This window comes from Cyprinus carpio, chromosome A13, assembly GCF_018340385.1.
Source record: "Cyprinus carpio isolate SPL01 chromosome A13, ASM1834038v1, whole genome shotgun sequence".
NCBI lineage: Eukaryota > Metazoa > Chordata > Actinopteri > Cypriniformes > Cyprinidae > Cyprinus > Cyprinus carpio.
In genome coordinates, this window is record NC_056584.1 from 18639016 (window position 1) to 18866504 (window position 227489).

Below are 227489 nucleotides of genomic sequence, written 5' to 3' on the forward strand. Positions count from 1 at the left end.
AGCGAGAGGCTGCAACCCGGCGGCCCTGTCGGGGACAGGTGACCCATAGACGCCTGGCGCGCGTGCAAGGATAGAAGCGTGCCCCCGGCGTCGCGCGCTGGACGGTGGTGAGTAGAGCGATCTCCTATTTACACATATAGTAGCCTATATACGTTGCTTGCGCGCTCTCCTTCAATCATGAAATGCGTCGGAAATGGCATTTTTCTTAAACTATTTGTGGTCAAATTGTATGAATAAGTCACAACAATCCCATGCTATATGGGCATTACCATTGATAGAGGCATAAGCAAAAGTTGTTTACACTTTCAGGCCACTTGAAGCTTCTGTCTTCGAATGCGTCCCTGATGGAGGCCTAATACAGACCTAATTTAAAAATTGTGCGGAAAACAGAAATCCAATCAGTTATCCAGATACGAAGGCTACCTGATGTGAACAAATGTAAATGCGCCACGTCCTGGCTGATGATCTGATCTGCTTGATCAGACCATGGTGATCGCATATTAATGCCAGCCTTTGATTTACATTTATTCCATATCAGCAAAATCAATATATACACGTTACTTGATGTTATAAAGCACAAATCTACAATATTCAGTGGTCATTGTGATGAGCCCTTTGAAGTTAAGATCAAGTCATCAAACACTACACCCAGGATCTTGACTGACCTAGATGGAATGTGTGTTATCAAGCCTAGCTGAACTGTGATGTTGTGTTGTGCTGGGATGGATGGCTTGATTTAAACATGCATTAAAGATTATTTTTACTAAAAAGAGTAAAAGGCAAAAGAAATAATGGGTTAATAAAAACTATACACAGTAAGAATAATGATTGTAGCACAATTAAAGAACAATTCAAGTAATATATCATCAGGAAACACGGTGTTAGCTTTCACTGTTATGCTGATGATACTCAGGTCTATATTTCTTCGCGGCCCAGTGAAATATACCAATTTGAAAAACTAACGGAATGCATAGTCGATATAAAAGAATAATTTCTAGTAATTATTACTGTAATTCTGAAAAAACAGAGGTTGGGTAATTATTATTATAGGACTAAAAAAAATCTGCATGTAATCAATCCTAGAACGCTGTCAAGACTTGATTGGCTGTCTGTCAATCTTCATCATCAGTTAGGAACTAGGTGTGAACTTAGCAATCTTTCCTTAAAAGCCACTTTCTAGCATTGTAAAACGGCATTTTTCCATCTTCAAAAATTTATATAAATTATGACCTATGCTCTCAATGTCAAATGCAGAAATGTTAAATCCATGTGTTTAGACCTCAAGGTTCAGATTATTGTAATGCTTTATTGGGTGGTGTTCGCACACTTAATAAACACACTCCTGCTAGTCCAAAAGCAGGCAGCTAGCGTTCTACTAGAACCGGAAGAGTAGACCATATTAGCCAGTTCTGTCAACACTGCACGGCTTCCATCGTGGAAAACATCATATAGATTTTAAAAGCTTGCTTCTTACTTAAAAGCCTTGAAAGGGTTTAGCCCCTTAGTATTGCAAACGAGCTCTTGTTACATTTATAGTCATCCACGCCAGCTGCATTCTCAAAACAACTGTGGGCGGCAGATCCTTTTCCCTATTTAGCGCCTCTAAACTCTGGAATAACCACCTTAACTTGTTGTTAGGGAGGCAGATGCACTCTTGCAGTTTAAATCTGAATTAAAGACCCATCTCTTTAACACTGGCTCCACATAACACACTAATATGCTTCTAATATCCAAATCCGTTAAAGGTTTTTAGGCTGCATTAATTAGGTAAGCGGAACAGGGAACACTTCCCATAACACCGATGTACATTTTACGCCGTTAGAAGAATGGCATCTACGCTATTAGTCTGTTTCTCTCTTATTCCGAGGTCACCGTAGCCACCAGATCCAGTCTGTATCCAGGTCAGATGGTCACTGCAGCACCACGGACCGGATCCAGTCATCCAGCCAGCCAGATGGTGGATCAGCACATTTTCGAAAGGACCTCTAAGCTCTGGATGTAGCCGAAGAAGGACAACTAGATGTACAGTCCCCTGTAACGACTTTCTCAGAGGACCACGGGACAGACCACAGGAACCAGGGTCCTTGCCACAATCAGGGACCTTTGCTCAGCCTGGAATTTGAAATGCCTGGTTTATTGTCTGGCCAGAGGAGAACTGGCCCCCCCACGACTGACATGGTTCTCAAAGGTTTTTTTCTCACTCTGTTAACCGATGGAGTTTTGGTTTCCTTGCCGCTGTCGCCTCTGGCTTGATTAGTTGGGGACACTTCATTTACAGCGATAGCGTTGACTTGATATGCAAAATGATTGCACAGTACCTATTAAATTGAACTGAGCTGCACGCGATGACATCAACTGAATTTAATTTAATGAACTGCCTTTAACTTGCATTTGCATATTGACAACTGTTTTCCGAAATTTATTGTTGTTTCAGTTGCTTTTGACCACAATCAAGTTTTGTTTAAAGCGGGCTATATAAAGGTGACTTGACTAAGAACAATATCAAGCATGTGCAGAACACAATTACCTGCAAAAAACCTGTATTTAAGAAACTAGACTCACAAGTTTTATCAGAATCAACTGGCAACTTATGTAATGATGACTACATAAAACATTGTGAAGAATGTGTCTTCACTGTAAAAAAAAATAAAAGTTGAGAAAAATCTCCTACAAAAACAAGTTGAAAAAGTCGCAAAAATCTGCTGAAGCGGGTTGCCTTAAAAGGGTCATATGAGTGTATTTTCCAAATATTTCCTTTCTCTTTGTAGAGTATTACAAGCGTCTTGTTGCATAAAGAAGATTTGTAAAGTTGCAAGGCTAGAGCTCTCAAATCCAAAGAGATATTCTTTAGAAAAGTTAAGTCTTAGTATAATAGCACCTAGTATTTGAACCGAGCTCTTGTTACATTATAGTCCTCTCCACGTCCGCATGCATTTCTCAAAACAACTGTGGGTGGCAGATCCTTTTTCCTATTTAGCGCACTAAACTCTGGAAAGAAAAAATACCTACTAACATTGTTCGGGAGGCAGAACGCAGCAATCTTGCAGTTTAAAAATCTTAATTAAAGACCCATCTCGATTAACCTGGCTTACACATAACACACTAATATGATGGCTTCTAATATCGCAAATCCATTAAAGGATTTTAGGCTGCATTAATTAGGATAAACCCCGGAACCGGGAAAAAACCTTTGGAGAAACCATGGCTCAGTCAGGTGGGGCCAGTTCATGATGTCATGCATGAACTGAGACTGCCATGATGCACATCACTGAATTCCATAACACCCGATGTACTTGCTCTACATCGTTAGAAGATTGGCCACCTACACTAATATTAGTTCTGTTTCTCGGGGTCATTATTTCTGAGGTAACGCGTGAGCCACCAGTATCCAGTGCTGGTATGGATTCAAAGGCAAGATGGGTCCACTGTGGCAAGTCACCCGGAGGGTTCAGTCACGTATCCAAGCCCAGTGGTGGATCAGCACCTAGGAAAGGACCTCTACAGCCCTGGATGTCAGCGAAGACCCGGACAACTAGATGTACAGATTCCCCTGTAAAGACCTTGTCTCAGAGGACCCACACCGGGACAAGACCACCAGGAACCCGTTGAGAGAGTCCCTCTGCACAATCTGATGACTTTGCTGCAGCCTGGAATTGAACTGCTGGTTTGTTCTGGCCAGAGGAGAAACTGGCCCCCCGACTGAGCCTGGTTTCTCCAAAGGTTTTTCTCTCACTCTGTAACCGAATGGCGTTTTGGTTCCTTGACGCTGTGGCCTCCTGGCTGTTGCTTAGTTGGGGACACTTCATTTACAGCGAGCGATATCGGGGACATATTGTGATTGACCAATGATTGCACACAGATTACTAATTTTAAATTGAACATAGAGCTGCAATGATGGGACATCAGCTGAATGAAGTTAAGTTAACTAGCCCGAGGTTGTAACTTGTCCATTTGGCATTATTGAAACACTGTTTTCCTAATTATTGTTGTTCAGTTGCTTTGACACAATCCGTTTTGTTTAAAGCGCTATATAAAGGTGACTTGACTAAGAACAATATCAAGCATGTGCAGAACACAATGTACCTGCAAAAACCTGTTTAAAGAAATAGAACTCACCGAGTTTTATCAGAATACGGACTGGCAAACTTAGTAATGATGACTACATAAAAGGGCATTGTGAAGAATGTGTCTTCACTGTAAAAAAAAATAAAAGTTGAGAAAAATCTCCTACAAAAACAAGTTGAGAAAAGTCCAAAAATCTGCTGAAGCTGGTTGCCTTAAAGGGGTCATATGATGTGATTTCAAATTTTCTTTCTCTTGGAGAGTATTACAAGATCTTGGTGCATAAAGAAGATTTGTAAAGTTGCAAAGGCGCTAAAGTCTCAAATCCAAAGAGATATTCTTTAGGAAAAGTTAAGTCTCGTCCCCGCCCCCCTGAAGCCCCATGCTCGTTCTAACACGGCTCCCCACATATCTACTTGCATCAGTAGGTGGGGAAGGGGGATTTGCATAATGCCTGCCCCGATGTTCACGCAAAGGAAAAGGCGACGTAACTTTAATTCTCTTGTAGTATTGTTGTTGGCCGCCACGCCGTCGTATAGACACTTTGTTTCACTGTGAGCAAGTGATGAAAACTACTTTTGTTTGGCCTTCCAAAAGCAGGGCGATATCCGCTTCTTCCATGCCTGGAGCTGATCCGTGCATGGCCGCTGAGGAAATACATCATCTTTGCACTGTGGATCGCCAAATCGGCTTTCACCGTGAATGAAGGTAAATCCCCAGCCTGGGGTCCTTCACATGTGCTTGCTGCAAAGCACAAGGTACGCTCCTTCATACTAATCCTCCTGCCGCGGGCACAAGGGGGGACGTAATCTCAAGGCCTGCCTGACTCTGGCCCACTCAAGACAAGCCGTTGCCCCACGGTCTAGGCCGTGGTTCACTGTAGGCCTCCAGCCCTTCGCTCACTGAAGGCCCGCAGGGTGTGGGTGCGTGGGTTTCGTTGAGAAAGCAAAACTACTTTGTTTGTGGCCTTTGGGGGCCAAAAGAAGACACGACTAGAAATCATATCACGTTTTATAATGGTTTTTATGTGCGTCGTCGCTCCGGCCGGACAGGCATCACAATATGTTGTAGGGGCTAACAACATTTTCAGTCACACGTTTAGAGGCATTCGGGGACCCATCACAACGCACTGTGGATAGCTGGGCCCAAATCACAGCACACCTCGCTTTTCAGAGTGAGTGATGAGCCTTCTAAAAAAATCGACACGTTTCAGAAGCGGCGGTGGCGATAGAGGAGAAAAAAATACTGGTACAATATGTGGAATATAAAATTGATTTTTTTTAACCATAAACCGCATAAACACATTTCATTAGGTAAAAATTGATAGGTAAAAAATTGATAGCCTGAAATGCACTGTAAGTCGCTTTTGGATAAAAAGGGTCTTGCTAAATGCATAAATTTTAATTTAATTTAATTTAAATTTAATTTCATTACACCAAATATACAAAATAATGTTCTTTTTAGCAGCATCATATGACCCCTTTAAACTTTTAAGTTTTCTCACTGAGATTAATAGTTTAATTAATTTAGATTTCTGACATGTTACATCTCCATATTACACATACCCCTAGCCTATATACTGTATGCTGTCATATGTCATATTTCGAGTCATGAAATGCATCGGAATATGACATTTTTTATTTAACTATTTGTGGTCGAATTGTATTTTGAATAAGTCCATGCATAATCCCATGCTATATGGGCATTAACACTGATAGAGGCATAAGCGAACAGTTGTTCTTACACTTTCAGGCCACTTGAAGCTTCTGTCTTCGAATGCGTCCCTGATGGGGAGCCCTAAATACAGACCTAATTTAAAAATTGTGGCGGGAAAACAAGAAATCCAATCAATTATCCCAGATACTAAGGACCACCCTTGATGTGAAACAAATGTAAATGCGCCATGTCCTGGCTGATGATCTGATCTGCTTGATCAGACCATGGTGATCGCATGGTGATCGCATATTAATGCCAGCCTTTGATTTACATTTATTCCATATCAGCTTAAAAAGACAAAAATCAAGACATACAGTCGTGGCCAAAAAGTTTTGGAGAATTACATAAACTATTTCGAGTTTTCAAAAAGTTTGCTGCTAAACTGCTTTTAGATCTTTGTTTCTCAGTTGTTTTCTGTGATGTACGAAATATAATTACAAGCACTTCATCGTTTCAAAGGCTTTTATCGACATTACATGACATTTACGCAAAGAGTCGTTATTTTTGCAGTGTTGGCCCTTCTTTTTTCAGTGACCTCTGCAATTCTACTGGGCATGCTCCTCAATCAACTTCTGGGCCAAATCCTGACTGATAGCAACCCATTCTTTCATAATAACTTCTTGGAGTTTGTCAGCATTAGTGGGTTTTTGTTTGTCCACCCCCCCTTCTTGAGGATTGACCACAAGTTTCTCAATGGATTAAGATCTGGGGAGTTTCCAGGCTTTGGACCCAAAATTTCAACATTCTGGTCCCCGAGCCACTTAGTTATCACTTTTGCCTTATGGCACGGTGCTCCATTGTGCTGGAAAATGCATTGTTCTTCACCACACTGTTGTTGGGTTGGTTGGAAGAAGTTGCTGTTGGAGGGTGTTTTGGTGGTACCATTCTTTATTCATGGCTGTGTGTTTTGGGGCAGAATTGTGCGTGAGCCCACTCCCTTGCATGAGAAGCAACCCCAACACAACTACATGAATGGTGTCAGGATGCTTTACTGTTGGCATGACACAGGACTGATGGTAGCGCTCACGACTTTTCTTCTCCCGAACAAGCCTTTTTTTTCCAGATGGCCCCAAACAATCGGAAAGGGGCTTCATCGGAGAATATGAACTTTGCCCCAGTCCTTCAGCAGTCCATTCACTATACTTTCTGCCAGAAAAGATCAATCTGTCCCTGATGTTTTTTTTGGGAGGGGGGGGGGGGGGGAGAATTGTGGCTTCTTTGCTGCCCTTCTTGACACCAGGCCATCTTCCAAAAGTCTTCGCCTCACTGTGCGCTGACACCTGCCTGCTGCCATTCCTGAGCAAGCTCTGCACTGGTGGCACTCCGATCCCGCAGCTGAATCTTCTTTAGGAGACGATCGTGGCACTTGCTGGACTTTCTTGGACACCCTGAAGCCTTCTTTACAAGAATTGAACCTCTTTCCTTGATGTTTCTTGATGAACCTATGAATTGTTGATTTAGGTGCAATCTTAGTAGCCACAATATCCTTGCCTGTGAAGCCATTTTATGCAACGCAATGATGGCTGCACACGTTTCTTTGCAGGTCACCATGGTTAACAATGATTTCAAGCATCACCCTCCTTTTAACATGTCAAGTCTGCCATTCTAACCCAATCAGCCTGACATTAATGATCCTTCCAGCCTTGTGCTCGTCAACATTCTCACCTGAGTTAACAAGATGGATTACTGAAATGATCTCAGCAGGTCCTTTAATGACAGCAATGAATGCAGTGGAAAGGTTTTTTTTGGGATTAAGTTAACTTTCATGGCCAAAGAAGGACTATGCCATTCATCTGATCACTCTTCATAACATTCTGGAGTATATGCAAATTGCATATTATAAAAACTTAAGCAGCAACTTTTCCCAATTCCAATATTTATGTAATTCTCAAAACTTTTGGCCACGACTGTACATGTTAACATTACTTAATGATGTTATAAAGCACAAATCTACAATATCCAATGGTTATTGTGATGAGCCCTGTGAAGTTAAGATCTAGTCATCAAACACTACACCCGGGATCTTGACTGACCTAGATGGCATGTATGCCTAGCTGAACTGTGATGTTGTGTTGAAGTGCTGGGATGGATGGTTTGATTTAAACATGAAGATTAATTTGAGGATTAGTTTTTAACTGAAAAGAGTAAAAGGCAAAATAAATAATGGGTTAATAAATCTCTATACCAGTAAGAATGGTTTAATGATTGTAGCACAATTACAAAGAACAATTCAAGTAATACAGTACAATCCAGCAAAAACAAGATTTTTAGACTAGAACCAATTAAAAGCCCTACTTATGTAAACGTTTCACAAGCATTGTTCCACTGTCTATAAATACTGTAGAAGCATCAGTCTTCAGTATCAAACAAGTCAATAGACAACCGTAAGGTAGGTTTTTCTAATATCTGTGGTCACTCAAATGTCACGTTTGTGTCTTACTATCTAGACTATTTTGTTTTTTAAAATATTTTATTTGCTTGAATGCTGTCTGTTTTTCATGTCTGTTTCTTGTATAAGATTGCCGTTTAAGCTTTAGTTGGCAAATATATAGTGTAATTTTATAATACAGAAAATATGCTTAAACAAATCAAAGCTTACAAAAATAGTTCTGACCTACTAATACATATATTCTGACTAATTTAATGCATGGAATAAGTGTTTTGTTGCCCAAAAACAGAGGAGAAACATCAGGCAAGCACTGAAAGCAGCAGAGTCAAAATCAGGTAAAAAAACAAGTGCATCCTCTGAGCTCACTTTTTGTATTTGTTGTGTTGTTCAAGTTTTCATAAACAACATCTTAGAGATAATACTGTTGTGCCCTAATATTTAATAAATATTAAGCTTGAATTAAATATTTAAGCCCTTCCTTAAACCTCTCTGCATCTCTATTTTTCAGTGACACCATTCACCATTGCAGTTTCCATCATGTGCATTATTTAGACAAGAGAACGGGGAGACCGCTATAGGATGTTTTCCTTATCCATTAGTCAAGGTAACCGAATTGTCAGTGAAAATGTATTTTCCTCTATATTAAATTTAATAAGACCCAATTGGAAATGAAAAGGTCATTTAGAATCACTACTAACTATTATTAAACATCAGCAGAATATTTGTATTTTTTTGTAACTGTGTGTATCTATGGTGAACGTGATTTCACCAAGTACAACATGTTCCTGGATCAACGTCCTTGTTGATCCTGGAACAACATTCCTATCAACCACTTCAATTCAATTCAATTCAATTCAATTCAAGTTCATTTGTATAGCGCTTTTTACGATACAAATCATTGCAAAAGCAACTTTACAGAAAATTAAGTTTCTACAATATTTAGTAGTAGCTTATCAGTGAGAATGTCAGTTTATGGTGCATATGGCAGAAATGTTCGGAAAAATCAATAAAAGACGTAAACAAACAGACGATTAACACTAATACAGCAATTATGCAATCAAACTTACAGCAAAGTGTGGTAGTTCTGTATGTTGTCTCTGGGTTAGCATCATCTGAGGTCCTCTAAGGGTTTGACATCATCTCTTCTCAGGTGTTCTGGATTCAGACTGGAGCTTGTGTAAATCCCGTGGCAAAACTGAGAAACAAATAGAGACATAATTAGTGTAGTTGCTGTTCCAACCAAGTTAAATTAATTAGTTTAACCCAAGCTAAAGAATAATAATGCACATTTGATCAGATATAACTGCCAGTCCAAAATTATGAGATGCATTATTTGAATGCTTGGCCAAAGAGGTGTGTTTTTAATCTAGATTTAAAACAGAAAGTGTGTCTGAACCCCGAACATTATCAGGAAGGCTATTACAGAGTTTGGGAGCCAAATGCGAAAAAAAGCTCTACCTCCTTTAGTGGACTTTGCTATCCTAGGTACTACCAAAAGTCCAGCGTTTTGTGACCTTAGGGAGCGTGATGGGTTGTAGCGTGGTAGAAGACTAGTCAGGTCATTAAGGGCTAAAAACTATTAAGGGCCTTATAAGTAATAATATTTTCCTAACTGATACAGAACTTAATAAGTAGCCAGTGCAGAGACTGTAAAATTGGGGGAATATGATCATATTTTCTTGACCTGGCTAAGGACTCTAGCCACTGTATTTTTGGACTACCTGTAGCTTGTTTATTGAGGATGCAGGACAACCAGCTAGCAGTACATTACAATAGTCCAGTCTAGAGGTCATGAAAGCATGAACTAGCTTTTCTGCATCAGATACAGGTAACAATTGCAATTTACGAGATTCTGTGTAATGTTTTTTGGTCCAATAAGTAATATCTCTGTCTTATCTGAATTTAATAGGAGAAAATTATCGGTCATCCAATCTTTTACATTTTTAACACACTCTGTTAGCTTAGATAATTTAGAAGTTTCATCTGGTCTCGTTGAGAGATATACTTGAGTATCATCAGCATAACAGTGGAAACTAATCCGTATTTTCTAATGATATTACCAATGTGCAACATGTATATTGAAAATAGCAGAGGACCTAGGACAGATCCTTGTGGCACTCCATATTTTTCTGGTGATAAATGAGATGACTCCCCATTTAAATAAACAAAGTGGTAGCGATCGGACAATCAGAATCGAGGGATAACATTCAGGAAATGTCTGTTTTTAGGTTACTATCAGGGTTAGATGCTTCTACACCCTTGTTAATCAGCTGTCATTTAGCACTGATTTTAGGAATAAATTATGGGTAGGGTTGGGTTTAGGGGGAAGGGATTGGGTTAAGTCTATATTTTTGGACAGTTATGTTGATCCAGGATCAACAAAAGATGTTGATCCAGGAACATGTCTTACTTGGCAAAATCATGGCGACTCTGTATCTATTTTCACTGAGACTGCTTTTCTCTATCTTACACAAATACTGTAATACACAAGTACTGTATAACTTACTTAGATCTATCAAGAATATTAAGTCACCTAATTTGTTTAATCTTATATTGCTGTATTAAGTGAATTTTACCACTCTGCTCTAGGCACTTACAATGGTGAATCAACGTTTGAGCGAGATGGATCCAGCCATTGAAGAGTCGTTTAAAATTGTGTTGATACCTACCAACATGGATCACTCCAAAGAGAGCATTGAAAACTATAGTAAGTGTAGAAGACTGTCCACCAAAACTTTATTTTCTTGCATGTAACAATGAATAATTCTGAAGAATCTTAAAAGTGCTCTTTCACATTAAGATATCTCATGTCTACTAACTATAACATACAAAAAATTTTTTGTGGTCAACGCAAATAAAGAAAGTTGTATGGGTTTGGAATGACACGAAGGTAAGTAAATGACAGAATGTTTTTTTTTTTCAGAAGTACAGTATCTCTTCAAGCCACTGTAGACCCTACAGAAACAAATTTTAGTATAAACATGAATAAAATAAGATGTCATTTTATTCTACTAAATACAATGTCATGCTGCTGTCTGTGCAGATCTAAAAATTGAGATTGCTTGTGAAAAACCCATCCTAAAACACCTTGAGGAGTTCAAGCCTATTCTCTTCCTTTCCACAAACGCACAGAATGTGAGAGAGGCCATCAGTGCAGGTGATGCTTCAAGTTGTTTTTGTTTTTTTTCATTAGGTGCATGTAGGTATTTACAGTATAAAATACAACAGAAGTGTTACTTCTATAACTTTTAAATGAGGCATTCCTTTTCAGGATACGGAGCAGCCCGACTATGTTCCAGCAACGATTACGACGAGCACAGTGATGAAGAGTTACGTGTGGCCTTTGATGGTGATGGAGTCCTGTTTTCAGATGAGTCAGAGAAAGTCACCGCAAAGAAAGGTCTAGAGGCTTTCTTTCAAAATGAGCGTGATAATGAGGGCACATCTTTGCCACTGGTAAGACTGTTGTTCTGAAACCACTTGTTAGTACAGCTGATTCTCAAATGGCTCAGTCAACCCTTGTTTTATTTCACATTCGCGAGGCACACAGCCTTGTTATTTAAAAGGATATTCAAAAGAAAGCTTCCACTGAAAGTTCAACCGTAAAATTGCTTCTACTCTACACACATTGAGAGTTAAAAGTTGAAATTGTCTGCCGTAATCAAAAGCATGCTCCACATGCTATATGCTACATTAAATGTAATAATTATCTCTCTCCCTCTCTAAAAAAAAATTATATTTTGTTAAATTATTTTGCAGGGTCCTCTACGTATGTTTTTTAAAGCATTGGTACATCTCCAGAAGGGTCCAAAAAAGAGTCCAATTCGTACCTACTTGGTAACATCACGTGGCACAACAAGTCCTGGAATCAGAGCCCTAAAGACTCTTCAGGAGAACAATCTGGAGATAAATGAGGCATTCTTTCTGGGTGGTGCCCATAAAGGGCCTGTGCTGAAAGCAATCAACCCTCACATATTCTTTGATGACCAGATGACACATGTTGATGGAGCCCTTCAAAACAGGGTTATTGGTGCTCATGTACCATATGGTGTGAGGAATTAGTGAGAATAAAACCTAATCTTATATGTAAAAGGGAGAAACCATATTTTCTTCTGCAACATGATTTATAATGTCAGGAAAGCTACATTTGGTAATTATTTCCAGTCTTGTTTCTGAAGGCTTAAAGTGTAAATGAAATTAAGGCAAATACTGATCTTAAGGTATTGTTAAGCTGGTGATTATATTTTAATGGAGAAACTAATCAATAAATCATTACATGAAAGTCTTTGTCTTTGTTCTGGTTTCTCACTATTATTTAACAGAGAATATGAAGACATTATATTTTCTCTGCATCTCTCTTTTTTTTTTTTTTTTATTTAGTCCTTCTTGATAACACACCAGAACCTATCCAATGCCACATATCGAGAGGGTATTTTTGATCAGATGTGTACTGTAAATGCTCTCAAGGACAATCATGTGGAATACAAAAAAATAAATGACTACAAATTTACAAAAAATCACTTCAAAACCAATGGTTACACGCTATTTAAAAAAAAATCACTGCAATAATAATAATAATAATAACAACAACAACATCTGTATGTGGTATAGGCGAGACTGTGGCTAGCTGTTAAGTCAAAAATTCAATTAAAATATATATATATATATATTATATAATAGTGGATTTGTATCCACCATTAAAAACTAAAAATAACACGATATATAGTGGATTTGTATGCATGTTTTAAAATTTAGTTTAAAACCATTCTGGCCCTAAAACGAAAACAAACAGATATTTTGTAATAGCTGCCATTACAAACTGTAGCTGTCCGGTAAACAAGCAAACACTTGAGTGGATTCAGATAAGAATCAACTATACAAAGAAGTATATACATTTAACCGAAACTTAACTTTGTTGTCAGGACAAGGTTTTTTTTTGGGGCGGGGGGGGGGGGGGGGGGGGTTTTGGGGGGGGGGGTTGGACCAAGATGCCACATTTTATTGGAGTAATACGTAGTAGCTAGTAGCCTTACTAAAAGTATATCAATCTCCAAGACAAAACAAGTGTTGTTTAAATGCTATAGTTTAAACAACTGATAAAAAAAATATGTATAACCTGAATGCACTGTTAGTCGCTTTGGATAAAAGCGTCTGCTAAATGCATAAATGTAAATGTAAGTGTATTTAAAAACGGCTCTTTTAAAATGATTGCTTTTTAAATCGGTAAGTCAGACTATTTTTTTAAGTAAGTAAGTCACTTCTCATTGCCTTAAGCCAGTACACTTCACTTTGTCCTTTTGACGCCAATAGGAACTCATAATACCGACAGCAAGCATCAAACACCACGGCAAGCAGGACACAAACAATCCTTGACCCTCTAACAATATGAGCAAACCAAAACTCAAAGAAAGAGAAAGACAATCAAACTCCCAACAACAACAAAAAAAAAATACAAAAAAACTGCCAAAATGCCAATATCTCAAAAAGAGAAAGCAAGCAAAGCCTCACGCAACCCACTACCCAAAATATAATGCTAGCGACGCGACAAACTAGAAAAAGCTTAAAATATATCAAAGATAGCACCCTATGGGATTATTATCCTGCCATGATCTCAAAACTGAAAATAAAGTTCTGAAAGGTTGAAACTAAGTGTTCGAAAGCTCAAAATCTTACAAAAAAAAGTTTTCGCTGCGTGAGGTGAGTGTGTATATTGATGCACTGCCGGCCTATCAGTGGTAAACTCAGTGGCTACTGGCAATTGTATAGTGAATTCCAACGACAAGTCGGTAGCCTTATTTTGGACCGGACCGGACGCTTATCCAGCCATGGGACGCGGTTCTTCTTGCAGCTCTAGACGGGACCGCCTTGTGGCCAGAGATCCGTGGCATCCTCTGTTTGCGTATCCTGTGCGCTTTCGTCATTGGCGGAGCAGTCGGTCAATCCCACTCTTTCCAGTAAATACGACTTAGATGTGATTGGACTGTAAACGTCAGGCAGACACTCAAAGCTGATTTGGCCCAAGAGCCGCAGAAGGGGATGGTGATCCCTCCAGGCTGATTTTTTTAAGTTGCGAGTCTTTGCGAAGCTTCATTTTCGCTCAGGTCTGAGTTTCAGAGTGTTTCAGAGCGGAGCTGCGTGTCAACCAGCTGCCCACAAATCACGTGAGTCGCAAACCTCGCATACTGTGTGGGCGTATCTCCGCAAAGTCGGTGTTGTAAACTCGGCTCTGAAAAATACATAGTCTGCAATAGGCCTGACAGTGCAAATGTAATGTAATGTAATAAGTTTCGCCCTTTCGAACCTCAGTTTGTTTTCAGAGTTTCAGTAAAACTTTTTTCACATATTCGCCACACCAGTTTGTAAGATCACTATTTTACAAAGGTTTTCAAACTGGGAAAACAAACTATAACCACTGGGAGAAACAGTGACCTATTCGAAACTCTGAAAAAATCGATTGCACCACACCGTAAAAAAAGTGGGTGTTGCACTTCTGAAGAGAAGGAAAACTCAAAAACAAAATTATGTTTGCAGAGATTTTTTTTTTTTTATCACTTTGCAAGCCTTGCAAAACATGTTTTCAGAGTTTCAAAAAACTTTTTTTCACACATTCGCACAACCCCAGTTTTTCAGATCACCATTTACAAGGTTTCAAACTGGAAGCACAAAATAATTACAGTGGGAGAACACTGACAAATTTGAAAATCTGGTGAAAAATTCTTTGCGCAACATCGTAAAAAAAAAATGTTTGTTGCAGTCCTGAAGAATATGAAATATCAAAAACAACATCAAGTTTTGCAGAGAGTATTTTATTTTTTTTACACTTTGCAAACCTTGCAATACTTATTTTCGATCTTGCCAAAACTTTTTTTGTAAGATTTTGAGCTTTCAATACCCAAACTATAATGCTAGCGACGCGACAAACTAGAAAAAGCTTAAAATATATCAAAGATAGCGGTCAAAACATACCCAAACTATAATGCTAGCGACGCGACAAACTAGAAAAAGCTTAAAATATATCAAAGATAGCGGTCAAAACTGAAAGCGAGCGCGTCGTGTTGTTCGCTTGCATTATCGATGGTGCGTCAGTGACAGCAGTTCTGCACATACAGGTATATCTGACCACAGAGAGCCGCTTGGTTGTCGTCTACAGCCGTTGTAAACATTTGCTTGCTTTTAACTTGCAGCCCAAACCAAGCAACGCTGTAACCATTGCGGTGTCCTCGCGAACGCTGTTTAACATGGTGAAGGAGAGGAAGGTGTTTGAAGAGGAGGGGCTGGAGAAGTACGTCGCGCACCAGCTAGAGCTCGAGGACCAGCCGTTTACCCCAGGGGTCTCGTTTCCTTTCGTTAAGGTAACAACAGGTGTAAGCTTTACAAAATGACTTTTCAAACAAAATGCATAATGATCCTACTATATTTCAAACTGTCGGATCATAACACTACATCCATCAGCACCTGTCAGGAACCTGATGCCATAGGTAATGCAACTGGACACTAGTACTGTAATAGAGTGCAACAGTGGCCACCCACTTTTCATTATTTTTCCCATTGTTTTTTATTTGAAGACTGGTTAGTAAAAATGTGTACAGCTTTATTGCTTCAATCTCATGAAGAATTGTGATGGACAATCAAATGAAAAATTGAAAATATATAAAATGACTCTAAATGGTTATTTTGGCATGATATGTTTGTTTCAATAATATGAATTGTGTAGTTTTTTTGCAGAATCATGAGTAATGTAGCTTTTCAACATATAGGAATACTGCTGTTAAACAAGATTATTTAAAAGTTAAAAAGCTGAAATGTGAACATATGCCGTCAATTTACAACCTCATAGCTCTCAGGAGGCATGCCTTTAATAGTTATCATTTTAAATCAAATCCCCAGTGGAGAAAATTAATGGAATTTTTACATATGGAGGCCGACTGATGCACTCTGTAGCAGCGCCTTGCAACACACCTAGGTATATTACTCCTGAAAAGTCATTTGGCATTGATTACAAATGACATGAAATTTCGACAAATAAATGTGAAAAATTTGTAAAGAGGAACAAATGCCTTAAAGGACTTTATTAACAACACAAAATGGTACACAATGTACATGTATTTATTTTTAATTCATTAAACATCAGTAAAGTAGTTACTATCTAGCAGTTTTGTAATTTGTGTATAGAAACTGTTTATTAGCACTGGCTCAGACAGCTCTTAATGTTGGCACTATCAGTATAAGTAAGTAAATAAATAAATGTGGACTAGCCAGCACTGACCACCCATAGCGCTGCTACTCTGGTATGAACCACCTGACTCAGGTCAGATAAGCTGGTTGAAACACTGTTTTTGAGGTTTCGTAACACATGAATATATCTACAGTACAAATAAAATTTGCACTAATGCAAATCACTGGGAAAATTTGTATAGCAACCCGTGTGGAAAACAAATGCGTGCCTTCAGTTTTGTTCATTGATGGACTTTAGTTCTTTTTATTGCAGGGCAGGAGTCAAACACAGAGCATAATTGTGTTCTGCCCACTGTTTATGATTATACATCATATATAAGTACACTAATCATCCATTTATCACAGCAGTGTTGCCTAACGTGGATATCCTTAGACACCCACAGCCATGCCTTTAGTCATTTTCTGTTTTTCTTATCAACAGGCCCTGATGAATGTAAATGCCCGTTTGAGAGAACTATACCCAGACAGTGAGGAGCTGTTTGATATTGTGCTGATGACCAATAACCATGCCCAGGTCGGAGTTCGCCTCATTAACAGCATCAATTACTATGGTATGGAAAGAAAACAGGGATTTCTGTGACATAGAGACCCAACAGATCTCAAAATGCTTAAAGCTACTATTCAACCAGACAACATTTGCTAGCCTACAATTTAGGCTTTTACGGTGATCATCATTATATTCTTTAAAGGGGATCTATTATGCAAATTTCACACATAGTGTTTGAACATAAATGTGTGTTGGCAGTGTGTGTATACAACCACCCTATAATGATAAAAATCCACATAAATTACAAGCAGTGTTTTCAGTACAAGCCATTCAAGAATCTGTACAAAGTGACATCACATTCTATAGGCCCCGAATGTTGGAGGACACTAACATTAACATAGATCCTGCCCTGAATCAGCTGCACACAATCCACCATGTTTATCTTCACGTAATAGGATTTAAAAGCAGCATTCAAGTAAGAAATGTCTTCTTATTAAAGCTACTCCAGTTATTCAGTCAGGAGCAGTGAGTCATTTTTTTTATTTTGTTCTTTGGGCCATATTAACAGCATGGACAGCAGTAAGTATTCTATAAAACATTGCTGTCACTTAACACACAGATCTAATATATACATGCGATTTCATGCAATTTAATCTGTGTTTTTGACATAACCTATGTATTTCACAGTTTGAGCACAATAGAAAATGAGAGAGAACCTATTTTAGTACTCAAATGCTGTGTGATAGACACTCTCTGTGCATTTGCTTTGGATTTGTGCACTCAGAAAATCAGAAGTTTAAAGTGCCCCTATTATGCTATTTGAAAGGTGCATAATTTGGTTTTGGGAGTCCCCAACAAGAGGTTTACATGCAATGCAACGTCAAAAAACCATTTCGTTTTCTTATAATATGTATTTAATTTTACGTTATTTCTCAACAACTCTCAAACGATTTGTTCAAAGATTCATCTTTCGAAACCCGTCCTTCGCATGGGGACACTCTGCTCTGATTGGTCAGATGACCCAGTCTGTTGTGATTGGTCTAAATACAGTGCATGTCGGAAATGGAACGCCCATCACCATTACTGGATTATGGTTTATCAAAAATACATCCTATTATCATAATGATAGTGCTCCACACTATAAAAAAATAAAGAATCAGAGGGCAAAATGTTGTTTTACACTTAGGTAAGGGAACCGGCCCACAGCTTGGTAGTAAAGACCCAAACAATAATGGTATATGCTTTGCCGAACAAAGACAGAGTACTGATAAAGCACTGCAGTTTATAAACCAAGGTATTGCTCCATCCTTTATTATGACACTAAGTAATAAGAACGACAGACATTTTATATAATCAACACATTTCTAGACAAAACTAGGCCCACAGCTGATTAGCAGAACTATAACGTGAGTTAACTGGAAACATACATATATAACTACATATTTTGCAACTTCACAGAAATAGGATTTGAATTACAAACGACTCGTTTCAGTGGTTCAGAGTCATAACTTTCTTTTGAGAGACAATAACTTTATTTATGATTCACTTTCAGCTTTACAACTTTGCAGACTGTTTACATTCACATACAGCTACATTACACACTGCATGAAAAGTAATTTTCAAAAATCCATAATAGGGGCACTTTTAACTGATATGGCTTTAAAACACATGCAAATTAGAAGAACTGCAATGAGAGTGAAAAATATGATAAACAAACAGATGTTTTGTTTTGGCAGAGTATCCGGGGCACAAGCTGTAAAGTCGCAGCCCTATTCTGGAAAGTGGGTGGGTAGCAGCAGCTCATTTGCATTTAAAGATTCATGCACAAAAACTGCATGTTTTTTGCTTCCACTCAAAATTGGCATTTTCAAAATGGTATAACAAATGATCTATGGGGGTATTTTGAGCTGAAACTTCATAGACACATTCTGTGGACACCCAAGACTTAATAGGCACCCTTTAAAATATATTTATTCTACACAGACCAACATGCACCAAAAAAAAGTCACTGCAGGTACACAGACCAAAATTTGGCTAAAGATAATTTTTATAAGCTTTGCAGCATGCTGGATAGATGCAAATGAATATGTACTGCATTATACATAATATATGAACAGCAATTACTTGAATTCTCTCTCTGCAGATCTAACTATAGAGAGGTTTTGCATGACGGGTGGAGAGAGTCCAATTGGTTACCTAAAGGCCTACATGACCAACCTCTATCTGTCCAAAGATTCAATGAAAGTACAAGAAGCTATCGAAGAAGGTATTTAAAAAAAAATGCATGCATTGTGATCTAACTGGGATTTTCATGTTGATGCAGAAGAAAAACAATCTTTAAATTAGATGAACAGAAAGCTAAATTTGTTTTAAATGGCCATTTTCACAGGAATAGCAGCTGCCACGATGTTCACCTGTGACAGTGAGAATGAGCTCAGTGACACACAACTACGTGTAGCGTTCGACGGAGATGCTGTTTTGTTTTCTGACGAGTCTGAGATTATCGTAAAGGAACACGGACTGGACACTTTTTTTAGGCATGAGAAAGAGTTTGAGAACAAGCCTCTGGCTCAGGTAAACTAAGACTGGGTAATATAAAAAATAACCACTAATGTTCATTATTAATAGTGATACTATTATTTTCTCTATCATGTCATGTTTTGAGCATGCAATGTCCTTTTGATCCTTGATTTGTTGTTGCATCATCCTCTCCTAGGGCCCCCTGAAATGTTTCTTGGAAGCACTGGGTAAACTCCAGCGCAAATTCTAAGCAAAAAACCAACGAATCAACCGCCCTATTCGCACCTACCTGGTCACAGCTCGAAGTGCTGCCAGCGCGGGGGCCCGCGTTCTGAAGACCCTACGGAGCTGGGGGTTGGAGGTAGACGAGGCACTCTTTTTGGCTGGGGCTCCTAAGGGGCCTCTCCTACAGAAGATCAGGCCTCACATCTTCTTTGATGATCAGATGTTTCACATTGAGGGTGCCCAGGAGCTTGGTACAATCGCTGCTCATGTGCCCTATGGCATTGGACAGAAGTATCATAAGGGGAAACGCATAGACACAAGTGATGCCGAAAAGATTTGATGATTATCAAATACAAATATCAGAGTCCCATGTCTTTAGGTACCTCAACACCTATTCAGTGTCTTGTGTTTTTTCTATACAGTAGTTAAAAAATAAATGTTTACTTATATTAATAATGAGCTGGGAAGTGAAGCACATGAATGGAAGGTTCTGTACATTAGAGGTAATTTTATTTATTTGGTTGCTTCAGAGAGAGTTTTGAACCTTGATCTGTACAGATAGTTTAAGTTAAAAGGATTGCTGGAAATACTTTAAATACAAAGAAGCTACAGTGCTCAACCTAGTATATTATGTAAGGTACTAATCCGTCAGCACTAAGAGGCTAAACTACTGTACATACTGCAGCCCTTTCTTTTTCTTTTGGAGAATAATGTGCAATTAGATGCATTTACCAGCCTTTATGCCTTGATCATTATGACTTTTTAAGATGTTTAATCGATAGTTTAATTTAGAATCAGAATCAGAAAGAGCTTTATTGCCAAGTGTGCTTACACACACACAGAATTTGTCTTGGTGACAGAAGCTTCCAGTGCACAGACAGGATTACAAATGACAAGACACAAATAACGAAATTAAAATGAGTAAAAAATAAATATGTGAAAACATTACAAAAAGACAATAGACAGTATATTGTATGTACAGATGTGCTATACACAAATTATATTCAAAGAAATGTGGATAGATGTATGATATATTAAATCAATAACATACATGCAATAAATAGAAGCATAGATAGTTGGGTATTGCACGTTTTATTGCACAGTGGGGAGAACATTTAAACATTAAAATTTAGAATATTTAATTCTATCTCAGGGTACATACATTGCAACTGTCTATTTTATTTATAGTGTAAAAGGTTATTCGATGTAAATTTAGCAGATTTTAATCTACATTTAGATGTTTTGTTATAACTTCTTCACTACTTACATATTCGGACTAAGTCCTAAGGCAGTTTCCTTCACTGACGTGTGTTGCCCACCACTAGTGTTCCTGATAGACCTTGCCACAATATTAAAAGAACTGAGCAAATGCTGAAATAAGGATGAGAGTGTGAAGAATTTGATATTGTATTTGGAATGTATTACCTCTATGTGTTTATCATGAAGTGTAAAATGTTTAATTTTGTTTTGTCCACAAAACAAAAATGTGTTGTTCACTGTTAAAGACTGGATTTATTGTTTATGATCGTAAATTGAATGAGTGATCTTCATTGATTGTGCTTTAGGTTGTGTGTTTAATTAAAGTGGTTTAGTTTGTAGTCCTAAAACAAATTTGACTAGAAACATGGGTGTCCTAGAGCCTAGATCAAGGGTGTCAAACTCAATTCCTAGAGGGCCCGAACCCTGCAGAGTTTTCTTACAACCCTGCTCCAACACACATACCATGTAGTTTTCAAATAAACCTGAAGGATTTATTAGTTGGATCAGGTGTTTAGCCTCTGCAGGGCTCTGGCCCTCCAAGAATTGAGTTTGACACCCCTGGCCTAGATAAATAAGGAATGAAAAAGTAATGTATGCATCATTCATTTACTTTATATTAAAACAGCACGCACCGTTCATCTATTACAGCGGATCATGTGGTTTGTGTCTATGGTTTTATTGCTTGTAAATAAAAAATAATAAATAAATAAATAAAAAGCATGCATTGCGTTTTAACCCGCTTTGACTTATGGTTAATGTAGTTGAATAACATTCCAGTTACTTCCCACATGTGTGAATGTTTACGCCTACAAACCTGCTCATGAACTGGACGTCTTTGATGGCCACACAAGGATCAGCAGTAAAGCTTTTCTCCATTATAAACATATGGATGCAGGCGTCGATATGCTGCGGGGAAAAACTATTATCGTGACCGGGGCAAACAGTGGTATCGGAAAAGCCACGGCTGCGGAGCTGCTGCGGCGTCAGGGCCGAGTGATCATGGCATGTAGGGACCGAGAACGGGCGGAGAAAGCAGCCCTGGAGATCCAGCAGGAGGCCGGACCAGAGCAAGGGGAACTAGTGATCAAACTCTTGGATCTGGCGTCGCTTAAATCTGTCCGTATTTTTTGCGAGGACATAATCAAGGTACTGCACCAAACCAAGCACAGAGCGTTTGTTTCTCTTTTCAGATATTTTACATTGAAGTAAATATAAATATAGGGAACGCACAACACGGTTTGTTCGAATTGTTTTCGATTAACAACAAGTGCACCGATTGTGCGCGCGAACATCACGCGCTTTTATGCGCATGATATCATGTTTGAGAAGAGCACGTGACTACGCGCGCATGAAACATTTTCGAGTAGAATGTAGGTGCGTTCGACTTGAAGCCCGGCTACAGGCGGCGATCAACGAGAGTAGCCGCTTGCAGTCGGGCGCGGAGTTGAAGACAGACAAGTCAAGCCGGACACTTTCTGCTCCCGTTAGTGACACTCACGTGGTGTTTGCATACTTTATCACAGATGAAGTGAATTAAATGCAATATTTGTCAAGTACACAGATGTTTCAGAAACGTTTTCATGAGCAACAGAAACAGTTTTTACATACTGCTTAATACAGCGCGATTTTTTTCAAGAATAAAGTTCAACATAATCATATACTATTTAAATACTAATAAAGTGAGTGTATATATGCTTTTATCAGTGTTGTATGATAAACGTTACTCAATACAACAGTGCGACTACAGTAAAAAAGCTTTTACCGTTCAAAAAAATACAGATTTGTGGAGAACTGAAAAGGTTAGAATAAACCCGAAACACACGTGATCGTTGTCATGCGGTGAATCTGGCCAATCGTGAAGCAGCTGTGTCGTCATCAGCGCTCGTGCAGTCGCTCTGGAGAAACTGCGGCGGCTGAGTCAGCCGGCTGTTCTCGAAAAGCTCTCGTGGTACTTTGATGACACACGTGACAGTCATGTGGCGTCGGCGCCGTCTCAAGTCGGACAAAATTTCTAACCGGCTTGCACTGCTTCAAGTCAGATTCCGATCGGTTTGCGCAGCGCTTCATGAAGTCGAACGCACCTTTCATCTACAAGCTTCAAAAAAAATCCTGTTTATAGATTTCAAGTGACGTCACACCCTTATTGGAACGCCCACCTGAACGAAGCTTTGCTCCACTGGCCGCCAGTTATTTTTACGCAGTTTGTATGAAGTAGTATTGACCATTTTTACTTTGTTTGCCTAAATTTATCGTTTTGTGGTGAACAATTCATCCATGCAAGTTCCACACAAAAAAAAAAATTTTGGGCTTCGTAATCTATAATCAAAACCTGAAAATGCCCCTCCCCTCTGCATTGGAGGACCTTCCCTGATGACGTAGGTTTGACGGTTTGGGTGTCTGCTTAGCATCCGTAACCACGCCCCTCCAACTGACAGTAGACAGGCTTCCTGTGTGTTTGCAGCATTAGGCTTGTTTGAAATGAACAAAATCTGCGCAGAACCGATCACCAGTGATCACCGCGAGATGCATGCCGGTTAGAAAAGCGTCCGAGTTACGTCCGCCTTGCTCTGATGTCATGCTGACGTGTGCCGAAAAACTCTCGCGACGGCGAGGCGGCTGTGTCGGATTGAGCAGATGAGCGCAGTTGCTCTCCACCGACTGCGCTATTCAAAAGCATGATGGGAACGACCGAGTGACGACACAGCTTAAAGCAATCTGGTTCAGACAAATGTGATGCTGCGTTTCTCCTAAAAATTTTTTTTTATCTGATTTCATGTGATAGGTATTTAAATTCCGAATCTTCTCAGTGCGATATCTGTGTGAGATATGTGATTGTTGTCGTATTTCTACAAAATCTAAATACATGTTTGTATTAAAGTAAAAACGGATGATAAATACGGTATGGAATTAAATAACAAGCACTTTGAGTGTCTTGTTCATCATATTTATTTTCACATAAAAGCACCAGAACTGAAATTATATCATGTTTGGCAACACAGCACTTGAGTGAGAATAACACAATATCCACCTTTGATCTCGTAGGTATCTGTTCCCCTTCGAGAGCTCAGAACTGTCCGTCTTTACTGCGCTTATTTCACTCCTCCCCTCACTTCAGCCGCCTCCTCTCGCCTACATTTCAGGCGAGGTAGAGCTGAAACAACTCAAAGCCTATTGACTGCGCGTGAAAGGAGAGATGGCGAGGAAGTGCATTTTTGGTTCTAGATCCAATCAGGTGCTAGTTGGAAAATAAAGCCACGCCAACTATTTTTTCTCATTTAGTATTCCGTTTCTCTCGGAAATACGTCACAACACTGGAGAAAAGTCGTTTGCAACTTCCGGTTCACGCAGACTTTAAAAGGCGAAATCCAGTAAACACCTTATTATGTATATTTTGCACAGGCAAGTAGATGAAGCAAGACTATAAACACAATGTGCAAAGTTTCACGTTAATGGCTTCCCTTAGAAAACGTCTCAGGTTACGAATGTAACCATGGTTCCCTAAGTAGGGAACGAGACACTGCATCCTCTAGGGGTCGCTATGGGGAACGCCTCGTAGTGACGACAGCCAACTTGTTGTTGTTTTTTCAATGTATGCTTCAGACACGGGTCACGACGAGGCTTTCCCCATAGCGACCCCTAGAGGACGCAGTTCGAAGTTCCCTTGAAAGGGAACCATTAAAAGGACATCACTGAATCATTAAGCGGATTGCGTTCATATTTCGGCCTCATCTGCTTGCCTATGTAAACTATACATAATTAATAAGAGAATATTACTGTTTTAAATATATTAAGGCACTTTTTTGTCGCACTGTTTAATGATTGAAATATTGCTACGGGTGCTTAATGTGGATTGCAAATGGCCAAAACTTGCATTTTTTTTTCACATGTCTTTGTTTTATTCTTTTGAGAGGTGATCTAAATATTTGCGGCTGAGAAACTGATCGAAAATTGACAGGCTTGTGCTGTGGTTCTGTGGATGTTGTGCCCTCCACGTGACTGAAAGCTATGAATTGCTAAATTGTGTCTAAATTATAACATAGGCAGAAACCTGGCATAGTTAATAATTTCTTAGGATAGATATATTTTATATCAGTATTGTGTATATACAATGTATTGTTTTTATTTTACATGTCTATAACTTTAACATTTTCACTGTTGTTGCTCAGAAAAAAAAGATATAGTTCACTGAACACAATTAAACCTTTTGTGACAGCATGTCCCAGCAGAGTTTGATAACAGTAAACAGTAAAACAATTATAAAACACACAAAAAAATTAAACACCATATTATTAAAAATGTGTTATATAAAATTACCAAAGCATTCTGTTGGCCAACAGATATTTTAATTAATATAATTAGATTTTAAAATGTAATAAAACAAAATATAGACTGAATTTAGTTAGATTGGACCACTTTTTGCCATTGGAACGCCTGGAAAAATGTCCCAATTATCCTGAATTAAAACCTAAAATCAAAATGCATTCTTGTCTTAGGACAACTTTGATAAACTTTTTTGATCCACTTCAAATATTGACTGTGTGTGTGTGTATGTATGTGTGTGTGTGTGTGTGTGTATGTATATATATATTTATGTATACATACACACACACACACACACACACACACACATATATATATATACATACACACACACACACACACACACACACACATATATATATATATACATACATACATATACATATACATACATACATACACACACACACACACACACACACACATATAAATATATATATATATATATACATATATATATATATATATATATATATTATTCATTCTTATAATGACCCATATAAGAGTTGATCAGTTGAAAGATTTCATTGTGTATTGCTGTTACTACGGTTTTAACTATGGCCCATTTTTTAAATCTTATGTATAAAGAAAATAAATAATGGACAATCTAAATAATTCTTAATTAGTGTAGAATATATTTTCAGCGATTTCTAGGGTTGTGATTATTTTATCTTCTCATTCTTGTGTTCTGAAATACTGAATACCTTTATAATTTGCCATATCTGTTGTATCTCAAACAGAAAGAGTCAAGGATTGACATCCTCATCAACAATGCTGGAATCTACCAGTGTCCTTACACCAAATCAGAAAATGGGTTCGAGATGCAGTTTGCTGTCAATCATCTGGGTCACTTCCTGCTCACTAACCTCCTGCTGGACCTCCTCAAACGCTCTGCTCCTAGCCGGATCATTATGGTGTCCTCCAAGCTCTACAAGTATGGTGAAATAAACTTTGATGACCTGAACAGCGAGCAGAGCTACGATAAGGCTTTTGCTTATGGACGGAGTAAACTAGCCAATCTTCTATTCACTCTGGAGCTCTCTCATCGACTCGAGGAGAGTGGAGTGACAGTAAATGCTCTCACCCCAGGGATTGTGCGGACTAACCTGGGCAGGCATGTCCACATCCCACTGCTGGTGAAGCCACTATTTAACCTAGCTTCACAGGCCTTCTTCAAGTCCCCTGAGGAAGGTGCACAGACTTCTATCTATCTTGCCTGCTCTCCGGATGTGGAGGGCATTCAGGGGAAGTGCTTTGCTAACTGTCATGAGGAGCAGCTGTTAGCTAAGGCCACAGATGAGGAGGTGGCCAAGAAACTGTGGGACATCAGTGAGGTGATGGTGGGCATCACAACTTGAAATCTCACAGATGTAAGAATTTAGGTCACGTGTCCATGATTACTTCAATATCGACAACTCTGAAAGGAAAAAAAATAAAACATACAGATATTTACCATCAAGTATTTTAGAAAGACCTTGTTTTGGAAAGAAAACATGCTAAATGTATGCAAACATCCACCGGAGGGAGCTGTTTTTGCCATTCCTATTCACTTGTGCTTTGAAAAGCATAGGTTAAATGGGTTATTAACTCGAGAATCACCACAAATAATATAGTTTACAAAGTCTAAACCCTTTCTTTGACTGGAAATGTGTAAACATATTAATGAGAATTTCTGATTGCAAAATTGTGCCTTAATGGTGCTCTATTGTTACACTTTATTGCTGTTAGGAGTGAAATAGTTAACACTGCATTTGATTTGCACTTCTCTTACTGAAGATCAGTCAGCAGACATTCACAGCTACAGTACTTAATAAAGAATTAAACAACACAAAAGTATAGTAGTATCTCTATTCTGATTATATATTTTATTGTATACTTTGCATTCAAAATGTCGATATGTTGATCTGTAATATTGTGATAGTATACACACTTTTTAAAATGTAACCGCACAAAGAAAAATATTTTAAGTTCAGGCCAATTTTTTTTTAAATAAAATTAAAATTTAATCAGTTGTGTGTTTTACTTGTTGGAAATAAAGAAATGTATATCTAAATTTCACCCAGGAAACATTTATTTTATTTTCTTAGGAAGTCTCTGAAATACTTAAGTGTTTTGACAGTATTTCTGACTATATGTGTGGTACTGCTAATTATAAACTGTTAAACATTCTAAATTCTAGGTGTTTATCATTGTAATCTTGCAGCACCTTTTCTTTGGTTTTTGTGTTTTTCTTTGAAAAAGGAAATGCTTTGGGGAGCCTTCTTGGTCTAATAAATAAATATCACGCTGTACAAATGACATTGTTCAGATTTTAACTACAGCTCAACCAGGTTCACATAATTGAAAAATAGTCTGATGGTTGTTTTTGCGAGGCTCATTAGCAGAACATTTTTGGAATTAGAGCATAGCCCGCTTTGCTTTCATAGTTCACTTACTGTCTAATTAACCGTTCTAGGAGTTGTTACAGTACAATTCAACTACTCACTTTCACAAAGAAAGTCAAAGTACACACACTCCTCTCACACTGCGTCTCTCTCCCACTTCATCATGATTGCCTTGAATGTTTTCTCTTAGCATTAGCTGTATTTGTGAGAATGGTAGCAGCTCTGATGGGCTTGTAATGCTTTTCCCATCTGTGTTTCCCATTAGGATTTTTTCAGGATAATTTAGAGTATATTACGATCAGCCAGAAAGCCCCAAAGGTATCCCAGCATTCATCTGATAGCTCCCTGTGAAACAGGAGGTCTCTGAGCGCTTGGCTGTAGAAGCTGGAGACTGTTTGTATTTGAAATAAAGAAAATTGGGGAAATTATTAAAGTTAATGGCTTTAATGATGCGTTTAGAAATGGTACCACATCAGCGACAGAATGCCAAGCTGCTTAACAAAGTGATGATTTGATTACAATCACATTGTTGTTTCACCTAATTCTCCTATTTTTTTTTTCGTCCTGTTTTTCCTACTCCAGAAGACAAAATATCACTCAACAAACACCCAAAGGTATATAGAAATTCATGACAAAGACCTTGTATGTTATCTCGTGGTTTTGGCTTTAAAGGGATACTCCATCCCAAAATGAAAATTTTGTCATTATTCACTTACCCCATGTCGTTCTGTATCAGCCGCGCCACAATGATAAATTTTTTTATTTGTATTTACGCTTTGGTTTGAAAGAAAACAGCGCATCGGTGCAGCGCGGCTGACACAGAAGAGCATAAGCCGCCTGCGTACAGCTCAGATTTGCCAAAATGGCGCTACACTGATTTGGAGAGACACAGAAGAGAGGAATTGTTGAATAAATAAATGTTTTCTTCATGTACAAAAAGTATTCTCGTTGCTTTATAACGTTATGGTTGAATCACTGATGGCAGATGGACTATTCTGTTGATGCTTTTCATACTTTCCTGGACCTTGACACTGTTATTTACTTGGCAGTCTATGGGACAGTCTCAAGCCTCCCTGTTTTCATCCAAAATATCTTAAATTGTGTTCCAAAGACGAACAAAGCTTTTAAGGGTTTGGGGGTAAGTGATTAATGACAAAATTTTCATTTTGGGATGGAGTAACCCTTTAAGTGAAGCATTACTTCGATTGTGCTGTTTTGCTCACCTCAGCTCTGCTCCGAGTACAAACCTGCAGTCAGCATCCTTTCCCAGCGTTTGCGCTAGACATCCCGTCCAACTTAAACACAGAACTCCTCTCTCGTTTATTATCCTGCATATTTGTTTCTTTGTGATAGAGGGAAGGAAGGGATATATGAATACACGTTATTTTTCACAGTAAATAGTTTCCAGCCTCCTAAGAAAGCACTGCCAGGTTGCTGGCATCAGAATGTCTAAAATGTACAAAACAATTGTATGTGATTTGATCAGACAAGAATCTTCATTAAAACATCTAATATGCATTACATAGCATACTGTACGTTTGATATTTGTTAACAATTAGAAATGTCACTGAAACACCATGAGACAGCGAACACTTGACTCTTATGAATGATTCTTTTTATGAGTCAGTCTAAATTATTCATAAAACAGCCTCGAAGACTCGAACGCACAGTCTGAGTTAGCTGTTCTTATTTTAATTAATTAATTAAACAACCTTATGATATAATTAGACAAATTTAATTTGTACTTTTGCAGATAATATTAAAATATGCACAATCGTATGCCAAATATGTCAAAAATCAATGTTGTCACACTAAATTGAATTGAATAAATGAATTACTTAGCCCCGTGTAAATGTCTACTGATATTCTCAATTAAAATTTTGACAAAAAGTTGAGTATTTAGCACTCCTTGTGCTAAACTTAAACAGGCAGTTAGGGTCTATTTGCAAATCTCATGCACTCTTTTTGCAAAACTTTAAACACATTCTCATTCACTTAAACACCTATCACACTGTGATGCATTTGTGCTGCAAAATGCCAAACACAAGTGGCAAAAGTTAAACAAAACTAAAGCGCAGTTGTCATTGTTTACACACAACGATACAAAATTGTTCACACTTGTTTTTAATGGTGTGATCAAACCAACTGTACAAAATATAAGCCCGTTCATAGTGCACAAGTGGCACAGGTGACTGAATGATGAGACGTACAACAGATGGAAACAATCTGAGAAGTAGAGGAGGAAGAGTACATGTAAGAAGTGGAGGATGAGGAGAGAAAGAGTAAGGTTTAGAAAATGTGATCAAGGCTGTTGTGATCTAGCAAAAAAGACAACATTACTTGTGATGTGTACAAAGTCTTCAGGCCAGACTCAAGCACAAAGACATGATGCTGAGACAGAATAAATCTCTCATTGACCTTGATTTTACAATTGCACAACTTACATTATTTGAGTGTACTACTGTAACATGCTATTAGAGTTTTATTTTACCTTTTGGGCCTTTGCAGTATCCAAGAGCTGAATATATACAAACATTCAGTACTATTCAATATTCAGCACAATATATTCTTACAGTATGCCTATACAATATATTCACCTTACTCAGTTGCAATTGCTATACTTTTTTACAGAATTGCAAAATTGTTTAATCAATACAATATACTTGTTTCTGTAATGTTCTGGATGCTGTGTTCTCCATTTTTCTCATTAGTGTCTAATGAATGCTCTGTAGTGTGTTATTTATTGACTCGTGTGTGTGATCTGAGATCACCGTTTGATTTTGAGTGCAAGTGAAAGGGTTTTGCAGTGATTGTTTGATTTTTTAATGAAAGACTCAGAGGTTTCATGAATTTAGTTTGAGTATTTGGATTTGTGTTTAAGGTTTTGAGAAAATGACTGAAGGTTTCAAGAAATGTGCTTTAGCAATTCAGAAAAGCTAAAAAAAAAAAAATCTTAAACCTTTTTGTCACGGTGTACTTAAATATACATATTAACAAGTTTTGGATTCATTAATATTGTTTAATTAATTACAAAAATATAACTTGCTATATTGGATCCATTACATATGAGGTCCAGCTTTAAGGCAATCGACTGTAAGGAAAATTTTGTTGGAAACATTTTAACACAACATTTTATTTTTACTTTATATCAACTAAAAAGTTTTTTGGCCCTAAATGATTCATACATCATCATTAATAGATACTGAAAAACAATGACAAAAATGCAACAGTAGGCTGCTTGAGACCCAGAGAACAAGGTTTTGCTAAAGGGCACGATGATAACAGAGGGCCTGTGACTTTGGTAATTCCCCACTTTCGCCCCTACCTCAGATTAAACCTGCGACCTTTGTGTTTTCAGCCCAGCCTAAACTGTTCCTCAGTTTGACTGCATAAGAGCTTTCAAAGCATAAGAGAAAACACTTTCTATGGAATGAATACAGATCTGCTGGCACAGAAGCTGAGTGAGCAGTGAACAAAAACATCTCTTTTTTAAAATTATTTATTATTCTTTATTTTAGCAGGTAATTTGATTGATTGCTTGGTCTTCTGGAGCAGTGACCTGGCCATGGGTTCTGTATGGTAAAGTCTTCCCCTGAGGTGAAGCCCTGTGTTTTGACACACTCTTCAAAACAGAAAGAGTTTTTCTCTGGGTTTGGAGAAATATTTTGGTATGTGGCAGGATAAGGAAAACATTTCAGCATTTTTCAGCATTATTCGATCACATTATTCACACATGGAAATGATTCCTGAGGTGTAAATCTCTTTATGGGAAATGTGTAGATTTCCTGAAGCCAAACTTAAACTGATAGACATTTCACAGATTGCACTAATAGTGCATTTTGGATGGTTTCCTGGGGCCTGAGTGTGGATTTAAATGTGGACCAGACTGGTAAATCCAAGAGATTCTTGACAAAAGAACAATGTAAGCTTCAAATGCTCCCTCAGGGGGTGAAGCTAAAATTAAACGACATTATTTAAAATGCAGCTCCTGAATAATGTCTACTATCTATTTGACTTTGATATGTTGAGATTTGCTGCGCTAATCCATATTAGTAGTCTTGACAGATCACCTTGAAAAGTCAGAAGCTAAATTATAGGTTCTGATTCTGACTTTGCCTCTAACCTGACCTTAGAATTGCTACATACTAGATTAAATAAAGGGGAAGTCACCACTGACAGTGTAAGTGATGTGAGTCCATGATGGACTCAAAGCAGAAATTCAGTATAATAAAAAATGTAGCAAATCATGAATAATCATGGATTATATATGACCTCTGAGAAACTTGTCATCTTTCTTACTTTCAAAATTAATGCTTATCGGCATCCAAACCTCTCATCAGAACAGCTGGAGATCATTATGATTCAGCATGGTACAGTAGAGATGAACTGTCATACAGAGCTCTGGGCCGAGAGTGTGTGGGGAAAAATATAGTCAAGGATCCAAACGTCATTTTACAGGAAACTCTTAATATCGCTTGATCAAGTGCTCTAAAGTGAAGTCCGAGCCATTAATGTGAACTCTGGGGCTCCATTTTGTCATGATTTACAAATGTTGAACATTGCTGAAGATAGAAATGTGGAAGGAAGAAGGGGTGTTTTCTGTCCAAGTGCTTGTGAGAGTAAAAACATGCAAAGCCTCCAAAACAAGCACAACTTAAGTTTTAAATCTCAGTCTGAGAACGGTTCGAGCAGTACATGAGAATGAAAGAATGAATTTCAGAGTCTCTATGTAGTTTTGGTTGAGTGCATGACCAAGATTGATTGTAGATAAGAAAAGGGATGGACTGGTCATATTGTAGGGAGCCTCAGGACTTTTCAGGGTGGCCCAGTCAATGCATGGACAAATTTATGTAACGCAAATATACAAAAATTTAAAGGGAGAAGACGTTTGTGCAGTGCTGGGTCTTGAGACAGACAAAACCAAAAGATTTCTCTATATATAAGGTGGCCCGGGATTCATACAGGTAAAGTTAATCAAGGTAATTAAAGGTACCTTACTATTTAGTTTACTGAAAATTAAATATTTAAATTTTGTTGCATATTTACTTTTTAAAATATTTAGTTTCAGTCCTCAAATCTGTATAAGTGGTGGTGAGAATTTTTCAATAACTCTGTGCAGGTTGCATCCTTACACTAGTAGTATAAAGTGATTCATTTATTCAACTAATTCATTTAACAACAACAACAAAAAAAAAGCTTAATTATTCAGAAAGGAAATGAGTGTGTCATTTAATTGTTCATTCAGTTGATAAGTTAAAAGTCACTGAATCATTAATTCAAGCATTTGCTAAAAAGCTGAATCATTCAGGAAGATAACAAAGTATTATTGTCTTCATGAGTGATTAATTGAATTCTCTGTGTTTTGCTAAGAGACAGCGGTACACCTACTATTTTTGCTGGCATAGCAAAAACAAACAATGCAAGTCTAAAATGTAAGTTACTGAATATTCTAATTATTCTTTATTCAATTGTTTCATAAATGCAATATTATACTCACAAACGTGTTGCTTTCCCAAATATCACAACTGTGATTGGGCTGTAAGCTCAAGGCTGAACACATTATAACTGATTTTTCCATCACATAAATGGTCAGCTGTTCTCCCATCAGCCCTTTGTGGTACTGAAACAAGACAAGTCCCCTGCCTCATCACTTTCCTAACTCACTGCTAGAGTGGCTTTGACATTTTGGGTCAAAGTGGCAGATGACATGCTTCAGCAGGCATTCGGTGTGACTGCAGTGAACTTTACTCATCCTGTGTATGGCGATGCAAACTGTCTTTCAATAGGACATAAAACAGAGGCAGTTCAAACCCAAGCAGGATCCTGGTCATGGCTGCAGTTGCTGTGTGACTGAGCTCTGACATGGGATAATTACAGACGGTGATGAAAAGCCTAATGGAACGCTGCCTATTGCAAAGATTTAAAGCACAACACATGAAAGCAGACCTGAGAAAAGTCCCACATGCCCTACACAGGAAAAAAGAACATTGAAAACTTTTTATTTCATGTCATTATTTTTATTAAAATTCACAGATTTCCATTTAAAAATAATTATGTTTAAAAATATATATTTGTTTGTTTACAAAAAAAAAAAAAAGTCTTCAAAACATTAATATATTCAAATAACATAATCAAATCTACAACTAGCTAAGGTATAATTCCTCTCTTCATAATTTATTTTATTTTCTAATGACTTATTTATAGATTTTATTTTTTAGACTATAAAATCTTAAACTCTGAAAAAAAATATGAATTTCAAAACTATAGCAATCTAAGAGTGAAATAAACAAATGATTTAGATATTTAGAGTGAATATTGTATATTCATTTATACTGTATATTATAGTAACTGTCCCTCAGTTGTGACGTCATTTCCACCACAATTCCACTGTGTAGTAAAATATTTTTAAGGTAAATATCACATTATGCAATATATATATGTGTGTGTGTGTGTGTGTGTGTGTGTGTGTGTGTGTGTGTGTGTGTGTACACACTGTCATACTCTGATAATGGACAAATTAAATAAACTATTGAGAATGTGAAAAAGAGTTGAGTCCGACCCAACCACCCTGCACCCCACCCCCCCACCCCCCCCGCCCCCGCTCCCGCCTGGTCCAAACTTTGAAGAAACACCCATATGTATTTGCAATTATAGTCGTATTTTACAATTATTGTTGTATTTGCATGAACACAATTCAGAAGGTGCAGCCAACCCAGAATAGCAAATTATTTATGAATTACTTATTTCTCTCCAGGTAAGATTTATGCATTCACAGTCATCAATGTGGCCAGGATTTCCCTTTTTGTGGAAAACAGTTTGGAACCTGAGTTTGGAACCCCAATATTGTAGTTCAGTATCTCAAAATAGACTTATAGACCAACAGGCTCCTCTGAAAACCACAAAGTCTCTGAAAAGAAGCAATATCTGAGAGCAGCTCAATGCGTGCAGCTTAGCACACTCTGAGCTGCTGCATCCTGCCAGACAGAATCCACGTTCCACTGAAATCATGAATTACACCATCAGAAAAGCCAGAGGTGGCCAGGGCTGCAGATTAGGAGCAAAATTGGTAGCAGGTTTAAGGAAACGCTCCCAAACACCAGCTGTGGGTGGTCTTGTGTTCCTCTGTCTAGTTTTGCTGCACTACCTCGAATTGTGTTACCGTGTGAACTGTTTAGTGTTCAAAACTGTCAGATATTGTCTTAAAAACAACTCTTTTGCTGTTGTTTCAGCTTCTGTTGTCTTGGATGGAGCAGATCTTTAGAAGAACCTCTGTCATCTGCCTCATTCACACCTTTTCTTACTTTTCTTTCTCGAATGACTAATTTTGGCCTTTCTCTCATTCTATGATTAATGTTCTGGTTATTTATCTCTGTCTGTCAGCATCTCTCTTAATGTGTCCTGATCCACCTCGAGCAGAATGAGAGAGTTAGAGACAGCCGAGCATGTTTGGTTTGGCCCCATGTCCTCCTCTCGTACACCATCTATCCGGAGCGCCCAGAAGATTCTCCCGTCTGAACCCCTCGACCTTTGGTTATGTTCACGACAAATTACCCCTCTCTGCCATTTCTCATGTTCTTATTGCAGCTCATTGTTGGGTGGCCATTACTAAAAGAGGGTTAAAGTGGACTTCTCGCTGAGTGATAGGAGTGCTAAAGCTCAGTTCAGCTCAGAGCTGAGTATTCCACATCCTACAGTTGCACGCTGACATACACGCACTCCCTCACACAGATAAGATACACACAACAATCCCACAGAAATCAAATGCGTGCCACAGAAAGGTGAGCTGCACAATTTTTCGATCTAGTCAAAATTAACACACTTGCCTAAATGTGGCAAAACTGAAAGCTTCATTGACTGACTGATAGTGAACAAAGTTTTACATCAAACATTGACAGACAGGAGTGTTACTTTTAATTGTTTTGTTTGTTTGTTTTGTTTCATTTTTTTTCACCAGGGAAGTTCTTATTTAAAAGTTGCAAAGTCATAATTACAATTACAATGGTCAGATCAAGATTGCAATGTTTTTGTACAAAATTTCATTAATTTTTATTGTAAATAAAAGATAGAGTGTTAAATAGTAACCATCATCTGTAGTAATAGATCCATTGGCACACCCCCAAACTCAGAAACTTGAGTCTCAAAGAAAATTCTGAATTTTTCATTTCTGAATTACAACATTGTAGTGTCATTCATATGCATGCAAATGAACTGTGATTGGTCACTTCAAATTGGTCAGTCAAACTGCCATTTGCTTTAAGCGGTTTTTAAACAGAATGCAGTATGAAACTTATGCGGTTAAAAGATCTGGCCTTGGAAGTATTTATATGTTGCAAGAAAATCACATTTTGAAAAAGAAATGTACTCACCCTCAGGTCATCCAAGATCTAGATGAGTTTATTTCTTCATAAGAGCAGATTTGGAGAAGTTTAGCATTACATCACTTGCTCACTAGTGGATCCTCTGCAGTGAATGGGTGCCATTAAAATGAGAGTCCAAACAGCTGATAAAAGCATCACGAAAATCCACAAGTAATCCACACAACTCTCCAAAAAACAAACACTGTGTGTTTGCAATAAATAACAACTTCATCATTAAAACATTTTACTTTCAAGCCATTGCTTTCAGCTAAAAAAAAAGTCCTCTATAATATTGCTTCCTCCAGGGTTGTCTCGTCTGAATCAGGAGATAAATATGCACAGATCAAACACTGTTTAAAAGTGAAAACAGTTCTAAACAGTTTTAATAAAAAATTTCAGTGGATTTTGAAGAAGACGACAGGGGATGGATTTTTCACTTGAGGAAATGTTATTATAGATTATGGATTCATATTTTGGTCAGAAGTGACAGTTAAAGTTAAAACGCCTTAATGATGGATTTGTTTCTTACAAACATGTATGTTTCCACTTCACAAGGCATTAACTGACTAACTGGAGTTGTTTGGATTACTTGTGGATCATTATGATATTTTTATCAGCTATTTGGACTCTTATTCTGACGGCACCTATTCACTGCAGAGGATCCATTAGTAAGCAAGCAATGTAATGCTACATTTCACCAAATGTGCTGATTAAACAAACTTATCTACATCTTGGATAGCCTGAGAGTAAATTTTCAACAACATTTCATTTTGGATGCACTATTCTTTTATAAAATTCACTTAGAACTTAATAGAATTTTAATGTTTTAACTGAAACAAAATAATATAGAATTTAAAAATATATATATATATTTTTCCACTTTTATCTATTTCACTTTCCTTTTAAAACATCTCAACTTTTTTCTCATCTTTCACTCTGATTGTTTTTTTTTCTTTCCGAAATTGGATATATATGCATGCATTCATCCTGAAACACACACTTACACATATATTACACTGTTGTCTCTTTTGCACTCTTCAGAAATGCACACAATCATTAATCTTCATCCGCCTGCTGAAAGGTCTCCTCACCATCCTGATGCACTGAAGCAGGCCTAATGTATAAAAGGAGAACAGAGGAAAGACCGAGTCTCATTCGCAGATCACTGGAATTAATCAGCATGAGGAAACAGAAAGCAGAAAATGCAGAGAGAGCCTCTGGGAACAGAACAACAGACCAGATGCCATCAGAGTCACTTATGATGGGACTCAGAGGATCTGAGAACAGCAGGATGCGAGAATATGTGTGCGTGTTTGAAGAGGGAGGAGGAAGTCTTTGATCCCTGCCATCAGCAGCTTCAAACACTGGAACAGTGCAGTACAAGTCCGCCAGTGTCTCTGTACACTAAATCCACAGGATAAACTGGTTGCTTTGTCCCTTAGGGAGCAGGACACAGCTGTTAGCTGCAGGTCTCACTGTATCAAACTGAGCCGCACTCACTGCTTATTTATTAATAATACTCAAGCTTCATCCTCTCTGTCACACTGAGCATCACTGAACTGTATTTATTATTAGTCACAGTTAGATTCAGTCTGTCAGGGGGCCTGACTTCACTAAACCACAGCAGCCTGCTTAGTGTCTCTGTCCCCAGAACACTGCACAGAGGAGCCAGACCTCCATACATCACATAAGACAGATGAATGGGGAGAGAGGAGTGCTCTCTATACATTTTTAGCTAATAGTAAATGTACATCTGTATGTGCTTTCTTTGTACTTTTGGTTTACACAAAAATCAAAAATACGCAATCATATATATATGCAGCATTATAGCCTTAAAAATGTTTTTGGACACTTAAGCCACACTTCAAAGGATAGCTTATCCAAAAATGAAAATTCTGTCATCATTTACCCACACTGATGTCATTCCAAACCTGATGACATTCTTTCTTCTGAGGATAATAAAAGGTGATAATTTTCAGAAATGTCTCAGTGTTTTTAATGAAAGTCAACTATAACCCAAACTTTCTAGCTACCATTTTTCAAAATAACTCTTTGTTCCCCTGAAGAAAGAAGTCATGCAGGTTCAGACCAACATGAGGTTGAGTAAATGATGACAGAATTTATATTTTTGTGTGTAAACTATCCCTTTAAAATATCTGTACGTCACTGCAATATATTAGACAGTCTACACTGGAATCGGCATGGCATGACGAGACACCAACAGTAAGCTGATGCCCTGTTCCATTTCCAACATACTCCATATGCTTGCACAACTTCCAACAACAACACAAATGCATTTGGGACTTTCACATTGACACAATACATTGATAAAACATTTTTTTTCTTAGTTATCCAAACACTAGAAGAAGAAAAAAAATATTAAGGGAATGTTCCATTTTATAATTTTTTGAGACATAATGGGAACATTATTTTTATTGTCCTCTTAATGTTGTGAAACAAATAAATATTAAGATTTAAAATCATTAGACGAATGTCAACCTTAAATGTTTGTGAAAAATCTATAAATCAAGTTTTTTTGCTAACATTTTGATAATGTAAAAAAGACCAGATATTGATCGAACTGGAAAAACATTCATTCAAAACTTAACCAGAACATCAGGCAAAGAGAATGTTCTGTGAATGTTCCCTGTTAGCTATAAAGAAAATGTCAAATGTAGACACAGTCACAGTTCTGCTTATGACTTTACACTTGATGTTGTTGCATTATATTATAAATTATAGAAAGATAATTCAATTCAATAAATCAATAGCTGCTCTACTTGAAATGTCAGACTGTGGGTGGCTGCTGGAGAGTTGAGTGTTGCTGCACTTGCCACACTGAGAAAATGTTTTGGAAAGGTTAAAAAGGTTTTCACAGTGCTCAGGAGACCTTCAAACCTCAACAATTTCAGTCTCGCCAAACTGAGCTGAGATGTGTTTGCTATTCGCGGTACATATACAATGATATATGGTTAAGTCTGATCACGCACTGTATTTTCGCTGTGGTAACATAAACAAGTGGCTAATAATCCTTCGACTACAGGGTATAAAAGGTTAACTTTACTCTTAAACACTCCTAGCTTTCCAAATCCTTTATCCACTGAATATTTTTGCACACACAAAGTATGTAATAAAACATGAACAAAAAAAATAAAATCCAAAGCAATTAAAAGCTTGAATAAATCTCAACTGCATCGAACCTTGATTATCTTGAGAACCTGATTAATGTTTCAGTGTAGAACCTACCTACAGTCCAATTTTAATTTATTATATAGTTTGTCAAGGCCTGAATGAATAAATTCCTGGTAATCTACAGCAATTTTTCACCTGTAATCACCATGTTTAATCCTTCAAATTACTCTTATAGACAGCTGTGTATCTTAAATCAAAGATACCTCAGTTCCAGGCAAGCACCTTTCCTCTACAAACACACTGGATCCAGTTGCAGCCAAAGTAAATGAGGTCATTAACCAATTAGGAGTTACAAGTTCTCATTAACCAAATGAGCTGGAGAGGCATGGTGATGAGAGGAACCACTTCGTTTTGCTTATCTTTGAAGATTTATATCAGTTGTTTTTTTTTGTGTTTGTTTTTTTTCTCCCTGCAATGCTTCTCTGTTGATTCCTGCAGATGTTTCCAGTTTATGGAGCAGAGGGTGGGCACAGTTTCGGGCAGCATACTGACCTTCCACCTGTGGCTCTCACCTTTGCCCTTTGTGAGCTGGAACACCTGATGACCCGACCTCTTTGCAAGCAGCGTGACATCATGCTTGCGGTAGAAGCTGGAGGGAGCAGCTGAAGTCCATTTGTCTGAGAACATTTACTGTACACACACACACACACACACACAGCTCCTCTGTGCAAATCTGGACATGTGGCTCCCCCTGCAGGTAAGAGAAACAGTGTGAATTTATGCAAACTTAGGTGGAGAACATGGATGTAGCATTTAAACTATAGTACAATTTAGAGGACAATTTAATTCAGTGCAGTCATATACATTTTTTTAAAAGCTGAGAAAAAAATTATTAAATTCCATTTAACGTAAAATACTTAATTGAAATTTATTACGCAAAATTTCCCCACACAATCATACACAGAGAGAAAAGAAAAGAGAATTTAGATTCCATCTGAGTCTAATTATGTCCAAAACCAAAGACTGAGAATAGACTTATTAATACAGACAATTCTGTATTATCTTTGTTCACACACACAGCTGACAATAAAAACGGCACATCTTACCTCTTAACCAGACCCTGAGGGATTATAAGAACAACCTCTGTCTCTGTTCTGCCTAAAGAATGAAAATCAGATTGTGCAGATGGAAAGAAACACCTCATTTTTTCCATGAAATCATCACTCACGTCTGTGCCAGAGAATTCGGATTATTTGTTTATGACATGAACAAGACCCCAAAAAGGGTATTGGCATGTTGTTGAGTAAATATGTGGTCTAATAAAGAAAAGAATGACTCTTGAATGTGAGTGGCATGTCTGCTGGTCTGACACCAGTTTAACTGTGTGATGTCAGGGTAAATACTCAGACTTCAGTGGGAGAAACTGGTCCTAGACCAGTGTAAATATGGTTTCTGTCTCTCCTAACAGGTTGGGATGGGCTCCAGGCCAATAGTATTAGTATTAAAGTGCTTGTAAAAGAACATGCTAGTCTAATGGCTTGGATTTGGTCCAGTGCACCTGCAAAACTGAGCATAAAACTCAGACAATCATACTTATATATAATTAAACACACTAAACCTGCAAACACCCTTTGAGACATGGTCTGTTAGGCTGAGGTATGTACTAGCGTAGCGTGTGTAGTTCTCCATGTAATGTTACAACAGCGCTACCATTCATGCCAATGTCAATGACACATTTATTGGCTTTTAGCAGTGTCCTGTCAGCAAAATGCAGTGTGTGTTGTACAATTTTATTGCTCTGAAAAATGGTTTCACACCACAACTGGCTGTCTAACAGTATCGTTCTCTCTCCCTTTCCGTGTCTGATTTATTTTCTGTTTTCATAAGCATAAAATCTGGAACATCAGTTGTTACACTCTTCTGATGCCAAACATTTAAACTCACAACATATGCAGCTACATAGCACTCTTCCCTTTACTGTACAACACACACCAATTCAGGCCTGCACAATGTAAATACTCAACTATGAACATAAGTGCAAACACATGCATCTCTGTACTAACACACACTCCTGGACATATAAACACACATAGTCTATGAAAAAGTAAATTAAAAAAATATATATTTTCAATGATTTTCAGCATATGATTTCATAATAAGTCAGTATTTGTTATTGTGCTGATTAATTATGATTGTGACAGATATATATATATTATATGTAATACTGTATATAAAATATTTTACTTTTTGTTATTAAAATGTATTTTACCTTGACAGTCTGCAATATTAAAGGTGTTTTTCCTTCTTTTTATCAACTTTATATTACTGAAGAGGATTTTGCATCACTTTTCTGTCATTTACTGTATGGTTTCATAATAAACCACATTTATTAATTATGATTACAATAGGTATATAAAATGTCTAAAATATGTATGATTTATTAATAAAATATTTAATTTATTTTACCTTCACTATCTGCAATATGGGAAGATAGGTCATCTTTTTATGTCTTTTTTTTATTTTAAATTATTATTTAGGCAATTAACTGGTTATCACTAAAGCTGACTAAAGCTGGCTCTTACAAACCTGATTCCAAAAAAGTTGGAACATTGTACAAATTGTGAATAAAAACAGAATGCAATGATGTGGAAGTTTCAAATTTCAATATCTTATTCAGAATACAACAGATGACATATCAAATGTTTAAACTGAGAAAATGTATCATTTTAAGGGTAAAATAAGTTGATTTTAAATTTCATGCCATCAACACATCTCAAAAAAGTTGGGACAAGTCCATGTTTACCACTGTGTGGCATCCCCGCTTCTTTTTATAACAGTCTGCAAATGTCTGGGGACTGAGGAGACAAGTTGCTCAAGTTTAGGAAGAGGAATGTTGTCCCATTCTTAGGTCTTCTTTGTCGCATCTTCCTCTTTATGATGCGCCAAATGTTTTCTATGGGTGAAAGATCCGGACTGCAGACTGGCCATTTCAGTACCCGGACCCTTCTTCTACGCAGCCATGATGTTGTAATTGATGCAGTATGTGGTCTGGCAATGTCATATTGGAAAATGCAAGGTCTTCCCTGAAAGAGACGACGTCTGGATGGGAGCATATGTTGTTCTAGAACTTGGATATACCTTTCAGCATTGATGGTGCCTTTCCAGATGTGTAAGCTGCCCATGCCACATGCATTCATGCAACCCCATACCATCAGAGATGCAGGCTTCTGAACTGAGCGCTGATAACAACTTGGGTTGTCCTTGTCCTCTTTAGTCCAGATGACATGGCATCCCAGTTTTCCAAAAAGAACTTCAAATTTTGATTCGTCTGACCAGAGAACAGTTTTCCACTTTGCCACAGTCCATTTTAAATGAGCCTTGGCCCAGAGAAAACGCCTGCGCTTCTGGATCATGTTTAGATATGGCTTTTTTTTTTTGATCTATAGGGTTTTCAGCCGGCAACGGTGAATGGCACGGTGGATTGTGTTCACCGACAATGTTTTCTGGAATTATTCCTGAGCCCATGTTGTGATTTCCATTACAGTAGCATTCCTGTATGTGATGCAGTGCCGTCTAAGGGCCCGAAGATCACAGGCATCCAGTATGGTTTTCTGGCCTTGACCCTTACGCACAGAGATTGTTCCAGATTCTCTGATGATATAATGCACTGTAGATGATGATTTTTCTCTGAGAAACTCCTTTCTGATATTGCTCCACTATTTTTCGCCACAGCATTGGAGGAATTGGTGATCCTCTGCCCATCTTGACTTCTGAGAGACACTGACACTCTAAGAGGCTCTTTTTATACCCAATCATGTTGCCAATTGACCTAATGAGTTGCAAATTGGTCCTCCAGCTGTTCCTTATATGTACATTTAACTTTTCCGGCCTCTTATTGCTACCTGTCCCAACTTTTTTGGAATGTGTAGCTCTCGTGAAATCCAAAATGAGCCAGTATTTGTCATGACATTTCAAAATGTCTCACTTTCAACATTTGATATGTTATCTATATTCTATTGTGAATAAAATATAAGTTTATGAAATTTGTAAATTATTCCATTCCTTTTTTACTCACAATTTGTACAGTGTCCCAACTTTTTTGCAATCGGGTTGTATAAATAGTATAGATTTTGCACATTTCCTTCTCTCAATTTCTGCAGGACAGACAGAACTTGTAACAGGTAGGTAACAGTAAAATGATGAGTCAGGAAAGGTAACAAGAAAGAGACACTGACAGATTCATAGCAGTACATTAGCTTCTAATTGATGGAGGTCTATCTGATAACGCTGCAGCAGTCTATGTGTGTTTCACAGAGCTGTACTGTCATCTAGTGGACGTACATGATAGAAGTAACAAAATGTGAGGGCAAGAGGATGTTGTTGACCTGTTTAAGTGACCGAATATCATCTTACCTTTAGCTTATTGCTCAGGTTTCATCTAGGAGGTCCTCATCTATTTGCTGAGAGGAACGTCTTTCCAGCTCTGGTTGCTTGTCATCATTCCACCTCTGTTCTGACATAGCACAGGATAGATGGAAATGTGCCATAAGAATTAAAAAAATAAATAAATTGCTCAATGGATTACTCAGATGCTTCCATTTGTATAATTTAATCATTTTGATGATCATTGTACCTCTGTATTGTTTGTTCTCGTGCTGGCTATAGCTACTTTTTTCTGCCTTCCTCTGGAAGTACAATGTCTTCCTCGCCTTGCCAAGCACTCGGAATTATTAATCTCACCATGGCACCGTGCCCACCCATTTTTGGTCTAGAAACATTGATTCCTACTGCAGGATGAATGAACCATTTTCAATTAAATCAGCATTTGGGATCTTGAGGTCATTACACTACAACTGAGAGGCCTTGAAACTGTGCAGGACACTGAAAGATAAAGTCTGCTCCTGATAAAGCAGTTCCTGCTCGTGCAAACTGTTTCATGATTTAAAGATCTGGATGTGGATGCGAGTGTGGTTCTTGACTTAGATAGATCATACTGTATAGACATTCTTAGATCTTATCAAAGATTTTAGTTTTAAGTGCACTATTGATTCTCAATGTTTTAATACTATGTGTTATAATATAACCTCTGAAGATTAGACAGAAGGAGAGAGTGAAAACCTTTGAGATTGATGATTCAGTTAAGTTATAAAAACTATTGCCATCTGTGACATTTACTGCTTATGAGAATTCAGACCCGCAGGCTCATGAGATTTAATGGTAATGAAGCAGGAAAAATTAACTGATGGACAATTAAGCATAAATCTGGACTCTACAATGCAGTATTGGTCCAGAACAGAATGTGATGTTCTTCGAATGGTTCATCACACTGTCAGCTAAAACAGAAAATTTAGCCCTTTATACACACTTTTATCAGTAATTTTATATTTTGGTGATTTTAAATAACTCCTGGAGAAACGGGCAGGAATGAAGATCTAAATGAGTTTGACAAGGGCCAAATTGTTATGGCACAGCATCTGGGTCAGAGAATCTCTGAATAGACGAGGCTTGTGGGTTGCTCCCGGTCAACAGTGGTGAGAAGTTACCAACTGTGCTCAGAGGAGAGAGTCGAGAGACAAACCACAAAGCGGTGACAGAGGGTCATTCAGTGCACAAGAGCAATAAAAGCTATCCCGTCTGGTCGGAGCCAGAAGAAGGTTAACTGTGGCACAAGTGCTACCTACATAAACATTGTTCCAAACCAGGTGCACCTCTTCATGACAATTGTGTTCCCTGGTGGAAGTGGCCTCTTTCAACAAGATAATGCACCCTGACACACTGCACAAATTGTTCAGGAATGGTATAAAGAACATGATGAAGACTTCAAAGTATTGCTTTGGCCTCCAAATTCCCCAGATATCAATCCAGTTGAGCATCTGTGTAATGTGCTGGACCAACAAGTTTGATCCACTGCGGCTCCACCTTGCAACCTAGTAAAACTGATAAATTGTTGAATTAAAATTGTTTAAATAAAAAATGAAAATTAAAATTAAAATAAAATAAAAATACTTTTAAATAAATACATACATTTGCTGTTTCTTTCTCTTTCCTCCTTTTTCTGTGTGCTCTGCTGCCCGATTTTCTCCTCTTCTTCACTTTTCTGTCTTTTTGGGATTAAATCAGTCACTAATATCAGTTTTCATTCTACTTTTCCTTTCTCTTGCTCTCCTCTCTCCACTGCTGATCTTTTTTTTTCTAGTGGTTAGTATGTTAAATGGCTCTCTAAATTCTTCCAGAGTCAGTCACCTGCTCTACAGCATGAAGTGTAGACTCAGCATGTCTGTAAATCTCTTCTGAATGAAAACACATCACAGAGATCAACTCATCCCCTTAAAGTAGCTCCAGGGCTCATGCAACATGAATATATTACACTCGCAGGCAAATATGGATCTACTGTTTAGGAGACCAACAATGTTGTTTAGAATAATCAAATGCAATTTAATGACCATACATTATACTGTACGTATACAGCTTTATTTTAAATGTTGAGTGTGTGTTCATCTGTGAGCTGCATGAGTGAGAGTGATGGAGAAAGAGAAAGAGAAAGAGAAAGAGAAAGAGAACGAGAACGAGAACGAGAAAGAGAAAGAGAAAGAGAAAGAGAAAGAGAAAGAGAAAAAGAAAGAAACCACCATTCCTCACTCTCCTTAAGCCGAGATCCTGAGGGCACTGCTCTGAAAAGAAAGTAACCCATAATGCAAAGCTTTCAAGTTATCTATGATGGTTCACTTATACTGAATGAGATCTATCACAAACTAAAAAAAAAGTCTGAAGAAGGGAATGGGGATAGAAAGAATTTATTGATTACAGTTCCCGCATTGATATATTCGGGAAAATCAAAAGTGCATTATGGGTGTTTACGTTTTTGGCAAAATGGAATGCAACAGTCCTTTTTCTCTCTTATCTCTATAGCAACGATTTCAAAAATTTTATTTAATTTCTACTGCATAGACAGCAGAGTTTTATTAGAAGTCCATCATGCCAGTACCAAAATGCAATAAGAATTGGCCATTCTAAACAACAAAACTAAAAAAATGTGGTAACATATTTCAACATATTAGCACTGGGATTGACATGGCTAATTAAATCTTTAGAATTGGCTGTCACACATTTTTATTTACTAAAATGGTATAAATAAAGTCCACAATAATTTGTTCGGAATCAGATTGCACTGGTTACACTGAATGCTTTTGATTCGTTGGAAGAACCAGCTCATACAAGTCATTCATTCAGGGATCAGAATGGAGCCTAATTTAGTATCATTTGCGGCATTGTTGATTATTCCAGGACAATTTTAATACAGTTGGCAGAAAAATGCATGTGCAAGAACCGTTAATGAAACTGAATGTCATTTGCTCTGGTATTTTATTTTTTTAATTAAATCTATTCTGAATAATAAACAGCTTTCAACCCTAATGTAGGGCTACTGTGCTTTCAGAAACATCTGGAATTGGGGATTTTTTTATCATATATGATAAGCAACAAATGCATACACTGCATACTGTATGCACAACAATATTTGGAATACCTGTAATACACACTGGAGTCCTGAAGTGTTTTCTTAGTGTTTTTAACTTTTTATGGCAGTTACAATAACTCTCTACTATTATAATTAAAGAGTGATTTGTATACACATACACACAGCTCAGTCACTGTTGAAGGATATCTTCCAAGAACATTATAATGACAGCCATGGTATTGCCCATGAAGGCAGTACTGTCACCGTCAATCAATGTGAAACACTTTTACCTGACAGGTGATCATGGAGTGTGGTAGAGGGGCAATATTCATCTTTAGGGTGCTGTAGTAATGTGCATTGACATGTGTGTCCTGCAAACACACACACACATACTCTTAGTCTCTTAAGCAATTACTCTGTGGGTTGTGAAGGTCAAGGACACTCTGATCAATCAAAGCAAAGATGTATTAAACCATCCCACACACCTTTAATATGACCCTTTTCTCGTTGCTAATACACCTCAGTGTCATTGTCCAAGATGCCCTCTGGTGTAATATTAAATTTACATTTTAATATACCATCATGGGATAATCACTCACATACACTCAGGAGAATCCTCTTTGATCTTAATTAGTAATCTACTGACCTAGAGTATGCAGGACATTCATATATTTTATTTGGTGACACAAAAAGTCACACAATGTTTCAAGTTCAAGTTCAAGTTCATGTTTATTTATAAAGCACATTTAAAAACAATGTGCTGTACAATTTTAAAACATTACTTGGCAATATAAAATCAAAAAGCAAAAACTAACTTCGCATAAAACATGCGGATAAACTATATACAACTTTAAAAAAAAAACTGTATCACTCAGACAACACCATAGGCTGAAGAGAATAAATGAGTCTTCAGTCTAGATTTAAATGTGTCCAAAGTGGAAGAGGATCTCACAACAGCTGGAAGTGCATTCCACCGTCTAGGAGTCGCAACTGCAAAAGCCTGGTTGTTCTTAGTCTTTGAGCAATGTCTTGTGAAGCTTTTCACTTATGATACTTTTATCAGCTATTTGGACTCTCATTCTGCCGGCACCCATTCACGGCAGAGGGTCCATTGGTGAGCAAGTGATGTAATGCTAAGTCTCTCCAGAAACTCCCAGATGCCCTCAACTATTCATTTGGAACTATTCATTTAACAGGCAAAATGACTTACAGGTAAAATTTGTTTCTTATGAAAAGTGTGGGCTGCTCTTTTTAGGCTGCCACAGAAACAATGTTTATTTCAGTGATATCTGTCATGTGTAACAAAAAGCATATCAATTATGAAATATCGCCTACAAGTAAGTTTGATATTGGTTTCTCAGCTTTAAGGCATGATTAAAAGATAATGAGATATTAATATTAATCATCCTATAAAGTGGCAGTAATATCTTAAAAAAAAAAAAACTTGAAATACTATATAATAGATGTATGTGTATATACAACGGGATACTTGTACTTTACAAGCACACGAAAAGAAAGAATGCGAGAAAGAAATAGTGATGTTGCTTACCTCGCCAGTAGATCTGGAAAAGGCAAACCATTAGTCAGTACTGCTGTACAGCATTTATCTTTTAACACTTCAACACACACACACACACACACACACACAAAGAGAAAATATTACTGTGCGTTGCTTTCTTTTTAAGAGGTTTGTACTGTGAGAGGAAGGTTGAGATATGTCAGGTTGAGAGATAGAGTGGCTCTTTCATTCATCAGATGTTGCTGCATTGTAATTCTTTCTTTGGTAAAAAGAAGTCAGATAGATAGATAGATAGATAGATAGATAGATAGATAGATAGATAGATAGATAGATAGATAGATAGATAGATAGATAGATAGATAGATAGATAGATAGATAGATAGATAGATAGATAGATAAACTATTTTTGGACATATATGTGAGAGTTTTTAGCATCACCTTTAACTTTATATCCAGATCTTGAACTTGATTGGAATGCCTGGAGTCGAGTCGCCTACAGGTGAAGCAGCGCTGCATTTGCTTTTCTCGAGACATATATAAAAGTTTATAGCTCGAGCAGGGGGAAGAGGTCTTTTCTTTTATGTTATTAAGATGATGAAATACGCCGCAACACTTCAGACAAACTGCATTGTCTAAGTGCGTAAACAGATGCGACAAGCGGGGACTCGTTTGAGCGGGGAGGTCGATGGACTCGCGACAGTGATCGTTGTTTGCTGATTGAGTTGGAGTCGGAACTAACAGCGGATTTGGCACAAGCACTGTTATTTCCTCTCTTGCTTGTAGATATACTGCGGGCTGTTGCACATGATCTGCGCGAGGAAATTAAGCGCAGTCGATCATCTTTACATCTTCTCATATAGGGATAGTAGAGGAGATCAGCGTATTTTTTACAGGAGGTAAAGTCAACACAGTGCGCGCGTTTTGATGATCGTGCATATTCCCAGATGAATAATGCACTGCCATTATTTTTAGAGATCGACCATATCTCAGTGACTTTTTTTGCTGAGATCTGCAAGGATGTATCAACTCATAAAACTCTTTCACGGGCAGTAACTCTTTCTCTTTCATATACGCCCCCCTCTCTCCGTCCTTCTTTCTCTCTTTCTCTAGGTTATTACCATAGCTGAAATATCCTTACCGTGACAAATATCACCATGTGTCTTTTTTTATTTTATTATTATTATTATTATTATTATTATTATTATTATTATTATTATTATTATTATTATTATTATTATCATCATTTTGTAATATATAGCTTTTAAAGTCAAAGGTGATCATGCATCTTGTTAGAATCAGGCTTGACTCCATATTTTAATGTTCTGATGTCTGATCAGTATTTTTGCACCTGTTTTAAAAAGTTTCACCCATAGCATTGTGCTACATTGTGTGATTTTGTACAGTATGTGTAGCCTGTGTTAAGGCCTATTTGCACCATTGAAAGCACAGCTTTTTCAAAGAATAGGCCTACTCTACTCTCGCAGTAGAACACAGGCGCTCCACACATGCGCACTAGAAAGATTCATCCTTGTCCAGTGTCTGTTTTTTCTCTCCAAATGTTAATAAAATGTTTTTGTTGTTGTTGTTGTTATAGGTTTTGGTGGTGTTTTTTTTTTTTTTTTTGTACTCACTTAAACTAGAGATTCGGGTATCTTTTGATTTTCTCACACAAGCACTTATCAGTGTGGATGCCTATTGTTATTGTTGTTGTTTTCTATGGAAGCAGATTAGTCTCAAATATAATTCACGCAAAAAACACGATTCACACATGCGTAGACAATTTCACATGCATGAAACCTAATTCACGTACAAAAAAAAAAAATTCACGTGCGTGAAAAAAAAAATATATTCACAAAAAGCAATTCACATGCGCAAAATAAAATTATATACTCATAAAATACATTTCACAAATGCAAAACACAATTCGTAGATATACAACTGTGCACAAAAACCTTTGAATGTTTAAAATGTACGAGTGTCTGAATGTACAAATCGTCATTTACTACGAATCCACTCAGATTTGCGTGTGTGTGTTTTTGAGACTTTCCTGGCAGAGCTCCTCTTCCCACGTGGGTCTGTCGTACTCTTTTGCCAATCAGATGCGAGCTTACCATTCAACCAATCATATCATAAGCCACTGAGAGTGCATTCAGAAGCTCGCAGAGTCGCAGGATCGGGGAGACGTCAAGAGAGAAGCCCATAGAAGCCCTGGCGTTACATTTTAAAATACTATACAAATTAATCAGAATACTTACTCCTGCTCACTCACGCCAAAGAACTCCCCACTCAAGCTCGCCGTCTCTGCAAGATTAACGATGGCAGTTTGCACGCACAACTACTAGAAGATTTACATCTGTCAGACAGGTTGCTGACGTCATCAAGCTTAGTTTGAGTCTGCGCGTCAGAAACGGAAGTACTAAAAATCGCTAAAAATGGGCTTCACTTGTCTCAGTTGAGTTCCAATTGGGTGGCTGTGTCCATTTCTTTTACTGTCTATGGGATTACTGATGTAAAGGCTTAATTTCCGTTCTAATTAATCCATATTGTGCAAAAGGTGCGCAGAATCGTGCTCCTTGAATGCACTCTCAGTGGCTTATGATATGATTGGTTGAATGGTAAGCTCGCATCTGATTGGCTAAAGAGTACGACAGACCCACGTGGGAAGAGGAGCTCTGCCAGGAAAGTCTCAAAAACACACACACACAAATCCGAGTGGATTCGTAGTAAATGACCAGAGCTGGGTAGATTACTTATGAATTGTAATCAGTTACTGATTACAGATTACATGACAAAATTTGTAGTCAGTAATATAATCTCTTATATTACACATTTTTGGTAACGTAATCTGATTACTTTTGGATTACATTTAGATTACATTTGTGCTAACCCTTATTTGATATAACATATTTTTAATTAGTCTAATCTTGTACTATTTTGACCTCTACAAAGAAAAAATATATTCCACAAAATATATTTAATTCACCAACAAGAGCCACAATAACTTATTTTTCAAGTGCAATGTATGGACAGTTAATACTTACAAAATACCCACACTAATGTACCTTGCTGTTAGTGTTTGCCTAGTAACACTAAATAAAACAAAATCACATCTAATGATTTTAAAGGATATTTACTTAGAATTAAGTAAATTTAGAAAAACAGCTACATTACAAAAAAAAACAATATTGAAAAAACATAAAATTCACAGCAATATCACTGCCAGGTCAAATATTGAATATATTAAAGACCATAACTAAGTTAAATATTTCATCTCAAAACACTTGAAGTGCATAAGGTAGATGATGAAAAATCAACATTTCAAAAAATATATTAAAGAACATATTAAAGGCTATGTTCCCCTCCATTTTCCATTATCTTGTTGCTGATTTCTTCTGAGCACGATTCTGACACCCCTCCCCTTCTCTCCGCCGGAAAAACTCGAAGAATCACGAATGTATATATGTGGCAGGTTTAACAGGAAAAAATATACATGTAAAAAAAAAAAAAGTACAACCAGGATAATCAATGAATTGTGAACAACTTATTACCATTGTGTAAATAAAATGTAATCATGTAATCCATAAAAAAGTAACTGTAGTCTGATTACGAGTATTTTAAAAAGTAGTTTACTCTAATTACAAGTACTTGAGTTTTGGAATCTGATTACGTAATCCAGATTACATGTAATCCGTTACTACCCAGCTCTGTAAATGACTATTTGTACAATCAGACACTTGTACATTTTAAACATTCAAAGGATTTTGTGCACATTTGTATATCTACGAATTGTGTTTTGCATTTGTGAAATGTATTTTATGAATATATAATTTTATTTTGCGCATGTGAATTGCTTTTTGTGAATATATATTTTTTTTTTCACGCACATTAATTTTTTTTGTGTGTACGTGAATTAGGTTTCATGCATGTGAAATTGTCTATGCATGTGTGAATCGTGTTTTTTGCGTGAATTATATTTGAGACTAATCTGCTTCCATAGTTTTCGTGTTATAGTTCACACAAAAATGAAAATTACCCCATGATTTACTCACCCTCAAGCCATCTTAGGTGTAGATGACTTTCTTTTTTCATACAAATACGATCAGAATTTGAGGCAAAATAAAGTGCATTCACCCAACTTAAAAAATACTCCACTAGGCTCCGGGGGGTTTATAAAGTCCGTCTGAAGTGAAGTGATGTTTTAGTGTATTAAAAATATCCATATTTAGAACTTTATAAACTGTAATCTCTATCTTACGCTAAATGTCGTATTTATTCACAAGAGAGTGGCGTTCCAGCAGAGGACGTAGGACGCAGCTGTAGCATAAGATCCGGTGAAAAGTGACAAACACGAAAGCACAGAGGAGAGAGCAAAACAAAACACTGGTCACGAATTAGAAGTAGAAAACGAGGTTTTGTACAAAAAAACCTCGATATAAGCCAAGAGGAGACTGCGGTTTTGCTAACTTGGTTCTCGCGAGACTAGCATATTCTCACTGGAGCTTATAGGCTTGTATGAGATGCGCCTTGCCTCGCCTGAAATGTAGGCGAGAGTAGGCGGCTGCAGTAAGGGGAGGGGTCAAAAAAGACCTTTGAAGTCGGACACTTCCTGAATCTCGCTGTTTTGTTGCCTGCAAACGTCAGCAATGGAGGAGATCGCGTTCGCGTTTTTTATCGCAGACGAAGTGGATGTAATCGAAATACCACTGTTTTGTCATCATGTGCATCAATTCCTTTGTTCTGCTGAACACAAAGGAGGAAATCTAGAAGAATGTTTGCAAACAAGCAGGTTTCTGCCACCATTTCACGTCCATAGTATTTTTCCATACTAGTCAAAGCTGTTTTGTAGCAAACATTCTTCAGAATTTCCTCCCTTGTTTTAAGCCAGCCCCTGACACTTCTCAGATGAAACCACACAAAGAAGAGGCATAATGGCTAAACAGTCCATTTAGATATGTATGTGTGCATGTACATTTTTAATGGATTGATTTATTAATACACACAAACATACAATAGAATAAAGTGAAAATGAAAAGAGAAAAATTAAATAAAATAAACGCATGTCCTAATTCTTAACTTCACTAGGCATGTTTTGTTTTTGTTTAGTTCGCATGTAAATATAAATAAATAAATGGGTAATCTAATTCTTAGAATAAAGAGAAAACGTATCAGTTGACATTCTCAGCCAATGAGCATGAAGCTTTGTCGTCAGTCAGTCGTTTCCCATCATGCTTTAGAATAGCGCAGTCGGTGGAGAGCAACTGCGCTCGACTGCTCAATCCGACACAGCCGCCTCGCCGTCGCGAGAGTTTTTTTTGGCACACGTCAGCAAGACAACATATAAAATCGCAAGAAACTCGGACACTTTTCTTACCGGCATGCATCTCGCAGTGATCACCGGCGATCGGTTCTGCGCAGATTTTGCTCATCTCAAACAAGCCTTATGCTACGAATATACGTCATCAGCTGGAACTCTCTCGTGAATGTGTGTATGACAGTTAGGGATTACGGTTTATAAAGTTTAAAATATGGATATTTTTCTTACACAAATGCTTTGCTTCACTTCAGAAGGCCTTTTTTATTTATTTTCTTTTTTCTCTGACTGCAACAACTGCCTAGGCAACTTAAGTGCAAAAAAAAAAATATATAAAAATCAAAGCGCATATATGAGTGAAGGCCTACAGGGTATACTTTATTTTCTACATTCCACTCCGTTGTGCATGCACTGTTGTACACACTTTGCCTGCACGGACACAAAAATTTGGCTGTGCGCGGACATCAGTGGACCCTCCTTATGATGAAATTACATCACACAGGCAGTGCGCAGACAGGCGCAACTCGAAAGGCCTAAGTATGCGTTGGGATTTAGAAAAATCGTGTCGCGTGCATTCTATGCTGTACCCATATCCTAGCACTTCTAAAAGCTGTATATGGATTGGGCTTTACTCTTTAAAAATTGTAAACTGTTGGCTCTTGTATGATAAGTTACTCATGATGTTCCTCATTTGCAGGTCACCCTAGAAGGTTCTCCTAAATGACCAAATATAAATGTAATGCAAATCCTGCTCTTATCCGCTAACCTTTTGATGAGCAATCATTAAGAGTTCAACATCACATGAATGACTCATCAGTTCTCTAACAGGAACCCTATAGCAGTCAATGCTTAATTTACCGCCATCTTACTCTACATTAGTTTCAATGCCGATTGAAAAAAAAAAAAAAAAAGATTGGACTGGAGGTACAATTCACTCCTTTTTAAAAATCTACATGGATGTATAACTTCCAAACCAAACAACAAGCATTAAGTACAGACATAGTTTCCACACAATACATTAGAGAGGAGAAATACATTTTAACTGCATCATAATTTTTTGATGTCTGCTAGTAAAGCTAAAGTTAACTGATGTAATAGACCATGTCAACCATGTCAAATGCAACCTTTTCCCCTTTACTGGCCATTAAATGGTCATTTGAGTGAAGAAAAAGTACCGGAGAGAGAAGCAAAGATAAGACATCCCTCAAACAGAGCCCATTGTTCTTTTGAGATTTCAAAGGATGCTTGAACCCCCCGAGGCATCAGTAAGGGCTGAAGAGTATGCTAATAAAGGTATGATAGGAATAAGAGGAACCCAGCAGCTGTCTAAACCTCTCAGCTATCTAATGAAAGACAACTCACTCTTTCCTGAACAATTTCTGAACACAAATACCTAACCATTTTAACAATATAAGTTTAAAGTGCAGATTATATATATATATATATATATATATATATATATATATATATATATATATATATATATATATATATATATATATATATATATATATACATATACATATACACACACTTTTCAAAGAAACTGGGATCACCTAGTTAGGTGTTCATGCTGTATATATTGGTTTGTGGTATCCATTGTGTTATTCTTCTTGGATAGGCATCTTAGTGAACTTTTTTTGTTACAAAACTGGACACCATTCCTGTCAACAGCAATCAAACAAGGACATTTATTTTTTGTTCGCTTTGCCAAAAAGTGTCCAGTTGCTGGTTTCAAGAAAGCAGAGAGCTGCTACTATGACATCCGGCTGAAGCCTGAGGCATCCTAAGAACTGGATACGGATGGAATAGACATTTTTTGCTGTGCGATGATACAGTGATTATAAAAGACAGATGAGGGTTGCTGTGCCCTTTTGTTAAAAACTCAGGCACTACTCTCAATCCATCTATCCATCGATTTTATCAAACTCAGGGACATTATGCCCTAACCCTCCCAACCCCCTTATCTTATATTAGAGCTTAAATCTCTTAATTTTGCCAAAAACATAATAAATTACACCATTAACAGGTGAATTAGGGTTGTCACTTGACCAATCCCCCAGCATGCCCCCGACCATGGAAAAGACCTTCAAAGACATGCCATAAATGTGTCTTAAATAACATTAAATGTCATCTCATGTCCCCCAAGGGAAATTACATTAAATGTTCAGTAAAAGCACTTATAGTAGGGACTGGGGTTTTCCAGAACAGTAAAATCAACTTAACATATATTTTTTTTATGACAGAGCAATGCTTGTTTTTAAACCAACATATACTGTAAATCATTCAGTATTAGTTCATCCAAACATGTCAAATCTGTCATTTACTGACCCTCAACAAGGAAAGTTTCATAATTAGATTTTGCACGATTTTTTATTTTTTTATTTTTTTTTAAGATTTAGATAAGCTATTCATATAAGCTTTAATCTAGATCTGCTTTTTAAGTGACAGGTGGATTTTTATCTTTTTCACTTGAGAATATGTGTGTGAACCTACAACGATCGATAAACTTTGTACTCCAAAAACTCCATAACTACTTTGTACTCCATAAACTTTTTTCAGATGCAAGTTTGTGAATGCCACACTGTGTCCAGAGAGTACATTAGCAGCTCAGCCCAACTGTCCTTTGATGTGCATGAAAAATCAATCAAGTCACAGTTGACAGCTTGTACAGAGAATCTACATGAAGTTGCTTTTTGAAAGACAGTGAATAAAGTGACATGAAAGGGAGGAAGAGGACAGAACAGACACAAAACTTTGACTAAAGCAGACTTAAACTATACTCACAATAACAGAGAATTATCTGCTCTGAAAGACTCCTGAATTGTAGTTTTGTGGCTTCTAGTTCATGCCTATTAGCTTAGGCATGTACATGCTAGTGTACTCTCCTAAAAGTTTACATTTATATGGAAAACTGATAAAAATATTGATGACTGATCCTTCACTACAAACATTTTTATTAAATCAAATACTTTGATTGCTCTGCATAATACCACCTGTCATGGTAGCAAGTAGCAAATCTTTGTCATTATTTAATACTGTTGGATATTTCATAGAGAAAAGGCATAATACCTCCAAACCAAACATTTAAAAAGACAATACATCAACAGAGGATAGAAACTGCTTATTAAATAACTGTTTAAATGGTTGAGGTGATTTTTAAACATTACCAGTTGACTGGTTGACGCATGCTGGATTATGTCATATTGGATGCACATTGCATCATTACACACTCTGTTACATTAGTTCCAGCTCTTCATACAGTTCCTATTTCACATATGACAAGTGAAACTAGAATTCAAACTTTAGTCAACTTCGAGAAAGTTGAGTTGTTTACTGGAAGGAGAACTGATTGTGTTCATTCTTCTTTCAAGCACTTGAAGCTCTTCCAGACAGAAACAATAAGGGCATCTGCACATGCTCTGTTACCTTGGTTACCAAACAATGAAAAGGATGAGGAAACAGCTGCTTTCAGCAGATAAACAGACTACACTTCAGTTTCTCAGCCTGTTGAGGATCCATAAAGCATATCACAAATCACAAAATGAAACTCTGAATAATTCAAAGCACCTTCTCTAAAAGGTATCACATATCATATTGCACCAGTGCTGTTGTAATGAGAATTGCAGATGTGATCCAGCCTCAAGTATTAATAACAATTAGTATTAAGTAACTTGCAACAAAATTTAGTTAGTTTACTTTTATAAAACAGATAAGGGAAAAACATCAAGAAAGTAATTTTTGCAGTCCCGTACTTTGTAATGCTGAAATTTACCTTTAAATATAAATATTTTTCTTAGTGCAATCACTTTTAATGCATACAGTTCCTCTTATAAAAGAAAGAAACAAATTAGAAGAAATTGTAACTACTAATAAACTATAAAAAAATTACATTATTTATTTATCATAAATCTAATTTTATATATATATATATATATATATATATATATATATATATATATATATATATATATATATATATATATATATATATTTCAAAATGTATTTATATTTATGATAAATTATACATATGCACATATATACTGTACAGAGGCTATTGGTCATCTGACATCAGTTCTACAAATAGTGAACTGTAATAACCACCAGAGCTCAGGATAAAGCATACATAGGTCTAGAATGAGACTGGCTTTTAATTCTGAACATTGTTCTCTGAGCGCTTTTCAAGCCAACCATTGAAAATCTATAATGTTTCATTAACAGCAGTGCAGAGCTAATCAATCCACCATGCAGCTCTGCATCCTAGAGTTCTTGCAAATAATTCAGTAACTATAGACGTCCTGTATCAGATACTCCATAAGCCCCTTCTGACAGAGCTGAATCAGCAAATCTTTATGAAAGCTTGTTGCACAAACAAGTCAAATTGTTAGTATAAAGGAATTCATCAGTTTAAAACCAGGCTAAGAATAATTTTGACCTCTGGGTAACCTTAGATAGAGACTCATGGCGGAATTCAGCAAGAATTAATTGCATTTTTTATTTGCATGCCCTACAGTATGTGCACTGTTTTAGTAGCCAATGCACTAAAGGAATTATGCTAATTAGGTAAATACAAAATGCAAATTTGTCCACTAAAACCTTCATTAAAAGCAATTTACACAATATCACACATATATTAAATATCTATTTAGGATGCGTTGTATTAGAAAGTATTATGAAAAATTCCTTTATCACATCACAAAAACTGGTATGGAGAGCTGAAATCTATGACTATTAATAGTTGGTTAGCTGACAAAATTAATTTTTAATTTATGGGGCATGTGAGTGTGTGACTGCTTCCCACAGATTTAACTCTTCTGGTCATGTATTACGTCTCTAATCTTAATGAGGGTGGCAAATACTGCACCTTCTCTAATATTGTGTAGAACAGAGGCACCATATCTGTCACATTTACTGCCTCCATTGTTCACTTGCGCCACCTAAAGTCATTCTAATTGACCCTGCAGGACTAAAGAACTCAGAAATTCTATAAAATCCGATCTAATAATCATATTGTGAGGCCAATGGCCTTATAACAACTATAAAAATTTATCTGGAATTATCTCAGAAAATATCTTTACTTAAGTTAATGACTTAATCAGGCTTAATACACTTTGCAGGCACACGGTTTCTAAGCTTCTTCTGACGTTTGATCTTAAAACAGACCATAGGTTAAATCAGTCATCAAAGAAGGCTTTTACTTACCGGTAAAAGCAATGCTGCACTGTTTTTTCACAGAACAGGAATGATTTTTCAGTATCAGCAACTCTTCAAAACTGTTGATTCTCTTTTCTGTACCTGCTTGTCAAAACAAAGACTGTGGAAACATTTATACTAGATACATTATATATAAAAAAATAATAAAAAAAAACAAGAGATGCATCAGCACTATATTTCCTTATTTCAAATCTTGTGTATATTTTGGCAGATTGTCATGAACTTCACTAGGCCTCAAGATCCGGGTGGTCTCCTCATCTTTATAGTTAACCTATGTGACAGGATAGATTCCGCCAAATCTAAGTCATAAAAGGAGCTGATACTTATCCTGCTGTGCTTTATGATTGCTTATTCTCTCTCTACTGAACCTTTAAATGGTTTAAAATTCAGGGCAAAACCTGATTGTTCAAAAGTAATTAAAAAAGGATTGTTCAAATTCAAAATATTCTGTGAAGAAACTTTTTGATCAAGATAAATCGGAAAATTGATCAAGATAAATCTGATCTTGTTGAATGGAGCCATTGTCTATGCGCCTTAACTGTACATTGAGATAAATACTAAAAAGGCCTTATTATGATAATTAAAGAAAATCTCCTTGAAAATGTATCTCTATAACTATTCAGCAAAATGTATTTGAGGCAAACTGAAATGAATTTTTAATGCTGGAGAAAAAAATTATTTATTTTAAGTTTAATAGAATAATAAAATAAAAGGAAAGAAAAAATACAATCAAACACATTACATTTCTGAATGCACATCATTTATATAACTATATGTCCATAGTGGTCAAAAATTTGGAATTAAAAGATTTTTTAATGTTTTTGAAGTAAATCTCATGTTTATCTTGTGCCACATTTATTTGATCAAAATACAGAAGAAAAAAAAACAGATATATTGTGAAATATTATTAGAATTTATTAATAAGAGTTTTCTATTTGAATATATTACGGCAGTCTTCAGTTTCACATGATCCTACAGAAATCATTCTAGTATGTCAAATATTTTGATGCATTTAAAACCTTCAAGGACAAGGTGTAGTTGTATAAATGTAAAAAAAAATATATATATATGTTGCATAAATCTTTACTTTGAACAAGAGACGCTGGGCAAGCAGATTTATCACTAGCTTGATTCATAGGGACTTGTGCTCTTTGTGTAATGTGGTTTTAGGGCACATTGTTTTACTCTTGTAATTAGATTGTGCAAACTGCTTTTCATTATCCACCCTGAATTCAATGGAAATGGCTTTTTCCTCACAATATCTTTTTACCCACACAGATAATTCCTCAGCGGTGTCCTATTAAATGACCACTTGCAGAAAGCCTATGATTGGTTGTGTCGCAGGAAGGTGCCAAGAGGATATGCACTTATGGTATGTTTCTAAAAGAAAAAAAAGAACATTTGTACAATTAATAACTCAAAATATTCTGAATTATATTGTGTTCTTTATCAAACATGCAAGCAATTAGCATTGAATCAATCTACATCTGGTGGTTTTCACCAGCAGGGAGGCTGTTCAGCTTGAATGGGAATGGAGTTTTTGCTTTGTGCTGACTGAGACTTATTCCCACATGCAGGGAGATTGACAGCCTCTTATCTTCAGATTGTACATAAAGACGTTTTTGTTCAGAGCTAATGAAGAGAACATTTCAATACATCCATCATTCAGTACACTAACACACACACACACACACACACACACACACACACACACACACACACAAAACAATAACAAAGCCACTGATTTGATCAGATCCATAACATAGTGATTCACTCTCACAGAAGCTGCTTCTCCACTCGGGCCAGAACCACGTAAAAATAAGTGTTAATTATGTCTGGCTGCAGAAAACAAATAAAGCAGGTTTAAAGGAGTTTATGTAATTGCAACTCTAAATCACCTTTCTAACCCAAATTACCCTCCCACACCTCTCATTCCCAGCCTGTTTAAAAAAAAACCATCCAAATGACATACAGTTGTGCATAGACACTGAAAATAAATGCAGCTATAATGTTTGAATAGGAATATGTGTAAAATGGGGACAAGGTATTGCTTCTAATGAAACAGGTTAAACAATGGCTTCAGTTTAGCAGGTCTGCCCAGCCCCAGACCTGTACGTCATCTTTCAATTTCAATTTCATACAGTTGACTGTTGACAAACATGATGCAGGGCAAATTTTAGTCTATAAATGCAGTCACTCCAAAAAACACACAATAAATAAAATAAATCAATTACACAACTAAACAAATATCATCTATTAATGACACAGCTGAACTTTTTTTGGTCTCCAAAAAACACACAATTTCTGAATGAAGTCACGTTTTGAAGGAATCCGGGGGAACTAATGATTCAATGTCTCATTCATAAAGAGAGCCATTTGCTTCATTCGTGAATTAATCAGCATTTGAACGAATTAGATGAATGAATGAATTACATATTAATAAAAATGTATTAATTAAAAAAAATCCATATTAATAAAAAATATTTTAAGAGTTTACCCAAAAATTTAAAATGAAAAAAAAAAAATGAGGGGGGAAAAATCTCTCTAAAGATACTTCATGTAATATCTATTTCAGGCTTTTCTCATGTAACACAATGGCTTTAAAAGATCTTTTGTGGGTAATTTTTCAGCCAAATTATAAATTTGATTAATAAATCACCAAATAGATTAATTAGTAATAAAAAAAAAAAAATGTTAATTAGATTTTAATTGATTGACAGCCCTAGGTTTTCCCAATGCAAAACCTCCAGGATGAACAAGTATGCTCAAAGTAGAATATAAAAGGCAAAACATCAGTCAAGCTCATTATACAAAAAAAAAATATATATATATATCTGGTCTAAAATCAGTTCAGTGCACACACAGAATCAAACATATTGATATTCCCAAAGTGCTTGGGTATTGCCATTGGCCATTTTTTTTTTTTTAGATGTGCAGCATTTTAAAGAAAACAACAGCTCCTTTCTAACTCTGATGAAAATTTCACAAAAGAAAAGAGCCATAAGGGACTTGAAAGCTAGCGTAAGTGAATTAAGGGTCTCGCATAGGTGATTTTATTCCATTTTTAAACAGTTATGTGTGCAGGGGGAGATGCTGAGGCATGTGCTGTGCTAGTAGTAATATTATGTGATATACAGGTATAGTTTAATAGACTGAGAGGGATTTCTCGGACCACTCCTTCCAATAACGACAGGATAGAGAGGTTGTATATGGATTGTTAATGTCCTTTTTCCCCAACACCGGAATATCACACACCATTCACACTCTGTTTTCTGAAATGGCTATGGAATCAAACAGCTACAGTAAAACAAGAATTCTGGTTCACTGGGTCCATCTCTTTTCTGTTTATGGCTTCTGTCATTGCTGGGATGCTCTGTCATGTGAATACAAAAGAATATGCATTAAAACACAGCAAAAGAGCAGTACTGGGGGAAATGTGTGTTTAAGAGCTTGACTCGTATCAATATGCAAGAGCTTACACCTCTCTCAAAGCAACGACCCAGAGACCTTCACACATCTGATTCACCTGCCATTATCTCCACCTCATAAGTCTTACAGCTTACACTCCATCACACACACAATGAGACAGATAGAGAGAGAGCGGGAGAGATAGAGAGGGAGTGAGATATTGAGATAAAGAGAAAGAGCCTCAGGCACATGTGACAATATCAGAAAATATTCAGAAGTGAAAGGCAACAAATGAGGCAAATTTCAGAGAAAAGCCTGAATGCTAGTGAGTCCTCAGGAGATGCAGATGCATATGATATTATTCTCCATATAAGTCAAATCCAATCTTACATGCAAAATGGACGATACACTTACATATTACTTAAAATCATCATGAACTGAAAATTCCAATCTACTGTGTATTTATAAGGGACCATTATATATATGTGTGTGTGTGTGTGTGTGTGTGTGTGTGTGTGTGTGTGTGTGTGTGTGTGTGTGTGTGTGTGTATTTTTTTTTCTTTTCAAATAAATAATATATTCAAAAAGTCCTGAAAAAATCTAGCACAGTTTCTGCAAAAATTTTACTAAGAACAACTGTTTCTTAAGCAGCAAATCAGAAATGTTTCTTAAGCAGCAAATCAGCAAAAAAAAAAATAAATAAATAAATAAATATATCAGCTCTGCCATCACAAATACTGTAAATAATATAATAAAACTGTCTGTTGTGGCAAAGGGAACACAATTTTTTTTTTCTTATAGATTTAAAATTGACAGGACTCAGACTATTAGCAGATTCACAAAGCAGATATTGAAAATGGTGTTCAACTAATGAGGCAAATAACAGAACAAAAGTACATGTTTACAAAGACTAATGATCAATTGAAATTGATGGTTTACTAAGGAGAAATGATCTGTCATTGATTACATTAGTTCAGCATTTTCTGTAAAACTTGTTATACAATCACTATATGCTCTGAGCCAAAGCAAGTGCCCTCTAGAACAATGTGCCCTACACAGCGCTATGAACATTTGTTTCCCATGAAAAAGAAGGTAATAACCTGTCAGAGCATTTCCCTTAAGGGCAAGAGAAAGGGAAACAACATGTTCGATGTTCATTTGCACTCCGAAACAAAGGGCAGGAATTCCCTTAATTAAAGTTATGTAAAATGAAAAGATGGAGAAAAAGAAAAGTCAGAAAGAGAAAAAGTCACAAAGTAACAGATTTTAATATTTGTAAACCCTTTGAAGTGTAATATATCCAGTTAGTTTATCAGCTGTATATATTTACAGTATATGAGAAATGTGGATTTGTGTAAATCGGGGAAAAAATGGTTTCTGAGAATTTATTGAACAAACCAATGAAACCAGCCATCATTCAAAAATTAAACTCTTGTACCCCCCCAAACAAAAACCTGAGGAGTCAGATTAAAGCTATAAATTCCTAATATGCCCTCCATCCAAGAGTAAACCTGCTGAAGAGTGAAGAAATGTGCCATCCCATTAAATGCCTCACTGGACGCCTGTCCACCAAACAACCTTCTTGAGCGTTTTATACTCAAGAATTACTAGCACCATTGTGAGCACATCTGAACGATTTTGTGACCTCTAACACACATTGGAACAGCATAGTTTAGCTTAAAACTCCAAGTCCAGTACAGCTTGGAAATGAATCTCTCTGTCTGGAGAACAGAGAAGTTACACTGCACCATTTTTATAATATGACACTGTGGCCTGAATTGCAATATTTAGCCATCTAAGGTCAGGTGAGGTTACCCTGACAGGGCTTTTTGACTGGTCGATACATTGCCTGCTATAGGGAGCTGACCTGAGATGCACTGCAACACAGAGCAGCACAGCAGCTGTGACTTCAGAATGAACCGACCAATACAGCTGTCTCAGAGAGAAGAAAGAAAGAGAGAGAGAATAACATAACACAAATAAAACAATAGTGAGTTTAAGCTATTTGAAAGAAAGAGACAAAGGTATTTACAGGTCAAATCTTAATTCTAAACTATGTTGAAGTGCATCCCAAAAAAAACAGCTTTACACAACAACTATTATAACTAAAAACTGAAAACTTTTTAAGCATTTTGGCTACACAACAGCGGCATTTTGGGAGCCTGAAAACAGGTTTTGAAAACCATTCCATCAGTGTATGAAATCATAAATTTGTGAAAACAGTGACATTGTTAGTCTATACGTGTACAGGCGTGTAGTGTTTATTTACAAAGTGACATTGCCAACATCTTTGTCATGTAAACGTATGTAAGTCTAATGTGAATTGCCATTCAAAAATTAATATTCTTAAATTCTACTTTAGCTAACAGAGAATGTTTTCAAAACTGGCTAACATTCTAACAAATTATAAACAATAGTTGTAGAAACATTAACAGAATATAGTTCAGAGTTATTGGTATTAGAATTGGCCTTTAATAATGTTCTCAAAATGTTAAATTATTTACATTACATTTTTTATGATTTTAAATGTTAGGCTACTGCTTGTTACAGAACACTCAGAGGACATTCAAAAGTAACATTCCCATAATGTTTGCAAAATGATCAAATGGACTGTTCTCTTTACATTCAAATAACCAAGAAAAAATGCTTTTAAAACATTATTTCTTAAAATTGGACATTTTGACATTTTAGTAAGTGGGAACGTTAATAAAAAGTTCTTGGAACATTTTTTTGATAGCTAGGATCAGGTCTTGAAAGCCATTCTGAAGCAAGTTTTCTAAGTGCTATTATACAAAAACACTGTCTATCAACCCACTAACTAAACTGACACACACACATACAGCAAAAAAAAATTAAATCAACTCCCCCTCACAACACAATATCAATTAAAGAAAACAAAGATGCAGCCTCATCTAGATGGTCAACTCAGGTTGCAGTTTTCAGTTTCAGATTTACAGACAGAACTTGCTGATGTTTCTATGAGCTCTGCTTTAATTGTTAGCCTCTGTGCAGAGGTTTCTAAATCTGATGCTTATTGTACAAACTGATCTTGCACTGCTCTTACTAAAAAGCATTTTTAAAACACTGGTTTAAATACTGTAGCCACATTTTGAGAAGAGTAAAACAGATATTACACTCAGTTTCCAGTGTGTTGTCAGTATAACATTTCGTTCAGACTGCTGGACTTTTGTGGTCTTACATGCTGATCTTTTGTTATGGCTTCATCAAAATATGCTGATGTGCATCGGAATTCACAAAGTCTGGCTCTCTAAGACTACTTTTGCACTTATATCTTGAATAAGTAAAGATAGTGAAAGTGACGTAACGTGTAGTCAAGTATGGTGTCCCATCCTCGGAATTTGTGCTCTGCATTAAACACATCCAAGAGCACACAAACAGCAGTGAGTGGTGAAGTTTTAGAAACCAGACCACATACACACACACACACCTGGAACAGTGAGCAACCATTTTTGCTGCGGCACCCGGGGAGCAGTTGGGGTTTGGTGCCTTGCTCAAGGGTCTCACTACAGTTGTGGTATTGAAGGTGGAAGAGATCGCTGGTCATTCACTGCCCCCACCTACAATCCATGCCGGCCCCGAGACTCAAACCCGCAACCTTTGGGTTACAAGTCCGACTCTCTAACCATTAAGCCACGACTGGCCCCAAACATGAATATGCCAAGTTTATACGTACAATGTGAAACAGGCCACAGCACACATTTAGACATGACACAAAAGCCATTTCTGTCTTTATATTTCTGAACTCATTCAGGTAGAAAATACCAAACCTTTCAGAATATGGCAGTAACCAACTAATCTCTCTTTTCTATCTCTCTCACACATTTTTAACAACTCTAGTAAAAGCTTTATCTCAATTTCAAACAATGGTTCACTGTAGCTCTTCATCAGTGCACACGTGTGTAAGATTAATCATTACAGACAACTGCAATCTCTCTTTTTCTCTTGCTAATCATGATCAGCGAGCCAGAAAATAAGTTTTTAAAGTCCTGCTACTTTACCGCAAATTTCTGTATCAGCAAATCTGCAGCTAAAGATGCTTACACAAAGTGGTGTAACAGTGAAAGTGGTGTAATTTTCTAGAACGATTCTAGAAAATGTAATCAGCTTCCTTTATGAAGCTTGAAAATGTCTGTCTGCATTAATTGTCTCTAAAAGATGACTGCTTTTGTGATCCACAAAAGAAAGAAAATCAAGTTTGAATAAATGATGATCACCCTGAGACCTAGGAAAAAAAGGTGTTGTTATTTTATTTTATAAGAAACAAATGGGGGAAAATAAAATATATCTATTTTATTGATATTTTATGGTACGTCCTCTTCAACAGAAGAAAGAAGTCTATGGATGGGTCTCAGATAGATATCTATAATGTCTATTTTGTGCCACAATGTCCATTTTAGGACTATTTCAAACATTGAAATCTTCAGTAGAAGTTGCACTTGTTGGTCAAAGTAATTTAATACTGGATGTGATGAATTATGCTGATGCTGTCACCATATTCATCAGCATCACTGGCAAAGAGAAGCTTCTTCTGAATAATGAATTACATTCTCTATTCATGCTGCTGTTTACACTCTTGAGTAATGAGGAAAGCAGGAGGAGATATTAGGACATGACTGCTGAGCTGTATTTCTACTTCAATTACTGACAGAATATATGATTCATATTTCCTGAAAAAAAAAAAAATCTAATGCAATATAATCTCTTGCTCCAGTCCTAATGTAACACAATCAGCTAAGAAGTGTTTAAAGTTGATGTGAGTAATTATTTCTATGTTAAATAACCCCTTGAACCCGACACAGCAACACAGGATGTACCAGTGGTGTGAGTTGGGGCCTGGACTATTTGGACAATTTATTCTATGCTTCTATGATTTTGCTTATGCTTTTTATGCTTTTATCGGTGTGGAATCGTTCAACCCCATATAAGCGAGTTATGCAGCATATAGTGTGATCCAGGCCCTTTTCATGAGTGTCTGCAGCAGCTATTCTACTGATGCATTATCATTCATGTGCTATAAAATATGCTTTAAGAATCTTTAGTGCAAATCAACCTGAAACATAAATCCCATCTCCTCAGTATAAATTTGACAGACAGAACCGTAACGGCCAATTAATCCAACTAATTAGTGTTTGTTTCGGTGATTCATAGATTTTGCCCATACATTAGATCCATAACTCTGATCAAACAAGTCTTATTATCAGCCCTTAGGGAGAGAATTAATGTGTCTTATATTTCCTTATCTTGAATTAAAGCCACTCTGAGACCCTAAAAAGCAAATATGAACTGCCTTTTTTTTTATCAAAATATGATGTTGGATTCACTGCACTGCGGATGACTCGTGCCCTAGTGCTCTGCAGTTTTACTGGGTTTATTTATAGCACATTGTTCCAATATTATGGAGTCTTTCATGCAACCCAGGCCACTCTCCATCTGACCAATCCCACTGCCTCAGGCAATCATTTTCTTTATATGGTCCTGCTGTCCTGTATTACAGCGAGACACACATCAGGCTTTAGTGTTTTAACAGAAACCATATCACAGGCCACATTTGACAAAATTATCTCCTACAGAAACATATTATGCAAGTATTAACATTAGGGGTCCAGAAGTCTGGGATTTTTCAATAAAATACATTTTATTAAAATGTATTAACTGTAATATTAAAAAAAAAAGTTTTAGCATTTAAAAAATTTGAAACAAAGAAACATTATGACAAAATGAATTTAATATTCTACAATATTTAAGACCACTAATCAAATAATTGTCATGTGAACAAAACAGTACAGATGGTCAATGTTTTTGCTTCCACTGAAGCACAAGATGGATGATTTTGGATGATTTTCAAATCATGATGGAGAACGTGAATGCCAGCTTTTACACAAATTTGTGGAGTTCATGCATCTCTAGTGGTGTTGTCATTAAAGCAAAAGGAGGACACACTGAAAACTAAAAGACATTCAGAAATCCATTGAACCATTTTCAGTTCTCAGACCAGAATTCTGTTGAAAAAGGACACGTACCTCAAGAACCACCCACTCCAAGAATTAAGATTTTAACATAATTCCCAAAAAAATAAGTCATAAGGCCTATTGGGACAGGACTAGTTTTTTGCTGAGGTCACAGATATACTTTTTGACTTAAATCCCAGACGAATCCACACCTGGAAGTCACACATATTCTCTGGTAATAACTAAGTCAAATAAAAAAAGTCATTTTAGAAAATGAATCCCATCTGAATAGTGCTATAATATTGTTCAGTAGTGCAATACAAGTTACATCGGTTTTACACATCCTTCTGTTCTCAGCTCATTACACAGTCAACCAAGAGCAAACACAATTATAAGAGAATAGTGGTCAGATTAAAGCAGAGACCAATTTATGGACGTCCTAATTCAAAATCCACAGTCTTAATTTAAGCACTCTATATCAAGTAGAAGGTCACTGCTGTTCAACTATGTGGCTGTTCCTTCATGGTTATAATTTGACTTGACCATTCTTGGTCAAATGAAGTAGAAATGGTAATAAATTTGGGATTGCAATTGTTTTAAGATATAAGCAAGTGCCTTTAGAGCTGCATTATGATAGCTAACAACATTTCTACTTTGCTAAAACGCAATAAAATTTCTCTTGATTAAATACAACAGCTCTTAGGACAATACATTACGGAAAAATCCAATAATCGATGATGAATTCATCACATCTTAAAGTTATCTTTGGCTTCAGAATGGATTCTTTCATCATTACAAGGCAGCCAGAGGCTCAGAGACATGACCATAAAAGTGATCACTCTGAGGGAATAGTGAGCGTATATGTGTGTGTTTGCTGTTACCACTACTGCATTGCAGCAATGCCTGCACCCAAATGACCAGTCACGATCTAAAGCTTTTACTGAGAAAGTGTAGCCCATCTGTACTGCTGAAATGCTGAGTAACATCATTAAACTTCATGGGAGCACATTACATGAGTAGCTGCTAATTACAATGGGCAGTGTCTCTCTACCGCCTAGCTGACTCAGAACCAGGCTCATTTCCCAATGGGCAAATAACCGTATTTTAGCACTGATTGCTGATCCGAAATCAGTTTATTCAGCAAACCATTTCCTGCTAACACCATCAGTTAAACGTTTAAATTATTACATTATTGTAACTTGTACAATCTGCATGATTCTGCAATACTGTGACATGAACCGGACAGTATTGAACTGAATTTGTGCAACACTGATATTATCGTTTTCAATTTGTGAAAATCAGGCCACAATGAAATGCAAAGGTGTCATAATTTATTATTTTTTAATGTTGTTTATCTTGTCAGTGACAAACAATGTGCAGGGTTTGCTTTTATACAATCCAATGAATTCATGCCAAAACAAAATGCAATGCATCTTGAAATGTAAAGCACTCAGATATATTGCACTCTACTGTGTGATGCTTTGCACTGGGCATGTTAAATATTAAGCACAAAGTATGACAAGGTAATTTAATAAATCCCAATGGAAATTTTCAACTTCTCAGTTGTGGCACAATGAACTGAATTTCTACTTGACTGGACTTCACTTGTGACCAAACTGCCAGATGACAAGGTAATTTAATAAATCCCAACGGAAATTTTCAACTTCTACTTGACTGGACTTCACTTGTGACCAAACTGCCAGATATGATCGATCTATTATTCAATCAAAAATACGTTCAAGAAACAAGGTATCAGTATCTACTTGGTAATGGCAGATTAGAAATAAACATGTCTGTTTTGGGTCAGTAAGATTTTTTGCAAAATAATCAATATTATCAATTACAAATTAAATATAAAAAATATTAAATCTAAAATAAAAAATAAAAAAAAAAAAAAATATATATATATATAAACGTATGAAAGTTTAAACAAAAGTATTAGGCAGCACAGCTGTTTTCAATTGATAATAAGAAATGTTTCTTGAACACCAAATCGGCATATCAGAATGATTTTTGAAGGATCATGTGACACTAAAGGCTGGAGTAATGATGCTGAAATTTTTAAAATTACATTTTAAAATTCAAAATTGGTGGATAATTAAATATATTTTAAAATTGTATAAATATTTCACAGTATTACAGTTTTAATGTATAATTAATTAATTAAATTAAGCCTTGGTGAGTATGACACTTAAAAAAATCTTATTGACACCAAACTTTTGAGCTATAGTACTCATTGTGCCACATTAATAGAAATTTGGTTCTGGGTCCTGTGCATTTTTGTGATGTCCCTGCTAGAAGCACAACAAACAAATATCTGAAATATAATATGGTATATAGATAGATCATATCTACATGGTATCAGTGCTAGAGTTATGACACTGATCTACAGCAGTATGAGGAAGTGACACTAATGTGTCCATGAAGCGCTGAGGAGACACTGGCACCTGGCCAAATGCATTATAACAATGTACTGCATACTTCGAGAGAGGGGGAAGAGAGAGAGATAGAGAGAGAGATTGACAATGGTCCTTTTCCCTTTTCAGCAGTATAATTGGTTTGGATGCAATGAAGCAATCACTTTTGTTTGTGATTACAGGATACAACATTTTATTTAATTATTTTCTTGAGAGGCAAACTGCCATTGGTATCTCAAGTTTCAGTAATTTGAATCAATAGAGCTAAACAAGCATTTTTGTAAAACTTGCAGCCAAAAGAAAAATTGCACCCCCTTGAGGAAGATTCATAGGAAACTGACAACATTTGCTGCACAATGATTTGGCAAGACCTTCATTCAGCTGATCAAGCAGAAATCAATTATTCTGTCCTTACGGTACATCTCTGACATCGCTTACTGGCTAACCATCAAACCACTTGATTTTGATCATCTCAGGCATTCATATATCTTGAAACAAACTTCTCTTAAATTCCTGGCAAAGCTTAGACAAGAAATCCTTTTTTCTGCCTTTGAAAGGTGTGTGTGCGTAAGAGTCCTGTACACCCACATTCACTCTATTACCGAGGCCTTAATCTGAAGCCTGAGAAGAAACTATTTACACAGATGAGCCTGATCCCTTCCTGTTTTTGGTTCACACCTATAGTATCCAGTGTTAATCCAGTCCCTTAAAGTCCGGTCATGTTTTAGATGGTATGCGCTGGCAGGTGTATTTGTCAGGACACGAATGCACATGCAGTGTGTGGTAATGAGGTTGACAGTTTGATGGTGAGTGTTTCAGAGACAGAATCCTAATGGCATTGAGTGAGTGCTGTGTTAGTGTGTAAGACAGAAAATGCTAATTTCAGAGTGTGTTTTCAGATCTCTTGAGTGTTTAAAAATGAATTCCTGATGACCATCTCACCCGTGCTCATCAGAACAAACACAAGAGAACAGCAAATAATTACATCAGTCACCCCTGCGTAAGAAAGTGTGCGTGAGAGAGAGATTCTGTCGCAGGTCCTTGAGATGAATCTTGCTGTTATGTTTTATCTGAACATTACACCCTGGACAGGCAACAGATCACAACACACAAACACTAGCCATCAGTAAAACATCCAGTAAACCCAACACTACTCTTCCCTAAACACATTCAAAGCAAACCTCAATTGTAAAGGCACACTCAATATATATATAAAGTAGAAGATCACTGAATGAAATATGATTAAAATGAGTGGAAGACTTATTTTTCCTACTAATAATAATAAAAATAGTAAAAATATATATATTAAAAAACAAATATGATAATAATAATAATAAAAATGCTTCTCCAGAGCACTCTGTAAAACATATATACTTAATAATAATAATAATAATAATAATAATGAAAATAATAAACAACAACAAAATTGAAAAAAAAATGAAAAACTAATAATAAGAAATTGTGTTGACATTGTCACAGTGATGCCACAGTGTATCGACTGCTATGTTAACTCAGTACATTTTTACTGAATGTGTCCTCTGACCCTGAACTATGTGGTTATGACCGACAGCTTCAACAGCCTCCAATATTGATCAGAATACATCACTTCTAATGAACACAAACTGATAGCACCAACACATCATCCACACAAACAGCAGCAAAACTTGCATACAGCTACATCACATCATAGCCATCTAAATTAGCCAAATAAAAATATGTTCACTTGATAGAATCACAGAAGTCCCCATACAGTATCTCTATCAGGGCTGCTTATGCAAATAAAATGCAGAGAGCAAATGCAGAGCAGCTGTTTTTTGTGCTGTCAGTCAGGTAGGAGGTTATTTAGCTTCATGTCCAATTTGGTTAGATACAGTATATCCATTTTGCTTGAGTGTATGGATGCATACGTAAGTCCAGTTGGATTTGTGCACAGTGAAAAAACTCTCAACTAACCTTCTCATATCCTTATCAGAGTTGTGCAAAATTGAAATCAACATAGCCAGGATGCATCTGGATTGACTTGGCCATCATTTGTCTGTGACTCATCCTCACTACCAGGGAAGACAGAGACAAAAGTGATGTCACAATTATGTGAGACTGAAGTGGCATAACCTTTCAATTCATCCCGCAGTGAGTCGTGCTGACCGCTGTTACACTCACCTGCTTGCCTGAACAGTTTCTGCAAAATAATTTTGGCTGCCAAATGCTGTGTCCTCATGGGACAAGAGGAAGACGTGTCCTGCTGCAAATATGCACCATAAACTAAGGAGGGAAAATTTCAGTTCAAATCAAATTTATAAAAAATAATTAAAGCTGACAATTTGATAATTCTGTGGAATATGACTACTGACCTATAGACTTTTTTCTGAAGGCATCATTTACTCACCTTTATGCTTTTCCAAGGATCATGTTACTCCTGTGGCTGAATGAGTGCTTTGCTCACTAAAACAATTTGTCCATTATCACTGTAACAATTTAATTACATTTTCCTTTTGATTGTGTTGCTGCTGTCCTGAACACACAATCAAGTGGATAAAAACTAAAAAGCAATAAACATTCCATTAATGCATCTCTCTCTCTTTCTCTCTGACTTTGAGCAAGCATTTAAATACACAGAGCACTCAGAAAGACAAAAAGAACCATTTAAGAATGTTTGTGGCATCCGTCCCCTAAAGATTCAAAGCCAGGGTTAAAAGCAGTGTCAGAAGTCTGTCACAGAGAAGATCAATACTTATACTGCAAACTGTATTGGATTCAATGCTAAGATATCTTCAGCAAGTAAACTGCTTAGACCATAAGTGGTCTAAGGTCCCTGGTTTTGTTGTTTTTGGAGCGTCACAGTGTGATTTCACACAACAAGGAATATTCAATCAGGAACGACAAGCATCTTTCCTGAAACATTCACATGTATAAAAACCAACACAAGCAAAGATCTACGAGACCCATAGAGCATTTCCCCTCTAGAGACATGATTTGTGCTCTTAATTAGAGTCAAGTCATCCGAGCAGCGCAGCATTATGAAACACCTCACACACACTGCAGATCGCACAGTCTGCAATAATGTCAGCAGCTGCAGAAGTGACGCGGCCTTAAAGAAAAAGAAAGCGTTAGTCATCAGTAACCATTTCACATGTGTGTGCACTTCACAGTGAGCGCTAACAACTTTCAGACTCTAATTAAATGGGAATTGATCTCAGGAGGGCAGGAGAAGAGAAAGAGAGCTGTGAGATGCATACTGTATGCACCGAAATGGGACAGTGTGTGTTTGAGCTTAACATTGATGAGAACCAATGATCTTTTGTCCTAACTCACATACTAGTATAATTATATCAAACAGATAGAAAAAACCATGAACAAATAAAAAATTTCCATATTTTTTCAACATAATACAAACGAAATACAATTAAGTTAAATTTTTTCCATATTGTTATAGCGGAATACAAAGGAAAGCTCATTAAGTTAAATTGACAGATAAGGATTATTTGTAGCACAATTTTATGATTTGAAATTATTTGTTTGACTTTTTGAATGGAAGTTCCCTAAACAGGAAGAACCTTCCATAGTTTAAATCAAAGTAGGCTCATTAGGAAAATGACATACACACACACTGAGACTTGCAAGAGAGACTTACACACATACACTCTCATTTCCGTGTCCATATGTTGAATGAAACTGTCCTCACATTCAAGAAAAATGCTTACTGTGTATTCATTTCACAGCCCATTACCTGTTTGAAATGGAATAATCTGGAGAACCCTAACCTCCATCTGCTGGGACCGCCCGGTTTTCCCTCTCCCTTTCTTTCTGGCCAGATCTCAACATAATTCCTGATCATTCTCTGAAGGTTATTCAGGAAACTTATTCAGGATATTTCTTTGAAGGAGACTGAAAGTTAAAATGTGAACATGTGTAACCTGGTGCCTCACAGACACACGTTTCTTAATTCTCACTCTGTAAAAAAGGTGCGGATAACACAGTTACCTAGGTCTCACTTTTCGGGGTGTGAATCTCTTCAGGAACTCCTGTTCTGCCATTGATTTGATACACACACCTACGCCTGCTTTTGGGTGTTTGTGTAAGTTCTTTGCTGTGTCCTCTACCATGTTCTTCTTATCAGATATTGGCTGACATTGTTGATGTTTGGCTGTGATTGGCCGTTCTCTGATCTTTGACTCAGATAAACAAGCACAAGCTGCTGATTAAGCCAACACTGGATTCTGACACCATCATCTTCCTCACCTTCACTGAAACAGCAGCAAAGGCACAGCATTAACCTCTGACTAAATGACCCCATAGCTTGAAATGAAATAATTAATTTATCAACTTCTTCCTTTATTATTTTTTTATTTAATGTTCACATATAGACACGCATAGTGCTGTTCAAAGCTTGGGTGTCAGTAGTTTTTATTAACTTAAATTAAATTTAATTATATAGTAAGTGATATTACAGACATTTACCAAAAATGTTGTTCTGAAGGATCATTTAACACTGAAGACTGGACTAATGGCTGCTGAAAATTCAGCTTTGCATCACACGAATAAATAACATTTTTAAAATATATTCAAATTTATTGTATTTTATCAAATAAATGCAGCCTAAAATACAAAAATAAAAATAAAAAGAATCTAAATGAAATAAAAATATCAAAAATAAAATTAAAATTAATTAAAATGAAATAGTATTTTGTATTTTCAAATACATGTACTGCCAAAATAGTATTTTGTATTTTCAAATACATGTACTGCCAATCTGTGCAAACAAGGAAATAAAAATCAATACATCTATACTGTGCAGAAGGGTGACCTCCAGTTGATGGGAACTGTGTGAAGTGTAGAACAGCCCAGCTGAAGGCCAAAGGGGGAGATTAAACACTGGCCAAGCATGTGACCTCTTCAACATTCGAAATTCAATTCTAGAACTCAGGTGATTGAACATGACATCACACCAGTCCAGCCAGAGATCCATAACATCCATATCAGCCCTGCGAAACAGATGGGTTTGGCTTTAGAGGTCTGATGGCTGACAGGCAATCTTTAGTTCGTGAGAAACAGGACTGTTTTTAGCTGTACAGTAAGTACAGCTTCAGCAAGAGTTGGAATGCCATCATTAGACCAGTTTCACTGATCAACAAGAAGATTGACAATGTCGCTTTCAGGGTAGCTGTTTTGATTTTGTCACATCAGAGATTTATCATTCAGGTTAACTTATCAGTGCAATATATAAAATGAATCAGTTATGTTTATAATCTATTACATACGTTCTTGATCAGTATTACCATGCTAGTGTCTAAATATACATGCTGTCTTTTGTGAATCATTGTAAAAGTATACTTTTGCAAATAGTGACACTCACCATATAGAAACTGATGGCTAGTTCACGACAATATTTATTGTACCTCAAAACTTCAAAAAAAAAAAAAAATAAATAAATAAAAATCACCTCTCTGTTTTCTTCAGACACTTCTTTTCACAGCCTTTTTACTTGTTTTTCAGCCACTGACAGATGATTCCATCCAATTTTCTGTGTGAGGTAAGAAACAAAAGAAGGGAAAGCGAGAGACAAGAGAGAGACGAGAGAGAGAGAGAGAGAGAGAGAGAGAGAGAATGTGTTTGTGAGTAGGATGTGTACTGACCCATGTAGAGGAGGTGGCAAATTGCTTGAGACAGGACTTGATTCAGCACTGAAGATGTTATGCTTCCAAACTCATGGCCGACAATTTATGCACCAGTTAGATTAATCATCTGTTAAAAAGCAATTTAACTGGACATTTATAGGTGTTGTTAGGCTGGTTTATCACCCTCACAAACAAATAAGTTAACGGTAAAAAAAAAAAAAAAAAAAAAATCATAGTCCGCACTACTGGGACTGACCACTAACATAAAATGCTTGTTTGATATGTTTGCAGCCCCTTTTGAGAGTCAATCAAGTTGATTAGGTTATGTGACCACTAATTTGGTTAGATGGCCATCAACATAAGCATCGTTAAGGTAAAATGTGTAATTTCTGCAGTCCGCTTGGATGTGTTAATCTTGTCAACTATATCACTGACAAAAATGTTCATTGAGGGTTTTCTTATTAAATAAAGACGAGATGAAAAACTTCATGATGGTGCATAACAATTTTGAATTAAAACATACTGTTGATGAAAATATGGCAAGGAAAAAAACACTAGAGTATTGTATTAACAGCACGCCACTTAAGCTATCAACCAAAAATCAAAAACAAAATAAATAAAAAATTAAAGATTAAATAAATATTAAAAAATTTGAAAGAAGTCTCTTGTGCTCAGCAAGGCTGCATTTGTTTTTGTTGGGTTTTTTTCTACTTTAATATATATATTTAATTACTTTAATTACTAAATAATTTAGTCCTGTGATGGCAAAGCTGAATTTTCAGCAGTTTCACGTGATCTTTCAATAATCAATCTAATATGCTGATTTAGTGGTCAAGAAAAAAAATCATATTATTATCTGTGTTGAAAACAGTTGCGCTGCTTTATAATTTTGTGGAAGCCGTTATACTTTGTTTGTGGATTGTTCGAAAGTTCTGAAGAACATCATTTATTTGAATTTTTTTAAACTTTTTTTTAACTTTATAAATACCTTTACTGTCAGTTTTGATCAATTTAATGAATCTTTGCTGAAAAAAATATTAAATCCTTAAAAAAAAAAAATCTTACTCATCCTAAACTTTTGAATGGTAGTGTACTTCTGGCACAAGACAAAACAGAATATGCTTTTTCAAATAATATAAAATGGGGAGTGTTGGTATTTTTTTGTTTTTGCAATTCTGTTTGGTGCCAGTAGTGATGCAGAAATTGCACTCCTCACTTCTGAAGTACTTCAGGCTTAAGTGCCATTTTCACAGAGATGTGGGATCTTGTTGGTTTGTGGGTTTTGCTTTCCCCTGGGTAAAAAAACCCACATCCTAAACCACCAGCTCATATTGTAATAGAACAGAACAAAGATAACGTCAGAGGAACAGTGCTGTGATTGCATATATATTTTTGCAAACAACATGCTCAGATTTGTGTGAGTTGTCCAAACCAATGGTTTGTACAAGAAATGTGACTCTTTGCGGTGGCCTCATATTTCTGGCTTGGAGGAGGGAGAGGAGTCACCCTGCCACAGTACACGGCATGTAATCCATCTCTAAAAGGAAATTATTTCTTCAGACCTTTTCCTATATACTATAATAACCACATTTCTCACTGTACTTTTCAAGCAGTCTGATTCCAAAATCACTAACGATACTGAAAAGCCCTAGTATAAATGTAAGAATGTGTATGAGAAGTTTAATGAAGGACATTTTTCTATTCCCAGTCACATTCCCCTTGAAACTTTACCAAATCTCTGAGCTTGCTGAAGCTGAAAAGGGTCAGTTGAACCATTCATGTAACTCATGAAACATTCACGTCTGCCCTTAAACACTTGAGCACACAAGTGTGACACAGTGATCAATGGGCACATCTCAAACAGAGACCTATCTATCCAAGTTAAAGCCACTTGCCAAACGGATGCTGTTTCAGCAGTAATATATCCCTTGTGGCAGACAGCCCTAACATTTAGACCTCGCTTCCTGCTGCTAATACAGTCTACTGACATAAGTCACCCTAAAAAGACTGAGAGCGACAGCAAGATGGAGGGAGAATGTGTTCTCTCCGTGCAGAGGACAGAGGATAGGTGAATTTGATCCTCAATAAGGCATCATTGATAATGCACTAATGCAATAATGAATAAGGCATTACTCATGAGACATATGAGAAGGTGGGACAAACTCACTGCAAAGTAACAGTTGACTGAAATTTAAATTGTAAGGATTTAAGTGAAAGTTCACTAATATATATATATATATCTTTTACTCACTTTTACTCATGTCATTCCAAGGGCGCATTAATTTAGTTCTTCTATGGAACAAGTAAAAAAAAAATTACAAAAAAATTAATAAATATATATCATGCAGGTCTTTTTATAATCGCTGAGTCAGTGAACTGAACCCGAGAGTTGGATCAATAAACAAAATGTTCCTTCGAGTCATTATTTCCATTGAACTTGCATACAAATCATGCCTTTTTGTTTTCAGCCTACTAACACACAGTAGTACAGCTTCAGAAGATTTGGAGAATAGTGCACATAATAGTCATATGAACTACTCTTATGTTGTTGTTTTTTTATAGGTGCTTAAGTCATTTATGGAGCCTATAAACTGCATTATATTGAAAAGAGCTGTATCATTTGTGTTTCACATCACAATGACAGACTATGGGTTTTAAAAGACATGAGGTTTTATAAATAACATCATTTTCACCTCGAGGGGAACCATTTCTTTTAAGATCCTTAATCTCTCTAGAGATCCATGCAGTGATTTCAGAACAAAGAGCAGAGACTTAAATCTACTGTACATCAACACTTTATTCAACTGTAACATCTCTTTCATGCTTTCTTCTCTCCTTTCTCTTGTGGCCTCTCCTCTCTCTTGTTGAAATATGCATGCACTCTTTCCGTCCTTCCCTCTCTGATGGACACATTAGGGAGGATGGTGTACACCAACATGCCATCTGAAGTCCAGCATTTTAGATGCTGTCATTGCCTATAAAACATTTAAGCATAGTTCTTTTCCCACAGGCACTGCAGAAAGACTTGTAATTAAATGAACAGCTTGTCCAAAGGAATAAAAACACACACCTGTCAATCAGTGCTGTTAATTGGGTATAGAGCATCAACATTAATGCTAGCCTGTTGTTTGGATTAGTTTCCATAACAGGTTCTGATCCATAAATAATGGAAAGCTTGAGACATTTTCACCCTGAGAACTAAAGGTGCAGGAGTCACTCAGTAAGGAATGAGAGCCTTGAGTCTTAGGGTCCTTTAGTGTTTCCTCAACATGTTCTGCAGATCTAAACAAGGAAGTTTATTTTTGTTTCTTCTCTCCCTAATCAAGGTTTAAGGTTGTGCATATTAGCATTTGTGCCAGGGTTCCTCAGATCTTGCCCTGGAAGGTCAATGCCCTGCATAGTTTAACTCCAACCCTGATCAAATACACCTGAGAAAGCTCATCAAGGTCTTCAAGATCCCTGGAAAATCACAGTTTAATTAAGGTTGGTGCTAAACTCTGCAGGGCAGTGGCCCTCCAGGACCGGATTTGAGGAACCCTGATCTATGTTGCTTTGTGGGCCTGTGGCATCCCAGTAGGGCAGTCGATTTCAACATCCTGAATGCTGGATGCATCAGTGACATCTCCCTCGCTTCCTGTGCTCCCTACAGAGGATGCACTGCGCACCACAGAAGTCATCTTTTGTCCGTAGAGGTCTCCTATGTAAAGTAAAGGCATGCTGAGATTTGGCAGTTTTTCGTCTTCTAGAAGGAGCTGGTCAGACTCCACCAGGGCTTTCTGTCTCTGATAGTACTTGGAGAACTTGTTGAAGATAATAGAGATGGGAAGGGCGACTACAAGCAGGCCACAAATGATGCACAAGGTGGCGATGAGTTTCCCAGCCAGCGTGATGGGATACGTGTCGCCGTATCCCACCGTGGTCATGCTAATCGTCGCCCACCACCAGCCCACCGGTATCGTCTGCAGTTCCGACTCAGCGTTCTCTTTCTCCACAAAATAGATGAGCACTGAGAAAATGGAGATTCCGACAGAAAGGAAGAGGATGAGGAGTCCGACCTCATGGTAGCTGTGACGGAGAGTCGCCCCAAGCGAACGCAGCCCGACTGAATGCCGTGCCAGTTTGAGGATGCGAAAGATACGCATGAGGCGCAGGATTTGCACAACCCTTCCCACGTTCACAAGCTCCTCGCTTTCCTCAGCATCCACAGTTTCAAATGCCAAAGTGGCATAAAATGGAATAATAGAGGCGAAATCAATGATGTTTAGCACATTGCTCAGAAATTTGCGCAAACATGGTGTGACAGCTAATCGTAGGATGAACTCGAAAGAGAACCAGAGGACGCAAAAGGTTTCGACAACAGCCAACACCGGGTTCTCTACTTCTTTGTCATTAACGTCCACCTGTTGGAACTCAGGCATGCTGTGAACGCACATGGCTATGATACTCATCAGTACCACACTCAGCGAAAACACTGCCGTTACTTTCGCAGAGCACGAGTATCCTGGGTTTTCCAGTCGCAGCCAGAGTTCCTTACGCTTCTCGGAGCACCAGGTGCCCTCAAACTTTTCCAGGTCTTTGTCAAACGCTGATAGTTCCTCCATAGATGAATCTAAGCTGTCTTGCAGCTGGTTCTGTGGGTCATCGTCGTTTCCCCAGTCAAGATCTCCTGTATACGCTTTCTGTTCTTGAAATCTGTTGCTGCAGCAAGTGTCCAGGTGAAGCTCCTTGATGCCCCAGTACTCTAGCTCCTGGCTGAAGCTAAACACACACAACTCTTCCATCAGGTGGATCTTTCCGGTATGGTAGAAATTCAGCACGTAGCGAAAAAAACATGGGTTTCGGTCGAAATAATACTCGCGTTCGACAGCTGCATAGTCGTCACAAAGCTGGAGAATAGCAGCCTCTGAGCTGCAGTAGAGAAGTTGGGCAAGTCGCGTGTGGGGGAAGCGTTGGAGGACCACCCGTTCCACTTGCTGCTTAAAGCCACCGACGTTGAGGTTGATGAAGCTCTCTTCGGGGCCTTGGCGGTGCAGGACCTGCCCATACACCATGATGGATGCCAAAGCATGAAGGAGTAAGAGGGACTGTTGGGCTAAGCAGTTTTGGAGGGACTCAGCTATGGCTGCATGTCTATAATAGAGGAAAAGAAAAGTCTGATTAGCACTTTCAGAAGAAAAAGTTGACCTGTTGCCATCAAAACAATATTCCTGCTCATCAAAAATGTCATCTTTTTTTTTTCTTTCAGTATTTCTTGCCATAGTTCACTGTACTGCACTCAAATATATGACAAGACAAAAACTTAATCAGATTTAAATACACAGAGAGACAGACAGACAAGACAGCTAATCTATTACATACTGCTTCTAACTGTAACAACTGTGATGGGATAAAAGCATTCTGGAGCCCAAATCAGCCTTCATAGCTGCTAATGGATATTGATTTTGTACATTGTCGTAAACAAAACCTTAGTGATCATTATGAGCATTTCAACACTAACTCTGACTTTCTCTCCCAGCAGTATTGCTGGGCACAAAATCATGTCAAGATTTCAGGACATTCAACGAACGCTGGACAGTTCTGATGTGCAGTGCTTTTGTAACGTTTGAAAAATTGACATTTTTATTCTGAGACTAAAACCACTAAATAAATAATAATAATAAATATTATATATATATATATATATATATATATATATACACACACAAAAAAAAAAAAAAATATATATATATATATATATATATATATATATATATATTATATATATATATATATATATATCTATACACACCATATAACATTACCGTTCAAAAGTTTGGGATCAGTAAGACGTGATGTTTTTTAACGAAGTCTCTTATGCTCAATAAGGCTGCATTTGTTTGAGGAAAAATACAGAAAAAAAAAACAATAAACTTGCAAAATGTTATTACAATATATAAAATAATGGTTTATATTTTAATATCCCTTAAAATATAATTAGATTTTAATGTATGCTTTAATATATATCGTCAACATCAAGTGAGAGGCTGAATTGAAAATGTAAAATTATTTTGCATCAAAAAATATTAATATTAGATAGTCAGCATATAAATTTGAGCGACACGTTTCAAAATGTCTTTGATTTTCAAAAAATATTTGGTTTGTTCCTCTTCTGCTTTAATGGCAACAGCATGAACTCCACAAGTTTGTCTAAAACCCGATGATCACATTCTCCAGCATGATTTGAGAAACATCCAAAGAGCATCTTGTGCTTTAATGGAAACTGTCCATAGAGAATGACATGATGAATGTCACAAATGTACTTGTTAGATTAGTGACCTGTAAATAGTGCAAAAACGTAATTTCTTCTTAACTGTGTCACAACATTTCTTTTTTCTTTTAATGTATTATTTCTAGCTTTAAATAAGATTTTAAACTCCAGATTTTCAATAAGGGTCATACTTTTAGACCTCACTGTTTGTAGTAATAATTCATTTTGCACTACATAAAACGTAAATAACATTTGATAGCAACAGCAGTAACTATAGAAAAACAGCATTCCCACAATAGACCTCAAAACACCAAAGTGTTAAAATTGGGTACAACACTGAATTTCTAAATTACATATAGGCCTATATACAATCGTTGATAAGTTTCTGCAAGGTGTGTATAATTCTGCGCGCTCTGCCTGGTCGAACTCCGGCAGCAAGGACAGCACTAAAGTTATGTTCAAAACAACACTGCGTAACCCAAACTACACAGAAGCAAAAATCAGTTTACCTGTTTTCCTTTCTTTTCTGACGGCATCAGTGCACTGCAAAGACGTTTCCATCTTCCAGCGCCTTCCTTGGTAAAGTCGAGCCCGGTGTGCGATCGTTCGCAGTATTTGCCCCATGTCCCGCAGGAGACTGTGGCTGGTGGGACACTTGGCACATAGTGTGCCGCTAACGCTCTCGCGGTGCCTCGGGGCAGCTGCGCGTCCGTGCGTCACTGGCCCGTTGCAACTAGAACGCGCTTGCGCTTTGCGTTTCAGGACGCGCCTCCACAAGCTCCACTGAGGAGCAATGATTAAGTGAAAAATAATCGGAGGGCAGAGGTGAAATCAGTGCAAGAGAGACATTTTACCCCCCGTGAAGGTGAGTTAAAGGATTAGAAAACTAATAAAAGAGAGAGATTAAAAATCCCTTGAGTTACTGCTGAAGAAGACAGAGGTCGAATGGAAGAAAAGAAAAGAAAAGAAAAGAAAAGAAAAGAAAAGAAAAGAAAAGAAGCATATTGAAAAGTTTGAGGGTAAAAATAATTGTCTTCTTGCTGCTTTTATGAGCATCAAGTGTGTAATTTTAATATTTAGAAATTATTTCAGGACGGAAAGATATCAGCATCGACACAGGCTACTGCAGTTATGTTAAGGAGTGTGAAGTTATTAAACCATGTAAACAGCGAGTGGTTTGTGAACACGTTCACTTTCTCCATTTAAAGTTCTTTTCCCTCGCGCAGCACCTGTCGCACGTGCACTGAGGAATTGACAGATGATGCCCCCTAGATGCCGTGAAGAGAACTCCGTTTTAATGTTACTCTTTAAAGTATGTAATACAATTTAAAAATAAATAAATAAATAAACAAATAAATAAATAAACTATAAAAAACCATGCCGTCACTTATGCTCAGCGAAAAATCCTATAAATGTATCAAGCATATGCAACAAGTAACATAATACATTCTGTCAGAAGCGTCAGTACTCGAGAACGACTGTAGAGAGCAGCATTGCGTGACATACAAGACAAGACAAGACAAATATTATCTGTAAATGTTTCACTGGACAGGTGCCTAAAATTAAATATGTCAATTTTCAATTCAAATCAGAACTGACAGAAGTGAACAGCAAAGTCTGAGAGACTGTCTTTTTTGAGACAAGTCTTTTTTTTCTTCTTTTCCTTTTTTTTTTTTTTTTGAAGAGTAAATCAAAGTAAATTGATGTCCTATTGTTTGATTAGTGCTAAAATAACAGGACACACTGAATCGGTTTCATTGTTTTTTGTTTTAAACTATCATTCCTAATTTTGCAAACACTTGCAAACACTTGCAAACAATGTTTAACTCATTTTTAATTAAATTGTCAAATTGAGTGATTCCATAAGAATGTCTTTTTAAATGATTTACAGAGAAATTTGTGTAGAATATTGTTAGGTAAAATAAAAATAATGTAATTATATACATAAATATATGAAAATGCCATATAAAAGAAATTAAATGTATAAATATATATGATAACTTGTTTGAACATCCAAATATGATATATATATTTTAAGCCTACCCCTATGGCAGAGTTTGTGTCCCACAGTACATCAAAAAGACTGACATTTGATGGAGCAAGAGCTGAGCTTAGAAAAGAGATGGGAAAAGTCTATCCCACTGGGGAGTGACAGAGAGGACAGAAGCTGTGTTGTGTAATCTCCTGCTCCAAAGCACAGTGCTTACACACACTGCACATCCAGAACTGGTACTCCGATATCACTCTTCCTGTCACTATACAGGTGGGTAACGCCCTTCGGCCTGAGAAAGAAAGAAAGTAATAAAAAGAGAGAAAATAAAAGACAAAGAGATAGAGATTCATTCATCAAGTCAGAATGCATCATCACACATGCTAGGTTAACCAGTTTAACATTGTTTTACAAACATAATTGAGATTTTTTTTTTTTTTTTTTTTAAGAAATTAATACTTTTATTTGGTAATGATGCAGCAAGTGACATTAAAGACATTTAAAATGATACAAAAATTATTTCAAATAAATGCTATTCTTATATTATAAAAATATCATGGTTTCCAAAAAAAAATAATTTGATAATAAGAACTGTTACTTGGGCACCAAATCAGCAAATTAGAATGATTTCTGAAGGATCATGTGACTCTGAAGACTGGAGTAATCACAGGAATTACATTTTAAAATAAATTCTAATAGAAAATTTAAATAGTATTGCACAATAATATTGTTTTTTAATCCTTTTTAATCAAAAAAAAATTTAGCCTTGGTGAGCATAAGAGACTTCTTTTAAAAACATTTAAAAAATCTTACTGACTCCAAACTTTTCCAGTGTATATTAAATAATCTTCCCACTGTTCTACTACAGTTCACAGGAGAAACTGTGCTGATGTAATAATTTCCAGTCACTCGGCACACCGCAGTGATGCGGGCGTGCATGACCCTTATGCCACTCATCTCACAGTACTTTACACTTGCTACTCTGTGACCACACAGCTCTGTCTACCAGCCGTAATGAAGAATCTGCATAATTTATCAGTTAAACGGAGCCTGAGAAATGTTTCCAGTGGTTGTTCACTCAGTCAGGTTGTAAAGCACATCTGGCTGTTGTGTTCCTGTCTTACCCATCAGTGAGACTGTCTCGCTGGCTTTGCCTGGTGTCTCGAGGGCTGTGTTTGGTGAAGATCTCCAGGGCCAGGTCTTCATAAAGCTGCCTCTGATCTGGAGTCAGTGTTTCCAGAGACTCCAGCTTAATAAAGGCACGTGAGCAAATACCAAACGCTCGGTTGGCAGATGAGCAGGTGGCTAGCAGAGAGTAAATCTCCACAGCAGGGATAATATCCTCATAGTCACGGAGATGGAGAGCTAGAAATAGAGAATAAAGTAATTATTGCATTGTTTCACATTTAAGGAACAAAAGATTTTAATAAGATACACCTTTGCTGCTCACTGAATGTTCATTTTAAAAAAGGGAATAATTTAATAAAACTGTTAAATACATTTTTTTTTATTAAATCTCAAATCTGAATATAAAGTTTTCATACTGTGCAATATAATGATGTGATGCCTTAATTCACTTGTAGCAATTAAAACAAATGATATTTGTTTTTAGCATTTTATTTTTAATTTATTTAGAAAAATTGTGTGATCTTTTAATATTGGCCATTTATTGGTTATCTGTCACGACACAATAATAATCAGTTTATTAATATTTATTTTCAGAATTTTAATATCAGTGCATTCCTAACTTAAATAGCTTTTAACACAATATTTTAGGATTTTAATATAATTATACAATGAAAACACTGCTAACTGAAAGACAAAAAAAAAAAATGGACCCACACATACACCCATGCACACCTTTTTTCCAGGTGGTCCTGGATATGATGTCTGAATATGACCTTTTTTCTATATGGATATGATGTCTGGATATGATCTGTGATTTAAACATTTTGTCTAGACCTTCGTGCAAGCAAACGTTTTTTGTGAGTGTGTATGTGTGGACCGAATGCTATAAAGACTTCACTTTGAGTTTGTTTTCTCAGTTCAGGTGAGCGAATTAACACTTTATTTGCGCAGATAAGGCCAGACATACCATGCATGTATTCACAGACACTCACACACACAGATTTACAATCCTCTGAATATTTACATGGAGATCATTATTATTTTCAGCAAATGTATAATTATGGGTGAACTATTCCTTTAAGAGGATGTAATGATGTAAACTGCCTACAAACCTCAACAGATTGCACCTGAAAATTACAGACAGAAAATCTTTTTAAAAACTGAACCCCCTTAGTAGACTAACGAATGTAGAAACATTGTAATATTAAGTGCGTATAAACTATTACAACTCATTTGGTTTTATGTGTCACCTGTCCTCATGGCCGCATCCACCTTGCCTTCGTACAGCTGTCTCTGCACAAGCAGGAAGAAATGATAGGCCTCTGCCCCACACCAGGCGTCATCCAGGATACGACTGTCTGAAGACGACTCATCTTCCTCTAACAGCCCTGCTAATGCACTGGTAGCCTGAAATAAACCACACACACAAATTACCCACCACTAGGCTGCAAATAAGCCCTTCATCACAACTGATTTCCTGCCCCTCTGATGCTGTCGGACTGTGAGTCAGGCTGCAGCTGCAGACCCCGGCACTGAAAGTTACCAACTACCACAGCTCTTTGCAAAGTTAACAAACAATAATAAACCTGTACTTGTTTAGTCCTGTACTAAATCTAAACTACATCCATGAAGTAGAACATCTGGAAATAGGTAACAGGAGTTTGGAGTATGTACTGTACTGTATGAGGATGTGTGAACAATTAGAGTACAGCTGTGAGCTTTTGATCTGGGTGTGGAAGTTCTCCACCAGTAGGGCGGCGAGCACATACAGCTTCTTCAATCAGAGTGGTCGCATTCTCTTTTTTGCCTTTTCTTCAGCGATCTGAGGTGAAATAAAGTGTGTCATCTAAAAATATTTTACCGTTACAAAAATGTCATGACTTTAAATGTGAAGTGTGTTAACTCTATGCCACTAACAGAAATTACAATCTCTTTGTTTGGCCGCACAACTGGGTTGGGCACAAAAAAAAACTTATTTTTATTATTGTCATCATTATTTTTGCAATTCTATCATCATTGGTTTCATAACCTGGGGATCCCCACTGATTTTTTTTTTCTTAAACAAGCTGATATTAACATACCTTAAACATGAGTTTGGCGGCATCCAGGAAGTGATGGGCTTTTCTGTAGAGCTCTACAGCCTCTAGAGTTTTGTTTTTCTCCAGCAGATGTAAGGCATATTTGGACAAGAGTGGCCCAATTTCCTTCATACTGTGGTTTTTGGCCAGTTCAACAGCTTTATTCCACTGAAAGGTGCACACAATTAAAATTTATTTTTATTGTTGCACATTTTTTGCCATCATCAAACATCTAAACATCATCACAGACAGGTTTCATGAGCAGATGAGTGTAATGATGTTACAGCTGCAACTGGATCTTTGAGCACTGTGATCTCGCTGAACCTCTCATTAAACTAATGACACAAGCATTATTATCTCTAAAAGCCAAAGAAAAGGCAATGAATCAGAATGTATTCAGTGAAGAGAGGGAGAAAGAAATGGGTCTTTTGAGAAATGCATATTAAAAGTCAAAATCTTTAAAACAGATAACGGATAATAATTATTTCATTCATTGTATGATTTCTAAAGATTTGATGATCAGAACTGTTGCAAGAGAAGCAGTGTCTGTGTGTGCAGTGTTTATCAGATCGGTATGCGATGGAAAAAACACCTTCTTTATTGAATAATTTATTTAGAAATGATATCCAGAGATGTTTAATAAATGTAAAGTTTTATGCAGACTTTGTACAGTGGGATTAATTTATAAAAGACTAAAACAATTATTAAATATCACCTGCAAGTAAAGGACAGCATCATTTGTACAAGCGTGGCTGACAAGACTATCTGCAAAAAGCTCTTAGATAAAATACATGTATTAATAAATCCAAAAAAGTGTCCAGAAAGTTGCTATATTCTTTTATATTACTATACTATTTTGAGTTTAGGTGTGAGAAATATATATTCTGAGTTTTCTATCAAATGAGACACGCAAAGAGTACTGTTGTCCTTTGTCTTTATCTTTGTTGTGTCTTTATTTTATTTTATTTTATTTTTCCGATGCTTTAACTACAATTAACATATTAATCATAATTATATATATATATAAATACAATTAATATATTATTAATACATGCTAAACCTTCATAACACATCAAAACCACAGAACAAGCTAGAGTCCTGTGTATGTTTGTGTATGATCACTCACATGGTTTAGATGCACACAGGCATACACAGCTGCTTTGGGCTGGTTACATTTCAGAAATGCACTGACGGCCTCACACATTCCCACAGTGACAAACATCTGACCAATGTCCTACACACACACACACACACAATAAAGAACAGTTAAATCCATCTTCAGACAACCCAAACCAAACATTACTGCTTGGTCTGTTTTAAGATAAGTAGAAAGAGGGAGAGGGAGGAAGAAAAAAAAAAGATAGCGCCCACTGGTAGAAGTTCATGGTTTTCTGGTAGGGAGTTTGCAAGTTTCTGCAGACCATCATAGTCCTCCAGTATATAATAACATTCAGCCAGACACTCCTGATTACGACCCTGCAGGTAATACTGCACTGCATTCAACCTGTGAAACACACGTTTATGCCAATAAACATAATCACGATTATTTTGGTCAATACTGTAATCATGATTATTTAACACAATTATGAATATAATCATATTTTCTCAATTATTTTATTTTCATAATCATTGGAGGCATTGCACAGCTCTAACACACACTCCACATCTCTGTGTCAACACTAAAATAATACAATATATCAAGTAAAATATTTGGACACACTTGAATTATTTTACTTATCATCTTAACATCCCTTTGATTTAATGGCTTATGCTTAAATGAGTGTATGACACTGAAACCAACTGTGGCTTCGTCTGAACACACACACACACACATACACAAATCATAAACATATATTTATAAACACATATGCACACCCACACTTAAACAGCCTACCATTTCTGTCTGTCTGCAAAGTAGTCTCCAATGGCGTTGTAGGCCTGCTCCAGAAAAGCATCATCATAGTCACCTGATCCTGTCTTCAACAACTGCAGAACCCTGAACCAATCACCAAGCTTCATACGCAAACCAATCGCCAAATCCCTAGAGACCGGAGGGAGAAATATGAAAAATGAGCATTCAAAAATTTTTTTGTTTTTTTTCTAAAAATCACCAAAACATCAAAAACAAAAAAATTAGTACTCCATTTTTTTTTTTTTTTTTTTAAATCATCAATCCATGTAGTTTATTTAAATTGGTACTCCATTAAATTAAAATATGGTAATTTCTATACACAAAAAAAAATAAAAATAAATATCTTTTTTTTTAAAAAAACAAAAATGAAAAAAAAAAAAAATTATGTATAATGTAGAAATATAAATGTGTAATATTTGTAATACAGCGTTAAAGTAGAGACTTCATCAGCAAACCATATATTTCAACCAAAAATAAAAATTCTGTCATCATTTACTCACCCTCATGTCGTTACCTGTATGAGTTGCTGGTTGCCACTGACTTCCATAGTAGGAATAAAAAATACTATGGAAGTCAATGGCAACCACCAACTGTTTGATTACCAGCGATCTTCAGAATATCTTCTTTTATGTTCAACATAAGAAAGCAAACTCATACAAGTTTGGAAAGACATGAGGGTGTGTAAATGATGACAGAATTATCATTTTTGGGTGAACTATCCCTTTAAGTCCTATATTTATAGGACTTTATCAATTAGCATTATTCATACACTATTATATTACTTAATATTTTAAATTTCCCTTTCATTTTAATTTTATCTTTAGCGATTATTAGCAATTTATATTTATATTTGTCTTCAATTTATTTTTATTTCAGTTGGAGCTTTAGTAATTTTAGTACTTCAACTTCTAAGTTTTTCATTTTGTAGTTATACATTCATTTTTATTTTAGCTTAATTTAAATTCCTGAAACAGTCGTTTCAGTTAACAATAACAACACTGTTTATTTCAACTGAATTATTTAGGTTTGTATAACAAAATTAGAACAAATCAGCTCAAAATATATTTTTTTAAAGATTTAATTTAAATTGTGTAAAATTTTTCTCAATTTAGTCAAATTAATTTAACATTATTATTTTTAAGTGAAGTGTGCTTATCCACACAGATTTTACACAGGATAAAAACACTTATGAATCTCATGACAGTATGCATACGTCTGTGTGTACCTGCGGTCCATGTCCAGGTACATCCTCTCTGCCTCCTCAAACCTGCTGAAGTAAGCAGCAACCTCAGCTTGTTTCATGGCTTCACTCTGTAGGTTGCTCAGTCTCTTCACAAATTCAATGCCCTGGTAGTCTCTACAGCGCACAAACACTTGTTCAGCCATCTTCAGATCCAGCTTCTGCAGCGCCGCTTCTGCCAACAGACGCCTGGAAGTGCATGCATAGATACAACTGACTGAATTTTAAGGTCTAAAACTACACACTGAAGACCTGAAATCCCATATTTGAGATTATATGACACATAGTATACGATGCATTAGATCTGATGAAATTTGGAGTATTTGTATTTGTACCAAATTTGATCTCAACAAAGAGCAAACAGCATCATAAATCTGGGCATAAACAAAATGATACTGATAATCTTTCAGCTGCATATAGCTAAATCTGTTTGGCTGATGACACCCTGGACAGCTTTGGAGAACTGAATCACAAAAAGTGGCCAAGGAGGGTGAAGTGACTCTGTCTGGAATCTTTTCAAGAGGTCATGGAAAGCTATAAACCTCTGACCTCTGACATGTTGGCATGTAACGGATGAGCACAATCAAACAACAGAGCCTTTGAGCTCTCACACTTGTATCGAAGCAAACACACACAGACTTTACACCATATTCATGTAGGATTCCTTCTCCAGTTCCCATCTGACAGAATTAACAGAATCTTACAAAAACATTTCCTTTTCACAACGGAAGTTCTAAGCGGCCATCCATTATAATTTTTTTCCTTTTTGTTTTCCTCGTTATAACGACTTAATTTTCTCGTTATCTCGACATAACGAAAGTCGTTTTCCCCCCTCGTTATAACGACTTAATTTTCTCGTTATCTCGACATAACGAAGTTCGTTTTCTCGTTATAACGACTTAATTTTCTCGTTATCTCGACATAACGAAAGTTTGTTTTCTCGTTATAACGACATGAAAGTTTTACTGTTGCTATAGTAACGAACTCAGCTTTGACAGGCATCTGATGGACAGCCATGCAGGCGCTCTTACTGTAGCCTATATTTCAGCAAATTTTGCTTCGCCTAGGTAATAATAACGTCTACAATACTGTATAAATAAAGGCTGATCAATCACTGTTGATTTTTTTTTCCAGAGACAGTACAACGAACGTTTTGTTTTTTTGTAATTAACATGTTTAAATGGCAACACCGCGCCATTAGAGCTGCTTGGATTAAACTCACTTTTAATTTTCCCTTTATATGAAATAAAATTATATATAATTTGTAATTTGTAGTAGTCATTATGTGGCAGATATCATGTGTGTTATAAGCTTCTGTTTGAAAAGAGCGTTAATTCATGTGTACGTGTAGCCTAATGTATGTGTGTGTGTAGAAAAAAACCATTACAACATTACAGAACAAAACTGAATTAAATTAGCCTATGGATTTTACATATACATCACATTTCTCATCAATATGGTTAACAATAAAGATTAGTAATAAGGAAAAGAAGCACATCAGCCTACATCGTTAAATCCCGTCCTACTGTAGATAAACAGAACATCTCCGCTTATTAACTACCTAATCATTAAAAAATTTTTTTAAATTTTTAAATTTAAATTAATCATGAGCCTAAAAGAAGCACAAATATAATATATATTGGTGCAAACAGAATAACCTTGGTTTTGATAAGCAGTTATTGATGAAACAGAATGCGTTGGTGAAACTCATGCATCTAGCAGGAACTTAATACACAAAATATTCATATTGATTCAAGCATTTAACATTTATGAATTAATTAAATGTCAGTAATAAACAAGACTGCACAAATTATAGCGATCACGAGGAAAGTCCGCGTACAGTAAAGTGGATAGTATACAACACCCCATCAGTTATATTCAGGTCTATAGTGCCACCTGCTGGCGCAGTTTTGTAAATTCTTAGAGAAAATTAAAGTCGTTATAACGAGAAAACGAACTTCGTTATGTCGAGATAACGAGAAAATTAAGTCGTTATAACGAGAAAAAACGAACTTCGTTATGTCGAGATAACGAGAAAATTAAGTCGTTATAACGAGAAAACGACCTTCGTTATGTCGAGATAACGAGAAAATTAAGTCGTTATAACGAGAAAACAAAAAGAAAAAAAATCATAATGCATGGCCGCTTAAAACTTCCGTAAAAAGGTGAATCTTACAAAAACATTTCCTTTTCACATTTCACCCCAAAATCAAAAAAAGAAAAAAGACATCTCAAATGGTGTTTGCCATTTAAAAATGTAGATTCAAGACAGTACAGCAAGAACTATTATAAAAAAAATCTTTAATTTAATTAATACAATTTAGCAAGCTATAGTAAAATATGCTAAATATATATTTTTTCTATGATGGGGGCAAATGTGACCTGGATGTAGTCTTAACAAGTTTTGGGAGTCACTTATAAATTATTCAACAAATGGTGAAATTGTAAAGAGTCCTGTCAATGTATGTTAGATTGCTGGGTTCACCTCCCTGCTTCTATAGCAATCTGAAATTCCTCCTTGTGCTGTAAGAACTGACAGAGCCACTAAAACTCCAGTAGGCCAATAAATCAATAAGCCGCTTCAAGACTGCCATGCTTTATGACTACAGGTAACATCTTTCTCTCTTTCATCTCGGTCTTAGATGAATATTTATTTGTAAAAAATCAACTCAAACAAATAAATAACTGCACAGTAAAGTGCCTGCTTAAATCACAGCTTATTTTATTCCGGTTTATCCAAGTTTCCCTTTCTTAATGGTCAGACGGGTACTGAAGGACAAAGCTCTCCAGAAGTGTGCTGACTTATTTGTTTCATCTTGTCCTGCCAGTGCCTGGATCATCATTCAGATCATAAAACTGTACCTCACACTTCATTCAGACGATAAAACTGGACCTCATACTTTCCACTTGCAGGAAACACAGACACTGCCATGTTGCGCACTATTAAATCTCTAAAATTTATAACAAAGACACAGTCTTACTAAACACATACACTCAAATACACAAACTCACACAGTATGTTTTTACGCATTGTTCCATACTGCCTAACTATGCATTCATTCACTTATTCCTCTTTCCATGTGCAGGTATGCTTGATAACCAAGTGCCCCATTTATTGTGTGGAATGAGTGTGTGTCACACCAGAGACGCAGATGGGGATTATCCTCAATAAACTGAGCATCCTCAATTTCAACCTTCTCAATAAGTGCCCTGCTGTCCCTCAGTGAGCGGATCTCGAAGTTTATAAAATAATCTTTATTCAGAACCTCTGGATCCTGAAAAATTAAATAAGAAATTATATTTAGGGTTCACAACTTTTGAGAAATTAAGATAACAATTAAAAAAAAAATTATATTCAACTCTGAATCCATTCAATCCAATATATTCCAACCAACCCTCATAATTTCATCCAAAAGAACAGATTTGATCTCCAGATCCTCAAAGTGGCAGATGAAGCCAGATGTTTGAATTGGTTCCTGTGTTCAAAACACAACACAGATAAGAGCTTGCCAGGAGAAAATACTCAAACTAATCCTGCTACAAATTAAAACAACAGAAAAAATTCTAACTGATTATGAAATTGAATATACATATTTAATATTTGTGTGAATATTGCTTATAATGTGTGAACTGCACTTCCTGCTATCTTTCTGTGCGGGAAGAAAAAGCTCTAGTGAATCTCTGCAGTGTGTGGTCTGATCTTCAGGCCATGTGCACTGTGATTTACTGAGACTGGAGTGTGTAAGCGTTTATTTAAAATGGCAGCACTTCCTGAACCCTGTATACTTAAGTGCCAAAAGTGTCACTTTCTTTCTTTCCATTTATGTTTTTTATTTTTATTTTTCATTCATCCCATTTTCTCATGCCACAACAACACTCAACATACATGTGGATATGAATCAGACATACCACTACAAGCATCCTATCTGATGCTGTGATGCAGCAGATCTGATCTCTGGTGGCCTGAAACAAATGAAACATAAACATCTTACTTTAATGACCCTTTTTCAGGGCTATAGTATGAATATATTGGGACAGGATGAAATTAAAAGGGTGGGCTGCAGCCTCTATACTTAATGTAAAGACAAGTTTCTGACATTTGGATCCCTCAGAAACATCTTTGACACATAAAGATGTGTGGATCAAGGAAAACATAGCAATAATACAAAACAATTATGTTTTGTGAAAGCTTTTCCCACTAATCCTCTCACAAAAGGTTGAGAGAGCCACAGGTGAGTGTCTGTGTTGAGTGTACTCACTGTGAAGGCTTTGGCAAAGTTCAGTGTCCCATCCGATGTTCCGCTTGGACTGTCATCGATGTGAAAAACCCTACAGAAAAGAGTGAAAAGAGACAGTGTGTAGGTAATGTGAGGAAGAATGAGCAAGAGTGGCATTGCCTGCTCACAGACTGTACGCCTCGCCTCAATAATGAACATCACTTACATATTCCACAGATCTGCTATTTTCATTCAGCCACTGAGTCTGAGACATGGGACAAAGCATGTTCTACAACTTCAACTGCAGCTATATTTCCATTCTGAAAATAATCACTAGATGAGATGATCACTAAAATGTTCTTAACACAAAAGTACTATTTTAATTAAAAGTAGGACATTATCACTATGCCCTCATTGTATACTTAACACAAAAATAAAATGGCTTCTGCATTTATTACATGTGTGTTGTGCAAAATAGGGTTATTTTGTCAGTGTCATAGATTTTCTGTCTGACTGCTGCTGACAATTCAATAGATGGAGCTGAAAAGCAGTTTAAACTGTCCTGTAGTCTCACTTCATTCATTATTTGAAGTGAATGCTAGACTTGTCAATATTTATGATGAATATTTGGCACATTATTTTGGTGTATGACAATGCTGACTGGCAGGCATAGAAAACATTTTAAAGAAATAAATACTTTCATTGAACATTTTCATTAAATTGAAAATAATAAAATCATATGTATATATATATATATAGCTATTATATAAAATATTTCTATAGTTCAAATCATCTTTTCATCAAAAATGTACAACAGTTTTCACAAAAATATTAAGCAGCATGACTTTTTTCAACACTGATAATTATAAGAAAGCTCTTGAGCACCAATTCAGCATATTAGAATGATTTCTGAAGGATCATGTGACTCAAGACTAGAGCAATGTTGCAGAAAATTGAGCTTTGCCATCACAGGGATAATTGACATTTTAAAATATATTACAATAGAACAGAGTTATTTTAGATTGCAATAATATTTCACAATTATACTGTATTTCTAAACAAATAAATGCAGCCTTGGTGAGCATAAGAGATTCAAAAACATCCTGTTTTATCGCAGTACTCAAACATCAGCGCAGCACACAAAATCACTCTGAAAGCACTCACAATACAATCTGAAAAAATCACTGGTGACCTTTGACCCTCACCTCTCTCGACCTTCCTTTCTTGTCTTGGAGACCTGGTTGATTTCAAGAGCAGTGAGTTTCTTAGCCACACGATACTGCCACACATAAAACGCCTCTTTAGATGCAACAATCACATGAGTCTTCGTCATGGTGACGAACAGAGGGTCTGTGGCAGCAAAATAAAGAGCAAAAACATTTGAGAAAGAACAGCTAGAATGTATTAATTTCACTTTGTGGAATGTGAAAGAAGTGAAATTCCTTTAACCAGTTACATCATTACAAAAAAACAGGTGACATTAGCGCATCTATACATCAAAACTATCTGAAGATCTGTATGATTTCAAAGGCTGTTGAACTTGAACATCACACAAACCTGTATTCAGAGTGCGACTCAGATTTCACCTAAAAATATATTTTATCTTAATTATTTTATTTAAAATAACTACAGATTCTGTTGTGCATTGCTGTTCCAACTCTGGAAACTGTCCACAGAGAGATCAGGGTGAAAGTCTGGAACGGATCTGCTCTCCCAACCAGGGGAGGAATTTAGCAGGATGCCTATGAGAGTGAGGGGAAAGGAGGCAGGATACCCACCGCAGCTTTCACACTACGTATGTTGGTGTTATATCAAACAAGTGTTTCATCATTACAATCACAAGTCTACTTGCTTATCATCAAACAAACAATTCTAAATTAAATATATGTCAAATAAGCCTCAAGCCTAGGGCTAATAAGACCATCCAGGCCTTATTTAAACCAAAAGTGAGTTTGCACATACTGTTGCCAATTATTTCTGAATAACGACCACTAAAATGTATAACTGACCATTGTCTCAGGAAACCTTAGCTATATCTCTTGTATCACACCGTGGTCTTTTACATCTCAAATTATAAAATAATTTAAAAGGCACAAAAATGTGCCTTTATATATTTATATTGCTTCTGCAATAATGACCTGCTGAATCTGCATATAAACCCCTTACATATAGAACTAATGAAACGTGTTTTACTCACAGATGTCAATATATTTAGAGTCCTGTGGGGTTCCAATAGAGTTACACAAAACATACTGCGGACAGAGGTCACACAGGCATCTCTTTACTGCATGGGTACACTTCACTAAACAGCATTATGGAAATATCTGAGGCTTCTTTTGCAGATGTTGATAATACCTTTCTCCTCTTAAACCTATCCTTTGAGGTGTTTTGATTGGACTGCTCATTAAATGCCTGTGGTAAAGCAGTCGCATCTGGTGCTTAAGAACAGCTTTCTCAATTTTAATGTAAATAAATTCTAAATTAAAATATCATGCCTTTCTACTGTCCTCTGTCCTACTGAATGTAGCCCTGGTTCAGAGCTGCTATTTAATTCTTACTTTGCAAAATTTCATGATACAGCCACAACTGTGTGTTTGATTGTTTCCCATGGTCTATGAAAATAGCTACTACAGTCATGTATGATTGTTAAATCACTCCTGTCTGTAACTCTCTGGTGTTTAAAATCAGACTGCAAATGGAATTATTTTCATAGCTTTTTACTACATTGGGATTTGAGAGGTGTCTTTACCATAGCTGATCCATCCTCAGTCTCAGTGTCCTCCTGTTTATAAAATGATTAATAAAACATGACACAGATATGACTATTCATTTTATTTAAAACAATATTCTAACTTTAAAAAATCAGAAAAAAAAACTTAACAGATAAGTCTCAAGTTTGAGACTTATATAGGGTAAGTCTCAAGTTTGAGAACTTTTAAAAGCCCATCCTCTCCTCCACAGTCGATGAAGCCCTGGTCTTTGTTTCAAGACACACACTTTAAAACAGTATTGTTTGGAATCGCAATCTGAGGACACACACACACAAACACACACACACACACACACACACACACACACACACACACACACACACACACACACACACACACACACATACACACACACACACATATATATATACTTTAACGCTAATGATTCGGAATTGTGTATAATAATTCATCCCGACTCTAGAGGGCGCTGTATAATGTGCACTACTACAGTAGCAGCGACTGCTGATTTGTTTTTACTGTGCTCTTTGGTAAACCCGAGATTAGAGAGTCGAGAGGAGATCACTCAACTCAGTTAGGTAAAATTTGTCTTTTTAAGTCGTTGTTAAACAAACAACAAGTGTTGTTTTTACATTTGTTGAAGGTGAAGTGTCCTGAAGAATTATCGTGAGCAGTGGTTTGGTTTACAAACACATTATCAGATGCTGTCTATGCAAATTCTGATGACATTATCGTCATGATAATATACTGTATGTCAGATTTTTACATATCATGTTTTTCCTTATGTCTGTACTTAAATATAATTTACATTTCCCTCTCAAAATAGTTATTTGGATAAGTGGACAGACAAGTCCTTTAGCACTATACTGCGTGAAGTTTAGTCAGCGCTGTCGAGCTGAATGTCTTGCAAATGCTTACTATACACAAATGCGAATTTGTGAAAGAAATTCAGCTGAGAATGATTTAAAAATGATGTTTTTTTTGTGTATTGTAGTGCATTAACATATTTATTAGACCACCACCTGATGTAAGGTTTGTGCCACAGCTGCCTTAAACTAACAGTATTGGTGATTATCAAAATATTTTTTTATGTTTCTGTAATGGTTAATCCACGCCTGTATTTGTAAGCGTTTTAGTCACAGTGGTGTTTCTAAAACTAAAATATAATTTAGTACATAACAACAATGCCAGCAAGAATGCAAGCTTTTGTCAAAGCCAAAGGAGGCCATACAAAATAAAAAAATAATTATTTTAATTATTATGTGTGAAAAAAGACTATTTAGTTGTTTAGATTTGTTATTTGCCTAATAAATAACAATACTTTTTTAGTTTTAAGTTTTTAATAGATTTTCAATATATTTGTGTTTTCTACTTATGACAGATGGTCTAATAAATTTAAGAACTGTTTATATGTATAGTCCTGTATATGTCTATGTAAATATGATGATAGAAACAAAATATAAATGACAAATAAAAAAAATAAAAAAAGATTTACAAAATGAAGATTTTAATTAACCTTTTTTCAAAGATTGAGTTGAAATGAATTGTGAAGTAAAAGACAACAAATGGCCAGCATACACTGGAGCTCTTTTAATACTATTAAAAAAAAAAAAGGAAAGCATTCCAGGACACACACCTTGAAATTGGTTTATAAGATTTACAGACCGTTTAGAGCTCAGTCTAGGCACTTGTTGACTTTGAAGAATGTAAAGTGTGCATGCATGTTACCCCTTTTCTCTGCTCTTTTTCTCTTGTGTCTTGTGTTCAGTGTCACAGTATGCAGAATCTGCCAGTGCAGGCGCTGGCCCTGCGGCAGCTAGGCAGACTGAACTCCCTCCAGCTGCTCACACCATGCCATGCCTCTGGTCTCAGCATGTGGTGTCCGCGAACATTACACGCGCGTCAGTTGTGGGGTTCAGCCACTCCCCAGACACACCGTACAGCTATGTGGCCAAGATCATGGGACACTCGGCAGAGCTGGTCGCTCCATCACGTCCGGCTCAAGAGCACGAGAAAAAAAGGGAAGCAAAAAGCAATGCAGCAGGAGGAAGAGGAGGAGGAGGAAGATGCAGAGGCTAGTGATTATGAGGATGAGCTTCCAGATGACCCAGGCCTGCCAAAAGACTATAAAGACCATGAGAAAACTGTCCAATCTCTACGTTTCGATCTGGTTTTGAAGACCGGATTGGACATTGCACGAAAGTAAGTCAAAGAAACTGTTCATGATGTTCAGAGATTAATTCTGTTGCAAATAAGTGTTTTCAGTTCCAATTGCAGATGATACTCCATGTTTTACCTCTTAGAACCCGATTAGAGAATGGACTGATGGCTTTCATATATAATCTTTGCTTATATTGCTCTCCTTTATCTAAGGCTGTACATTTAGTTTGTGGTGTTTTGGCCAGTGGCAGTGACTAACACATGTATCTGTTTTATAGTGGTGTGGAGGAAGCTTTCTATAACCTCAAATTGAGACTGAATGGTCAGAAACTCACCAAGAAGAGCAAAATGGTGAGTCAGCACCCTCTAGTGGTATAATCAGAAAGAACATTCCTCAAAAATATCTAACACTAGCTTAACAAATTATGGATGCAATAAAAAAAAAACCTACTCTGCTTGTGGTCTTCCAATCACTTAATTCATCATGCGTACCGATTAGTATGAGCAGAAATCGCACCTTAATTTAACAGTCCATGGTCTGCTCCCTCCTACAGGTTAAAGTGGGGGATACACTGGATCTGATCCTAAATGAGGACAAGGAAATGGACACAGTCTTGCTGAAGAGAGTGATTTTAAAAAAGGTGGTTGGAGAGACAAAAGACGCAGAAAAGCAGAGAGTCATTCTAAGAAGCTGGAAACACCTACAACTTCCCAGAAAGGATGTGTACAAGCAGTAAAAACCAGTTCTGTGATGTTTTTAAGAGGTGAAAGATCAGAAAGTGGGACAAAACTGATGTTTCCTATTCCAACCATTTGATTCTGAAACTGAAGATTGAGGATTTAATTAGTTGTTTTCAATGCCCAACAAAAACTGAAGGTCCTTCTCACATTTATTCCCTTAACAGTAGTTCTCATAACTGTTTCATACTACTTGAAGATTATTTTTATTAACTTTACAGGTCACAAATGGAACACAAACACATCCTATTGTTTAGAGGCATTTTTGGTTGTATGGTTATATGTTTACTAGATTCACAAAATAACATTGTGAGATGAATCAGAATTTGGGATATCAATTGTTTTCAGATCCCTTTTTAAACTGTATTTCTTTCTTTTTTTCTTCATTATAATGGTCAAGGGTGGAATATACCAAGACTACAAATTTAATCTCGATAAACATCAAAGAAAAAAATTATCTGTCTTCCCTTGGGTATTTTTTTATCTTTTCTCTGACGATAAAAGGCTCCTAATGACCCTCACTTGTGTATCTGAAGTAAAATAAAAAGGAACATGAAACCCATCTTGGCTAGGAATTGAATTTTTATTTAAAAATATATAACATATAACCTGGTGCTATAGTTAAGTACAGATGAATAAGATTTACTTCCTGTAAGGCAGGACGTACTTCAATATGTGGATAATTAGAAAAAGCCAGTGCTGCAAAATTGCTAAAAAAAAAAAAAAAAACATTTATATATCTTCTCTGCCCTCACCCCAAACTAAAGTGACCTATTATTTTTAAAGAACTAAATGTTTAAATTTAAGTTGATTAAGGCTAACTTTAGCTTATCTATTGATTAGACATTAGAATAACATCAATCATATTTTGGCATATAAATAGTAACACTAATATTTCACTGTCATGTGATAGTGGCTTCAAACACCAACTTTCTGTCACCTACTAAACCATTTAAAGGCCATGGACGTGAACTCGACCAGCCAAACTAGACCTTGAACAAGAACAAGTTTCAGTATGCTTCAGCTTATGGACTTGTGCAAATAACAGCTATGTTGTGTAAAATATAGGAAAACAGGTCTGCACTTTGCAGGAACGTTGTCTAAGAATAAGTCACAGTGTTGTTTGATCTCTTTGCCTTCTTTAGAATGTCACATTTCTTGCGATTGGGGCGCCTGCAGCGCTCGTCAATGCTTGGCACGCATTCATAGTGCCACACTTCCTCCATTTTGTCAACTGGGTAGACAGCTTCCACGTAATGACGAATAAGTCGGAGACGCACAGGGTCCAGCTGTTTCTTGTTGCAGGCCCCAGAGTGGTTGTACTGCAGCCGTAAATTTTCCTGCGTGAAAAGTTCCGGGAAGAGACGGACGAGAAGGCGAGCAGCAAAATTTCCCACAGACAGACTCTGTTGGACAATTTCCCTTACTTCAGCATCCGTGAGCAGAAACTCAGAAGGCACTGGGAAGTCTGGGGTGCACACCGAAAGGTCCTCAAGAGGAATTTTGCAGAAGTCCTTGCTGCTTTTCTCCAGGGGTGAAGACAGGACTTCAAAGTCCTCTTTCAGACGATCTGAAGTGAGAACATTGATTTGGCCAGCAGCTAGCAGCGAGTCTTTTGGGTCAGGCTCTTGGTCAGGTGAACAGACCTTCCGTTGTTGCTGGTAAGAACGCCGTTGGTCGTTATCCCGTCGCCTACAGCGTTCATCAAGTTTGCCAACAAACTCAAGGGTCCACACACGGTCGTTCTTAGCTTGTGGGTAAAGAAGCTGGACATAATGTCGGATGAGATTGATTCGTAGGGGATCCAGCTGTTTCTTTCCTAGAGAGCCACTGCAGTTATAGTATTTTTGTGCGTTCTCGTAAGTAAAGAGCTCAGGGAACATGAGAACCAGGAGTCGAGATGCAAAGTTCCCAATTGATAAACTGCTTTCATAGTTATTCTTTAGCTGTTCCTTAGTAAGTAAATACTCCTGAGGAACATCAAAGTCTGGAGGAGGAATCTCCACTTTGTCAAAATCCACAGGCTCCAGCCATGATTTCTTCGACCTGCGATTTGGTTTTTCGTAATCGCACAGGTCACTGATCTTAACAATGGAGATGCTACCTGGAAGACGGGTGGTGTCATACATCTCTGGGTTGTCACGACTGCTGCCATTGACTGAAGCATTCTCCAGTGCTTCCTCCATTCGTTGTACGCACAACTGCAGCCAGATTTCTTCCGGGATATCAGGGAAATTGGCCTCCATGTATTTTCGTATAATTTCGAGTCTGTCTGAGTCAATGATCAGCTGTCCAATGCTGTTGTGACCCTCCGGCAACTTGCCCTCCTCAAACACCTCTGGAAAGAGTCTGTTCAGCAAAAACACAACAAGCTCCTCCGGCGACGTTAAGTCTTCAGAGTCGTCACCAGTGGCCTCGTGTTGGTCATATACTACATCTGAACTGACATTGTTGGGATGAACATAATTGTTCTCTCCAGAGTTGAGGGAAAGATTCTCATCCTGGGCATCTTCATTGATGAAATGGCAAGCATGATTCGATTCCATGTCAAACCCGACAACTATTGGAGGCTCTTTGTCACACATCTGACCACTCTCCATGTCCTTCTGAGCCCAGAAACGATTCAAGAAATCATTGATCTGCAGCAAGCACTCCGTCTGCCAGATATTTTCGTTTTTCACCAATGGGTAGCAGACTTCCACATAGTTACGTATTAGCTGAAGGTGCAATGAATCTAAAGTCCGTTTGGTTGTAAGGCTGCATGTGTTGTAGCCATGCGTGCATTCCTTAGCTGTGAAAAGTTCTGGGAACAGTTGAACAAGGAGTCTGCAGCCAAGATCTCCCGCAGTGGACGTTTGCTCCATCAGCTGGGTGAGTTCTTCACTGGTCAGCTGGTATTCAGGAGGAGGTTGAAATTCCATGACAATCTCAGAGGGTTTCATCTGCTTTTTGATGCGCGTCACTTCAAGTGAGAGCAAATCCACCTTACTGTGCAGCTGGGTCATGCTGGAATTCAGAGTGTTGAGGAGGAAGAACATCTTCTCGATGAGCGGGTAGAGGTGAGAATCCAAGGCAGCAGAAGACCCTGTGACCCCCACATTAGGCGAGGCCTTTAACATGTGATGCTTTCTAGAGTTGCCCAGTTTTTGGAAGTGGACACCATTATGGCTTTCTCTGACTCCATTGTGGGCTCCGTGCTGGTCCAGATTGGATGCAACTTTACGCTCAGAAATGCGATGTGTGATGCTGTAGAGTGGTTTCCTGTATGAAGAGATGGGAATCTGCTCCAGTGGAGATACTCTGTGACTGTGAGAACATGACCTGCTTCCATCATCTGAACTGTTGTCAAGGAGATGTTCTGCTGCCTGGAAAGTAAGTGTGAGAAGTTGCTGTTAATAGTTTGTACCAAAAGTCAGGCCAGATGTAGTCTGTTCTTTAGAAAATTATATCCCAAATACAATGTAACCAATAGAAGAATGAATGCTGTGATTGTAACAAATGTTCCTTTTCATTACAGGCATTTCATCTTACCTGTGTTGTCACCTTGACCTTCTTCCCGCTAGTGGGCTGTTCCACCTCAGGGCCTGTGTCTGTTGCTGTTCGTTTTGTAATGCGCTTAAAGAAGCTCTCCATCTTTCCCTCCGTGTTTTTAATAACATCCTCTGCATCCTTCTCAACTTTAACTTCTGGAGAAAAAGCCAATTGTTCATAACCATTGAAGAATGCTGAGAAATGCTGACAGACATCATCTCACAACTCTGTACAACTTTAATGAGACAGAACCCATTGACCTAACTTACATCTGGTATTAAGATCTGTCTCAAGTTGATCTGATCACAAATGATCAGCTGAGACATTTACAACTGGCAGTAACATGCATCTCCTGTGACCATTTATATTTTTATCTTTTTTTGATCTTTTTATTATTTACAAATGTGATGTTTTGACAATAATTAAAGCAGTTATTTTAGTTGAAGAACCTCTATAAACTGTTCAACAGAAAGTGTTTTAGGTGACCTTTGTTTCTGCATATTGATATCAGGCATACTGAACAAGTTCCTTGAAGTGTTGTGAATGTATATGTACTGTATGCGCTTTTCATGCTTTTTCACTATTATTGGCATGAAATGGCAATTGTGATCATCATATCTACTTATCGAGTGAAATGGCTCCTCAAACAAGAAAAATGTAGGGCGGTTCTTGATTATGACGTGCACAGATGAATCATTTATAATAAACACTGAAACATTCTGTTAAAATAGGAATGGTTGATTTCATGGTGAATTTAAAGTCACATGTAACCTGCCAGCAAGTTTAGAAAGCTTGTTTTTGGGCAGTGGTTGATTTTACAGGTAAGCATTTCCCTTAAAAAATCAATGTCATGCCTTTTTGACAACATTTGATGTTCTACCTCTCTTAAATGTTATTGTTTATACCTGTACTTATTGCTGATTTCCATTTCAAGTGATTTAGTCACCCGGGATCCTAATTGCAAGTTCAATACAACGTCTCCATTTGATGCTAAGGTGAGTCAGTTCATTTCACGTGATAGTTTGATTTGGACTGTGTTTATTTTGATGTGATGCATGTTACCAGACAGAGATATTATGATGTTTAATGAAAGCTCACTAAAGGCAAAGAAAGATGAGAATGATTTTAGTGTGAATCGTTATTTACATACTTTTATCAGGCACTTGTCCGTCTGCATTAACCATGCACACAGAAGAGCTCATGTCCTGGGAAAAGACACACAAGACCCATGACTGATTACTATTATCTGATAGTCACACATCTAATCTGACCACATACATTTATTATGCATTTCTCCCTTACACTTGTCAGTCATATGGAATGAAAGCTTAGAAATATCTGACTGCTAAATTGACCAAATCTTTATTTATAATAATTTGTTTTAAAAAGAGGAAGCACTTGGCCTGATGAAACTCAGTCAGTATTACAAATGACTGGTCACAAATGTAATGGCAAGCGTGTGAAGATTATGATGCGGGTAAAACTTTATTCTCGGAGTGCATTCTCTCTTCGGTGAAGTTCTGCGAGATTGTTTTTCTATTTGTTTTTCATGTCTTGCACCGTGAAGTCAGAGCACCGGAGAGGCGCTGCTTCACCGTACCGACCCCAGTCCACCGGCTCCACTTCCTCATTCTTCCAGTGGAAACCCCACGGATCGGTACAACAGCGGAGACAGACGGACAAGCGGCTCCCTGTTGCGTTCCTTCTGTGGACTGCATATGTCATAAGAAAATAACGTACTCTTTATGTTTTTTTTGCTATAATACGGAGTGCTGCCCTTCTCTCGTGTTTCCCCTCCCTCCCCCGTGCGCAACTCTCCCTCTTGCGTGACACGGCAAGAAAAACATCCACCGATGAGTTTTCGCTCCGTCTCCCGCAACACGGCGCGCATAAACTACCTGCGCAGCGGAAATCAAACTCACCTTTTCGACTCCGGGCAGCTGTGTGCAGGTTAGGAGGCAATAGCCATGGTCACGTCTTTAAATCCAGTGGATTTGTCCACGGGTAACTGTTGTCCGTGTTTCTCTCCGCTGCTTTTTTTTTCTCTCTCTCTCTCTAGTCAGTGCCCTCTCGCGTGACGTGACGGTACTGTGTCATTTCCGCACGGCTGTGTTTGCTGTGGGATTTTGCCAGCCCACCCCACGTGAATCCATGAGCTGGTGTGCCGTGGCAGAGAAACGCGCGGAGTGCGCGCTGTGGCATGGGAATCTCGTGACACACTAGTCATTTCAAGAGGCCCCTCGAGTCGCGCGCCTGAGTTCCACTAGGGTAAAATCACCGCGTCATATCTCGTGACCATGCAAACCTACATAACAGTGTACAGTTGAAATTGTTTTAGAAAACTTGTAATAACCATATATATATATATATATATATATATATATATATATATATATATATATATATATATATATATATATATATATATATAGCCTAATGCATAAATGTGAGATATGCAGTGTATTATTTATTTTAATAATTTTATGTTTATAGTGCATTCTGTTGTTTCATTCTAAAACGTTATTGATTTGAAGGGGGTACGGTTAAATAAATGACCACTGAAAAAAATGATACTTTGGATTAACTTAAAAAAATTGATGTAAGAAAAACCAAACGATAGGCTACCACGAATTGTTTGGATGTACTTTGTTCTCACAGGTTTTGCATTTAATAATATTTGGTTAAAAAAAAGTAATTTACTAAATCTTCGTGGATTATTGACTCGATGTACAAGTTGCCTATTTTCTATTATTATTATTATTATTATTATTATTATTATTATTATTATTATTACTTTATTACACTAAATGTTGTCCAAAAATTATTTATCTGTAAATTGTACATTTCAAAACGTTGTTTTAACATTAAATGAAACAAAGTGATAAAGTAGTAGTAGGCTCTGCATTTTCCATACTAATCGCCAAAGCATTATATTTAACCTAATGCATGGTTCTGTATAGTTTCCCATCAACTAAAATAGTAACCTGGATTAAGATTAGCACTTTTTAAAGGAAAACTATGCAAGTTGTTTGGGTAATATAGGGTACGTGTGCTCACTTTTAATTGATGTATAAGTCTAAATTGCTTTCTGTTCTCTTTTATGATCATGGTATCTGGAAAAAACATTATTAAACTTCATCAGCATATAAAAAGGCTAAACTTCATATTCTTGTCCATGATAGTTACAACTAGCCAACAACATATTAACATAATTGAACTAACTGCAACAGTGTCAGCGCTTTTATGTTTACTGCCAGTTTTTACCAATGAACTGCCGTCTAGTGGATATGACAAAGTACTGCAGGGCAAAGATGCGTACTGTATTGTGAAATGTTTTGCTGTCAAATTAATAATCTGTTATAGTTTTTAAATTTTGCCATTATTTTAATTAACAACATGTATTATTTTATTATTATTATTATTGCTGAAGGTAAATCACGCCAATGAAGTCATTTGAAATTGAAAAATAAAACCCATATATATTTATATAAACTACAAGGAGGAGACCTGCAGAGTTTTGTTCCCTGCTCCAGCACACATACCATGTAGTTATCAAATAAGCCTGGAGTACTTGATTAGTTGGATCAGGTGTGTTTAAATAGGGTTGAAGTTAAACTCTGCAGGGCTGCGGCACCTCCAGGAACTGAGTTTGGCACCTCTAACCTCTAAACTATGTCTCAGACACTCATCAGCGGCACCCGATGTGGCCAATGTCCCGTAACGCGCATTAGTAATGTCTGTATTAGTGATGTCTGCATTTATTCACGGAGCACCGTGGCACTTTGAGATGTGGGTGTGATGAGGCGCCGGTCATTATTCAGGTAATGTAGGCTGTTTGATCCATCACGCGCTCATGCGATGACGCTCGAGCCTCTGTTCTATGGGACGCGCGCGCAGTGAACGGGGGAGTCTCGCTGCTCGTTAAAGACTCATTTAAACATGCGCTCATCTCATTTTTTATCTCATGAGAGAAAGGAATTGCATCCGTCAAAATGAGAGAGGATATTTTAGTGCATTTGTGCTCAAAAAAACAAAAACAACAACAAAAACCCCGCGTACTAAAGACATTTCAAACGCCTCCAGTGGACTAATTCAAAAGACTCTTAAATCCATTTTCATGTATTCTTTCCTCCAAACTAAAACTCTAATACAATCATAATTGTTTTAATAATAACGCTGTTGGATAAACACGCAAGGAAAATACAACTGATAGACATAATTGAACTGCTTTGCAATTAATTGCTTTTCATATCCACTAAAATGCTTTAAAAATTATTTAAGTCTGTAAGCACACGTGACAAAATGCATGTGTCACATGCAAAACAAAAGCGCTTCATATTGGCCTAATTTGAATATACAAAGACCTAAAACACCGATATTAAAATTTTTAGTTTCAATACACGGAGACCAAATAGGTGACTGATCTCGGATGAGCCTCCTCCTGTCCTAAAATAACTCACACAGACCCACATAAAGGTGCTGGAGAGTCGCCTGTCTGTGGAATAAATGAGTGTTGTAGGCTAATAGCTTTGAGCTTTGCTGAAGTGGAGCTGCTACACATGTCTGGCTTGCTCTACCTGTGCGAATCCAGCCACCATGTCATCAGAGGATCGGATTGCCACGAAGAGCCAAACCGCAAAAATCATTTCCATGCGCAAAAACAGAGACAGGATCAGATTACCAGGGTGATGATACTGACGGCAATAAACTCACATTCAGTCTGTGTGTAGGCTATGTCTGACCCCCATAACCCAAACACACAAAAACATTTTTTTTTAATGAATGTCCATAATACAAGCTATAGGCTAGTAGTACATTTTCTAAATAACTAAAATAAGACTTAAACAGTAAATACTGGCGCTATCAAAACTGTATGTTTGAGCATTCTGACCAGTGACACTTGCTGAACCAATAGCGTGATTTCGGGGCGGGACTATCGGTTTGTGCGACCAATGGCAGATGGGAAGAGTTTGGGGAAACCTGTTTGGATACAATCCCTGTTTTTATGCTTTCTTATGAATTGGGCTACAATGTTACAGCGGGTTAAAGGTTTGACATATTGCATAAATTATATTTGACGAAATACTTGTTTGAATTATTTTGCTCTCACTAGTTTATATTCTACTAGTGATAAAACGTATAACTAGTGGGGAGCTTGTGTGCAGAAATGTATGAAAAGGACCAAGAAGAAGAAGAGATACATCAGAACAAGATCTTAAAGCTCTAAATAGATGTCAATCTTTGGGCAAGATTATTTTATTTATGAAAATAGACTGTTTATATATAACTTTTTGTATGTAATGCATAACAGCAGATTATGCAGATCTAGCAACCCTGCTAGTGGAGTACAAATTTCACCTCAGTTAAAAAAAAAAAAACCAATAAAAATACCTTGAAGGAATCTGAGAGGTGTCTACCAGTTCAACAAAACAAGTAGGCTACAGCAGTGTTGCCGAGGGAGTATTCCAAAAAGCAGGTTATGTGACATACCCTGGTATGTTTGAGGATAAGTGAGCAGATAACCTCAGCTTTCGGTTCCAAAATCGGAGGTTACTTTCAGGGTATGTAAGTAACCATAGTAACTTGCTCTCTGAAGATAACCTGTTCTGGAGCAGGTTCTGTTCCAGGGTTAGTTCACTTCAGCTCAAGTGTGATCTACTGACAAGCCTTCAGTGGGCGTGACAGATAGCGCACATCATTATATAATATTATTACAATATGTAATATAGCCTATTATATATATATATATATATATATATATATTTGTATTTGTATGATATGTTAATGATGAAGCGTTAATATAAGTAATAAATAAGGTAATATATTATTCTAATATGGTTATTAAATTTATTTTATTGGCATATATAACAGTTATCTGTTTATATTATAAAACACTACGACGAGGTAATGTTTCATTTATTATATTTATTTATTTATTACATTTTATATTATCATCTCACACATGGATCGGCATTTTCTATAATGTCTAAATCCTAAATCAAAATATATATCTGATATGTGTTAATATATAATTAGCATCAAACAGTTTAACTTAAACAGATTAAACTGAAAAAAAAAAAATGATTGCACAACCATCAATAAGGTGGCGATATGCACTAAGCATGTAAACGACCACTGAACAAAAGAAGAAGAAAGAAACAGCATGGCGCGCTTTTTCTTAGCATCCGTTTCCATAGTGATTCGTCGCTCTGTTGAGAATATCTTGAGTCTTAACCAGGAACATACTCTGAATGAACTTACTCCCGGATGCATTTTTGGAACCACATACCTTGAGTAAGCAAGGTTTGGGATTAATCAACCGAAAGTTCAGGGTTTAGCTGACGGTAAGTTAACCGTGCTTTCTGGAATACACCCCAGGTCTGCTTAAGTGACTTCGGGCTTGTTTTTCCCCCAGAAGATCCTTAGATTTGGACAGTCTTTGGCTGTGCTTTTTTTTTTCTTTCTTTTTTTTTTTGAGCATAATTTCATAATACAATTGCTTATTTGTGCTTATTAGTGGTTGCCTCTCATAGAACATATGATGACTTAATCATAATTTTGTGTGTGACAATGTTTCTGTCTGTTCCCACAAACTGACTAGAACTTTTTTTTACCAGTCTATTTTGACATCTTTAGTAATTTGACTGCAGCATCTTTATGACACTACAAGTTGCTTTTGATGTAACTGTAAGAGTTTTCTTAAATAATACAATAATTATATATAAAAAAACAGGTGTCTTATGTTTTGGGCTTAGTTTTCCAGACTGGATCGCTTATTTTGGGCTTGTTTTTCAGGCCAGGGGCCTGTTTCATAAAACAATTTTACCAAATAAGCCAGGCTTATTTCAGCTAGTCTGACTTATTTTGAACCAAATCAGCTGACAATAAATTAGACTAACTGAAATAAGCCTGGCTTATTTTGTAAACTTTTTTTATGAAACAGGCTCCAGGTCACTGAAAGACAAACTTAGCCAGCAATGATCAACTAACCAAAATTACCAGAAAATTCAATAATACATTGACTTCTTCCAGTCTGTGAAGTGTTAGCTATGACTGATTAAAATGAGGCAAACTTCCACACGGTTAATTAAATTGTGATTTGAATGAGGTATAGAGACCCAAAACCCACAAAAGATCGAAAGACCTCTCATGACTTAGTATGATATTTGAATCTATGATAAAGAATTCAGATCACAGTGACTCTAATAATAAAGTCTGAACAAACTCTGATCAGGGCAAGACAGCGCAAGAGTTTGCCTCTGACAGGAGATGTTGTGTCAGGAAGAGCTGCTTGTTCTTTGTTTCCATCTTCATAGGTTTTCACGGGGAGTTTTCTCAGGTCTGCTTGAGGCCAAAATGAATTTTTCATGTATGTCCAGAGGGCTGTCCTGCTCTTACCGAGCAAACTTAGTGTAATATCCTGCCAACATATCTGAGGCCAGAGAAAGACATGGTAGGAACTCTGAGCTAGTGTTCCTGCATGCATGTTCTTCCCTTTCTGTCCTTCAAGCAATTCAAGTGTGTGTGTGTGTGTGTGGCCCGGTGGCTGTCGGTGGTGACCATCACTCCCCTACGCCCCACTTCACACCATAATTGTCCTCCCCGTGGTCACCCGGGAAACCGCAGGCTGCCCAGGCTGGCGCCAGTCCTCTCGCTGAGCTGATCAATACTGCAGCATTTCCTGCCCATTCACTCAGGTCACACACTCACCTCATTAATAATTACTGCCAACACTGCTGCTGGAGCACCCCGGGCACCCACAACACACACACGCAGTCATCGGTTTTCAGACAAACATTTTGGTTAATGCCACCCCCTATAATACCAATGAGTTTCTCTATGCTCACAAATCAACTTGCAATGATATCAATAATGTTTGTTTGTCTTCTTTGAAGCAGTGTATAGAAATACTGACCTCCGTTAAATATCACAGGGAATCATAGAAATTATAGAATAAAGAGAGACATTGAGTTTTTTTTTTTTTCAAAAAGGATATCTATTTTTTTTTTAAAGATAAAGCTGATTTGGTGACTAAATGCATAGAGTGTGTATGAGTCTGGTAAACTCGACTGTGTGCGAAACTCATCAGTTCCATATAAAAATCATCATCTGTAGAGCAGGTCAGAACCACAAACACTCCAAAGTAAGTCCTCTTAAAACAGCACCCAAAGAAATCATGATCAAACTCCAGGCAGGCTCAGTTTCAGCATTAATCAACTGCATCAAACGGAATTGGATTCATATATATACATCCAGATTGAATCCACCTTCAGAACTTGGTGAGCGCGTAGGCCATGTTTTCCAGTGCCGACCGAGCTTCTGATGGTGGGAAGCACTTCATGGCCTCCAAGGCCTTGTTGCTGTGGTAACTGCACAGGTCAAGCCCCTGGCTCACGCCTCTTTCCATCTTTATCAGGCCCCAGAGCTGCAGAGCACGCAAGAATGAGGAGAAATTTTAATATCACTCCATCAAACTGATGAAACTGATATAGGAAACATAATATTCTTATGAACCAAATTTAGAGGCAAGGAACTATTTGAAACAAGCAATTTCTACAGATTCACAGGATTTGCTTGCAAAACAAATGATACTAACTCTTTATAAAAAGGTACAAATGTAAGCATTATCTAATGCGTTTGGTATCACAAAATAACAATAAATACTTTTACAGTATTTGTTAATCTTGGTTAAATGTTAATTTCTACATACAATAATACATTTTTAATATTTTAAAACACAAATTTATGTTAACGTAGTATGTATGAACAAATTAACTGAGCAATAGTACATTTATAAATTAACATTAATAAGTGGTGTAAAAATGTTGTTCAGTGTTAGTTCATGATCCATAATGCCAACTAATGTTAACAAATATAATGTTTAATTAAAAAGAATACACTAATATTAAAAAGTTTGGGGTCAGAAAGATATTTTAATGTTTTTAATGCTGCTTCATATTTTTTTTGAAAATTATTAGGCATTTTTTAAAATTCTATTATGAATAGAAAGTTTAAAATAACATTTTTTTATGATTTTGTTTTGAACAATGTAAGTAATGTACTGTAAGTTAGGTCTTCAAAATCAGTGATCAATTTAATGCATCCTTATTGAAAAAAGTATTAATTTTTTTCAGTTAAATCTTATGGGGAGTAAACTTTTGAATAGTAGTGTATATTATCAATATATTATTAAAAAATATATGATCAACAGTCATAAATAGCATACCAAAATACCACAATAATAAATAAACATAATATATTATTAAACATATAAATAATTATTAAATGAAAACCCAGAATATTCCACTCTCCCTCACTTAAATGGTCTTGTAGTCCTCTGCTGTCACATACAAACATGTTTTGCTGGAGGCCATTTTGCCAAATGAATTCTGGGATGTGTTGTGCTAAGAAGCCCTTGGGGGCCTGGAGTTAAAAACAGCAGAAGAGACCTGCATTCACTAATGTGAGCGAGAGAAAGCCAAAGAGAGTGAGATGGAGAGAGACGTGGATGTGGGAAGGTAGATGATGATTACATTAACTGGTTACTCTGATTTCTCACTGATGTTTGCATAGCCACAGTTTTCTGTGTATATACTAAAAAATATACAAAAAAACTGTAACTTTAATATACTAAAAAAAACCCAGAGACACATTTACACCAAAAACAAACCAGACAGTGAATACTGGAGAGATTAATGTCGCATTTATGTGCTGATAACAGAGATATGTGATGTGTGTGTGTGTTTGTGGGTGTGATGTGTCTGTCTACGTCCTGTTGAAGGAGAATCTTGTGTGATGTTGCTGTCAAACCGTCTCTCTGTCTCCTCTACAAATAAACCCGCCATTCTATCCCCTAATATCCTGTTTCTACGGCGACCCGAGCTGCTTGTGCCCTCCTCCTCTTCCTGCCCCCTCCCCACAACCTCTACTTGTCTCCCCTTCTTTCATTCTGTCTTTCTTCACCTTCTGACTTTTGAAATCAAATTTCTGAACTTGCTATCAGTTACAGAACAAACACCTCCTATCGGCTCACCAAGGGCTGTAACCACCAATATTCACAGCACTGGTCAATCAATGTAGGTTTTACTTAACTTTTACTATAATATGCCTCAGATTCAATTATTATTATTTATTTATTTTTTATTTTATTTTTGCATTTTTAGACTTTCATCAAGATATAGTTTAGTATGTTTATTAAGTTCTTTTCCTGGGGACTGTTGGTTGTCGCAATAATAATCAATTTTAGGTTTACCATCTTACAAAAATATATACTTGAATAAGCATGAACATCTTCAACTTGATTCTTTTTTTATTCATCATATATTAATGAACTTCTCTTTCTGTTTGTTTGTAAACATTCACACACATGCTTGGACCCTGGGAATGATTGGATGAGTGACTCCTGGGGAATGGATTTGTATCATAACTCTATGAATGTTTCATCAGAAAGATTGTGGCTGAAATCATTGATTAGTGGTTGGAATAGGAGGATTGATTTCTCTTGAATTCAATATACAATCTTACTTATTCATTGGCTGAGTGAAAATAATCAGTTGATTTAGTCGCTTTTACAGTGAAACCCATGAACACAAGTTCTCTGAATAAGAAGACACTAAAATGAGGCACCTGTTACTTTGTTTTCCCTCTCCGTTAATCAAAAAAAGTCACTTACCTTCGTGTAATCAATCTGTCTAGCCATATTCTGGACCTGAAAATGAAGAGAAAAAAAATGTGAATCCAGAGAACATCATGCTGACACAATGAAACCTGAACCGTAATGGTGTTTTGCCACCAGTCATGAGGCTAAAATTTGATTGAATCACTTCAATTAATGATAAATACTGTCTGCTCAGAATATCAAACATAATACAATAAACTTGCCTAACTGTCTGCTAGCTGCCTTGAGACATCACATAACTCATATGATTTTTTGCATCAATGTAATGTGAATAAATATATTAAAATGGGAAAATATTTATGCATTGTGGTTGTATACACTACCATTCAAAAGTTTGTGTGAATCTGTGTTGAGAGACTGTATTTATTTAATCAAATAAACAAAAATAAATAAATAACCCATTTCTAATAAACATAATTCAAACAAATATAATAAATAATTCATTTGTTTGCATTGGCAAAACTGTATTTTCAGCATCAATTTAATGCGTCCTTTCTGAATAAAACAATTAATTTATTAAAACAAAAACAAACAAAAAATTTACTAACCTCAAACTTTTGACAGTTAGTATATGTTGTTTAGCCTATTAGTTTATGCTGATTTTTAATTTTAATTGATTTATTTTATTTTATTTTTTTTACATTTTGTAGTGATTCACCAGGTTATTTTACAGAGAGGGTATGAATGAAGTATCACACAGTCTTCAGACTTGGTTGTCTGGTACCTGTTTTAGCTGGTGCCGCCATCTCTCAGGTCCTACGATCTGTCTGTGGAAGACTACTGGAGCCGAGTCCAAACTAAACACAGCTGGTTCTGACCCACTCTTCACGAACAGCTGTAGATCAGAGTTTAGCTACAAAGACACACACATATATCCATGAATTTTATGAAATGAGCTTTCTATACAAAGAGAAAACAGGAGAATGTAACTCAAGAGAAACAGCTTGTGCCTGCAACACATGTGTGTGACTGTGCGTACTCACCTTGTGTCCCAGAGCGAGGTGTTTTCCGTACTGAAAAGCCCAATTCTGAGCCTCGGTATCATGTCTGGCCAGCTTCATCGCTGCTTGACAACTCTTGGCAAGCAAAGCACCATGGGACAGGAATGTTTGGTCTTCCCAGGATGCAACTGTTAGACTGCTCTCCTTCAGAATACAGAAAAACTTAATTTATAACATTAATGTGTTATAAATACTGGGATGTACACTACTGTTTAAAAGTTTGGGGTCAGTAACATTTCTTTCTTTGAAAGAAATATTTTAAATAAGCAAAGATGCAATCAATTGATCAAAAGTGACAGTATATACATTTATAATGTAAATATAAATATAACTGTAATCAACCAATAATAATATTATAAGATATTAATCAATAATAAGAAATGTGTCTTCAGTAATGAAAATTCAGCTTTGCCATCACAGAAATAAATTACATGGTAAAACATATAGACGTTATTAGATTATTTTAAATTGTAATATTTCACAAATTTACTGTTTTTACTGTATTTCTATCAAATAAATGTGATCTTGGTGAGCACAAGAGACTACTTACAAAAACATTTAAAAAAAAAAAAGAAATTAAAAAAAAAAAGCTTACCTATCTCAATTTTTTTAACAGTATTGTTTAACAAGATTTGGGGAACTAGGATAGATCATAAAACAAATCTCCAAAACACTTCCATAAGAAAACATTTAGAAACACTGAGTTCAATTCCTAAACAAGCAGAATGTTGCTGGAAACTTTAAGGCTGCCACACTAAACAAAAGAGAGTAAACTACAAAATGTTTGTATGGCAGTGGGGGGTAACTGGAGGAGGGAAGGTGATGCAAACGTCTGCTCGGAAACGTCTCCTCTAAAAAGGGTAAAAGAAACTTGAATCTCTCTCCCTCCCTTGTTGCATTTCTCTCACATAAACATGGCCTTCTCCATCTCTTTTTCTCCTCCTCTCCTCAAATAGGAAACTTTGTCATTCATTATTTACTGTGAGTTGTTTGCAGATGGTTTTAGTCAGCCTGTGTTACGCTCTGTTTGGAGATGTTTCACTTGTCCAGTCTTAGATCTGTTTTGAAAGCTTTGAATATGAAACATTAAACACTAAAAAGATACCTCTGGTACTCGTTTTTAAATAATTTATGAGGAAAATAAAACTTAATCTTAGCAATGACACATATTACATCTCATACATGGCACATGTTTATTAAAATAATAAACCAGAGAGGTCGTGCCTTACAGTAATTTACATATGGCTTTGATTGTTTAAATATCATCACTTTTATACATGAAGGTACAATCTGACTATAGAAATATGTTTGCTCAGATGTCACTGAAAATTCCAGTTATTTTTTTTATTGTCAATATAGTTTGTTTTCCATAGAATGCCACTGGTGGTTATATGTGGCAAGTGCAGTGGGCTGACCGTCATACCTCTGCAGAAGTGGAGCTCTCGTGATAGATTCCTTGCATCACATCTCCGATTGCACTGGAGATCAGCTCCACCACCTATAACAAACATTATAACATTATACTGTAACACTTAGGCTAGCAAAATATTTTCCACATAAATCGAGCCTCTGCGAATAAGAGTCTTGATTATGCATCAGCCCCATCTGCTCTGAAATTAGTATTTATTAGGAGATGAGCTGTTTGGGAATATGGGAAGACTTTTTTCCAGTCCACTCAGTCTAAAAGAGCATCTGAGGGACGGACAGATAGAATAACCAGCACTTCAGTTATTAAACAGATGGCCAGTCAAAACAGTGCAATGTCCAGAGGATACAGACCTTAATGAGGACTCTGACATCTGCACAAGCCTTATTGATTCAGTTTCTCTCTTTAACACACACAACCACAGAACTCTACTCCCAGCACAAAAAAATACTAAAACCTACTGTACAGAAAATCGACTGATAGTTGAGTTTTGATTGGACTAATCTTTTGAACTACATGTAAATGCAAAATACACACATAAATATAGCAGGTTATATTTTATTCAGTCTCATGTTGTTGTACCGTATGACTGACTGACTTCTGTGGAACACAAAACAAGTCATTTTGAAGAATTATACTCGCTCTGATAAGAAAACCAATCCTAAAGGATCTCAACATACATTTTCTCATAAAATTCCAACATAAAGCAAAACTTGATCTTTTAAATTGTAAAATATTAGCTATTAAATAGCTTTTTTTTTATTAAATAGCTATTAAAATATAAGGTGTAATTACTATAATCAGGATGGATATATATACACACACACACACACACACACACACACACACACGCACACACCCAGACAGACACACAAACACTTAATTGTTTAAATAATAAAGAAAAAAGAATCATATAAAATAATATAATATAAAAAAGCAACATCATAAAACAATTTCCACAATCAGAGACCAATAAAGTTGTTAAATGTGTTATATTTTTTAACAATTATAAAGACAAATACTTTGTAAACACATGCACCAGCTCTCCTTAACACATTTTTAGAAGTTCATGAGAGAAGTAGCAATTGTAAATGAATCGTTCTTTTAAATTCACATCATTTCAATTATTCAGTCAATCCAGTTCACAAATAAATCTGAACGATTTGTTTACGAATCAGACTAGTCCAGACAGGTTAACAGCTGACTAAGATTATTAGTGAACAACTTAAATTTTAGTTGTACGAATTCAAAAGTTATATGAAATAGTTTGATAATGTTTTTGCATCTTTGAAAGCTTAAAAGCATTATTCCCCAAACACTATAATTAAAAAGAGACAATTCTATTCTGTTAATTTCTTCAAAATGACTTCTTTTGTGTTCCACTGAATTTTTTGGGTGAATTATTGCTTTAAAGTCCTCTGGATCTTGTAGTAACTATAGTGCTACTGAGGGGGGCGCTACACCGTTACATCTACTCCACAACAGTCAGCTGGACTCAGTCACTCACAGCTCCTTCTTTCATTCAATCACATGCTTTCCCATCCCTTCCATCCATCGACTTAGCCTACATTCTCCACCTCTTTTTCACCCTTCATCATTCTTTTTCCTCCTTTCCCAAAAGGCCGGCCAGTTGAATCATAAGACCACAGGCAGAATCTCCAGGGAACTAGACTAGCGGAGGCCTTTTTTCTAGACACTCAGCTATTCCTCATATTTAATATTATGTTACTCCTCTCCATTCCCCAAACTTTCTCTCTCAAACTTTGTTTTTCTCACTCTTTCCTTCTCTCTTTTTCTCTCTGCCCTCTGAGTAACCAGATCTTTGAGGAAACAGTGAGGAACTTGACTCCTCTGCCCAGAGCCCAGAGAAGACAGAGAGCCCCTATAGTGCAGCCAGATGTGCGGCTTCACACACTCCACACAGAGAAATTAAAGCGTGCACGTGTGTGTGTGTGTGTGTGTGTGTTTGAACTGTGTGTTTGTGTACATTTATGTCTTTTGTGAGTTCGCATGTGTGTGTGTGTGTGTCTGTGTGTGAAGTGGGGGGGCTTTTTTTGGAAAGTATCAGATAAGCTGCCCTCCCTCCGTCTCGTCTCATTCCCAAATCCAGCCGGAGTCATGTTTCGCCGACAGGTCTGTGAGGAGAAGAAAGAGGAGACAGCCGCTCATGGATCCCTTTACCGTTTATACTAGTGTTGAGCCAGAATCCCACTCTCTCTCACTCACACACACACAGTCTACTAAGTCAGGATCCCACTCAAGGCCGCGATACATAATACAGATCAATCAAGGGGAAAAAGCGCTTTGCTGCGGAGAGGGAACGTCTGATTTCCACCGCTAATGCAATGTGGCCTCGCCCTCATTTACATAGACAGCAGCTTTAAGAGGGAGATGCGTTCGGACGGTTCTGGCTGGGTTAATGTCAGTTACATCAAGGGACTATTAGAAAACTGAACACATAAAATATATTTTTAATCACTTTTGCTAATTGTAAATTCATCTGTGGAAGTTTGACTTCTAGCTAAAGAGTCTGATCTCTGATTGGCTGGACAACCTGTCCGTCAGACACTACTTCAGTGGGTCAGAACAGAGTGTGTGTGGTTTTAAACATGGTTCGCTGCACAACAGGTTTAGTTTCACACAAAAAAGGATTTTTACTCACTCTCTTCAGTATGTGTGTGTGTTCACTAAAGATGAGGGCTTAAAATGACCTTCTGTCCACAGCTGCTAATGGCAAATAAACTGAGAAAATTTATCAAGCACATATATTTTTAACTGACAATGAAACTACATTTTGCAGTATTATTTCTTTTTAATTAAAAGTATATAATTATTAGTTAGCAATAGTATTAGTACATATACACTACTGTTTGGGGCTGGTACGTTTTTTTTTTTAATCAAATACAGCAAAAACATTAATATTATGAAATATGATTACAATTAGAATCCCTGTTTACTATTTTTATATGCTTAAAAATGTAATTGATTCCTGTGGTTGGCAAAGCTGAATTTTTAGAAGTAATAACTCCAGTCTTCAGTGTCACATGATCCTTCAGAAATCATTCTAATATGCTGATTTGCTGCTCAAGAAACATTTCTCATTCAAATCAATGTTGAAAACATCTATGCTGCCTAATATTTTTGTGGAAACTGTGCTTTTTTTTTCTCAGGATCTTTGTTGAATAAAAAGTTTAAAAGAACAGCATTTATTTGAAACATTATAAATACCCTTACTGTCATTTTTAATCAATTTAATGCATCCTTGCAGAATAAAAGTATACATTTCTTTAAAAAAAAAAAATAATAATAATAATTACTGATTACTTTTGAACCACAGTGTACATGTCTTCATCTGTCTGTAAAACTATGCCCATCTCAAACGTTTGAACGTTTACATTACACCGTTCAAACCATCATTGTTACAGTGTCAATTTGAATAAAATAATATGTGATATTTAAATCACATATGTAGACAGAAACAGACAAAAAGGTAAAGTTTTCAAAATAAATATATATAATAAATAAAACTTTCCTTAAATCGTTAAACTATAGTTGAGGTGGACACTGAGGCATCAAAAAACACTAAACAGGTGAGAGATTTCCACTTTCGTGCAGCAGGGGGTGCTATAGAACACGCCAATACAGTCTTCTAAACCCACTAGTGTACAGCTGTATCTACCACACCACACCATCTACCTAAAGAAAGTCTTTATTAAACACACAGACAAAATCAGGTGCAAGACCTGACGGTAAGCTGTCTGGCTGTCTGAATGCTGAGCTCCTCTTGAGCAAAAAAAAAAAAAAAAAAAAAAAAAAAAAAAAACACAGAATCTGTTCTTTATATTAGTGCCACAATCTGCTGATCGCCTAAATCCCCTGCAGTCATTTCCATGTCCGCTCATGCACGCATTAAAGTGAGCTTGAGTGTGCGTGCATGTGTCTGAGGCTACACAGAAAGAAAAGAGTTTGTTTTCTTCCACGGGGAGAGATGCATTCTAGAGCCGCACTTGGTGACAGATCCTGTCAGCATACTCCTGCTTAGTGCATCTGAGTGTGTCTGTGTGTGTTACACAGACACATAGACATGAAATGTTAGGGTTTGTAGTGCAAATACCTTTTTACTTAGTCTGTTAATATTATGATATGACAAGCAATTTCCTCTAAAACAGTGAATCCCAACTAGTGGTGTGTGTAGGTGTATTTAAGTAGGTTTTGGAAAGAATGTCATTTGTATGATGCATGGTGTTGCTGCCTATTTAGCATGTTTCAATTCAGTAACCTATAATGGTCTACTTCATTTTTAGCCCAGCCTAAGTAGCAAGTAGCTAGAACAGAACCTATGAGTTAGAAGTAACACACTTCAGGGTTATTACAGCAAAATCAATAGAACTCTAGTGGTGCATAACAGAAAAAAGGTTGGGAAACACTGCTCTAAAATGTCCTGGTGTATCCTACCATCACTTTATATCTGTACTGGCCATTCATAACGCTGTAAGATATTCAAAAAGATGTTCTAGTGAGCTGCTGTAACCCTGAGCAGAGTGAGGCAGTGGGGCTGCTGGCCGCATGCAGTTAGACGGTGCTTTGACTGCGACTCTAATTAGAGCTGGAGGAGAACGCTGACACTTAATGAGGGGTGTAGGAGACATATGCTCACACACTCGCGCACACACATATAGAGCGCAAGAGAATGAGGGAGAATGCAAGTGTATGGAAATTAGCGCAAGAGAGGACACACACAGCGTTCAGCGTGGAGAACAAAGTCTTTGAGAAGGAAGTCAGAAGCTGGTGAAATGATTTTCTTCAGTGTTTTGCATAAAAACACAAATGTGATGGGGAAAAAAAAGTGGCTCACACCTCTAGCATGAAGAGATGCGATTCTTTATTTAGCTATATTCTTGGTACAAAAACAAAGAGCAAGCAGAGAGCAGGCAATGGAAAAACCTGGAGACTTTTAACAGAACTCATTTAATACCTTGGAGTCATTGAGCTGGGCCAACCCCGTGCAGGCGTTCGCCAACAGGAAATCGCCACTCAGAACGGCCATCTTGTTCCCAAACTGCATGTTTTTGAGGGGGCCATCAGAGTTCATCCACTCCTTCAGATTAACAATCCCACGATGCACCAGGAAGGCTGTGTGAATCAAAGACAAAGAGACAGAAGGAAATATTGTGATTCTGAGAGGGTATTACATCTATAAACAGTACCAGATGCAACAGCACACTTTATCCGGAAAGGGAGTGATTTTAGCCCAAACGTTCTTCTGCAGAACAAATAAACCAGAGAGAGTGTCAAGTGTCCTGGTGACAATAATGCACTTCACAAAATACCAACTGCCACTGATTATCAGACAAGCCCAATTATCACAATGGCATCACACAGCGTTATAATCAAATGTTGATTTGCCGGGTTCAGGACCATAATCAGCTTGGACCATTGAGGTCTCAGCGATAACCACCTTCCAGACACAAGAGAGAGACGTTAGCATTGATGACCACTTACCCCTCCTTCAGAGTGAGAGATGTGGAAAGAAAAGAGGATGAGAGGATGAGGAAAAAGCATATTTGATGAAGGGATTCTCTTCAGTTTGGCAATGTGAGAGAATCGCTATAGCCGTTTCTGCTCACATGCTTGGGTAATTACAAAGCACTGCAATAGTTCTTGTTGTCATTAAATGCTGTTCTTTAATGGACCATCTCCTGGGCTCAATCATCCCTATCATGCAGAGCTCCCTTGTCCACGTAGCCACTGATCCCGGGCAGTTTGACTTTAGCTGACACTGGCATGTTGGCTGAGTAAATACAGATCTGAGATGTTGATGTGGCTTCTAATGGATGAGGATTACTGGAAAAACTCAAACATACTTTAAAAGAAGTGTTATTGTATGTATCTATCATCTCAGGTCTCAGGGATCTACTTGTTGTTTGTTATCTTGATAAATACGAAATGCAAGTTTTTTGCAAGCCTAAGCAATCCTGAAAGGATTTCTCAATGAATATCCTGTTTCACTCAGAAATGCAACTGATTATGGAAGTATAATGTGTAGGGAATAGCATTTTATTTTGACTATACATGCAGGTCAAAAGTTGTCTTCTACAAAAGATCTATGATCTCAGAGCCTGAAAAAGGGCTACAGGGCTACGTTCACACGTGACACAGGTCTGTTCTTTAAAGATATTGTGAACAGCACAAATCATATTAAATGTGACATTTTTAATTCAAATTAAAAGAGGCCTGGATTTAAAAATAAAGAATTAAAAAATACAGTTTGATCTGACCTAAAATGATTTAGATGTGACATTTGTCATTTAAAATGTAAAAATAAACTAGATTAAAAAAAAAAAGTAAAAAGAATAAAAATTAAAACTAAAAATAATAAAAACAAAAAATACAACATGAACAGCACAAAATGCATAAAATATGACTAAGTCAGTTCTGTAAAATAATGTAAAAAGTTACAAATGCAAAAATGAAATGTAATTAAAAAGATATTTAAAAAAAACAGTGTGAACAGTCTGATATAATGTTTTATCATTCATAATCATTCACCATCATTGGCATGCTTCATTTCCATTAGTGTGGAAGACAATGAGACCACAGAATGCCAATAATACAATTCCGGCCCCTTTCCGCCTCCTTGCCTTTGTTCTCAACTGATGTGTAATTTCACGGCAGCCTCCACAGAACATCACGTTCATAATGATTGCCTCCATTTATTTAATTCAGATTTATTTAATTCAGATCTTAATGCCACATTTAAAAGTTCATGTCAGTCCCTTAAAAAAAAGGACAACATTCAGCTGCAATGTGAGTTGCTGATTTGACCACTGATTAGTAATACTGATGATATTTGAAACTAATGTTTTTGAATGTATAGTTTTCTGTACTGAAATGATTTTTATAGTCTTTGTCTCCTTCATCCTTGAACTGGCTGCAGTTTGCAGACAGACGGAGTTGAATCGAAATCTAATTTCCCCCAAAATCTACAGCTACAGTATGCTGTCTAAGGTTTTTTTTTTTGAAGTCAGTGGGAGGGGCAGCACAGGGAGTATAAATAGCCTCAGAACACTGTTGCATAGCAACCGATGCCATGGCACAGAGGGGTTCCACCCCCTGACACGCCCCCTTTCTCTGTCTGATCCATTTTCTCTGCCAATTTAACCCTGAAGCGCAGTGGAGTGTGTGCCTGCAAGCTCACAGCAGATCACCTTAGAGGTCAAGATGCCAGTTGACCAAAACATCACTAAACCTGTCACCCAGTATCTCAGCCAGAAGATGTTTTAATTAAAGATCAGAGATGGTTTTGCTTCTAAACTACTTATGATGCGAGTTCAACTCTTAACACAAGACACACACAAAACACCACAGAAACCACCTATATAACTGCCAGCACTAAATAAGACGGTTTCTGTTTAGTCTGCTCTATTCAGCATATGGTATATCATGTACTGTATATTAAAAGTGAATATATACCTTGGTAAGATTTGTGTGTGTGTGTGTGTGTGTGTGTGTGTGTGTGTGTGTGTGTGTGTGTGTGTGTGTGTGTGTGTGTGTGTGTGTGTGTGTGTGTGTGTGTGTGTGTGTGTGTGTGTGTGTGTGTGTGTGTTTGAAAGAATTCTCTTACACTCACTAAGGCTACATTTATTTGATCAAAAACACAGAAGGAAAAATATTATGAAATATTATTATAAAAACCTATTTTCTATTTAAATATATTTTCAAATGTAATTTATTTGAATTTATTTGAAGTATAATTTTTGTAACTCTATAAGTGTCTTTACTGTCACTTTTGATCAATTTAATGCATCCTTGCTGAATAAAAGAACTAATATCTAATATCTAACCCAAACGGTAGTATAAGATTTCATTTTCAGTAAAACATTTGCATTCTGTAATGTTCATAACAAAAAATAAATAAATAAACAATGTCAAGTTGCAAAATATCTGAATTTTGCAAAAACAATTTGTCAAGAAAGCAGCAATGCCATCTCTTTCAGGGAAATCGGTGCAAAAAATTCATGACTTCTCTGAAGCAAATCTTGTAATTTATTCATTTTTCTATCATAGTTTATGTGCATGTCTTCTTACAGAATTAAACAATGTAACCATCTTAACTGAGTGTATAGATTTTTCACAAACTTTTTAGAAATTTCATTTACATGTTGGTCTTTCCACCCAGGGAAACCTTAAAATGTCCTTTAAAATTTTTCACCCTTTCAAATGTGACCAGCTTCCACCAGCATGCCATAATGTCTAATAATCTAAAACAAGGACTTTAGGAGATAACCAAGCAAACTTTTAGTGACTACAATGCTTTTTTTCAGCTTTCGGAGTCTGCTGAATGTCACACTCGAGTATCATACATCCCTTAAAAGACTGTCGCGCAATCATTCAAACAGACATCTCTCTCAACAAGATGCACTCATGCATGTATGCGATCACACACCCCCCCCAAACCATGAGCATTTCTGTCAAAGTCAATACACACACTAACCATCCACCTCACATGCACACATAACCACACAACACAGTGTGTGCGAGAGAGAAAGTGACTCGAAGGGACATTTTACAAATGCTGCATGTCAAGGAGGAGGAGAGCAGCACAGCAATTCATCCATCACCACCATCAAACACACCTCTAACCAGGAACGAAAGAGCAAAAAGGTGTCATCAGAGGAGGAAGGGAAGGGGGAAAGTTGAAAGGAAAGAGGGACGACTGACAAAGAAAGAGAAAAATATAGACAGAGAGGAAGAAAAAAGCTCTATATGTTAAAAGGAGGCAACTAGGCTACCACAGATATGTTTATTCTTTACTTACCCTCATGTTGTTTTAAACCATATGTCTTTTTTTCTGCTGAACACAAAAGGAGACATTTTGAAAAAAAAAATCTGGTCTAAAACACAATAATAATATCATAAAAGCGGTCCAGACAATGTGTGCATCATATTTAAATTCCCCTCCAGAAGACCGTTAACGGGATCACTGAGTTAAACAGTTCAGTCCAACTGTAATAATTCACTGTGAATCAGATCAACTGATTCAACTGATTCACAAAAAAAAAAAAAGATTCAAAAGAATGTCTGATTCGTGAATGAATCTTCACTACTTCTCTTTTCTCTCCTAAAATCTAATTATCAGCAAACTGAACAGTTCGATCCAAATGTAAATGAATCACTCAGAATCATTCATTGTAAATCAGACCAACTGATTCATGGAAAAGATCCGTTTCAGAAAAACGTCTGATTAATTCAGAAATATGTCTGACATCATTCTCTTCTATCTTAAATTTGGGTCTATTTGTCACACAAGACAAGCATACAACTTTAGAAAATTGTGAATATAGCGCATCATATTAAAAAGAAAAGCCAGGATATTTTTAATTAATACACTTTTTGTGTTCCACAGAAGAATGAAGTCATACAGGAGTAATTAATGAGATATTTGGGTAAACTATCCCTTTAAATGTGTGTAATTGTTTGTGTGTGTGTATGTGTGTTTCACCATCACTCAACTCACCCTTTTTAACACACACACACACACACACACACACACACACACACATATTGGGTCAGCCTTGAGTCTTACAAGTCTCAGGGCAACTACATCACCATCTTGTTTCCATGACACCCACCTTCCAGCTGTGGAACTATGAGGTCACTTCCTCTTTAGAGGGAAATGTGGGGTTATAGAAGCAAGAAAATGAGGGGAAAAAACAGAGGAGTGTAGCGATGAGTGCTGGTCCCTCCTCTCACTTGCTTTGACACTCTCTTTCCCCACTCGGCGAGAGAGAAAGAGTTCATTCAGACAACTTACGCGCGCACACACACATACACACACACACACACACACACACACTCACTGCCAAGTACAACAGCCGCTTCTGGTAACTCCCTGGCACTGCAGCCAAAGAACTTACACACACACACCAGCCTGTTTAGTGCAAGAGTCGCTCTGAAGCGCAGCAGTGGAAGTGGTTGCACAAGAGTGTGTGTGCTGCATGTGTCAATTTCTTGTGCTTAACTGGACATAATTTACCCTACACACTTTCATATCCTGTTACCGATGATCTGTCTATTACACACACACATGCAACACAGTTACCATTGATCTTGTTTTCCAATAAACCTTGTTCTCTCCGAATTCAATGCTACATTTTAAAAACAAATGTCATGCTCTTTTTTCACTTTCACTTATGGAAAGAGAAAACGGCTACATTTCTAATTGGCCTCAGGTGAAATGGGAACCTCATCGTCTCCGAAATACAATCTTCAGCGGCCTGTAGCTTTCAAGGTGTCCAAATGAAAAACTTCTGTAAACTTGATGCCCGGATACCGGCCAAAAATATGTTGTTTCTTTTTTCTTTTTATTAATCTTTCTCCACCTCTCCCACCTACGAACACACACAAACAAGCACTTACTGTATATGCTGACACTGAATACTTTTGGGAAGTTGACATCTCCTGCGGTGTGATATGCTATACTCCTAAAACTGACATGCTATACTATATCTAAAACTGCTGATGGCGGTCTGTAAAATAAAATAATTGGGGTATGATATCAAACCGGCTATATTAAAATACAGCTACAACTTACACATTGCGGCTTGAAGATCCTTCATCAGGGTGTGGATGTCAGCAGGCAAACTTTATTTAAAGAGTTGAAGACAACTTTAATAAACAGTGTTCACTGTAATATAATACCTCACAAGTGTATTAGATTTGTGTCATAGACTACAAAGACTTCTCCACAGAGCAGCAGAGAAGGTAACTACATTTTTTGATTGCTTAAACAACATTTTGCCAATTCTTTTGTAATTACCATGACTTTCTATAACCAGATCAGACCAGTCCTCTAAAGCCTGAAAGAGTTTACTGAATCTTATATTTTTAAAAAGTTTGCATATGTGTTTTATGTTTTATATCATATTTGAGACATCAGGATTTTGTGCTCCATATATTATGATATACTGAGAATGTGGAGCTGATACTCAAAGAGGAAAAAAAAACTCTCAAACTGAGCAAAAATATGCATTACATATGGTGTAGATGTGTTATTTATATGGCTAAAAAGTAAGATGAAAGTCTCAAGATTTCACAGCAAAGACACTTTTACTACATGGACATATTTAGAATCAAAGGCCCTTTACTTACTAAACAAGCATTAATTATTAATGGTTGCAAATGATGATCTAGTCTATGGACATGTTATGTACAGTATAAACTAGCAATGTCCATAGATAGCACAAACAGTCCTTCCCCTCTCCATATTCTTTTCTCTTGCAGTCTTTCAAACATCTTTCTGTCTGGTCTCCCTCCCTCTCTCACTTTTACTAAGCCTTTGTGTGGTAGCAATCATTTCTCACTAATGGCCAAAGCTACAAGCTGTAAGAGCCCCATTAACCTTAGAAAGAGAAAGAAACAAACAAAAAAAACAATAAAAAAAAAAAAAAAAACAGTAAAAAAAAAAAAAATAAATAAATAAAAAAGAGAGAAAGAAAGGTATGTTTACCTGGGGTAGATGCCGCTGACCATACTGTCACAAATCAGGTCACTGTTACTGGGACATGGACCGGCTGCTTTTGACATTAGCATGATGATGAGACCTCGCATTTGTAGATTATTCCGGCTGTTGTACAGAAATCCTCTACAAAAAAAAAATAAAGAAAAAAAAAAGTTTACATATCACTTACCAAACATTTTTCTAATTAGCTGAATTACATTGAAAATCATTTCTTTTCTTTTTTAAAAAAAAAAAAATCAGTGTTACACTAATATTTAGAAATATTTCTAAAATGGTAATTTTGTTCTCAGAAAAACTTTTATCATCAATGTTGAAAACAGCTGCAATGCTTAATTCTTTTTGGAAACCTTGATGCATTATTTTTTTCAGGATTCTTTTATGAATATGAATATTTATGATGAATATTTAATGCATCCTGGCTGAATAATAAGTATTAATTTCTATAAAAATAATTAATGCATTTGATCCAAGGCAACAGCATCAACTGCACACTTTTTTACTGAGTCATATGTGAGATCCACTAATGAGTCAGACTAACTATTGGTCAGTACTCTGTGCTGACGGCCATGACTCCCCATCAAACCCTTCAGAATGAGAAATAATGGTGATATGAAGAGAAGAAATGTGATTCATCAGCTAATTAAAGAACCATAATGATCAAAAGCAGCTAGAGATTGTAGAGTTTCTCCAGGATCTGCTTCAAAGCAGTGTTCTGCTCACTGCTGATAGGACACATTGAATTATAAGATAACACTTGCACTTAATGCATAAAAGAACAGACACTATAAAAAGTAACTATTTTTATTTGTATGTTGTTTTATTAATTAAGGCCATATAAACATCTACAACTTCAAGAAGTTCAAGAAAACTTCAGTTTTCTTCTAGAAGGTCAACGTGGGTCTGGATCTGAACCTCTTGAACGATAAATAATAGACATAAAATAGACTTAAAATAAATAGACTTGCATTGAAGAAGGAACCCAAGATTTATCTAAGGACCAGAGTATATTCACAAAGTGTTTGGAATTGACAAAAGCATTTACTAGCAGATGTGGCTCTCAAAATATCCTGTTCCTACAACAGCAGCCAGGGACAGCTTGAATGCTGTCTGTGTTAATGAGTCAATAAAGTGTATCCCTATTTCTATTCTCATCGTAGCCATTAATACCACCTGTATCCATAGTGGCAGTGATAAAATACATTTTGACAGAATTTGGTTAATCCGTCACTTCAGTTAACATATGAAAAGTGTGAACAGAATCATTACCCGGATTGACAGCTGTATTATGCTGTTATCTAAATGCAGCTACAGAGGGTTACATGGACTGCTGAGAAACTACCCAGAACACGCAAGCACTTGCAAAAACTTTAGCATTATAGTAGTGACTTTTGCACATGCAAGAACCACAAACCAATTACTTATTTCTTCACAAAATGTAAAAAATCTAGTTCAATAAGAGGTCATTCACACAGAACACATTTGAAAATTAAATTAAAAAATTCAAGGTCTATAGATGTTTTTTTTTTTAGCTGAACTTTTAACTTGAATGTTGTTGTTTTTTTAAATGCCACGTCATGCACAAGACGAGAACGCAACAGTCAAAGATGCCCATCTAGAGCATGTTTACATAGAAAAACAACAAAGCAGTGCAGTGGAATACAAAAATATGGTCTGTTTGAACAGCCTCTAAAACCAAAATTTGACTAATACTGTCATATGGCAACTTTATGAAAATAAAAGTTTCTGGTATAGAATATAATAGTGTTTAAATAAAAATGCACAGTGTCATATTAATGAGCCAGCATGTTGTTCCAATACAGTCTCGCCCTCTTCTCACCTCCCATCTCTCCAACTGTCTCTCTCTCTCTCGCAAGAGGAGGAAACAGACACACAAAGACACTTGCGGGCTTGTTAATCACCAGAGTAGCAAAAATGACCAGAGATTCTTAATCAGCAATCCTATTATATTTCAATAAACATAATATAAAAAATAAAAAAATAAATCAATAATTAATCAAATTCCTAATTAATAATCAAAATATATATCAAATTTCAAAATAAACAAAATAAAAAAACACTGCAATCCTATTATATTTCAAACTAAATTAAATTAAAATAAAATTTATAGCAAAAATATGGAACTCTGTTGGAGATATACATTTTACAACAAGGTGCGATATCAAAAGCAGTGACCTTGAAACTAACCTTTTTAAAATTACTATCAAAAAGAACACAGTAAGGGGCCATTCACACAGAGCATGTTTTACTTTTAAAAATGCAAGACATGTCAGCAGAAAAAAAAATATTGTACAAGACGCTGCAAAATATGTAAGATGCAAGCATAATCACTTCCATCTAACGCATGTTTACATAGAAAACAATGGAAAAGCAACACAGTGAAATGCAATGTTCTGTGTGAATGGCTCCCTAAGGAATGATTTACATCAAACAAATTTTTGTGTTTAAAAACACAAGATGCTGGCCAGTGGAATAAAAGAAAAAAAAAAGTTGCTTTTTTTTGTTTACTTTAGCACCACATTGGGGTTAAGACGTAGCCTAATGGTTAGAGAGTTTGACTCCTAACCCTAAGGTTGTGGGTTGGAGTCTCGGGCCAGCAATACCACAACTCATCATCCCTTGAACAAGGCACCGAACCCCCAACTGCTCCCCAGGTGCCGCAGCATAATTGGCTGCCCACTGCTTCGTGTGTGTGTTCACGGTGTGTGTGTGTTCACTGCTGTGTGTGTGCACTTTGGATGGGTTAAATGCAGAGCACGAATTCTGGGTATGGGTCACCATTCTTGGTTGTATGTCACACTCACACTTTTTAGAGCATGCGCAATAAAAAAGATGCAATATACACAAGCGCAACGATTAAACACATTTGTCTAGTGAATGGAAAAACGATGCAGTGGAATACAAAAATGTGTTCTTTGTGAATGCCCCATATAGTTCCATAATAACCTACTGTTCAGTCAGTGAACTACTCATCTGAGTAAGGAAGTGAACTGTCTGAGTGTCAGAGTCATTAAAATGCACCAATTGAAAATTCCATTGGCAAATTGGACCTTGTGCTGTATGTTTGTTTTTGTGTGCACTTAGTGAGGACGAAGTAAAAGAAAGTTTAAATCCAGACTGATATTAATCTGATGTTATGTGCAGTTCATGTGGATGTGCATATCACAAGCGTTCCAGGGATACAATCATCTCTGGTTGCTGGGCAATGAGGCACAATGCAGTTCCTGTGACGACAGGGGCTGTAATCCCGTCTCCAGGCAAAGAGTCACTTGTCATGAATCACAACTGCAGTAATCGAGATGAGATGACACCCAGACACGCCCACTACCAAACAGCCCAGCAAGAGAGAGAGAGAGAGAGAGAGAGAGAGAGGTGGGCAAGACATATCATGATGACAGAATAAAAGCATAAAGGAGAGACTGGAGACATTTAAGGAACAAACGAGGAATATATCAGAGAGAGAGAGCTGGAAATACATAAAAGTGGCTGATAACAGGACAATCAATGAGTGTGGTTACATAGATTATCTTACATAGAATATGCTTAATAATAACCCAATACTGTGTAGGTCCTATAAATGCCTTAAACTCTATTCTTATCAGGTAAAGGTCCTAAATGGTTTAAGTGAAACCTGATCAGCACACCCCTATTACTCAGATTTCAGTCTTCTGGTGGCCAGTATTATTTATATACTACTACAGTATTTATTAAGTAGTATTTTTTGCTTGCTTGCTTGTGTACACTGAGTATATTATATACAGTATATATACATATACATATATATATATATATATATATATATATACATACACATATATATCACAGAAGGAATAAAACTCATGACGTTACAGTAACGTCTTGAATGATAAAACATGAGGACAATAAACACACAACTGAGACAATATATGGTGTATCTCTGTTTTTCAAAGCGATCAATGGTATTTTTATAATAGTTAAGTGTATTTATAATCCATTGCTAATCAACATGCACGTTGTAAGTGGGGGGCACTTCACAGGCACACAAACAGTCAATTCGGAGAGAAATAAAACACAAGCAAATTATTTAAATGCACAACCCAAAAAAAACATTTAATTGAATATACAGTTGTGCACATAAGTTTACACAGAATATGCAAAATGTTCATAATTTTAACAAAATAAGAGGGATTATGAAAATTGCATTTTATTTTTTATTTAGTACCATCTTGAATAAGCTATTTATTTTATTTATTTATAAGCTATATATAAGATTCTCCTCTCCACCAGCACATATGGCTTCAGCTGGCATTTTAAAAACATACTGACACAAAGGTTAGACTAGAGCGGTCTGAAATAATCTGGTCAAATCCACCATCAGAAACACACACCATCACTCAGTCAAACAGAAACAACATCTCTAAACATGCACACAAACACACACACATCATTAAATCACAAACACACTCTACTGCAAAGGGAGGAGCAGGGAGTCATTAAAACAAGACAAGTGGTGATAAGATTGGAAAGAGGGAATGAAAGAGTGATGGAATGTTACAGACCAGCCGCAAAGTGTTTATGACCCTCACAAACAAGGAGTGCGCAGTGAAGTACACTTAATATGTGTGAAACATTCAAAGTGGCTGTTCACACACAACATTTTTTTTTGGTTAGCCAATGAAAACATGCACTTTTGCATGCATTTTTTTTTTTTTTTTTAACATTGGATACAGTGGATAAATGCCTGTGCATAAATGTCAATGGACCAATCAGATGAATCTGGGGTCGGGATGAGCATCTCACATATTTATAAGCATATGTACACGTTTATAGACAAGCAGATTGAGTACTGATATTCGCAATAGTGTGTAGGCGATAATAAACATGTCTTTTTTAAAACAGCGAATGATGTCATTGGGAAAATGTGACGTTACATCACTGAACTCTGTTCGACTGGAATATTATGTGTGTATGCATCTGGGTCGTCACTTTACATGTGGACTGGGACAAAATTTTTATGACTGGCCCCAATAAGTACCAAAGGACAGGGGTTTTCAAAGTGAGGATAAGTAGAAAAATTTTGGAGGAAAAAAAAGAGTAAATAAATAAACAAATAAAATTTTATGAAAAAAATAAAAAGCATATTAAAACAAATTAAAATAAGTAAATAAATAAAAAATACCTAACAGTACAGTACTTTAATGAATAGGGGAAAATAATTAGAAACTATATTATTTCTAAATATTTTAGACATATTCATATAATATAATAATTACGTAATAATGTATATAATTATATAATATACATTTATAATTTATAATAATAAAATTTTCACAGTGTAGACCAAGTTTGCAAACAGTGATGAAATTTTTTGTGGGCGGAGTATATCTGGTGGCAAAAAATTACAGTTTTAAAGTAGCAGTCTATGGAAGCCATGGAATAAAAGAATAAAAAAGGTCATTTTGATTTTGCATTTCAAATTTCTGACTTTTTTCTCGCAATTCTGAGATTATATTTCACAATACTGATAAGAAAAATCAACTTGTCATTCTCTCTTTTCCCTCGGCTCAGAATCATGAGTTTATATCCCACACTTCTGGCTTTTTCCCCCCTCAGAATTGACAAAATTGCAATTGTTGAGTTAAATTGAGTTATAAGGTCCAAACTAGGAGATATAAACTTGCATTTGCGAGAAAAAAAAAAGTCAGAATTGTGAGATAAAATAGGTAAATGTTATAGGTTTAAATGGTATTTCATGCTGTAACTGCAGGGCTAATACAATATGTCCCCTATGAATTGCATATGTGAATATTATGTAGACCTATTGTTTAAATCAAATATATGCTTTAAAAGTAGGGTAATCATAGTAGGTTTCATCCATAGTCTGTCCGTTTAAACGTCTACGTTTAACTTCAAATGGCGTCTTTGACAACAGTATTCTATAAAAAAATTTTTATTTGCATTCCGATTCTGACATCCAAAGGCACAACAATAATTTTTTTCTCTTATTCCATGGATTTTACCTGTTTCGCTCCACTTGTTCCCAGTGTTTTTCTGCCACAACTATGCGTACACAGCTTGGCATGTGATGTAACTGAGACATCTACTCCAAATTGGTCTATTAAGTTGGGTCTTTATAAAATAAACTATATAGATGCCTTTTAAATTTAGGATGGGGGTCCCTCACATGAGAATGATCATACTTAGGGGCCGTGACATATTAAAGATTTAAAACCCCTGTCATAAAGGACCTCAGTGAGACCGTCACAGGGCTTTTGTATGAGCGTGGACCTGTGAAGGTCTTCCCCTGACGTGTCACAGACAACTCCACAAGCTCTTACCGCAACCCAAACTGCTCTGAACTTCGCTGAGGTCTGTGTTTTTTTTTAAGAATGAACAGAAAGGCGAAGAGGAACGTGAGCTGGCACTGCACGACTCGCCAGCCTGCAATTGTGTGTATAAATATCTTTGGCTCATCTTAGGAGACGGCTGAATCTGCACTGAAGCTGAGGAGAGAAGACAGGGTCCCCTCCCAAATGGACTGTCATATCAGATTTAGGTGTATAGGTTATTACACCCTTGGACTACTGCTTCCAGCACTGTCGTCTGGATGGGCTGGATTGGGTTCCCGAACTCTCTCTCTCCCTCTAAAACCAAATGCACACACACACACAAACACTCAGTCTTTATTTCCTCTTAAAACCTTCTGTATGTCATTCAGTTGGACACCAGTCAGGTGGAAAAAAGTTTAAGGCTTAGTTCACCCAGAAATCAAAATTCCACCATTACACCCTCATGACGTCACGACCTGTATGACCTTATTTTTTCTGTGGAACATAAAAAAGATGTTTATGTGTTTTTGTCCATATAATGGAAGCCAGCGGTCAACAAAACTGTTTGGTTACCAACTTCAAAATTTCTTATTTTGTGTTCCACAGAAGAAATTAAGTCATACAGGTATAATATAAGTGTGAGTAAATTACAGAATTTTAATTTTTTTGACACAGCATGCTCAGTTTAACAAGGGATTTTCTTGTTTTTATTTGGAAAAACCCATTTTGTGTTTGTAGATAAACTATTAGTCAGAATAAAATTACAATTACATCCCTTGATTTCTGATTGTTAATAAAAACTGATCAGAATGTGACTTGACTCAGCCAATTTATTCCACAAAAACAAATAAAATAAACACCATAGACAAAATATGCTAAATTCACTCACTTCACACAAATCAAACAAAAAAAAAAAAAACACAGACATATACTAAAAAAAAAAAAAAAAAAAAAAGTATCACAGTATCACAGAGTTGGCTGTCTGTCTCAAAGTTGCACAAAATCAGACTGGAACTGCAAATGGCAGCCACTGGGGGGAGACAGCTTTAATTTGGCTTCTTGAAAGTGACTTTTAAGTACTCTGATTCCAGGGTCAATCTCCTTGGAGTAACCTAGGGGTTAAGTGCTGTACTCAAGTGAATTCAATAACTCTCCCATATCTAAATCACCTCTAACCAGAACTGAGCCTGTGACTTTGTTCACCTGTAGACCTAGGAGAGTATAAAAGTCCCATTTATTAACCCCTGCAAGCTCAATGAACATGCTTTAACTGGGCTATCCTGAAAAATACAATTTGTACAAGAACTGTCATTTAAATTTAATTCTTTCCCTATTCATTAACTTATTTAAATAAAAAAAGAAGGCGCATGGGGGTGTCACCAAGCTGTTCTGACTTGCAGTAAAGACACTTTTGCTTCATTAAAACAGCTTTACACGTAGAACTATAATGAGAGATTACAAAAAAAACATCAACCACCCTTTTGATTTATAGAAATGACTTGACTTGTATTGCTTCTCAATTAACAAACTGAACAGGTCGGTACTGCAGATTACCCAGAGGTTCCTGCAGGGTGTAAACACTAATGAAGCCTATAAAATCTTTTAATTTTCCTCTGAGACCGCTTATGTTAATGACCTGCACCTTTAACCACTATATATAGGTGTTTGTCAATATTAAACATGAATCGTGAATATTAATCAGTTTATGTTAGAACTAACTGGCTGAAGTGCAGATGATAGTATATTGGCTTTAGTTGGGAATTTAGTAAAGCAATGCTATTATGCTGAAGGCTAGGTTTCATTAACATTAATTGGGGTCACATGCTAGACCATTCTAAGGAGGTTACCAAGCAACATCAGCGTGACATCAATATTCATGAACTAACTCTTATCCATATAAAGTGTTCGTAAATTGGCCCCATGAATGCTAGATGTACATGTTGGTTATGGGAAGTCCAATTTATTTCCTTGAACTGGTTCATTCGAACAAAAAAAAATATTTTATGTCATTACATGGTCGCTGACACTGGCGTGGCGTATTTACATGCTCTAAAAACTTTCCAGTTAAGTTAATCATACTTTTTTTGTGTCCCATTTCTGTTCATTGCAGTTTTTTGTTATGTCCATTTACAGTAAAGCACATTAAAATGAATATCTTACCTGAAAAGGTTTCATTTGCATGTTAATAAAACTGACAAAGACTCAATCCAAAATACAGATTAAAAGTTTTTTTGTTGTTGTTGTTGTTTGAAAGAAGTCTCTAGCTCACCAAGGCTGCATTTATTTGGTTAAAATGGTTAAAAATACAATTAAATAGTAGCATTGTCAGATATTATTTAAATAATATTATTTTAAATTAGTTTAAAACAACTGTTTTCTATTTGAATATATTTTGAAATGTAATTTATTCCTGTGATGGTAAAGCTGAATTTTCAGCGTCATTACTCCAGTCTTCAGTGTCACATTATCCTTCAGAAATGATAATGATATGCTGATTTGGTGCTCAAACAATTTTTATTATTGCACGTTGCAATGAAATGCTAGTTCGAAAGTTTCATTGAAAAAAATCCGACGCAAAAGAAGGATTTTCTGCAAGAATCATGGTGGCCAGAAGAAAGACAAATGTAAGACAGTAAGTTACCTGGCGGTGTTGAGCAGAGGGTGTTTCGTTCCCACCAGCTTCTTTACATGCATGGCCACATTGCTGAGCTCGTCACTGAGTAAACAGCGGAAACTCATGAATGAAGTTGGATATCCTACGATCTTCTCAGCATCAGACACCACCTTAGTCCAGTTTGAGGGAGATGGGTTGGCGAAAATACTCAGATGCCTCCGTCCAATGTAAGAGAACCGTGACCTCCACGCCATTTTAATAGCAAATACAAGTAACAGACCGGTTATATAAATGTATGAACGTTCATTTGTACTTTCAGATAAGTTCACATCAGAGATCTGATACGCTCTTTCACTTGTTTAGTGTCAAACCCAGCAGCCTCTGTCCTCCCCAATGTCATCTCCTTAGGGAAAAAGCATCCTCTTCTTCTACACAGAAGACCCCTCCGCGTCTCTTCCGCTGATCGAGCGATGGCCCTTAGCTAATGCAAGTACACTAGTCCAAACCGATAGTCCGTGCTGGTTTCTGAGCGTCCAGGTCTGCAACATTAAACTGTCAAGTTTTGACAGCTGCACCGGGTCGCCATCTTTTATGAATCAGTTTACGGCCCGTCGTAAAGACTGCACGATTAACCCTTTCGTCACCAAACCCCTCTTTGTCAAAACTACTCAACTAAAATGTTGTCTCTTTTAAATTTCATAAATACATTTCTTTTTATTTCTGCTTTTTTCCTTAGTCGATCAGAACAGTATATGTTTTTACTCAACACCAATAGTTTTTTTTTTTTTCCCTTGACACAGTCACAGTCAACAATATTGCTAAATAATTTGATTACACTTACAGCCTTTGGTAACAAAAATCAAAATCATGGGGTTTCTCCTCCCTTTTAAGGTTGATAAGCCATCCACAACGTGTGTTTATATGGTTGGTTGCATGTTATTATTTGCATTTACCATTGTTTCTAGTCTGTTGTGCATGACCCTAGAACAGACCATCAACCCATTTTTTGGGTTGTGACCCACCAGTTGAGAAACACTGCTCTGTATTGCATGTTGTAGTGGGATTATTCTGGATTTGTGATAATCCCAATATACTCAGGTCACACCAGTCAAATGAATCCCATTGGATAACGATGTTGACTTCAACTGAATTTCATTTAAGCACAAGAACCTTAATGATGTCAAAAGTTACTTTTTACACTTAACACTTATTCTGTAATTGATGGATAATGTTTTTATTTTGACATTGCAGCCTTTGTTGGGAAATTCACATTTTCATCCAAACCTGTCACAGATGGTGACACTCTTGTATGGCCACAATATTACCACTCAGACATAATTTACTTCTCAGGGTTACTGTTTTTGAAGAGAAAGGAGTTGACATTGTTTTTCTATGACACATTTCATGTTGAAAATGTTTTTACGATTATCTAGTTAACTTCAACTGATCTCAACTATGGCATTGGGTTAAAATGGGTTAACAAAAAAAAGCCAACAACACCCCTCTCATAAACTTAAACTTCCATGCCTTGGGTCAAACTAGTACATTTGTGCTATATCCTTTTTTGGCTCTATTGCAGTGCATCTTTCATTACATGTCTAGAAGCTGATCAAGATTGTGGAAACACGTACAGGTATACACTGTTAAAAAATATGTTTTAAATCATTTTAACGATAAAAGATTTACTGGAAAGCTAAGGTAAAAACCTGTTAATTGGTTAACAATAAGTTTTCTTATATACAGTGAAAAACTGTAATAAATCTAACAGGACATTTTGTGTAATTTTACATTAAGTCATCTTATTTTTAACAGTGAAATACCATAAATTAACTTTTTCAGAAATCCCTCTGTGACACTTCACATTTGATGGGTTTTATGTTGCATCTTGTTAAATTAATATTTATTGCATTATTTTAGTGCCATGAGTGTTACTAAGATAGTGTTTTGTAATTGTCCAAATAAAATCTATTTTACAGCGAACGGTCTCAGAAGTTATTTACCAAAAGTCTATACAGTTTCTCATTTTTCATTTCAGGATCAATGAAACTCTCCTTCTTCTGTTAGGACTTCCAGAGAATTTCCTGATCATTCCACACCCACTTCATGCTGTCTCTGGGTTTTTGATATCAGACTAGGCTGAAGCTTGAGTAGTATTACAGCTCTGATATGACAGCCGCTCCTCTACTGTACCTTATTATGTTTAAAACCTTCATGTTTACCATAAAGTTCTGCTCATTTGTCAACAAACACCTCCACAGGTAAAAAAAAAAAATGGATGTTTACTGCATCTACAAATCCTCCACTCAGTTTTTCTAATGGCACTCAATAAAATTATACCAGCACCTAAATAATCAACCATCTACATGATTCAGGCAGCTCTGCTTTTTGGGTATCCACATTCAATTCACCTGTCGTTCTTTATTTGCTGCACTACAGGTGTTTGCTCACTGCTTCATTTGTCTTTTTTATCTAATCTTTGTCATTCTTTTTATGATTAATTAACAAATTAAAGCTGTAATCATCACATAACTAAAAGGTCTGTTGTGCTCCATAAAGTAATTTAATCCAACCCAAACTTTTCAAGCAACATGTGTCTTTCTATAGAGTTGTTTTCAATAAGACTGGAGGTAACCAAGACAGCAAGCTATTGTGGTATGTTTGAAAGTTCCTGTTCAACCATAGTATCTAGTTTGTGGTATAGTGGTAAACCTCAGTGCACAAAGAGGAAATCATGGGAAAAACATCACAGAAAATAAGCCAGTTACTATAGAACATATATGTTTGGTTTTTATATGTGAATTGAAACTTCAAGGTTCATGCTTGATATGGACAACAGAATCACAGAGTCATTGCCCTATTTAATTAAAGAGTGGTCATCTTAATTTATCCAAGGTAAAATGAAAACTGTCTGGTTATTAAACAACTGAAAGCAATCTGCACTGGAAAGCCATGTGTGTACTTTTCAAACAGTTGTTTTATACTTTTTGAATTCTTGAAAAGATTGTGCAGAGGCAAGGTTGACACTCATTTGGTGGCTGTTGTGTGTTTTAAAGGAGAGCTGTATTTTCAATAGGCTCTGTGGGTGATCTGAGTCCCATCTAAAGATAACAGAGCTGAGTTTCTGAATTAATTTGTGGTGCGTATGTGAAATAAAGAGATGATGCATTTCAGAAAGAATATTGCATTTTTAAAGCTTCATCTGCCCCTGTAATTGTAAAACGAATATTTATTTTTCATGAACCAGTGACGGATACTTTTAATTCCTTTTGTAATACTTCTCTCTCGTAGAAATCCCATAAGTATCTTTTTGAACACACGCATTCTCTCTCACACACACACACACACACACACACACACACACACACACACACACACACACACACACACACACACACTTCAGCGGATACAATACACACACAATATAAACAAGCAGGGATTACAATGAGAACAGAAAAGGCTGATGTTGTCTCATGACCACACTTTTTCCACCAGGCATTTCCCAAGAGATGTAAATTCCATCCTCTAATCTTATTTGTCATTGCATATTAGAGCCTTACTTGTGTTTACAAACCATATTCCTCTGCACTTGATACACAAGGCTAAGAGCTATATAATCGAATCGGAGTGAAAGCCAATCCACGCTGGAAAAAACACAGTTTGGCCAGTTAGAGAAACGGGCTGAAGCACCTCCTCTATCAAGAGGGGTAACAGTATCCCTGCTAGAATGTAACTGTTTATCATGGGCTAATGTTCGGCAGGGGCTGCCAGAGCTGTGTGTGCTAAACAATGCACTCATTCAGGCCGTCGCGCATCTGCTAGTGATCTGGGACGGGACGTCGATACACTCTCAAGGACGATGGCTTCTGGTCTGATCCAGAGGAGAGAGGAGTTCTTGTGCCATCCTACCTTACATGTGCCATACTTGAGAGCCAATTCAACAGTGGGCTGGAGATGGAGAAAACGAGAAGGATTTTATTGAAGGTTAAACATACAAATAATTCTTTCTTACAACAAGACACACACACACACACACACACACAAAAAAAAACAGTCTATGTGACTTTCATCTCCATCTTTACAGTGCATTAACTCTTTCTGTCCAGACTTTAAAGCTCCATCTTCCTCACAGAACCCCAGGTGCACCTCTGTGTGCACTCCAAGATGTCCCCAAAGTGGTTCTGAACTACAGTAGTAGGTTGTGTAGGTTGCAGGATAGTAGGCGAAATAATAATGTTAAATGCACATAATAAAATGAAATGAAACTCATGATAACAAAATGAAAAGAAAACACCAATATGTTTTGTTGCTGGTGCCAAACATCATGTGTCATTTAAAAAAAATAAATAAATGTTTTGGTCTATGGCATTCATGTTTTGTTTTGTTTTTTTTAAAAAAAATACCCAAGACAATCTAAATTAAGAGCTTTTTGGGATCCAGTTTTAGTGGGACACCCATTAAATTTTAGTATGAAATATAGGCATACATCTCTTTTTCTTACTTGTACCACATTTAATTTTGCCCCTGTAAAGTCTTTGTCTGTCACTCACTCACTCACTCACACACACACACACCTTCAGAGGTTTTAATTACCTGCAGATATCTGTCTCATAAACACTAACACCCATTATGATAATTTCACCCATTCAAAGATGTTTAATTAAAAGGAAATGATTAGGACCCCTTGACTGTTTTATTTTCATTAATTTTCTCGTATGACAATATCAAGCACCCCCTGCGGAGTGCTGATAACGCGCGCGGGGTGAACGATAACACATCAGACAACGGCACCTATTCACTCCTATCGCGCTACAACCTCCGCCACGCGTGGAGTCCTGAGTGAAAACCGATCTGTGGAAAATTGGGGAGGAAATAGCCTTCCCGGGATCAGCGTGGCCGTATTGAGTTACGGTGGAGGCCCCTCCCCTGTCTGGCTCGCTCTTTTTTCTCAACCTCTCGGTTGGCTTTCGGAGAGGGCTCGATCCTACTCACGCTCAGACCGCTGAGAAAAAGCAGGCAGAAGATGGCTGACTCGACCGGGCACGGAGAGCCCGCAACAGCAGCAGCAGCAGCAGCATCAACTTCACTGGGGCTTCTCGTGCGCCTGCCATTCGCTGCCACTCCGTAACTCTGAAACGGCCCCGCCTCGCTCCGTGCCGTGCGTCCGCGGGGTTAGACCCCCAAATATTGACAGAGATTTAAAGAAAACATGGCTGAGATGGAGAAAGAGGGCAGACCTCCGGAAAACAAGAGGAGCAGAAAGCCAGCTCACCCCGTGAAGAGGGAAATTAACGCAGAGATGAAGGTAGGTTGTGAGCGCTCTCTCTCACTGGCGCCCATAAAGGCTTGTCATTTTTGGATGCGTTGAGCGCACCGCCGCTCCGCCCTCAGACTGAATATAGAGAACCGATTCATTCAAGCGCTGTGTGTTTGGGGTTAATCAGCTAACTTTTATTTATTTTTTTATTTTTTTTTCTGGGTTGCAGAACAGGTCGGCATTATTTTCCTCCCGTTTTTTTTTTAGCTTAATTCACACACCTTCCAAACCACTCTAGAATTGCTTTCCAGTGATTGAGATGGCCATGGATTTTATTTAAACATATTTATATGCGTGTCTATGTCATATGCGCGTTAAGTATAAAATGTCCACAGTCACATCACGAGATGGTTTAGAGTGAAATCCCCTTTTTGGCTCCACTGTAGTTGATGGAAAATCCAGTGCGTCAGTCTCCGCGTCAAACTGCTGCGTTACTACTACTACTAGCGCGTTACTATCACTCTTTTAAACAATACAGAAGCATCAGAACGAAGCAGAAGTCGATAATGAAACGGAAAGCATGTTGGAAGGGTACAGCTGTCCAGCTGTTCTCTGATGGGAAGCGCTGGTACCTCCAGATGTTCATCTGTTCAGCACTGACTGAGCGCTGTCTGCTCGTGACAAATGCACATTTAAAAAGCAGTTTCGGGGTATTTGGTATATAGTTTCGTTTATTCAAGAACTATGAGATTTTTTTATTTTTTTGTTCTGTTTGAGGAAAGCCGTGCGTTAGTATGTTTTGAAGGCGTACACAGGCGCTTTGTCTCCTGGTTTTGTGGTGCTCATTGTCTGAAGCGTTTGCATCAGCTGCCATGCAGCTTAATGTTTTGGAAACGCCAGAATTTATCTGTGCTCTTTATCAGATCAAGTTACATTTATTCTGATAGCAAAATCGTGGTATACAGGGACGCATTTCATTATTATTATTATTAATCTGATAACGTGTTTCGGTCACTGTAAACGCGTGTGTGGCTTTGGTGAATTTGCTCCGTTCGCTTTCTTTCTTGTCAGTGATTATTTTGACGGAACCTGCGCGAGGCTCACCGGTCCGCCGGGGCTCTAAATTTGACAGATATTGATCGACCTGTAGCGGAGATACACGCGTGCGTCTCCCCAAACACCACCGATCTTTCAGTTTGACGTAACTCACACACACACACACACACACACACACACACACACACACACACACAAGAGAGAGAGGCCTTGCAGAAACTGACTTATTCTGAGGTGTGCATTATTGGGGGTTTGAGGGGCCTGAACCCTCTTAACTATTCAGTCTTTATTTAAAAATAGTGTCTATTGTTATGCTAGTTATGTTTAGTGTTTTATTTACAATTAGGTTATTCTGTTTGACTTCACATAACCTAACATTTTCATTTAAAAAAAGTCATCAGGGTCCTCAGAGACATAGAGGTCCTCACTGTGATATCATTTCCTGTTTATGTCAAATGACAACAAAACCGTTGCATACATGTTGGTTACGTCACTGATTTTGATTTGGCTGACAAATGTTTTTTTAAATATTACTTAATAAAACAAAACCACTTTTTAAAAATGGAAATTATAATAAAAAGAATGAAAATTTTGTTTCAAGAATTTCAGCCTATTCATGACACCTTTTTCTTTTTTTAGTCTCCTGACAATTACACCACTTAGATGTTTTTGAACATCAAAATTAATTTTCATTTAGAAATGGAAAAATATTCATCATCATCATCAAAAGTTTATTATCTGTGTGAATATTACTTGCAATTGTAATCAAATTTAAAAAAATTTAATAGATCTGGGGGAAGTTTTTTTATCAATGAATTGACATGAAAATACATCGCAGCATATGTAACAAGTTTACATTTTCGTTCACACTGCTGACCTTTCCTTTAATAAGGAATTTATATTTGTACAGTCAGTTTATGACAGAAAGGGATTGGAACAAATACCTTGCTTCTCAAATGGTGTGAGTCTTCCATTTGCTGAAATCATTTTTCATTTTTTTTTCCCATTATGTTCTTTCGCTTCTCTTACTAAAAGTTGAACAGATAAAAGCCTGGACAATGGGTATCAAAAGCATTATCAAACATACACAGTACATCATAAATCAAAAAGATTTGGCATTCTGTCAGCTTGGAGAGCTTGAGGAAGAAACTCAACTCAAGCTGTAATATACCCTTTTGGATTACTAAATAGGAGATTAAAATATGGCAAGAATAAAGGTGGGCAGAATAAAAATTTGGGCAGATGAAGGATGCTGGAAGAAATGTCACCTGAGTGAGGTAGTGACTTATACAACTCATTATAAAGACTGCTTATACATAACAGCTTGCGCACTGCTCGTCTTTAATCTGAGTTTAGTGCCAGATGATTTCTCAGAATACTATAAGTCTGTCACACAATGTTTAGTCTTTTTTTCCTCTGTAATTTACTATGCTCATCTCCAAAGGTCTGTGGTGAATGTTGGCCTTGTAAGGGTGTTGTGTGTATACCAGTTAGGCACAAGTCTGTCATTTTAACCGTAGAGTTGTCATTTTTCCGCAGGGCTGTGGATGAAGCTGACCTCTGCCCTGCTTTTGACACCACATTTTAACCCACCCAAACTCTCCAGACAGCAGATAGCATCCAGCAGCAATTCACCAGTATTTTTTTGTATTTACATATATACACATTAATATTGCACACATCATTTACTGTAACAAAAAAAAGACAACATACTAAATACAGCATAATAAAATATTGCTGCTGATCAGGCACCACCTTCTTTGGTAACAACAGGAAATTAGCTGAGCATGTAAATGGGCGGTACTACAGTTTAAACACAGTTTTATATTTGTTTGTCATTTATATTGTACTAGCCCACTATAGTCCACCCTTAATCCAGCAGTGTACTATAGTGGACTAAGGCAGAGCATTTCACTCTGATATGCTGATGTGCTTCATCATAGGATCTTTTCAAATAATTGACAGATGATGATTATAATTGCCTCAGCTATCCTGAAACGCACAGGTGCTTTTTACAGATAACCACCCACTTCAGATCTCCTCACCCTGCAATCTCTCTGATAGAATTCCACAAATTAAATGGCTCTTTCCAAAAAATTAATAATGAAGAGTATTTTAAAGCAGGTATGTGATGAAGTGTGAGATTGAATGTGATCTTATACACTAATACTTGTCATATGTCAAGCCAACCGAATAATTTAAATGTTCTGTTTTAAATGTTTAGAGTTTAGCTAAAACATTTACATATTGTTGCATGACAGATCATTTAATAGATCACACCCTAGAAAAATATTATTTAAAAAATCCCCTATACAAGCAAAGCTGTATCCTCTGAGACATTAAGGATTCCAAAAGGGCTTTTTTTGCAGCATTTCCATGAAATGAGTAAACAGTTCTTAAAAGAAGAATTTAGTGTGAAGAACATTTTAATAATCTGAAGAACCTTTTGTGTAATAGGTTTACATGGATATTAAAGGTTCTTCCAGGAAACACAAATGCCAATAATGAACTTTTATTTTTAGGAGAGCATAATTCAAAATAGTGGTCCATTAATATTGGCCTTTCAAAGATTAGTTCTTAAATTATTACTTTTAGTTTCCCTAATCCTGGATATGTGGTTGCATCCATAAAACAACATCCCATACATCTTCACCAGACACATGCAGGTGCCCTAGATACCCCATACAGTTACCACAGATAGACCACAGAGACGGTGCCACAGCTGAGGGCGGTGGTCCCATGCATATGGAAACGGCACAGATGAACAATATGCGTGTGTCATGCCCCATGTAACATGAAAAACAGGAAATAGCAAAGCCATGGAGACAAAACAAAACTTTTCCCCCAACATTTGCGTCAACAGACACAGATCAGGTTCTGTGGAATCAAAGCTAAATTTGATATGTGGTGTAAAGTAACCAGAGGAGGGTTTAGAGCAAGGGTCTGTTTAAGGGGTCTGAGATACATGCGCGAACAGGTGTGGGTAAAAGGGGGAAAATCACAATGAGGTTGAATACTTCCATCCCAGCTGTATTATCAAATGTGCCAACATGGCTTTCGCTGTTTTTTTTATTTTTAAGTTCATGCTTTCTGCTGTGAGCTCTACACTCTCAGGAAAAAAGGTACAAAACTGTCATTGGTACCCTTTCAAAAGGTTCTAATATGTACCTTTAAACTACTAATATGTACCATTTAGGGGTTAATAAAGTATCTTTTGTACCTTAGGATACCACCCCAGTGACAGCTTTGTACCTTTTTTCCTGAAAGTATATATATATACTTCACATAGAAAGTCTTCACTCTTTTTTCTTACAGTCACTTCCTCTTTGAGGGTCTGTACCTATGTAAATAACTCCCAATATGCACAAACAAAGCATACTATAACACATAAAGAGCGTGTGTGTACAAATATAATCTGCGTTTTACTCTGCACTTCTCTCTTATTGCCTCAGTTAGAACTTGAGACCTGAGCATTATGAATTTCTCCCTCTCACGTATCAAATTTCCACCAACACACACACACACACACCCTACCTATGAGGAGTCCCTCGCTTTGGTGCTGTTTAAAACAATTCTTTGTTTAATTTTTCTCTTACTTACAAGAAATTAGACAATTGAAAAATGGCAAAAGGAAAGAACCAGAGAGATACAGTAGATTGTACACAATGTGGCCTTATTATACCTCTGAGAGATACACAGAAGAGACGTCTGACAGTGTTGCCTTCATCTCTGTCTGCTTTCATGTGTAGCATTGTAAAATAAGCCCCGTGTTGGTGATTGCCCCGACGGAGAGGGGGATGAGAGAGAGGGAGAGGAGAAAGGAATGTATACAGCAATAGGCAGCCTAAGCTGTAAAAACTGAAAGCTGAGAATACAGGCCGGATCGGATATCAAGGAAGGTAGATGGAAATGAAAGCAGAGCATAGTGGTAGTGGGGGGAGAAAGAAAGAGAAAGAGTATGGAGAGAGAAAAAGAAAGTGATATTCACTATGAGAGAGGGAGAAGAGAAAAGAGCAAGAAGGGAATGGAAAAGTGTGGGTTGGGAGGAGAGGAAAGAGAGAGAGAGAGAGAGAGAGAGAGGGAAAGAGAGGTTGGTCAGAAGGAAAGTTGGTGAAGGGAGGAGGGAATTTTATCATGGTGTATAGTGACCTACTCTTGTTACTGCGCGCAAGGTGTCCGATTCCCCCCGCCGTCACAATCACAGCAACAGAGAGGGAAGGCGGCAGAGAGGGAATGAGATTTTGCTGCCTCGTATCTTGTAACTTTTCTCACTGATGTTACAGTCTACTGTGAAAATCATGGAAGCACAGTATTTTTCTCTCGCTATCTATTTTTTTTTTCATAGTGATTTTTTGGTTTTATCAAAGCATGTGTAATTATTGGGCGGCCTTCAGAGGGGAGGAGGGCAGAGAATTTCAGATTGCAATTATGTGTATGGAGTAACATTTAGTGCAGAACTCAGAGCATTTGACAGAACTCAAGCTGATCGGCAGCACTTATTGAAGACTAACACACAGCAGTGATGCACATGATGTTTTAAGTTGTCAGTTTTCCTAGGCGCTTTGTAACAGTGTTTTCTAAACGTGTTTTGCAATGGTTACATGTGCATGCATTTGTGCATAAAATAAGAAAAACACTTAAAACATTCATTATAGTTTTAAAGGATAGATTAGCTTTAATTTATTTTATTTCACTTTAAAAGCTTTGCTCCATTTTTAATAGTGTTTAAATTAGAGATGCACAAACTAGGGCCTGCGGGCTAAAGTTGGCCCATGATGATGAATGACATTTGAATTGGCCCGCCATGCCATTATGAACAGAGGAAGGAAAAAACAGGGAGAAAAACATTAAGCATATCTTCATTTAATCATAATTATATCTTCATTTAATTATATATATATAAACAATATAAACAAATTTGTACAAAATAGATGTTTATTTATTTATTTATTTATTTTTTCAATTTAATACATTTTAATATAATATAGTATAAATATAGGCAACATTACCATTTACCTCAATCAATTTTTGTCCCTTTGTATTTAAAAGTATGAGCACTGGGCACCCTCTTTTTATGAGAATATTTTTAAAACTCAATTTCTATAATAAATGTAGAAAATTTGTTAATATAAATTTTTATTTTTTAATAATAAAGAATCATTGTCCCCAAGCCAAATGTGACCTCACATTTGACCCTGTTATAAATATGAGTGACCCCTTATTAACACTGTAAGGCAGGTGAGCCCTCTTGAACTGTTGGTCCCCTTTAAACTCAGCTCAGCTGGTGTCCCCAGACAATCAGAACTCTAGAAGTGCCCAAAAACTCTTCAGACCAAAGCTCAGGTGATTCTAGATTGATCCGTGCTGTGCTGATACAGTCTAGTAGGGTTTCCTGTGGACAGGGTGTGATTACTGCATTGTGACTGACCTTGTGAACTTAATCCTGAAACAGAATCCTCACCTTACAGTCCAGAGGCAGGACAGACACCTGGTGGCAGTACAGCAGAAGTGCAGGGAAGGAGTGGAGAAGGGCTATTCATAAGTTTGTGCTGGAAATGTGCATGAGTGCTTTTAAATATGCTGTACAAGGATCCAATAGTTATGAAACATTATAACATATAACATTACATTAGAGTGAATCCCTCATTTAGCCTGTTTTTTTTTTTTTTTTTTTGATTACATGTCTATGTTTATTAATGCAGTGCTATATTGTTCACTGGAGAGTAAAGTTGTTAAAGAGTAAATTTGAACGTTTACTATAGTTAATATTAAGGCCTATACAAACAAGATTAACTAAGTATGTATATATCCGAAAACACATAATAATACTATACTGCTTGACAGTTAATGCGATTGACGGACAGTTTCTATGTTTGATTGACAGTGTTGACTCGTGTCTCATCAGGTCCCGTCCAGTCGGCCCCTACCAGGGGTGGGGCAGGCAGGCAGTCTCCATGGCAACTCGCCCTACTTGATGGTGAGAGCCTCACTCAGACTGACTAAAACAGAAAAAGTGACAAAAATATATAATATATAGAAATCTGAATGTTCAGACACTCCCTTATGCATTAGAGATGAATACACTGAGATTTTAAAACATGGGTAAAATAATAAATTATAATTTAATGTTTATATGTAAATATATTTTTTACAATTAATTTAACTTTTTTTATTTGAATTTATATATTCAATTTAATTTTATAATATAATGAGATTTTTTTCTATAAATTAAAACAACACCCTGTGCTCTAAATAGAAACAGGTTTTTATTCATTAAGCAAAAATTTACAAAGATTCACACATATAACTGCTCATTTTAGATAATGTTTAAAAATTAGTCAGCAGAGCAAATGGGTATTAAAATCTCATAAAAGTATGACCCTCTCTTTTTTTTTAAAGCTGGATGGATTCTGATCTCATCCGGTACGCTCTGATTTGTTAATAATGCTTTTTCCTCTTCTGTTCTCTGGTTTAGTGTTGCTTGTGAAATGTTAGTTTGATGCCCTGGTCAGTCTATACATAGCCTCTCCAGATTTCAAACTTAATAGGATATGGAGCTGAAACTTTTGAAGCTATTTTCAGTCAGATTTGCTCTATTGATGAGTTAGTGGATTTCTTGGATGAAACTACTTTTGGCCTTGGTTCACAGTAGCCATGCAAACATAAGATTCCCCCTGGGGAGATTTTTTTTATCCGCATTGCAAAATCTGCCACTCAGATGTTTTTACATTGATTGTCTCAGTGTAGCACCTCTCAAACAGACTGCAATTATTCACTCTTTCAGATTCCCTCTGTCTGTGTGTGTGTGTGTGTAGGCATTTTCAGTAAGAATGCATTATGAAATGACTAGTAGAATTTTTAGTAGAAGTTTTTTTAGAGTTTTTAATAGAATTTACATACGTGAGCATTGTCTGCAGTAACATAAATTAGTTGATTCTTACAGACAAAAAATAAAATTGCATTTTAAATTGTTCTCTCTTTTTCTCTCTCTGTAGAGTTTTGCCGAGAACACCATGAATGAGTTGCTTGGATGGTACGGATATGACAAAGTGGAGTTACGAGACTCAGATGACATCGAGATCCGCAACTACCCTGATGGAGAAATGCGGCAACACATCTCTGTCCTGAAAGGTGAGATCTGACACACAGAGCTTTATCTTTGGAAGGAAGGTAAAATAAGATTGACACATAGCATATAGATGGTCTCAAAACCTAACACAGATGGATGAAAAAAAAAAAACACAAAAGTACACTACCGTTAGGGGTCAGTAAGATTTGTTTTCTTTTTGGAAAGAAATTAATACTTTTATTCAGCAAGAACACATTAAATTGATCAAAAGTGACAGTAAAGACATTTATAATGTTACAGTTAAAATTTCCATTTCAAGTAAATGCTGTTCTTTTGAATATTCTATTCATCAAAGAATCATCAAGAAATGTATCACGGTTTCCACAAAAGTATTAAGCATAACAAAAGTTTTATTTTTATATTTCTTAAGCACCAAATCAGCATATTTGAATGATTTTATTTCAGAAGGATCAAGTGGCACTGCAGACTGCAATGTGCAAACTGCAATAATATTTTGCAAATATTTCTGTTTTTACTGTATTTATGATCAAATAATGCAGCTTTGTTGATCATATGAGACTATTTTCAAAAACATTAAAAAAAAATGGACCGACCCTAAACTTTTGAATGATAATGTAATTTTGGTTAGTTGTCCAGACAAGATTATTTGGGCACCATGGGTGACTGAACTCTCTTTTTGCTCTGCAACCCAAGATTTAAATTCAGTATCTAACTATACCTTCTGAACCCTCTGAACACTTGACACTAATATGCAGAACTTGCATTAATTTTGTATCATATCATCTTCCCTTAATTCCCCATAGGTTGTTTGTAGCTGGTGAATTTAACAAACCTGTTTGCCGTCAGAAAGAGCCTAGAGGGAATTCTGGAATGGTAATAAGACACAAAATCCTGACAAGGACAGGAACGAAAACAAGGACTGTCAGATTTTAAATGTTGTTAAAAAGATACTGCACTGTTAAATTCCTGAACTTCCTCCGTCGTTCCCCCAAGAACACTAAGTTAAACCCACCCTCCATGCACATGTCTCCTGGCTGGCCTCTGTGCCAGAGCATTAGAGTCTTAAACTGTCAGCCATTTTTTCTGCGGCCCTGTGGGGACAGAGAAAGAGATGGCGAAACAATGAGCTGGCTAATTCCTTGCTCAGTCCATACTCCAGTCTCCATTAAAGAAAATGATGATTTAGGCATTAGACGGCTCCCAGCTAGCGCCACATTTCTCCAACCTACCATGCTTGCCATGTGACGCTCTCCTTAATTACTTTCTGCCGTCAGACAAATCCACAGCCACAGATTACGATATTTCACTATTGTTAGTTGACGTTGCTGGAAGTAGAGAGATTAGGCAAAGGACAATCAGACTTAATTAACTCATTTAGCTATGATCGTCTCTAAATGAGCATGCCGTTAGAGTTACAAATGGGCTTTTCTGCTATCTACCAGTAATCTGTATGGGTCCCCTTGTTGAATCTTGTCTTATTTGCTGCAGGTGGAAGTGTGTATGAATAGTATGGAAATGTCTTCTCTGGACTCTGTAAGAGCTATTTTAATCGGTTTTCATGTAACAAGTCAAAACAGTAATGAGAGGTGTGCATTTGAGAGATTGCTAGAGTCCCAGGGCCCCAGAGTTGTGAATGACTCGTGAATTAAAAAATAAAACACTGATTCTGAAGAAAATGTGTTCAGTTGTGTTTTAACATCTCAATACGCAGTTAGTATTAAATACGCATGCCAAGTCTTTAGTTAGTATGAAACCCTGTTCACAACCTATTTTACTTCTGTACATTAATCAGGAAAATGTAAATAATAATAATAACAGTACTGTCACCATCAGAAAATTATTGGATAGTGATAAGTGGGTGTTGCATTATGAATAGAGCCAGACTTGAATTTGAGATTGTTAAAACAATGATCAAATAACTATGTAATCCATCAGTCCCTGTGGCCTAAGTGATGTCAGCGCAAAAAGAAAATTGTTTCAGAGGAAGAGCAAGTTTCAAAAGATACATAAGGGAATGTAAATGGTGTCAGTTATGATTTCATATTTTATACAGTGAACTGATTACGGACATTTGAATTCCAGTTACACCCACCAATGACATTTCACACAACAAATATATATCCCACTAACCTTATGTATTTCACACTGTGACTGGTTTGTGATACATAAATGACTCGCCATGACTTCTCTCTCCTCTCTAGAGAACTCCTTGCCAAAATCATCCACAGTGGAGAACAGCAGTGGTTCTCCTCCACACGCCAACAGCTCTGGCTCTACTCCGACATCACGGAATGGAGTAGCAGCCGAGGCGTCTGTAAACCCTTCCTCCTCTAAGGAGCACGGAGGCCTGCCAATCATAGTGCCCTTAATCCCGCCCCCTCTGATCAAAGCACCAGCAGGTAAGAAACATAAGCGGCAGAAGGGGTATTTTAGTATATAACTTAAATTCTTCATTTTTAATTCCTGTATTTACTCCTGTATTTACTTCATCTGTCAAGTGTTGAGATTTCTACACTGTAACTTTATGAACTGTGGGTTAACGTTCTTATTTGCATGTTCATGAGACTGATAACGTTAATTTAATAATTGCTTGACTGTTTGTGGAAATGTCGGCAAACAGTGAAACAGTGCTCTCCCTCTGTCATTGTAATTAACGCGTTTGCTGACATTTTAACAATTTTCCTCACACACTGAAAGTAAATATGTGAAAATTTCTGCGACTCTAAAAATATCAGTGAATAACATTAGTGTTTATAATACCGCCTGAATCTATGCCGCTGCTACTGAATTGCTAAGAGCCAGACAAAAATTTTTATTTTACCTGAGCTGTGATTTGTGAGTTTGCTGTTCGAATTAAATTTGAGATAAAAATTTGCCATACTGTATATTGCCATATAATAATAGCAAAAAAACATGTATTGATTTGTCTGCTGGCTGAACACAAACACATGCAGCATGACTAGTGTATTCTGTGTGCTCCAAATCATGAATAATTCTAATGAGTCTTTAAATGAATCGTTCAAAAATATTTGGGCTGCATCCAAATATGTATTCTTCCCAACTATATAATCAGTAATAAACAGTATGTAAAAAGAGTAGTACTGTATGTCCGAATTCATAGTATTCATAAAGGAGTAGGCAAAAAATTACCCAAAAGACCTATTACTTTTGACAAGTTTCTGAAGTGCACATCCAGTAGCCATTTTTCTATCCCACAAGGCCACAGGAGAGGATTTGTGAATGGGATTGTAGTGATGCAGCTAACACTGGTAGGTTATATGACCGAAGTAATGCAAAGCAATTGCTTATTCAAAAAAAGTACCTACTCAGAGAGTATGAGATTTCGGATGTAGCCCATAGTTACCAACTTGAATTAGTCTGCTGAATCTTTCATTGATTAACTCACTGAATCCTTCAGAATGGTTACTTCAACATATGATTCACTTACAGAACCGCAAGTTATCATTACTCTCAGCAATGTCTGTCTTGAAATGAAGCATATTTTGTGTACATAAAGTTTGTGAAACAAGCTTTAATTATTTTAGTTTTAATTAATTTAACAGTACACAGTATTTCAACATGCTTTATATATAAAAAATGTCCTTGATCATCAGCTGAGCTTGCATTTTGACACTGACAGTCCACTTGGGTGATAGTGTGTGTTGTGGTTTAACAGACCAAAGTCATGTTGTCTAATGGGGCGACACCATGGTGAGGTGCATCCCTAAACCAGTAATCTGTGCACTGGTGTATTAGAGTGCGTGTCTATGTAAAGTGTTGGGAACGTTACTTTGGAAATTTAATAGGTTCCATATTACAAGTTACCTTATTTAAAATATAAAAAGTAGTGTAACTATTTCAGTTTCTTTATTAATGTAACTGATTACATTGAATTAATTTTTTCAACTGTTATTTATTTCCAAACCAGGCAGGGTTAACCTTACAGTAGTACTCAACATTGATTACTGTCAGACTCTTTATTTTAAGATCATTCTGAGGTTAAATACAGATTTAAAATCATAACAATAAATAGTTTAATAGCAATAATGCTGTTTTTGAAAACAAATCTTTGCATAGCTATGACAGGAAACACTGGCATCTAACCAACGCCTTGGTAAAAACTGTAAATCTTAGAATATATACATAAACCCAAATAGGAAATAAAACTGTTATCGTGTAAGCATGTGTCCTATTTTATGACCTAAACTCCTGAAGCATTGGTGTCAATGCAAGAGCAGTCAATGCAGTTTAGGGGAAAAAAAAAACAGTTAAATTTATGTGTGTGTGTGTGTGTGTGTGTGTGTGTGTGTGTGTGTGTGTGTGTGTGTGTGTGAAAAAATTCGGATGTAAACCCCTTTGTAATCGTTAACATTTTCATAAGTAACTATAATTTAATTTTAAAAAAATTCTCCCCAACACTGTCTATGTATGTGTGCTTGTATTTATGTGTGCGTTAATGTGTGTGATGTGGTGAGAAACAGATGGTGTAGACTCGCTAACTACCACGGCAACAGAAGCCAACTCCCCCTCCCCATCCCCGCCCCTAGCCTGTGGCCCTCTTGAATAATTCATGAGCATGCACATAGTAACATAGGGCTTTTGAAGTGCAGGTATGTACTGCTCGACCACCGGATGTTCCGCAAATACACACACATTTGCACGATCTCTCTTAAATTCAGGATTCGGATGGAGCAATTACGCTGTGCTGAGGAAAAACAAACAGAATTTCCATGGCAACCATTTATATTCGAATGTTTGTATTTTGAGGGTTGTAGAGGAACACTTTGAGTCTTTGTTGCTCTGTATGATGCAGTTTGTTAGGCAAACATCTTTATATACTTAATCTTTTTATATACATTTCAAGCCTGCTGAATCTAAAGGCATCTTTACAGAATTTAAGGCTGCTCTGTTCCTGCTCAAAATTCAGTGTAAAGACCCAATGCCACATAAAAAAGACTAAATTATGCCTGCCCTGATCCACCTCATCCCCTAGTATCAAAGTATACAGTTGTAATTTAAGTGCAAATGCAAAATCAAAAAACCAAATCACTTGTGCAACACAAAAACACAAAATTAGAAAAATTTCATAACATCCCTTCAGCTACAAACATACAAAAAATGCAAAAAAACCACCTCTAACTCTTTTTTGTATTTGGTGGAAGAAAATAAGAGTCTGGAATGGCACAAGGTAAATTAGTACAAAATTTTTGAGTGTGTTATTCCTTTATATCATAAATGACTTCTTGCACATTTCAAACAGAAAGTTTGCTGAAGTCTCAAAAAGGTCTCCTAAACCCAAATTCATACCACCGGCAAAACCAATAATCTATAACCAGACTTAAATTTAAATATTAACCAGAATCTAAAATACAAAAATCACTGAAGCAAAAAAAGCAAAAATCACTAAGTAAAAAACTATGCTTGATTTTGGGTTCGTTCCTCTGATCTCCTCTCCTTGTGCTGATTATTTTTTTTTTTTTTTTTGGCCGTTCAAAAGTGGATTTGATTAATGAAGTATGTTGTATGTTTAGCCTATGGAGACATGTTTAACATAATTCTGAACTGATTTGTATCTATTTCTATTCTTAAATCATAACTTGCTCTACACGCTTATTACAAAAGACGGAAGAAACAGAGAGAGGGGTGAGAAGAAAGGTTAAGTCTAATGGGCAGACATTTTCTCTCCACTCACTCAGATGTATCTGATCATTAAGCAGCTGCTAGAGGGTGAGAATGTAAAAGATCTCTTAGGAGAAATCATTTGACATGGGCAGACGCATTAAAATGATCACATACTAAATCTGATTTCACATCTCACAAAATTCAACCTTATTAAAACACCAAAAAAGTGAACAGTTTTCTGTTGTGGCAGTGTCCGTTCCATTTGAATCAGTTAGCTTGGTGTGTGTCTTTGTGGCCCCAGAAGCTCACTCACCCCCATTCCCAAACACACTCACATATGCTCACACTTCAAACATCTAAACCCGAACACTTGTGCCCGCAAGCTTTTAGTTGTTAGTGGAGCATGATGGGAAGGATCTAACATCATGTGGCATGCACTGTGATGTAGGCAGATTGACTAATGCACACACACAAGAAATATACAAACATATACAGTCCTGATGTGTGTGAGGTGATGCATGATGACAGGTTTCTGTGTGAGGGAAGATTGCCTGCGGTGTTTAAACACCCAGAGTATATGTGTTGCTGCATTATATACTGTTTGTCTAAAATATGTTTAAATGGTGGTGGATGAATCAACGAATCAATGTCTGCATGTGTAAGGATTGAAAAATAAATCTACCGATATACTTGAAATGATGGTTAATTTAGTCTCATAAAAATAGCAATATGAAGAAAAACAACAATGGTTTATGTTGTATCTGAAATTTCACTATTTTTCAAAAGGTTGACTGAATAGATCCTTATATATCCTTTCTCTTTTTCTTTCTTTCTCAGAGGAGGACACCTCTAATGTTCAGATAATGTGTGCGTGGTGTCAGAAGGTGGGAGTGAAGCGTTATTCTCTCAGTATGGGCTCTGAACTGAAGAGTTTCTGTAGTGAGAAATGCTTCGCTGCCTGTCGTCGTGCCTACTTCAAACGCAACAAGGTAAATGCCAATCTCTGTCTCTTCCTGTCCCCTCAGCCAATCAGGCTCCTTCTGTCTGAATTCACTTCTTCTGTTGTGCCTTAACCTTCATTGTTACTAAATTCTCTGGCTCAAAACTTTTAATGACTCTTACTCTGTTATATGAGACATAATAAGACTTTTTACATTTTCTGATTTTAAACACATATCAGACAGAGAAACAGGTGTGAAAGAAGCAGGTATTTATATGGTGATTCATAGTTCAAGTCATTTCTCCATAAACAGCAGTCTATCTCTAGAGCCTTAGGTTATTATTCTGATCTGCTGAAACAATAAGAAACTTTTAATTTTCATCAATGCTTGGTCCACAAAGACAAGCTGATGGCATCAGTCATTTCTACTTTGCAGTACATTTTAATGACAAACAAACATAACAGGATAAAATATTAAACTGACAGTTTTTAAAGATGGAGATCATATTATTATTTTCTTATCATGTATCACTTTTCATTTTTAGTTTAGATATTATTTACAAATTATTTTATTTTTAACTAAGAAAATGTGACACATTTTGGGTGGTAAAACCACCACAAATCAATATTCAGTATTAGCAATGGATTGGATGATCTCTGTGATGCTTTGTGGTAATAACTGGTTTGTCTCTGTTTGATAAAATTGCAGAAATTATAAGCTATTTTATTACAGAGCTCAAAAGGTACAGCATAACTGCAATGAGCCTCATTTAGATTTAGACCTCATGCCATCAGACTGAGACAGATATTGATTGTGTGTTTTCTCTTCTATCTACTTGGATATGTGAGGAATTGCAGTGTAAGTATACTGTGTTTGGATTTCTCCTCTCCTCGTGTGTGTTAGAAACTATCTCACACACCTAACAAAACAATGAAACAACACATAATATCATACACACACAAAAACACACTCTCAGGCATACATAAATTATCCACATACACAAAAGCACACACATTTGCATACACAGACACACAACATCACACATGCATACAAGTCTCACATGCATGCGTACACACTCCCACATGCATGCATGTTTGTTCACAGCCACCCCTCGCATAGTGTGTGGTGTGTTTGAGGACAGAGTGGACAGCATGAAGAGACCAACAAACATGCAAACATGAGCTTTTCTGGCTCTACCACACACATACACATACATATACATACTGTATAAACCTAAATGCTTAGTCTGTGTCGCACACACAAAAAAATTTGGATACACAAAACATACACAAACAATTGTAAAATCTCATGAATTGTTGAGCAGTGTTGATGCCCAGGGGTATAGAGCTCAAAGACCTGCATAAGATGTGTAAAAAAAAAATTATAGGTCATAGATATAGGTCATAGATTTATATTATTCACATAGCTAAATATAAAACATGATTTTTATGGAACTAGCATATAAAATGAGCATATAGATAGTACATGCACATATATATTTTGATACTGAAAACACCACCTTTTTTAAAGAAAGAATGTCAAGAAAGAAAAAATCGGTCAGTGACAGTGACTAACACCATGACAGTGAATTCACAACAACTGTTAAGAGCCGACCATATTCATATTTTTGGTTTCTATTTCACCCCAAATTCAATAAATAAATAAATAAATAAATAAATAAATAAATGAAATTAATAAAAAGGTAAATATATTTTGTTGAAAATGGTCAAGAAAATTGAGCCAATTTTATTTAATCATTAATTTTGTATTGAGACATTTCATGACACTTGAACATTAATTAAGCACCCCTAATTTTGATTATTACCATAGTAAAAAAAATCTCATTCTCATTACTGTTTGGGAAAAAAACGATGCATTATTTAAAGTATTTATACATCATTGTAATATTTATTATATCTGCTGATTTATGCTGAAAAATGTATGCTGATAAAAAATAAAAACAACAACATTGCACTACAGTAATGACAATCTAATGAAAGTCAGGAAAAAAATCCCTGAATATATTCTGGAAATGAGATTTTTGTGGAAAATGTGCTAACATAAAATGAAAAAAAAAAAAACCTTAATGCAAATATTTTTATATAAATAATAAATTACATATATAATCATATATACGGTAAATAATTTAGTTTTCATTTCTTTCTGTTTATCTTTTGATTTTGGGGTGGAATGTGGCCTGGACAGATTCACACTTTTATACATTTTGCAAAGTCTTTTTGTGCAATGTTTGTTTATGCAAACTGTTCGAATTCTGTAGATTAAGTCATTGGAGGAATATGGCCTGGACATGTTTTTGTGAGATTTATATGAACATTGATTTAACCTTGTGAAGTTCACATCAGAGCATAACGGGCTGATGTGCATCTGCAGTTTAATTTTCATTGTCCATGACTTTATTATAAAACTGCTATTAGTTTTCTGCTCAATATCCAGATTTTCGTTATTTATTTACTCATGTATAATAAAGAGAACATTGTGTGCTGAGTGACATCATCTGATATGCGGTCAGTGTAGTCTGTGATTATTATAGCGTAAACTGTGAGGTTGTTTTGGCACGTCTGTAGACGTTTGGATGCTGTATCTGGTTCTCCGAGGAGACACGTCTGTGGAATGCCAAACGAACGTCTGGCAGGAGCATGTTCATTTAATCCCACCAATCATAGAGCTGTTTACTTCACTCCTTTGACAATTCTGCTGGCGTTCTGCCACCACTGCGACTCCACCTTTATTTCTATAATTCATTAAGAGGGGAAAACTCTATTACACTCTAAGATTATATGAACATTTTCTCTTTCTATTTTGTCATGTACACCACAAGGTCAGTTACAAAGATAAGCAGTATTGTATTTGTGTGTGTGAAATAAGACACTGGGAGGGGCGGTGGGTCTAGTTGCGGTCTGGTGTTACTGCAGTAAATACCTGCAGCTGCTACATCTGCAAAACTCAATACGGGAAAAAGAGAAAGCACACACATGCATAAGTATCTCTATCATCCCACCGGCCCGTAAAATATCCTCACGCCAGCTGCTTCAGGTGATTATAATTCTTTGTTTGTGAATAAGGAGTGTCCTCCTCAGAGGAAAGTGTGTGTGGGTGTGTGTGTGTGTTCTTCCATACATGCGTGTGTGTGTGTGTGTGTGTTTGTTTGTTTGTTTGTGAATAAGGACTGTCCTCCTCAGAGGAAATGTGGTAAACCTCTGCCAGACATGCACACACACATTATTGCTATTGTATTGTGTTTATTGTGTCAGACGGTGGGCTCATTTTACAGTGTCCTAATCCTCAGATTTGCATGTGTGTGTGTAGGTGCTGAGCTAATGAATTTAGACAGGATATTTTTAGCCTCATGAAACCTTAGAGTAACTGAATATTTGGAATACAGAGAAGTGTGCCTATATATGGTGATTTGTTCTGGACTGAGGTGAATAGGACTGAAATTTGTTTGTGATGAAGGCTGAATAAGTACGGTACAATGAACTTGGGTCACTCTAACTCAGTTAAAGTGAGAGTTTGTTGCAGGTCTTTATATTGTATCATGAAAACAGTTATCAAAGGAACATATCAAAGGCTATGGCATAGAAAGTTTTAATGTTAGTCAACACTATCAAGTTCTATCTTGTGTTCTTTTGACATGTACACTTTTGGGCACAGGATTTCTGAATCGCTTTGGCTCAATTCTGGAATGAGATTTTTTTTTTCAAAACGGAAAAGTTATATATATTTTTTGACAGACTTTGAACAGTTTCTTGTTCACATTTGATTTGAATTTCTTATTCATTTAAGAAAAAAAGAAAGTTTAGAAAGACAGTGTTATATTATAAAATGATAACAAACAAATGGCCTTGAGTTGTTTATTGCTTAAGTAAATAATAATGGTAATCATTAAGTAACATGGTATACATCACAATACATGGTATTATCATTGCGGCAGAAATTACCAGTGATCTCAAAACTGTCAAAATGAATTAAACAAAAAAATTTTCATGAAAGAGAGAGAAAGAGACATTGAAGAAAATGTGTACAAATGTGTACCTCAGTCTTGGACACCTGGGCAAAGCAACCCTTTTTAAAGAGCCAAGCAGATGGACACACAGAAGACCATCAGACCAGTTTATGCTTCATGCCATTAAATCAGAATGAAACAGAATTAAATGCAGCTCTGCCAATAAGGGCAAGAGAAAAGATTAGTGTAGACTGAATGGGAATATGCTGCATGTGTGTTTGTGTGAATGTTTTTCAGTATTTTGGTGTGAGTCAGCATACAGAGTGATGTTCAGCTCGGATGAAGAGAGAACAAAACATTGGGAATATGAAAGACAGAAAGATAGCACAAGCTGAAGAAGTATAGTAAAGCCTGAAATCACCTACATTTGGTCTGTGTGGAAAACAACTGATTAAACATACTAAATAATGTCTTTGTGCCAAGTATGGTGTCCCATACTTAGAATTTGAGCTCTGCATTTAACCCATCCAAGTGCACACACACAGCAGTGAGTAGCGAACACACAACCGGAGCAGTGGGCAGCCATTTTTGCTGTGGCACACCGCACCCAGGGAGCAGTTGGGGATTCGGTGCCTTGCTTAAGGATGTCACCTCAGTCATGGTACTGAAGGTGGAAAAGAGTGCTGTACATTCACTCCCCCCAACTACAATCCCTGCCGGTACAAAGACTCGAACCCGTGACCTTTGGGTTACAAGTCCGACTCTCTTAACATTAGGCCATGACTGTGTGAGGGGACAGAAATGACCAGGTCTTTGGAGATGTGTGTGTTGGATCTTAACCAATTCATTACTTCTAAATCCACAACATCCCTTTCTTGGCATTTTTCATTAATTTCTTCATCTGCTGATTCATTCATGCTTCATTCTATGTTTTTCTTCTGCACTGTGTGCCTGTGTGCGTGTGTCAGGAGAAATTGTAACTCTCTTAAATGTTAAATTTGATTACAATGTTAAAATCTGACGGAGCTTAAAGTATCAGCCGGTAAATGGTGATGTTGATTTACGGTATATACAGATATCTCATTAATATACTCATAATAAAAAATGAGAACATGCATACATTAGTTACTGCAGGCTTGCAAACGTGCAACTTATTTATTCATTTCCTTTTTGAAAGTTGGAGTACAATTTCTCTGTCTCAGAAACAAACTCTTTTAGCTGTGTGTGTGTTTGTGTGTGTGCAAGTGCTGAAGCTTTTGGGACTCTGCTTCTCCAGGTCTTGTTGCCAAGGCGTTGTGACTCATGGTGCAGGGTGATTATTTCATAGCTTCTAGCCAGGATAACAAACATACGTACTCTCAAATCACTTAGCCGCTCTAGCCATTCACATATTAGCGGACGCACCTTGGGCAACATGTCTGCTTATGTAGAGTTAATGGTTTAATGTCAACTAACAAATGCATTGCTTTATGACAGTAAAACAAAACCTCGATAGATAGATCTGGGGACTGTCGCTAAAAGTTAATGCTCTGTCGTGTTGGAAATATGCCCAAAAACAAACACAGATAGATAGATAGATAGATAGATAGATAGATAGATAGATAGATAGATAGATAGATCTGGGGACTGTCGCTAAAAGTTAATGCTCTGTCGTGTTGGAAATATGCCCTACACCAAACCCAACCCTAAACCTACCCGATAGTGTTAACAAATGAAAAACTGATATAAAAACACATTTGTTAATGCAACCGTGCCATTTGAACTTTCTTATATGCAGATTTAAACTGCTTTTTCAAACCATGGTTACACAGGATTTGAACCAGAGCTCCTCACCTCTCAAGTATGTCTCCGTAGTCCATGAGCTACCAAACAAACCTACCATCAATGAAAAACCATAGATTTGAAGCTGGATATGTGCGATGCTAACATACAAAAGCATCAGTTTTCATATCTCCCAACATACAAATATTGTTTTGAAGTCAAAACATGATATTCTTTAAGTAATTGTGCGAAAATTACACTTTATTAATCGAAACTCTGTAAACTCAGTAAAAAGGAATAAAAGCTGTCTGAGTTTTACTGCCACTAGTGTTCATTTATTTCGGAAACTGCAGTGATATGTACTTACTGGTACGTATTTTGCGTCTCGCTAAAAAATGTGCACCCAGGTGCATTTATGCCATGAGACCAGGCAGAAATTACTGGATGGAGAGGTTGTGAATGTGATTTTCTCAGGTGTGTGAGTCTGTGTGTGTGTGTGTTAGTGTGTATGTGTGTGTGGGGGGGGGGGGGGGGGTTCCATAATGTGCCTCATATGTGTTCCCATCTATGTCCTTGGAGAAGTACATTTTACCTGGCAATGCATACACACAAACACACACACACCTGGGTTGGGTTGTGTGATGCCCAGATGGTGGCTGGCAGAGATGTGGTTGAAATGTTGAAGCCCAGGTGGCATAACACATACACACGGTGCACCAATTTGGGGCATGTTTTAAAATATGGAGGCACAGAGTTGTATTCACATACACACGTACACTATCCAGCTTTGCAGTTTTTGGTTACTTAATAAGCCATCAGGTTCACTGACTTTTGTGTGTCTGCATGTTTTAGATTAGATTAGATTCAACTTTATTGTCACTGTGCAGAGTAAAAGTACAGAGCCAATGAAATGCAGTGGCTTCATCTATGTGATTGTGTGTGCTTCACAGTGTAAATGAATGGTGTGTGTGGTTATTTCTTAGAGCACCGGCATGCCTCAGGTCATTAAGACTGCGGATGTGCCATTTGTGTGTGTGTTAGAGAGAATGCAGCCTCATTAGTGCTATATGTAAATGAGTTGGCTCAAGTCCAGAGGGGTCACAGACACTACACAAAATAAAGACAGAAGATGGCACAAGTGTGTTTGTGCGCATACTTATGTTCCTCAGTGTTTTTGTGAGTGAGGTGTCTGTCAGCAGTGGCACTCAGGCACTCAGAGCTCAGAGACAAACACACATTGTTTTCTTTTAATGGTTTCAGTGTTATTTTATGATATTTCATTTATTTTAGCATTGTTTCTTTTTGTCTGTGAGTGTTTTAGCACTGGTTTCTCCCCTAATTTTCTAGAATAATTCTGAATGATATTTTTTCTTCAGCTTTTAAATGAGATATTTCAAGGTTTTTTTTTTTTTTTTTTGAAAGAATCTAATATAATTGAACACTGTTCTTGTTTCAGTCTACCATACCAATATATAACCTTGGATTACAGAATTTGAATGTAGGCAGACACACTCACACTGAATGTCTCTATTCTTTCTATATGTCTATTCAGCACAGCACATTGTTTTTTATGCTCTCACTCCATTTCCTCATTCACATCATTCCTTCTTTCTTTTCTACATCTGTTATGTGTGTGTTTATTTTCAGTTTTGGCCATGCGTAAAAAGGGACATTATGTTTTTCCTTTAGGCCAGAGAGGAGGAGGGCGTTCCGCACCACAGCTTGTCCAAAGACACGCCCAGACTTGTCCTCAAGACAAACAGCGATGTGCTTGTAAGATATAAACCATTTTAACACCCCAAAATTAGAGATGTAGAAACAGCATATGCATATTGATTAAGATGATTTAGATTTTAGAAATTGGTGTGATTGTGGCCATGTCTCAAAGTCTTAAGTCTTAATTCTGAAATATGGTATTGACAAGAATTTTGTCTTTTTTGTTCTAACATTTGTTTTGGCATTTTTTTTTTTTTAATTTATTTTTTTATTGTGACATTATTATTATTAGGGATGCACTAATATTAAAATCCTGGCCAATACCAATAATTACTTTCATGCTATGATTGATAAATGATTAGTGGTTGATAAAAGAAAATTCATAAAATTTAAAGTAAAATCATTAAAAACTAAAATCTTTCATTTTAAATGTTACAAATAAATATGACAATCACAACATAATATATATAATATACCATTACAGTATGAAAATTTTACATTTATTTTAAGTTTTATATTTAGCAGTGTTATTTAATGATTCATGTTTTTAAAGATGAACTTCAATATCGATATATAATATACTTTTTTAATTATTATTATTATTATTATTATCATTTTTTGCATTACAGTGATGAGTATAATGTCACAATTAGAAACTTGATGACTTTAAAATAACTTTTTATTGTGGTTGTTTAATTTTGGGGTGAAATATGACCCATAAATTCCTTCCTAAATTCCTGAAGACTTAGCACTTGACACAAGACTGGTCAAATCACACACCTGCACTGTTAACTCAAGACTAAATAATGAGGTGTTCTGCTAATCTACTTTATTATCTATAGAAAGAGTTTGTTATGTCTTTCTGACATTCCATATTTCATGTTTTTGTTTAAACATTGTCATTCTGCATTGAATGTTACTGTTTTTCACATGAATGGACAATGGGATATGTGCATGTGTGTGTGTGTATAAAGTCAGCATATGGCTGATCTAGAACAGACACATCCTGGGGTCAGAGGGTGTGCGTGATGGGGGAAAAAAAGCATTAGCACAGAAGCTTCCTCTCTAACGTTGAGTTGGCAGCCGTATGTTAGCAGGTAATTACAGTAAAAGAGTGTACAGCTACTCGCAGCATGGTCACGGACATCGGCTTAACGGCCACAGCAGAAGTAAATGACAGTAATTACCTCTCAACCATGTTAGAGAGAGAGAGAGAGAGAGAGAGAGAGGGAGAAAAGAAGTCCATTAGGGTAATGTGCAGTAAAATTTCTCTTAGAGAGCCATGACTCATTAAGTGGTATCCATTTGTCTCGCTTTTTAAACTCAGGAAATATGAAAATCATTTATAATTGAGAATATCCAGGCACGCCTCGAGCTGGTTTGTGCATGTTAACTGGCATGGTCAGAGCTCCCACATTTAAAACAGAGCGAAGGCTTCATTAGAAACTCACATTGATTCATGAATGATTGGTGTCTGTCCGCTGTATTTTCCTCCGCATCATCCTGTGGCTGCCAGCTTATTTCATATCAAACCAATTGAAGTAATGCGCTAAGGACTAGATTTAAGGATTAGATTCCTTAATGAATCATATTAATTTGATCTCTTTTGATTTGTTCTAAATGGATTCTTACACTAAAAGATACTTTTATTAATCAGTATTTTACAGTAAAAATATCTTAACATCCTTAAAACAAGATAAAGTTAGTCAAGAAACAAAAGTAATATGATAAGACTGTTTTCAGAGAATATACATTGAAGTAACCCCACTTGTTTTAAGCATAAACCTCACTATAAAATAGCAGAGTTGTGCATACAGCAAGAAGCTCTGTGAGGTAAAAGAAAAAAAATATTCAAGTTATATTCTCTGAAAAGAAGTCTTATTTTATACAGTTATCTAACATAAGTTTATATTGTTTTAAGTATGCTTATTTTTACTGGAAAATATGTTTACAAAAACTGATTAATGAAAGGTCTTGGAAGTAGACTTGTGTTACTTTGCTGTGTGAATATGTATGCAAGCGTGTCTATTTCTAGCCGTGTTTATTTCTAGCCAGCCTCTCTCTCTCTCTCTCTCTCTCTCTCTCTCTCTCTCTCTCTCTCTCTCTCTCTCTCTTTATCAGTGTGATGAATGTCCATCATTGACAGTAGTGGCAAATGATAAATGCCTTCATTATCTTCAGTGGAACTCTGGCTTTGGCAGTCAATTCACTAGTCTTAAGAGAAATCTCTGTCTCTGCAGTCTGCTCAGGCAGGCCTGAGGCAAATCATATTCAGATTCTGATTCAAAAGCAATATTGGCATTATAATCAAAGTTTTAAATTGCCAATGCATTAGTAAACAGTGCACACCTTTGAACAAAACACATATCAACAGAAGCATGCATAGGGCTTTGTAGCTATTGGATTTCCACTTTGTTCAGCTTGTTTGTAGCATGAGATTATGATGTGTAGTTTTGTTTCTACTTCGTTTTGTAGCAAATTCACAAGTGTAGCACATTACCATGCAGTATTTTAGCATAAAGCACGCCTCCTTTCTATGTTAATTGGGCTTATTATACATAATAATTATACCACAAGCTAGCACTCAGAACCGATTCGCAAGATCGAGAATTTTCAAGTATTTTCAAGTATTTGGGTGTGTTTGTACCATTACTGAATTTGCATAAATATGTTAATATTATTTAATATGATAAGTTAATATTAGTTAATATGAGCTAAAACAACTCAAACCATGCATGCAAATAAACAATGGAATTCATTCTTTGTAAATTCCCCCTTCTGTGTGCAGTTAGTTGTGTTGCCAGGTCTGTCTTTGTCTACCTGTCTGTCTTTATGACAAGCCAATGTTTGCAAATCTCTTTCTATGTACTCTACTCGCCAGGCCTGAGGCAAATTTTCTGCACTCAACTACTTTGACTGACCTCCACTCTGGAGAGTGACAGCCTTATCAACTCCAAGACAGTTTTGTTGAGTGATTGGACAGACAAAACTATCCTGGCAGAAAGAGTGTCAGAGAAAAAGAGCAAGACAGAGGCAGCGTTCAGTCATTTAGTAGTATTTCTTTCTTATAGGACAGTTACAGTATGTTGATGTTCATCTTTCTATATTTTGGCCTGTCTATCCCCCCGTTAAATTATTCTTTGTGTTAGCAGTACTCATCATATCCTTTAATTACCCAGAGTTCCCCCTCCATGTCTATTCTGTCTTACGCATACATGCAAACGCAAACCACATTTTCTGTCTCACAGGTTTAAGCCCCTCGTTCCTGTCTGTCTCAGTCTGTTGTCACTGTCTTTCTCAGTTAGTGTCATCTGCAGTGCCACAGATACACACACTCAAAATCCACATGCATAATTGCCCCTTGAAGGGAAAACCTTTTAGTCGTGGCTGTCAGAGTTTGACCCTGCAGCTTGCCTTGGGCAGCTGACTCCTGACATCTTGTAATGAGTGTGTCTGTTTGTGAGAGGATGTATGAGTCAAAAATACAGAAAGCCAATGTGTTAGGATGAGTTAGAGAACAAAACTCATAGAAATACCCAATAAATCCCCCTTTAAGCATTATTTTTATTTTTGTTATTTTATAGTTACACTATTTCTATATTTATTATTATCATATATATTTATTTTAAATATTTAATTGCATTATACATGTTTAATATAGATTTTTATATTTTATTATTGTAATTTTATTATACAATATTGTTTCTGTATTCTGAAAGAAATGGTTGTCTGAGAGCTTGATATGATTTTAATATTTCATGATATAAACCACTTTTTTCTTCACACTTGGGTTGTTATATTTAATGCCAATTCTATATTTCCCTAAACCCTAATCTTACATAGATCTGACACTTCATAAAATACACACACACACACACACACACACACACACACACTTCACACACTGTCATCAGGCTCTCTAAGTCCTAGAGAAGGACAGCCATACTCTTTTAATAATGTCTTAGTCCAGGGAGTGTGTTTGGATTAGAATTTGTATGCCTTGACATAGACATTGAGAAGTATTAATCTCTAGTTTATGTTGTTCACTTTGGGGTTTGTTCATGTTACAGGTCTGCGATTGGTGCAAACACATCCGCCACACTAAGGAATACCTGGATTTTGGAGCGGGTGAAAGACGGCTCCAGTTCTGCAGTGCAAAGTGTCTGAACCAGTATAAGATGGACATATTCTATAAAGAGACTCAGGCAGCACTGCCAGGGGGTTTATGTAACCCTCCTCTCTCAACAAGTGATACGAAATCAGAGAGCACAGCGGGTGTACAGCTCCTTACACCTGAGTCCTGGAGCGCGCCTATAAATGAGCTCCGCAATCGCAAGGCACCTTCACCAGGGGGTGCCACCACTGTGGCCGGACCTTCTGGATCCAACTCGGTGTCACCATCTGAAACTGGAAATGTGTGTTCCTCCTCATCCTCCTCGTCCTCCTCATCATCATCTACGAAAATCCCCACACCGCGGCCACATGAAAGCCCTGCATTACCGCCACCTCCTCCACCACATATAGCAGGTTTACATCCAGCTCTGGGTGTGCCACCTGGCAGCCCACCGATGGTAATGACGCCCCGTGGCCCAGTTCCTCTCCCTCTCTTTATGGAGCACCAGATGATGCAGCAGATTCGCCCTCCGTTCCTACGTCCCCCAGGCCCCAATAGCCCTCATTCCAATCCCATGATTCCTGGCATTGGGCCACCACCTCCTCGGACTTTGGGTCCTCCATCAAGCCCTATGCACCGCCCACTCCTTTCCCCCCACATACACCCATCCTCCACCTCAACCCTTCCTGTGAACCCTCCGGGTATGATGCCCCATCATCCAGGTGGCCACATGCCAGCCTTGCCTTTCCCCCCAGTTAACATGATGCCAGCTGGACCCATCCCAGTTCCGCCCTTTATGAATATTGGCATACCTTCTCTGGCCCCCTTAGTGCCACCACCAACATTATTAGTGCCCTATCCAGTGATTGTGCCATTACCAGTCCCCATACCCATTCCGGTGCCCATACCATTCAGTCCGCAGGCTTCTGGTGACCGACCAGGAAATGACGGAACGCTTCCGAATGCTGTGAGCGGGCGGTGTGATTCAAAAGCACCACCACCATTTTCTCAAAGCACCTACAGAGGGGAGGGGAGGGACTTTCAACAAGCCCCTCCCACCTCAGATACACTTTCTCCAGGATTTTCCAAACAGACAGAGCAGGGCAAGCTCATAGTTAAAATGGAAAACTCTGGTAATGGAAACTCTGGACACTCCCACAAAGACACACCAGCAGATGGAGTCATTGATTTAACAACCAGTCGTCGCTCCCGGCAACAGCTAGTTATCCAGAGGGCTGTAACCTGTGTGCAGGTAAAAGCAGAGCCCGGGTTAAGCCCTCCACCTGCAGTTTTGGGTGAAACTGAGGTAGATGGGTCGGCCAGTACTAGCACAGGTATAATAGAAGATAACCACAGAGAGAGTAATGCTGAAAGCCCATTGGCTAGTGTGGCTCTGCCTTGTGCCGACCCATCCTACTGCAGTGGCACGCCGCCACTTTCTCAGCCAATCTCATGCAGCACCTCCACTGTTCCTACCAACACCTTCACAGCTAAAACTGAGCCTGGCTCTGCTACACCCTGCAATGTGATTGTTAATGGGAGCTGTAATGTGCCTCCAGCAGAGAGTTTGATCAGAACACCTCCGTTAGAGCAGCGCCCTCTAGTGGACCCCTGCCGCAGGACTGCCGCTGTGTGTGATGAGCCTGCGGGGGCTGATTTAGAAGGAGAGGACCTGAAAGAGAACAGCTGCTTGGCAACAGAAAGAGACTCAGCAGGTAAGAAAATCTCAAATGACCAGTCTGCCATTACCGCAATAACAGGGGAGGACAAACCTCAGAACCCTGAAGATGACCCATCTGGTGAGGACCATGCCTATGCTCTTCCCCTAATGCCCAAACCTGGCTGTGTCATTCAGCCCGTGCCCAAACCTGCTGACAAAACCGCTGCCATTTTGCCCTGTGGCTTGACAGCCCCATTAACAGGAACCGTTCCAATGGAAATCGAGCCTCCGCTGAAGAGAAGGTGTCTGCGTATTCGCAATCAGAACAAGTGAAATAGAGGACAGGTGAGAATCAGATTTTGTCCACTTCCTTGGTAGTCTTAAGATTTACTGTATGTCTGCCTTCATTCTTAAGATTGCTTTAAGCACAATAATTCTATAAATTTTCCTGTGCTTGGTTGCAGATTTCTAAAATTATTTTCATTTACACACCCCCGGGTTGCACCAAACCTGTACGACTTTCTTTCTTCTGTGAAAAACAAAAAGAGAATTTTGAGAAGTGTACTTTGTTTCTCCTTTCTGTGTTGATCTACAGCTTTCTAACTTCAAAAGGAAGCAAAAGCACCGTAAAAGTATCATAAAAGTTCATATAGGGCAATATAACTCACTAATACATCTATCTATCTATCTATCTATCTATATATATATATATATATATATATATATATATATATATATATATATATATATATATATATACTACCATTAAAATTAAAATTCTTCTTTAGAATCCTTTATGATTATTCAGAAATCATTCTAACATGCTGAGGTGCTCCAGAAACTTTCTATTATTAGCAATGTTGAAAACAGTTGTGCTGCTTAATAATTTTTTTGGAAACCCTGATACATTTTTTCAGGATAATTTGATGAATAGAAAGTTCAGAATAACAACATTTATTTGAAATATAAATCTTTTGTACTATTATAAATGACAGATATAATTTTGTCATTGTTTTGTCATGAGGACAGCCCCAGTCCTCACTGATTTGCCAGAATATTCTTTAAAAATTCTCCTTTTGTTTATTCCACATACTGTATAAAGGTTTGGAATGACATAAGGGGAAATTTGATTTTAGGGTGACCTATACCTTCAACACTCTTAAATTTATCCCTGATTTGATCTCATGATGAATCATTCAAACTGATCAAAAAAGACCAACAAGGCTGTATGCAATAATTTACTCACTTCTCCTTCTTTCTTTTATTTTCCCTACCTCTCTCAAATAGAAACATCTCACCAGAGGGATAGAGAGGACTGCACTGCAGCAGAGACCATCAGCTGTCCACAGACTTAATCCACAATCCAGCCAATCAAGATGTCAGCCTTGCTTGCTCCACTTTTCCAAACCCGCACATACACGTTGTGACATAATATGCACACATATTATCCAGATTGGGCAGCAGTCTGCTCCGTCTCCACTCCTTTCGGCTAAACAAAGACTGACACAAAGTGTTCATCTGGGAAGTAGATCGGACGTGATGTTTGACCTTCAACTGCGATGTCTTCAGGCATAGTCTGTTCTCAGTCTACTTGTTGATGAAAGGGATATTTCTCATCATTGTTAAGAGGACTTTCCCCCGGCTGGTTGGAGGTGGCATTGCAGTGCGGCATTACAGTGTACACACACAGATTTCTGAGAAGGTGGAGCTTAAGCCAAACACAATAGGTCTGCCAGGCTGCCAATCAGACATGCCCATGAATGACTATAATTTGGAACAGGGCCAGTCAAATCCTGCCACAGATGGATGGACCAGTTTTCTGCTTTGTGTGTGCATTCAAAGAGGCTCAGTTTAATCTCTCTGTACATTTGGAGTCTGATGCTTCTGATTCAATAGCTTCAGTAAGAAAGACTAATACAGATGCAGAGCCGCTCTAAAAGATGGACAGAAAACTGTCTCCTCTCAAATCCTTATTTCGCTCTCTCCCCCTCACTTCCTCTGACTATGTGTATGAGTATCTGCAACACAAGCAAAACACTCTGTACTCTTTCTTAACCTCTTTCCTTACTCTCCTTTCTGAGGGAGAGTAGTTCCGGAACGGGACACCAAAAAATACAGGAAGAGAGAAATGTACACACCCTGGAGGGAGTACAAAACCAGAAGGATGGAGTGAACTTTCATTTCATCCCTGGGAAGAAGCTGGAAACTCATCCATCCTTGGATAAGAAAACTAGAAGATAAGTAGTCGGCACTACTGGAGAACAGTGTTTGTGGATTGTTTGCTGGTTTATTGTGCAATGAAAATTCATTTACTCACTTATTTGATTGAGATTTACAGGGTACAGACCTCACCAAGCATTTTGGCAAACTGTTAAAATGGCTGCTAGCTTTGTGACCAATGGCTTGGAGACTGTCCCACCCAGTCTGTTCAATCACAAGCACTCACGACTCAGCAAAGAGTTGGTCTAACACTGCTGGGGGGGTATGTACACACTGTCCTGATGTATCAGTTGGCTTAGATGGAAATCAGTGTCCACAGGGGCATTTGGGTTGGATTTCTCATTATTTATATCAGTTTCCATCTTATTGCGGTGCTCTTATTTAAGAAAAATCCCTCCTGGGTTTCCTATCAAGAGTACAATCATAACCAGTGGAGCGGTCAGTAAGCGTCTCGGGCAGCTGTGAGCTGTCAATTGTGCATTCTTGAGGTTCATTTAGTTTTTTTTATGCTTCATTTTTTGCCAAATCCCAATCAGTGCTAAATTATGTTCATCACTTCCTTTCTAGCTACAGTTACAAGAACAGTTTCATTTAGTTCCAAGGTGCCTTAGTGTAGAGTTCACTTACACAAGATGCCAAGAACATTTTGCCTAAAGGTAGACTGGGTTGGTTAGGTGGACATAGAGCCAAAATGATTTTAGTTACACAGAGTAAGAGCTGAATGCATGGTTAGCACCTGTGTGCATAGGTTATTTGTTTTGACTAAAGTGGAGGAGTGAACCTTAACGCCAAGCGTGTGTGTGTGTGTGTGTGTGTGTGTGTGTGTGTGTGTAAGTGGGAAAAGGTGTATCAAATTTCTGGCCAAAATGGAATTCAGTTTGACAAAACATTAATTTTGCCAGTTTATTTTGGGAAAAGGTCTAATATCAAAAGAGTCAAAAAATGTTCAAGCAATGTGTTGGAAATCACAAGGAAGATAAAAAAAAAAAATCACCCTGATCAAAAATACACACTCTGATGATTTGACAGTATTGATGAGTGTTCTCCAAATGGCAAAATTTTCAGTCAAACATGAAAAGAGGAACTAAATATAAACATTTCCTCGAGTTTCATGAGCAGAATTTCAGACCTTTTTTTTGGGGGGGTATTGTAATTTTTAAATTATTTAGTTTGTTTTCTTTACTTAATTTACTTTGATCTACTTTTCTTTTCTTACTTTTTGTTTCATTTTAGTCCTTTTTAATCGTATTTTGGTTTTTCATTTTTTTCTGTTTTTATCTCTTTTTATCCCAAATCTCTCCTTCAACCTTTAGCACTTCTCTCTCTTCTTCTTTTCCCCTCTGTTTTTTTTCTTCTCTCCACTCCTGGACGATGTACAAACAAGAGTGCAATCCTACCCTATCCCTCTGTACTTTTTGCTGCAGGATTCAGTTTCACAGTGGTATATTTTTTAAGAGTAGGCTCAGAGGTCTAATTGTGACTGGTTAGAGTGAGGACTGAATTTCTCTCTGGGGTTTGTATGTGGCAGAGTCTCATTCCACACACACACACACACACATTCCTATGTCAGATTTATTTTGTCAGTACTGATACGGCTGGCTGACCCTCCGTCTGGATGGTGTTACAGAGAGCAGATTGATAAAAAAGGGCAAAATGTCAGAGAAGCATAAACACACACACAATGTATACTCTCAGTCCCCACAAAGATCGTAAACCAGACATCATTGGTGTGTTTGTGTGTGTGTGTGTGTTTATGGAAGAAACAGTGAATCTCAGTGTTGATCTGAGAATCTTGATACTGTGTGTACGGCACAACCAAATGTACATTACATGTCTGGATTTGTCATGAGGAGCCAGCAACAGCATCATATATCGCTCTTATTATTGACTCAAATTTCCTCTATTTTTCCCTCTCTCCTCCTCCCCTTTTTCATACTCAGCCCTTTTATTCTCCCTTCTTATTTGTTTTCACTTATTCTCTAAGTAATTATTTACTAAGTTAGTATTTCAAATATACCATAGTGAACTATGGAAGTCTTTTCCCACCTAAGAAATGTAATTGTGAGATAAAGTTTTATAATAAGAACATAAGTCACACTGTGACATATAAAGTCACAATTACAGGAAATAAAGTTGCAATTACGAGAAGCAAGTGCAAGATATAGTTACGCTGTGAGATACAAAGTCTCCATGCAAGACAAAGTTGCAATTATGAAAAATGTCTCAAATGCAAGAAATAAAGTCTGCTTTGTAAGACATACAGTAGCAATTTAGCAAAATCAAAGCTGAAATGGTGAAATATGGTCACAGTATGAGATTTAAAATTACAATTGGGAAACATAAGAATCGCAATTACCTTTTTTTTTTTTTTTTTTTTTAACTCTGATATCCAGATGTCCTGAAAAAAAATAACACTGTTCACCAAGACAGATTAAATGATTCTCTCTGATCTATATAATTTTATTCCCATTTTCAAACTTACTTTCTCTATAATGATGTGCTCTTAAAAGAAGCAGTTACAGCTGTTTATGTTGATTAATAGGGGGTATGAAGGACAATATAAGGTCACGTCTTACTGAAATCACTCTTCGTATAGCTGCACACACCACCCAAACACCCATTACTGCTTATCTCACAGATATGAAATATGATTTCTTTTTTTTTTTTTACTTTCCTGTGTGCATGTGTGTATTTGTGTGACCTTGCTTTTGTAACCAGAGCAGCACAGACTGGGCTGGGACAGATATAGCCCTGAAACCCAGCACTGTTGTAGTGTCTGCAGTCCCACGCAGACAAGACAATGACAAGAGCAAAAACGTGTGTGAAAAAAAATTGTGTGTGTTTGTGTGGATGTTAACTATTATAAATGGCCACAAAATAGTATAATTTCTCTCATAAAATTCCAGTAAACTGTTGAAATTTGTTAAAGGTTATATTAGATTTGCTGTCCAGTGCTTTCTAAATGGCATGATGGTGAACAGAGTTTCTTAAGTGAAAAAAGATCTATGTAGCGTGTCCATTACAGGGTTGCCAGACCTTTCTAAAAAAGAAAACAGCTTTCCCCAAACAAGCCCAAAATAAGTGATTTGTCTTACCAAAATACAACACCATTCCAAAGGTTTGGGGTCAGTAAAACACAATAAAAAAAATACAGTAAAACAGTAATGTTGTGAAATATTATTACAATTTAACTTCCTGTAAAAAGGCTATGAATTGACAAAGTTGAATTTTCAGCAACTATTACTCCAGTCTTCAGTGTCACATAATCCTTCAGAAATCGTTCTAATATTTTGATTTGGTGCTCAAGAACGATTCCTTATTGTGAATGTTGAAAACAGTTGCTACTAATATTTTTGTAGATTTTTTTTCAGGATTCTTTGATGAAAAGAACAGATTTTATTTTAAATTCAAATCTTTTGTAATGTTTTAATTTAATGCATCCTTGTTGAATAAATTTTTTTTTAAACTTACTGACCTCAAACTTTTGAAAGTAGTGTAAATCTAAAAATAAGCTATTTTTATATGAAAAACAACAAAAGCATGGGAGGTAAACGAGGAGTCATGTGCAAAAAATTTGAGATATTTAACTGCTGCTAGTGGTCGGATAACAATTTCATGTTGTTGGGGCACTTAAACTCAAGACTTAATTTTGGAAATAATCCCAAAACAATGAAACCCATATTTATAAGATACTTTATTAAAAAAAAAGTCCAAAGTTGTTTATAATAAAAGAACATGGCAACATTGGTCCACTAGAGGGAAGTGAAGTGTGTTCTGTCAGCAAGCTCAAAGAAGGACAGATGAGAAACACAAGCAGTTAAAATGAACTGAAATAACAAACCATAGAGCTTGAGTGCAATACTGTAATCCAAGAGCATTTCAAAGGATCTACTAGAGAGGCGCCTATTTTAGTGACCAAACTGTCTTTCAGCCCTGAAGCTGGGATACAAAAAGAGCACTTGGCTTTTCTGTTCACCACAATTAGTCAGTCTGAATGTTTGGAGGGCTTCTGTTTAATCAGACGGGGGGAGCATGAGCTCTGCTGTGGCCAAAGATCAGCCACACGCACAGAAACAAGATGGAGACGCTGAAACCCATACACCCAACTCAAATACCAGCAAAACCAATCAATCAGTGCATCCCTCATCGAGCAGTGTTATACAACTCAAACTAAACAATCACAGCAACGTCAGCTCTACTGTAATGATGCTAAATCAAGAGAACTGGAAAAGCGAGAGGCAGCTTAAATGTGAGTTTTCAACATCTATAGTGTGTGACAAAGGGGTCGGTAATATCCTGTAGCCATGTAAGAAATGTTTTTTTTTTTCCCATCATTCCTGTGGGCGGTATTAAGAGGATGGCTTTGTCAACATCCGGAATTATGCAACAACAAATTCTTATTTCTGTACTCTGAGTGAGAGGCACTATATCTATGTAAAATAACAAAAGCAAACTGCAATTTTTAAGAATCTAATGTTAAAATGTTTTGAGGCGAACATTTGAGCTGCCTTAATTCTTTGTGCTCTGTAATTAACAATGGCTGCTTGTTTAAAAAAGCAAAACCCACTTTGTAAAAAAAAAAAAAAAAAAAAAAAAAAAAAAAAAGAAAGAAAAAAAATCAACTTTGTTATCTGGCTAGTTTGGATGTATAGATGCTTCGTCTGTCCTGTATGAATCCGAGTTTTGCTAAATTTGCCCACCCTCACCCATCCCACCCCTTTCACCTGAAACCTTGTACATTTACCCTTGTTGTTATTTCTCAATCTTTTTTGTGTACTTGCAGAACATTTTATAGTATTATTTATTACTGGCAAGCTTTTGAATTCATAAAAAGCAAGAGAGATGGTTCTTTGAACAGGGTAGCAAGAGGCAGCAAAGCTTCTCAATGAAAAGTATGTCTGTTTTTTTTTTTTTTTTCTAAATTTAAGAAGGAAACGGCAAGAATAAAAGAAAAAGATAAACTTGTCTTTTGATTATGAAGTTGTTATAAAACTTGTTGCTTTAAAATGTATAATTTTTGTGTTGTAACAGTATTTGTTTAACCCAGTGAATTGCTTATTAAAAACAAATAAATAGAGGCACACTCCAATTCTCAATTCTCCAAGAGTGCTCTTTTTTTCTTGATTGCTTATTTAATTGAATTATAGTTGGGTCATTTTCAAAAAATGTTGACTTTCTAACTTGATTTAAAAATTGATAGACTTATTAACTGGTGCAACAACAGCATCTCAAAACCTATATGGGAGACTAAAATCAATAAATTATACCAATAATTAGTTTTGATCCAATAATATTTCATGCAAGTATGAACTGAAACAACTAATTTAAAAACCTTTTTGATAAAGTCAACATTTTTTATGCAACACAATATAACACCAATTGTGTGAATTGTGAAATTCATATTAATTATTTTCTCAATGCAATGAGGTAGTGTTCACATTTGAACCCGAGAAGTTCTTACACTTTTTACAAATTATATTTTTAAAGACTGATAACAAATATTAATTTAAAAAATATCTTTATATTAGCCTATGTCCTTTATATATATATATTTTGCACAGGTTAGATCTTGCACTACTAAACTTGGGAAAACAGAGTGAGACTAGATCGCCAATGAAAGTGAGCTACGGGCGCTGCGGAGGGTCAAATCTCGCGCGCTGATGTGATGTGTGCGGAAGTGGCGCTGATTCAGCTTCTAACAGCTGGAGCTGCTTCGTGCCAGGATCCCACAAGCGGATCATAGAGGTGGGATTAACAGAGATGGACGGCAATTTGACGCTGCATTTGGCGAACTTCAGCACTCTGTTCGTGTGTATGGTGCTGAAGTTCCCGCAGATCTTCGTGCTGATGCGGGCCAGAGCGAGCGCTGGAGTCAGTCTGAACAGTCTGCTGCTCGAGCTGCTCGGGTAAGAACTTCAGCACTGAAATCATGGACCGAGCTGCATCCAGCGGTCACTGATGCAAATATGTGGATGTTCTAGTAAGTTGCTTTAAGTATATTTGAGAATAATTTTCACTAAAAGTATAATTAAACGAAACCAAAGTTAGTAGTTGAGGGTCTTCAACTTTTGCTTGCCAGGGACCCCCTCATGTTCAGAGGGACCCTCTGTCACATGGGCGACTGTATAAAGCAGGCTTTCACACACCATGACTTTTACAGCAGTGACCACTGGATAATAAAAAATAGAACTCCAAAATCAATCAATCAATCAATGAATTAAATAAAGCATTTTAGAATGGTGATAAATGTAAATGTGCTGAGCACTGTACTATGATTGTTTGTGTGTGCGCATTAAATTCATTAACATATAAATCAACATTTCTACACATTTCTGCATATAGTAATCCACGCACAATAATTATTACAATTTTGTGTTTTTGTCACTTTTATTAGTTTTTTAAAAATATGGCTAAACTTTTTTTTTATTTGATACATTTCAATAACCTTAATTCACTGAAAAACATTTATTTTCATGACATTTTACTTTTGTATGCATTCTATGACTTTATTCTTTTTAATTTATATTAATTTCCATGACATTTTTCAGGCATTGAAAGCACAACGACACAACACTGAAACAGGGTTATTATCGGTTATTAAAACAAAAATAAAACCATAAAAACACTTTCTTTACTTGAAACAAACATCTGAAATAAGATATAAAAAAACTTAAGCTTATTTCACTTTAATTATATTTTATTTATCTTTACTAAAAAATTACAAAAAAAACATATTGAAAAATGATACTGAAAACAGAAAATATAAAAATTGTAGACATTTTTAGACATTAATTTTAAAAACAACTAAATTACTAAAATTTTAAAATATAATAAAAAAAAAATATAAAAATAAAATCTAATTCAAAATATTAGCAAAAACTATAACAGTATATCACTTATACTAAAATAACAGTGGCCTGAAAACTGGTGTATTGCCTTAGTGCCATATGGAAGGATTTATTATTAGATTTTAGAGATCAAAGAATGATTGGCAGACCCTAGTGTTAATTGTCAAATGTATATGTTTTTATGCATGGCCAAAAAGTTTCCAGCTTAGTTCTTCTCTTCTCTCTCTCTTTGTTTGTGTGTGTGTGTGTGTGTGTGTGTGTGTGCAGGTTTATAGTGTTCATGTCCTATCAGATGTATTATGACTACCCACCGCTCACATACCTGGAGTATCCCATCCTCATTGCTCAAGGTGAGCACTGCTGACAGACCAGATTCTGATGCTTAAACACTCGAGATCCACACTCATTTGTAATTTTAATCTTGTGTGTCCACAGATGTCATAGTGCTCCTGTTAATCCTGCACTATAACAGGAACCTGAAACACAGCCTCATATACGCAGCACTGTATCCTTCAAACCCATGTTGTCAGGTTATGCTATTCATCTGGGCACAGTCAGAAATAATATCCCAGTAAAAATTAAAACCTGCCCAATTTGAAATAAAACAGGGTATTTAATGAATACAAATATTTGATTTCTTTTACTGTAAGAATCAGGTTTGTGGGTGGATGGCAGCTGCTTACAGTACAGAAGTGGGTGATTGATCTGGCCATGGTGAGAACATGTCACTACTGATCCAAATGCATTTGCATTAGTGTCATATTTACACTTAGTTCATCTAATTTTGAATTTAATAGATTCAGTTTAAAGGTATAGCATTCTTGCAATTTCTTGGAAAAAAAAATCTTATTGACCACAAACTGAATGGTAATAAGAGTTTTCTCTCTCTTTTTTTTTTTTTGCCATTTTCTCTCAGAGTCTGTGCACTTTCATTAGTGCCAGCAGTAAACTGGCACAGCTTCAGTGTCTGTGGCACTCAAAGGACTCTCGGCAGGTCAGCACTCTTACCTGGGCTCTGGCCACATATACATGCCTGGGTAAGTGACGCAAAAGGAAAACTAAGAACTTGTCTGTCATAGTGATATTGAGTGTTTTCTGTTTGTCAGCGATGATCTTCACCACCGTCATCACCACAGGAGACACACAAGGTCCGTAAGAGCTTCCTGATGGGATGTGTTGATTGTTTGGTTGAGATGTCATCTTAATCTCTTCTTTCTTTCTTCTCCAGTTCTCATTCGGTTTGTCGTCATGACCATTCTGAACATGTGGGTCACGGTTACAGTCATCTACTACAAACCTCATGCAGTGAAGCAAGATTAAGAGGATGCCACTTTCTGCATACAGTTTATCTCAATGTATTCTCTGTCTGCTGGTGGAGTTTTTTTCTAGATTCAGGTCAGGTAGGGATGCACGGTAAATATTGCACGATATTTAATGCGCATCTCGTCAGTAAAGCCGGTTCTGTAATCAGCAGTAAATCTCTACACGTGCGTGCTTTCACATGGAGCAGCATTTACTACACAGAGCCGTTGTTCACTGACAAGCTGCGCAAAACCACAATCATATTTTGCGCATGTTTTGTGCAGCTTGTCAGTGAACAATGGCAAATCTCTACATGTGCATGCTTTCAAGTGGAGCAGCATTTACTACACAGAGCCATGTTCATTGAAAAGCCGCGCAAAACCATGATAATACTTTTGCATATTTTTCACATTTCCATTGATCGTGAAATTACACATGGAAAAGGGTAGGGTTATTTCATGTTTAAGCTTGGAGGAGGATGGATGTTTGAGCATAGTCTGTTTTTCTTTGCTTGTTGAGGCTTGAGATGTAAGAATGTAACACCACACCCTCCTCTCTGACAAAGAAGGGGCCCAATATGACCGCAAACTAGCCTCGCATCGGTGGCCTATCACTGACATGATCTGGTGAAGTTCTAGTCCGGCGTCAGAGAGGCGACCAACAGTAGTGCTCTGCAAACTATGGTTTGTGTAAATATGTGTGATAATTTCCACCTGAAGACAAGAATTTCAAGTAGGCCTATGCAATTTATATTTGGAAAATATCATAACTACAAACAGTTTGAATTCATAGGATTAAAAATGGAATATCCATTAAATATCTTGGGTACCTCTTCACGAATATTTTTTAGCATATTGCCAAGGTAGTTGAACCCCATCGGCTCCTTGGGGAACCACACTTCAGTGTTCTCAAGTTTGCACAAAGGGATGCACCTGTCTCGGATCCAAATAAAACCAGCAACATAGTGTTGGCCCGTAGAGGCTGGGACAGATCTGGGCCAACACTATGTTGCTGTCTGGGAAGGCTCCGGCATCATATGGACACTTTGATAGGTATTTTTTAAAACTGTCCATGGGACAAAGTGGGCCACCAGGACACGCAAACCTAAATCTGCATAAATCTTCTTTGTCTGATGCAGTGGTATACTTGTTTTTTTCTTTCTTTTTTTCTCTGGGTTATGCACCAGGGTCAGGTACTCCAGGTCATTCTCGTCTTGCCGGAGAACGAAAGACTCTTTTGATAGGTTTTGGGTTCTTTTATTTTGAGTGCATTTAATCGATTTGACAGCCCTAATTTGTATACTGAATTGCAATTGGTCTTGTCTTCCTTGCATCTATCAGACCATTTTAGCCGCTTTTACACTTTTGATTCTTGTGTTCAGCTTAAACTTTTCCACTTATTTTGCTGCCTTGCAAGGTATTTTCTTCAGAACATGCAAATATATTATGTATTGGGATGTGGTACAGTGTTTAATTGCTTTAAATCTCATATTCCCATGAAGGAAAACAGATATGAATGCTGTGAACTCACAAATGATGAATGGTATTTGACACAAGAAGGATATATCAGAAGTCTGACCAAATAGTGTTTTGAAACAGTTCAAACATTCCTATCCTTCACTGATTCTGACACTGGTAATTTCTTGCCTGCTGCATTTGTACATGTTCAGATATACTGTATGTTTTTTTTAAAGTTGTTATACTGTAAGTTTAGTAACTGTATTTTTCTTCTCAGAAAGGAAAATATTTTTTTGACCAAATTTTCAGCTAAAGAACTGTTAAAACTGATTAATGATCAGGTTGCTAAACAGACTGTTTATTGTAGTTTATAAGATTTGAAATGAACTATTAGGTCTAAAGCACTTCTAATGTCTCTTCTGTAAGTACTTTAATAGATCTGTTTGTTTGTATTTTATAAATCAATAAACATTCCTTTTATGTGAAAATATGTCTGGATTAGTATTTATGTTACAGGATTCAATAGTATAAAAAGAACTGTTTTATAAATGTAATTTTCTGAATCGTTTTTCTGTGGTAATCAACTGGACACCCCAGATAATAAAAGCAAGATGCATTTTAACCCAAAATATTCTTTGACATTTTTAAATGCAATAACAATCAATACAGATGTCATATGTGTATTAAAAATTTATATTATTTCTGTGATTGAAGCAGACAAAGGAATGACCACATTGTTTATATTAAAACTTTACTTCCTTTTACTACATTCACAGCTATATACCTATTTAACTGACTACTTGTGTTTACAAAAATAAGCAAATGTTATACAGGGTTTCCAAACAACACAGCTACATATGCTTTTCATTTTATTGTCAAACAGTACATCAATATAAAACATGCAAATCTGGAGGCAGAGCTTTAAAATAAAATAAAAAAGTGCCCAGACCTGTATAAATAGCAAACCAACTGGTAAGATGGCAGGTCAAATATACGCTGTATATTCATATATATAACGTGTAAAAGAACATGGATATGCATTCACAGCACACCCAGAGATACACACTGTTTGCTAGGGTGAAGATACAAACAAAAAACTTTTGACTTCAAATCACAGAATTAAAAAAAAAAAAAAAAATCTACAAAATACTTCATGAATTTAAATGTGGTTTTCAGACATTCTACAGTCTTATGAACATTTCAGTTATGTGCCTGGAAGATGAATCAATTTTGAGACTCAAAATTTCAACTTTTAACAGCTGACGATCAAATTCCTAAGACGACTGGCCAAAAACTGACACAATTTCAGATCACAATTTCAAATCTAGAAACATTTTAGAAACTCCTGCCCACATGCACATCTAGATGTTGCTCTCTGTTAATCATACCATCATTACATTCGATTCATACTGAGGAGTGAGCATTATGGGATGCAGTCATGACCAGAGAAGGTTTAATCAAGCTTTGATCACACAGTGGGGTAAACAAAAGTAAAAACACTACAATAAGAAACACTACAGTTTCATTGCCTTTATGAAGTAATGAGAAACATATGTAGTGGTGTTTTCTAGCCGTTTATGTGGTGTGTTGCACTATTGTCTATATTCAGCCATTAAAGTCAACAACAAAAAAAGACTACGGTCAGACCCAACTGTCGTCCACATTCTCTGGCCGGTCCAGTGGGGTTCAGTCTTAGCGTTCAGGTCAATTCTGGCCTTGAATGAAGTAGTTTGGTGTGATGCGCTGACCCTTTAGTTTTGTGTAGAACTGTTGTGCTCTTGCAGTCGAAGCAAACGTATGCCCAGAGAATAAAAGCCATATCACGACAGCAAAGCCTTCTTCAACATTTGTACATCTCTCACTTTTTTTTGGATTTGCCAAAATGTGCGAAAAGTTACAACAAAGGTCTTTTGTTGATGTGATAGGAAGAACCCCAAATCACCATGTAGCAGCACCAGAATCCCAATATAAGGTTAACTAGAGAATGAGGGAGAAATCGAGAAAGAAAGAGAAAGTTAGTTTCACCACATTTTAACCCAAGAGGAAAGAAAAATCACAGTGTGCCATCATGCTCAAGAGAAGCAGATTAATACACCTGCAGCACACACATGTCGCAAACTTTTATTGCAAAAGGAAACAAACAAAGAAGACCTAGAAATAAAAATACTGTTTTGATATGCATTCTCTCGGTTTGTTTTTCCCTTTACAGTACAGCTGAAATGCCTTCTTGATAAACAGTTTGTAAACATGGTAATCAAACGGACTCATTTGATCAGAAGGCTGTTGGTGGAGTCTTCTCGCCTCATCTTTGGCGTGTCCAGTCGAGGGGGACTAGGGCAAGAGGGTCAAAGGTCAAATAAAAAACACACGCAAGCCAAATGCCAATTCTCTGAACAAACCTCCTCTCCTTCAATAGTAAATGAGAAATGATTGGAGAAACTATTCAGCTTTGCATTGAAGAGTGCCTGCTGTGGGCTTGGAGGGCAGAGAGGGTGTTCATGAGAATTAGTATAGAAACTTCTGCTGGGTCATGGCAAATTCTCCGTATCCCATCTTGGCCAAATCTTCCACACAAATAGTTAACACACTAACACATGCTTAAATTTGCTGCAACGCCAAACAAATCCAACTGCACACACAGAAAAAAAGACACTCCATGACTCTGTTCCAAAACCAAGTGAGCAGCCTAGAGTTTAGTGTCAGCACAAAGAGCATAGAAATATTTACAAATACAAAATACACATGCAAATACTGGATAAAAAAAGGCAATTTCAATTTTGTTTTATTGATACATTTTGATCAATTAAAATGTATAATTAATACTTTTAGCATTTTATTTACAATTTTGTATAGATTATTTTAGACACATACTACTGTTCAAAGTTCTAGGGTCAGCAAGATGTTTTTTAAGGAGATTAATACTTTTATTTTACAAGAAAGCATTAAATTGACAAAAGTTACCATCAAGACATTTATAGTGTTACTAAAGACTTATTTTCCAAATAAATGCTGTTCTTTTGAACTTTTCACCATATCAGTTTTCACAAAAATACTAAGCAGCACAACTGTTTTCAACATTGATAATAATAAAATGTTTCTTGAGCATTAAATCAGCGTATAATTATTTCTGAAGAATCATTCCCCAGTGTTGTCATCAGAGGAATAAATTACGCATTAAAATATATTCAAATAGATTTAAACTTAACATTAAAAAAAATTAAAATAAAAACAAGTTATTTTAAATTGCATCCATATTTCACAATATTACTGTATTTCTGACCAAATAAATGCAGCTCTGTTGAGCATAAGAGACTTCTTTCAAAAAGATTTTTAAAAATCTTACTGACCCCAAACTGATAAACGTCTGATATTAAAATTCTGTTTTGTTTAAATAAATATGCTACAAGTGAATTTAGACGTTACTACATAATAATGTACTGTATAAAAATGTATTACATTTATGTTATCAAAGTACTACCTGTAAATATTACCTTAGTGTGCATTATGACAGCAAATAATCAAAATGATGCAAAGTGGGTGGGTTAGGAGGTTTTGGAACAGAGCCCCTATGTTAAGCAGTTACCGTGTTTCCACCCTACACATGCTCCTCAGAAATTAAACGTATGGTCATAATCTACATCATCCAGGTCATCCAGAGCCCAGTGCCAGTCCTGAAGCTCCGAATCCAGAGGCCTGCAGGTGGAGGAGAAAGCATTCAGCCAAGCCTTCACCAACCTCATCTCAGTAAGGTCTGGAGGTAGTTCGCTAAGAGGTAATTACTACAACAGAGCTAAACCTTAAAAATAAGATTAATGTCTGCTGAAGCTTTAAAGGCCGTTCATCTGTATGCATCTTGACTTTAGTGCTAAATGTGCAATCAATCTGAAGATACAGAGAGAAGTTTTAAATCTTCTGAGACGCATACTTTTAGTATTTAGCCTTTAAATTCAGTGTTCTTAGTCACAATTAAAAACCTGACTTAATAAAAAAGAGAAAAAGTGCTTTGTTAATGTCCAAGCTGACACCTTGCATCCCAAGTTACAATAAGTAGCCCAGCGTAACACTGTTTAAGCTTTCTATCCGGCAAGCCACCATTAGCAAAGACCGTAAATGTTATTCTGTTAGTCAAACACCACGATTTAAACCTTAAGAGCTCCTGAATGATGTTTCTGAAGCATCCTCAAATAAACATCAATACATCCTCCATCCAACTTCCAGGTCGGCAGTCTTCTCCTCTCACCCCGTGTTGAACTGGTCTGGAGTACAGGGTCTGAGACTTTCCTCTTTCTTGTCCATGTGCTCCTTGTGGCATTTGATCTGACATCTCTGGCATTCCAGAGCCAGAGGAGGTTTGAACATGTTCCACAGGGGTTTGGTACAGGCCTCGCAGTTGGCAGGAAAGTGGTAGAATAAAGGAATAAACTCATGTCCCTTGTGGTAGATGAAGCCAGATTTCTCCACACATGCTGTTGGTTCCTTTATGTTGTGAACAGACCTGTGTGTCATATAGAGTACCACTCTAGTGTGTAACCGATGCCAAACACGTGCCTAGCGCTTCTGCACAGATTTTATGAACAGCCATCTTAGAATCAGACTTTACAGAACAAGATGGTAAAGGGACAGTTCACACAAAAATGAAAAACAGGAGTAAATTTTCATCATTCACTCACTCTAATGACTTTAAATTATACACAACATAAAAGATATTATATATATATATTGAATTTTTCCATCAAATGAAGGAAGATGGCCACCAAGAACTGGCAAAGTAACATTTTACTATTTGAGTCTTTCCACTTTATATAAAAAAGAAAAAAAAGTGTTTTTATGCCAATGCACCAATGCAATTCGGGTTGCAATATACTAATGGACATGTATTGGCAAAACCACTTCAAAAGTGCTCTTTTCTGTTTTTAAACATTCTACAGAATTTCTTTTGTATTGTATGAAAAAGAGTGGTTTGGGGATTCTGCTAATCTTATTTTGAGTCATGCAGGAATGACATGAGAATGAGTAAATGATGAGAGTTTTCATTTTTGAACAAACTGGTCTGGGAGGATCTGTGAATGAAAACCAGGCCTTTCTGTAATCCTCTTACTCTAGAGACTGACACTGATTAACACAATCTGGGCAATGTATTTGGACTGCCACAGGGTAAACTCCTCATTTGCCACATGAAAACAAGACAGAACTGGACACGGCTTTTGACTGACAGAATTTTGCATATAAATGGGGATGTCGAGGTTTAATACTCACCTGGGTTTGCCGGGGGGTATTTGCCGGCTGGACCTCTTCAAGGATTGACTGTTTTGTACTTTAACAGGAACTCTGGGAGAAGAGCGGTGAGGGGCATCTGGTGCTGGAGGTTTTTTGGGGATCTTCTTCATGAGCCGACTAACCCACTTCTGCTGTTCCTCCTGAGACAATGCTAACAGCAGCAGATTTTTAGCCGTAGACACGTCATAGTTCACTAGGGATAGACGAAAAAAGGAAAAGGGGGTGAGGAGAAAGGAGAAAACAAGTGAATGGGACAGTTTACTTCAAATGCACAATTCCATTTAATTCCATAAAAAAAAAAAATAATAATAAATAAATAAATAAATAAATAAATAAATAAATAAAAATCCTACTGACCCCAGACTTTTGAATAGCAGTGTACATAAACAAATCTCTTTCTCCAGCAGCATTTCTAAACATATCTAATGTGGTCAGCCGATATGGGCTTTGCAGATGCTGATATGTGACTAATATAATTCTCATATGGCTGATATATTGCTTCTGCAGAATTCACAAGATGTTGATCATTTTTCGAAAAAAAAAAAAAAAAAAAAAAAAAAAAAAAAAAAAAAAAAGAATCCAAAAATTTATAAAAAAAATTTGTGATGAATAAAAGATAAAAACTAAAATGTTTTTTTTTTTTTTTTCCTTTTTTAAAAATATTTAAAACTATTTCATATTCCCTTTGCTTTCTTAAAAATAAATTCCTAACTGAATAAATACTTTAGAACTGAAAATATTATATATGACTACATTCCCAAGTTTTCCAGGACCCAGGGAACCCTTTTTTTTTACCCATTAAGATAATAAGAAGAGAGCCCCTTCTCACCTTTACAGGGAGCAATGACTTCCTCTTTCTTGTCCATGTGGTCTTTGTGGCACTTGATGTGGCATCGTCTGCATTCGAGAGCTGGAGGTGGTTTAAACATGTTCCACAGGGGTTTGGTACAGGCTTCACAGTTCGTTGGGAAGTGGTACAGGGTGGGAATGAACTCATGACCCTTATGGCAAATGTAGCTGGACTTGTCCCCAGGAAGAGCTTCCAGTTCTTGTTCTTTCTTGCTCTCTCCCTCATTAGCATACAAGATCTGGAGGAAGCAATGATAATCAATGAGTCCTTTGTTTACAGACTTTATTCTTAGAATTCAAATCCGATCTTATAAAACTTCATCAGGTGTCAAGTTCAAAAGTTCCCTGGTTCTCCGCCTGTGGTTTCTGTGGTGTACCAATATACCTGGAATATTCTGGGGATCTCTTTGGCGTCAGCACGATAGACGTCCGTCTGGGTTACCGAACGCACATGAAAAAGTTTACTGTCAAGAGAATACCAGAGAAATCAAGATAATGAAAGGATGACGGAGATGATTTAAGTCAGTCAAAAACATAAATGACAACTTATTTGTTTAACGAAATGGATTTAAAGAGTAAAAAGACTCACTCTATGTCCAACACCATGTAAGGATTCGAATGCTCTTTGTCCTGCTCACTGTTGTAGAAGAGAATCTTCTTGCTGCTCACCACAACATACTAGAGAAGAGAAAAGAGACAAAAGACTCACTGAATCACTGGATGGGATTTCTGATGCAAGAGTATCAGTGTCTAGCACTGCAACTCTAATGGATTAGCTTTTGTTTACAAAGTCACCCGAGGTTAAGTCCTGGTAATTAGCATTTGTTGTGTGGTTGCAGACAACATAAGTTAATAATTCTAATAGAACAGGTTTATTAAATAGTAAAATAGTTTATTCACTCACTATAACCTCACACAGTGTCATTTTAGTATTATTGATATATATTCAATAATATTTAGAAATCTTTTATCTTTATACTTCCAGTTTTAATTTTAATTATAATTTAAGTGGTAGTAATTTTCTTATGTGCTTGCAACTTGTAACAGCATTGCATCACAGCATCCTTAGCTAACTGCTTGCTTTAAAAATGCAATACTCCTGTCTAAAAACATACCTTCCTTTCCCACCCAAATCGTTTGGTGTTGTTCCTCACTGGTAAAGATAGCCAACCCTCCAGTCTTGTCTCTGTACAACACGCAGAGAAAGAGATGTATAATAAAACAGCAGTTTTATAAAACTACACCAGAGAAAAGCCTGTCAACAGAAAACAGGAAGTCCAGGCAAGTCTAAAAAAATTGGTGAAGAGGCCATGCACTGAACACCATGCAGGTCACCTGTAGGGTCAGGCTCTGCAGTGAGGTGAAGGGTGAAAGATCAAAAGTTGAACTGAGAACTAGACCAAAACTGAGCAGAAAGAAAGGAGGGTGACAAGGAACGATGTGAAAAAAAACATGAGGAAAGTGAATTAAAAATGAAAAGTTATAAAAGAGGAGAGAGGAAAACAGAATGAAAAGAAATTTGGGAAATAACTTAACAGTACCTGGTAGTGATTCATCAGTGTCCATATCTGGGCCGCTGCTCATACTGGCAGAGTCGAGCGACTGGACGTTAAGAGAGTTCAGCAGGCTGCGCAGCTGCTCGATATCGCTGTCTTTACTGTCCAGGGCCATCTGCAGTTCAACACGCACCTGAGACTCGTCTGCCAGTTGCTGCAGGAAATAAACGAGAGTAAGAAACAAGCAATCTGACTCATTCAGTGTGGCATTCTTCAGACTCTCATTAGCAGTCATACCGCCTGCATGTCGTTGATTTCTCTCTGGTATTTGATGATAGAGCTGTTGAGCTTCTCCCTCTCGGAACGCAGCTCCAGCTGCAACTTCCTGTTTTCTTTCTCCTTCCTCCTCACGTCTGTATCATTTCCACGGCGACTTCCACCGCCTCTGACCTCCTTTCTATTCATGATCTCTGCCAGCTTGTTCACCGCCTGAAGTAAAAAGCCGGTACAATTGGAAAAAAAGTAGAAATTGAGGCAGTAAAAGTAAATAAAAATCAAACAAACTTCATTTGATTCTCATTTTTCTTCAAGGACAATGTTATGATGTACCTGTGTTTTGAGAGTTCTCTCTGACTGAAGCTGTTTCTCAAGAGCTAGTTTCACTTGAACGATGGACTGCTCTTCATTCTTGAGATTCTGCAGGTCTGAAAATCAAAAATGCTCTCAGTCATCAAACTCAGCCACTGTGAAACCTGTGGTAACAACTCCGAAAATCTAAAATATTAATAAAAAAAAAAAGTGCATATTTGAAAATATTTAATTTTAAAATTATATATCAAATTATGTAAGAAACATGCATATAATATATAATTTGCATATATATATAATATAATATTATATATATATATATAATTATGTAATATATATATATATATATGCATTATAATATATATATACATGCATATATATATATATATATATATATATATATATATATATATATATGCATATATATATATATGCATATATATATATATATATACACACACACACATATATTCAACTATTTAGAAAATGAAATATAATAATAAATGAAATAGATTTTTACACGTAAGACAATATCATACAGAATCCATTATTGTGAATTCTTTTGCACACAATAATTTGATATTGTGACCGCTTTATGTGTTTTTGTGTTTCTGTATAGATAACCTGTTTTACTGGAGTCCACCAAAATTAATCAGCAAGAACAAAATTAGTTGGGCATCAACTTACAGTCATGTGTTTCCTTTAGCTTGTTGTTCAGTTCTTCTTTCTCATTGGCCAAGTTTGCCACATCATTCGTCAATGTGCGATTAGCTTCCTCTAACTGTAGAAGGATGGGAAAATTAAACCTAACACCATCCAATATCCTCAAGACTGCTGCAAATCTAAATGTGATTTCTGTAACTCCAGCTAGTAGCTGAAGTGTGGTGTAACTCACTGAGGTGATGGTGGTGTCTTTTTCTGCAAGCTCCTGTCTGTGTCTGGCCATCATCTCTTTGATCTCCAGCTCCTTCATGATCTTCTCCTTCTCCAGGTCGGAATACTGCTCCTCTGCAATGGAGCGTGCCAGCTGCTCTGAGTCAGCTTTCGTTAGTGTGATCTCTAACTGGGCCGCAAGAGAATCCCTGAGAAGGAGACAAGAGAAAAAGGTACACAGAATTTAAACCAACATATATACTTTGAATTTACAGTGTGATTAAAAAAAAATGTTGTCTTTTATTTGGACCACAAATTTTTATATGACATGTCGTAGTGAAAATCTTGCTTAAATACAGTAATTTAAATTTTAAAAATGAAAACTGAACACATTTTGCACACTAGGCTGTGGATTTTCTGCTTGTTATTGGATGTAAATCTCACCTTTCCTCCTGTAGCTCCTGTAGACTCTGTTGCATGTCTTTATAGAGTTTATTTTTCTCTTCACACTCTTCCTTCAGCTCCCGCACCTGTGTCTTATACAGCGTCTACACACAAACGCACGGGCACACACACACATGCACACAGACTCTTGTTAGACCTTTGAGTGTTCAGTTTGTTTCTGGAGGGAAAGAGAATTTAGATTTCTTACAGAGAAATACTGCTCTGCCTCCAACTGATCCTGCAGTTCCTTCATCTGTCCATCAGAATCCTGACGCTCCCTAGGATCACATACACAGAAAATTATCTAATATATGAACAACTTGCAAAAACAGAAAGAAGTTCTTCAACCACAACCTTATTGAATTGTGTGTTTGTGTGTAAGGTATTGAATATTCAATTAATTATTATGCATGCGTTGCATACTTGCGCAATTCCATATTTTGCTTTTCCAGGCTGCGTTTGATTTCCAACAGGTGGTTTATCTCCTGTTTGAGTTGTTTCTCTGAAGTTCGCAGGGTGCTGAGCTGCTGGTTCTGAACCTTTAGGTCATTCTGAGTCAAAGCACGTTTCTGAATCTCTTGCTCAATCTTCAGACTTAGATTCTTCATCTAGAGAGAGCGAGAGAGAGAGAAAGAGCAGGAACATTTTTGCATCAACCTTTATTGTGACGGAAAAAAGTTTTTGTTAAATATGATAAAAATAATGCTTCAAGTGACATGACCTGCACTGCATATCAAAAATAAAGAAATACACTAACATTTAAATGTTTGGGATCGGAAAGGTTTGTAATGGGTTTTAATGGAAAGAAGTCACTTTATGTTCATGGCTGCATTTATTTAATTAAAACTATAGTAAAATTGTGAATTATTATTACAATTTAAAGTAAATGTTTTCTATTAAAAACATGTTCTGCTTAATATTTTTGTGGAAACCATGATTATTTTTTTTCAGGATTCTTTGATGAATAAAAATTTTAAAACAACAGCATTTACTTGAAAAATGTTTTGTAGAATGTCTTCACTGTCACTGACACCAAACTTCTGAACAGTAATGTAAATAAATAAATAAATGCAATGTATAGTTTCATGGCCAGTAAGAGACATTTATGGGCAATAAATTCTCAATTTACCGGCCATATGCAGTTCTGGCAAAAACACATTTATACCCTCCACAGACCTCTTCTGTGAGTCTCTCTTTGTGTCGTCGCAATTCCTCTAGTTTCTGCAGTGACTGTTTATAGTCGCAGTCGAGCATGGAGTTCTTCTTCTCCAGTTCTAACACCCTGTTCTCTACGCGCAGTTTAGAGGAACGTTCCTCCTGCAGCTTCTGTTCCAGCTCTAGGTGAACACACACAGTCAGTCATGTTAACAAGCCATAAAATCCTGTTATGTTTTAGAAAACCAGCAATTCCTCAATCAAATCTCCTTCGGTGTAGCTCTTGACTAAACCACCAACTCTAAATCTAAAACATCATATTCTCCACTGCACCCTTCAAAGTAAACTTAACTGTCAAGCTTCCTGTTTTATTAGGAAAAATGGAAACACATTAAAAATGTGCCTCTCATACCCTTTACAGCCTCAGATTTGGCTCCTTCGATGGACTCGCTGATCTTGTTCTTATCAGCAAGTCGAGCTTTTGTGGCCTTGTGTGCCGCCTCCTCCTGCTCCAAACCCTGCTGCAGAATCTTCAGCTTATAGGTCATGTCAATCTGGTTATTGCTCTTCTCCTATTGGGCGCATAAACAGAGGGGGATATTAGAGGAGTGGTTGGACATAAAATTCAATTAACAGCGAGTAAATCAAGTCTGTAGCTTTCTAATAACCATTTGTGAACAACATTACTTCAGCCTGCAATGATCAACATTCTGTGAGGAAGGCACTAATGACGTATGAATCCACAACCGTAGCCTATAATGATGTCACAAGTGTCTCAACAAGGAAGAAGGAAATTAGAATGAGAAAGATTTGTCTACCTTTTCCAGGTCTGTAAGCTTCTCCTGGAGTTGCCTTTTCTCCGTCTCAGCTTTAGATAGGGCCTGTCTCACCTGTTTCACTTCCTCCTCCAAACCAGAGATGCGTGCTGCGCACAAGAGGTGGAATGTGGATAAATATTGTTGAGTGTGAAATGAATGCACATATCCAAAACTTTGCACTTACCCTGTAGATCAGATATAGTCTCAGAGCCCTGCGTGTGCTCTCGTTTCTCTGAGTCCAGTGCGGCCTGCAGGCTGATATTGTCCCTCTCTAGTGTAAGCTTGCTGTTCTCCAGCATACAGCATTTGTCCTGCAGTTCCCTCACGTGAGCCTCCAGCTGCTGCAGCTGTTTTGAGCTCTCTGTCTGAGCTTTACGCAGCCTCGCAGCAGCATCAGATTCTGCCCGCAGTGACGCATTTGCCTCATCCAGCTGCCGGAGAGAGTTTATAATGGGGACATAACGTTATGTTACTAGGATCGCTTTGTTACTTGATCACACATGAGAAAAACACATAGCCACATGTTGATCCAGGAAAACTGAAATTCTGGGAACTCTACTTTTAAGTAACTAAATGATGCTTTTAACAGACACTGTATTATTCTGACTTGACAGTATGCAACAAAACATCACACAAGTATAAAATAATCACATAAATGTTTTGTTAATGAATGCAAAATTAACTACCTACCTTCCAAACCATAAAAAATAATTACAAATAATTCATATCAATATATTAATTATAAATATGTATATGTATTTGATCAATTTAATGAAATATATTATCATTTAATGCATATTATATATATATCAATTTATATATATAGTATTATATATATATATATATATATATATATATATATATATATATATATATATATATATAGCTGTTGAAACAATTGGGGGTCAATAAGTTCTCTTTTTCTTTTTTCTTTCTCTAACCCACTAACCTGTTTCTGCAGGTGGATGTTCTTCTCATTGGAGATGTGTGAGTTCTGGTTTTTCTTCTTCATTTCATCCAGCTGATCCCTCAGACTGTTCACTTCATTCTCTAAGCAGCGTTTGCGGTCGGCTTCACTCTCTGCCCTGCGGTGACTCTCCACGCTCTTGTGCTGCAGGAGAGCTTTCTCTCTCTCCAACTGTCTCAGAGTCGTCTCCAACCCTTTTCTGCTATTTATCTATAAACACATGTGCAAAGTGGTAAGATTATTGTATATTCCTACACACAATTTACTGAGATCCCAGAGATGAAACACCCACTCACTTCTTCATCAAGCTCTTTGGTGATCTTCTCTAGGCGGCTACAGTTGCTTCTGTATTTTTGCTCCAACTCATCTTTGGTCTGCATTTCATTGTTGAGCTGCTCTTCTAGAGAGTGAAGTTTCTTCTGGAGCTGAGTGGAAAATCAAGCAATTTAATGTCATCAATCTCTTAAATTTATAAACTACCTAACAAGATGTATATTAAGCAGAGAGAGTGTGAACACTTACAGCTAAACTGTCCTGTGGGTAAAAAAAAAAGAGAAAGAAAAAAAACACCACGTTACAACCAATGTTGTAAGAAGCACTAACCAGTTTAAGTTCAAGTCTCATATTAAGTCTCTAACCATGGACTACTGTATGATGTAAATCCAGTCTCTAAAGAATATAACACAGTTAAATTAAATGTATAAGCTAACAAATGTTGGAGTGTATCTGTGTTGTACCTCTGTTTTGGATACTGGATCTTTTTTCATTGCTGAACTGTTAACAGCATTCAACAACCTACACAAAAACATATCAGATAATCTGTGACAGTAGTTATTCAACTAGTTTTGCTTGAGGACATCAGATGCAGAAGCAACACTGTTCCGAGAAATAGAGTACTGTACAAAAGTGACAAAAAAAGAAATCTCTTACTGGTCTTCTTTAAAGTAAGTGAACCCCACAAAGGGCAGCTGATTGCCAACGAAGGCTTTGGGTGTGGGAAACGTCTCTACTTCTCCTTTATCTTCCTCTATCTCATCAAAATTACTGGTGTCTATGTCACTGCTCAGCTCTGGAACCACAGGTGCTGCAGCTGGAGAGAGAATGGGCAAAAACGGCTCACTGTGTGTGTTTAGAACAGCTGATGTAAAGGGCACTGAGATATTTACATCCCTCTCACAGGTTTGCTTTACTTTTTGTTAGATAACATTGGAATACGAATGAGTATTGGGCAAAATTATTATAGTTTTAGAACTTTTTAATTTTCATTTGGTTTTATATTGTTGATTTCTGTTTGTTTTAAATGCAAATAAAAAGCACATACATTTTGCAGCTTTTTTGACCAACTTAAATTCATTTTTATATTTAATAAATACTTCTATTTTCTTTTAAATATGGTTTAAATTTACTGCTGAATGTACTAAAAAGCATTTATGGTAAACTAAAACATACTTGTTATGTTTATTGAAACGTGTGTACATCATTAATTAAAAATATATTTGTAAATACACATTTAAAATGATGCAACTGCAATTCAGTACATTTAAAAATATATTTACTTTACATGTACTTCAGTATGTTAGTTGAGACATCCAAATGAGTGTACTTTAAAGCAAGGCAAAACATTATTAAAAAGGTTCAAAATTGATTTAAATGTATTTATTTTAATTGGACATTTAAAAAAGTGTTCTTTTTTAAAAGAAGCAGGTAAAAAACATGAACAAGAAAACTCTTTAAATAGACTTAAGAGGCCTTTTAGTTCATTAATATTATATTACCCTCAAGTACAGTTTTTTTTAAAATATCCACACATCCATAAAGACAAGGCAGTGTTTGAGAAATATATTGACTGATTTATTTTATTTTTTTTAAGAGATATGAGCATGTCCGTAAACCTTTTTATTACTCAAAACATATTTTCTGTTTAAAATGTATTGTAAAACATACGCAAGCTGGATGAACATTTATTTTGATTTCTCATATTACTGATATTCACATATTAATGAGGTGGGGAGGTGTTTTACTTACTCTCTCTAATGGTGCTGAAGGTCCACTGGTCGTTTTTGAAGAAAGGATGTCTTTTAATTTCTTCTACGCCATTTCGGCCCAGTCGAACCTCCCTACCAAATGCAAGCATCCACAAACACAAAAACTTATCGTCAATTAGTGAATTTCTAAGATTTAATTATTTCAGAATTATTTTTGCATTATTTTATTTTGATTTTGTGTTCAAGTTGAAGTGAACTGAGGGGCTGTTTCAATGCATGATTTCAGGAAGTATTCCGTTTTTAGCACACAAACTGATGTGTACTGGTCCTAATTCAAACATTTTTCTTAGAGAGTAGTTCTGCTTCTCTACTCTAGATGGCACTATAATATCACCAAGCTGTATGTCCAGCCTAGTTTCTGTGGCTGGATTGTGGCACTAAAAGACAGGGTCAGAATCTAACCAGGACTTGGGGGAAATAACTGACAATAAAAGTCACAAAAAGTCACAATATTTGATGCATTTCATAAACTTCTATCTATTCTTGAGTTCAGTGCCCCTGCAGACACAGTATTTGCTGTTTTGAGTTTTAGATTGTTGTTCACCTTCAGTGTTTTTATGGTTATGATCTACACCATTTCGGCCCAGACTAACCTCCCTACCAAATGCAAGCATCCACAAACACAAAAACATATTGTCAAACAGTCGTGAACCTTGGCAGTTAAACAATATGGAACAGAGGACTACATCTATCTGTGCATGTAAAAGCTCACCTATCTGTTAGGAAGGCACAGATGATGTTTTTGGCTTCTTGAGAGATCTCAACGTCATCAGGGAAGTTAAGAGAGTTCTTATGGTCCATAATCTTACTGTAGGTCCCCACCAGAGAATCGGCATAAAACGGTGTATCACCTGCACACACGAACATTAATCTCATTTAATAAACCAATGCTACAAATGCAGTTTAGACAAACGCACACATTCACATTTCTGACTCACCAACCAGCATCTCGTAGATAAATACTCCCACTGACCACCAGTCACACTCGCGTCCATAGTATCCATCCCCTCCCTGAGACTTGAGAACCTCCGGCGAGATGTAATCAGGGGTTCCGACCGCAGTGTCACAATGAACCATCCCCGTCTACAATCAATCAGCCAATCAATGAGTCAACTGATAGGATCTTAGTCAATCTACATCTAGAGACTCTACAAAGCAATACAACTTACATAAAGTAATAACATATCACATTACAACTGTTTACCCTGAATCTGAGTGAGTTTAAAATTTAATTATTTCAGAATAATTTTTGTATTATTTTAAATAATTTATTTAGATTTTGTGTTCAAGTTGAAGTGAACTGAGTTCCAGTTCTATTCCATAAATAAGAGTTCTGTTTCTCTACTCTAGATGGCACTAAAATATCACCAAGCTGTATGTCCAGCCTAGTTTCTGTGGCTGGATTGTGGCACTAAAGGGCAGGGTTGGAACTTAACCAGGACTTGGGGGAAATATCTGGCAATAAAAGTGACAAAAATACCCCAGATATTTAAAATGTGGGGCAAAAAAAAAAAATGTGTCCCTGTAATAAATGTCATATATTAGTATCTGGTATATAACATTTGATGTATTTCATAACCTTCTATTATATGCCTATCTAGTCTTGAGTTCAATGGTCCTGCAGATACAGTAGCTATCAGATATCTACCATCTCAAAGGTGACTGTTGTTGAATATACACAGAAACCTTTAGTGTTCACCTTTAGTGTTTTATAACTATGATTTTTTTGCTTGACTCCACCAGATCAGCAGAGCTAATATTTTACAGCTATTGTTCTATAATTATCACATATGATAGAGATAAGGCAGAAAACATACAGGACAGGATCACAATGTTACCTTCAGTTGATCACAACTGAGCTATTTTTGCTGATATCCTATAAAACTAAAACAGATGGGAGAAAAGGCTGATGCGGCCACATTTATTCTTCAATCAACATAAACTGAGCATTTTTCTAATTCAACAGCTTTTTAGCCTCAGTATGACCCTATGACCTCTGAACCCACCTGAGGTCTTCCTCACTCAGACATTAAGGAATGAGAGCAAGGCTGAGTTTTTCTTTGGTCCTTTGAGTTTGGACAAGAACTGGCATGTGTTCAAGGTATTTGTCATGCAATTACATCCAAAAAAAAAAAAAAAAAAAAAAAAAAATCCCTGCATTCAGCGGGTGAAGAGCGAGCCTGAAGTTTTGATGAAAGCCTGTGAACTACTGATATTTTGTATTGTAATAACCGGTTAACCCCTTACCCCATCCATTTTCATGCAGGTCCCAAAGTCGGCAAGTTTGAGGTGTCCGTAGCAGTCCAGCAGCATGTTGTCTGGTTTGATGTCTCGGTGAACAAAGCCCATTGAGTGAATGGCGTCCAGAGCCAACACAACCTCAGCAGTGTAAAACTTTGCCCACTTCTCTGGAACATCATATGTACTGGTGAGATTGACAAGATCTCCTCCTGGCATGTATTCCATTACCATGTAGAGAGAACGGTCATCCTGGAACGCACAGCACAGCTAAAGGAAAGACAAGAAAGAATTGATAAAAGAGAGGGAAAGATAGATTTTTTTTTCACCTCTGTAGAAATTGTGTATGTGCTCAAACTAGAGATGCACTGATATATTCATTGTCCAATTAACATAACACATAATATAAGTTTTAGCATTTTAAGTGGAGCAGCTAGCTAATTAGGTAAAATAAAAATTAAAAAAACACTCAATTCATACAAAACAGTTATCATTTGTGTTTAAAATATGGAATTTAAAATGCAGAAAGTTGACCTGACAGATTCTTTTTAATTGAAAGTGTCCCATTTCATTTTTTTAAAGACATATCACTGTAATAATCATAATAGGAATCAGTAAAAACGTACACTATAATTTGGGGTCGGTATGATTTTTTTTCTGCTTACCAAGGGTGCATTTATGTGATAAAAAAAGCACAGTAAAAACTGTAATACAGTGAAATATAACTACAATTTAAAACAATTTCATTCTACTTTAATATGGTTTAAAATGTGATTTATTTCTGTGATGGCAAAGCTGAAATTTTAGCAGCCATTAATGCAGTCTTCAGTGTCACACGATCCTTCAGAAATCATTCTAATATATGCTGATATGGTGCTCAAAAAAACATTTAATATAAATGTTGAAAACTACATGATATGCTGCATGATATTTTCAATTCTTTGTAATAATAATTCTTTTGATCAATTTAATGCATCCTTGCTGAATTAATGTATTAATTTCTTTTTTTAAAATCTTGCTGACCCCAAACTTTTGAATAATAGTGTGCATATGTGATATTTAATGCTTGGAAACAGCATATTTGTTATATTCATAGATCAAATCATAGTGAGTTTCTGAATGTGAAAAAACATTGTTGCACATGTAAGGGGGAGTTAAAAAAAAAGGAAAAGATTTTGGTTTCAAAAAAAAAAGTCAGCGCATCTTACCTGTACGACCCATGGGCTGTCAGCAAACGCCATGATGTCACGCTCCTCCCAAAAGAAGGCAGAATCTGAGCGTTTAATCATTTCAAACTTGCTGAGCACCTTCATTGCATACACCTTCTGAGAGGCCTTATGCCTAACCTACACAAACACACAACCAGATCACAACAAAACTACATCACATACCTACTGCGAGAATAATAGTAAGAGGTTCACTAATACATTACTAACAAACAACATTTTCAATTTCTAACAGGCCTTGTGCCTAACTCCCAAAACACTCTGTGGGATGCTGTTTTGCCTTCAACACAGACAAGCCACATTTTAAAGCACCCTCTGTTGTGCTTTAGGCATAACGTACCCACACAGCCCCTGTCAGACAGAGGACAATACTGGGTAATCATGTTCTTTGTGTCTGCAGGCTTGTCCAGACGCATCCTACTATCACAAACACACAACCAGAGTGCCGACACAATACAAAACTACACATGCTCTTTCTTCCTTTTATGTATCTGACATGTAAATACACAATTACATGAAAAACCGCTTGCAGCGTTTAGTACAAGTGCACACACTTAACGCATCCATACAGACAATAACACATAACATTTAGTTTAATTGTGGCTATTAATAGATTTAAATAATGGCAATTAATCTCATTCTCATGGAGTTAACAGTGCTTTCAAAATGTGATACATTAAGGAACATTTAATGTTCTATTGATGCCGCAGATTGATTTTACAGTGCATGTGTGACTTATATGGGCTATAATACAAATAAATGGCCTTTGCACTAAATGTACTCATAAACTAGCTAATGATTATCACATCAGACACAACAGTGGGAAAGATCTGTAAGTTTTCTTAGCAGTCAACACATATACATTTCAATGCATTCTGAAATTCCTTACCAGCTGGACTTCTCCAAATGCTCCTCTACCGATCACCTTCACTCGGTCAAAATCTTCTGGCTTCATCTGGAGCTCCCTCATATGTCCCATAACCTTCTCATCTGTACACATAAAACATCAAAATCACATTTCCTTGGTCATGCCATGAAAAACTAGAATTTGTTTTCTGGTGACCTGTCAGGTCTGTCAATAGTAATAACTGACTAATATAAAATTAACATTAATTAATTGGCCAGTATTTATCCATAACCTTAATCAGGGTAGCACCAAATTAAATTTTGACAGCAATGAAAAAGAGGCTGTGAGAGTTAAGGCTGATTTATACTTCTGCATCAGACCTACGCCGCAGGGTATGCGTCAGTTTTCATTTCTACTTCTGCGTCGTTGTACACGTCGATGTGCAGTACACATGCAAACCGCTGTTGTAACCCACAGTACCAAGACAAAATCCAAAGAAGCAGCAGCTTGTCAGAGAAGAATTATAGCTGTGACGGCAGCAAATAAATATCAAATAATTGAATCATTATTTAAAACTGCAAAAAGGAGACAACAACGGAACAGGAGAAGATATGGCTTTCTTTCGACTTGTACTATGGCAGATCTACATTGTTTGTCGCTGACAACTACTGATGTATAATTGCTATGTAGTATAATAAATGAAAAGAAAAATAATCTTTAACAATTTTAAATAAAAATAAGAAACAGTAACATTAAAATATATTAAAGTGCACATTATAAACACACACCACCAAACTCAAGCACATACGGAGGAAGAACAACCAAAGCCCTACACATAAGTATAAAACACAAAACAATAAAACATCACTTAAAAGTACATTACTTTAATTTAACAAAATAAAAGTATAAATCAGCCTTTAGAAGTACATGACTTTAATGGATTGTAGTGTTGTTTAACAACATAACTATTTTTCAGCTGACAAAACATCTTTTTGTCAAAGATCTATCAACCAACCAAACCCAACCAACCAACCAACCAACCAACCAACCAACCAACCAACCAACCAATCTTCCTTCCAACCAAAAAAAAAAAAAAACACAAACTACAAATGTGCATTATAATTGGCCTACGAAAAATAATGTTCATAGATCCATTGTCCTTTTCCTCACAAAAAAAAAAAAAATCCACATACAAATTCTTTAGTAGTTATTCATCAAAACACTGAGCATATTTAGTGCAACATCAACATCAGGAATGGCATTATTAAAGGCCAGTGCAGAGAGTTCACAGTCTGGATGAGAGGACTGAGTCACACTCTCTCTTCCAAACCAAACATTATAAAGCCCTACTGGTCTCCATGACAACAGGCAGAAACAGGAACAAAATTGGGACAGAATGTGATAATTAGTCAAACATTTCATAGCGCATGAATAGAACACAGACATACATTCTTTCACACAGGCATGGTACTGGCTACTGAATTTAAACAAATATCGATGATAACTTGTGAAAACAAACTGAATACTAAGTTATTGGGCACAAATTTCAAGTTAGATAAACTTCCATCCATACTCCAGACTCCTTTTCCAATGTTATGGGCACAGGGAAGCTGAAGCCTATCCCAAGGTATTGGGCCATAGACAGGAAGACTGGATGACCAGTCCATCACAGAGCTAATATTACAGCACCTGTATTCCCATATGGTCCCTAATACCAATCAAGCCAAAACATCTTTAGCTTATGAGAATGTGCATGCCCACAATTGTACAGTTAGCTCAATGTCAGCAGATAATCATAAATGACATCTTTTTTTTATATATTACATAATTAATACACAAATGATGCATTTATATATATCACATTTAAAACTTTGCTAAATGTCCAAGACCTAAAAAAATTAAAGCCACAAGTGTCCTGCAATGAACTGCATGGAAAGTGTATTAAAATCCTCCATGACATCAACTGCAAAACATTTCTTCATTCCAAACACACACAAAAATGGAGTTCTCACAGTTTGTGTTGACAGTTCTTTATTTATGTGAAGAGCTTCAGTGTTGTAAAGTGAGGGCCCAAATTAGGAAGAGTCACTCAAAAACAATTCAATTCAATGCTGTTGATGTTGATGTTGTAGCAGGAAGCAGCCTCATTGTAAAACTTCATGCCACCATTAAGTATTTTCTCTACCAACAGAATAACACAGAACAACATCAGAGAAAACCATGGCCTGATAAAAGCAGATACTTACATCTGTTCAAGAAGGTCTCAATGTTCTTATTTTTACGCAAGGCTGGAAAATCCAAATCTAAAACCATGGCATTCATGGAGTCCTGAAACAGAAAGACAAACACTTTGAGTAAAACATTCAAATAACAGTCTCCTTGCAAACAGGTGGTGCCAGGTTTCTGGCATCCCATTCAATGTATAAAAAAATAAATAAAATATAAATGCAGGTCTGATCACAAAAACTGCTTAGAAAAGCCACTGTAGAAGCACTGATTTTAGAAGTATGATCTTAAAATTCCCATTAATTCTAAACATGTTATCATAATATAAATCACATGTGCCCTAGATACATACAAATAAACTTGTCAAAATATATAAATATAAAAATACAGAGAATCAGAATCAGTACATAAATAAGATTCATTTTATGTAAATAAATGTAGCTAGACAATTTAACAATTTAGAAAACTAATCCCAAATTGTTACTGTTTTAGAAATGTTTATTCATCTGGGGAAAAAAAACTAATGTTGAACAGTATCTCTTTTACTTAAACCCTGAGTGGAATGAGCTACAGGCATATTTCAAGGACAGGATGTTAAATGGCCAGGCAGAATTTCCAGCCTGAAAAAATGAAGATTGATATGTCAGCAAGGCTTTACAGTCAGTAGATAATAAAAGAACATCCACTTCTGTTGATGAAGCCTGATCTGACAAATTATTCATCCTTTTTTAAAAAAATTTTTATTACAGCCTTTTTCACCCAGAGCACACTTCACCTTTTTTGGGCAACTGGATGATGTCCTGTCCTAAGGGAATGCAGCGTATAATGAACGGAAATGCATTTAAAACAATTAAGCAGACATTGAGACCACCAGGCACATGGATTTGTTCCTGCACATGCAGACTGAGGTGTTGGCTGCCGGTTACAATACTACTGTGCTTATAAAGCATTTTGAAGCAAGACCAGGTCTGTTGTGACTGAAATACCAGGCATGGTCTCACTGGAAACGCTTACCGGAAAAGCATTCGGAATGTCCAGCAGCCACACCTCTCCCCCTCCTCTCCCTTTTTCACTCTCTCTCCTGTCCTGCCTTCACAACTTCCAAAAGTTCTCTACCCTTTACTGCACAATGTGAAATCTTTATGGACACAACCTTCACTCCCTTTCTTTATAAGTGCATCTGTTCTATCTCTCATATATATATCGAAAAGAACAATCATTGTTAACATAGTGATGATTTTAATGCACTATTTATTTGGCCATTAAGTAGTCTTAACACTGCCAACGGCACAAGACCATGAGAACCAGACGAGTCCTTTGCACAATCTGACCTGTGTTGCAGCCCTGAATTAAACCACACCATGCTGGTTTTGTCTGGCCAGAGGAGAACTGGCCCCCTGACTGAGCCTGGTTTCTCCCAAGGTTTTGTTTTTTCTCCATTTCTGCCACCAATTGAGTTTTGGTTCCTTGCCCTGTCACCACTGGCTTTCTTAGTAGGGAATGCTTAATTTCTGGCAATATTGTCAGCTTGATTGCACAGACACTATTGGAAGAGAGCTGAACTGGATGATGACATCACTGACTTTAATTGAAAAACTGACTGTTTGTTTTTGTCCTCCTGCATTATTGACAAACTATTTTCCTTTTTAACACTGTAAAGCTGCTTTGACACAATATGTATTGTATAAAGTGCTATACAAATAAAGGTGACTTGACTACAAACACCTGCATGTAAATTAAATCTATAATTTCTGTAATTACATCTATAACTACACTGTTGACCTTACCCCTACCCTTTAACCCACCCTTAAAGGGGTCACGAATTGAGAAATCAACTTTTACCTGAGCTTTTGTGTGCCGTATGATGTAATAAATAGGTTAAACACCGATTCCACATAAGAATATCAATGCCTAATTCTGTAGCCCCAACCACTGATATATGCATGAGGGAAATAACATAGGTGGCGCTAAACCAGATTGAATAACCAAGCAATAAACATGCCGTTGAAGATTGCAAAATATTGTGCAGTGCCTGGTTGTGGAAGAACACAGTCGCTGCATAACCTTTCTTCAGATTCAAATATTATAAATGCATGGTTGTACTTTATTTTTAATGAAGTTTCAGCTCACGCGAGTAACATTAAAACATTGAGCATTTGTTCGCTTCATTTCACCGTGGATTCATTTGTAAACAAGCCACAGGTCGATGTTGGATTTGCAGAGAGACTGGGATTAAAAAGCAATGCTGTGCCGTCTTTATTGGATCTGAAAGGAATGGTGCAGCACACTTATGCGAGTAAAAAATATTTGTACTATGTGTCACTATTGCATTGTTAGAGATAGCAGCCAAAGTCACAGAAGGCTCCAACTATGAAGGATGCAGCTTGTCAAACAGACACATGGAAAGTACAGTACAGACCAAAAGTTTGGAAACATTACTATTTTTAATGTTTTTGAAAGAAGTTTCTTCTGCTCATCAAGCCTGCATTTATTTGATCAAAAATACAGAAAAAAAATTAATATTGTGATATATTATTACAATTTAAAATAATTGTTTTTAAATTTATTATACTTTAAATTATCATTTCTTTCTGTGATGCAAAGCTGAATTTTTAGGATCATTATCACATGATCCTTTAGAAATCATTCTAATATGATGATTCATTATCAAAGTAGGAAACAGTTCTGCTGCTTAATATTTTTTTCAGAACATGTGATACTTTTTTAGGATACTTTGATGAATAAAAAGTAAAAAAAAAAAAAAAAAATAAAAGAAGCTATGTTTTTAAAATATAAATATTTTGTAATAACAATATACACTACTGGTCAGTAATTTGGGGTCAGTAACTGTTTTTCTTTTTTTTTTTTTTATAAAATCAATACTTTTATTCAGCAAGGATGTGTTAAATTGATAAAAAGTGATAGTAAAGAAAATATATTATTAGAATATATATTATTAGAATTTTTTTTTTTTGAATAAATGCAATTATTTTTAACCTTTTATTCATCAAATATATTAGACAGCAGAACTGTTTCCAACACTCATAATAAATCAGAATATTAGAATGATTTCTAAATGATCATGTGATAGACTGGATGTTACATGTGACACTGAAGGCTGGAGTAATGATGCTGAAAATTCAGCTTTGCATCACAGGAATAAATTATTTTTTTTTAAAGTATATTCAAATAGAAAACTATTATATTATTTAAGTTGTAATAATATTTCTCAATATTACTGTTTTTTCTGTATTTTTGATCAAATAAATGCAGGCTTGATGAGCAGAAGAAACTTCTTTCAAAAACATTAAAAATAGTTATGTTTCCAAACTTTTGGTCTGTACTGTAAGTTTACTATGCAAAACTACCATCCAATCATAGCAGTGGGCATTAGTAACTGCTCTAACATATTCAACATCTGACTACACCGCTGGAAAGTAGGAAACACAGCATAGCATCATGGAACTAGAGCTGACATTTGACTGAACTCTTGTGTGAGTCTGTTACATTTCCCCATATCAACCGCTCATTACCCAGTACAGAGCATTTCAAATATAAAACTTCTATTTAAGGAAAAACATACTGTCTATCTCAAAGCACACATAGGCAGGAAATGACACCTGCCACCAGAGACTCAGTGAAACTTCTGTAGTGTCATGGTGCAGTTTAGAGATGACATCATTTCTTCCTGTGGCCCCCTCTCCATACAGCCATCAGAGACATGAAACAGAACATACCAAAACACGCCAAAGTAAACATTTAAAACATGAGGATGGTTTAAGGTGTGCTGAAAAGGTCAGAAATATAAGGGGCCACCGTTACTAGACAGGCCATGAACACGCATGTCACCCACCTGAACAAACACCCACATTAGGACAAGCACACTGGATCTTCAGCTGAAAACTGCAGCTCTATTTTCAACCCAACACATGCACAGAGTTGCAACTGCTTTTGCCTCTGCTTTGCTTAATGTTTAACATGAACACGTGTAATTTTTGCACCACTATTATGAGCCATTTTGCACATTAACCTGAGACAAGTATTTTAACACTTATCCTTTAACTGAATGTTCTTACAGACCTGAACAAACCTCTGTTGATGTGCAAAAGTTTAGACTTGACCTTCAGCCTCCACAGGCCAGGCTAAACAGAGGATAAGTTAAAAAATACATAAACAAAATAAACATTTTGAAAGCATTGTAGGTTGTGAATACCATTTCTTTAAAGACTTTAATCAATTCTGTTTTTATTATACACTTAGTCACTACACAACACAACCAAAGGTCAGTGAGTGCATGCAGCTCTGGCACAAAAATGCCAAATGCCTTATAAAATGCTTTAGTTATTTATTTACAATATTGTGTCTACAGGTCTAAGCAACATTAAAGTATTTGAGGGTTGACCAGCAAACGTGGTGGGGAAAAACCCTTTCTGTGTCATTCAAACGTAGATGTAAAGATTATTTTTCCTCCATAAATGAAGTGTTTGACTCACTTATAAGTCCTCTAATATTTTCTCATTAAACTGGAAAACAGATTACAAAAACTGTCAATCTACAAAAAAACTAACTACAGACAAAGTGTCAAAACAAAAGAAAAGATTTCTAGAAGTGACTTACACCACTGTAATCACATTTATTGTTATGATTTATAATTTTGAGTCACAGACTTGCACATTAATGACAAAAACAACAACACTGTTATGAAACATGCATGAAATTCATGTGAATGCAAAAGTCGAATGAAAACACTGAAACATGAGTGGGAGTTAAAAATACTGCAGCTCGGCACTTTATCATTACCTCACACACAAACACACACACACACACACACACACACACACACACACACACACACACACAAACTGTGAGTCACTCCCACCTACACACACACAACCTCCAACACTAACTGCAATAATGACGAATGATTATTCACACTTCAGTTAAACCCGCAGACATCCTCTCGCTCTCACACTCCTCATTCTCACAGTTTCACCCTGACAACGTCTCAGTTTAATAGCTCTCCTGTGTGTAACAATTAGCTGTATACTGATATTATATGCTGATTAGTGGACTGATATCTGGAAATTTGAAATATGCATCAGTCAGTAATACAATAATCTGAAGTCTGAACTGAGATCAGAAATAAAAATAGGAGGATAAAATAAACATAAAATGAAACATCAAGGAAAGTGGAATATAGAAAGTTAAATATTATTGAAAAAAGGAAAGAGCTCATTTAACACAGCGAGTGACATCACAACATGTAAAGCAAATAACAATGTGCCCCAATTCAATTGCAGCAACCTGGTATGTTCGTTTGCACATTGTTTACTGTAGAAATGAGAAATCCTGTAGAAAATACGAGGGATGCACCGAAATGAAAATTCTTGGCCGAAGCCGAACAAAATGAAACACTGGGCCAAAGGCCGAATACAGAACATGTTTTTTCAAGTTTTTTATGTATTTTGCCAATTTTTTTCACCATTGCATAAATTAAATAGCCAAAATGTGCTTTTTACTGTTTTGTCTTGCTTTTCAAAGAAAACAATCAATTAAAAAACAACAACTTAAAAATATTTAACACTGAACATTTTTTACATTCTAGCAGACATTATACCAACAAAGTTAGTAAAATATTTTTTTTTGGGCCATCAGACCCCCTTCTTGAATCAGGCATGTATTTTTTACTGTACAAATAAAAGCAGCCTTGCTGAGCAGAAGAGACTTATATTAAGGGACATATATTAAGGCAGTGGTTCCCAACCTCATTTTTGGAGGCCCCTAACACTGCACATTTTGCATCTCTCCTTTGTCTGACACACCCATTTCAAGTCTTGAGGTCTCTACTAATGAGCTGATTATCTGAATCAGGTGTGTTTGATTAAGGAGACATGGAAAACCTGCAGTGTTGGGGGGCCTCCAGGAACGTGGTTGGGAACCACTGTATAAAGGGACCTAATATTACAGATCCCAATTTGAACACTTTGTGTTAATGTTATAATAAATGTATTAAAAGAGCTGTTGTAATTATTATTATCATTATTATTGTCTTACTTTTTTATTTTATTTTACAGAACAACAGTAAAATTACAATACTAACATTTATGAATGTTGATGGAGTTCTTGCTTTCTCTTAACTCTTATTTTGGCGGAAATGCGCAGGAAGACATCAGTGGTTCTTTTTGTTGACAACAGCAGATATACAAACGAGTCTCATTACGAATACATCGCACATACCGCATTGTCACATGCCTTATAAAAATTCATAAAAATGTGACTGAGCAACTGACTAGTAAGATTGTTTTAGCGCAGATTTTCCTCACGCTTTGAACTTTTAATCCTGGTTAACAAGCAAATGGCGCCACAAGTTTGTGCAGCGCTGTCAGAATACATGCAATTTGTGTGTATATTAAAAACATAACATTCTGCAGTTTATTTACTAATTGTTTAAGGCCATTTCACGATTTCAATCATCTTACAGTAACCAGCAACAATCCTCTTTTCATCGAAGGTGATGCAGTACTAAACAGTCTCTCGCTGTCGGTGCTTGTAATGATTTTTGAATCTTTTTCAGACAATTTTAAATGCTTCCACACTGCTGACATGTTTGTAAAAAGTGTGCTCCTCTCACTCTTTGCTGGTTGCTATTTGATCGCATCATGTCATTGTTCAGTACAATTTATTCTGTATTTTCGCTTATTCTCTATAAAGGATTACAGAATAAAGACCGAATGCACCGAATGTTCGCCAACCGAACAATTACAATTATCTTTATTCTGTAATCCTTCACACAACCTGTTGTATTTAGTTAAGAGTTGAAGAACACTTCAACTAAACTGATGCTGATGCCAGTATCTAGAGAGATGGGTGGCAGATGGCTGATTTAACATCAATTTTTATGCGTAATAAACTTGTATGATGGCAAATGAGACATGTTGAAATTAAATGCTAAATGTTGCACAATATTTACTTAACATTAACTACAAACATTTGTTCAGAAAATGTTTATTATCCATTGACAAAGCTGTTGGCAGGTTTTGGAACAGACAAAAAGGGAACTACCACTTCTGTAAATCCACCATGCAGTTTTCAGTCAGTGCAGATAATCTCAAAATAAAACATTCTGTCATTTAATTGGTCTGGCAGAAACATTGGCATGTCACTAGCATCCGGATTTTACAGTTGTTCACACTTGCTAAGAGTCACTTCCTGAAACCTATAACACATTTCTTAAAACCATCAATGCAAAAATCAAAACCTTAATGATATAAAATCAAAGTCAGTTTATTCTTGGGGTTAAATGGATCGTAGTCGATCCATGATCTGTATGGACCAGACACAAAAGTTCAGCATGCATGTGATTTGCGGATTAATTCCAAAATTTAACCATCATAGAGTGAAAGTTTATCATTTGTATGTGTTTTGTCTTGCCAAATTACACATTCAAGCAATTTTAAACTATTCCAGTGCAAGAAGAGGCAAAGAGATCTCAATTCGGTACTCAGTTGTCTGTGTGCACACAGAGAGGCACATTTCAGACAGCATGTGAAAACCGAGTTGATTCCTCATTCATATCTTCTTGCGTTTGAACAGACGCATACACACAATATTCTAAATACCCATAAACACAGTTGGTTATGTCTTAAGTGAACGAAAACATCTGAGAAAGAAATCGGATGTGACGCATCTTACTGGATTCATGCATCAGGTCTTAAAGGGACAGCAGCCTATAAATACCTGCTGCTGTCAATAATGTTAATCAAACAACAATATACACAGCTTTGACAAAGATAAATCTAGATTTAATTTATACTGTTATTTTACACTTACGGTAATTATTTCATTTGGTTTTAGTCAAGTTTGAACTTTCTTAGTTAAGTAGTTTAATAGTAGTTTTTGCTGTGGTACTGAAGTAATAAGTAATTATGTAATAAATGGAAAGCAAAGTTACACTGATATAAAAAAAAAAATTCTTGCTGTTTGCAAAATTTATTTGATCTTTGACTCAACAAATGCAATATCCAAACTGTGAGTTTTGTGATTCGTTGAACCACTAGTTTATTCTTATTATTATAACATAACATTCATAATACCATTCAAATGTTTGTGCGTATTAAGATAAAACAAAATAAATTAATACTTTTATTCATCAAGGATGCTACTGACCAAAAGGGACAGTAGAAGAAGTTTTATTTATATAGCGCCTTTCCATAGCTCAAGGTCACATTAACAATGCTATACGAGACATTTACACACCCACATTCATAGCAAAGACACATATGGCCACATATATCCATATTATCCAAAATACATATAAAGTAAAGACATGTATAATGTTACAACAGATTTCTATTTCCAATAAATGCCGCTCTTCTGAATTTTTTACTCCGCAAAGAATCGTGTTCCCATAAAAATGTTAAAAAGTTCAACTGTTTACAAAATTGATATTCTTGAGAACCAAATCAGCATAGAATGATTCCTGAGGAATGACACTGAAGACTGGAGCAATAATGCTGAAAATTCAGCTTTGCTATCAAAGGGGGAAAAAATGAATTAGAATATATATTAAAACTGTAATATTTCACAATATTAGTGTTTTTACTGTATTTTTGATCAAATAAATGCAGCTGAGGTGAGCATGAGAGAATTCTTAAAAAAAAAAAAAAAAAAAAACGCTTCTGACCCTGCACATTACAGCGATTTTACCATGCTGAGACGATTTCCCGGTCAACAATAGGCAGGCAGAGAAAGTGTCACAGTGGGCAGGATTTATGTAACTCTTAGAAAGTACTGAGGAGAAGGTTTCCTGGTTGTTTTGACTGAGGGGGCGAGAGAAACAGCTGCTGTTCCCAAGTAAAAATGGACAAGGCCACTATCACACCACCTTATATGGCAGTGTTTCTCCTATCTGCCCACAGAGAGAGAGAGAGAGAGAGAGAGAGAGAGAGAGAGAGAGAGAGAGAGAGCACTCTAATGAAAGGAAGGAGGGACCTGAAAAGCTCTGGAAAGGCTTAAAAAGTCAAACTTTAAAAGATATTTTATATATTACTCAAATATGCGTGCAACACAGAGTAAAGAGGGCTTCCCTATAGAATCTGTCAAAATAGATATCAAAGCTTCTTCAGGGGTTTTTCCTGCACAGAGAATTATGAGGAAGCCGTCTCTGGTTGTCGACAAAACTCAGGGAGGGAGTCACATGCAAGCGTCACTGAACAGCGTCCATTAGGACTTTTAGCCCAAAAGTGAGCAAATTTTGAGAAATACTGATATCTTTATACATGTTTACTTTATCTTGATACGCAGAATCAGAATTTCTATTCATTTTCCACTGATTTCCGCGATATGATAAGCATTTGCTGCTTCAAGCGCTGCCTGTCTATGTTTTCTCTTCCACGATCGCTGTTATGACTCTCTCATTCGCTGCTCATTTGTCAATCATATTACGTGTTCATAACCTGCCCTGTCTCTTCCGATGATGAGTTTCCATATCCCTTCCACATTCTGCTCCTGGAAGCACCAATAATCTAAATGATATACTTTCAAACCTACCGATAAACTAACATGTTCAATATAAAAATATTTAAAACAGCTAGTTCATACACTCGGGATTATATGATTATTATAAGACCGCACGTCCTGTGACAAAAATCAATCAACAGCAAAAATCAAAAGCAGACTTATTTTAAAGACCAACAGTTTAACACTAAATATTGGACATAAACGAATATGTTAAATATAAAGTATTTTAGGACATGAAAAATAAAAATATAAAGTATTTATACTTTAAAGCTGACGCAACCACAGAAACAAGTTAACACTAAATATGTGGCACAAAACTCAGTAACGGGGGCTCAAAAATATTGCACATATATAGGCCATTCAGATTAAAGTGTAACGAAATTTATATCAAGACTGGTTTGTGGTTGGAGACTCCTTCACCGGCTACAGCCTCTTCATATTGTAATGGGCCGCTTAATGCAATAATGAAATAGCAGGGCAATTTGATAATAATAGCCGAATTTTAATGGGCAATAATAATAATAATTTAAATCAATAATAATAACTTAATACATTAATAGGAGAATGAGCCTAATATCGCCTTCACTATCGACAAAGACATCTGCTATTGTCGAGATCTCTGACTATCGTCGATACACGATACTATCATCTATCAGCACAACCATAGTTACGACAGTCAAGCCGATAAAATTCTCACAAAGATTATTGTGAGAATTGTTCCTATTATTACACTTGATCTGTAGATAAAGATTAGTGGTTTTGCATAAAAGAACTTTATCTTGCTGGAGTTTAGTACAGTTTCTAAATCATGTTACTTTACTTTCATGTAACACTGGAGTAGAGAGCACAATCAATTGTTCTTCATGGGCACAGTAACTAAAATTTAAAACAGTTAAAAGAAAAAACTATATCACAGATATAATACACTATGCACCAATATCTCTTCCCTTTGTGCTTTGAACTTTTTGCACTGTGACTTCTAGCGCATCATTCTGTGCACTGGATGCACATAAAGAGCTTTGAGCCTTTCATAATATAATACTTTTGTGCAATGAAAAATTGTTAATAGCCTTTCTTGTTCTGTCCTATCTATCATATGTTGCTGCCTCATTTCTGTGCTAGACATTTAAAATGTCTTTTAATTTTATTTATATATATAAATATATTTAATTGTTTTTCATGAAAGTACTTTACAACAATACAAAGAGCAATGTGTAACATTTTACCAGATTTAGTCCTACACTTATTCACTTTTATTTGTTCCCCATTAAATGGTTTTTCACTTAATGTTTATATTTGATCAAAATACTGTGCACTCATCATTTCTCTAGAGCAACTTTTGCTGCTGAATTATCCACTAACCTAGTTTATAATAGTATTTTTGTCATAGATTATGATTATATATTTTTCATTTGTTATTTTTCTGTATAATGAAGCTGTCTATATTTAGTAGATTGCGTTTAACACACAAAACAGGTACAGGCTGATTTAAAAAAAAAAACTTTGCTGGTATCGGATCGGTATCGGTATTGGACAATACTTGGACAAATTTTTGGTATTGGATTGGATAAGTTCTGAAAAAAAAAAAATGGTATCAGTGCATGCACCTGTTATCCTGCTGCAATTAAATTTCATGATGTATTCTATCAGAAGAATTCGCGTAAGGTTGTAATAAAATGTTTTGTTTTCTAGAAAGACACTTTATAATAAGTGGGTAAAAATATACTGGATCAAAGCAACATGCATGAACCAAGATACTATAAGGAATGAGTGTTTAACAATATAATGTTATGTTTAAGTTCACCTATAATAAAGGGCCCATTTTAGCTGTTATGCTGTATTTAATTTAATGCTCAACAGGTATGTTTTTGTAAAATTTAACTTGATAATTGTCATTTTCTTCAATCATCTAATTATTAGAACACCTAAAATATGTTGCAACTTGCATGTAAAAAGTGTTTATTTCAGCCAGTTAAAGGGTGTGTACAATGTGTGCACATGATCAGGATGGTATCACCTCAACCTTATTTTGAGTCATGAAAAACCCTGATATACAGACATCTTGTGCATGTATGTCTTATAAACCACTATTAGCACATGTATTAGTTAACTAGTTACCTCTGAACTTCCTGTAACCAATATGAGAATTTCATAAGCTGCATTCCCACTTCATTTCAAACTGACCTGTCTAAACAGACTGGACACATTCCTATCGTCAAAGTCAGAGTCATTATTGAAGCACCTTCAGGACAAGAACTGCAAATGGTTCTTGTAACTCATGTGTTTGGAGTGTAATTTGATGATTGTCCAAAAAACCACTTTTACTTGTGATGGGGTTTCTCTTAAAGTAAAAGCCTAATTGTGCTGAGTAACAGAAATAAAGTGTTTCACTCATCTATCAATCCATCTACCATGAAGTGGCTATTCAGTGGATTAAAATGTACTAAAAATAAAATGAACGCAGCATTCCTGCTCTTCACTTTAGCAAATGAATGCGCACAGACACAAATCAATGACGTGAAGTATATCCACCTGTGGCAAACAATGAATTACACTGGTTCTGTTCCAAAACACAATGAGCTGCCTATGTAGCCATTATACATTATTTTTGAAAAGTGACTAGAGCAACATTAAACAGCTGCTCATCAACAATTTAATGCTGAATCACCGCCCCTCAGAATCAGAGATCAGAAAGCAAAGTACGTACACACGCATAAACACAGGCTTGATAGCAATGTGATGAGGTACGCTACATCACTCCTTCTCTCGAAGACACCCATACACACCTAATAAATGCAGCAGGCTCTATAACCCATGTGTTTATTAATATGTCAGCCAGACTGATCTCTGAAGAATGTAGAGCAGTGGTTTCCAGTGCAGTAAAGATCATGAATCATATCCGATTCGAATGAAACTCTGTAAACTCAACAGCATGAAGCTGGTTAGCGTCACATACCACCGCTGACAGATTGCTGAAGAGTGTTCAACAGCATTCTTCATCCTCCATTAGTTAGTCAGACGTTTTAATTAGCCTAATTTGCTAATGCCATTAGTCCAGTTAAAACATGTCTCATCCTTCAATGCACACAGAGACAGGATTACATGAACACCGAGTGCATGCCAAAAAAAGCACAATATTTTTTTTACTGTACTTTACTGCCATATGGACATCAACTTGAGATAGTCACCACTGATAAGCTATTTCTAAATATAATGTAGAAACATTAATTTTCTGAAAAGCTGCTTTGCAACGATTTGTATTGTGAAAAGCACTACAAATAAAACTGAATTGAACTGAATATTCAGTGGAAATTGAGACACGGAGAAGGAACATTCAAAACATCTGTTCAAAAATTACACTGACAACGATCGGTTTCAGTCGATATGGAAAACAACTTGTCAAAGTTAATGTAACAATCTGGTTCTAACAGCTACCTGAACTATCTACGAAGTAAATGTACATTTGTTTTTGTTTTTTTTAAGAAACTAATACATTTATTCAGCAAGGACACATTAAAGTGATCAAAAGTAACAGTGAAGACATACATATAAGACATATTATAATGTTACAAAAGATTTTTATATAAAAAAGCTGTTCTTTTTAACTTTCTATCCATCAAAGAATTCTGAAAAAATGTATCACAGTTTCCATAGAAATATTAAGCAACACTGTTTTCAATAATAAAGAAGAAATGTTTCTTGAGAACAAAATCAGCATATTAGAATGATTTCTGAAGGATCATGTGACACTGAAGACTGAGTAATGCTGCTTAAAATTCAGCTTTGCCATCACAGGATTAAATTCCCTTTTTTATGTATTCATTGTAATATTTCAAAATCTATAACTATTTTCATTGTATTTCTTGTTAATCAAATGAATGCAATAAATAATGTGGGTTTTCCTTTAACTATACACAGAGGTCTTCAAAACACCCATCTCCTGAGGATGACGCATCTCACGTCCACCAGGGCAATCAGATAAAACTTAATGACAAAGCACAACAAGGGTGTGGAACTTCTCAGCAGCACAATACAATACCATAAAACAACATAAATAACACTGTGAACAAGTAAAAAAAAAGATCAAATCAATGTATAATTTACAGTAAAAAAACTGTAAACGGATATTCCCAGAATTCCCTGCGGATTTTGTTGAAAGTATTTTGTTGAAATAATCATGTTTCTTAATAGTTTTGTCATGTTTGTTATTTGGGTTTATTTTATATCTTCTGTTTTTTATTAATGTTTATTGCATTATTTAAGTGTCATGCGTGTTACCATAATGGTGTTTAGTGTTTGCGTGAATGACTCTGTGTGCCTTCAATATATTAGTATATACTTCAGCTTATGGAAAAGCTACCTGTGATGAACTGATTCTTCATATTGCTGTCTCTTTTATCACCTGCATTATTATGGTGGTTGTCAGTTTATGTTAAAGATGCAAAACAGATTTTAGTAGCAGTGTGCATTAGAGTCCTGCAACGGGTCGGGTTCCCGCGGGTACCCGCATAAAAGTGGCTAAAACGGTTGGATTGTGACATTCCTGAAATTCACGGGCAGGGATGCGGGTGGATAATTAACTCCTTGCGGGCGGGTAGTAGGGCGGATGAAAAATGTGTGCAATATTTGTATGTCTAAATTATCATTACACATATGCAACAACGATATGACATTTGACCCATCACGTCACCACCACTGCGACTGTGCTACTTTTGTTGATGCTTCTCGTAGCCTAGTAAGGCTATTGTTTGTGAGCGACAGGCTCAGGTTGTATTTTTTCTTGTTCTTTTTTTTTTTCATGAATAGGTCTATTTGCGTATAGTTATCAGGTTCCATAGCCTATTTAGGTGCCGATGGTAGGCTACTTGAATGGCACAAAACAAAGCACACTTTAGCCTGTTTCATTAGCCCATTCATGACGCTGTTGTGATGTTGAGAGAGGTGCGAGATAAAAAATAAAGCACTTTAATTGGAATGATTTTAGCGTGTGTGATTTATCGCAGGCACGGATTGGGTAACGGGACAAATATTAATGGGTCTGGGCTGGTGCGGATTTAATTTTGATATTATCACGGTTGACGGGTCGGATCTGGTGCTGAACTTTGCGGGTACGGGTCTCCAAAAATGGACCCGTGCAGGACTCTGGTGTGCATTGTTGAATTTACTAGTTTACACTCATATTTTCTTGTTTGTAGTTTTATACTGTAAAATTTGCAGTTTGCTCTTTAAATGTTTTTTACAGTTTTTAAGTATTTTTTACAAAATTATTCTGGCAACCACAGCTGCCAAAATTATTTTGTAAAAACTACAGATTTTGTTTACAGTGTAGAATGTACATCCTGCTGTCTGGTTACGAAGCTCTGCATTTAATACATCTTGCTGAGAAGCTCCATTTGCCCTCAAATCACTTCTAAAACCACTGTTGGGCAGTTTTCAATGTGGTTGATGCATTCTGGTATTTCACACAAAGAGGTCTGGTATAAAGAAACCACACTGGCCAAACCTTTCATTTCAGTTACCATTTCTATTCTCGGAAAGAGCTGTCCAGGGAGATCCTTTTGACAACCCAATATTTTAAGAGAAACCATATTTCAGAAACGTAGAACAAGTTATATTTCATTAAAAGATTAGTTCACCCAAAAATAAAAATGCTGTGGTCATTTACTCATCATCAAGTCGTTCCAAACCAACAGACTTTCTCAGTGGGACACTAAAGGTGAATTTCTCCGGACCAAGTATTAATGAAAATGAACAAAGACTGGTTGATATTCACTGATATTATTCAACCTTGAGTCAGTGAGTCTTGAAACGTGGATCAGTTGATTCAAAAACCAAATCTTTCAGCCTAGAATTGTGAACGGGATTAAAAGACTATTTGAAAAGTTTACCTCAAAAAAATTATTTGTTAACAAATACAGTTCGTTTTTATTTTTTTATGTCCATTTCTCTTGTGAACTAGCAAGAAATTTTCATAGCTTTTTTTACAGCATTGTATTGAAAAGTGTGATCAGGATATTTTTTTAAATTTAGATTTTTGTGTTCCACGCAAGAAAGTTTGTTTGGAGCAAATTACAGATTTTGTGCACTATCCAATAAATGTAAAATTACACCAAAAGTTAAAGTAGGTAAATATCAGGTGTCAAAGAAATCTGATAATTTCAGAGAAAAGTTTCGTGTCTAAAAAGAAAAACTTGTCCCTCTCCCAGAGACATACTACAGTCTGCCTCCAGCCACACACACACACAAACAACTAAAGCAGAACTTGTTGGATTCACCAGCAAAACAGTAGCTCCTGCTAATGGTGTTGACATAAACAATACAAAATCCAGCTCCACCAATACATGACACGGGATGTTTACAAGAGTATGGGAAGGACTCATCAGCACAGCATCCAATGAAACTCCATATTTCACTTCTGTGTGCATCACATCTCCTCTCCCGCTGCAGAACAGATCCTCTCCAGATGAGATTGAACCTGCTGCAGGCTGATAAGATCCAACAATGACAGCAAACAATAACAGTATGAGGATCCAGCTGGACTCCTGCTTATCCCAGATGTTCCTGGATAAACCTTACAAACACAACAGCTTTCACTGGAGTGTGTGCTCATGTTATTGCTTCAGTGTGGAAGACGTGCCATTTGTAACTCTTCTACAAGGTACAGGAGCTGAGATCGGTTAGACACCAGCACATAGATACAGTTACAGTAAAAGTGAGGATTCAGAGATTCCAAGATGCATTTGCGTTTCGGAGAGGAGATGCCTGGTCTGCTTTTTTTAAAGAATGTTGCTCCGAACCTACACTACTGTTTAAAATGTAAGGGACTGTAAAATTTTTAATATTCATGAAATAAGTCTCTTATACTCACCAAGGCTGAATGTACCTATGATGCAAAGCTGAATTTCAGGAGCTATTACTTCAGACCTCAGTGTCACATGATCCTTCAGAAATCATTCTAAAATGCTGATGTGGTGCCTAAGAAACATTTCTTCATATTATCAATGTCGAAAACAGTTGTGCCTCTTAATATGTTTCTGGAAACCATGATACATTTCTTCAGGATTCTTAGTAGAAAGTTCAAATGAACAGCAATTACTTAAAATAGACAGAGGAGATTTAAAACAATCTAATCTTTACTGTCACAACTTAAGATAACTGTTTTCATTTTTTTATTATTTTTTTCCTGTGATAGCAGAATCATTTTAACATGCTGATTTTGTGCTCAAAAAATATTAATTTTCATTATCAAATAAGTTTAAAACTGCTTAATATTTTTGTGGAAACCGTGACACCTTTTTTAAGATTACTTGATTAATAAAAGGGTTGTTTTTTGTGTGTGTGTGAACAGGAAGTCATGGGTGTTTCTTCACCTAAGGCACTTTTGGTTCTGTGAACACACAAAAACTCTTACAAAAAAAAAATAATAATTCAATAAAAGTGTATTTTGCATGCATCACAGGAGAATTTTGTCTGTCATGCATATTCAGAAAACCATGTCATTTCTAGTTTTTCACCACAACTCAAATAATGTTTATCATTTGGCACTGCCACGATATATATTTGATTCACAAATTATATTTACCTTTATTTACCTTTAGATATACGTTTCTTTATTCCCTCCCAAGCTCTTCACTGGCACGGTCATCTCTTTTGTAAACAAGTACACTAAGTTTTAATAAAACTTTATTAGGGTTATAGTGTGAAAGATTAAAATCCTGAGATCAAAAATAGGCTACACATAAAATGGTTTAAAAATATTTTAAAAGCTTAAAACATACATCATGAAGGCATGATAAAAAAAAGTGATGATCTTCAATGATGATCTTCAAATAACAAAAAGGAACACGTATAGGCTAATTAATCCATAGGGACATATTCTAAGCTAAAAAAAAATACCTCAATACATGTTTAAAATGACCAGAGAATTTTTAATTAAAAGGGAAAATTCACACAAAAAAGTAGCTTATTTGCAAGTTTTATGTTACAAAACACAGGTCTAATGTGCATGTGCAGAATAAGGGTGGAATTTGAACACTGTGGTCAGCATCTCTTACCCACTGCAACCACACAAACTATACAAGCAGAGGCTATCCACACACCTCAAGGGAAGAAGGGAACAGAGATAAGGCCCATCAACATTCCAGGCTACAGCGTGACCGCCGGTTATCTTAGCCAGACTTATTCAGGGTTGCAAAGTGTCTAAAAAACACCCGCAACTGAAACATTCCACTTTGACCCAATCCAGAGCAACACGAGACCTGATTTCCAGGAATAAAGAATAGCAGTCTGGTTTTACGGTTAACCTGGGATTGTGCTCTACAATTATCTGTGTAAGGGTTGCCTTTCTGACAGCCACTAAATAAATGACAGCCAGGTTATTCATTAACCTTCCCTCCTGAGCATGACCTTTGCCCTTTCTCTCAGACCACACTGCCACCTGGCCATTTTAAAGGACCAATTTTAACTGTTCAATGGAACCAACTTAATTATGTGCTAACATGCTGATCATGAAAGATCATTTGTTAAAAGATGAAAGAATTTGTGGTAAAGTGAGTGTCGGTTTATCTTAGTGTAAAATTGCACTGTGAAAAAGCAACTACATATTTTCCAGTTTTTAGAAAAAAATATTTTCTTGAAACTACATTAAAACCCTTGTCAGACCAACAGAACTGCCCCAAATGTTGTCTGTACAGTTGTCTGAACAAAGAATTTCATATTACCGAAATGTTAAAACTTTGTAAGTTCCCAGCATGCAATGCAACATGAATAAATGATGTAGTTATTGTTATATAGCTGTTGTTGTTGTTTTTTTTTTTGCTGTTTGATGACTTCATTTAAACGTTTTTTGTTGTTGTTGTTGTTGATTTGTCATTATTGTTAGTTATTTGTTGTGTTGTGATGTAAAGAGCTCATCATTTTACATTTGTTGATTGTCACCGTTCTTCAGGTTAGTGTGTCAAGTGTTGAGGTTTAAAGTATGTTCAGCAATGTAGAACTATATCTTACATTTATTTGTTTTGTAAGGATGATTGTTATCCTCTTTACAAACATAGCATGGTTCACTTAACATATTAAGTGTCCTATAAGACATATATAGTACATTTGACTATCATATCAAGAAATTAATTAGAGGCAATAAAAAAGGTTTACTGAACAAGAAATCTTTTGTTGGCTTTATGAATATATTGGCTGAACAAGGCATTTTGCATTTAGTGAACAAACAAATTCAAATTGACAAAACGCATTAGTTTTACTTAGTACAATTATTAAAACAATAGCTGAAAAAACTTAAAACTTTAACTGCATCGAGTTGCCTAGACATTTTATGTTTTCTCAACAATTTATTTTTTACAGTGTATTTTTCTACATCTCCAATTGCTGCCCTTTAGCAGGAATATTACATCATCTTCAGGTTAAGTGGAGAAATCCGCTCTTTGGAATGTTGGAGCAGTTGCCATTTCTGAATTTTCAGTTCAATAGGTCACATCTGGATTAGAATACTATAACAGAATGCACAGTAACTGCATTTACATGCATGTTAAAAGTTTGATTTCCATCCAATTATAACAATTTTGTTGAAATTTTCTAAATGCGGGTTATTGATAATATTGTGTGTGATTTATTCATGCATATGTTCATTTTTTTTCATAATGCAACCATCCAACCTTCTAGTGAAACAACACTAGACTTCTCTCTGCTGGTATATGCTGGACTTCTCCAATCATTTTGTCCTCATGAACCCAGCCCCTTTCGTACAATAGTCTGCAAGCTTGCATTCAGATCTACCTCCATTCAATTAAACAACCAATGGATTGAACCAAGTGTATTGATCTGTCGCTACTTCCGTAGCATTGACACTTCCAATGTCATTAAAACACTTCAGTCTAAACTGAAATCATACCAGTCTGTTTTTTAAAGTTGGACTAACAGACCTAAATGCAGCATGTAGCTTGGATTTGTACAGAATCTATACACATTTATTGGACTACAATTGACCACAGTGTTGCACCTGCTCTAAAAGACAGAGGTGATGCACAACACTACGTAATCTTTCTGCACGGTTAAAAGTGGCCAGAGCTAGTGGCAAATAAGACAGGGCAGTAATCACAGTAAAAAAAAAAGGATTACATTACTTCGAAAATATGGAAAATTGCCTTTGGAAACATACCTGGAAAATTCCAAAAATTCCTGATGAATTCACTTGGCATCACTCTCCCAAACACACACAGGCTGCTCAAAGCAGGTATAATCTCAGGCTGAAATACTTTATTTAAAGGATTGAAATCAATTGCATTATACTGGATAACTGACAGTAATCAGCTTGAGCTATAAGTAATGACAAGTTAAAGAGATCATGAGGGGGTGAAACCAAAGAGAGAGAAAGAGAACATTTGTATTTATGGGGATAAGAAGTGTTTGCATTCTCAACTTCTTATTGGAAGTAAGTTCATATATTCCACTAACGGAATGGAAATATCTGTGTGATGCGTTTTCTAGAAGCATCTCGTTACAGCTAAACACTCTCACACAGAGCTATCTCAAGCCCTGAGCTAAACCAGAGAGGAACTTGAGCTATAAATGGCAGAGAGAAAGAAAGAAAGAGAGTGAAGCCTGTTTACTCCCACTCACTGCTTCCCACTTCTCCTCTGCTCATCTCCTCCTCAGGAAACACACACATTCTTCAGCTGTGGAGAAACTCTGTCACCAGCACTCTCATAATGGACAGCACACACCTCCTTGATAAACATACACAGCGATTCTCTCAGAAAGGATGACCCATATCTTCCTCTCAGATATCTGTTCAGAGTTTAGACCAAACTCTGGCCCAGACACAGTGAGTCAAATCATGCTTCAAGCGTCTGCGGAGTATTGTTTGGTTTTGGACCAGATTAACTTTAATCAGTCACATAGATCTGACATGCCATTTTACATACAGTTTATGCATGCAGGAACATTCAGTACAGAAAGAACTGCCTCCTTGATTGCCTCAAATTAATCACTTCACTTACTATAAGCAATAAGTTTCACGTCTACTTCATGCATCTGTGATGAAGTTCAAACATGCATACTTAAAGCTAACGTAATTATTATGATTTAAAACACTCTTTTAAAGACTCTTTTAGGCATGCAAATAGTTTCTTATCCAAAATCATAAGTAATCCATTAATAAGGTGGTTTCCCTGAAGATTGAACACTGTTGTTCTGTCAAATCATGAATGTTAGTTTATGCATCACAACCAGCCCAACACAACAACATTGACTCAACCAATGGGAAGAATTTGGGGTGGGACTAAGGCTACGTTTACACTGGTGCATTTTCGTATTAAAACGCATAAATTTTGCTACGGTTATGCCTGTCGTTTACACTACTCCGTCCTTTTCGACCCTCGAAAATGGAGACTTTTAAAACGAAACTGCACTAGTGTAAACAGGGTCTTATATGTTGGTCTAATCAATGGTTGATGAGGGAGAGTTGGTCGTAATTTAGTTTAGTGTCATTAGTGTTGCAGAAATTAGACAATTAAGCATTAACCATCAATTTTAGGACTTAACTAGTGATAAAACTATTCGCATCGGCCAATAACTAGTATTGGTTTTGTCAATAACATACAGTTGCAGTTCATTTAAAAAAAAAGTTTGTTCTTTTGAAAACAGCTCTTCTGTTCACCAAGGCTGCATTAATTTTATCATAAAAATTATGGTACAAATATGGTAAAACATTGAGAAATAAAGAGAATTAAAATTAGAATTTTAAATGAATGCTATTTTAATATATTTTAAATGTAATTAATTCCTGTGATGGCGAATCTGAATTTTCAACAGCCATTGTGTCTTCAGTGTCACATTCTAATTTGAAATCATTCTAATATGCTGATTTGGTCCATAATTACATTTCTTATTACTATCAATGTTAAAAAACAGCTGTGCTGCTTAATATTTTATAGAACAGCATAAATATATAAATATATAATACAAAAATATCACCGTTATAAGGGCTATTTGGCTCTCTAATAGTTTCAGTCATTAAAAAAAACCTCTGTCAAGCATTACAATTAATTTCTATTGCTTTCAAACTAAATTATTTATAATCACAGACCTCTAAAAGAAACTTTTTAAATCATTTTAATTTATAATACGTTTGTTTTTTGTTTTTGCACTTTCCTGTTTGATGGTGTCCCAAAAAAAGAGGGTTATTGTCAGATTTATCTAACTTCTGGCATTCTGCCTATCTTCTGTTTTCGTCAATAGCTAGATCAGACATAAACCGATTGACAAGCTCGCGAAATATTATTACTCGGCACCAACTGAGCTGTACATGTGCCCACACACAAGAAAGGAAGGGCACTAAACGTTCATCTATAAATTCACAAAGGGGGGAAAAGTGCACTTTGAAGAGATTAGATCAATCTGTGAATATTCCTGCTCTTAGAAATGTGTCTCATACCTTCACCTGCAGGCCTGTTAATAGCAGTCTACTTCCAGAACAAAAACAAGCCATCAACAGCAGGAAGGGGGATTACGAAATTGTCATGTTGCAGGCCAACAATATTACTATATTTGGAGCGAGGCAACATATGAACTCAGAACTTGACGCAGCGGAGTTATTCAAATATGGCAAGTGTACGTGAGAATAGTTTTATACGCGGAGACTGGGACTTGAGATTATCCACAAGTTACTGACAAGGAAAGAAGGAAGTGGGGCGAGGTTTATGTACAAATACCGAGGACATTAAAAGAGACATAATCGTGCACACTCAGCTTCCTCACAGTCGACCGTAACGTTCACTAGACACTCATTTCTGCAATGCAACATCGCGGTTAGGCTGTTGCTATTTCTTTTTTCTCTGTGTCACTGGGCAACGGATCTTTGAGGGGCATTAAACATTCATGAGAAAAGGACGGGGAACTTACCAGCAAACTTTCCAAGTTGATCGCAGACCGCGGCTCTTTGAGCATGGCTTCCAGTTTTCTCAACCGGTTTTCCATCCTTCTCTCCGCTCCTAGCGACATTTTTGCCTTGTCCTGGCGCCAGTCTGAGCAACGAAGAGCGATCTGCACAACTTTTCTGGTTCACATTAAAGATGCGAGATCTTATTTCAAGTTGTCGAGCAGCGGGCCTATACAGCCTCCAACTCGCCGCCCTCCAAAAAGTACCCCGTGCTTGTCCAGAATAAAGCGGAAAAAAATAACATTAATCCAATGGGAACAATTGAGGTTTTCCAAACTTTCCCCCTCAAAACAATCTATGAAGTGGCTACTTTAAACAATTGAGAGGAGCCAAACTTCTCATCCTTCAGTGCGAGCGTACCGTTAATGGCGCGATAAAGTTTTAATTTTGAGAGGATTCAGCAGCAGGGCGTTTTCTGGGCGCCCCTCTCCTCTCCTCCCCTCCCCGCCTCTCTCCGCTCTCCTCCCTCCCCTCGTCTCGTCTCCTCTCCCCCTCTCCTCTCCCGGGCGCTCCGGACTGGCTAGCCTGACTTCAAATCTTCCCCAATTCATAAACAACGTCGCTGTTGTTCAAAGACGAGCATCTGTTGGAGTCGAACAGACCACAAACTCCAACGCATTCCTGCAACACACTAAACTACGACGTGAAACGGAACCGGCGCGTATTATATGTATTATTAATAATTCCTGATAAAGTTATTTATTTTAAGTTACTCGCAAGCGCTTTCCTAAAGTGTCTGCACATGTCGTTAGTGGATTAGGTCGCTCGCGCCGGTTCTGCGGATCGGTTCTTCGGTGTTCCTGCAGGTAGCTCGAGCCTCGAGTTCGTTTCTCTGACATCAACTAGCGATGTCCGATTCGTGAGCGAATCGGTCTTTTGACTCGGACATTTTTAAATGAATCAGTTGATCCGAATCCGAAAAAAAAAATTGGTCCAAACGATTCGCCTTGAGCGGTTCTAGAGTTATCAACTAATACATTTACATTTAGTTATTTAGCAGACGCTTTATCAAAAGCGACTTACAAACGAGGACAACAGAAGCAATCAAAACCAACTAAAGGGCAATAATGTGTAAGTGCTGTGTCAAGTCTCGGTTAGCCTAACGCACGTAACGTTAGCAAGGTTTTTTTTTTAATAACGTAAAAAGAAAACAAAAAGATAGACTAGAAAAAGAATAGAAAATAGTGATGTTAGAGACTGTTTTAAAGAAAACAAGAATAGAGACAGAATAGAAAATGCAAGTGTTAGAGAGTCGATTGTTTTTTTTTTTTTTTTGTTTGTTTTTTTTTTTTTGAATTAGTATAGAGGGTGCTAGAGTTCAAAAGCTGGAGGGTCAAATGATTCACTAGATAATAGATGATTCAATCAGAACATTGATTTATAAAGTTATAATTACTTAATTTAAATTGAATGGAAACACATGCAACTGCAATAA

At 36.6% G+C, this 227489-nt stretch overlaps 11 protein-coding genes and 1 long non-coding RNA gene across 24 annotated transcripts in view; 6 read left to right on the top strand and 6 right to left on the bottom strand.

Moving 5' to 3' along the window:
- The window catches only part of LOC122147262, a 251001-nt gene extending 231182 nt beyond the window's left edge, over positions 1 to 19819 (bottom strand). For both annotated transcript variants that reach the window (XR_006161534.1, XR_006161533.1), the window contains exon 1: positions 19699 to 19819. This is a non-coding gene — a long non-coding RNA (uncharacterized LOC122147262). The remainder of the gene's footprint in view (positions 1 to 19698) is intronic.
- LOC109113103 (cytosolic 5'-nucleotidase 1A-like) overlaps positions 1 to 19974 on the top strand; it is a 26465-nt gene extending 6491 nt beyond the window's left edge. Inside the window, 5 exon segments of the mRNA XM_042769170.1 lie at positions 15352 to 15519; positions 16824 to 16953; positions 19033 to 19155; positions 19279 to 19463; positions 19606 to 19974. Coding sequence (XP_042625104.1) covers positions 15352 to 15519; positions 16824 to 16953; positions 19033 to 19155; positions 19279 to 19463; positions 19606 to 19974 — 975 coding nt within the window.
- On the top strand, positions 8692 to 12449 carry LOC122147261 (cytosolic 5'-nucleotidase 1A-like). The gene is made up of 5 exons (XM_042769174.1): positions 8692 to 8771; positions 10757 to 10874; positions 11211 to 11324; positions 11439 to 11623; positions 11927 to 12449. The coding sequence occupies exons 2-5, from the start codon at positions 10766 to 10768 to the stop codon at positions 12227 to 12229; spliced, it is 711 nt and encodes a 236-aa protein (XP_042625108.1). The 5' UTR covers positions 8692 to 8771; positions 10757 to 10765; the 3' UTR covers positions 12230 to 12449.
- A 1676-nt stretch (positions 19975 to 21650) lies between the features above and the next one.
- Positions 21651 to 26696, top strand: LOC122147260 (retinol dehydrogenase 14-like). The gene is made up of 2 exons (XM_042769172.1): positions 21651 to 22040; positions 25955 to 26696. Exons 1-2 carry the CDS (start codon positions 21780 to 21782, stop codon positions 26570 to 26572), a joined length of 879 nt encoding a protein of 292 aa, XP_042625106.1. The 5' UTR covers positions 21651 to 21779; the 3' UTR covers positions 26573 to 26696.
- A 52077-nt stretch (positions 26697 to 78773) lies between these two features.
- Positions 78774 to 83089, bottom strand: LOC109101108 (potassium voltage-gated channel subfamily S member 3-like). The gene is made up of 2 exons (XM_019114529.2): positions 82753 to 83089; positions 78774 to 81126 (listed from the first exon to the last, which is right to left on the bottom strand). Exon 2 carries the CDS (start codon positions 81045 to 81047, stop codon positions 79539 to 79541), a length of 1509 nt encoding a protein of 502 aa, XP_018970074.2. The 5' UTR covers positions 81048 to 81126; positions 82753 to 83089; the 3' UTR covers positions 78774 to 79538.
- A 655-nt stretch (positions 83090 to 83744) lies between these two features.
- LOC109101106 (WD repeat-containing protein 35-like) lies at positions 83745 to 96141 on the bottom strand. The gene is given in 16 exon segments (XM_042769603.1): positions 83745 to 84525; positions 85358 to 85598; positions 86612 to 86768; positions 86829 to 86846; positions 86954 to 86963; positions 87071 to 87183; positions 87443 to 87607; positions 88566 to 88673; positions 88811 to 88943; positions 89334 to 89480; positions 90577 to 90804; positions 93733 to 93866; positions 93987 to 94067; positions 94501 to 94554; positions 94851 to 94920; positions 96014 to 96141. Coding segments are annotated over 16 exon segments (1866 nt in total). The 3' UTR covers positions 83745 to 84446.
- A 3152-nt stretch (positions 96142 to 99293) lies between these two features.
- Positions 99294 to 106044, bottom strand: LOC109100739 (BEN domain-containing protein 3-like). Of its 2 annotated transcripts, XM_019114172.2 has the most exons (4): positions 105889 to 106044; positions 105117 to 105171; positions 103967 to 104121; positions 99294 to 103800 (listed from the first exon to the last, which is right to left on the bottom strand). In XM_019114172.2, the coding sequence occupies exons 2-4, from the start codon at positions 105166 to 105168 to the stop codon at positions 101536 to 101538; spliced, it is 2472 nt and encodes an 823-aa protein (XP_018969717.2). In that variant the 5' UTR covers positions 105169 to 105171; positions 105889 to 106044; the 3' UTR covers positions 99294 to 101535. The 2 variants fall into 2 exon arrangements, with proteins under 2 accessions (XP_018969717.2, XP_042625109.1); XM_042769175.1 differs by lacking the exon at positions 105117 to 105171 and having other exon boundaries at positions 105889 to 106033.
- Positions 99315 to 100997, top strand: LOC122147263 (mitochondrial transcription rescue factor 1-like). The gene is made up of 3 exons (XM_042769176.1): positions 99315 to 99739; positions 99976 to 100048; positions 100252 to 100997. Exons 1-3 carry the CDS (start codon positions 99315 to 99317, stop codon positions 100432 to 100434), a joined length of 681 nt encoding a protein of 226 aa, XP_042625110.1. The 3' UTR covers positions 100435 to 100997.
- A 4113-nt stretch (positions 106045 to 110157) lies between the features above and the next one.
- Positions 110158 to 138245, bottom strand: LOC109101105 (all trans-polyprenyl-diphosphate synthase PDSS2-like). Its single transcript, XM_042769177.1, has 8 exons — positions 137560 to 138245; positions 128581 to 128715; positions 122047 to 122248; positions 117069 to 117143; positions 115628 to 115789; positions 115369 to 115497; positions 114639 to 114674; positions 110158 to 112391 (listed from the first exon to the last, which is right to left on the bottom strand). The coding sequence occupies exons 1-8, from the start codon at positions 137784 to 137786 to the stop codon at positions 112236 to 112238; spliced, it is 1122 nt and encodes a 373-aa protein (XP_042625111.1). The 5' UTR covers positions 137787 to 138245; the 3' UTR covers positions 110158 to 112235.
- A 4096-nt stretch (positions 138246 to 142341) lies between these two features.
- sobpa (sine oculis binding protein homolog (Drosophila) a) lies at positions 142342 to 178026 on the top strand. 6 transcript variants are annotated; one of them, XM_042769178.1, is made up of 9 exons: positions 142342 to 142834; positions 149748 to 149819; positions 150838 to 150973; positions 153134 to 153331; positions 157392 to 157543; positions 158330 to 158353; positions 164910 to 164993; positions 169007 to 171055; positions 171998 to 178026. In XM_042769178.1, the coding sequence occupies exons 1-8, from the start codon at positions 142739 to 142741 to the stop codon at positions 171041 to 171043; spliced, it is 2799 nt and encodes a 932-aa protein (XP_042625112.1). In that variant the 5' UTR covers positions 142342 to 142738; the 3' UTR covers positions 171044 to 171055; positions 171998 to 178026. The 6 variants fall into 6 exon arrangements, with proteins under 6 accessions (XP_042625112.1, XP_042625115.1, XP_042625113.1 ...); XM_042769181.1 differs by lacking the exon at positions 164910 to 164993; XM_042769179.1 differs by lacking the exon at positions 158330 to 158353.
- Positions 178027 to 178559: 533 nt separating this feature from the next.
- On the top strand, positions 178560 to 183166 carry LOC109100737 (solute carrier family 66 member 3-like). Of its 2 annotated transcripts, none has more exons than XM_019114166.2 (7): positions 178560 to 178836; positions 180046 to 180128; positions 180214 to 180283; positions 180435 to 180492; positions 180695 to 180772; positions 180885 to 180926; positions 181007 to 181113. In XM_019114166.2, exons 1-6 carry the CDS (start codon positions 178691 to 178693, stop codon positions 180888 to 180890), a joined length of 441 nt encoding a protein of 146 aa, XP_018969711.1. In that variant the 5' UTR covers positions 178560 to 178690; the 3' UTR covers positions 180891 to 180926; positions 181007 to 181113. The 2 variants fall into 2 exon arrangements, with proteins under 2 accessions (XP_018969711.1, XP_018969710.1); XM_019114165.2 differs by having other exon boundaries at positions 178561 to 178836; positions 180695 to 180815; positions 181007 to 183166.
- A 227-nt stretch (positions 183167 to 183393) lies between these two features.
- Positions 183394 to 226909, bottom strand: rock2a (rho-associated, coiled-coil containing protein kinase 2a). Of its 5 annotated transcripts, none has more exons than XM_042769186.1 (32): positions 226018 to 226909; positions 203607 to 203688; positions 201403 to 201503; positions 200496 to 200633; positions 199297 to 199557; positions 197988 to 198132; positions 197762 to 197900; positions 197030 to 197121; positions 195935 to 196094; positions 195742 to 195799; positions 195527 to 195538; positions 195301 to 195429; positions 194987 to 195214; positions 194222 to 194468; positions 194038 to 194144; positions 193632 to 193791; positions 193241 to 193401; positions 192488 to 192672; positions 192273 to 192342; positions 192065 to 192168; positions 191643 to 191829; positions 191435 to 191528; positions 190769 to 190863; positions 190457 to 190648; positions 190205 to 190373; positions 189779 to 189849; positions 189253 to 189341; positions 189049 to 189127; positions 188644 to 188902; positions 187794 to 188007; positions 186121 to 186230; positions 183394 to 184514 (listed from the first exon to the last, which is right to left on the bottom strand). In XM_042769186.1, the coding sequence occupies exons 1-31, from the start codon at positions 226114 to 226116 to the stop codon at positions 186146 to 186148; spliced, it is 4212 nt and encodes a 1403-aa protein (XP_042625120.1). In that variant the 5' UTR covers positions 226117 to 226909; the 3' UTR covers positions 183394 to 184514; positions 186121 to 186145. The 5 variants fall into 5 exon arrangements, with proteins under 5 accessions (XP_042625120.1, XP_042625119.1, XP_042625121.1 ...); XM_042769185.1 differs by having other exon boundaries at positions 183394 to 184868; XM_042769184.1 differs by lacking the exon at positions 183394 to 184514 and having other exon boundaries at positions 185880 to 187032; positions 226018 to 226266; positions 226415 to 226909.
- Between the last annotated feature and the right edge of the window lie 580 nt (positions 226910 to 227489).

Bases quoted from the DNA above. Each gene is read 5' to 3' on its own strand.
- rock2a (XM_042769184.1), bottom strand. From the start codon at position 226,116: ATGTCGCTAGGAGCGGAGAGAAGGATGGAAAACCGGTTGAGAAAACTG. The intron at 193,792-194,037 runs GTAGACAAATCT...TGCGCCCAATAG, and splicing joins AGCTTACAGACCTGGAAAAG to GAGAAGAGCAATAACCAGAT. The intron at 189,128-189,252 runs GTGAGTCTTTTT...TTCTCTTGACAG, and splicing joins TACATGGTGTTGGACATAGA to TAAACTTTTTCATGTGCGTT.
- LOC109100737 (XM_019114165.2), top strand. From the start codon at position 178,691: ATGGACGGCAATTTGACGCTGCATTTGGCGAACTTCAGCACTCTGTTC. The intron at 178,837-180,045 runs GTAAGAACTTCA...GTGTGTGTGCAG, and splicing joins CTGCTGCTCGAGCTGCTCGG to GTTTATAGTGTTCATGTCCT. The intron at 180,129-180,213 runs GTGAGCACTGCT...GTGTGTCCACAG, and splicing joins TCCCATCCTCATTGCTCAAG to ATGTCATAGTGCTCCTGTTA.
- LOC109100739 (XM_019114172.2), bottom strand. From the start codon at position 105,168: ATGAGCTCTTCTGTGTGCATGGTTAATGCAGACGGACAAGTGCCTGAT. The intron at 104,122-105,116 runs GTATGTAAATAA...CTTTTTCTCCAG, and splicing joins CGGACAAGTGCCTGATAAAA to AAGTTAAAGTTGAGAAGGAT. The intron at 103,801-103,966 runs GTAAGATGAAAT...CTTACTTTCCAG, and splicing joins AGGTCAAGGTGACAACACAG to GCAGCAGAACATCTCCTTGA.
- sobpa (XM_042769178.1), top strand. From the start codon at position 142,739: ATGGCTGAGATGGAGAAAGAGGGCAGACCTCCGGAAAACAAGAGGAGC. The intron at 150,974-153,133 runs GTGAGATCTGAC...TCTCCTCTCTAG, and splicing joins ACACATCTCTGTCCTGAAAG to AGAACTCCTTGCCAAAATCA. The intron at 157,544-158,329 runs GTAAATGCCAAT...CTCTTCTATCTA, and splicing joins CCTACTTCAAACGCAACAAG to CTTGGATATGTGAGGAATTG.
- LOC109101105 (XM_042769177.1), bottom strand. From the start codon at position 137,786: ATGGCGTGGAGGTCACGGTTCTCTTACATTGGACGGAGGCATCTGAGT. The intron at 117,144-122,046 runs GTATTAAATGAG...TGTTTGTTATAG, and splicing joins CCCAGCTCAATGACTCCAAG to GTGGTGGAGCTGATCTCCAG. The intron at 112,392-114,638 runs GTAAGTGACTTT...CGTGCTCTGCAG, and splicing joins GACAGATTGATTACACGAAG to CTCTGGGGCCTGATAAAGAT.
- LOC109101108 (XM_019114529.2), bottom strand. From the start codon at position 81,047: ATGGTGTATGGGCAGGTCCTGCACCGCCAAGGCCCCGAAGAGAGCTTC.
- LOC122147263 (XM_042769176.1), top strand. From the start codon at position 99,315: ATGCAGAATCTGCCAGTGCAGGCGCTGGCCCTGCGGCAGCTAGGCAGA. The intron at 99,740-99,975 runs GTAAGTCAAAGA...TCTGTTTTATAG, and splicing joins GGATTGGACATTGCACGAAA to TGGTGTGGAGGAAGCTTTCT. The intron at 100,049-100,251 runs GTGAGTCAGCAC...TCCCTCCTACAG, and splicing joins TCACCAAGAAGAGCAAAATG to GTTAAAGTGGGGGATACACT.
- LOC122147260 (XM_042769172.1), top strand. From the start codon at position 21,780: ATGGATGCAGGCGTCGATATGCTGCGGGGAAAAACTATTATCGTGACC. The intron at 22,041-25,954 runs GTACTGCACCAA...TATCTCAAACAG, and splicing joins TTTGCGAGGACATAATCAAG to AAAGAGTCAAGGATTGACAT.
- LOC122147261 (XM_042769174.1), top strand. From the start codon at position 10,766: ATGGTGAATCAACGTTTGAGCGAGATGGATCCAGCCATTGAAGAGTCG. The intron at 11,325-11,438 runs GTGATGCTTCAA...ATTCCTTTTCAG, and splicing joins GAGAGAGGCCATCAGTGCAG to GATACGGAGCAGCCCGACTA. The intron at 11,624-11,926 runs GTAAGACTGTTG...ATTATTTTGCAG, and splicing joins AGGGCACATCTTTGCCACTG to GGTCCTCTACGTATGTTTTT.